The 221,269-nt window shown below is 42.7% G+C and overlaps 2 protein-coding genes across 3 annotated transcripts; one reads left to right on the top strand and one right to left on the bottom strand.

Annotated features, from left to right (window-relative positions):
- Positions 1–6,091: 6,091 nt before the first annotated feature.
- GSS (glutathione synthetase) lies at positions 6,092–131,819 on the bottom strand. The gene is made up of 13 exons (XM_063455774.1): positions 131,737–131,819; positions 130,990–131,125; positions 123,734–123,879; positions 51,202–51,277; positions 49,680–49,819; positions 30,238–30,354; positions 29,637–29,717; positions 19,788–19,865; positions 11,683–11,749; positions 10,790–10,984; positions 9,786–9,867; positions 9,455–9,644; positions 6,092–6,329 (listed from the first exon to the last, which is right to left on the bottom strand). The coding sequence occupies exons 2-13, from the start codon at positions 131,116–131,118 to the stop codon at positions 6,206–6,208; spliced, it is 1,425 nt and encodes a 474-aa protein (XP_063311844.1). The 5' UTR covers positions 131,119–131,125; positions 131,737–131,819; the 3' UTR covers positions 6,092–6,205.
- On the top strand, positions 76,672–101,619 carry LOC134610320 (CD276 antigen-like). 2 transcript variants are annotated; one of them, XM_063453270.1, is made up of 4 exons: positions 76,672–76,739; positions 76,923–77,047; positions 77,360–77,707; positions 101,337–101,619. In XM_063453270.1, exons 2-4 carry the CDS (start codon positions 76,993–76,995, stop codon positions 101,501–101,503), a joined length of 570 nt encoding a protein of 189 aa, XP_063309340.1. In that variant the 5' UTR covers positions 76,672–76,739; positions 76,923–76,992; the 3' UTR covers positions 101,504–101,619. The 2 variants fall into 2 exon arrangements, with proteins under 2 accessions (XP_063309340.1, XP_063309339.1); XM_063453269.1 differs by having other exon boundaries at positions 76,690–77,047.
- Positions 131,820–221,269: the final 89,450 nt, after the last annotated feature.

Raw genomic sequence — 221,269 nt, 5'->3', positions numbered from 1 at the left:
TTCACTACACTGGCTGTGTGCGTCCGTTCGAGTAAGGTCCACTTTCTAGATCCTATTTACTTAAAGTTTTTACAGAATGTTTTACATGCAAAGCGTAAGGACGTCCAATGTTATTTCATGAAGTAAAACATTGTTAAGCACCAGTAAGCGCCTCTCTTGGCTGTCTGGAAGGTGGACTTAACCCAGCAATGAAACATTGCAGTTTCTCAGAAACAGACTGGGACACTGCACCTAGACTACTTCATTGAGATGAAGTGGTCTAGGTACCTATAATGTCCCTTTAAAGCAAAATCGAATTGATATGTCTATAAATGTGGGAAATATTCCCTTTTGGACCTTTTTATAGTGAAAGTTCTCCTTGAGAAGATTCCTTCACACTGACCTTATTCATCCTCCCCTTCCCTCCCCCCCCCCCCCCCCCCCATATGGAACAACCATTACTTTCTGCAATTTTCGTACATTTAGGAATTTAGAGCAGGTGTGTCCAACCTAGAACCCAGGAGTAGCAGACACATGAAATTAATAAAACAAAGATTGCTCACTCAGAGGCACATTTTTTTTTGTGGTGCTATTTGATAGGAAAACATAAATCTGTTCTACCTCTTCATTGATGATTTTTTTTCCTCAAAGAGATCAGATTTTTCAGCTAATCATTAAAACTGAATTGTAACATGTATGCAAAAGTGGTGGGAAAAATTAATTTCAATTTAATTTAAGCTATCATAATTGAGCTATGACTGTAGCAGAGTTGGACAAATAACTTGTATTCAGTGGTTTCATTCATATACCTCAAGATGTCGCTCTGCTTTTATGTAGCACAAAACCCAAAGCATACGTATTATGTCATTTATATAGCGCCAACAAATTCCGCAGCGCTTTACAGTGGGTGGACGAACAAACATGTAGTTGTAACCAGACAAGTTGGACACACAGGAACAAAGGGGTTGAGGGCCCTACTCATTGAGCTTACATGCTGCTAGAGCAGGGGTTCTCAACCCAGTCCTCAGGACCCCCTACCAGTCCAGGATTTGTACTCTAAACAATTAAGCTCGTCGAAACTGCACAGCATGAAACCCGCTGCCTCTAGCATACCCTGTAAGTGTGCTCTCTCAGTAATTACCTCACGCTTTAGCCTATAATATAGAACATGTTCTTAGTTAACAGGTACCAACTGTTGCCATAAATTGTATAGCCTGGCTGTCTCATTGCATGGTTGTTATAACTAACTAAACTCTTAAGGCGAATAAGCATATGTAGTTACTTGTCAACCAGCTAAAAACCCCTGATACCCCCACCCACCCAGCCTGTTTAACATAAGACGCTATCTTGTAATACAATACTGTTACACATATATACTAGGACACTTAAATGAAACTCGTCAGTTATACTAAGCCTGTTCCAAAAACAAAGAAACAAATGTGCACCTACTCATGCCACTGTTTAATCTATCCAATTCTATGTACACTGTTGTAGCGTTTGACCCTACTATGTTCTCTTACAAAACTAAAAAAACAATTGCATACAGGGCGAGCAAAAATACACTTTAGCATAACAGACAAGATATAAAGGCAAGAAAATATACAATGCACACAGGATACACAAAATAAAATAAGTGTACAGCAGGGTGATTAAATTAAATATAAATGATGCTGTGCAGGATAGTGTCTTAGTGTGGTTTCCAGAAGGCTACCTTTGCTTATTGCAGACGATCAGCTGATGGAGCACTGAGTTTCTAACAGCAGTATTGGGGCTTGAAAGTACATCATACTACAGTAGCAAGATCAATCACAAGAAGTAAAACTGAAATATATTGAGGCATATTGAGAACTCAATGTTATCTTTGTACAGTAAAATCAGTAAGAAATGAGATTAAACAAAACTATTATGGCAATGTTTTAATGAACAAAAATAGCCAATTACAAAAATCAACCTATTGGAGAACAAAAGTACATTGGCACACATCACATTGGTATAAATCTAAATAGTTTACTTTTTTTTTTTTTTTTAAATGCTGTATCTAACTCTTTCTAAAATCGTGAATAAAATTAACATCCATAATACTCTGAATGTAAGTTTTAGATCGCTTGTTGAGTAGCAAGATCTAGCATATCATAAAATGAGCATGGTTGCAACAACTGTATCTTACAGGCTGATAACATTGTTATATCTACTTGCGTCTTCTTAGATCAACAGTTTTCGCTTTACTGGCATCTCTTAAGAAACACTACAGATTTTTTATATCTGGGCTCAGCCTGCAATCCCAGCAATATATAAACTGATTAATCTTACATACATTTTTTCGTTTTATAAACACCTATCATTTTATATGTTTTTGGATAATCTGGTATAGTTTTCTCTCTATACCTTTTGCTTTATATTATTTATATTTTTATTCTGAAATTTTATTTTGGTTTGCCTTTTGATTCACTAACATCAATATTTTTTTTTAATCAATATATTAAACGTTATGTTTTAGCTAAAATGATACAAGTGGGCAAACACTTCTCTATTACTTGATTGTCATCTACCAAATCTCTGGCTTGAAGGGGTTAATGCGGACAATATACCTTAAAGGGAAACTCCAGGCACCCAGACCACTTCTGCCCATTGGAGTGGTCTGGGTGCCAACTCCCACTACCCTTAACCCTGCAAGTGTAATTATTGCAGTTTTCATAAAGTGCAATATTTATATTGCAGGGTTAACTCCTCCTCTAGTGGCTGTCTACTAGAAAGCCACTAGGAGGTTCTTCCTGGTTTATTGCACAGATTTTGTGCAATAGCGTCGCTGGACGTCCTCACGCTATGTGAGAACCTCCAGCGTCGCTGAAATCCCCATAGGAAAGCCTTGAAAGCATCTTTTAATGCTTTCCTATGGGGAGGTCTAATGCGCGTGCGTGGCATTGCCGCGCATGCGCATTAGGTCTCCCCCGCTGCCGGCCGTGCATGCGCAATAGGTCTCCCCCGCCGCCATCATCCGGCATCAAGCGTGGGCAGAGCCTGAACCAGCGCCGAGGGACATCAGCGCTGGCTAAAGGTAAGTCGCTAAAGGGGTTCAAACCCCTTCAGCAACATGGGATGGGGGGGGGGGGGGGGGGAGGGAGAGGGGCCATGGATTTCAAGATCAGAGACAACATGGGTTTACTTCAGGGAGATCATGCCAAACTAATCTTATTGATTTTTTTGATTGGGTAACTAAAATTATAGATCCGGGTGGGTGCAGTAGACATTGCTTACCTAGATTTCAGTAAGGCTTTTGACACTGTTGCACATAGAAGGCTTATCAATAAACTGCAATCTTTGAGTTTGGATTCCAATATTGTTGAATGGGTAAGGCAGTGGCTGAGTGACAGGCAACAGAGGGTTGTAGTCAATGGAGTATATTCGAAGCTTGGGCTTGTCACCAGTGGGGTACCTCAGGGATCTGTACTTGGACCCATTCTCTTTAATATTTTTATTAGTGATATTGCAGAAGGTCTTGATGGTAAGGTGTGTCTTTTTGCGGATGATAGTTACTAAGATATGCAACAGGGTTGATGTTCCAGGAGGGATAAGCCAAATGGCAAATGATTTAGGTAAACTAGAAAAATGGTCAGAGTTGTGGCAACTGACATTTAATGTGGATAAGTGCAAGATAATGCATCTTGGACGTAAAAACCCAAGGGCAGAGTACAGAATATTTGATAGAGTCCTAACCTCAACATCTGAGGAAAGGGATTTAGGGGTGATTATTTCTGAGGACTTAAAGGTAGGCAGACAATGTAATAGAGCAGCAGGAAATGCTAGCAGAATGCTTGGTTGTATAGGGAGAGGTATTAGCAGTAGAAAGAGGAAAGTGCTCATGCCATTGTACAGAACACTGGTGAGACCTCACTTGGAGTACTGTACACAGTACTGGAGACCCTATCTTCAGAAGGATATTGATACCTTAGAGAGAGTTCAAAGAAGGGCTACTAAACTGGTTCATGGATTGCAGGATAAAACTTACCAGGAAAGGTTAAAGGAACTTAACATGTATAGCTTGGAGGAAAGACGAGACAGGGGGGATATGATAGAAACACTTAAATACATAAAGGAAATCAACATAGTAAAGGAGGAGACTATATTTAAAAGAAGAAAAACTACCACAACAAGAGGACATAGTCTTAAATTAGAGGGACAAAGGTTTAAAAATAATATCAGGAAGTATTACTTTACTGAGAGGGTAGTGGATGCATGGAATAGCCTTCCAGCTGAAGTGGTAGAGGTTAACACAGTAAAGGAGTTTAAGCATGCGTGGGATAGGCTATCCTAACTATAAGATAAGGCCAGGGACTAATGAAAGTATTTAGAAAACTGGGCAGACTAGATGGGCCGAATGGTTCTTATCTGCCGTCACATTCTATGTTTCTATGACCTGCAGTGCCAGGAAAACGGTTTGTTTTCCTGGTACTGGAGAGTCCCTTTAAACATAAGTTAGATTTATAAATTCTCTATTAATGTTTTTCAAGTACCATTCTATGTGATCCCAGATAAAAATGCTTTTTATATGTTATAAATAATTCAAAGAATATACATACCAAAGATCTAATGACATGACAAAAGACTGCTCAAAATTGATGAAAACATGGCCTAGCAAAATGATATTAATTGTTAAGATCAATGAGATGCAAAGACTGGAGCTAAATAAATAGAGTGACCGTAGAAAGTCATTTAACCACTCGTAGTAACAACACAGGCAGCCTATCAAAATGAGTGATTGGAACACGTGCAGACTTAGTTCACAGTGTTTGAGCCAAATAACGCAGCTTTTGTTCTGTGTTCCATTGTAGATATCCTCACTCGGGAACATCTACAACAGTGCCTTTTCTGTGGGGCATTCAGCAAAAAGGTCTACATGTAAAGCTGTTTGCTTGGTCCATGCAGGCTTATTTCAGAGGGAGAGGGGGCAGTGTACATACTTTTAAGACTACTGTATTCAGTAAGGTATAAAAGAAGACTCCAAGCACCATAACCATTACAGCTGCCAATAGTTACTATGGTGTCAGGAGATGTCAATACAGGTATTAATTTATTGGCAGAGCACTCAAAGCCAATGTTTACCTGACTCCATTCTTGGATTGAAAAATGTTTACATCTGGCTTCTCCAACTCTGAGATGAATAAAAAAAAAAACTCAGCACAGATGCCGGTGGGACGCAGGTAAGCACTAGTTTATTGTTTACAGATTATGCTGGAATGCTTCCATAGCATTACTGGCACCATTATCACTGTTGCAGGCTTGCTCTTTTAAAAGGACAAAATATTTTTGAATACCACAATTGTACAAGATTTCACTGGTAAAACATACCCGGAGAGGCTTGAACACCCTAATAGTAATGCCTCAGTGGAGAGAAGTGGGAAGAAAATACATGCTAGAAACAGTAAACTACAAAAACATTTCAATTATATTAAAGGAATAATAAGAATAATTTAAACTAATATTTCATTTAAAAACAATGGGTGGGGCGAGTTTGACACTAAGGTCAATGGAAGATGGGTTAATGGCAAAACTTAACGGCAGTAGCTCAGCCTTTTGTCAACTCCCTACTTTGTTTTAATCTATCCTGACTGCACTGAAATTTCAGTGAAATTCCAACACAGTCAATGTGAGTAATTCATAAAAAGTATATCTTTATGGAAAACTCCTTGAGGGAGTTACAGAGCTGCTTTCAGATAAATTGGTTTTGGTGCTTAGAGTGTTCCTCCTAGAGAACCTTAGAATGGACCATTTAACCGGCTCAGATCGCATGGGTTATAGGGACAAACTGAACTCTAAACAGTGCGGAGAGCTGAAGGAAACAATCTAATGGGTAACTGAATCTGATAGAAAATTGGCTCTGGTGGCCCTTTTATGAAGGCATCAGAGAGACCAGGGGGAGGGGTTTGCTCCAATTTGATACAATGCTCTCGAAGTACGAACTCTGTCTGAGATCTCTAGAAGACCATTGTTGATGGGCCACCACAATTTACTACTGTGCCACACTGCTCTGTTTGTCTATCAAGGTAAAATAGTCTATTTGCCTATGAGCAGTGGTTTCTTATTAAGCTGAAAACAATTCACAAGATACTGAGAATAACACCTGATGTATCCCCACTAGGGCTATTTTAGTTTACAAATATAACCTCTAGGATCCAGCACAGGTATTTTTAGGCACATTAAGAGATTACAGGTCCACTATTATCCTACATTATACAAGGAAAGGATTGTCCAGGACCGCCACACCTGCTGCAACTCCACCATCTTCATGCTCCGTGGCTTTTGTCCTAAGGAGGTGACCGACGCCTTCATTCATGACCACCTGTTTTCCTTGCCTAAAAAGGAACAAAAATTAGCCACAGCACCATCGCAAGGATCTACGGTACACTCAGCTGGGGTGATTTTCTACTCGCCAATAGCTGGTGGGCGAGAGGAAACTTTGAGCCCTCTACAGATTAGCTATATTTGTAAACAGAATACTAAATTGTGCGGCAGACATTGGGGAATGAGAGGGGTGTCCTATTGTTAAAGGGAATCTATAGTGTACGGAATACAAAGTTGCATTCCTTGCACTATAGAGCCCTCTCATCCCCCACCCCATCACTCATGAAGGATTAAAAAAAACTTTAGTCACTTACCAGATTCCAGCGCCAATGTCCCTCGGTGCTGGGTCAGCGTTCCGCCTCCTCTGTTGTCATCCGACGGCGGAGAGGGGACTAATGCGCATGCACAGCAAGCACATTAAGCTCTCCACATAGGTAAGCATTGTTTTAATTTTACTGACATTGGATGTCCTTGTGCAGAGTGTGAGGACATCCAGCATCCGTTTGGGTAACCAAAAGTTGGTTAGCCACCAAAAACTGCAAAGATATACATTGAAGGACTAAGTGGGACTGGGACACTGCACCAAGACCACTTCAATGAGATGAAATGGTCTGGGTGCTCATAGTGTCCCTTTAACACCTGGGTGAAAGATGTATCCTCTGGGTAAGAGGATAAATGGCCATGGGAAGACACGAGCAAGAGAGAGAGATGCCACACTAAAAAGAACAATCATTGACTGAAACCTGCAATAAAAGCCATACTCATCCATGTAGGTCTCTAACTTGCTGTTACTTGGTAGTTTGGCATTACCCATAAAAGGACTATTAATACTTTCAACGTTTAATATTTGAGATTAATAATCACCAGTTGGTTTTTTTTGTGTTTAATTGAATAAAGATTAGAACAGGTTTTGAAGGTGTGCTCATCCAACACAGGCTGAAACAAGAAAAAAAGCTCACACATAAATCAGTTGACAACTCATTCTGAAACAAGTCTAAAAGGCACAGTAACTGACAGTCTGTATTCCCATGGAAAGGGAACTGAAAAATGCTTAAAGGAACATTGCAAGCACCATATGCAGAACAGCCACCTGTATAGATTGTGGTGCCAGGAGTGCCCTGACGCAGTCCCAGAGTAATCTGTCATAATAAAAGGTTTAACCCCTTAAGGACACATGACATGTGTGACATGTCATGATTCCCTTTTATTCCAGAAGTTTGGTCCTTAAGGGGTTAAGCATGGTTTGACACTTAGCTCCGTCTCATCAGAGGTCTGCCCTTCATCTGGTTTTCTCAGAGCTGGAGAAGCCAAATGTAATTCAGTTCAATGTAGCTACTCATTAAATTCGTCCATGGCTGAGACAGCTCAGCTGATGCTCTCAGCCCAGTGGTTCCCAAACTGTGTGCCACAGGGGTGCCGCAGAATGTTTCCCCGGTGCTATAATTATAGCACTGGGAAACATAACTGCTGAGCATGGGCCGTTCGTGTGCCACGGTCCTTTAAGACCGCGACCGGGCCCCTGTAATGTCGGCCGGCTGGGAGGAAGTGACAGCCTGTCACTTCCTCCCAGCGTCATGCAGAGAGAGGGAGAGGAGCATTCCAGAGTTGCAGCAGCCAGCAGGACTCCAAGCCAACTGGACATACAAGGTAAGCTAACAGGAGGGTGGCTGGAGATATAAAAAAATATCACTTGTGTGTGTGTATATATGTATGTGTGTGCGTGTACATATATGTCAGTGTGCTTCAGTCAGTGTGTGTGTGCACACATCTGTGCATCAGGGTGTGTGCATGTATTAATGTTTGTATGTGTCAGGGTGTGTGTCTGTATGTCAGTGTATGCGTGTGTAAAGGTGTGTGTATGTGTCAGAGTGTGTCTATGTGTGTGTGTATATGTGTCGGTGCATATCTATGTATCTGTGTGTTAATGTGCATGTATATCTGTGAAAAGTATGTGTGCATACATCCATGCAGCCATACACCAGCACAACATACAAACACACTCCTGCAATCTAACACAAATATTACATACAAACTCCCCCAAAAAATATACAAACACACCCCATCACTCAACAAATACTTAACACAAATGTACATCTGCATTAAAAAGTGAACATTACATTCAGACACACCCCTGCAATCAAACTCAAACATTACATACAAACACACCCCTGTATTACACACTAAAACTATATACAAGCACCCCTTTAAACACAAACAATGTACATTACTCTATAGCGCCAGTAAATGCCACAGCGCCACATTTTGACTTGGGGTGCCTTGAAAAGATATTAAAATATAAAGGGCGCCTTGAACCCAAAATGTTTGGGAACCGCTGTCAGCCAATCAATGAATGAATGCATGTGTTGGCATCTCCTGCTTGAGAAGAATGTATGCAACATGGGCACCTGGCAGGCTGAAGTGGTTATGGTGCTCAGAATGTTCCTTTAAATTCTGGACTGTTGGTGCGTCTTGAGGATTGAGAACCATTATTTTACAGCATATGGAGACCAGCAGGTTAAAAGGATACTCCAAGCACCAAAAACAATGTTAGCCCAATGAAGCAGTTTTGGTGTATAGATACTGCTCCTGCAGTCTCACTGTTCAATTTTTTTTTTCCCCATTTAGGAGTTAGATCATTTTTGTTTCTGTTTGGTATCCGTTTCAATCAGATGTGACAGCACAGTGTGTTTACTTTAGATGTTTTCATCTCCTGCTCTGTTGATTGAACTTTAATCACACTGAAGAGGCTCATGCAGGGTCTAGAAGACTAATAACAGAGCAGGAGATACAAAATTCTAAAGTAAGTAGAATGTGTAAGAAAGGAAGTTTAAACAGAAAATGTGCAGGGAGACTGTGAGTCATATGCAGAAAAGGTGTGGCTAGAAACAGTGATTTAACTCCTAAATGGTAGAGAATTGAGAAGTGAGACTGCAGGGGCATTATATTCACACCAAAACCACTGAAGTAGGCTAACGTGGTTTTGGTGCTTACAGTGTCCCTTTAAAAATATACTTCCTAGTGATATTCAGACTAGCAACTTACTCATACACAGGCCACTGACAGCGACCCAAAAGAATCTAGAACACATTTATTGATAAATGCTACAAGTACCTTTTTAACAATGGGAGACACATACCTAACATATACACCAAACATGCCAAGCTCACTGATGCATTCTGAGATTTGAATTTGTCCTCCGGCTTTCAGGAGACAATTCTTAAGAGGTCGAGGCCTGATCTTATCCATCAGTATAAAGGAGGTGCGTTCGATGCTGTCTTTAACCTTCTCCAACACTTCTTTTATCTCCTCCCCGTATATATTGTTCCCTTGAAGAGGAATACAAAAAGTGATGCTTATTATTTTTGATATGCTGAATACAAAAGTATAAACCTCATTTACGGCAAATGGTTATTCAACACTGTCAAGTCACGCTAAATCTATGGAAATCGTGTTTTGTTCTGACTCACCTCCACCTTCTCTCTGAGGCTTCAGCACAAACTGATCTGGGTTATCAATGGCTATTTCCACAGTCTTATCACCCTCTTCACCCTAAAGCAGAATGATAAAATTATGATAACCTCAAAAGGCACCCCCCACTGTCTGCAAGCCACCATCTAAATAACAATCCTTCTTGAACCTTTGCAGTTCAAACAGTTAATATCAAACTTACATAATACAATGTTTTTAACAAGACTAACAATTGCTAGAATCACCATTCGGTATTCCAACAAAACGTCCTTATGCAGGTCATTTGTGACGTTAAAGGGTATATGTCATGCCTCCTATAACTTTCGTTCTTTTGAAAGATCATAAAATTGTATCTCTGTGTTGTGCTAGCAGATTTTCTAGCAAATATATAGTTTGTGAGAGTAGAAAAACAAATAGGTCTTTCTCCCATTTTCCATCTGTCAGTCAATTCTAGACGCTATGCCGAAGATTTAACTGAGACGGGAGAACAGAATAGAACTCCAACAGGCGGTCTTTTTGCTCTTTCCACATAGCAACCACAGTGCATGCACTGTGGTTGCTATTGAAGCTCCCTAGCCAACGCTACTAGCACTGGCAAGGGAGAATAAGAACGAAGTGACATGACGTTAGTCTGTACTGTGGCCAGCATGCTGGCTAATGAAGCTTACGTGTCGACTTCACACACGAGGTGTGACCTGCTTTGGGAAGCATCCCCATGCATTTTAATGAAGAAACAAGGCAGACTGGTTCACTGAGCATTTCTGTGCATCTGAATAAACAATTTATAAAGTTTATGCTTTGCTAATCATCTATTAAACACTACACAAACCTGCATACATTTGGTATCTCTTGCAAAAAAAAAGATTAACATATTAAAGCATGGCACTTAGTTGGCAGAGAGATGAACAATGTACTATGTTGATCAACCCTCTCTGTGTGTCACTTTGTTTAAAATAATAGAAGTAACGGTGCCAAGTTTTGAAAAGATCACAATCACACGTACAATATCCAAGGTGTACAGGCCTGCGAACGTCTCTCTGATCCGAGCAGTAGCTTCCCGTCGATCTGGTAGGAATTTCTCCAAGGTAAGAGGTCGACTCAGTTCCTGTTGGACCTTCTTGGTGCCGACTAGCTGAGTGGCCACATCTGGGCATTTCACTGCTTTAGATCTTTCCATCAAGAGACGCGCTTCCCAATCCTGCATGGTGTGATAAATTATCAGCACACTGTGCGTTATCTCATGGTCATCAAAGATCTCAGTCAGTCTGGAGAAAGCCATCCCTACCACATCTCCGCATGCAGAAGACTAGAACTGTCACACAAACCATAATTAGAACATAAACACCATGAAGAACCAACTCAACCACGTTCCATTACATGACCCGCGTCACATTTCTCCTGCCAATCTACAACCCACAAACCAAGAATCATTCAACATGCACAAGTCCACATTGTTATTACCATTAGGTGCACATGGCACTACGGCAGAAATTAATTCATCTCAGCTGTATAAAGGGACACATAAGGGCTTATTCAGTAAACACAGAATCGCGATGAACTAGAAATCTAATTTCAAAATTGACTTGATGTCACAATAGTAAAGTAGGCAAATTTTTCAAAATCTGCCCTTTTTGTTTTTTGTAATCTCTTTGAATTACAATTTGCAGATTAGTGGGTAAACCCAACACAATCAAAGTGTAGACGGTAACAGTAGGTTTGTTTATTTTTTTTTCTCAAATTATACTATCCTCAAGATAACAATACAATATGTTGCATTGTATTTTTGTTTATTCGGTTTATATCAGTTTCTCCAAAAAAAAAAAAAAAAAAAAAAGTGTAACAAAATACAAAGACAGTCTTAGAGCAGTGTTTTTTCATTTGGAATTAAATACACACCTTGTCTTCATAATCTTGAGGCATGTATCCAGTTCTAAAATAGGCCACGGCTACCTCATATCCATCCCTAAAACAAACCGTGCACGGATTAGTACCTAATCCATTGGAACAACATTAAATTCAGAAATTCGAAACTGGCAGCAAATTTGCCATTCTATATGGTGTAATAACTAGGATCAGTAGAATGCCCTCAATATGGAACAATTCCATATAGTATACATAAAGTACAATATGGTTCTCCAGCTGATCACGTTTTGAGCGATCTGTCCTTTTTTTACGCTTGGTACCATGAAAATATATTGAATATAGTGCAGTCCTCCATAGTGGTTTTGGTGCCATAATTGCCATGGCCTCATCCTATTGTAATATCAAATTTTAAGCACAGTTTGACCTTCACCCCAGAACCTCACCGCATCTCGTATTCTAAGAGCGGAAGAGGCTAGATATCAGGGTTGTTCAATATCAGAACAGATTCAACTCGTGCACTGACTCAACTGGTGGTCTTGGCCAATGAAAGTATGCCTAAATCGGCATCAGACTTTTCCTGCCTGAGATGACAGGATGAAGCCCAGACACCAAACAGGGCATGCAAAAATGGCTTGTCAGACTACGACGGGACAGTGACAGGGTACTCCAGCCATAACCACTACAGTGGTATGTAGTGGTTATGGTGTTTGGAATGTCGCTTTAAATACCCAAAGGGTGAACACAAGCATGGAAGCACAATGTAGTTAAGTTGGCAAACATGTCTCACTTCCAATCGACTCCTTCTAACAATAGTATTGAACAAATGTATTGCTCAGTCAGGCACGGATTGCCAGAAATAAAAAGGACATGCAGACATTAAACATAAACCGCCAAGGCTTACTTTAAATGGTGGTGGGAACTGTTTCAATTTTGAAGGACAACGGTCACCTCAAAAATATATATATATATATATTGTTTATTTATTTATTTTTAAATATAATAAATCTTTCATCAAATTTGTAAAGGATATTTTTAAATGAAGTATATATACAAACACATTGAGAAAAACCCATCCCTACCTTTATTATATGGCAGAAACTTTCAGCCACACATGTATACCCTGGGTCGGACAAGGTTTGAAAACCGACAGTCTCTATTGTCTTACCTGGTTCTGTGCAGGGAGTGAAGCTGGGAAGACTATAGATACTAACTGTCACTGTCCGACCAATGGTGTATGTACATTGCTGAAAGATACGGTCATATGCTAAAGGGATGTGTTTTTCTCTTTTTGTTTATTCCATATACTTCATTTAAAAACGATATATTTCCTTTTTAATAAGTTGATGAAAGAATTGTTATATTGTTAAAGCGCTACAGAATATGCTGGCGCTATATACATACCAGTAATAATAATATTAAAAATAGCTTTGCGGTGACCGTTGCCCTTTAAGACAAACTGTTCCGGGGGCGGGGCCTGACCGTCATGGCAGAGAGACGTGTTCTCCACGAGCTCCTGCACAAACTCAGCAAAGCTAAAAAAATATGGCCCATGCTGGCGACACAAACGGCGAACACAGACACCCTCCTGGCACCCACAACAAGGGGCACCCAATTGGGGCCAGTTGAAACCGCGACCAACATCGAGGCCTGGTGCGCAGCGGGCGGGGGAGGCGGCGTACTAGAGCCGCACACAACACAAGTCAGCCCTGCTACCCCCCACCCAGGGGTGGCTACCCCGGACAAGCAGAGAAGTGGAGACGTGCCAATGCGGGACAGAGGAGACCTACCCAAAATGGCGGACGCGGCAAAAGCCGACAATCCGAGGGATGACATCCTCATACGACTCCGCTATCATTTTAAGACATTCTGTAGAGAGCTTGAGGGTAAGCTGTACCCACATACCCCGATACAGCCTCCCACCTATGCAAAGCATCCTCCGCCACCTCACACTCAACAAGCGAACCAGCGCCCGCATAGCCGCCCAACTTTCCCGCTCACCCGGGCACGGCGCCAACGCAGACCCGCTCACAAACCCTGCCGATGCTCCACCACACGCCGACCCGGCACAGACCGACCACACGCTCCCAAACCACTCTGGCAGAGGGGGCGCACGCTACAACGCCAACTACAGGCACGAACCGGTCCTAGGAGACAAGGCCCGGGACAAGAACCACCATGCCCGACGGCAGCCATGTTAAAGCGAGGCACAGGACTTTGGGCCTGTCAGAACAAAGGCATAAGAAAGGTTGGACACGCCACAGACCCGGACCATGTACAGCCACAGATGGGCATCGGTTAGCCACAAGCGCAGACCCTGACATGGCCTTAGGGCCCCCCCACACACTGGGGCATCAATGGCAGTAATACCAAGAGCTAATGTTACATAGCACTATTTCTACTCCACTGTGCCTTAAAAAAAGGGGGGGTGAGGTTAGCGCTAATAATATATTAAACAGGCAGCGACCTTTAGAGGGTAACCCTCTAACCCTCTATATAAGAAATATACAGTAAAAAAAAAAAGGTTGCGCCACAAATAAAATGGATAAAAATAAAAGTAAAAACAACAATACAATTTGAAAATGAATAAAAATATAAATAGGTATAGTCCAGAATGGTTGGTCAGTTCCAATAGATGTCTTGAGGTAAAGTAGGTATAGTCACTAATTCCGCTGTGGGGGTAGGTTCTCTTGTTGTAGTATTTTCTACCGTCTTGTAGTATGGAAGACACAAGGTGAAAAGGACTAATCGTGCGGAGTGTATACACTTAGTGTGATAGTAAAAAAATGATATATGTTACACTCACATTTAGTTGAGCTATAGCCAGCTCAGGGTTTGTAGGCATACAGCGGTATAATCCCCGCTTATGGGATATATTGTTGCTTGTCCTCCAAGGGGTACGTCCAACTCTCAGGAGAAGAGGGAAAATAAAAACAGCAGATAGTGCTCTCCGATTAAATTAAAAGGTGGTGAGTAAAATAAGATAAAATATACTCACAGGTAAAGTGCAGATCACATTGCACTTTAGTAATAGCGTTAGTGGTATAATCCCCACTTCAGGATATGTAGAATAAAAATGCCAGGAAAAAATAAAATAATAGTAATAATTGTGTATATAAAATGATAGTGGTACACTAATTTGACCAAAAAATCATTTATTATAAAATAACACAATATAAATAACCATTTAACGCGTTTCACCGCTGGGGCTTTATCAAAAATGGAATAACATATTACCTGGCACATAAAGAATTTATATAGGTACTGGTACTTTAAAAAATGGCGCCAAGATGACATCATTGTTCATAAGCCAGTTAAAATCCTGCAATTTACATTTCACATAAAATAAATAAAAGCTTTAAATAAGAATATGCATCATATTCCTTAGTGAACCTTATCTTTGTGGGTTAAATTCTATTCAAAAACGAGGTCTTAAAACATAGATTTGAGTCACATTGAAAATTGCGCGTCACGTGACTCGCACAGCATCTTGGGAAATGTAGTGTGCGAGTCACGTGATCGGCGGTTGAGATAGTGCAGCCGTCCTATTGGTGGGCGGCATGCACTCCTCTGAAGGTGGGGCAAAGATCGTCACGTGACCCGCGCCCAATGGGGAAGTAGTGTGCGGGTCACGTGGTCGGCAAATCGGCGAAAGGGCGCTTGGGAAATGTAGTTTAAAGCGCCCTTTCGTCTAAAAATCGGGTTGAATGAAAAGGATTCTTTACTTCTATATATATATAAATAGATTTAAGAATAGACATGATATTTATATTATTTGGAACACTCTGGTAAGACGTAATTTGTATTCATGTAAAAGTTAAATTGATTGTGTTGGTATAAATTGGGGGAGGGGGGGGGGAATTAATTAGAGGCATGTGTATGGGAAATATATAACAAATATTAATAATATAGTTATTAAAATACATAAAACAATTTTAAATCTGATAACACATTATATGAACCATTTTAAAAGGAGTATTTTAAATAAATATTTTTTTAAAATTAACTTAGGTATAATAAAACATATTGAGAACCATTATAAAATAAAATGGGGATAGGTAAAAACATAGGAATGCCACATAAAAAAGTGATTATAGTGGGGATCATATGTACATACTGCAACTGTAATGCATACATTGAATGTGTTTTGACATATATATATATATATATGCTGCAAATAGCAGTGAAGAATGCTGTCAGGCTGGGGGTATCCTAGACCATAATGCCGTAGTTGACAACTATGAATAGGATAGCCCCAAACTGACAGCAAAGAAATAAAAATGATAATATAATTTAATAACAACATCATAAAAAATTAAATAAATCAAAATCAACATTTAAACCTTGGGGGGTTAAGGTTTGTAAATTGAACACCCACTCCATTTCTGATCTCCCTAGAATATTTTTCATATTTCCACCTCTCCATGGCATTTTGCATTTCTTGATTCCTATACATTTGAGGAATTTAGGATCTCGGTTATGTTTGACAAAATGCTTTGATACAGAGTGGTTGGGATATCCGTTCTTCATTGCAGAAATATAAAGAACGGATATCCCAACCACTCTGTATCAAAGCATTTTGTCAAACATAACCGAGATCCTAAATTCCTCAAATGTATAGGAATCAAGAAATGCAAAATGCCATGGAGAGGTGGAAATATGAAAAATATTCTAGGGAGATCAGAAATGGAGTGGGTGTTCAATTTACAAACCTTAACCCCCCAAGGTTTAAATGTTGATTTTGATTTATTTATTTTTTATGATGTTATTAAATTATATTATCATTTTTATTTCTTTGCTGTCAGTTTGGGGCTATCCTATTCATAGTTGTCAACTACGGCATTATGGTCTAGGATACCCCCAGCCTGACAGCATTCTTCACTGCTATTTGCAGCATATATATATATATATGTCAAAACACATTCAATGTATGCATTACAGTTGCAGTATGTACATATGATCCCCACTATAATCACTTTTTTATGTGGCATTCCTATGTTTTTACCTATCCCCATTTTATTTTATAATGGTTCTCAATATGTTTTATTATACCTAAGTTAATTTTAAAAAAATATTTATTTAAAATACTCCTTTTAAAATGGTTCATATAATGTGTTATCAGATTTAAAATTGTTTTATGTATTTTAATAACTATATTATTAATATTTGTTATATATTTCCCATACACATGCCTCTAATTAATTCCCCCCCCCCAATGTATACCAACACAATCAATTTAACTTTTACATGAATACAAATTATGTCCAACCAGAGTGTTCCAAATAATATAAATATCATGTCTATTCTTAAATCTATTTATATATATAGAAGTAAAGAATCCGTTTCATTCAACCCGATTTTTAGACGAAAGGGTGCTTTAAACTACATTTCCCAAGCGCCCTTTCGCCGATTTGCCGACCACGTGACCCGCACACTACTTCCCCATTGGCCGCGGGTCACGTGACGATCTTTGCTCCACCTTCAGAGGAGTGCATGCCGCCCACCAATAGGACGGCTGCACTATCTCAACCGCCGATCACGTGACTCGCACACTACATTTCCCAAGATGCTGTGCGAGTCACGTGACGCGCAATTTTCAATGTGACTCAAATCTATGTTTTAAGACCTCGTTTTTGAATAGAATTTAACCCACAAAGATAAGGTTCACTAAGGAATATGATGCATATTCTTATTTAAAGCTTTTATTTATTTTATGTGAAATGTAAATTGCATGATTTTAACTGGCTGCCGAACAATGATGTCATCTTGGCGCCATTTTTTTAAGTACCAGTACCTATATAAATTCTTTATGTGCCAGGTAATATGTTATTCCATTTTTGATAAAGCCCCAGCGGTGAAACGCGTTAAATGGTTATTTATATTGTGTTATTTTATAATAAATGATTTTTTGGTCAAATTAGTGTACCACTATCATTTTATATACACAATTATTACTATTATTTTATTTTTTCCTGGCATTTTTATTCTACATATCCTGAAGTGGGGATTATACCACTAACGCTATTACTAAAGTGCAGTGTGATCTGCACTTTACCTGTGAGTATATTTTATCTTATTTTACTCACCACCTTTTAATTTAATCGGAGAGCACTATCTGCTGTTTTTATTTTCCCTCTTCTCCTGAGAGTTGGACGTACCCCTTGGAGGACAAGCAACAATATATCCCATAAGCGGGGATTATACCGCTGTATGCCTACAAACCCTGAGCTGGCTATAGCTCAACTAAATGTGAGTGTAACATATATCATTTTTTTACTATCACACTAAGTGTATACACTCCGCACGATTAGTCCTTTTCACCTTGTGTCTTCCATACTACAAGACGGTAGAAAATACTACAACAAGAGAACCTACCCCCACAGCGGAATTAGTGACTATACCTACTTTACCTCAAGACATCTATTGGAACTGACCAACCATTCTGGACTATACCTATTTATATTTTTATTCATTTTCAAATTGTATTGTTGTTTTTACTTTTATTTTTATCCATTTTATTTGTGGCGCAACCTTTTTTTTCCACTGTGCCTTAAGCTTGTCATATATTTTTCTTGAAACACACCTGCACTCACTTAGAATGTATGTTTAGACTGGAGCCAGTTTCAATTCATCTACTATTGCCAAGTAAACGTTTAACTAATAACTTGCTAGATAACACAAACTACTGTGGCAACCCAAGCCTGCTAAAACTACAACGAGAATCCTTAAATACAAAAATGTGCTTGTTTTCACATGTACCTCTATGTTCATATGACAACATTACGTTGGAGGAATGCCTTTGGGGTACCTCTCAACTGCTTGTTATTAACTCACGCACTACAAAAATAAAGAATAATAATAAAAAAAAAAAGACAAACTGTTCCCACCACCATTTCAAGTAAGCCTTGGGGATTAGGGCACCAGTCTGTGCAGAGAGTTACCACAAGACAGGATTGGTGAGTCTCCCCTCTGGAGGAGCAGCCAAACGGGTGATTTTAGGTCAGATAGCTACAGATATTCGAGAGTTGTAGGGAAACGTGTCCACTCTTGTGCAGTAGCAAGCTCCGCTCCCGGGGATTACGTTTAATGTCTGCATGTCATTTTTATTTCTGGCAATCTGTGCCTCATTGAGCATTACTTTTGTTAAATACCAATGTATGAAGGAGTAGATTCTAAGTGAGACATGTTTGCCAACATAACTGCATTGTGATTCCACCCCTGTTTACACCGGGTTTGGTGATTTAAGGAGGCAGTGGTAGTTGTGCACAACCTTATTAATATATATATATATATATTGTGCACTCAATTTGGCACAACTGTGAGAACGTGATTGATGGGGATAAACTAAGGTTTTTTTTGCCAGTTAAAAGTGCATAAGGATTAGAAACATAGAAACAGAATGTGACGGCAGATAAGAACCATTCGGCCCATCTAGTCTGCCCAATTTTCTAAATACTTTCATTAGTCCCTGGCATTATCTTATAGTTAGGATAGCCTTATGCCTATCCCACGCATGCTTAAACTCCCTCACTGTGTTAACCTCTACCACTTCCGCTGGAAGGCTATTCCATGCATCCACTACCCAGTAATAAAGTAATACTTCCTAATATTATTTTTAAACCTTTGCCCCTCTAATTTAAGACTATGTCCTCTTGTTTAAAGTATTTTTTTGAACACCAGAAGTGTTATAGTATTTTGATTTTATTTTAAAATAGAAAAATAAAAATAGACATGAGAGGAGAAGGGAGAGTAAAAAACAAACAAACAAAAAAACAAACCCACATAGATTCTGCTTCACACATTATATTGTCCGTTTTAATGCATTATTTTAGGACAGTCAGTTATAGAATACACACTACTGTATGTCACAAAGCCAATTTACTGCCCTTTTTGAAACTACAATTTAAAGTGCAAACTTGTATTGTGTACCGTGCAAGGCACAGCATGAGTGTGCACAATATAGGGTCAGTTTAGTGTTTGTGCGACACTACTGTTTATTTGTATATTTAGGCACAAATACCTGCAAAGTTGAAAACATAAGTGGATTTGTGGATAAATGGCAATAACTAAGCCAGCACAACACATCCGGGTTTTTAATTTTTTTTCGCAATATAAATAATATTAAAAGTTCCTATACTTACACAATGAGAGCCTTATCTGCATTCAACGTTCCCCTTTCAAAAACATCCCCGAGTCGCCTTCTGATCACTCGGATATTCCTGCAAAGCAAAAATCGATCCATTGAACCACTTACAGAGTATATTCAGCAGATGCACAGGGCCTGCTCTACGTATCCAGCTGGCCCGTCCGATAAGTCCATTTTCCATAGACAGAACACGTTTTAGTATCAAATTCATTTCCCAATCAGAATAGTCGTGGGGTTTATTTACTAAAACAATGAATTGGAAAATGGAATGGCAAAATTGAAGCCAAAATAATGGATTCGGAGAGATTATAGATTCTCGCTATAGTCGCAGCTACTGTACTTCCATTGTACAAATACGTTTTCATTAACCAGAATTTTGTTTTTAGCGTGGTGTTTAACACAGTGGAAGAGTTTTTTGGTTTTTTTTTTAAAAGGCCAATCAACTTGATTTTTCAATTTTTAACATTCTTTTGTGTATCCCTACATTTATACCAGATTGTACTAAACAATAGAGTGTGTCTTGATTTAAACACACATGACTCAACACCTTTTTAAGAGATTGGAAATTGTGAAGAATAGGGTTGGAGTTCTCAGGGTCAAAATAGGACTTTAAAGAAAGAAATATTGTTAATGGCATTGTGAGAATGTTTGTTTATTTTTTCCTACAATGTAAAGGTGAAGCAGACAGTAAACAAACCAGTGAAAAGGATCTGTATTAATTAATGGACAACTGCCATAATGTCTTATTATTTGAATAGCAAGATTACATGTATTAAAGCCTGGGTGTATTTATTATTGCAACACAAGTATATACACCTCTGTTCAGCACATTCACTAGCTTAATCATGCTCCAGGGAGGTGGCCATCCTGAAGTTCACTTTGGCTGAATTTGACAAAGCCATGCACTCTGTAAAGGGCCGAAACGGTTTTAGAGCATGTTTTGGAGATACCTAGCACATGCACGTGACATCAGGACTTGCGAACGCACACTTGCCTGCATGTTCCTCGGCTGTACGAATAGTCCTTCCAACCAAAGAAGATTTAAAGATGGCTGCCTCCCTAGGAGCAAGGGCAAGCCATAAGATACAGTGAAAATATGTATTTACTTAAAGCGGCTCTATTACAGCATAAATACCTTGCCTTAAAATCGATTCTTCTTCTTTTCCCGTCTTCCAATCCATTGCAGATTCCCTCTTTTAAAATTTTTTACAAACTTTTCTTAAAAATATGTAAGGCAAAGTAGGGACTACTGTGTCTTATGTATTTTCCTCCGATTGACCAAATTAGACAAAGGGTGGAGTTTAAGGCAGTGCCCACTTAGTCAAGTAAAAAACCTTCCTGTCATACGTATTACTTACGTACTTTCCTATTCCATTCTACTGCCTAGCCCTATTCCATTCAGATACTCTCACTTTAAATTTGAAATTCCCTTTGAATTCTCACTTTAGTAACTAAACCTGTATATTTGCAAGGATCCATTTCAGTTTCCAAGGTCAATTACCCACAATCAATCATTCAAACAAATCCCACAGAAGGAAACCGCACACCTTGATTGACAGACGAGAACAAAATAGTGGCACCAGGTTAATTGTTTTAGGTTTCAGAAACACCTGGTGTTTGAGCCCAAAAGAAAACTTGATGAACCCCTACACCGAGCATGTCAAACTTGCGGCCCACAATGAATATCTTTGCGGTCCAGCAAGCCGCGAGTAGATGCTTCCTGTTAAGGCAGAGTAGGCATCTGCTCTCCCCACATTGCAGGTGCCTACTCTGCTAAAATTTACCCCGCCAGGGGAAAAGGAAGCAAGAAGTTGGCGGCAGCAAGGGAGCGCAGTCTGTTCTTCCTGCTCCTCACTGCTCACGTTCGCCCTCTGTGGTGATGCCGGGAGCCGGAATAGAACGTCAATCCGGCCCGGCTTCACTAAACTGTGCGTGTGAGGGAGCAGTGAGTATAGGGTTGCCACCTGGCCAGTATTTGGGGCTGCCTGGCTGGTACCGGTAATTGCTGGCAATAAGAAGGTTGCTGCTTTCTATCATGAAGCATCCGAACTGTTTTGGGGACTGATCCATACTGTACATCTGACCTCACACTGACACCTATGAGTCTGGCTGCTGCAGACCGTTCAGTCAGTGTAAATGTTCAGGTTTACAGAAGGGGCTACAGACCTGGAGCAGAATCTCTCACTCCACAGGCAGAAAAAGCAGGTAAATATATTTATATCCCACATTTACCTGCTTCTTCTTGCCTACCCTAGGGGGGACACTGATCTAACCAATCAGATTTGAGATTGCACAATTGAAACACTGCAATATATATATATATATATATATATATATATATATATAGAGAGAGAGAGAGAGAGAGATCAGATAGGAGCCTGGTCCCTTACATGGAGAGAAGGGAGGTTTGGGCGGGTTGCATGCAGGATATATGGCAGGGTGTTGGGGAAACAGAAAATGCACCATGCACTGACATTAACTGAGAAGGCTTATTGGGCAGCAGGGATTGTGTTACGTCATGTAGGTTATTTGGGGACAGTGGTAGCATCTGTCAATGTGTGCAATGGTGTTTTTTTTTTTTATATCAGTGCGTATGTGTGTGCATTTGTCAGTGTGTATATGTGTGCACATATTTAACCCTGCATATGTATTGTATCTCTTACATCACATCCTGTGAGGTCACGCATATATAATTAATTATGCAAATTTGTATGGCCGGTATTTTTTTTTTTACAATATAGGTGGCAACCCTAAGTGAGGAGCAGCAATGGAAATCTCTAGAGAGAAGGCCCCACACCAGCTCCCAAAGGTAGGGAGCAATCAGCAATAAACAAAATGATTTGTGAGTGTGTGCAAGAATGTGTAAATGTGTGTGTCGGTCGATGAGTGAGTGTGTGTCGGTCGATGAGTGAGTGTGTGTCGGTCGATGAGTGAGTGTGTGTCGGTCGATGAGTGAGTGTGTGTCGGTCGATGAGTGAGTGTGTGTCGGTCGATGAGTGAGTGTGTGTCGGTCGATGAGTGAGTGTGTGTCGGTCGATGAGTGAGTGTGTGTCGGTCGATGAGTGAGTGTGTGTCGGTCGATGAGTGAGTGTGTGTCGGTCGATGAGTGAGTGTGTGTCGGTCGATGAGTGAGTGTGTGTCGGTCGATGAGTGAGTGTGTGTCGGTCGATGAGTGAGTGTGTGTCGGTCGATGAGTGAGTGTGTGTCGGTCGATGAGTGAGTGTGTGTCGGTCGATGAGTGAGTGTGTGTCGGTCGATGAGTGAGTGTGTGTCAGTCGATGAGTGAGTGTGTGTCAGTCGATGAGTGAGTGTGTGTCAGTCGATGAGTGAGTGTGTGTCAGTCGATGAGTGAGTGTGTGTCAGTCGATGAGTGAGTGTGTGTCAGTCGATGAGTGAGTGTGTGTCAGTCGATGAGTGAGTGTGTGTCAGTCGATGAGTGAGTGTGTGTCAGTCGATGAGTGAGTGTGTGTCAGTCGATGAGTGAGTGTGTGTCAGTCGATGAGTGAGTGTGTGTCAGTCGATGAGTGAGTGTGTGTCAGTCGATGAGTGAGTGTGTGTCAGTCGATGAGTGAGTGTGTGTGTGTCAGTCGATGAGTGAGTGTGTGTGTGTCAGTCGATGAGTGAGTGTGTGTGTGTCAGTCGATGAGTGAGTGTGTGTGTGTCAGTCGATGAGTGAGTGTGTGTGTGTCAGTCGATGAGTGAGTGTGTGTGTGTCAGTCGATGAGTGAGTGTGTGTGTGTCAGTCGATGAGTGAGTGTGTGTGTGTCAGTCGATGAGTGAGTGTGTGTGTGTCAGTCGATGAGTGAGTGTGTGTGTGTCAGTCGATGAGTGAGTGTGTGTGTGTCAGCCGATGAGTGAGTGTGTGTGTGTCAGCCGATGAGTGAGTGTGTGTCAGCCGATGAGTGAGTGTGTGTCAGCCGATGAGTGAGTGTGTGTCAGCCGATGAGTGAGTGTGTGTCAGCCGATGAGCGAGTGTGTGTCAGCCGATGAGCGAGTGTGTGTCAGCCGATGAGCGAGTGTGTGTCAGCCGATGAGCGAGTGTGTGTCAGTCGATGAGCGAGTGTGTGTCAGTCGATGAGCGAGTGTGTGTCAGTCGATGAGCGAGTGTGTGTCAGTCGATGAGCGAGTGTGTGTCAGTCAATGAGCGAGTGTGTGTCAGTCAATGAGCGAGTGTGTGTCAGTCAATGAGCGAGTGTGTGTCAGTGTTGCGATTTCCGCGGCTGGACAGTGGAGAACCTAGAGATGAACAGAGGCATGCAACGCCACATCACATTCCGACGTGACGTCAACGTGCTCCACCTTCACAGGGTTTCAAGGAGTAGGAGGGAGGATCCGCTTTGGCACAGGGTGCAGATGACGCCATTGGGGGTATACATATATAGGCCGGACTCCGGAGTCGCATACTGGCAGCGGCAATGTGAGTGGAGTCTGCTTGTTGGTTAATATTGTTGTTGTTTGTTTTTTTAAAACAGGGGCCGGGGGTTAGTAAAGAGGGGTGCTGGGATTTAGTAGAGGTGGGACACTGGGGTTTAGTAGAGGGGGGGGTACTGGGGTTTAGGAGGACTGTTTTTTTTTCTTTATACTGTACTAAACCTACGTTGAATGAAAATTTAAGTTTTTGTTGTTTGTGGCCCACATAAACTAGCCTTTGAGTTTGACATGCTTGGTATAGGGGGAGGACTTGGATTTAGCAGATGGGGAGGACTGGGATTTAGCGAGCGGGGGACTGGGATTTAGTAGAGCGGGGTGACTGAGATTTAGTAGAGCGGAGGGACTGGGATTTAGCAGAGCGGGGAGACTGGGATTTAGTAGAGTGGGGGGACTGGGATTTAGTAGAGCGGGGGGACTGGGATTTAGTAGAGCGGGGGGACTGGGATTTAGTAGAGCGGGGGGATTGGGATTTAGTAGAGCGGGGGGACTGGGATTTAGTAGAGCGGGGGGACTGGGATTTAGTAGAGCGGGGGGACTGGGATTTAGTAGAGCGGGGGGACTGGGATTTAGTAGAGCGGGGGGACTGGGATTTAGTAGAGCGGGGGGACTGGGATTTAGTAGAGCGGGGGGATTGGGATTTAGTAGAGCGGGGGGACTGGGATTTAGTAGAGGGGGGGACTGGGATTTAGTAGAGCGGGGGGACTGGGATTTAGTAGAGCAGGGGGACTGGGATTTAGTAGAGCAGGGGGACTGGGATTTAGTAGAGCAGGGGGACTGGGATTTAGTAGAGCAGGGGGACTGGGATTTAGTAGAGCAGGGGGACTGGGATTTAGTAGAGCAGGGGGACTGGGATTTAGTAGAGCAGGGGGACTGGGATTTAGTAGAGGGCGATGCTGTGTTTTTTTTTTTTATACTGTACTAAATCTACGTTGAATGAAAATGTACGTTTTCCATGATGCTCAGCTAGCTTTTGAGCTAAACGCTAGTTGAGCATCATGGGAAATGTAGTCCAGAAACAATTTATGGTGTCAAGGTTAGCCATCACTGCCCTACACTAACTAACAGAGAGGTAGAGATATGTCATGCATATGTACGCCAATCTTTTCCCATAAACAGTGTGCTACACAGACAGGTAAAAAAATACAATCTCACCACGCTAACTAATAGAGGGCTGTGCAGCAACGTTCTCTTCCTCAGTACACCCTGACAGCAGTCATTATAAGGGCGCCACCCCCTCCCCTTTGGAGCCGTTTACTACTGATATTTTTTAGAAAAACATGTGTATAATAAGTTGTAGAGTAATAAAAAAAAAAAAAAAACCTACAATAATTCTCATGCCCTCTCCATCAACTGTACATGTGTGGGACTTCAGCCTCCAAACCTCCCCTCCCCCACCCTAGCGATGGCCACTATTGAGATTTAGTGCAAGGGAACAATAGATAATATACAGAATGGCAAGTGACCAATTGGTGAGGGAGGTCATAAATAACATTAAAAAAAAAAGTTTAAAAAAAAGTGCCACTTTAATTGTACTGCAGTGGGGTTGCCAGCATAATTTGATGAGATGCCACCAATCCTGGCACAATATTTAGAACATAAGAAAACAAAATTGGGGGGGGGGGGTCGTGGCCGACAGCCGAGCTACATGGCAGCACATTGATTCAGCTCCTGAGCTACACGGAAGAAAACCGCGAAAAACTGAAGTATTTCCCAACAATAGGGAACCATAAAAAAGCCCAACCGGCATCCCAACATGCAGGGAAGACTCCTGCAGGAAAAGCGGGCACTGTAACCCGTTTATTTAGGGACTATTCTGACCGCGTGACGGAGCTAGGCGAAAACAATATGGCGCCGGCGGCAGTAAACACTGACTCAGACCCGCCGAGTCCCACGGGGTCGGAGGCCTCGCACACTTCTATGGATGTCGACATTAAAGAAATACTGCGAAACCTGCCGTCCATAGCTGACCTGGCACAGATGCTGGGAAAATTAGAAGCCACCTTCCAACCAAACCCTAATGCACTCCCTCTCAGCTAAAGTCCAAGCCTAAGAGAGGCACCTATCTATGCTGCAACGCTCTCTCGACGACATAGATAACAGGGGCAGAAGAAATAATCTTCGCATAAGGGGACTGCCCAAAGCTGACGGGGAAACTCTCTATAACATCCTGGCTACATTATTTAACCTAATACTCAACCGTAAACCAGACTCCCCAGTTGTCCTGGATAGAGCACATCGTTCTCTGAGACCCAAAACAGCTACAGGTGATGCACCAAGAGATATTATATGCCGTATTAATTATTATGCTCTAAAAGAAGATATACTGAAACACCTCAGGGATACCTCAGCTCCCATGCTGTTTCAAGGACATGAGATACAGATCTACCAGGATCTCTCCTGGCACACCCTGCAAGCAAGGAGGGTCCTCCGGCCTATAACAGACCAGCTCCGCACGCACAATCTGAGATACAGATGGGGCTTTCCTTTTGCTCTCATCGTAAATACCCGCGGAACCATGTTCATGATCTCCACGCATCAAGACATCATGCCTTTCACCAAAGTGCTGAATCTAACAGAAACGACCATCATGGATTGGTACGCACCGGATCCGGCATTAACCGCCCCATCAGCGCAGCAAAGACCACGATGGAGATCCCTGGCAAAGAGGCAAAGGTTGACTCCCGCTGGACATGTATCACAGGGAGACGGAGGACAAAACAACACCATAGAACACTAGAGGATCCCACCCATTAGTTCCCAGACGTACTTCCATAATACCCTTCTCTGCGGGAATACCTTATAACCCATAGACGTTGGACTATCTACCTAGATCGGACTATCTACTTGGACTGGGACTCTAATAATGCCATGGTCTCAACCTGGACTCAGCCCTTATGCTTATACGAAAGTACAAGCCAACTCAGGTCGTATAATTATGTGTACATTTACCAAATTGTAAATATGACAGTGACAAAATCTGGTACTACTAGGGGTGACTTGCAACCACGACCCGACAAGACCATGGGTGAACCCAATACATTCCACACTAAGGGAAAACTATATCATTTCTGCCGAGGTAGGAAAGCTTGAAGACATGACAGACCCAGGCCAAACCAATCCAAGGGAATAGCAAATCCGGACCCAAACTCGATACTATATATCTTAGCATTCGGAGAAGGGGACAACACAGCCTGACATGACAGAACAGGGGGAATATACAAAAATATATATATATATATATATATATATATATATATATAGATATCTAGCTAAAATCAAAATGTATAGAAAAATACAGACGACATCTCATTCCCTCCCCACGTCTGGGACTAGCCCAAACATCTTTGAACTTCATACGGTTTCACTCTTCTTCCCCTCCACCCCCAATTGACTTGCTTACAAATATAAATCCATGAAGCAATCACAAGCTCCTATGCGGTCCTACTTTGTGTTCTCCGCGAGCCCATTATATTGCAATAGAATAAAAACGATAAATTTATATAACGATAAAAAAAAAAAATTATAATAAAAAAATTTTAAAAAAGGGGAAAAAACCAACAAAAAAAACCTTGCACTCGAACCCCTACCCTCATTTTAACGGGGTCACTTAAAAGTAGCCCACTGTAGACTACGGGACTTCTCAGGGGCAGACCCCAGTTGTTTTCATAGTTGCCACAGAGCAACAATTGTTAACTCACATTACCATAACATCTGGTTTTACCGCCCAACACGACTTATTGTATATACTTCTGTTAAAATTCTGTTAACGTTTATATTGTATGCCGATTTCACTTGTTGCAGTAGTATCTACCTGTCTATGATTTTTTGTTCAACATCTGACGTTAAGCTCAACATCTATTGAGCTAATTTTCTCAAGCAGTGTGTTTTATATACAGTATCCGCAGGATCAGGCAAAGGTGCCCTAATCACACAATCCCAATATCCCCTTCCTCACCCCCCTTCTCCCTAAACCCCTAGCTATGGCAACAATTCCGGTACTTTCACACAATGCTAGGGGATTGAATACCCCCGAAAAACGCCACATGGCCCTCACGGACTATCATAAACACAAAGCGGAAGTGGTATTCATACAAGAGACACATTTTCGTAAAGACTCGGCCCCTTCTTTAAAATCTAGACACTATACTAAGGGATATTTTAGCAATTACACAGATTCCAAATCTAGGGGGGTAGCAATCCTCCTCTCCCCACACTTACCATTCACATACAAAGAACATATGTCAGATGATAATGGAAGATAGATATTTCTAAAAGGCCAAATGGTATCAACTCCACTTACATTGGCTAACGTCTACCTCCCCAATAGAAAACAATTCCGGGCCTTACGCAAAATAATCAAGAAGCTAGAAACCTTCGCAGAGGGCCTGCTGATCTTAGGGGCGACCTCAACACTTCACTAGATGGAGCACTAGACACTACATCTCAGGCCCAGACTTACCAAACCTCAATGCGAGCACTTATCCAAAAACTTCTAGACTCACACCAGCTTTATGACTGCTGGAGAGTTCTACACCCTACCGGACGAGAATATTCATACTATTCATACTCCTCATGCTCATACTCACGGATTGATTTGTTTCTCATGCCACATAGATTCTTAAACCTGGTCAGTTCATGTAAGTATGGCTCAATCACATGGTCCGACCATGCACCAATCTCTCTCTCAGTCACGATCCCCTCCCTCCACCCCACCAGGACACAATGGAAACTGAATGACACTTTACTCAACCACCCAGACATAGCCGACAAAAAAAAAAAAAAAAAAGAAAGAAAACAAAATTGTTAAAATGCCAATCTATGCTACTCTTTATTCTCTCAGTATATATAAATTGAGGGCTCCAATTACAGTACCATTTACTGCACACAAGAAAAGAGGTTTAGTATTGTACAGGGAGTTTGTGAATTGGAAAGGAAACCCTCAGCTATGTATGCACTGCGATCATCTCAGATGAATAAGGAGAGATTTACTTTCGTATTTCAATGTACATTATGCGAAACAAATTTCTCCTGTGATATTCCACACTATATCATCTCTCCTGCACCTCTTTGCTTATATTTCTTATTAGAAATAAACCCCACTTAGGGCAAATAGTGACACAATATATCACCTACACAGTAGAAATGCTTAAAAATATGTGTACTGAACCATTTCATAATGAAAAGCTACCGCAAAGCAGTTTACTTTTATGACTATATATTACTATTATACATCAATCAGCTGATATCCCAAACTGGAAGAAGACTACATGCCAAAAGTGTCACCTCACTGCTAAATACACGCTCTGCAAGCATGTTTTTTTTTTTTTTTTCAGTTTACGATCTGCCTTCATCACTCCAAGTTTGTAGGAGGTAAACAAAAAATAAATACTTATCATGTCGTGTTTCAACTTGCCTATCCCACAGTTCGTTTTCAATATAACGGTGATCAAATATGTTCCTCTGCGTAGTTTCGACTAGAAACATGACAACAGCCCTGCAAGACAATAAAGTTTAGGGTCTTGTTTCAAGACAAAAATCAATGCATAATATAATATATTATAATGATAAGGACTGGTAGCCCTAGACTTAACTTGTTGGACACATTCTGTTGGCCTTCATAGCAAAATATAACTTATTGATAATTGTCTGTTGGGTTATTTAGGCTCTAGCAGGCAATTAACAGAGCAAAAAATAATACATTCTAAATTAAAGCACACTGTGCAATAAGGGTGTTTGAAAAATTAGATCTCTCTTTACAGGAAGTGTGTAGGGAGACTGTGTGAGTCTCAGCCAGGGGAGGTGTGGCTAGGGCTGAATAAACACAGTGATTTAACTCCTAAATGGCAGAGAATTTAACAGTGAGACTACAGGGGCATGGTCTATACACCAAAACCAATACATTAAGCTAAGGTTGGTGCTCAGTTTGGCACTAAAGGTTGAAATGATCAATTATTCCTCAAGGTCTTAACCTTCTATTACAATTACATTTATAACAGATACCCTGTGAAACCTACTTTTCAGATCCATACAGCTCCCAGGCCTTTGCAATGCCACGGGCAATGCCATGTGATGGATTATTAGGCAATATTTTACTAGCCTCCTCCGTCTTCCCCAGTGTCTTCAACACATGTCTGATCAAAAAAAAAAAAAATGAGAGAGAGAGATTTTTTTTTAAAGGGACAGTAACATTTCAAAACAAATAATCTTTATTAAAAGGACAGCGTTGCTGTAAACTTGTGTTCACTCACTAATCTTAAAACAGATATCCATTATATATTTCACGTCTATCGGGCATTTTTCTCTAAATGACTGTCCTACTTTGGATAAGGCTACAGAACTCAAGGAAAGATAGGGCAATGAAGAAGAAAGAGCATTCTGAAGCAGTAAGATAATTCAGGGATATTTTAAAAAGTAAGAATTCTGGAATTGTCTGGAAAGTGAGTTTAAATTTAAAGTGGCTCTATCACCCTTGATCAACTAGATGTTTAAAAACCAGACTAGCTGAACACTGTCGAAATATCAGAGGATACCCAAATCACAGTATCCAAGCACTTTCTAATACACGATAAGAACCCTAAACATCTAAAATGCATTGGTATCCAGAAATTTAAATTTTCCTGGAGAGGTGGCGATGTAAAAAAGATCATAGGTCAAAAAGAAATGTATTGGGTCTAACTTTTAAAAAGCCTTGCCCCAAATGGTTTTAAATTTAAATGTAGATTTTGACCTTTTTAATTTTCTTAAATTTTTTACAAAACATACTTTTTCAATATTCCATGGAGATAATTCCCAACTTTATATTTTATATTTTAATTATTTATTTGTACCATATGTTTTGTGTTTATATGTAGTCATTTTCATTGTATGTATTTGTATTTTAATTTTTACCTTATGCTTATTCACTCTCAGCCTATTATACCATGTCTAACAAATATATTTTATGTGTATTTACTAATACAATGCAATAGTCAAATATACCACGTTATACAGATGTAAATATATTAGAATGCCAATTTTGGACTCTAAAGGTGTTTTACTTATACTGCTATATTTTTTAATAATCATGAAATCTGTGCCTTAATTCCCCCTTTTTACACTTTAATAACCCCTCCACTTCCCCTATTCCTAAAATATCTTTATTATCTAGCTAAGGGTCTGTTTTCTCCCTAGGGCTATTTGCCTGTTTGAAAAAACGTCCATTTACTACCTATTCATTCATTTTTCTCTACCCAGGGCTATTTTGCCTGTTTAAAAACTACCATTTACTATCCATTCTTTCATTTATTTTTCTAACTTCGGCCACAGCCGATACTGTAGCCCCTCCCCTTGTCAGCACGGCCTCTATTCCTCCCACGGCCGCCAGTGCAGACATTACCCATACTCCCCGTGGCCATCATCAAAGATGGCGGCCGCCGTCATTATATTTATCTATTTCACCAACTCCGGCCACAGACGATATTTTAGCCCCTCTCCCTGTCATCACGGCCTCCATTTCTCCCATGGCCATCAATGCTCATTTCATTACCCATACTCCCCGCGGCTGTCATCAAAGATGGCGGCCGCCACCATTATATGTCATTTATTTATTTCATTAACTCCGGCCACAGTCGATATTTTAGCCCATCCCCCTGTCAGCACGGCCTCCATTTATCCCACGGACACCAATGCTGACTACATTACCCTTACTCCCCGCAGCCGTCATTCAAAATAAGTACATGGTCACGTGACCACTTAAATATCTATACGTTTTTATTACCAATAAGCTTTGTTTTTAAATACAAATATAACCAATATATTAATTCAATCTCTCTCAATATATAGTGTGTTAAATTCTAAGTATATACAATAAATTATCATTATGCTAATGTGTCATTTTGGCACCTATTTAAAATGGTCATTCCCCTATTTAAACCCTTGTGTCAGATCACTCCTTTTTATCTCCACTTGAAGAAGCACCAGAGGCGAAACGTGTTGTGGTTATGATTTATGCGGTTTTAACGTGTTTTAGTTCTGTACGAATAAAGCTTCTTTGGCTTGTTTTACACTTTACTGGAGTGTGCCATTTTATTATTTTCGCTACATTTTATCATCACCGCTATATTTTATTTTATTTTACCTCATACTGTCTGGCACCTGATTTTTATCTCCAGTGAGTACTACTCCCAAGACATCCTTGGCGGGGATTATACCACCCACGCCTGATCCATAGAGCAGTCTGCCTGCTCTGGTAAATGTGAGTACGTTTTCATTCATCCCTACTCCTGGTATTTAATTCAGTGAGCACTATTGTTGTTTCTTTTTATTTTATGGTCCACCAACTAAATAGACTTCATTCTCATGTATCATTGCAAGTGGGGATTGTACCACTGTATGCCATTCATACTGGAGCTAGTTACAGCTCCAAAAAACGTGAGTAGGATTATATCGTTTTCCTTTTATTATCCCCTGTAAGAACATACTACCCTATTATTCCTTTCTGTTGTTTCATACGGACTCTACTTCTGAACCCACCCTGCTACGCCCATTGAGGAATTACACAGACACTTGGTAGAAAAACACTTCTGATAAGTGCATCTCTACATTATCGCTTGGACTTTTAACTATATATTTGTTTATCTACTCTATAATACATACCTATATCAAAATTGTGGCGCTAACCCTAGCTCTCTTTTTTTCTGTTATAAATAATTATTAGTAAGTCACATAAGATTTGTCAGAACAGCCCCACCCATGGCCACACCCCTAGAATTAAAGTGTCCCTCTTTGTCCATTTGGAATGTTGTGATTATTCTTCTTATAGGGATTTATACAGAGGTAAATTTAACAATAAATGAAACAATTACAAAATGTTATATTAGGTTGATGAAGACACTGCTCAGATGAGCTTACAGTCTAGAGCAGTGCTCCTCAACCCTCACCTACCAGTCCAGGATTTAAGGATTACCCAGGTGTGCCAAAGCTGTTTAAAAAACAAACAAACAAAAAAAAACACCTGGATAAGCCATAAATCCTGGACTCTTAGGTGTGCCTTGAGGGGCACTGGGATAGAGGACTGGAGTATAAAGATACAATAGGAAAGGCATCAAGTGGGACAGCAAACAAACAAGGGGAGAGAGTAGCTGTCCATGCTATAGTAATTTCTTACATTGATTACTGTAATTATCTCCTAATCGTTCTCCCCAGAAGCTGTACTGCCTTGCTAGAGTCTATAATGAATGCTGCCTCCAGGCTGATATTTCTCTCTTACGAAGCAGATAGGGAGGGCCAGACCTCAAAACGAAATTCGGGTGCAAATCTCAAGTTTTTCTTCCAATTACTTCAAAAACAATAAGGATCTGCAACACCAATGTAAATGACAAAGATTTATTCCACCTGTGTGGAACCGGCAACTGCCTGAGGCTTGATAAAGACCCTGAGGTTGGGTCGAAACATTGCCAGTTCCACTTGGTGGAATACATCTCTGTCATTTATTTGGTTGCTGCGGTTCATAGATTTTTTTTATACTGATCTTTCTCTCCTGCTGCCCCTCTCACACCTCCCCTCTGTCGATCCTTACATTGGCTTCCTGTGTCCTACAGGTGTCACTTCAAAATACTAACCCTTACCTATAGAGCTCTAAGCAACTCTAGCCCCTTACATTTCTTCACCGATTGGTAGGTGTTGCCCACAGGTACCAACTTGCTTGCCTGCTACTGTTTTCTGGTCCTCATGCTGGGGATCGCCCTACCTGCTCCTAATGTTTTCTGAGGAGATCAAGGAGCCTCCTGCCTGCAGCCGGACTGTCAGCAAGGCAAACCGCGACTGCAGGGGCTCTCTACCCGGGAGCTACGAGTCCAAGCAAGTATTTCAGGTTGTACTCCCAGAGCTGCGTGTCGTCCAGTTACTGGGGGAATGGGTGTCTTTTTATACTTTAAGTGGTTTTAGAGTGGCTGAGGGAAGGAATTTGTGGAGGTAACCAGTCGGGTTACCCGTGGTCCACTACAGTAGTTATGCCGCTTCTTGGTCTCTCCGCTCTGCCGGTGACCTTCTGTCTACTGCTTGCACTTGACTGCTAATTTGCGCCTGCAGGACTTCTCATGAGTGGCTCCTTTCCAGTGGAACAGCCTGTCTACCACCATCAAATGGATGTATGATGCACTCATATCCTCAAACACTTAATAAAACACTTACTGTTACCATAGAGAATAGGTGGCTGTCAATGAATTAAAACGGTCTCATGACCACCACCACTATCTTGAAGCTTACATTTCCATACCCAAAAATCTGTATATGGGTCAGACATACCAACCAACGGCAGTCCAGATTAGTGATGTATGAAATACAAAGATACAATAGCCACTAACCAGGCACTATCTAGAGATGGGCATTTCAAATCCCAACTCCGGTTCCAACTTCTACAAAATATAAAAAAAGGCAAGACCGGGTTTTGCACAGACTGTAACTTTAAAAGGAAACAGTCACTTCTCTGAAGTACCATATCTCCCTTTCTTCTACCAAAGCTACTATATTACCAATGTTTTTTTTTTTTTTAATTCTTTATTTTGTTCATGCAGATATTGAACATGTGGATTTGCACTGCCATGGCAGCTGGTGCATCCAGGTTTGTATTCACATATAATCACATGGCATTTAAATCATTGAACTTTTTTGTTTTATGTAGAGAGGTAAATAGGAGCATAGCTTAAGCTTCAGAATAAAAGAAAGAAAAACAAAGGGAAACTTTAGCTTGGCATCATATTTTTAGTCAAAGTAGGAATAGAGGTCAGGCTGGGACATTGCATTACAATACTGAACTGAGCACACCTGTCTTAGTACCTGACTGCACATGCTTATGTGGTTGATACAGTGGATCTGATCCAAGCTATTAGTTTTAAACATGCTACGCTAGGCAAAAATAAAAAGAACTGGCTTCATCGGTAGTAAACAAAGATTATATAAAATACAGGAGCTACCCAATACCCAAGCAGCTATGGGTTACAAAATGTGGAGTCTGAAGAGTCCTTCTGATGCCAGTCAGGCTTTTTGGCCACAAGAAGTTGAGGGTAGGTGTTCTGTGTCGGGACAGTGCCAAAGCTGGTACCATTCAAGTCCCCAGGGTCCCCCCTATGCAGTCAGGCTGGTTTTGCGGTGATACAGGTGAGTTGGCATGCAGAAAAAGGCTTAGGATACAGGCTTTAGTCAGGAGCTCGCCCTGCATGTGTCCACTCAGCCTGCCAGTCAGGCTCCGTCCCCCTACCAATGTTCTTTTTGCATAAATTTTAAAGCGCACTGGATAACAGCGCTATGCAAGAACTGTTAAATAAATACCATAGGATAACATTGAATAAAACATTTGATAAGCACACTATAAGTTAAACATAATATTAAAAATCCAAAGAAGTGACAGCTCCAATTTAAAGCAACGTGGGCTTATGCTTTGGATATGCTTGCTTGGGTATGGGGATTTAAACCTCTCTAGATAATATGTGACAGAGCTTGACAAATCCCAGACGCCAGAATGGCCATATCGACAAGAAATTGGCAACTTAAGCTCTTTAGCTAAGGCAGCTGCCAGGCCGCTCCTCTCTGATCCCTCGCGCATTGTTTAGTGATGCTGTGAGACGGAATGTGACGTCACTCCGGCCCCGGCACCACTGCAGAGAGCGCACAGGGGAGAAGAGAGGAACGACATGAAGATGATTAGAGCAGGCCCCAAAAGTAGGGAGGCTAGGTGGACTTAAACTAAAACAAACATGTCCGTCAAAGCTTCTTAGATGTTGTACAAAACACATAAATAACAAGAACATTAACTGTAACCAATTCCAGATGCATTGCCAATCAGTGTGTCTCCAATAAAGGGGCGGGGATATCACCATCTCTGCCTCCATCCAGAGAGTCTTTATCCGCACCCCTCCCCCGAGCATCCTCCAAGACTCCTTTGTGGGCTATGGGCCATGACCCTGACCGGTTACGCCCAGAGAGAGCTTAAAAGGCCTAGCAGCAGTAACCCTCCCACAGTTCCACCCAAACACCTTCTCTGGCTCTATTTCTCTAGCAGGATGTATGTATTGGCCTTGGGACTGGTTCAGTTGGCCTAAGAGGTCTACCTTGACCATCAATCTTTATGATCTCAGCTAAACCAATGCTTTCCCATAGGAAAGCATTGGGAGGATATTGCGCATTTGCGCAACAAAACACAGAGCTGGGCCAATAAGCATCTCCTTGTTGAGATGCATTGAATCAACACATCTCTATCTGGAATATTTAGTGCCTCCATGCAGAGCGTGGAGACTGTGAAAGTAGGTGCTGCACAATGTGCAGCACTGACCCAGGACTCTCTCAGGTGGCCGTCTGAGTGACTGTCACTAGAGGTGTTACTTGGCAGCAATGCAAACACTGCCTTTTCGATTTACCTTAAAAAGCCTGCAGGAACAGGTTATAGACACCAGAACAACTACATTAAGCTGTAGTGGTTCTGGTGACTATAGTGTCCCTTTAAATAAATAATGTATCAAATTATTAACAATATAACAAATTAGTAAGTCCCTCTTAAATAATAAAAGTTACTAAATCACACTACTTTGCAACGGTTATGCTCTTTCATGCTGACAACTGCCTTTCCCCGTATGATAGATTCCGGTGCTCCTTAAACAAATGCTCATATAAAACTACTGTATTAAGTGTATCAAAACCAGTATCTCAGGAGACTCCCCTTAAATGACTGCCGTAGCTACAGAGACCACTTACATTTAATGAAGTGGTTTAGGTGCAGTGGTTCTTTAGTTTTAACCCTGCAATGTAAAACATTTCAGTTTTTATAGAAACGGCATTGTTTACATTTTAGGGTTACATCCACCACTAGTGGCTGTCTATATGAAAGCCACGAGAGGCACTTCCACTACACTGACCGAGCATGTGACACACGTGCATTCGTTTCCGAAGCTGCTCTACCAAACATGGTGGAGCCTTAAACAAATCTTCAAATAGAGTAATATACCATTAGTAATACAGGTTAGTAAAAAAAAAAAAATTCAAATCTACTGGCTTTGTTATATTTAACATATTCTAAGCAGTAATTAAAGTGTTTTTTTTTTTGTTTGTTTTTTTTGTTGTTGTGCATAGTGATCAGTACAGACAGGCTCTGGGTGCCCCAAAGGCAGTCCCTGAGTTTGGTTCAGGCTTAACAACAGGAGCATGAGGAAAAACGGCACATTTTTTGTGTTTTAGACATGTGTTACATAATAGAGAACATGCTGGTAAGTAACGATATCAACAATTCGTCAGCAGAAAGAGGCTCAATAGTGAACTCGGCTGCTTGTTATGTATACTGACAACATGAGTAGTTAGGGTAATAGGGTAAAGGGAAGGGGTGGAAAAGCATAAAGTATACACAAGTAATTACTAGACTTCCCTTTTGACCACTAAGATTAAGATTAACATAAATTTGATCAAGATTGGTGAAACCTGCTGGGTCAGCTAATGAAACTTAGAAAGCTTGTCTCCACTGGGTCCTATTGAGACAAGTTTGGCATAAAACGGGGCATATGACATTTGAAAGGTTGGGTATGGCAAATGGCTTCCCCTGTACTCAGATGGAGTACAGAGTGTGGGCCTACATACGGTGAGGAAGGCGCGATCAGCCTACTCCTCTGGCCGGCAGGCTCTGGGTGTTCACATAAAGTTCGCCAAGGTTACTTAGCCCCTGCGCAGTCTTGATTGGCGGTCCAATCGGTGAATGGGTATGGATGTGCGGGCTCAAGACGACGGCTCCAGGCTTGGGTGAGGGCTTCTTCCGATCCCAGGCTTGTATAGGGGCCTGCTTTGTAGGCCTACAGATTTGGACGCTCCTGGGAGTCGAGATCTTCCTCCCTCCAGGGAAGGCATGGGCTCTGAGTGATGGGATCCGCCGTCGGTGCTTAAGCTTTCGCGTATGTGGGTGCTTTAACGGGGCAGCGCCGCGTGAGGTTTGCTGCTCACGGAGGTAGGGAGCCCTGGTGTAGGGTCCTTGTGAGTCTGGTGCGCCGTGGATGGGTCCCAGTTGTCTCGATTTTGGTGCCTGAGGAGTACTCTGCCGCGGTCGCACGCTGAGGCGATGCCAGAACTCCTGGCAGATTGCCTCAAACCTGGCATCAAATGATTCCCTCCATTGTTGTACGTTAGGGCTCGGTCTGCTGTGCAGAGTTGTCACCGCTGCGGCCATCTTGGCTTTGCCACGCAGCGTTAAAGCTCCGTTAGTGCTCGTCGGATGTTAGATCTGTATTCCCAGTGGAGACCGGGATAACCCCCACCGGTCCAAAGGGGGGGGGAGACGGGGCTCCTGAGGTGAGGCACTATGTGGCAGGCAACGCCCGAGGAGATCGGCCGCCTCTCGTCCCGGTCAGCGCCCGCTCAGGTAGACCTCAGATTAGATTGCGGGTGTTGCTCATCCCGGAGTGCAGTCCAGTTCAGACAGCTTGCTCTTGGTTCAGTAGGTAGTCAGCTTGGGGCTTATAAGCCTTATTAGCAATAATTTTAGCTTGAATTTGCTTGTTTTTAGCTCAATGTAGCAGGAGCTAGGGAGAAACACGTCCAGCAGGCTTGGACATCAGGCCCCGCCCCCCCAAAGTGTTTTTTTTTTTTTTTTTTTTTAAGGGACACTGTAGGCACCCAGACCACTTCTGCCCATTGGAGTGGTCTGGGTGCCAACTCCCACTACCCTTTACCCTGCAATTGTAAATATTGCAGTTTTTTTTATAAACTGCAATAATTACCTTGCAGGGTTAAGTCCTCCCCTAGTGACTGTCTATTAGACAGCCACTAGAGGGAACTTCCTGCTCTATAGCACAGGTTTTCTGTGCTAGAGCATCGCTGGACGTCCTCACGCCTTGTGAGGACCTCAAGCGTCGCTCAATTCCCCATAGGAAAGCAATGAAAATCGTTTTCAATGCTTTCCTATGGGGTGCGCTAATGCGCTAATGCGCATGCGCGGCATTGCCACGCATGCGCATTAGGTCTCCTCGGTCGGTGGGCGGGATCAGTCTCGCCCACCGGCCGACGTAGGCAGAAGGTGGAGCGGCGGGGGAGGAGCAGGCAGTGACGTGGGACATGTCGCTGCCTCAGTTAAGTCACTGAAGGGGTTTTCACCCCTTCAGCAACTGGGGATTGGGGGGTGGGAGGGAGAGGAATCCTGCAGTGCCAGGAAAACTGATTGTTTTCCTGGCACTGGAGATTCCCTTTAATTTAAAGTGGATCATTTTTGTACAGAATATTCTCAAACTGAAACGGATTGAGATTATTTTCATAAAAGTTAAGTTTTAGCGTTTGAGTTTATACTGTTAGCGTCATTTGGCTAACATATCTACTGGGATTAATAGGGGTGCAAATTTTGTGAAACTAAAGGATGTCCTTTAAAGTATTTCAATAGTTTGTATAACTTTTTCCAAAACTACTTTTATGAGTCATTGATCTTTATTTTTATTTTTTGTATTTTTGTTAGCTTACAGATGGGTTATTCACTAATGTGAGAATGAACAGTACCAAACACAGTTCATGCTTCTCAGATGATAACTGGAGAGGTATTTAATAAAAGGGTTGGAGTCAGCCACAGGTGTGGTTCAATTAACAATACATATGGGGTGAGCATATGTAATATACCATCCTCCACAAACCCCCACCCCATTTTTGAGCGGTTTGCCTTTTTAATCTAGGTCTGCAGGGCACCGCTCCCCAACTCATGATGACAATTTGGACAAGCATCTCGGTAAAACTTCAGTATAATGAGTTAAACTTGTTTTTGCCAAGTCACACCTTAGATGCAAAGGTCCGGGTCATTAACAATTAACTTACACCTTGTACACTGTAAATATACCCCACACATTGTTTGAAATCGCAGACAATGACTTCTGAAGCATCCTAGAGCACCTGTTCCACGCCAAGCCTCATAACTCAAAGAAACTTGGCAAGACACAGTCATCACAATATGAACCAAATGCATGTTCTAGAAAATGGGAGCATGTAACAAAGTGGTTTGTGCGATGAGCACCATGATTTGGTCAATTGAATCAATGCTTTACTCAGGGATTCTGTGTCACAGGAGCGCCTCTAATGGTTGTCAGGAAGACAGCCACTAGAGACAGACTTAAAGGGATGCATTAAGCACCAAAATAATAGTCCCTTAATACATTGTTTATGAAATCTTGGAAAACAGCTGGGGCACTACATAAACCGAATAGCATGACGGAGTATTCATAATGCCCATATTGTGTGTTAAACGCTGTTTTCCACTCATCCCTCCGCAGATCAAGCTTAGTAAAAATAGATGCCCCTTTTAACCTATCGAACAACTCCGATATCAATGGAATAGGGTATGCATTACGTATGATTATTTTGTTGAGTCTGCGAAAGTCAATACAGGGTCTAAGGTCCCCTTTTTTCTTAGAAACAAAACAAACAAAACCTCGCCACTGGGCATTGGAGAAGACTGATTGACAGCCTCTTGCCATGTGATTATCGTCCCTGGAAGATCTGGCCCTTTAAATACAGTATTTGGGCATATTGTGTTTTATTGTGCTGTTTCTGGCCCTTTAAGTACTTTGGGAAAGGACCTGCAGTTTTGGCATGGAACTTCGGATGCAGCTGAAGTAGTAGAAGTGGCGGCCATTAGAAAACCGAACACATGGCGGCGGCCATTTTGATTCATTCGAATGCAGTCAGCGGTGTGTGCTATCAAACTCATGGAACTAAAATTGGCTACAGAACGGCACGAACACCACTGAAGTTTTACCTTCCCTGGAACTAATGCATTCAACAGTTAATTCGACAGTTCATTCAACAATTCATTCGACAATTCGAATGGTTGTCGTTCGTCTGTTTGAACTGAGTTTAACATGGGAAATACACCGGCCGCACAGCCTGATTCTCTGGAACAGTTTTGGGCATGAATGTGCTTGCGATCGGTCATAAAAGGACTTCCAGCTAACTTCACCTGGATGGAATCGGCTGAATTTGGACTATGTTTATAATTAGTGTGGTGAATAATAATATGTCATTTTTATGAAGATTGAATGTATATTTTTAAAGTTATAGTACATGTGTAAAAACTGTATTTCCCTGCCTGTGATAATTACAGTAACCCATTGTGTTCAGTAATTATATCACAGGCAGAGGGGAGGATTTTGTGTGGGTTTGTCTGTGGGTATTGTATGTATTGATTGGCTGTTCTGCAAAACCCTGTGGGCGGTACTATGTTTGTAAAATGGGCAGAGTGTTTGATTAACCCCTTAAGGACACATGACATGTGTGACATGTCATGATTCCCTTTTATTCCAGAAGTTTGGTCCTTAAGGGGTTAAAAGCTTCAGTTCTACTTCACCCTCAATTTGGAGTGCCGTCTCTTATTGGGGGAATCTGCAACAAGGGATTGCTATGCTTGTCATACTCCCTTGCTAAATCACTACAAAGCTCTTGTAAGAGCTTGTTCCTGCCTTGCTCTCTGGAGGAGTCTACGGTGCTTATGGTGTCTGCTGGAGTGCGTGGAGCCCTCAGGAAGCGCTAGGAGCATCCATCAACGAAGGTACCCAGTCGGGGTGCCCGTTGATCCGTTACAGTAGGAATGTTTATGAGGCAAACTGGTTTAACTTTAGAAACACATCCCTCCATACGTGAATCCGTCCAACTCTTTCTTTTTTCCCCAATCTATTATAGGATTCTGTTTAGCAAGCCATATGAAATCCTAAAATGATAGGGAAGGATGGAGAGGATATCTGTTGTAGGATTATCATTTCTTGATGCAATAATCCTACTAGTATTAAAAAGGGTATGGTTTATTTTGTGAGAACAGGATCACTAGATGGTCTACCATCTGTGGCCTCTATGGTCAGGGGTGTGGATCTTAATCTTAAAGGGAGAGAATATGTTTTTACAAAAAAGGCATCAACAAAATTCTCTGTAGCCCCAGAATCGATAAGGGCATGCGTGTGGACAGTTTTACTCTCCTACTTTAAGGTTATAGGGAGTAGAAGCCAAAGATCTTTTCTAGGTTCAAAGGAAGACATGTGTAAAACACTCAAGGCCTGGCTTAGGGCGGGAGTTTTCGGGCCTATTGGGACAAGTCGAACGTAAATGACCCTTCTTTCCACAATACAAACAAAGACTCCTATATGATTTTTCACCGTCGTATAATCTAGTGAGCCCCAACTGCATGGGTTCAGGAATAGCAACAGTGGTTGTTTCTGATGCTGGAAATGTCAAGGCCATGCATACTGGATTTCTTGTTGGTCTATCTAGGGTATTTTGTCTATGCCTGAGACGCTCGTCTATATACAAGACAGATATGTTAGAAGCTCCTCTAGATCATCTGGAAATTTCTTAGCTGTCACCTCATTTAGTAAGGTATCTGAGAGACCATTCATAAAGACGTCTACGAATGTCTGGTTGTTCCATTGCACTTCTGCAGCATAAGTGCGACACCCTTGTTTCATCCTAAGAAGAGTTTTAGCGGCATTCACTTTTCTTCCTGGGGCATCAGAGGTTCGTCTGAATGCAGCTACAAACTTAGCATAGTTGTACACCAGGGGGTTGTTATTTTCCCATAAAGGGTTTGTCCATACCAATGCCCTATTAACGAGTAGGTTGAGCATAAAACCCACTTTAGCCCTGTCAGTACTATACGCTCTGGGTTGCAATTCGAAATGTATGCTGATCTGGTTTAAAAATCTTCGGCCTGCGCCAAGATCACCGCCATAGCGTAAAGGGGACCTCATATAGGTAGGCGTTCCAACAATAGCTACCTCCATGTTAGAAGTAGCTTCTACTGGTGTGGGACTTTGCGCCTCGGTATGCAGATGTGCCGTACAAGCTAGCAAAGTCTGCAGAGCGAGGGCAAATTGGTCCATGCGGTGGTCCATTTCTTCAAACCGCGCGTCATAACCAGGCGCTTGTGGGTTGACACCTGCAGGGTCCATGGCCCTATTGTAATATCACGGTTGCGTAAAAACCCAACACGCAGTATGTAAACCCACAGAAAACCCAAGGAACGTATTACCAAACCTTAAAATGGCCAGGTTTAACGTAGGCAGAAAAGAGTCGTCAGGGAACAGACAAAAGTCAGGATACCAGAGATCATTAGAGCGATACAGGAATAACCAGGTCAGGATACCAGAAAGGAGAAAAGTCAAGATACAAACCGAGCCAGGAAACCAGAGAACAGAAGAGTCAAAAGCCAAGCCGAGTTAAGTCACAATAAACCAAGAAATCACAGATAATATCAAGTAGCACTATAGGGCAAACAAGGAACCAATAGGGCAAAGAACAAAGCAAAAGCCACGCCGCCAAAACGTTCTGGGCCAGTACAGATGACGTGGGACCGCGTCATCGACGTTGGCGCATTTGAGTCACATCATCAAAAGGGTCATGATTACAGCGTCTGGCATAGGACATGCGGATCGACCTGTGAGAGGAGTCAGGTGCCGCACCACATGGGCGTGCTGGAGAGAGGTAAGAGATTGTGACATTAATATAGACCAAAATTTTGAAATCCCCTGGTCAATAACAAACAATCTCCTGTTTCATGTATAGACCTGATAATTCTCTAGGAAATATCACAGTGGGATAAAATCATGAAAATAAATTATCCACATAATACTATAAAGGATATTTTTTTTTTTACATAAAAGAAAAATAAATGCAATTAACTGTCCTAATTAAGAGCATATCATCTTTTCACAAAAAGCTCCCTTTAAGTGAATTAAGCTGTTTTAGTCCTGTGATTTGTTACAGTTGTATACTGTAAATCACCATAAACAGAATACAAAAAGGAACTTTTTTCTCTCTGTGACTCTATACATTCAGCCCTGTGCAAATTAATTCGGCTAGCGTAAACATTGAACATAAACCAGACACACTATTACAAGAAACAGATAACAATAAAAGTAATTAACTTTACTTTTTAAATATTAAAAGAAAACCAAAATTCCATTGTGTTAAAGAAGGTGAAACCAAGGCTAGACATGTCAATATCCATTTTTATGACACAAAACCCAGATGGTCAGACTAAAGAAAATTCTTTGAAGAATGACAGGTTTTTGATGGTCATCCATGAAGATAGCTAGAATGACATCAAACACATCACGAAATTCACTTAACCCCTTATACAAAGTGGTGGTTGGAATTCCTGACGAGAATTTCTTGTAGTGTTACTACACCATCTATTGACCAAAGTCTAGATGATAGCCTGTAAGGAAGACGCGCCCGCCTTCTTCTATTGGCCACTTTAAACTAGTGACGTAAGGAAAGGGTAGGGAGCTTCTCCTTTAAAACAATTGAGGATAGCTGAAGAGGGGGTCTGAGATCTGAGATCAGTAGCAGGAGCTGGACACACCTAACATTCTGTATCTCTTCCAATTAATTTTGAGACTTTGAAAAATGTAACACTTCTTCTTTTGTCTTTTTCCAACTGAAACTTTAAATTCTTAATCAGAACTCTGAAAACTTGTCTATTTTTCACAATTCTCCTCCCATACTTGCATTAACAATTCCTGGGATATATATCCAAGCCTAAAAGAAATTCTACCAAGAAAGCTGCCAAATATGCTGGTTTTATTTAATTTTAATTAATTAAGTTTTACTAAAAGCAGAAATATATCTGGATAAAGGCTGGTCAGATTTCAACCATTATAAAAGCATAATTAACTAATGAAATATATAGTTATACAAGTTCCTTACTGCACAAGGAATAAATGACAATATATTTACTGGTAATCTGCCAAGCTTAGCATACAGTCTATTATCCAGAGATATTGACTTATCTGAATTTAGGGATAGTAATCTTTAAAAGATTCAGAAGTGTATTCACTTCTGAATTTTTTATATCTTGTTGGTGTTTGTGGAGAAGTCGCACTTCTTGGTGTCAGTTGCTATTATTACATATACTGTTTGGAGATTGTACTCTTAAAAAAAATGTTTTAATATCTTTGTAAAAGCGCTAATACCTTTTGTCCTTTTTCTACTTCCATAGGAATCTTTAATCAGGAAAGGTGAATCTTCTGCAAACGTCAAATCTGGTTAGAATTATTTTTATTGGATGAGAAGGAATGGTTAATCTGGTATGAGAATTATTGTATTTGCCATTGCAATATAAAAGGTATTGTTCCACCTTCCTCCCTCCCCCCACCCTCCAGCTCCCCAGTGTAATGGGGTAGAAGCTGCTGGGGCACAAAGGGGTTAACACCCGAACATAGACCCACAGATCACTATACACATCCCTAGCAATAACCGCGAAGCCCCACACAACCATAGCCCTTACCACACAGCCCACCTAATAGCTCCCTGGACAAACAACCGCCAGAGATGAAACCCAGGGCGCCACCCAGGAGCAATACCTTCATGGCTAGGAGAGGCTCTAACACTGGTTAACCAACCTTGACTGCATGTAGCACAATAGCCAGCCTACAGACACCACTCCGGGTGTCTCAATTAGGCCCTACCATGACTTACCGAGTCTCCCAGTTTGCAAGTGCAACCTACACTCACAGGCCTACACCACGCCACCATAACTTCACCAGGCCAAGAGAGCATACCCTAGCGGACACCACGGACACGCAGGGCCACTACACCACGCCTAGCGTGGGAGGTTTTTGTCACATAAAACGGTCACCTCAGTACAACCAAACAGACCGGATTATTTGAAAAAGTACATAGTAATTGACTGCCATGCCTGATTTTGACATGAAGTTTGTAAATGAGCTAATACCTGCTTATGAGGATATGGTCAAGAAAATGTGTATCAAACATGCACATTGCTACAAAAAATAATTAAATACGGTATTTTTCCTGTGAGAATTGTAGCCAGCAGTGAGTTAACTCAGTGTGATTTAAACTGTCAGCCGAAGTTGTTGTTTATTTATTGCTTTAAGCTGTGCTGCTGTGATGATGCAAACGATTCTGTGTAAAGGAATTTCCAAGCTGAGATGCTGAGTTCTGTATTAAGGAATGTCTAGCTAATTTCAAAGGGAAGTGTCCTGTTGTAAATCTGTTGACATTTGTATCTATATGGATATGTTGCTATTCAGAGGCGGCTCTCTAATTAGGCGGTTTAGGCGGCCGCCTAAGGCCTCGCGCTGGCTGGGGCCTCGCGGCCGCCTAAACCGCCTGAGGGGAGAGTATGTCAGGTCCTCGGTCACTGACCGAGGACCTGACACCAGGAGGGGGCCCGGCGGCTTGCCCGGTATGCCGCCGGGTGCGAGGCCCCTCCTGGCTGCCCGGCCACCATCGCAGACACTGGTCTGCAGCTCCGCAGTGTGCAGAGCTGCAGACCATGTGACTCGCGAGAATTGGCCAATCAGAGCGTTGCCACGGGTTACCACGGCAACGCTCTGAAATCTCGCGAGAATACATAGTGGCCACCGGACCACCAGGGAGCCCACTGGACCACCAGGGAAAGGTAGGCTCTCCCTCCCCATCAACCCCCATCACACTCATCCTCACCCCCCACCACCATCACCCCCCACCCCCCTCACCATCATCCCCACCCCCCTCAGCCTCACCCCCCACCCCCCTCACCATCACCACCCTCAGCCTCACCACCTTCAGCCTCACCACCTTCAGCCTCACCCCCCCACCCTCACCATCACCCCCCACCACCCTCAGCTTCACCCCCACCACCCTCACCATCACCCTCCACCACCCTCACCCCCCAGCATCACCTCCCTGACCACCCTCAGCATCACCCCCTCACCACCCTCAGCATCACCCCCCTCACCACCCTCAGCACCATCACCCACCACCCCACCATCACCACCCTCACCATCACCCCCACCACCCTCACCATCACCCCCACCACCCTCAGCCTCACCACCCCCATCACCCACCACCCTCACCATCACCACCCTCAGCCTCACCACCTTCAGCCTCACCCCCCTCACCATCACCCCCACCACCCTCACCATCACCACCCTCAGCCTCACCCCCCACCCTCACCATCACCCCCACCACCTTCAGCTTCACCCCCAGCATCACCTCCCTGACCACCCTCAGCATCACCCCCATCACTCCCCTCAGCCTCACCACCCTCACCACCACCCTCAGCATCATCACCCCCACCACCCTCAGCACCATCACCCACCACCCCCACCATCACCACCCTCAGCCTCACCACCATCACCAGCCTCACCACCCTCAGCCTCACCACCAGCCTCACCACCCTCAGCCTCACCGCCACCACCTTCAGCCTCACCACCCCCAGCATCACCCCCTCAGCATCATCACCCCCTCACCACCCTCAGCATCATCACCCCCCACCACCCTCAGCATCATCACACCCACCACCCTCAGCATCATCACCCCCACCACCCTCATCATCATCACCACCCCCCACCACCCTCATCATCATCATCACCACCCTCAGCATCATCACCCCCACCACCCTCAGCATCACCACCCCCACCACCCTCAGCATCACCACCCACCACCCCTCTCAGCTTCTCCCCCCACCCCCTCAGCCTAACCACCCCCCACCACCCTCAGCCTCACCCCCCACCACCCTCAGCATCACTACCCTCACCACCCTCAGCATCACCCCCCACCACCCTCAGCATCACCCTCTCATCACCCTCAGCATCACCCCCTCTCACCACCCTCCGCATAACCCTCCGTCACCACCCTCAGCCTCACCCCACTCACCATCACCCCCTCCTTCTCACATCACCCCCCTCTCACTCTCACATTACCCCCCTCACATTACCCCCTCACTCTCACATTGTCCCCCTCACTCTCACATTACCCCCCCTCACATTACACTCACTCTCACATTACCCCCCTCACTCTCACATTACCATCACCCCCTCCCTCTCACATTACCATCACCTCACTCTCCCTCTCACCATCGCACCCCCTCTCCCTCTCACCATCACACTCCCTCTCACCATCGCACCCCCCTCTCTCTCACATTACCCCCTCTCTCTCACATTACCATCACCCCCGCTCCCTCTCATATAACCATCACCCCCCCGCTCCCTCTCACCATCACCCCCCGTTCCCTCCCACCATCGCACCCCCCCGCTCCCTCTCACCATCGCACCCCCCTCTCCCTCTCACCATCGCACCCCCTCTCCCTCTCACCATCGCACCCCCTCTCCCTCTCACCATCGCACCCCCTCTCCCTCTCACCATCGCACCCCCTCTCCCTCTCACCATCGCACCCCCTCTCCCTCTCACCATCCCCCTCACCCTCTCACCATCCCCCTCACCATCACCCTCCCCTCTCCCTCTCACCCTCCCCTCTCCCTTTTACCATCACCCCCACAGCATCACCCCCCTCTCACCATCACCCGTCTCTCCCTCTCACCATCACCCCCCCTATACACACACAACACACTTCAAGCAGCTACCCCATACACATAGGGTCTCAGACAAAAACGCAAACATGCTCACAGAGACATACATTCTCACACACAAGGATACTCTCTGTCAGACACATTCTCAGGCACATACACAGGTAGACAGTGCATCAATGTGTATATGTGACACTTTTTTGTTAGTGGGGCCTCATGTTTGCGTTTCGCCTAAGGCCTCATAAAGTCTAGAGCCGCCTCTGTTGCTATTGCTATATGAAATTGTGTTTAACTGCTGCCATATTGTATACTTATGTTATACCTAAATATTCACTGACTATTGTTACACATGTCACATATTATTACTAATTATTGTCACAATAAATTATATTTTTATAATTAGTTTGTGATTAATGTGTGAAATACAAATTCTCTAATAAAATGTACTACAGGGTCTGTAAGAGTTAAAATAGTGGGTAGCTCTTCGCTTTAAATCAATCAAGGGGAACAGTGCCAATATATAAATTTTTTATTTAAAGGAACACTATAGTCACCTAAATTACTTTAGCTAAATAAAGCAGTTTTAGTGTATAGATCATTCCCCTGCAATTTCACTGCTCAATTCACTGCCATTTAGGAGTTAAATCACTTTGTTTCTGTTTATGCAGCCCTAGCCACACCTCCCCTGGCTATGATTGACAGAGCCTGCATGAAAAACAAACTGGTTTCACTTTCAAACAGATGTAATTTACCTTAAATAATTGTATCTCAATCTCTAAATTGAACTTTAATCACATACAGGAGGCTCTTGCAGGGGCTAGCAAGCTATTAACATAGCAGGGGATAAGAAAATTTTAATTAAACAGAACTTGCAATAAAGAAAGCCTAAATAGGGCTCTCTTTACAGGAAGTGTTTATGGAAGGCTGTGCAAGTCACATGCATGGAGGTGTGACTAGGTTTCATAAACAAAGGGATTTAACTCCTAAATGGCAGAGGATTGAGCAGTGAGGCTGCAGGGGCATGTTCTATACACCAAAACTGCTTAATTAAGCTAAAGTTGTTCAGGTGACTATAGTGTCCCTTTAATAAAAATTATTCAATTTGTTTTATGAAAATATTATTTCTAATATTTATCACCCCATAAATATCCTCACAATACTGTGTCTCTTACTGATGCACTGCAGGTGTCCGTGATGACAGGCCCCCAAAGCTGGCCGCGATGGTGTTAATCTCAATTTGTTTCAGAGAGGTTGTCCCATCCTCGCTGAAGTCAAACATATAATCTGAGCGATTGATACCTAAAAAGACAGACTGGCACAAAGATAAAAAAATACAAAGTTTAATTATGAATTATGTGTCGATTTCAAATATATAAAATGGACTAAATTCAGATGTAAAAATTACACATTCTGCAATGTACATGTATGCCAACTCCAGATTAGCCATTTGGTTGTGAAAAAACCAAGGAAGGCCAGATCCTTTTAAAGTGTTCAACGCAACTGGTCACCACCGTACCAATGTATACAGGTTACCCATTTAAGAAAATAAAGTTAGTATAGTCCTTGTTTAACAAGCAGTGTATGGATAGTCACAATGATGGAATTCCCCCAAACAGAGACCAATTTACTAGGGCATGGAATCCTGCATATCTATGTTCAGGGAAACTTTCCCGAACATAGATTAGCCTACTCACTAATAGAATACCACAAATCTATGTTCGAGGAAACTTCCTCGAACATAGATAAGCTTACTTGCAAATGGAATTCCGCAAATCTATGTTCAGGGAAAATTCCCCGAACTTAGATTAGCGAACGACTAGGGCTTATTTTCAGGGTAGGGCTTATATTAGAAGCATCCCCCAAAAATAAGCTACTGTTTATTTTTGGGGGTTGTCTTCTTTTCGGGGAAAATAAGTAGGTAATAACTTCATTAAACAGTGATATTCCGCTTTGGAATTGGAAAGGTCATACAATAACATTTAGAAAGAAAAGGCTTGCAGCCAGACACCATTAAATCAATTACGCAATTCAAAAAAATCAGGGATCGACTGATATTTTTCCAGAGCTGATGCAGATACAGATTATTGGTGGCATTTCGGGCCGATTGCCGATAACTGGTGCTGATAGTGTATATATTTAGAGTTACAATTTTTACACAACTCTGGCATTAACTAAACATGCTGAGAGCAATCACACTTCTATAACTCTCAGGCAGCCAGTTCATGGCGGGATTACCAAGACCCCAGCATGTACCGTGCTGTTTCTGATAGGAGTCTAATTACTGACCGCCACAACACTCCTATTACTCTCAGACAGCCATCCCAGTATGCTACATTCACTGGTTATTCCCTGCCTTCAGCTGAGCTCCACGTGCGGAAACTCACAAGGAGGGGTGACATGAGGTTACAATGTGGTGCCTCATTGGCTGGCAGCTGGAGTTTCCCGATGTTGAAGATGGCGTGCGATGACTGGTAGAGGCCAGAGTAAGTTATCGATAATATTGTAAATATGCAGAATATCACCTGTAAAAAAATCATCAGAACTGCAAATCGGTCCATCCCTACAATAATTGATGGCTAGGTGCCATTCACTGGCCACAAGTTGAATAACAGTGTCCTAGATTGCAAGCCTTTGAGACCATGATTCCCAATATATTGTTTATGAATATATATTTATAAACTGAATAATACCTACTTGTGCCAATCCTTCATCCTGGACATGCTTGTGAATTGTGAAAAGGCGTTCTATGAAATCGTCCACTTTAATGGTGCTGGAAATAAAAGAACGAAACACTTAAGAACATGCGTTGAGAAGGATGTCACCACATTAGCTCGTAGCTTTACTGTAAATAGCTCCGAAACTCAACAGTTCAGCATGAGGATTCACCATGTTTGGTTTTCAATTAAGAAATTTAAATCTGGATAATTGTGTATACACAAGTACTGAGATTTAGGACAGTGGAATGAACCAAACATAAACATTGGCAAATATAAGGATGTGAGATTATGCCGGAGTACATCAAACAAAAATAATTATAGTTCTTTAGTTTGTCCAAATTCTGAACCAAAAGGAATTTGATCTGTACGTTTGTTCAACCCTAATCTACCTCTTTCATGTTAGATGTACCCATACTTATTATATACAATTTTGTTCAGGAGAAATCGGATTTTCAATTATCACATAAAATATTTATATAACGGGTGGGGGGCTGGGGGGTGTCTGACTGTGAACTGTGATGGCGGCTGGAGACCTTTTCAGAGAGCTCCGCGCAAATCATTTTAAGCCACTTACTCGTGTTCCTGGCGCTCTTTCTGGGTCAGGCTGTGAAGCTTGGATGTCTGGTGTAAACCGACCGTCTTTGTACGGTCAGTAGCAGCCGTCCAGACTAAGCCCTCAATGGGCTGGAGTGAGGCCTAGCAAGCACTTTGGAGGGGAGAGGAGGCCACTTTCCCAACCAAGCTCAGGCGGACCTTCGTCCAAATCTTGATGGCGCCCTGCTCCCCCCCCTTTGGACTGGTGGGGGAGATCCCGGTCCCCACCCTGGAGGCTCATTCACATCACCAGGGCTGTGCGATTCTGCCTTAAACAGAGATGATAACCCACATGGCATATCCAACATGGCCGATGACGCAGGCCCCAAGCCTGACTATGGAGGTGTGATGTCCAGAACGCTGTCCATCCTGGACAAACTTCTTGCCGACTTTTGGGGGACGCTGTCCCTCTGACAATCTGTACCTGCCCTACAACCCTCGCAGGATCACCCACCTAAACCTGCTCCCCGGCACCCTCAAACTTGACGTGGCACAAGGAGAGTGTGAAAGCGACGGAGAAGACCGGGTCAGCGGAGCACAAGAGGCGGGATGTGCAGGCCTGCATCAGAAAGGGGTGCCTATAGAGCCAGCAGTTAGAGTGTCAAGAAGGATACAACGAGAGGAGAGCAAGGGATACCGAAAGAGCTACCACATTATATGAATGCTGCATCAATCTTGCCTGGGTCAGTACGCCTACCAACTCACCCTATTACCTGGTACTGCACCCTGCCCATGACGGGCATAGGCTGAATGCCCAGAGGGTCGTCTTACTCATCCTCCCACCACACACAACCAGGAGACAACCTCCCTTCTTAATCTAATTATATGCTATGGTTGACATTTCTGTTGAAAGTGTTACTTTTCTGCTTACCCTGCATCATTTGTCCCAAATACCTTAATACTAGCACTTGCCACTGAAGCCACCCAGGGTGGCATACTCAGCTTGTATATTAATCTTATAATATAATTTACTTTATTTACTTATCACCTGTGCATCTATACAGAGTTACCTTAGTCTGATATACTTATAGAAAGTGCTGAGTTTCTCGCATTTAATGTTCTACTTGTCTTTACAATTCTTGTTTAAATGTCCATATGCACCTGTATGTCTCTCTATGCACTTCAAAAATTAAGAATATTAAAAAAATATATATATATATAAACATAATTTAATATGAATAAAAGAAAAAGTAAGAGAAATTAAGAAATGTTATTCCAACTTCTGCACGGCATTTTAACTGTGAATGTCATAATACTGTTAGCTTTTACTGCAATAAAATACACATGATATCCCCCATGTACACGTTTTATTGAGTTTTGAAAACTTAGCAGGGTCAAATTTAGGGCTTGCCTATATCAGTTTTTACACATTGAAATTTGCCAGATTGGTTTGCTTGGATTTTGTTACCTGTGAGACCATATGGGGGAGACTTACCTCATTACAGCATACCATTTGCAAAAGAAAACAACACAGGGTATTCAAAACAAGGTATGTCCAGTATTTAGTAGTCACTTCGTTACAAATCCTGGCCAAGGTTAGTGTTTATATTTGTTTCTTTCACCTTTCACACAAAAACTGCACTTTCACTGATATCATCACTGCACGATTACTGTTCTGAAAAAAACACTCAGATCTGTGTTCAGCAATGTCGCACAAGTTCAACAGTATCCCCCATGTACAGGTTTTATTGGGTTTTAGAAACTTAAAACCTGTACATGGGGGATACTGTGTGATTTTCACAGTGAGAAGCGCGGAAACGCCTCTAGCGGCTTTCAGTGAGACAGCCACTAGAGGCTGGATTAACCCTAGTGTAAACATAGCAGTTTCTCAGTAAAAATCTATTCACAAACCGGACTTTACATAGGACACGAGGTCATGTGTTTAGACTGGAAGAAAGAAGATTTCGTCTAAGGCAAAGGAAAGGTTTTTTTACTGTAAGAACAATAAGGATGTGGAATTCTCTGCCTGAAGAAGTGGTTTTATCAAAGTCCATACAGATGTTCAAACAGCAACTAGATGCATTCTTGCAAAAACAGAATATTCAAGGATATAATTTTTCAATTTAGGGTAATAGCTTCTTGATCCAAGGATAAATCTGACAGCCATTCCGGGGTCAAAAAGGATTTTTTTTCCCCTAGTTTGTTGCAAAATTGGAAGTGCTTCAAACTGTTTTTTTTGCCTTCTTTTGAATCAACAGCAAAAACAAATGTGAGGAAGGCTGAACTTGATGGATGCAAGTCTCTTTTCAGCTATGTAACCTATGTAACCTAACCCTTATAAAGCCTCAATAATTTTCTTAGCATTGCTTCACGGATATAAGAGTACCCTAGAGTACTAGAAAGTCACAGAGTCTAATATATTAAATGCCCTTTTCAACATGGAAAGTTGACAAAGTCATTTTCTGGCCCTATGTCAGTTTTGAGGCCGTGTGACAGCCTAGGAAAGAAAATTCCACACATGATGACTTAACTTTTTTGAAAGTAGGCCACCCATGGTATTCCAAATGGTGTAATTTGAGTTGGTCATTTAGTGGTCATATTTCCATTTGTGTTTTTCACACACACAGATTTATTCAATTTTTAACAGGAAATTTTATAATTCTGATGTGTGTGAATGCAACAAAACCTCAATTTTTTTTTAACATCATCCCACAAATATAACAGTGCCCCCATTTTTTTTTTCATGTCTTTTCAGGTAAGTAAAAAATAAATACATACATTAATAATAATAGTAGTCTCCGACAACGATTCATGAACTGACTGAATAACAGATGCAGCCCACCTCAACCTGAGATTACCAACGGATGCATCACACACTCACACTCAAACACCTGACTAGAGGCGAACACCTCTACCACGACATCATAAAATACAAACAGGAAACACATATAAACAGCAAATGATCACCAACGTCGGTCCAATAGCCTTCACCATCTCATCAGGGATGAGGCCCAAAGGCGGCATGTTAAGAGTGACCAACTGGCTGACACAGGACAAACACCTAATTACCAACGGAACACTATTTGGGATAGCCACCCCAGAGACATAAGATGATCCATCATGACAAACAGACCTTAACGATGGATCGTCCCGAGGGATCTGGACAAACACACAGTACCCAATAAACTAAGGTGGAGATACCCTTAAATAACTCCACTGGACACAATTAGGACACACTAGGCCAACAGGACCACGCACCTAAACACACCTGAATACACAAGTACTCACGACATCTAATAACCTGCACATTCCCCATAAGGCGAAGCCTAATGCCTAAAAAAAAAATTAAATAAAAAATATATCAAACACCTCATGTATGTCAATTTCAGCATACAATCTATAAGTATGCCAATCTACAAGCCGCAACCTGGTCACCCATATGACTATTCTAGCGTGTTGTACATTAATTATTAATTAATTTAAATGATTAATCTAAATTTCTGTATAATAACATACTATTGTTTAATTGTTGATCATTCATCCTTCGCTGGGACCTGCGTGTCCGTTATACTATGTTTGACTGTTGCATCTAATAAACAGCTCTGAGAACTAATAATAATAGTAGTACCAAGGTACTTCTAATTACCCTAATCAGACTGTCAACATGGTTAATGCTATAAACAGCACATATATATATATATATAAAATACCTTGTTGGAAGTGCACTCACAGGACTCGATACTGTTGCCAAAAATGTGCCATTTATTCAAGCTTCAAAAGTTGATTACATAGTAAGTGAAGCTTGAATAAATGGCACATTTTTGGCAACAGTATCGAGTCCTGTGAATGCACTTCCAACAAGGTATTTTATATTTTGAGGTCGGAGTGGCACCTAGGCAATAAACATAAGCAGAATTTCATTGCCCAAACGGCAATTTATCGATGTGGAAAGGCTACCAAAAGAGGGGTGACATTAAGCTGCACAAGATGATCCAACCTAAGCGGCACTACGAGCAATACTCACCCAACAAGAGAATGAGGCCTACAAGCATGGCGGGCGCGGGAGAGACGGTCGCTTTCCCACTGCCAAGACAGCCAGAGTCTCTGCACAAAGGCCCTCGTTCCCCCCCCCCCCTTTGGACCGGCGGGGGTCATCCCGGTCTACTCCCAGAAAGAGAGCACTCACCTTCAAAGTGCTCCAGGGCACAAATTTGGCAGGTGGGAGACACAAGGTCGGACCAAGATGGCTGACGGCACTACTTCCCACATAGAGCAACCAACACCAAGCGACTGGACAGCAGCCTTCCAGACAAGATTTGATGCAGGCAATTTTGGGAATGCCTGGAGAACAGACGCCAGCCACCAGCACCATCACAGGTAAGCATTATGGCTAGAGCACCAACAGCCAGCCTGTTTAATTTTGAACGTCTGTCTCTCCTGCTTTGTCAATAGCATTTTAAACTCTCCAGGAGCCTCCTGTGTGATTAACAGTTAATTTACACAGCAGAAGATATAAAATAAATGGCAGAGAATTGAGCAGTGAGACTGCAGGGGCATGATCTATACACAAACTGCTGTATTAAGATAAATTTGTTTTGATGCCTATACTATCACTTTAAGGTCTAGATTATTAGTCTAAATTATTCTGTATTACTAATGAAGAGCACTCCAGGTAGCTCGGCATGGGAATACATAAAGCTTAGAGAAAGAAAACTCGTTTTAAGACTGATGGGCATTGTATAGCACTCACTAAAATACTACAGTATATGCATTGTTGTGCCAGTACTGAGTGTGATATTAAATTAAATGGCACTGTACTGCCAACATGAATTATTTATTTGCAAACATTCAGCTTAGACAGTGCACATATTCATGTCCTAACTTTACTAAGAAATTAAATGGGACTCTGCCAATAGTAAAGCTTGGGAGCCAACAGACTTGATCACATTTGGATTTTGCCAAGGCATTTGATACAGTTCCACACAATAGATTAGTGTTCAAACTCAAGGAAATTGATCTAGATGAAACTGCTTGTTCGTGGGTAGAACATTGGCTTAAAAATAGGGTACAAAGTTGTCGTTAATGGTAAATTTTCAAGCTGGACAGAGGTGGCAAGTGGTGTCCCTCAGGGTTCTGTTCTGGGACCCCTTCTATTTAACATGTTTATAAATGATCTTGAAAAAAGCATTGAAAGTCATGTTTCAGTGTTTGCAGATGACACAAAACTCTGTAAAATAATACAATGTGAGCAAGATAGTACTTTGCTGCAGAGGGATTTAGATAGACTTGGGGACTGGGTAATCAAATGGCAGATGAAATTTAATGTTGAAAAATGCAAAGTTATGTACTTCGGCGTAAAGAATACACAAGCAACGTATACCCTTAATGGAAGCAAATTATGGATAACAACACACGAGAGGGACTTGGGAATTGTTATAGACAACAAACTATGCAACAACGTGCAATATCAATCAGCAGTGGCTAAGGCCAGTAAGGTATTGTCATGCATGAAAAAGGGCATTCACTGTCCGGATTAGAATATCATTTTGCCTATTTATAAATCACTGGTAAGACCACATAATGCAAGCATGTCAAACTCAAAGTGTGGCACGGGCCACATAAACAAGGTTTAAGTTGATGTGGGTCGCGCAAACACACACACACACACACACACACATACATACTCACAGACAGACACACACACACACAGACACTGACAGACACACACACATACTCACTGACAGACCTATACATACTCCCTGACAGACACACACATACTCACTGACACAGACAGACACACACACACACACACACACACACATACTTTTCATTATTGCTCCTTACCTTATGGAGCCGATGGGGGGCATCTCCCTGGGGTCCTTCTTGCTCCTCACTGATCCCACGTGCTATTTAATGATGCCGGGTGCCGGAATATGACGTCATATTCCAGCGCCCGTATTCACTTCAGTCGGCGTGCGCGAGGGAGCAGTGAGGAGATGGAACACTGAGAGTAGGGGAAAGCAGGTGCCTACTCTGCTATAACGCTGAGAATGTACTCGCGGCTCGCTGGGCCGCAAAGATGGTCCTTGTGGGCCGCATGCGGCCTGTGGGTTTCACATGCTTGACATAATGAATATGCTGTGCAATTTTGGGCACCTGTTCTAAAGAAGGATATTATGGCACTAGAAAAAGTGCAGAGGCGGGATACAACATTTATAAAAGGAAAGGAATTTCAGCATGAAGAAAAGTTTAAAAATGTCAACCTATTTAGTTTAGAAAAACATCACCTGAGAGGGGATATGATAACATTATACAAATATATAACCTAATTGCATTCTACGAAGAAGTAAGTAGAAGTGTAGATCAGGGTGTTGCAATGGATGTGATCTACTTGGATTTTGCCAAGGCATTTGATACGGTTCCTCACAATAGGTTAGTTTTCAAACTAAAAGAACTTGGTCTAGATGAATATTCTTGTTCTTGGGTAGAACACTGGCTTAAGGATAGAGTACAACGAGTTGTCATTAATGGTAAATTTTCAAGCTGGACAAAAGTGGTAAGTGGTGTCCCTCAGGGTTCTGTTTTGGGACCGCTTCTATTTAACATATTTATAAATGATCTTGAAATGGGCACTGAAAGCCATGTATCAGTGTTTGCAGATGACACAAAACTTTGTAAAGTAATCAAATGTGAGCAGGATATTGACTTGCTGCAGAGGGATTTGGATAGATTGGGGGACTGGGCACTAAAATGGCAGATGAAATTTAACATAGAGAAATGCAAAGTTATGCACTTCGGGGGTTAAGAATGCACAAGCAATTTACACCCTAAATGGTAGTGAACTAGGGATAACCACACACGAGAAGGATTTGGGAATTGTTATAGACAACAAAATAGGTAGCAATATGCAATGTCAATCTGCCATTGCTAAGGCCAGTAAGGTTTTGTCATGTATAAATAGGGGCATAAATTCTCGAGATGAAAATATAATTTTGCCTCTTTATAAATTGCTGGTAAGACCACACCTTGAATATGCTGTGCAATTTTGGGCACCTGTTCTAAAGAAAGATATCATGGCACTAGAAAAGGTGCAGAGACGAGCTACAAAATTGATAAAAGGAATGGAGCATTTTAGTTATTTAGAAAGGTTAAAAAATTTAAATCTCTTTAGTTTTGAAAAACGGCGCCTGAGAGGGGATATTATAACATTATACAAATATTTTCGGGGCCAGTACAAACCATTATCTGGAAATCTATTCATAAACAGGGCTATAGATAGGACACGAGGTCACACATTTAGGCTGGAAGAAAAAAAAAGAGATTTCATCTAAGGCAAAGAAAAGTTTTTTTTTTACAGTAAGAGCAATAAGGATATGGAATTCTTTGAGGTGGTTTTGTCAGAGTCGATACAGATGTTGTCCATAACATAAAGGGATATAACTTATAATTATTGGGGTAATAGCTGCTTGATCCAAGGAGACATCTGACTGCTATTTTGGGGGCAAGAAGGAATTTTATTCCTAGTTTGTTGCAAAATTGGAAGTGCTTCAAACTGGGTTTTTTTTTTGCATTCTTTTGGATCAACAGGAAAAAAAAAAGTGAGGAAGGTTGAACTTGATGGACGCAAGTCTCTTTTCAGCTATGTAACTATGTAACATGGCTCAAGAAAACATAATAATGACAAAATTTAATTAAACCACAAACAAAAATGATGAATCACAGGTAGGTTCTTTTGACAAATAAAATGCACTTGCTCGGTTGGCTAATACAGAATAAGCTGTGCATTATAAAAAAAACACAGAATTAAGCCATGCTCTCCCATATCACAGAAGAAACAAATAAATAATGTCCAGATATTGTCACAACTGGCTATTTATGACTCAATTTTGCCATTCAAATTTAAATTGCAAAAATTTGCATTTTTTTTCTTTACATTCCTCTGAGAGGAAGAAGAGACTACAAACTAGCACCCTGACTATTAGGCATCATACCTCTAAGAGTAATCAACCTGTCTAAGAACACTTTGGATAAATGCCAGGTAACAGTGTATGTATCTACTATATGCTCCATGTATGAGTTACTATGTGTCACATCCTATTACATTCTGCGGATATTTCTGGCCATGGCTTCTGATATTCAGTACTCTTTTTACAATTCTGGTTTATTTTTTCTTGTTATTTTCTGGTTATCTATTCTATGTCTGATTTTCTTTATGCTGGGTTTTCTTCGTTCCTTTGCAATTTGTCCTTTTTGTTTCAGTGTGTTCCTGCTAGCAGTGGTCTCATTCCTCTGTTCCTTTCCTTGCAGGCAAGTACTGTGTGTGTTTTATTGTAGCACTTAGTCATTCATATCAAGGCAGTTAGGAGCCATCGTAATTGGAGTACTTTGGCGCAGTGGTGGGCTGCATACATTTTGGCCATTTATGTATGTCTTAATCTCCAATGTTTATTACATATATAGTACTTAGTTATTTCTCCTCTTGTTTTATTTTGTCTTGTATTCCCAGTTCATGTACAGTCCTGTCCATGCCCTGTTCTTGTTTCACTCATGTCTTGTACATGTTCTGGGTTCTGCTTTCTGTCCTACTCCGGTTCTGGGTTCTTCTAGTCTCGTCTTGTTATCTTGTTTGGTGCCTATTCTAGCCTTGTTTCTAGTACTGGATACATATATGCATATTATTAAGCTCCTGGGATCCGCAGAAGCTGCATAAGGGCCCTGGTATGTGGCCGCACAAGGTGCTTAACACCAGGGGGCGTGTGGTTACCCTGCACCAGACCCGGATTGTTAATTTCCACACTGTAACTTCTACCATTATCAGGCATATAGGGGTTCCGGTCTCTGGACCGCCACCCATGACACTATGAGGACATCTCAGTGTAGGTATCTACTATATGCTCTGTGTAGGAGTTACTATGAGGACACAGCCTCAGTGTATGGATCCACTAGATGCTCTCACCCTCAGTGTATGTATCTACTATATAGAAACATAGAATGTGACGGCAGATAAGAACCATTCGGTCCATCTAGTCTGCCCAATTTTCTTAATACTTTTATTATTGCTTTGCCTTATTTTATAGTTAGGATAGCCTTAAAGCCTATCCCACACATGCTTAAACTCCTTTACCGTGTTAACCTTTACCACTACCGCTGGAAGGCTATTCCATGCATCCACTACACTCTCAGTAAAGTAATACTTCCTGATATTATTTTTAAACCTTTACTGTGTTGATTCCTTTTATGTATTTAAATGTTTCTATCATATCACCCCTGTCACGGTTCTCACCGCGACAAAAAGACAGCGTCGTCCCTGGATTTGAACCGAGGAACTTCGCAGTCCTGGTCCTGCTTCCTACCTCTGAGCCACAGCAGCTTTGTATATTTTCAAGCTATTCCGGTTCTGTTCTTCCTGGCTTGTCTGCAGAAGTGGGGGCTGGTCCTTGACTAATGCTGTGCTTCACCTGACCCTGATCAGTTATCAGCAGGGTATATAAACTCAGCCTCACCCTGTGAACTGGGTCAAGTCTTTGATCCTGTTGTGTGTGTTCCGTACCAGTGTTCTTGTCTATTGTTACTCTGCTTCATATTGACCCCGGCTTCTGACATTGTTTACTCTGACCTCTGGCATCCCTTGACTTCGGCTACTCCTCGTTGTTCCTGTCCTCTGACATCCTTTGACCTCGGCTATCCCTTGACAATCCTGCTGTTTGAGTCCTTGCCTGCATTGCGACTTGGAACTTCATTCTGCACAGCCCCTCTTGCACAGACCCACAGACCAGGTGAATTTTTACCTGACCACCTTGGCCTGTGGCTATTTGCAAGGGTGAGCAACATATCTGTGCTATAGACTCCCAACCCAGGTAAGACCCTGACACCCCCTGTCTAGCCTTTCCTCCAAGCTATACATGTTAAGTTCCTTTAACCTTTCCTTGTAAGTTTTATCCTGCAATCCATGAACCAGTTTAGTAGCCCTTCTCTGAACTCTCTCTAAAGTATAAATATCCTTCTGAAGATACGGTCTCCAGTACTGCGTACAATACTCCAAGTGAGGTCTCACCAGTGTTCTGTACAATGGCATGAGCACTTTCCTCTTTCTACTGCTAATACCTTTCCCTATACAACCAAACATTCTGCTAGCATTTCCTGCTGCTCTATTACATTGTCTGCCTACCTTTAAGTCATCAGAAATAATCACCCCTAAATCCCTTTCCTCAGATGTTAAATATTCTGTACTCTGCCCTTGGGTTTTTACGTCAAAGATGCATTATCTGGCACTTATCCACATTAAATGTTAGTTGCCACAACATTTTTCTAGTTTACCTAAATCATTTGCCATTTGGCTTATCCCTCCTTGAGCAACAACCCTGTTACATATTTCTGTATCATCAGCAAAAAGACATACCTTACCATCAAGACCTTCTTGTAACGAAAATATACCCCAACACGCAGGATTCAACTCAACAGAAGACAACACAGAGGGGAGATACGTCTACCGGACCTTAGAATGGCCGGACTCGACGTATATGAGAGGAGTACAGAGTCAGGAGCGATCAGAGGTCAAGGGCACAAAGAGACAGCGTAAACTAGGACTAGCCGGGGTCTGGTACACGGTAAACAGCAAGCCGGCAAACAGAACAGATAAGGATAAAGAGAAAACGTAGTCAGAAACAAAGCCAAGGTCAAGTACGAAGGAACTCAACTGAACACAACAAGCGCTAAAGGGAACTGAAACAGAAACCTTGATAGGGCAAGGAACTAAGGGAAAAAGGTGAGTATAAATACCTTAACATCTATTTTGATTGGCCCCTGTCACATCCACGCCCCCAAAAGGTAAGTGTATGGGGAGTGTGGCATGACAGGGACCAATGGGAGGCCTTTGCCAATTTAGACTCCCACTGTCCCTTTAAGAGCGCGCCCGAGACCCATGGAGCGCTCTTAGAGTCAGGCGGGACACGTGACCGCTTCTCACGGTCACTGCCCGCCTTCCTGTTGCAGCTGTCGGATGAACAGCAGGACCCCGGCCGGCCCCTGGAAAGGGTAAGTACCGCTACAGTACCCCCCCCCCCCCCCTCGAGGACACGCCCTCCGGGCGGAGAGGGCCAGGCCTGGCAGGAAAACGAGAATGGAAAGAACGCACAAGGCGAGGAGCGTGAACAGCGTCAGCGGAAATCCAACTGTGCTCCTCAGGCCCATAGCCCTTCCAATGCACCAGGTACTGAAGTCGACCTCTAAGGAAACGAGAGTCAAGAACGGCAGAAACTTCAAACTCTTCATGACCCTCCACAGAGTAAGGCTTCAACAACGAAGTGTGAAAGACATTAGGAATACGCAGATTCTTAGGAAGACCCAAGGCATATGAAACAGGATTAACCTTATGCAAAATACGATAAGGACCAATAAAGCGGGGAGCCAATTTCATAGAAGGCACCCGGAGGCGAATATTTTGCGTGGAAAGCAAAACCCTGTCCCTTACGACATAAGAAGGAGCCGCCCTGCGATGCTTGTCAGCCTGCACCTTCTGGCGAGCAGCGGAATCCACCAAAGAACGCTGAACCTGCTCCCAAGTATTACGCAAACCAGCCAAATGCTCATCCAGAACTGGCATGCCCTGTGAGGAGAAAGCAGCCGGAAGAACAACGGGGTGCTGGCCATAGACAACGTTAAAAGGACTTTTGCTGGAAGAATCATGAGTAGCGTTATTCTGAGCAAACTCAGCCCAAGGAAGAAGGTCAGCCCAATTGTTCTGATGGTTGGATACGAAACACTGAAGGTACTGCTCCAGAGATTGATTGGCACGTTTAGCAGCTCCGTTAGACTGGGGGTGGTAAGCGGAAGAAAATGAGAGGGTAATACCCATTTCCGAACAAAAGGCTTTCCAGAAACTGGAAATAAATTGGCTACCCCTATCGGACACAATAGATACGGGAATGCCATGCAACCGAAACACCTCTCTAGCGAAGATAAGTGCCAGTTCCCTAGACGTGGGCAGCTTGCGAAGAGACACAAAGTGAGCCATCTTAGAAAACCAATCTACTATCATTAGGATAACTGTGTTACCATTCCAGGGGGTTATTCAACAATAAAATCCATAGACAGGTTAGACCAAGGTCTCTCGGGAACGGGTAACGGATGCAACAGCCCACAAGGAACTCTACGAGAAGATTTCATACAGGCACAAGTAGTACAAGCACCTATATAGTCGGTGACATCCTTGCGTAAGGAATCCCACCAAAAATACAGAGAAACAGCTGACACCGTTTTGGAAATACCAGGATGTCCAGCAGTTTTAGTGTCATGATACAACGACAGAATATCCCGTCTCTCGGGAACATCAACGAATAGTTTATCAGTAGGCCTCTCGCTAGGTGCCATGCTTTGTTTCGCTTGTATGGCCTGCAAGAGGGACGAGGAAATAGATAAAATAGTAGTAGCTATTATCCTGCCTCTCTTAAGACGTCATTAATAAATTCTTGAAATACTGCTGGGGCATTACATAGACCAAATGGCATAACAGTATACTCGGAATGGCCAAATCTAGTGTTGAATGCAGTCTTCCATTCATGGTCTTTCTTAATACATATTAAATTGTATGCGCCTCTAAGATCCAATTTAGTGAATACAGTGGCATGTTTGAGCCTGTCAAATAATTCCGTGATTAAAGGTATTGGGTATGCATTTTTTATGGTGATTTTATTTAGACCTCTATAATCAATACATGGTCTTAAATCCCCTTCTTTCTTCGATACAAAGAAGAACCCCGCTCCAGCCGGAGAAGAGGATTTCCTAATAAACCCCTTTTATAGTGATTCCTTAATATACTCCTCCATGACACGGTTTTCTTGAACAGATAAAGGGTACACCCTGCCCTTTGGAGGTATAGTGCCAGGCAATAAATCGATAGCACAATCGTAGGGTCTGTGAGGCGGTAATTTGTCAGCCTCCCTTTTATCGAAGACAGTCTTGAGAAATAAGTACTGAGTGGGTATAACCAGAGGCGGCTCTAGACTTTATGAGGCCTTAGGCGAAACTCAAACATGAGGCCCCACTAACAAAAAAGTTTACCTGTGTATTTGCCTGAGAGTGTGTCTGACAGAGTATCCTTGTGTGTGAATGTATGTCTCTGTGAGCATTTTTGCGTTTTTGTCCGAGACCCTATGTGTTTGGGGTAGCTGCTTGCAGTGTGTTGTGTGTATGGGGGGGTGATGGTGAGAAGGAGAGGCAGGTGATGGTGAGAGGGGGTGATGGTGACAGGGAGGTGATGTGTGGGGGGTGATGTGAGAGGGGTGATGGTAATGTGAGAGTGAGGGGGGGTGATGTGAGAGTGAGGGGGGGTGATGTGAGAGTGAGGGGGGGGTGATGTGAGAAGGAGGGGGGGGTGATGTGAGAAGGAGGGGGGTGATGTGAGAAGGAGGGGGGTGATGTGAGAAGGAGGGGGGTGATGTGAGAAGGAGGGGGGTGATGTGAGAAGGAGGGAGTGATGTGAGAAGGGGGGGGGTGATGTGAGAAGGAGGGGGGGTGATGTGAGAAGGAGGGGGGGTGATGTGAGAAGGAGGGGGGGTGATGTGAGAAGGAGGATGGGTGATGTGAGAAGGAGGATGGGTGATGTGAGAAGGAGGATGGGTGATGTGAGAAGGAGGATGGGTGATGTGAGAAGGAGGATGGGTGATGTGAGAAGGAGGATGGGTGATGTCAGAGGGGGGGTGATGTGAGAAGGAGGGAGGATGGTGTGAGAAGGAGGGAGGATGGTGTGAGAAGGAGGGAGGATGGTGTGAGAAGGAGGGAGGATGGTGTGAGAAGGAGGGGGGATGGTGTGAGAAGGGGGGTGATGTGAGAAGGAGTGGGGTTGATGCGGAGGGTGGTGGGGGACGGTGAGCTGAGGGTGGTGGTGGGGTGGGGAGTCTGAGGGTGGTGGGGGATGGTGAGGCTGAGGGTGGTGGGAGTGGTGAGGCTGAGGGTGGTGAGAGTTGATACTGAGGGTGATGGTGGTGGTGAGGCTGAGGGTGGTGGGGTGATGCTGAGGGTGGTGGGGTGGTGGTGAGGCTGAGGGTGGTGGGGGGGTGGTGAGGCTGAGGGTGGTGGGGGAGGTGAGGGTGGTGGGGGGTGAGGCGTGATGCTGAGGGTGATGAAGCTGAGGGTGGTGTGGGGGTAGTGAGGCTGAGGGTGGTGGAGGGTGGTGAGGCTGAGGGTGGTGTGGGGTAGTGGGGGTGAGGCTGAGAGTGGTGGGGGTGGTGAGGCTGAGGGTGGTGAGGGGGTAGTGCGGCTGATGTGGGGGGCAGTGAGGCTGAGAGTGGTGAGGGGGTAGTGATGCTGAGGGTGGTGGGGGGGGTGAGACTGAGGGTGGCTGGGGGTAGTGAGGCTGAGGGTGGTTGGGGTAGTGAGGCTGAGGGTGGCTGGGGGTAGTGAGGCTGGGGTAGTGAGGCTGAGGGTGGTGAGGCTGAGGATGGCTGGGGGTAGTGAAGTTGAGGATGGCTGGGGGTAGTGAGGCTGAGGGTGGCTGGGGGTGGTGAGGCTGAGGATGGCTGGGGGTGGTGAGGCTGAGGGTGGCTTGGGGTAGTGAGGCTGAGGGTGGCTTGGGGTAGTGAGGCTGAGGGTGGCTTGGGGTAGTGCGGCTGAGGGTGGCTTGGGGTAGTGAGGCTAAGGGTGGCGAGGCTGAGGGTGGTGAGGCTGAGGGTGGTTGTGGGTGGTGAGGGTGGCTGGGGGTGGTGAGGCTGAGGGTGGCTGGGGGTGGTGAGGCTGAGGGTGGTGAGGCTGAGGGTGGCTGGGGGTGGTGAGGCTGAGGGTGGCTGGGGGTGGTGAGGCTGAGGGTGGCTGGGGGTAGTGAGGCTGAGGGTGGTGAGGCTGAGGGTGGTTGGGGGTAGTGAGGCTGAGGGTGGTTGGGGGGAGTGATGCTGAGGGTGGCTGGGGTAGTGAGGCTGAGGGTGGTTGGGGGTAGTGAGGCTGAGGGTGGCTGGGGGTTGTGAGGCTGAGGGTGGCTGGGGGTTGTGAGGCTGAGGGTGGTGGGAGGGTGAGGCTGAGGGGGGTGACAGAGAGCCTACCTTAATTTCCCTGGTGGTCCAGTGGTCTCCCTGGTGGTCCGGTGGCCATTGCTCCTGGTCTGCAGCTCTGCAGAGCTGCAGACCATGTAATCTCGCGAGATGTCAGAGCGTTGCCGTGGTAACCCGCGGCAACGCTCTGATTGGCCGGTTCTCGCGAGACACATGGTCTGCAGCTCTGCTCACTGCGGAGCTGCAGACCGGTGTCTGCGGTGGCTGGCCGGGCAGCCAGGAGGGGCCTCGCACCCGGCGGCATACCGGGCAAGCCGCCGGGCTCCCTCCTGGTGTTAGGTCCTCGGTCACTGACCGAGGACCTGACACACTCTGCCAACAGGCGGTTTAGGCGGCCGTGAGGCCCCAGCCAGCGCGAGGCCTTAGGCGGCCGCCTAAACCGCCTAATTAGAGAGCCGCCTCTGGGTATAACCGTAGACAAAGGAGGAGTAGTAGGAACATTAATAGAATTCAAAGGGGTGACTTCAATAGTACAAGACTCGTGGCAGGTGTCGCTCCATGATTTTATTTGTCCTGACTCCCAGTCGAAAATGGGATTGTGAGTACGTAACCATGGGTACCCTAACACGACGTGAGAAGAGGGAGAGGTGATGACCTGGAACCGAATGGTTTCAAAGTGTAAAATCCCTGTATACATGTGTAACAACTGGAGAACTTAATGGTCTACCATCTATGGCCTATAAGGTCTTAGGTGCGAGAGTTTTCCGGAAGTAACGGACATTCTTTTACCATATGGTCTCTCCTACCACAGTATAGGCAGAGTCCGTCCCTTCTCCTATGTAATTTTTCAGTATCAGAGAGTTTGGAAACCCCTAATTGCATGGGTTCCTCCTCAGATACTTTAACACTCTCAGGTTTATCAACTCTGGGGTGTCACATCCTGCTCTGTTCTGTGGAGATGTCTGGCCTTGGCTTCTGGTATCCAGTACTCTGTTTGCTATTCTTGCTTAGTTTTCTTGGTTTTTGGTTTTCTATGCTATGTCTGGTTTTCTTTATGCTGGGATTTCTGGGTTCATTCCTATTGTTCGTCCCTGGATTTCCCAGTCTCCAGGTTTCCTTGAAATGTTTGTTTTATTTGCCACACCCGTTTGTTTCCATCTTTCATTATGTTTCAGTGTTCCTGCAGGCAGCTGCTCACTGCTTCTGTCCTTTCTTGCAGGTAAGTGCTATATATGTGTTATAATCTGTGCTTGTTTTAGTATACATTAGGCAGTGTAGGACCTGCCAGATATGGGGTACATTGGCGTTGTTGGCAGGCTTATGCAATGTATGATCATATAGTGTGACTAAATCCCCATGATTTTCATATGTAGTACTTAGTTATTTCTCCTCTTGTTTTGCCTATGTTATCCTGTCTTGTTTTAGTTTGTATACCCAGCCCATGTACAGTCCTTTCCAGTCATGCCCATGTTATGTTCATGTTTTCCTCATGTCTTGTGTATATCTTCTGGGTTTAGCTTACTATCCTTCTCTGGTTCTGGGTTCTATTAGTTCTGTCTTGTTTTCATGTTTGGTGCCTATCTCTAGTCTTGCCTTGTTTCTAGTACTGGATACAATCTTGCTGCAGAGCCTCCCTATTCAGCTCCTGGGAGGTCTGCTAATTTCCATGCTCCTAGTTCCTGGTATCCGCTGAAGCTGATTCAGGGTCTTGGTATGTGGCTGCACAAACGCTGGTGCTCAACACCAGGGGGCGTGCGGTTACCCTGCACCAGACCCTGCCAATCCACCTCCACGCTGTGACTCCTACTTTGAACATCAGGCATACTGGGTCCCGGTCCTGCACCGCCGCCCGGACATTGTCTGGGTCTCGGGCACCGGACCGCCACCGTGACATGGGGTTAATAGGTGTAACCAAACGTCTATTCCTGTTTTTAGTATAGAGCCTGTCACGAATCCTATTATCTATATCAATGAGGTAGTCAATAAGTTCCTCTAATGCAATAGGAAGCTCCTTAGCTGCTACCTCATCTAATATAGTGTCAGATAAATCTTCCATGAATGCAGTAGTTAACCCATTGTTAGTCCAATCTACCTGTGAAGCAAGGGTATGAAACTGAATGGCATAGTCTGCAACAGACCTAGAACCTTGTTTAATTCTCATTAAAGATCTGGCGGCATCCTTTGACCTTTTAGTTGTGTCAAAAGTTCTACGAAACGCTGTAAGGAAACTATTGAAATTATGCACCATAGGTCCATTAGCCTCCCAAATAGGATTAGCCCACTAGAGTGCTTTATCAGTAAGTTGGTGCATAAGAAACCCCACTTTAGACCTATCTGTGGGAAAGGAACGTGGATACATCTCAAAGTGGAATTCTATTTGATTAATGAAACCTCTGCATGTCTTAGAGTCCCCTCCATACCTAGGAGGAGGTGTTAAATGGGCAAAGTATTAGGCAAAGTAGATATTTCAGGAAGAAGAGGTGCGTCTGGAGAGCCTGGGCTATCTGATCCATACGGTGATCCTGCTCTACAAATCTAGCCTCATGAGAAGCCATCTGCTGAGCTTAATCTGCGGGGTCCATGGCCCTATCGTAATGTAACGAAAATATACCCCAACACGCAGGATTCAACTCAACAGAAGACAACACAGAGGGGAGATAAGTCTACCGGACCTTAGAATGGCCGGACTTGACGTATATGAGAGGAGTACAGAGTCCGGAGCGATCCGAGGTCAACGGCACAAAGAGACAGCGTAAACTAGGACTAGCCGGGGTCTGGTAACGGTAAACAGCAAGCTGGCAAACAGAACAGATAAGGATAAAGAGAAAACGTAGTCAGAAACAAAGCCAAGGTCAAGTACGAAGGAACACAACTGAACACAACAAGCGCTAAAGGGAACTGAAACAGAAACCACGATAGGGCAAGGAACTAAAGGAAAAAGGTGAGTATAAATACCTTTACATCTATTTTGATTGACCCCTGTCACATCCGAGCCCCCAAAAGGTAAGTGTATGGGGAGTGTGGCATGACAGGGACCAATGGGAGGCCTTTGCCAATTTAGGCTGCCACTGTCCCTTTAAGAGCGCGCCCAAGACCCGTGGCGCGCTCTTAGAGTCAGGCGGGACACGTGACCGCTTCTCGCGGTCACTGCCCGCCTTCCTGTTGCAGCAGTCGAATGAGCCGCGTGCGGCTCGTGCAGCAGCAGGACCGCGCGCGGCTTGAACAGAGGACCCCGGCCGGCCCCTGGAAAGGGTAAGAACCGCTACACTTATGCAATATCACTAATAAAAATATTAAAGAGAATGGGGAATGGGTCCAAGTACAGATCCCTGAGGTACCCCACTGGTGACAAGCCCATGCTTCGAATATACTCTATTGACTACAATCCTCTGTTACCAGTCACTCATTCAACAATATTGGAATCCAAACTTAAAGATTGCAGTTTATTGATAAGCCTTCTATGTGCAGCAGTGTCAAAAGCCTAGGTAAGCAATGTCTACTGCACCACCCTGATCTATTATTTTAGTTACCCAATCCAAAAAAATCAATAAGATTAGTTTGGCATGATCTCCCTGAAGTAAACCCATGTTGTCTCTGATCTTGAAATCCATGTGATTTTAGATGTTCAACAATCCTATCCTTTAACATGGTTTCCATTACTTTCCCCACTACTGAAGTAAGGCTTACTGGCCTATAGTTGCCCGACTCCTCCCTATTACCTTTCTTGTGAATGGGCACAACATTCGCTAACTTCCAATCTTCTGGGACTACTCCTGTTAACAATGATTGGTTAAATAAATCTGTTAATGGTTTTGCTAGTACACCACTAAGCTCTTTTAATTACTTTGGGTGTATCACATCAGGCCCCATAGACTTATTTGTCTTTACTTTTGACAGTTGAAATATAACCTCTTCCTCTGTAAACTCACATGTAACGGAGGCCCCTTTCCTTTATCTTCATCTATAAATACTGACCAAAAATATTAATTGAGGCAGTCAGCTAGACCTTTATTCTCTTCTACATACCTTCCTTCTTTTCTTTTTAATCTAACTAATCCTTGTTTTACTTTCCTTTTCTCATTTATGTATTTATATAATGTTTTGTCCCCCCCCTTTTTTTTTTACTGACTGCGCTATTTTCTCTTCTCTGTGTGATTTGGAAGCCCATATAACGTACTTAGCCTCTTATAGATCTGTCTATCTTCCTCACTCTGGTTTTTTGTATAATTACTCAATGCTATCTTTTTGTGTTTTACTATTTTGGCCACATCTGCGGAGTACCACAGTGGTTTCTTGAATTTTTCGCTTTTACTGACAAGCCTAATGCAATTTTTTGTTGCCTTCAGCAGTGCAACTTTTAAATAATTCCATTTCTCTTGGACTCAATTTAAATTGCTCCAGTCTGATAATGACTCCTTTACACATGTTCTAATTTTAGAAAAGTCTGTTTTTATAAAGTCTAAAACTTTTGTTTTTGTGTGGTGTGACTCAGTCACTGTTCTTATATTAAACCACACATCAGGAAGATTAAAGTCACCCATGATGATAACTTCACCCCTTCATTGTCATTTTAGCTACCGTATTTATCGGCGTATAACACGCACCGGCGTATAACACGCACCTCATTTTAAGAAGGAAATTCCAGGAAATTTCCCCCCTCCCATAGTATTCCCCCCCCTCATCCCATAGTGTTCCCCCCTTTCCATAGTATTCCCCCCCCTCCCATAGTATTCCCCCCCTCCCATAGTATTCTCCACCCCCTCCCATAGTATTCTCCACCCCCTCCCATAGTATTCTCCACCCCCTCCCATAGTATTCTCCACCCCCTCCCATAGTATTCCCCCCCCTCATCCCATAGTGTTCCCCCCCTTTCCATAGTATTCCCCCCCCTCCCATAGTATTCCCCCCCTCCCATAGTATTCTCCACCCCCTCCCATAGTATTCTCCACCCCCTCCCATAGTATTCTCCACCCCCTCCCATAGTGTTCCCCCCCTCATCCCATAGTGTTCCCCCCCTCATCCCATAGTGTTCCCCCCTCATCCCATAGTATTCTCCCCCCCATTCCATAGTATTCTCCCCCCCTCCCATAGTATTCTCCACCCCTCCCATAGTATTCTCCACCCCCTCCCATAGTATTCTCCACCCCCTCCCATAGTATTCTCCACCCCCTCCCATAGTATTCTCCACCCCCTCCCATAGTGTCCCCCCCTCATACCATAGTTAAAGGGGGGGGGGGCCTTTCCATAGTATTCTCCACCCCGTCCCATAGTGTTCTCCCCCCCTCCCATAGTGTCCTCCCCTCCCCTTGTCCCATAGTGCACTTTCCCTTGTCCCAAGTGCACTTTCCCTTGTCCCATAATTACTTACCAGTCTTGAAGCATGGGCCAGCTTCACAGCGCGCACTGCGGTACAGGAACTTCAATTTCAGGTTCCGGTTTCCGGTGGGACTGAAAGGAAGTGTGCACACTTCCTTTCAGTCCCGCCAGAAACCGGAAACTGAAATTGAAGTTCCAGTACCGTGGTGCGCACTGAACACCGGCCCACGCTTCAAGACAGGTAAGTAAATATGGTATATCGGCGTATAACACGCACCCATCATTTTCCCCCTATTTTCAGGGAGAAAAGGTGCGTGTTATACGCCGATAAATACGGTATTTCCTCAACTAGTAGATTATCTAACTCTTCTATTTGTCATGGGGGCCTATAAATCACACCTACTTGAGTTACTGTGATTACCAAATGGTAACGTAACCCAAACGGACTCTATGTTCGCCTCACTAACTTTTATTAGGCTAGATTTTATGCTATCCTTCACATACAGGGCCACACCTCCCCCTTTCTTGTCTTTCCTGTCTTTTCTATATAAAGAGTACTTGCAATCCATGAACCTTAGAGAGAGTTCAAAGAAGGGCTACTAAACTGGTTCATGGATTGCAGGATAAAACTTACCAGGAAAGGTTAAAGGATCTTAACATGTATAGCTTGGAGGAAAGACGAGACAGGGGGGATATGATAGAAACATTTAAATACATAAAGGGAATCAACACAGTAAAGGAGGAGACTATATTTAAAAGAAGAAAAACTACCACAACAAGAGGACATAGTCTTAAATTAGAGGCACAAAGGTTTAAAAATAATATCAGGAAGTATTACTTTACTGAGAGGGTAGTGGATGCATGGAATAGCCTTCCAGCTGAAGTGGTAGAGGTTAACACAGTAAAGGAGTTTAAGCATGCGTGGGATAGGCATAAGGCTATCCTAATTATAAGATAATGCCAGGGACTAATGAAAGTATTTAGAAAACTGGGCAGACTAGATGGGCCGAATGGTTCTTATCTGCCGTCACATTCTATGTTTCTATGTTACCCTCTATGAGTACATATGCTCTATGTATGAGTTACTATGAGGACACCGCCTCAGTGTAGGTATCTACTATATGCACTATGTAGGAGTTACTATGAGGACACAGCCTCAATATACCATTTTCCCCCTAAAATAAGACTTCCTCCGAAAAATAAGCCCTAGATTATTTTTGAACAATGCTCGTAATATAAGCCCTAGCCTGAAAATAAGCCCTAGTTGCTAGTTTGCTTATTTATGTTCGGAAAGTTTATCCGAACATAGATTCACAGGGTTCCATACGCTAGTGAACTGGTCTATGTTCGGGGGAACTCCGCCAAACGTAGACCTGCTTTCTAGCACATGCTTGCTACTATTTTCGCGTGAAATAAGACATCGCCCAAATATAAGCCCTAGTGTATTTTTTTCGGAGGAAAACTATTATAACACCTGGTCTTATTTCGGGGAAAGACGGTATGTGTCCACTACTTGCTCTATGTATCTGTTCGTGTGAAGTCACAGCCATAGCATATATGAATGATAAAAAGACAGCCTAAATACCAGTCTTATTTAATCTTTGTGTATGAGCTGTTGAGAAGACATCTTAAATGGGACCCTTTGCACCAAGAACACTTCATCTCATTGAAGTCGTCTGGGTGCAATATTTCTGTCCCACTTAGTCCGGCAATGTGAAACATTGCAGATTTTGAGAAACTGCAATGTTTATATAGAGGTGCTTCCTGGGACTTCTCTGCATGAGGACATCCGGTTTCCGTGAGATCCCCATAGGAAAGCATTGAGTCAATTACTTCCTACGGGGACGGCCGAATGCGCTTGTAGCACTCGCCACGCATGCGCATCAGGTCTCTCCGCCAGATGACATCAGAAGAAATCTGATTACATCAGAGGAAATTGCTGATCTAGGGACATCAGCTCAGGAATCTGGTGCCAAAATACATATTTTTTTAACCCTTTACCTGCCAGAAGGAAGTGGGGCGGGGGGGGAGGGATCATAGGGCACTATATGTCCTCTTGCATTGTTTAAGCTCCTATTTCAAATTGTGAGTTGTCTACATCAGTTTTCTAAATTAAGAAAATACGAGTTGCCTTTGCATTATGGGTGGATTATCCACCCAAACTTGTGTTTCAGGATAAGCAATTATGGTGTTACTGAAACTGTCTTTAGTAATTGTTTTTAAATTACTGTAAGATTCTACTATTTACTATTCCTGGTCTGGTTTAAAATTTTAATTCGGGTTTCGTGCTTGGAGCACAGGAGTTGGCTTAGAAATCCCCTTAGAACTAAGTGAATTTTTCTATACCATTATCTTTATAATTGAGAGAATATGCTATATGTTATTATCTCTTCTCTTTGGCATTGTTTCCTCGGCCCATGTGAAAAAATGGTGTTGTAGTTTTGGTACATAAAAGTAAGGAATACCATTATCTCAATGGATACATCCATAACGTCCAAAACAACTTTACGTTTAATGAAGTAGTTTTGGTGTATAGATTATAACGCTGCAGTCTAATTGCTCAATTCTCTGCCATTTAGGAGTTTAAGAGGTTCTTTACTTTTTCAGGTTTTATTTTTAAATTTATCCTTTGTCTTTTTATTTCTCTCTCTCTCTCTCTCTCTCTCTCTCTCTTTTTTTACTTATGCAAAAGTATAAGTAGGGAACTACTTTTTTCTTATGGGAAGTGCGATCTTTGGCAACGTATGGCACTGGGCGGAGCTTAGGAAAAGCTCAATTTCAGTTGCTAAGCTAATTTACCCAGAATCCATCAGTCAAAGGAATCCCACAGAATCATGGGCAGAGGAGAACAAAATGGCTGCACCCAGGTATTGAAAACATTCGACACAAGGTAGAAAAGATAATAAATATAAAAGTGATTTAACTAATAAATGGCAGAGAATTTAGTATTCTATATTCACCAAAACGGCGACATTAAGCTAAAGTTGTTATGGTACTTCGAGTACGTATCCCTTAAAGTTAGCAACTCTTTTTGGACCTTTTATGAAATAGCCAACAAGATGGATACACCCCTTGCTTGTATATGAAAATCTAGAAGGAAGAATCTGGAGAGGTAACCTGTAACCTCTCTATATCGGACTAAGGACCCTGCTATTTTCCAATTGGTTTATAAGATTTGGCAGAGTATTATATTGTGAGGATCTGGCTAATCTTCTAAGTTTCTCTCAAATATGTATGGAGGATTACATTGCACTGCCAAAGTAAATATCAGTTTGGTGTACTGCTGAAAATTGGCTTTTTAGTCCGCTAACACGGATCTCATACATAAGGAAAAATAAATATGTTTCAAGTTTAGAGTGCTGTATATTTCTGGTTAAGATACTGTGCATGGTTTGCATATCGCTTTATAGAACTCATATATACAGGGCTAAAATGCAGACCTCCAGCTCTAGAAGAACTGAAACTCCCAAGCAGGCTGACAAAGCATTATGGGTGTTGAGGTTCAACAGCTAGTTTTTGAGCACCCCTGCATTATAATATATAAATGCAATATTATATATTAAAGGATCACTATAGTGACCCTATAGGGTGGGATCACTATAGTGCACCCACCCTCAGGGTCCCCCTCCCGTGGCGCTGAAGGGGTTAAAACCCCTTCAGCCACTTACCTTAATCCAGCGCCGGGCTCCCTCGGCGCTGGTGACCCATCCGACATAAGCTCCCCCATCCGACGTCACTGGAGCCGAATGCGCGGCAAGTGCTGTGTGCGCATTCAAAGTGTCCATAGGAAAGCATTTCTCAATGCTTTCCTATGGACGCTCTGCGCGATGGAGGAGAAATTCGCCTCCAGCGTCGCAGATGCGCCTCTAGTGGCTGTCCGGAAGACAGCCACTAGAGGCTTGATTAACCCCAAATGTAAACATAGCAGTTTCTCTGAAACTGTTATGTTTACATGTGAAGGGTTAAAACCTGAGGGACCTGGCACCCAGACCACTTCATTGAGCTGAAGTGGTCTGGGTGACTATAGTGTCCCTTTAAAGGGTTACTCCAATCACCATGATATTTTCACTGATTTGAAGTGGTCATGGTGCTCTGAGTATGTATATGCCAAGCATAACTCCACCTCTGGCAGCTTCACTGGCCAGAGTGCTGGGTTGGCAAATGTTAATTCTGTGCATACTGGACATCTGTCGTCAACAAACGTTTCATGCTGGCCGTACGCCAACCAAAAGCAGTGAGGGCCAATGACATCACCAGTCGAAAATGGGACTGCAGGGAGAACTTGGCTTGGCGCAGGATCGAAGGGGAGTTATTCCCTTTATTTCTTTAAAATATATATATATATATATATATTTTTTTTTTTAAATGTCAGAGGGAAACCGTGCCAGTAATAAAATGCTATTTTTGGCTGTGCAAAATCTGTGCACTTTCATTTGCAGCTTGAGTGTTCCAAACCTGCGATATGTTAAACAGAAAATACAATATAAATATTTACTGTTTAAAAGTGACAATGATTCATTCTGCCCCAGGGTGAATAGGTCTGCAGCTATTGGTTGCTGATGAATCTGAGGAGTAAGCTTTGATTGTTGCTTTAGTTACAAAGAAAAATGCAGTTTCTTCTATAGAGCAGCGGTGCAAGCAAGAAGCATTGGATTGTATGGGTGGAAGCAAGAAGCATTGGAGTGTATGTCCGCCTTTACCTCTTTAGTTTCATTATCGTGCTCACTTGCGCTCTCTGCTTGCAATGCTCGCTCAGACTATTTGCCTGCTAGCCAACGCAACTTCCCATTTCTTGCTTGCTCATTCTGCCATAACCTCTACCCGTCTCTCCTTCACATTTCAGTCCTTGTCGCTTTTCATTCTATAGCTCACTCCACTTTATAATTATTTATGCCAACCGGAACCACTCACAGAACGAATTTGTTCAAGATTAAACAATGACTGCAACCTGCACACAGCTGCAACTTCTCCTGTGTTTCTTCGTTAGACTGGGTGAGTGATTTCTACCTACGTAATCTATACAAGGTGGGGTTCATTCACTGAATACATTTTATAGAATTGAAAAAGGGATTTGCAAAAATGTAGTTTTGTTTACTATTCACTGTTTAGTAAATAAACCCTTGTATGCTTTGTTAGCCTATATAAATAGAAGTATAGCATATTGCATCAGTACAAAGCATTCATATGTGACCCCAGTTTGAGTTAAGAAATACCCTGATCTAACGGAATAGCTTCTTGTACTATTTATTATCTTTCTGCATCCTCGTGGACCTGCTGTTTAAACATTTCTCTTGTTTGTCTCAGCTGTCAGTCAAGGCACACAAGCAGAGGTGGTGCACGCGCTGTTGGATCAGCCTGTTACTCTAAAGTGCTCTTTCCATGTCCCAGTGAACTGGAACCTCAGTGAAATCCATATCATGTGGTTCAGAAACTTTACAGACAAGCTACTGGACTGCAAGGTTGGGAAGAGTGAGCAACAAATTTGCGAGAACTCTTCCCATTATTCCAGAACAAGCCTGGCATCGAACCCTTTCTATGGCAACGCTGCTCTGAAAATTCTAAAACTCCAGGAGTCTGATGTTGGCATGTACCAGTGTTGGGTCATCTTTCCGGAGGCCTACGTCAGAATAAACATGGAGCTCAGACTACAAGGTAAAACGGAGAACCTCCAAGAGCAGAAAACTGCATAAATGCAACAATGTGTGATTAATAAAATATCTTCACTAAATTATTGAAAGAACGCCGTTTACATACAACATAGCGCAGGACTGTCTGTGAACCCCCATTTTATAGTTGATAAAGTCTAGAGCACATTTTGGTCTATAGTCAGGACCTTTTTTTTTTTTTTAATTCTTTATTTTTTGAGTGCAGTGTTAATTGTACATTGCAACATTGTCACATGGCATTATAGAAAGAGTAACAAATATGTCGGTTAGCGTCATCATGGTATGCTGCACTTTTTTTTTTGAACATGAGTAATCGCAAATAACAAACAGGCGTATTAACCCCTTAACACCGCAGCCAAATGTACAAGTTGTGAACGAAACAAAATGTAAACAAAACCTGGCATTTGCGCTATATGTCTGTCCAACCGTAATTTACCTCTTTCATATTAAATGCACCCCCCCCTTATTATATATCATTTTATTCAGGGGAAACAGGGCTTTCATTTAATATCAAATATTAAGCTATGAAACATAATTTAATATGAAAAAATGGGAGAAAATAAGATTTTTTTATTTTTTTAGTTCTACATGACATTTTAACTGTCAATGTCATAATACTGTTTGCTTTTACTGCAATAAAATACACATATTTGTATTCAGCAAAGTCTCATGTGTAAAACAGTACCCCCTATGTACAGGTTTTATGGTGTTTTGGGAAGTTACAGGGTCAAATATAGCGTGTTACATTTGAAATTGAAATTCGCCAGATTGGTTAAGTTGCCTTTGAGACTGTATAGTAGCCCAGGAAATAAATTTACATCCATAATGGCATACCATTTGTAATAGTAGACGACCCAAGGTAATGCAAATGGGGTATGTCCAGTCTTTTTTAGTAGCCATTTGGTCACAAACACTGGCCAAAGTTAGCGTTAGTATTTGTTTGTGTGTGAAAAATGCAAAATACGCCAATTTTGGCCAGTGTTTGTGACTAAGTGGCTACTAAAAAAGACTGGACATACCCCATTTGCAATACCTTGGGTTGTCTACTATTGCAAATAGTATGCCATCATAGGGGTAATTTTCATTCTTGGGCTACCATAGGGTCATAAAGGCAACGTAAGCAATCTGGCGAATTTAAATGTGAAAAAAATTAAACACAAGCCTTATATTTGACGCTGTAATTTTTGAAAACACCATAAAACCTGTACATGAGGGGTACTGTTGTACTCGGGAGACTTCGCTGAACACAAATATTTGTGTTTCAAAACAGTAAAAAGTATTGCAGCAATAATATCGTCCGTGTAAGTGCTGTTTGTGCGTGAAAAATGCAAAAAACTTCACTTTTACTGGCGATATCATCGTTGTAATACATTTTACCGTTTTGAAACACTAATATTTGTGTTCAGCGAAGTCTCCCGAGTGAAACAGTACCCCCCATGTACAGGTTTTATGGTGTCTTGGAAAGTTATAGGGTTAAATATAGTGCTAGCAAATTAAATTCCCTATACTTTCGGCATGGGTTGTCAGGCAGGTCCCGCTAATTGTAATTAATTAGGATACCCAATTATGTAAAATTATTACATAAATATATGTGTAGAATTAATATATGCATATATATACATATGTGTATATATACGTGTATATATAGTATCCAGTTGTACCCAGCACACACACTCATAGATTGTCAAAAAATGCCGGGTGCATCTTAGCCATAGCCAAAAACATATAAAATAATCTCAAAAATAAAGGCTTGCACTCACGGTCTGTTGTTAGGATTAAAACACTTCTTCTTTATTCCATATTATTAAAATATAGTTGCTGTCATCTTTGTCGACGTTTCAGCCACATCAGTGGCTTTCATCAGGACCAACTCAGCTCACAAAACTATTACATATACAAAAAGCCACTTATATATAGCTAAACAGACTTCTAAGACAAATTAAAAACACTTACCACCTGTGTATTCAGGCGCCCGGCGTCTCTCACTTCCGTGTGCGCATGTGCGAACATGCCGAAACCGGAAGTAGCGTGTACGCGTCATTGTGCCGTTGCCGGGGTAACCCGAACTGTAAACAATCCACCCGGCAACGAAACACTCCTACACACTGCCCGGGCGCCTATTAGGTGAATCAAACAAATAAAAAACATTTATGCATATATTACTAATCCCCCTGCAGCACAAACTTTATGTGGCTAACTGATACCATGTCATCTCGGACATTTTTTAATATGTCAGCTGCTCACTCTCTCTTTCAAAATTCAGAGGATTTAAGTTTCTCTCCAAAATATATTATAATGGTATCCTAATGGGAGTAAGTATTGATGAGGTTCCAACATGTTCTAAAAATAGGATTGGACCGCCTTCAAAGATATTTTTAAAGATATATCACACATCTTAACTATATTAGTAATCTCTCTCTAATTTCTTGTACATAAACGCAAGTAGTATCACTTTATAATGTACATAAACAGCACAGAGTACCACTTTAATTTTTAACAACAGCACTTTATTGTACATAAATGCAACATAGTATCACTTTAACAATTTATATATTAGTGATAAGTATCACTACATTATCTAAAGTAAACATTTGCACAAGTAGGCACTGAGTATCACTTTAAAAATAATGTTCAGCACCTGGAAAACTTATTGTTGTAAAATTGTGAATAAATGCTTTAATATACAATAGGGAAGGCATTGTCCCCTTTAAGAAATTAGAGAGAGATTACTAATATAGTTAAGATGTGTGATATATCTTTAAAAATATCTTTGAAGGCGGTCCAATCCTATTTTTAGAACATGTTGGAACCTCATCAATACTTACTCCCATTAGGATACCATTATAATATATTTTGGAGAGAAACTTAAATCCTCTGAATTTTGAAAGAGAGAGTGAGCAGCTGACATATTAAAAAATGTCCGAGATGACATGGTATCAGTTAGCCACATAAAGTTTGTGCTGCAGGGGGATTAGTAATATATGCATAAATGTTTTTTATTTGTTTGATTCACCTAATAGGCGCCCGGGCAGTGTGTAGGAGTGTTTCGTTGCCGGGTGGATTGTTTACAGTTCGGGTTACCCCGGCAACGGCACAATGACGCGTACACGCTACTTCCGGTTTCGGCATGTTCGCACATGCGCACACGGAAGTGAGAGACGCCGGGCGCCTGAATACACAGGTGGTAAGTGTTTTTAATTTGTCTTAGAAGTCTGTTTAGCTATATATAAGTGGCTTTTTGTATATGTAATAGTTTTGTGAGCTGAGTTGGTCCTGATGAAAGCCACTGATGTGGCTGAAACGTCGACAAAGATGACAGCAACTATATTTTAATAATATGGAATAAAGAAGAAGTGTTTTAATCCTAACAGACCGTGAGTGCAAGCCTTTATTTTTGAGATTATTTTATACGTGTATATATATATATATATATAATTTTTTTTAAATATTTTTATTTATATATAGGTATATATATAGTGATATATACGTATATATTTATGTATATATATTATTTCATTCTACATGTATTTTGATATATATATATATATATATATATATATATATATTAATATCACAATACAGTTATAACGAAATAAAACACATCTATATATTTTTTTATTTTATTTTTAATTATTTTTTTTATTTAATTTTTTTACGTATTTACATTTTTTTTATATTATATATAAATATATATATATATATATATATATAACAATTATATATATATTTAATCAGTATCAGTCTACGTGTAATTTGATATTAATATATATATATATATATATAATTATATATATATTAATATTAAAATACACCTAGACGGTGTATGTGTGTGTGTGTGTGTGTGTGTGTATATGTGTATATATATATATATATATATATATATATATACTTAGATCATATATATATATATACTTAGATCATATATATATATAATATATATATATATATGATCTAAGTATATATTTTTATTTTTTTTTACACTTATTTTAATTAATTTTTATTTGATTTTCAGCCAGCAGGGGGACTAACTGTCATTACAGTTAGTCCCCCTGCTGGCAATGCAGCAGCCAGCTATACAGCCATGTGATTGTGAGGTCCTCGCAAGAGAGCAGACGTGCCGCGGGGGGCTCCCTGGGAGTCCCCCCAACCGTGATCGCCGGCGTGGGATCGCCGGCGACCGGGTAAGTTACTAAAAACCGGAGGGCGTACTATTACGTCCTGCAGCGTTTAGAGACGCTTTTAAAAGGACGCAATAGGACGCCCTCCGGTCTTAAGGGGTTAACAAACAAAACAGTGAAAGTAATTATATCCAGTCCGAGCTGGGTCAGGACCTTTTTTAAGACACAAGTTTTCCTTTTCCCATTAGAGGAAAAACTGGTTTTAAAATTACACGTTGGTAGAGTTTTATTTATAATTACAATTTTCAAATGCATTAGAGATTACCTTCTACTCTGTTACTCTACCATTCTCATTCTAACAGTAAAATGGTATTAAAGGGTTAATCCAACTTTTTTTCTTTAATAATGCTCTATTGGGCATTATTCACTTGAACCCTTCTCCTTAAAGGGACACTATAGTCACCAGAACAACTTCAGCTCATTGTACAGTCCCTGTAGGCATTTTCATGCAAACACGGTCTTTTTTTGTTTGTTTTTTGAGAAAATGCAGTGTTTACATAACAGCCTAGGGACACCTCTAGTTGCCACTCCTCAGATGGCCACTAGAGGTTCTTTCTGGATCAGTGCTGCACACGTTCAGGGTCTCCATGCAGATGCTGAACTTTCCTCAGAGAGAGGTGTGGCACGGCGCTTGAAATAAGTTTTAACACTTTCAAAGAGGGCTAATTTGGGGGGGGGGGGGAGAAACATAGAAACATAGAATGTGACGGCAGATAAGAACCATTCGGCCCATCTAGTCTGCCCAGTTTTCTAAATACTTTCATTAGTCCCTGGCTTTATCTTATAGTTAGGATAGCCTTATGCCTATCCCACGCATGCTTAAACTCCTTTACTGTGTTAACCTCTACCATTTCAGCTGGAAGGCTATTCCATGCATCCACTACCCTCTCAGTAAAGTAATACTTCCTGATATTATTTTTAAACCTTTGTCCCTCTAATTTAAGACTATGTCCTCTTGTTGTGGTAGTTTTTCTTCTTTTAAATATAGTCTCCTCCTTTACTATGTTGATTTCCTTTATGTATTTAAATGTTTCTATCATATCCCCCTGTCTCGTCTTTCCACCAAGCTATACATGTTAAGATCCTTTTTTCCTGCTGCTCTATTACATTGTCTGCCTACCTTAAGTCCTCAGAAATAATCACCCCTAAATCCCTTTCCTCAGATGTTGAGGTTAGGACTCTATCAAATATTCTGTACTCTGCCCTTGGGTTTTTACGTCCAAGATGCATTATCTTGCACTTATCCACATTAAATGTTAGTTGCCACAACATTTTTCTAGTTTACCTAAATCATTTGCCATTTGGCTTATCCCTCCTGGAACATCAACCCTGTTACATATCTTAGTAACTATCATCCGCAAAAAGACACACCTTACCATCAAGACCTTCTGCAATATCACTAATAAAAATATTAAAGAGAATGGGTCCAAGTACAGATCCCTGAGGTACCCCACTGGTGACAAGCCCAAGCTTCGAATATACTCCATTGACTACAACCCTCTGTTGCCTGTCACTCAGCCACTGCCTTACCCATTCAACAATATTGGAATCCAAACTCAAAGATTACAGTTTATTGATAAGCCTTCTATGTGCAACAGTGTCAAAAGCCTTACTGAAATCTAGGTAAGCAATGTCTACTGCACCACCCTGATCTATAATTTTAGTTACCCAATCAAAAAAATCAATAAGATTAGTTTGGCATGATCTCCCTGAAGTAAACCCATGTTGTCTCTGATCTTGAAATCCATGTGTTTTTAGATGTTCAACAATCCTATCCTTTAACATGGTTTCCATCACTTTCCCCACTACTGAAGTAAGGCTTACTGGCCTATAGTTGCCCGACTCCTCCCTATTACCTTTCTTGTGAATGGGCACAACATTCGCTAACTTCCAATCTTCTGGGACTACTCCTGTTAATGGTTTTGCTAGTACACCACTAAGCTCTTTTAATAATTTTGGTTGTATTCCATCAGGTCCCATTGACTTATTTGTCTTTACTTTTGACAGTTGAAATAGAACCTCTTCCTCTGTAAACTCACGTGTAATAAATGACTAATTTATCCTTTTTTTTTAACGGAGGTCCCTTTCCTTCATTTTCAGCTGTAAATACCGAACAAAAATATTCATTGAGGCAGTCAGCTAGACCTTTATCCTCATCTACATACCTTCCTTCTTTTGTTTTTAATCTAACTAATCCTTGTTTTACTTTTCTTTTCTCATTTATGTATCTAAAAAAAGTTTTGTCCCCCTTTTTTACTGACTGTGCTATTTTCTCTTCTGTGTGTGATTTGGAAGCTCTTATAACTTGCTTAGCCTCTTTCTGCCTAATCTTATAGGTCATTCTGTCTTCCTCACTCTGGTTTTTTTTATAATTACTAAATGCTAACTTTTTGTTTTTTACTATTTTGGCCACATCTGCGGAGTACCACAGTGGTTTCTTGAATTTTTTGCTTTTACTGACAAGCCTAATGCAATTTTCTGTTGCCTTCAGTAGTGCAGCTTTTAAATAATCCCATTTCTTTTGGACTCCATTTAAGTTGCTCCAGTCTGATAATGACTCCTTTACACATATTCTAATTTTAGAAAAGTCTGTTTTTCTAAAGTCTAAAACTTTTGTTTTTGTGTGGTGTGACTCAGTCACTGTTCTTATATTAAACCACACTGACTGATGATCACTGGATCCTAAACTTTCACCTACAGTAATATCTGATACCAAATCTCCATTTGTTAACACTAAATCTAGTATGGCCTCTTTACGAGTTGGCTCCTCAACGACTTGTTTTAGAGACAATCCCAGTAGGGAGTTTAGAATATGTGTGCTTCTGGCACAAGTAGCTATTTTTGTTTTCCAATTCACATCAGGAAGATTAAAGTCACCCATGATGATAACTTCCCCCTTCATTGTCATTTTAGCTATTTCTTCAACTAGTAGATTATCTAACTCTTCAATTTGTCCTGGGGGCCTATAAATCACACCTACACGAATTACTGTGTGATTACCAAATTCTAACGTAACCCAAATGGACTATGTTCGTCTCACTAACCTTTATTAGGCTAGATTTTATGCTATCCTTCACATACAGGGCCACCCCTCCCCCTTTCTTGCCTTCCCTGTCTTTTCTATATAAAGAGTACCCTGGTATTGCTATGTCCCAGTCATTTTTTTCATTATACCATGTCTCAGTAACAGCGACTAAATCCCACCTAATTGGTGGTTTTAACACTATAGGCTCAGGAATACACGTTTGTGTTCCTTTAAATATTTTTTACAGATCTGGTTAAATAAGCATAGACTTAAATTGAATCCCCCAAAAGGAGACGAAGCACCAAAACAACATTTAGAATACTGAAATTGTATTGGTGTATAGATCACTTGTGTGTGGAACTGAGTAGTGAGACTGCAGGGGCATGATCTATACACCAAAACGGCTTAATTAACCCCTTAAAGGGACACTATAGTCACCAGAACAACTACAGCTCATTGAATTTGTTCTGCTGAGTAGAATCATTACCTTCAAGCTTTTTGCTGTAAACGCTGTCTTTTCAGAGAAAATGCAGTGTTTACATTACAGCCTAGTGATAACTTCACTGGCCACTCCTCAGATAGCTGTTAGAGATCCTTCCTGGGTCATGGCTGCCTAAAATGCATCCAAACATTCAGTGTCTCCTCCCTCTGCATGCAGACAATGAACTTACCTCATAGAGATTCATTGATTCAATTCATCTCTATGAGGAGATGCCGATTGGTCAGGGCTGTGTTAGAATCATGCTGGTTCTGCCCCTGATCTGCCTCGTTGTCAGTCTCAGCCAATCCTATGGGGAAGCACTGTGATTGGATCAGGCTACCAATTCTGATGATGTCAGCAGACTGCTTGTTTTTCTGAGTCTAACAGCATGCAGAGTTACAGTTTCTGGCTTGAATACAGTAAGATTTGTACTATATTTATGGAGGCATGATGGGCCCAGAGGGGCTAGATGGTGGTGTTAACACTATAGGGTCAGGAATACATGTTTGTGTTCCTGACTCTATAGTGATCCTTTAAGGACACGTGACTGAAATATTCCGTCATAATTCCCTTTTATTCCAGAAGTTGTGTCCTTAAGGGGTTAAGCTAATGTTGTACTTTAAAAATAAATAAATAAAAATAAATAAAATCACAGAATACCAATTGTATGGGTATGTAAATATCTGGCCCTTCTATCATTTCCATTCCAGTTGTCATATAGGACATGTGTGGCAATGCCTCAATGATACCAACACAAAAGGTGCTTGCATCTGAGCAATTTATTTACTCAAAACCATGTTCACCAGTATCAAAAGGAATTTATAACACTATACTACACTCCCCAAGTACAGAAACATCACCATTTAGTAGATACATTACCGATAAAAACATATATGCATTTAATTATGCATTTTTTCATTTTTTCCATTGTTGTAGATCTAAACACAGCTTGGAAAAGCTGTAGATCTTGCCTGCTGCCATTGCAAGGCCTCCCCTACATACCGTATTCAGACTTTCTGTGGCTGTCTAATCACGGACTTCCCAATGCAGCTCAATGAGAAGACTTTGCAAGGATGGTGCTGCTCTGGGCACTTGCCTGGCTCTTTTGTTTAGCTCCACTGAGCTAAACAACCAGGAATTAACAGGAACGGTTGTCTGACAGCCAATGGGATGTAATTTAATTTATACCAGTGCCAGGTTTTATGAAATCTGCACATTTTTTGTAAACTTAAAAAGAGAAGACACACTCTTCACACATAATGAACTTCAGCAGCTAACAGGCTTTTTGTTGTTTAAAATGTTCCTTTAATTAGATGTATACTTGCACAGATTTAGCAGTTTCCGCATGTAATTATTTTACCTGCATTGCAAATTGGTTATGGGTGAGCCTCATCGGCAGAAATTTTTCCTTTGTACAGAGGTTGAGCAGGTCCTCACAATTTCATAGTATTTTGTGTGAGTTTAAAAAATTCATAAGGGGCTAGATCTAGCATCTACCATCAAAACAACAGATTTCCTTGAGGCAAGCTTTGCCCTTTGAATATTGAGAAGGAATGCTGCTGCAAAAAAAAAAAAAATTGTTGTAAAGATTCAAGTCAACTATGTTTTCAATGCAGCTATTTTAGCCGGAAATTCACTTTAAAAATTACTGACAACTCACTAGTCATAATGACATCTGCTACTCTAGTTAATCCTCTCCTCCCTGATAAGTTCTAAAACTCGTAATCATCTTATTTCATCCTAATCCCTTCAGTACTTGGATCATATGTTTTGTATAAATTTGACATGTAAGCTATAATTGTCTATAAGAAGCCTTTTGCTCTGAATACAAATTTGCCATTCCGGTCTGTCTAGTTCAAAGGCCAGCAGCCTTTGGCACGCAAGATGCCTTTGTATGGTACACAAACTGTCAGAACAAACAGGTTGACTGGAGAGATCAGCGAATCTTCACAGAGCCGACGTGATAGGGATTCCAGTGGCATCAATGGGGAACTTGAAAAAGGGCACCAAATTTGGCATAAGTAGAGGGGAGCCACAAGAGTGCAGCTTCCCTCTCCTTGCTTGGAGACCCGAAAGACAGAAAAGGAATGGAGGTTGCAGTTTACCAATCGACGTGCACAGGAATGCCAGGTAAGTGGCGCATCAATGCATACTATTTAAGTGTTTCCCTGTCTGGGAACATTATTATTATTATTATTATTATTATTGCCATTTATATAGCGCCAACAGATTCCGTAGCGCTTTACAATATTTTGAGAGGGGGGGATGTAACAATAAATAAGACAATTACAAGAAAACTTACAGGAATAATAGGTTGAAGAGGACCCTGCTCAAATGAGCTTACAGTCTATAGGAGGTGGGGTATTAGAAACATTAGGATAGGAAATATCAAGTAGGAGTGAGCAGAGCTGGAGGAGAGAGCAAAGCACTATCCCATAGGAGAGCAAGAGACAGGTATGTAAGGGAGAGATTACTCTGGGAGGCCATACGCTTTCCTGAAGAGATGGGATTTAAGGCCCTTCTTAAATGATTGAAGACAAGGGGAGAGTCTGATGGCAGTAGGCAAGTTATTCCATAGGAGAGGAGCCGCCCGTGAGAAGTCCTGCAAGCGTGAGTTGGCCGTACGGGTGCGAGCAGCGGTCAGGAGGTGGTCGCGGGCAGAGCGGAGGGTACGAGGAGGGGCATACCTCTGGATCAGTGAAGAGATATAAGAGGGGCTGGAATTGTTCAGTGCTTTAAATGTATGGGTTAGCACTTTGAATTGACTCCTATAGGATACAGGGAGCCAATGTAAGGACTGGCAGAGGGGCGAGGTGTGAGAGGACCGACTGGATAGGAAAATCAGTCTAGCTGCAGCATTCATTACAGACTGTAGCGGGGCAGTACGGCTTTTGGGGAGACCAATCAGGAGAGGGTTACAGTAATCCATGCGGGAAATTACTAGAGCATGGACAAGCTCCTTGGTAGCATCTTGCGTAAGAAAGGGGCGGATGCGGGCTATGTTTTTGAGTTGGAACCTACAGGACTTGGCAACAAACTGGATGTGAGACTCAAAGGTGAGACCAGAGTCAAGTATGACGCCAACACAGTCCCATGTGAAGCCTCCCCACCATATAAATACTTTAAACAGCCAGCACACAATCATACACAGAAATCTACAGGCAGCGCCTCCCCCCCCAAACACCACCACTGACCTACACTCATAATTTGACACATACAACACACACAAACAATATAAACAGCCCACATACAAGTAGCCCCCCATACATGCATAACACACAAACAATACCAAAAATAACCCTTATACACAAACGGTGGAACCTCGGTTCTGGAACACTCCCTTACTCGACCAATATTAGAACAAAACTCGGTATTAGAACAAAATCACACAGCGTTAACCTTGTTGGTACCGCTTTGGAACGTCGTTGGTATGCCGCATCGACCTCCTAGCACTAGACATAGCGAACAGAGCTCGATTCTGTCAGCGAACACAGCTGACAGGTAAAATGAAGTTACATTTTCATTTACATTGTGTTTATTGGTTTTCTGTATGGTTTTATGCATTTAAGGTATTATTAAACTGTCAAATTTGTGTTAAAATGCTGTAATTTGGGGGGTCTGGAACAGATTAATATAATTTACATTAATTCTTATGGAAAATTTTTATTCGGTTTCGAACAAAAAAAAAAAAAAAAATCGATTCTCAAACAGCTTGCTGGAACGAATTATATTTGATTTCCGAGATTCCACTATAAATAAATAGGACAAATAGGACCAGAATTCCAAGGGACTTTATTGGCACACTGCAGCTAAAAGGCTGTTTACTCCAGAACTGCTGTTTATCTAGAACTGCACTAAAGAGAACAGCTCAAAAGCGGAGCAAAATTCCCATTCAATAGGTCACTGCTGTAAACTGTGTCAAGCAAACTTGTTACTGTAAACTTACTTAGGTGTTCAGGAACAACATAGGTACAGCAGTATATAAGTAAAAAAAAAAGAACAGAAAAGGTGTGAATGGGCAGTGAGATCCATCCACAAACGATGCCGCCACTTCAAGTGATAATATATAAAATTACAGGAAAATTCAAAAGTCCTGTATAATAAGTGTGGTTAAATTCCAGTGCAGGACCTTTCCCAAACATAGACAATACTTCATAGAATAAGGTTATGGTCCGCACTAAGGGATAAACCCCTGTAATCCACAGGAAAAATAGATTTCTATGCGAATAAACGAGGGAATGAATATGTTGCAAAAATTCCCATTTATTGATAATTCGTGCAAAAAACGAAATATGACAGAAAATTTATCATGGCAGTCCTTATACATGATGAATATCAAGGCAGGCGTGGTATTGTGCAAACAGCATGCAATTAATTGAAATGTTAATCATACTGCAAGTTTCCAGGCAAAAATGAAACAGATTTGCAAAAAATAGGAATATTGGATAAGATGAAAAAGTGTCGAAATTATAGCAATAACTGCTGCTGCCAGATAGGAGATAGACCACCAACACCGCTACCCAAAAATAAATAAGGAGAGTACCCTGGACGCGTTGCGCACCCCCCTGGTGCTCCCCTCATCCGGCAGGGGAGACCTATTGCGCATGCGCGGCCGGCAACGGGGGAGACCTAATGAGCATGCGCGGCAATGCCGCACATGCGCATTAGACCTCCCCATAGGAAAGCATTGATAATGCTTTCCTATGGGGATTTCAGCGACGCTGGAGGTCCTCACATAGCGTGAGGACGTCCAGCAATGCTATAGCACAACCAAATCTGTGCTATAAACCCTAGTAGACAGCCACTAGAGGAGGAGTTATGAAAACTGCAATATTTACAGTTGCAGGGTTAAGGGTAGTGGCAGTTGGCACCCAGACCACTCCAATGGGCAGAAGTGGTCTGGGTGCCTGGAGTGTCCCTTTAAAAAAGACAACAGCCAAGGAAGTCAGTCTCTTGGGCTCTCTTTGTCTCTTTTGGAGAGGACAGCGTAGCAAGCACAGGTGCCATGGTGAACGGAGAGAGACTGTCCCAGAGTACACAAGATGAAGGCACAAGGGGAAGTTCTTCATTTAAATTTTTAAGTATTGCATTTTATTATGTATCTTTTGGTTTTGGACTGGATGTGGTTATAATGTGTATAGTGTATATCCTAAAATCTGTAACAGTATCCTAAATCAATATTAACAATATATTTTATTATACACTTGTGTTTGTGTCTTATTTGTCACACATTCCCTAAAAGAATATCCTTGTAAGAGGGTCATAATTTCTTACACAGACATATTATATAAAGTCGGTTATAAAAGTTAAGAGATGTTGGCAATTATGCTGAATAAAGTTCAAAATGCAAATAGAGGAAAGGCAGACTGATAGCCTCATCGGAAGGTCGTAAAAAGTACATTGGGCAAAAATGCTATTGTCCGGGGTGGGCAACCTTTAGCACTCCAAATGTTGTGAACCACATCTCCTCTGATGCTTCACCGGCAATATGGCTGAAAGAGCATTATGGGAGATGTAGTCCACAACATCTCGAGTGCTGAAGGCTATCAACCACTGGTATTACCAACATCACATGTCTACAGCAGAGGAAAAAATAATGCAGTCAAACAGCAAAGCAACAGCGTATTCAGCATAGAAAGCCAAAAAAGAAGAGACATGGGGGCGTGGCCGGACCGTGCATGAGAGCAGACGTGTAGTCTCCGAGCTCCGTGCCCTCGGCCTATACTTACAGCTACCAAAGCCTGCAAAAGAGCCCTAAATGGTCCGTACAAAGAGGCACCTGCTCCTGGGTACCCCCCACACCGGTTCCCCGAGGAACAGTAGAGGTACCTTAGACGATTTTGTGTCCACACCGTCGGACTCTCGCTCCGCCGGGCCTACTACAAAGATGGCGTCGGCTTCCCCTGATGCAGAAAGCGCGGGAGCCCCCTCCGAAGACGGGGACCAGACGGATGCGCTGACACTGATCCGGCAAGAACTCTCCCGGATCTCGTCCAGCATGCTCACTAAAGCAGACTCTACCGGGATGCTGAAAGAGTTTCGCGCAGCAATGCGAGAAGAGATCGCCTCCATGCGCACCGAGCTGACGGCGGTAGAGGTGAGAGTTGAGGCCCTTGAGACTGAAGCGGAGGCGAGCCGGTCCCAACACAGGTCTGCTGAGGTTGCCGCCACAAGACAAGGTAACCTCTTACTCACTCTAAGGCGGCAGGTAGAGGACTTAGAGAACCGGAGCCGCCGCCAGAACATCCGCATCCGCGGCCTACCTGAACCAGACTCAACCCCGCTGTCTGAGAAGGTACAGGCCCTGTTTAGGCAGATCCTAGGCCGCAACTGCCCAGAGACCATCCAATTCGACCGGATCCACAGAGCCCTGGGCCCCCCGAGGCAAGATGGGAAACCCAGAGATGTGCTATGCTGCCTACACGCCTATAGCCTGAAAGACGCACTAATGGCTGCCACCAGGGGCTCAGACTCCATATCGTTCCAGGGCGCAAACGTGGCGCTGTTCCAGGACCTCTCCAGCCTGACCTTAGACGCTAGGAGAGCACTACGGCCCATAACTGCCATACTACGGGAGAAAAATGTGCCCTACCGCTGGAGCTTCCCGTTCAGCCTACAGATTCGACAGGGCAATACCTGGCTACACATCAGATGGCCGGACGATGTGGCCCCCACTCTACGTGCGTTACACATCCCCTTCATACGCACCCGTAACTGGCTTCTAGAGACACCATTGGCACCCAACCGGAGACGAGGTACGGGCAGCCCACCGCCAGACGCGAGGAGAGAGCGAGACTCCCCGGCTCGGATGATTGGAGGCCCGGCGGGATCTGAAGAGTGACCCAGAAGAGATCTACTACTGAGGTACCTGGGATGGGCATCGAGGTTGACCATAGTGGGCAGTAGTGGATAGGTTGGGAGGGGGGCCTGAACCTCGGACACTGGCCTAAGGTGACTCCCCCTCCCCCCCCCATGCTGGTCGGCATCGCCATGAACTTGGGACGCTATCCAGTAACTACGCTCACCACCTCACCCCCCCCCCCCATATTGATAACTTTGGGTTAGCGTATTTACCAAGCGTCAGCCCCTCCCTGGGATTTGGGTGGGGGACCGGTTTCCGGGCAATACCACCCGGATGGGACTCGGGTGAACTGGCTAAAACGACCTAACTTGAATGTTGCTTTTGGGGTGGCATGGGTAGGGGAATTGAATGTGAGTAAAAGATAGCAATAGGCCCAGTAACATATGGTGTGCCTCGCAGCCCGGGGGGCTGGGGTTTGAAGATCAGTCCGTTAGCCTTGATTTAAGCCCCCTGCACTGTAAAATATTAACCGAACCCAGAGAAGTACCTAGACCTTAACCCTAGTTTTGCTCAAATCAGACCGGCCGAGGGCCGGACGTTGTAATATACGACACACTAAATTTCTTTTTTGTTATCACACTGTACCACATTTACACTGAATGCATTGAGTATACCTGTACGGTTTCTGTGCACGACCCCGAGGACAAACTGCGGGTTACAGACGGGAGGACCGCGGGCGACTGAGTCACTTAAAGGGTTTGGGGACTCAGACCTGTCGGACGCCTTCCACACAGTCAAGTCCATTCACTTTTGATAGCGGTAAAACCGCTATTTCCTGACCTCTCTCCCTACCTCACTGACCCCCCACACCCCCCCCCTGACAGTTGCCCTACCCTTCCCCCCCCCCCTGACTGCACTCCTCCCTCCCTCCCACTCTCCGAACCCACCCCCCCCCCCCTTGTCGGCTATGGCGGGGAGCCCTGGTGGGGGTTTCGGCCCGGCCCCTCTGCGCCTCTGGACCAACAATGTGAGGGGCCTTAACACCCCGGAAAGGAGGTCTCATTTGCTCCGGTCCCTGTGGACGGCTCGGGCCTCCATAGCGTTCCTCCAGGAGACCCACTTTAAAGGTGCTGCTCCCCCCCCCCTGAGGGACTCGAGGTTCCCAACTGGATATTTCGCAAACCACCAGTCAGCTAAGAGGGCAGGTGTGGCAATTCTAATCGCCCAACACATCCCGTTTTGCTGCCTGGATACGAAAATAGATCCGAACGGGCGCTACTTATTCCTAAAAGGTACAATTGCCGATAAGAAGTATACACTGGCCACGATTTACGCCCCGAACTCGGGACAACACCGATTTCTATCAAGGACCCTCCAACTCCTAGACAGGTTCCGAGAGGGACTACTCATAGTAGCTGGGGACACGAATGTCCCATTAGACCCACGTCTCGACACCTCTAGAGGGTGTAGCTCGCACTCCGGTCTCTGTTTCCGGACAGTAGGGAAGGCCCTGCGGGATTCGGGTTTGGCTGACGCTTGGAGAGTGCTCCACCCGGAAGACAGAGACTACTCGTTTTACTCGCAGGTCCACCACGGTCACAGCCGCCTGGACTATATCCTGATTGCTCAGGAATACCTGCACCTCCTTCTGACCTGCGACATCCAGACGACCGTCTGGTCAGACCATGCCCCGGTACTAGCCACGCTGCGCTCACCCTTATTTAAACCAAGTGACAGACAATGGAGACTGAATGAACAGGTGCTTGGAGATTCAGTTGTGTGCACAGACACGAGAGAGGTCATCCGACGCTACTTCCTAGAGAACCCGGCCACGGACACCTCTCCACAAGTTCGATGGGAAGCCCACAAATGTGTCCTCCGCGGCCACTTTATTAAGACCTGCACAAGACGCAAACGGGACCAAAATCACGCGCTGAAGGACCTACACAAACAAACAGCGCAGCTGGAACTGGCACACAGAGCCGATCCGACCGAAGACAATCTCCGCCCCCTGCTAGAGGCGAGGAGGAACCTACGCTCCCTCTTGTCCAGGAACCTGACGCACACACTCCGCAAATCCCGGAGATTCTTCTATGAGAACTCGAACAAATGCGGTCGCCTTTTGGCTCACATGCTCCGCAAGAAAAGGAGACAGTCCCGCATTACTCTCCTGCAAAAGGCTAATTCGCCCCCTGAACGGAGGCCACAAGCCATCATGGAAGAATTTGGAGAGTTCTATGCGAAACTATACAACCTACCGAAGGAGGAAGGAGAAGAGGCGAAACTTCGGAGACGTGCCGACATTCGGGAATACCTGGAACAACATCTCACCCAGAAACTCACGCGGACCCAAGCCGAGGACCTGGACGCCCCCATCACCCTTGAGGAGCTCAAAGGAGCCCTTAAGGCAGCAAAAGTAAACAAGGCGCCGGGACCCGACGGCTTCCCGGTGAGATATCTGCGGACATTCGAAGAGTTGCTCATGCCCGAACTACTGGCAAGCCTTAATTCGTTGCTGGATGGTGGGAGGTTCCCAGAGGATACATTGATGGCCACAGTAGCGGTGGTCCCCAAAGAGGGTAAGGACCCTACATCCTGCGCCAGCTATCGACCTATCTCCCTCCTTAATGCGGACCTTAAGCTTTTTACGAAGATCCTGGCCCGACGTGTGGGGGAGGTTGCACCAGAACTGGTGCACCCGGACCAAACAGGTTTCATCCCAGGACGTGAGGCGAAAGATAATACGACCAGAGCCCTCAATATCATCCATTCCGCTAAAACCACCTCCCAAAGGGGGCCTCCTGCTCTCCACCGACGCCGAGAAGGCTTTTGACAGAGTCGACTGGCAATTCATGGAAGAAACCCTCCAGGCTATGGGTTTCGGCCCCAACATCAGAACTTGGATAGCAGCCCTATATACGTCACCGAAGGCCCGCCTGAGGATTAACGGAGCACTATCCCCCGCTTTCCCCATCAGCAACGGCACGCGACAGGGGTGCCCCCTGTCCCCCCTCCTGTTTGCCCTCACGCTAGAGCCCTTTCTGGCGGCGGTCAGACAGGATGGGGGTATTACGGGAATACAGGTAGCCAAATCGGAACACAAAGTGGCCGCTTATGCGGATGACTTACTCTTCTTTATCGGCAACCCGATAGTCTCGCTTCCCAATCTACTACGGTCCTTTCGAACGTATGGAGCACTCTCCAACTTACGCCTGAATACGGAGAAATCCGAGGCTCTGCCCTTGGGGCTCCCCCCCGGCCTAACAACCCATCTAAGGGCAAACTTCTCATTTCGTTGGTGCACGCAACGCATTAAATACCTCGGCATCTGGTTGATGAGCGACCTAGCAAAGATGTTCACGGAAAACTTCCTTCCCCTCCTACGGACACTGGCCGCGGACATGAAAAGATGGGGGGGATCCTGTATTTCATGGTTCGGGAGGATAAACGCGGTGAAGATGAACCTCCTACCGCGCCTCCTGTACTTGTTTCAGACGATCCCCATCAAAATCCCCAAACCCTTCTTCAACGAGATGTCCACGGCCATCAATCGCTTCGTCTGGGCTTCAGGAGTAGCCAGACTCCGACACACGCACCTGATTAGACCAAAACGCCAGGGTGGAGTGGCACTTCCCTCGATTCAAACATACTACCAGGCAGCTCACCTCCTCAGGGTGATAGAATGGCACGTGCTGGACACGGATAAACAATGGGTTGGTCTAGAGCGAGCTGCTTCCAAAGAGCGCCTGCCCTGGATTACCTGGTTGCCAAAACCCGCACAGACTAATGAAATCAGGTCTCACCCACTCATTGGAGCTACACTGCAGATCTGGGCGACTCTACGGTACAAGCTCGACCTCACCACCAACCCCAATCCGCTGACCCCAGTGATCTATAATCCAGAGATTGCCGGAGGTTTGGCCCCAGGGGACATCACAGGCCTAGGTAACCCGAACGCCCCATGGCTTGGAAACTGGTGTGCAGACACACACTTGAAACCTTTCGAGACACTAACCTCCTTAACACCTCCAACGGGGCTAGCCCGTTTCCGATACCATCAGATCCAACACTACCATAGCTCCCTCCAGGGAAAGCAACTACTATCCAGGAAAAAGACGGGCTTTGAGACTCTCTGTACGGAGAATCGACACCTTCCGCGAGGTATTTCCACGCTGTATTCCATGATATTGCAAGCTACCAGGCTCCCCCCTGCGAGATACCAATCTAAATGGGAACAAGTCACGGGAACTACCCTCTCTGAAATGGAATGGGAAAAAATACACGTCCTCGCCCATCAAGGTTCGACCAGTGCGAAACTTCAAGAAACCAATTACAAGCTTATGACGAACTGGTATCGGACCCCCAATAAGCTTTACCAGATGGGGTTGCTGCCATCGGCTAGGTGCTGGAGATGTGGAGCGGACGATGGCACGGACCTACACATCTGGTGGTCATGCCCGCCTATCGATGCATTCTGGCGACAAGTACACGAGAAGCTACGCGAGATCCTTGACTCCGACATACCACTACAACCCCTACCGATGCTACTCCACCACTCCACGATGCCCCTAGGAGCCTACAAGAGATCTCTCACACGACACTTCCTAAACGCTGCCAAGAGCCTCATCCCCGCCCGCTGGAAATCCACAACAACCCCCACCATGGCTAACTGGATGGAAGCAGTTGAAGAAATGTACAGTATGGAGAGCCTCACAGCTGACCTACAGGGGACGGCGGAAAAGTGCGCCCGGCTTTGGGCCCCCTGGATCGAATACATGGCTCGTGTACCGGCGGGTTCCCGGAGACGTGGGGCCGAATAAACGGGAGTGTGGGTGGACTCGGGTTGTTGGGCTATGGGCCGGGGTGTCGCTGGCGGACCCTCCCCCTGGTTTCCTCCCTGCTGCTGCCGACCCTCTCTCCCCCCCCCCCCTGTAATCCCTCCCCATCTGCCCTATACTACCTTGCCCATGCAACAGTCCCCCCCACTGTATGGCCCTCTGACCTAGCTATGGTTACGGATGTAACATACTGTATATAGACGACGAATCTACCCGCCTTCTCTTGAGTTGTATGGATCGAGGTGCCTACCCACACCACCGGGCGCCTAATTGACGTTGACAAGTCCTGACAAGGGACCCTTGACCACTCAGACTTGCCCCCGACCTGTTTCTCTCTCCTTTCCCCCCCCCCTTCCCCCCCCCATAGGGGGACAGACAGAGACCGACTAGGGACAATATAGTTGCGCAGTTGCGCCTGTTCAGGGCATCTCCAATTAGGGTTTCAGTAGGGCGACAGTTCCAACATTGATCTAAGTGATTAGTCAACCAAGCTAACATACACCTGGGCTTAAGTTTGAAATTATGTAATAGAGCTGAGTTGGGTGGCATATGAGACCTATCAGGCAATCTCTGTGTTATAAGCACGACCCCCTAAGCTGAAAAAGGTCCTATGTATCCCACCTGACTCTGGGTGACTAAGCTGAGCCTCCCCTTTACAAGACGGGGCTGAAAATCCCTGGTTGAGTCTCCGGTTCCCTCAATGTAGAGGAGAACACCCAACCCGCTTTGTTCACCTATTTCGATATACTACTCCCACTGTGTATGTTTACTCACTTTCCCTTATAACTGCTTATATGTTTGTTATGTTATAATGTCTTGATAAAATCTAAATAAACACTCAGATTGTCAAAAAAAAAAGAAGAGACATATAAATTTGGGGGCTATGTTCAATAAAGGGATTCTATAGTGCCAGGAAAACAAAGCAGTTTTCCTGGCACTATAGGTTCCGTCAGTGTCCTCCTCCCTTGGCGCTAAAGGGGTTAAAACCCCTTCAGTCACTTACCTTAATCCAGTGCCGATGTCCCTCGGCGCAGGGTCAGGCTTTGCCCACACTCCTCCCCCAGCCACTAGAGGTGGAGAGGAATTTATTGCAGTTTCTCAGAAACTGCAATAATTAACACTGTAGGGTTAAGGTACATGGGACATTGCACCCAGACCACTTCAATGAGCTGTGTCCCTTTAACTTGAGAACCAGGGGTTATTGAAGCTCAGAGTAAACGCAACTCACAAACAAAGTGTCAAAATCTCCTACTCTGTAGTTTCTTAGGAGTGACCTTACGAGAGAATTCCGATGGAAGCAGTAAGGATGTACTTTCCTCCTCCGTTAGATGCTCACCCAGTCTCCAATCCTTCAAAATAAATCATTAAAAACCCACTTCTTCGGGCGGAGCTTGAACTCAAACCTGAACAGACGCCATATTCCAGAGCTCTCCCTGAGTGACCCTTAATCCGCCTGATATCGCCCAAAATACTCCCGATCCGACCCAACAACTCCAAGAATCCAAACAAGCAAGCGGAGCTGAACCGGTTGATGCCTTTTTTTCCAGTCGCAAAAGCAGCAGAAGCGGCGCCGCCGAGTTGAGGCCTACCGCCCGCTGACTACCACGGACCTCGAGGCACTCCTGAGGAGCAGCTACGCAGGCCACCCAGGAGCAGAGGTGCCAACACACGATCCGGCTATGGGCCGAAGGTCGCAGAAACCTACTGCGGGGTCCGATAACAGAGATATCGGGACCATGCTCCAGCGGCCGGCACAAAACAAATCCCATGCATCATCAGAGGGTACCCACAGTGAGGCCGAAACCGAGCCACACAGCCAAGAGGCAGAGACAGCACCAGCCTCTCGGGCATCACCGACCCTAATTGCGGACGCCTCAGATGACACTGCTCCGTCCACTAAGGGTGATCTGAAAATTCTTCTGGCAAATATACACAAACTGCTAGAGGCGGACTCAGCAAGGCTCAAAACCGAACTCAAGGAGGTTAGAGAGAAAGTGGGAGCGGTAAAGACGGGGTAACAGAGGCACACACCAAGATCCAAGCAGTGCAGGACACGGTCCTCCAGCTGCGACAAAATCAAATGCTCCTGATGGGACGGCTCGCAGTGATGGAAGACCGACACCGCCGGCTTAACATAAAAATCAGGGGGATCCCGACCACAGTATCCGCGGAGGAATTGCCCCATTATATAAGACGCCTCCTCGCAACTATCTTGCCCCCAGCAGCAGCCCACAAACTAACTCTGGACGGAGTATATCGCCTCCCCTCGACAACACACACGAATCCTAACCTGATCCGAGATGTCATCCGGAAATGCCGCACAGTCCAGGAAAAGATGCAGTTATGCAAGCCATAAGAGACAAAACGCCACTTACCTTCGAGAACTCCGCCCTGCTGTTCTTTCAGGATCTTTCCAGGGGTACGCTGTTGTGGAGAAAATCCTGCGGCCCCGTCAACACCCAATTACGAGCAGCTGGCCTAACATACAGGTGGGGAGCAGACAACTCTATACAAGTCATGCGAGCCGGGACTACGCACGTCCTACAAACCATGGAAGAAGCCACGTCGTTCCTTCAAAAACTGGGACTGCCTGATACGACAACATCTCGAGGTCTACCTACAAACACCTGGGACCCGACCACGGTGACACCCTTTGTGCCGCGTTCCAGAGCCACACCGCCACTAGACCCGTAGGATACCATGCTGGGCACAGATATATGGCCATGCTAACTGGACACAGACACCCATGCTGTATGGACATAGTTGGGACACTTGACAAACACTCCCTGGACTGGTTTGAGTTACTCTTGCTTTAATTGCAACTTATTTTCACTTATCATTGTTTTTATGTTTTTTATATCTTTGTACTTCTACTGCTATAACAACACCCTCTCCCCCCACAAAGGGATACCTACCTTACCTGCCCACAGAGGGGAGGCAGAAGGAACACACACAACGACCGAACAACTACCCTTACAAGGGCATCACCTGGACCCATACAACATATGGCATCAATACCTCCCTCCCCCGTAGCCCTCCTAGGTTAGGGGCACTGCGCTATCTCACATTAGTATTATCCTTTGTGGGAGGGTTTTAAAGGCCAACACGTCAGGTTAGCCCAAACACAAACACTGAACTAAATGTCAACCTAAACTCTGCTTTAACCTGTCGAAACATATCCAGCGGCTACTGAGCTATAGAAATATCACTAGTTTTAGCATGTTACAACCGTTCCTCCCACGTTGTAATTATTGTCAGCCTACTTAACGTCTCTAACATACCTGTTGTCATCTCATTGTCCGACATAACTTGTTCCTGCTTGTTTGCCACCTTTTTAACACAAAAAAAGGTGCAGTTTCTCCTAAATGCCACAGTGCTATACCTCTTGAAATGCTTGTATTTTATGTAATGGCATAATGATAAGTCTGCCTATCAAACCTTTGCACAACCAAAATAAGGAATAAAAAAAAAACACTTCTTCATAAAAGCGTATCAATTAAACTGTTAATAGCTCCTGACTGATTCCTCTTCTGCAACTGTCAAGTGTCAAATTCTCCTACTCTGTAGTTTCTTAGGAGTGACCTTACGAGAGAATTCCGATGGAAGCAGTAAGGATGTACTTTCCTCCTCCGTTAGATGCTCACCCAGTCTCCACTCCTTCAAAATAAATCATTAAAAACCCACTTCTTCATAAAAGCGTATCAATTAAACTGTTAATAGCTCCTGACTGATTCCTCTTCTGCAATTGTCACTAGTCTAATACTATCCTTAACTTTTTGTGTCATTTTACCCCACTCCCTCTAGCATGTAAGCTCATTGAGCAAGGCCCTCAACCCTTTTGTTCCTATGTGTCCAACTTGTCTGGTTACAACTACATGTCCGTTCGTCCACCCATTGTAAAGCGTTGCGGAATTTGATGGCGCTATATAAATAATAACAACAATAATAATAATAATAATAATAATAATAATCAGCTGAGCACTCAGTTTATAGCTGATATGGCTGAAGTGGAATAGCCTCCACATTAACAAAACCCTCCAGTCGAGGCAGAGCTGCATGCACCATTCCCACCTCAATGAGATGCGGTGTTACAGTGCCTGGAGTGTAAATACAAATTGTAATAATACACCTATGTATGGATTGCCAATATATATTCAAAAAGGACAACTTGGCATATAAGCCATCTGAAATTCATAAAATGAGATAGCATCTATACACCAGAACACTACAAACATTGTGTATCCAATAATGGTCAGTTGTGAGTTTTACAAATATTATCTCTCTTTTTCAGATAAAGAACCGTCAAAAGAAATAAATGTATGGGTCAAACTGTACACGCAGATTTCTAGGAACTTCATCATGTTGAGCGGCTGGTTAATTGCTCTGTTATTGATCTTGAAGGTTTTATCCCGACGATGTCGTTCAAAAGGCAAGAAGAACTTCAAAACGCACATCTAATTATTTTGCCAGTGACTGGAGTCATTTAAAGCATTTTTTTTTCCCCAGAAAGATTCTGCACATTTTGGGAAATACAATATGCAATTTCTAGGAGAAAACAAGATACCAACACAGATACCCACAAGGAAATGAAAAAAAATGTACACCGCTCCGATGACCCTGAAAGGAGACTTGGGAAGAAAAATGGCAATGTTGGCCATAGAGACAAATCTACATAAAAATGGACTATAATGGCAGATAATAGCCAATCAGTGCATCGGTTCTGTACATGTGCTTCCTAAAAGCACATTTTGTTCTTGCATTTTATTTCCTGCTTTGGACATATGTTTGCCTATGTCAAGTCATTTTGAACTGTGCAAGTTCCTACCAGCTCTGCTGGAAGGCTAGTCCATGTCTGACCAGGTATTTCTATGAAACAAAGGATAAAATATGTATTAAAACAACTTTAAATTAAGCAGTTTTGGTTTTATAGATCATGCCCTCAACCTCACTGCTCAATTTCCTGCCATTTAATAGTTATAAATGACTTTTGTTTCTGTCCATGCAGCCCTAGCCACACGTTCCCTGGCTGTGATGAACACAGCCTGCATGGGAATGTGTTTTTTTTTTTTCAAACAGACTTTAACTTGCTTTAGAAGTTTTTAATCTTGTGTGCTACATAAATGTAACTTTAATTACACAGAAGAGGCTCCTGCAAGGTCTAGCAAACTATTAGCAGAGCAGGAGATAAGAAATTTAGATTAAACAGACTGTGCAATACAGAAACCTAGAATATCTAGGTTCATTTTCAGGAATTGTTCAGGAAGGCTGTGCAAGTCACGTGCATGGAGGTGTGACTAGGGCTGTATAAATAAAGTGAATGAGTGAGTACAGTCAAACTTATTGGATGAAGTTTGGAAAAGCGGCACACTCTATTTTTGTGAATTGTATGATACCCAATCATCCTAGCCTGGATAGAAGTATACAAAAAGTATACATTTTACTGACCCCTAGTGGCTATCGTATGGAATATGAGACACTTAAAGGGAAACTATAGCATTATAGTTGCCCCCTCCCGCAGAACTGAAGGGGTTAATAACCCTTCAGTCCATTACCTGGGTCTAGCGTGGATGTCCCTCGTCGCTGGCGGGGAGGCCGAACGCGAATGCGCTGCATTAGGATCTCCCCATAGGAAAGCATTATACAATGCTTTCCTATGGGGATTCCGGTGATGCTAGAAGTCCTCATGCATAGTGTGAGGACGTCAAGTGTTGCTTAGACGACCAAAAGTCGTTTAAGAACCCAGAAGTCTCTCTAGTGGCTGTCTGGTAGACAGCCACTAGAGGAGGAGTTAACCATAGCAGTTTATAAAAACTGCAATAATTACCACTCAAGGGTTAAGGGTAATGGGAGTTGGCATCCAGACCACTTCAATTAGCTGAAGTGGTCTGGGTGTCTACAATGTCCCTTTAATGTGCCACTAAAATAAGCCTTGCTTATTTTGTATCTTTGTTTACAACTGTAAAATACACATAAAAATACACTGAAAAAATTAATTGACAAGCCCCGACTATGCAGAATTCTAGCCACTAGTACTGGGAGGAGTATTCACAGAGTGGTTTATGAGGTCACAACCCATTCAGACATCACACGTAATCAAGGGATTAGGAGGACAGCACATGGCAGTTTCACAGGATTTCTTTTCAAAGAACTTGTTCTTTTACAGGTGCACTGACATGCATGTGATTATGTGTCCAGTAACAAGAAGTAAGTATGTCATTGACATGCAAATCAAATGTTTTATTTTTTTGACATGCGTTTTTCTGTTATTCTGTCTCTCACTGTTAAAATACACCTACCATTAAAATTATAGACTGATCATTTCTTTGTCAATGGGCAAACGTTCAAAATCAGCAGGGGATCAAATACTTTTTTCCCCTCACCGTATAGTCATTTATTCATATTATATCCAGAATATTGGCAACATGAGTTATGAATCCAAAGATCTCTACCACCCTTTTTAGAGGTTTGGAAGCAACTAATACCACATGAGAGATCGCTTTATTCCCATAGAGACTGTATCCAAAAAAAGTGGTAGATTCATTCAGGCAAACTATGTGCAGTATTTTGTAGTATAGTTGTTTTAGCAACTAACTCAGTAAATATATTTCTCTCTAAGGGACTATTAGTTATCTAACATTATGAACATGGAATTATCAGTATTTTTCCAGCATATATACATTTTTTCAGTTACTATTTATTTAAGCTATATCACAGTATCTGATCTTTGAACATTGACTATCTGGTTGATAAATATAGGCGTTACACTCCAATTGTATATATTCACGATATGCAGTTGGGATCCACCTTTCTGTGGCTCTACGAATGATCTGATTGGATGATTGAACATCTGCCACTCCTCCTCTCTGGTTTGGCCTATTGTCCATCCCACACCTTTGGTTCCTCCTACACATACACGTCTCTCTCTAATTTGACTGGTAGATACTAGTACTATCTTGATTTTGAGTTTTGGCACTCCTAATGCTGACTCTGCCCCGATCTGCCTCCTTGACAGTCTCTGCAAATCCTATGGCAAAGCATTGTGATTGGCTCAGATTCTTCTTTTCCTTTTTGTGGATTTATTTGGTGATCCACATCATACAGAGATCAACGTATTGGTCACTTTATCAAGATCAAATAAACAATAAGATTGGGTTATACTTATGTGTGAAAATAAAGTGGAAAAAACAAAATCACTTACCTGTGACTCATGAGTGAGTTGTTAATCGAAAACCAGTCCCGTAAATTAATGCTAAACGATACCACCCCCCTTCCCGGTGCCCAACGTGAGACGCGGGTTGCTAGGCAACAAAAAACCGATGAGATCATAACGAAATCGGCATTATAAATAAGACTTCTACACCAAGTGAGTATATGCAGCTTATTAATCATACCAACAATTCAATTTCACTGTATCGGATTACATTTGTGTCATTCCAGGCAAAATGTTTCATTCAAGGCACAACTCTTCATTCACGGTTACATGTAGTGATCACCATCCCTTTCCGGTATCTATGGGTACTTCATAGTGTTTAGGTCCTTCATTTAGAGGTATACATGGATTTTCTTTCCATTAATATACTCACTTGGTTGAGAAATCTTATTTAGAACACCAATTTCCTTATGACCTCATTGGTTCTTTGTTTCATAGCAACCACGTCTAAGGTTGGTTAGCCACCAGGAGGTCACGTTTAGTATTCACTTACAGGACAGGTTTCCAAATTACCACTTACACATGGATCACAGGCAAGTAATTTTTTTCGCATATAAATATAACCCACTTTACCTGCAGGGACACAGAAACCATACGCTGTACGAAACACAATGCTCACACCACACAATAAGGAAAGGGCACATTTCAGCCTTCTATAAACTAATACGTCAACGCCATGAGGAGATCCTACCAAACTATACGACACCCTGGGACAAGGAACTGAACACACAGATACAAACAAAAGACTGGCACAAAATATTCAAAAACATCTTTCACACATCCAAGCAATAGCACACAGGAGGGTAATTACAAACGAGTAGCAAATGGCACTATACACCGACCCGCATCAATAGGTTCTTCCCAAACACACCGCTGGAGATGTAAACATATAGAGGGAACCACAGGTCACATATGGTGGCTATGCCCAACGATTCAAGACTACTGGACAAAGATAGCCGACCTCATACATATAATCACGGGGATCAAACTCCCTTGGGAACCCAGGGTCATGCTCTTTCTACTATACCCCCAACCCCTATCCAAACACCAACGCATCTTGATTTAAGAGTGAAAGAGTATGACAGTTCTTCCATTAGAGTAATGGAAGAACTGTCATACTCTTTCACTCTTAAATACAATGATATATTGCCACTTGGGAACCCTGGCGGGTGTTCCTTCAAAAGCAAAAACTGGCAGGTGGAAACCCCACCATCACCAGAGACCAGCTAGGGATTTCACGGACAAATTAGTTGGGAAAATCCACAGCGAACACACCATACACCACTAGCTGACACGTCCATGACTTGACCCGAGTCGCCACTCCAAGAGAGAAGCACAAACCTGATTCATCAGGAAGACACCGCACACACACATAGACAGGGTGACCCCTACGCGAGGGAAAGTGTTGGAACAACATCCACCCATACTTAACTACACCTAGACAACCTTGTTACGTCATGTTAAATTCTCACAACCCAGTGGGATAAAGCTACTATCATAATCTCTGTTAACTACAACTACTGATGTCAAACTTCTGTCTCATTGAATTGTTGTTTAATATATGCACCAAACGTTGTAATTTTATTATTGCTCAATAAAACTTTAAAAAAAAAAAAAAAAAAAAAGAGGAATGCAATTGAAACAATGAAGCCATGTCTCTGAAAACCACATAGATATGAAGCGTAATGAACAGGTCATTTTGATACACAGAACAGGTCATATCAGGATGCATGTAATGGTACATAGTTGAATTTTCTTTTCTCACTAAGCAACATTCCCTATACAGCAAGCAATGCCACAGAATTTGCTAAATGTAGTTTAAAAAATAAAATATTTGGGGGGCGTGGCCTGACCGCTTGAGGAGACGGACGTGTAGGCGATCAGCTCCCGGAAAGAGCCCGCATAATATAGCTATTAGACGAGCACATAACGAAAATTAACCAACAAATACATTACTGGATATCACGGAGAGGAAGATGGCACAACGCACGGCAAAAAAAACGAAGCTGAAACAAGCAGAATTACAAGTCACGGCCTTATCACCGACGACACGCCGTGCACAAGATGGCGCTGGTAGGCCCACATCACCGGCCTCGAGTTCTGGGAGAAGTGATGAAACCACTATATCGCTCACAACAGCACCGGCTACCGACTCCTCAATTAAGAAAATGCTTGCGGAATTACAAGCTTCTCTGCGTTCCGATTTTGCGAATTTGGCCAAAGAGATCAGAATGGAGGTGAAAGCCCTCGGCGAACGCACAGAGTGTTTGGAATCAAAAACAGAGGAGATAATTACTGCACATAATAATGTGGCCTCCGCCTGTGAAACGCTAGAAACTAAACTGACCTCTGTGCTTGTGAAATTGGCTAACCACGAAGACAGAGACCGACGGAATAATGTTCGAATTCGCGGCATCCCTGAGGAGATCGCCCCTGCGGATCTGGGGAAATATGCGACAGAACTCTTTCAGGAAATACTCCCGGAGGTCCCGATATCTGAACTCTTGCTGGACAGGATTCATAGACTGCCTAAGCCTAAGCATCTACCAGTATCCATCCCTCGAGACGTCATCACTAGGCTTCATTACTATACGACGAAGGAAAATCTCATGCAAACAGCAAAGAAAATGCAAACGCTGCCTGGGATATATAGCAAACTTCAAATATTCACTGATCTGTCGGCGGCTACTTTGGCTACACGGAGGTCCTTCAGTCGCATTACTAAAGCACTACGAGCAGCGGACATTCCGTATAAGTGGGGTTTCCCCACGAAGCTTATAATCCGACGGAACGGCACAGAACATCACTTACCCTCACCAGAAGACGGGGACAAGCTACTGTCCGGATGGGGTCTGCCCGTGGAAGCGAATAACAGCGAACCGGCCTCCCAACGCTACTTTACCAGATCACCGATGAAACTGACCCAGAACTGGCAAACTGTCGCCACAGCTAAGTGACTGCAATGCTCACCCTCTCTAGGTTTCTTTTAACCTGGCTATAGTCAGGGTATACTGGTAACCCGTATAAAGCCGATTTTCAACCTCCACCCAATACCTAATTATTCCTATTGATGACAGGATTGTTATGCTTATGGTGGACAGACAGGTTGGCTTGCTGGGGGGGCTCCTAATCTCAGGCCCCACCATCAAGTCACGAGTCTCACAAACCTCATAGGGTGGACAAATGCAAATGTCTTTCATATGCCATAAAAGCAAAGTATATGTAACCTTTCAGTATCATTCCCTAGAGGTAAAATAGGGTCTCTCTCCCCCCAAATGGGCTTTTTTTTTTGCCTATTAACCAAGTCATGGTTAAGTCTCAATTTGGAGACACTTTTCTTGTATATATTTGGTTGTTTAATTCCTGTTTCCCCCTGTTATTTAATCCCCCCCTGGTGCTTTTGAAGGAACGTAATAAGAGTGCTTATTCTAGCTTTAATACTGGTCTGAAGTCGAATGCTCACACTAACCGCATCGCAGTACCGCATTGATAAGCATGGACTTATCCTTCCAATTAGTAAAGAAAATAGGTGATAGGGAAGGGAGGTTTCTCATATTACAATGTGTAATTAATAATGCACAATTCACCCTGGTTAATATATATGGTCCTCACACAGACCAACGGGTCTTCTTAGAGAAAATTCTCACCTTATCCATTGCACATAAGTTTGGCGAGCTTATCATAGGAGGAGATACAAACTTTCTCCTTGACCCAACTTTAGACACCACTTCTACTGACAAAGTCAAAAAATCTACAGCCACACAAAGGATACGCTCTGCAAAAATTATAGGAGATACGCTTTTAGAGCATGGGTTCCTGGACATATGGAGGGCACTCAACCCATTAGACAAGGACTATACGTACCACTCTCTTAGCCATACATCATACTCACGTATAGACCGATTTTTAATCCCCAAATCACAGACTCTACAAATAATGAAAGTGGGTATAGGAGACATTACGTGGTCTGATCATGCCCCAATTTCGCTGACGACCAAGATGCAACACCCGGTAACTGGCAAACACACTTGGAGGCTTAATGATACTCTTTTGACAGACTATACTTTAATACCACAACTCACGGCAGAATTGGAAGCATATTTCTCTCTTAATAATACAGGGGAGGTGGGAATAGAAACCCTATGGCAAGCACACAAGGCAGTACTTAGAGGCCAACTCATCAAACACGCTAGTTATAATAAAAAACAACGCCTTGCCACATACACAAAGATTCTGACCGACTTAGCCACGCTCACGCACGCCAACAAGAGATCTCCCTCATATGACACCACAACAAAAATACTCCAACTCCAGTCACGTTTGAAGGATATGGACCTAGCTAAGACTACATATTTCCTTACCAGAATGAAACATAAATTCTTCAAAGATGGGAACAGAGCTGGCAAAATCTTGGCATCCCAACTCAAAGTCATCGTCTAAGATTGCCTTTCTCCAATCAGAAAAGGGACACAAGATTACTAACCCGCAGGAAATAGTGGAAGAGTTAGGCACATATTATAGCAAACTATACAACCTAGCTGAAGATAGGGACCTCCACACGCCACAACAAACTGACATTGATGACTTTTTACGAGATGTTCAGTTACCGACCCTTACACTGACAGAAAGACAACAACTGATTGAACCCTTCACGATTCCAGAGGTTTTACAAACCATAACACAATTACCGAAGCATAAATCACCCGGTCCAGACGGGTTCACTAACCTATATTATTACACGTTCCGATATATATTAGCTCCTTATTTGACAGACTTATTCAATCACTGCTTTACTACAGGCAACATGCCCAAAGACATGTTGAAAGCTCACATTTCTACGTTACCGAAGCCGGGCAAACCCCCTACACGCTGCCCTAATTTTCGGCCCATATCTCTCCTGAATTGCGATACCAAGCTATATGCCAAACTTATAGCAAATAGGCTAGCAAAGATAATACCTCGTATTGTGCATAATGATCAGTCAGGTTTTGTTCAAGGCAGACAAGGCTGTGACAACACTAGAAAGATCCTAAACATACTATCCCATATAGAAAAACACGGTTCAGAGAGTCTGTTTCTGGCCTTAGATGCTGAAAAGGCGTTTGATCGACTTAACTGGGCCTACATGTCGACAGTCCTCTCCAAGTACGGCTTTCCACCTGAACTAATACAAGGTATCTTTGCACTATATGGTACTCCAGTTGCGCAAGTCTCTAACTCAGGCTTTATCTCACATCCTTTTAATCTTACCAATGGAACGCGGCAAGGATGCCCGTTATCTCCAATCTTATTCATACTCTCCTTAGAACCTCTAGCCCATAAAATAAGGCATGATCCCTTGATCACAGGTATACAGATCCACTCAAATGAATACCGACTAGCGATGTTCGCAGATGACATCTTGTTATCTCTTAGCAACCCGGAGAAGTCACTACCGAAACTTTTAAACATCCAAGACTCATATGGGCGAGTATCTTATTACAGACTTAATAAAACTAAAACACAAGCGCTTGCATTCAACATTTCGGCGCACAGAGCTAAAACACTACGAACCTCTTATCAGTTTGACTGAAGGCAACACTACATTACATATCTGGGAGTAAAGCTAGCTCTACACAAACAAAGAATGATAACTCTTAATTATGCCACCATGCCGAACATATGTAATTCCATCTTCCAGAAATGGCGAGAGGTGCGCTTGTCTTGGTTAGGGAGATTGAATACAATCAAAATGGTAGTATTACCAAAACTTTTATATGTCTTCAGGATGCTACATTTACAAGTTCCTGTACAATTGCTCAAAACCATACAATCCACACTAAACAAATTCGTATGGGGTGGCATGAAACCAAGATTGCCGGTATCACTCCTACATTTGCCCACGGCTGAAGGGGGATTAGGTTTTCCGAAAGTGCTGTCTTATTACAAAGCAGCTATCCTTGAGTCAGCCATCAGACTACATGCTCCGACAAACACCTTTCAATGGGTGGACATGGAGCAAACCATTACATACCCACATAGTCTAACGAATATTCTATGGTCACCAAAAGTATATCGACCAAACACAAACATACTATACCCTACTTCTGCGCTTACCTTGAAAGTATGGGATGCCACCCGATCCAGTCGATTAATGGAGAACAACTTTTGTGCCCAGGCTCCTCTGGACACCTTAGAAATTATATCTCCATGGCTCTCTTTAAAAACATGGACTGCTTTGGGAGTACAAAAGATTAATGACCTCTGCTCTCGATCAAAGATCCTACCCTTCCCTGAAATACAACAGAAATACAACCTACCCAACTCATTTGTGTTTCCATACCTTCAATTGAAGAGCATTATACATACCAAAGTCACGTTCCAGTCAGACGAGTATACACCAGGGAAGGACCCAGTCATACTACTCCACAACAGGTGCCTCTCGGCCCCAACTAAACCCAAGGCCTTATCCCTTTGTTACCAGAGCCTCTTAAACAAAGCCCCACCTAGCTCTTTTAACTATGTGACACAGTGGGAGAAGGAAGGAATCCCCAAGCTCACTGATGAACAATGGCTGACAGCATTAACTGCGCTACGAGGCACCACGTCTTGCTTCTCCCATGTGGAGGCCCACAAGAAAGTAATCTTCCGATGGTATCTCACACCACACAAGTTACATAAAATGTACCCAAATGTAGACCCCAAATGCTGGAGATGTGGTACTGAGGAGGGACACATGACCCACATATGGTGGGAATGTGAAGGGATTAGACCCCTTTGGTTGCAAGTGCAAACGTTACTACAAGAAGAAACCGCATCAACCCACCCTTTAACAATGATGATGGGCATCTTCCTGCTATTCCCTCTTTCGTGGGGAAAGAATCTTAAGAAAATCGCTACTCTGATTATATTGGCAGCCAGAAGTCTTTTAACATTACACTGGAAGTCCAAATATTGTCCATCTAAAAAAGAACTCACTGACAAAATATACCAATATTATAGGTATGAAGCTCTCTCTTCAGACTCTCACGACCAGTCACAGACGATAAGGGCCCTTTGGACCCCATGGTTGAAGAGACACTACCCCAATAAATGTCTTGGAGGTGAGAAGCCGACTAATATAAGTAATGAGATCAATACGTAGTGAAATTACCTATACTACAGTTCGATTCTACCCTCCCAGATGTCACGCTTTCATCAGAATGATTAGGGACCATTGAAAGCGCAAATTCGCTCAGAGAAATACTTTATGGAACAGATATATGGCTTACACACATAGATCAGACTTGATTCAATACATATACAGTTGGAAGGCACTCTTACCGTTCAGTTTAGTACAAATATTCTTGTTCCCCCCCCTCCCAGTTCTATACTTTCCCCTGCCTCGCCCTTTAAAACATAGCATTGGCTTGGCTATCTTGACCGACACCTCAGCTTAAAGCTGGCACCAACCAACTTACAAAGTCTATCAACCGAACCGCCACTAGTGAATTTCACAACTCAGATAGAACCCATAGATATCTTTTTCCCCCCACATTTATAAAACGGTAGAAAAAGCGAAGCAAAAGACACACAGGGGTTGACACGGTTTGTTATAAGACACGGCTTATGACCAACTTAGATCACATATGATATAGCTCTAATAATTGAAGTTGTTTGCACATGAGAGGTTGTAGGAAGCTAATTAATAATTTTTGGAAAGTGATTAAATGGATAATGATAAATAAAGCCGGATAACAACGTATAGTAAGGTGTTTAATACATTGCAGATATTGAGATGGGCCCGTGTGTATTGATTCGTGTTTATTCATGTTGGTGTGTTTATACGTGTATGTGTACTTGTATGCTTCTAGATAGTCAGAACATTGTCAAATAATCTGACTTGACTGTATACCCTCTCCCTTTTTCCTTTCTGTATCCCCCAAGTATCTTTTGTGAAAAAAATAAAAATCTTATATTTTAAAAAATAAAGTATTTGAAAAAATAAATAAATATAACACGCTTTTAGGATTTATTTTCTCTCAATAAAGGTCTTAAAGTGGCTGAAACATCAGACTTTGTATAAATGGAATCTCCAAATAAATCCACAAAAAAAAAAAAAAAGACCTGCTACTTATTTGTTTCAGATGTGTCTAAAATGGCCACCGAACAGGAAACACAGCAAAAGCTACACAGCACAGAGACACAGGAGTGGCTTAAATCCTTTAACGACAGGTTTGAGTCAATATGTCAGCAATTCTGGTACCGACTAGCCAATAAATCTCGGGTAATGTCAACCCCTGCTGCCTCACAGCCCCATCAGGACACCATCATAGCCAGTCACCCACCTAAACCAGCAAAATCCCCACAGCATAGCACACGTCCTCCCCGCACCTCAAGCAACACAACTGGGTGTTAAAGCAGGTCACCTTGCCTGCTCTTCTTCCAAGCTGGAGGCCCATAGGGAAACTACTCCCCACCGCCGTCCATACACCCAGGGGTCTATTCACAATTCGGATGTCCCTAGGGCCCATGATCCTGATGATGGGATCAATGGACTTCAGGACAGGGCTTCCACAAAGGCCTTGGGCCGAAGACGCAAGGTACAGAGACCTCGCAACTTCACCACCTGGCAGCAAACAACGGTGCCCAGATCGCACAGAACTGGAAGCTGGAAAGGCAAAGTGAGAGGACAAGAATCTTATCACCCATGGCACGGACTGTCTAACCAACTGAAAGGGAAACCGCACAAGGGAATTGGCTGAACGCCCGGCAGGCACAAGGGGACATGGACTAGCTGGACTCCAGCGGCACCTGCACACACAAATCACTAAATAAGCCTGTTTTAATGTTGGCTTTTGGCCTGTTGCCTTTTCTCTTCGTTAACATAAGCTATGACGCTCCCAAGACAATAAGTCACCCCCCTCCTAGCGAAGCTAAGTACCGCAGCCACCGGCCTGTACTTAATAACCCGAGCTGGTCTGGTACTCTCACAGGCCTCAGTGGTATAATACAAAACTGCCTGCTCTATGACAAGCTCATACCCCTGATAGCTCCATAGCCTAATCGTACATAGAGTACATTGCGAGGCATGCGAACCACGCGTCTGATTTATAATAGGTTCAGAAATGGGTAACAAATTGCTTCTCTTGGATATATTGGTTGATTTGACACATGCATATCGTATTTTAGTGGAAACGTCTGTAAAAATTGCCTATCTTGTATATCCTATGATACGCCACCCTAGCAATTCAAACCTGATACTCCATGAAGCAAACCTCTTAAAGTGCATATTTTGAATCTATCCCGATAAACCACGTCTCTAGCGTGTAAACTCTATAGCAGGTGTATCCTGCATATCTAACAAGTCCTCCTTCATATAAAAGTGGTTGTCTATTCAGTGACCTTATCTACGTATCCTACATGTTCCTTGATAAGGCTTTATGCTTCTCTCGCAATGTTGATGATATATAATGAAAATGTCACATAAGTTTTAATGCATGTTATGTATAATCTATACTAGGCATGTGCATGGGGAAAATTTTCGGTTCGGTTCGGCATTCCGAAATTCGGGATTTTCGCAATTCGGCAATTCAACACTTCGGCTACTTCGACAATTCGGAATTTCGGGACTTCTTTTGCAGCTGCTTAGTAGATAACTCCCTAATTCCCACGGTATTAGGGAGTTATCTACCAAAAAGCTGAAAGACCTAAATTGGTCTTTCAGACAAATTTACTAATACTAAGTAAAAATGACTTAGTATTAGTAAATTTTGCCCCTACTCGCTACACCGCGAGTTGGGGCATGTCTAGTAAATAGTGAGCAGCCTGTGGCTGCTCACTGTTTAAAAAAAATAAAAATAAAAATAGACCTATTGCCCCCCCCCGGCCCCCACCCCTGAGCGGCGGGTGGGGGCCCTAAAGTAAAATGATGGGGGGGACACCTAATGTCCTCCCCCCTGGCCCCCACCCCTGAGTGGCGGATGGGGGCCCTAAATTGAAATAAGGGGGGGGACCTAATGTCCTCCCCCCTGGCCCCCACTCCTGAGCAGTGGGTGGGGGCCCTAAATACTAAAAGGGGGGGGACCTAAGGTCCTCCCCCCTGGCCCCCACCTCTCAGCGGTGGGTGGGGGCCCTAAATACTAATAAGGGGGGGAATCTAATGTCCTCTTCCCTGGCCCTCACCCCTGAGCGGCAGGTGGGGGCCCTAAATACCAATAGGGGGGGGGCCTATTGTCCTCCCCCCCGGCCCCCACCCCTGAGCGGCGGGTGGAGGCCCTAAAAAAAATGTCGTGTCCCCCCCAGGTGACTAGGGGTCCCCAAACCCCTAGTCACCCCCTTCCCACCCCCAAAAAATGTATCCCCCTACCTACCCCCCTCACCCTAAAAATAATGAGGGGGGGACCTTTAACTAAGAACCTGTAAAAAAAAAAAAAAAAACTTACCATTCGATGTTTTCTTTCTTCTAAAATCTTCTTTTTTCAGCCCCAAAAAAGGCCAAATAAAAAAACATAATAACCGGCGCAATAAAAAAAAAAAAAAAAAAAAACGAGCGCAAAAAAAACCAAACAATACTTTTTCACCCATGGAGGGCTCCGCGCAGACTGAGCTCTAAAGCCTTGCCCCGACTAAACTAAAGCCTTGCCCCGCCCTGCAATTAGGCTCAGAGCACTCTGGTGGGTTTAAGTCATCCAATCAGAGTGCTTTGACAGGTAAATGAAGAGACTGACAGGTAAGTCTCTACATTTACCTGTCACAGCACTCTGATTGGTTGGTTTGAAATCCACCAATCAGAGTGCTCTGTGTCATTGTACACAGCGTGGGAAAGTTCTTTGGAATTTTCCCACGCTCTGTAATTTGACTCATAACTCTGATTGGTGGATTAAGTAACCAATCAGAGTTATGAGTCAAATTACAGAGCGTGGGAAAATTCCAAAGAACTTTCCCACGCTGTGTAAAATGACACAGAGCACTCTGATTGGTGGATTTCAAACCAACCAATCAGAGTGCTGTGACAGGTAAATGTAGAGACTTACCTGTCAGTCTCTTCATTTACCTGTCAGAGCACTCTGATTGGATGACTTAAACCCACCAGAGTGCTCTGAGCCTAATTGCAGGGCGGGGCAAGGCTTTATAAGCCTTCCCCCGCCCTGCAGAGGTCAATCTGCGCGGAGTCCTCCATGGGTGATGAAGGATTATTATTATTTATTTTTTATTTATTTTTTATTTTATTGCGTCGGTTATTATGGTTTTTTTTAGGGCTGAAAAAAGAAGATTTTAGAAGAAAGAAAACATTGAATGGTAAGTTGTTTTTTGTTTTTTACAGGTTCTTAGTCAAAACTCCCCCCTCATTATTTTTAGGGTGAGGGGGGTAGGTAGGGGGATCATTTTTTTGGGGGGTGGGAGGGGGATGGGGTGACTAGGGGTTTGGCGACCCCTAGTCACCAGGGGGGGGGACTTTTTTTTGGGGGGGCCCCCACCCGCCGCTCAGGGATGGGGGCCGGGGGGAGGACAATAGGTCCCCCCCTATTGGTATTTAGGGCCCCCACCCACCGCTCAGGGGTGGGTGCCAAGAGGGAGGACATTAGCCCCCCTCCCCTTATTTTATTGTAGGGCCCCCACCCTCCGCTCAGGGGTGGGGGTCAGGGGGGAGGACATTAGGTCCCCCCCCTATTAGTATTTAGGGCCCCCACCCACCGCTCAGGGGTGGGGGCCAGGGGGGAGGACATTAGGTCCCCCCCCTATTAGTATTTAGGGCCCCCACCCACCGCTCAGGGGTGGGGGCCAGGGGGGAGGACATTAGGTCCCCCCCTATTAGTATTTAGGGCCCCCATCCACCGCTCAGGGGTGGGGGCCAGGGTGGAGGACATTAGGTCCCCCCCCTTATTATAATTCAGGGCCCCCACCCACCGCTCAGGGGTAGGGGCCAGGGGGGAGGACATTAGGTCCCCCCCTATTCTGATTTAGGGCCCCACCCGCCACTCAGGGGTAGGGGCCCGGGGGGAGGAAAATAGGTCCCCGCCCATTATTTTAAATTAGGGCCTTTTAGTAGATAGCTCCCTAATACCGTGGGAATTAGGGAGTTATCTACTTATTCATTTCTGTCATTACATGACTGGCCAAGTAACTTACGTTTTATATGAATGTATGTTACTTGATTGTTGTAAGTGTTGCAAATGCTTACAGCTGAATCCTGGCTATGTTTGTATACTTTTTATTTAAAATTGTATACAATGTAACATTCTTCTTTCACTGGGTAAGTATATTAATACTTAGGCAATACTGTGCTTCAGAACTTCTGCACTTTGACACTTCGGAACTTCGGCAATTCGTAAGTGCCCGAAATTCGTCCGAATTCAAATTCAGACCGAAACGAATTGCACATGTCTCATCTATACCACAATAAAAACAAAGATTGAGGTGTGTGGCCGACTGCCGAGAGAAACAGACGTGAATGTGTGGAGCTCCGTACCGGCATAAACTAAAGTAAGCACTTACCCGACAACCGGCTCCCGAAATCGGCCACACACACACGCCACCCGCACAGAGACACAAATGGGGCGAAAAAATAAAAAAAGTCGCCAGCCAGAGACACCCAAAATGTCCGATATTAGGCTATCATTTTCAAGGCCTACTCCACAGGCAGCCGCCAAGATGGCGGCCGCAGTCAGCAGTGAGGAGGATTCCCAAGATGAAAGGGAAAGCCTTACTTCACCCACAGCAGAGTCTGAACCCCCATGCCCTGACACAGAATCAGAGGCAGAATCATCCCCTGTCACAAAAAGAGACATTAGGGACCTCTTACAAGAAATGAGAGAGGTGTGGAAGGCTGATATACTAAGCACACAGAAAGAGGTGGGGGACATCCAGCAAAGGCTCACAGCACTGGAAACTAGAGAAAGAGCAAGAGACCAGCAGACACAAAACTCCCAAGACACAATGCTGACCCTCTCCTCACAGGTCCAGAAACTCACTCGGACTATCACCACAATGGAAGCTCGACACAGAAGGCGGAATATACGCCTCAGGGGGATACCGGACAATATAGAAGGAGAGCAATTACTACCCTACATTCACCGCCTATTGACTACAATGGGCCTTAAAGGAGGCACTGATCCCACAGCCATAGTATCAGCATTTCGTATCCGGAAGGCTGCAACGGCTCCCGAAAACGCAACCAGAGACACTATAGTGGTCACAAAGGACATGGTGACCCGCTCCGCAATTATGTCCCGTTCAAGAGACATGGGCACTGTGCAAATGGATGGCAGCACGGTGGCCCTTTATGGGGACTTACCATTCGCAGTACTCGCGGAACGGAGGCAGCTAGCACCAGCGGCCAAACAACTACGAGACGCAGGTGTAAGATACAGGTGGGGAGCAGATGGATCCCTGGAGGTACCACGGGGAAACCAGACGCTCACCCTGACATCTAAAGACGACCAAAAGGAATTCCTTTGCCAGCTGCACCTCCCAGATCCTGACGGGCCAGACTCCGAAGAAAGAGACACAGTGTCGCAGCGTACTCCCAATAGTAATCTGGGTCCGGTGAAACATATGTACATATCGAAACTGACCAAGAGACGTTCTCAAACCTCACCACACAGTAGCTGCACGCATGCCCTCGGACCCCGCATGGATGACCAGCTGGGGCGCAAATAGCGCAAGAGCCGACACCGCCTGAACACTCACCTAATCTCCACTTAAACTTTTTCAAATGCATCCCCAACAGATGTTTGTTATTATTATTATAATCTGACGTTAAATGTAGACTTAGTCATGCCGACACCCGTCATTCTATAGCACAGAAAATTTTAAGTTGTTGTTGTAATTTTACGGATGCTTAAATCTTACTATCACCTGTATATTATGGAAAAGCTATACCATGAATATCCAAACTCTAATAAAAACATAAATTGAAAAAAATAAAAAAAAAAACAAAGATTGACAAAAAGAAAAAAGAAAAAAAAGAATTGATCCTAGTTTGTATATTTTAAATAGTGACCCCTAGTGACTAGAAGAGGATAATACAGTAATTCACTAATAAGAAATCATTCTGGAATAGGAGTTCTGGCTACCTATTACAAACTTAATTCTAGAATATCTCTGCATTTGTTTTTTTGTATATTGATGCACAGTTTATATTGCAGCTGGTATTATTTTTAGTTTTTTGTTTATGGTAATAATGAAATTACTGTGATTCTGAATTACTATTTCAATATATTATCTATATGGGAGTAAGGGAACTCGGTCCACTTTTCCAGACTATCAGAGGCTCTCTCTGACAGGGGATTTGATTATCATTATGCAGAATTAGAAATGCATACAGTTTTTATTAATGCCAAGAAATTAGGAATTATCCTATGTGGCTAAACCGCTTCCCCACATATTTATTATGAAATAAAAGTTATAGCATTTATTGTTCCACACATATTGGTTTTCTATTTACATTACACATGTGTGGGCACTACTCAAATTAGAGACAGCGGCTTTTCGGGGGAATAGAGATACATCCACATGTATGACCTTCAGAACATTTGACAACCTAAAAACCTTAGCACCCCTGACCACAAAAGACGTATTTAGATATGTACAATTGCAAGACTTTGCCAAAAACCAAGAAGTAAGAAAAGCAGCCCACACACAGATGACATTCTACGAGCAGCTGTGTAATGCGGAAACCATACATAAGGGCCCAATAACAGCCATACACACGCAACTCAGTGCCCCAGACAAAGACGCTAAAGACCCGAGATACATAAACCAGTGGGAGACAGACCTGGGTGGGGAACTAGGCAGACATCTGGGAAGCGACTGCTAAGACATCGATATGCGTATTACACCAGGAACAGTCCTATAAAATGCTAATGAGATGGTACAATTAAATAGAATGGGAAAAACCACGACAGATGCATGTTGGAAGGGATGCGGTAACAAGGGTACCTTGGTGCACATGTGGTGGGACTGCCCAAGGGTCAACAAATATTGGAAGCAGATACAGACACTACTGACAGACATCCTGGAGAGACATATAGATTTGGACCCTTGGTCCGTCCTGTTATCTAGACCTATAAACGGCCTCCCCAGAAAAGAACTACAACTATTCAACAAGATAACCCTAGCAGCCAGAAGGGCGCTAGCTCAGGCCTGGCTGAAGCCCACGATCCCCACAGACAACGACGTGATAGCAAAAATCAAAGATACATACCTGATGGACATAGAAACATAGAATGTGACGGCAGATAAGAACCATTCGGCCCATCTAGTCTGCCCAGTTTTCAAAATACTTTCATTAGTCCCTGGCCTTATCTTATAATTAGGATAGCCTTATGCCTATCCCACGCATGCTTAAACTCCTTTACTGTGTTAACCTCTACCACTTCAGCTGGAAGGCTATTCCATGCATCCACTACCCTCTCAGTAAAGTAATACTTCCTGATATTATTTTTAAAACCTTTGTCCCTCTAATTTAAGACTAAGTCCTCTTGTTGTGGTAGTTTTTCTTCTTTTAAATATAGTCTCCTCCTTTACTGTGTTGATTCCCTTTATGTATTTAAATGTTTCTATCATATCCCCCCGTCTCGTCTTTCCTCCAAGCTATACATGTTAAGATCCTTTAGCCTTTCCTGGTAAGTTTTATCCTGCAATCCATGAACCAGTTTAGGAGCCCTTCTTTGAACTCTCTCTAAGGTATCAATATCCTTCTGAAGATATGGTCTCCAGTACTGTGTACAGTACTCCAAGTGAGGTCTCACCAGTGTTCTGTACAATGGCATGAGCACTTCCCTCTTTCTACTGCTAATACCTCTCCCTATACAACCAAGCATTCTGCTAGCATTTCCTGCTGCTCTATTACATTGTCTGCCTACCTTTAAGTCATCAGAAATTATCACCCCTAAATCCCTTTCCTCAGATGTTAAATATTCTGTACTCTGCCCTTGGGTTTTTACGTCAAAGATGCATTATCTGGCACTTATCCACATTAAATGTCAGTTGCCACAACTCTGACCATTTTTCTAGTTTACCTAAATCACTTGCCATTTGGCTTATCCCTCCTGGAACATCAACCCTGTTACATATCTTAGTATCAACCGCAAAAAGACACACCTTACCATCAAGCCCTTCTGCAATATCACTAATAAAAATATTAAAGAGAATGGGTTCAAGTACAGATCCCTGAGGTACCCCACTGGTGACAAGCCCAAGCTTCGAATATACTCCATTGACTACAACCCTCTGTTGCCTGTCACTCAGCCACTGCCTTACCCATTCAACAATATTGGAATCCAAACTCAAAGATTGCAATTTATTGATAAGCCTTCTATGTGCAACAGTGTCAAAAGCCTTACTGAAATCTAGGTAAGCAATGTCTACTGCACCACCCTGATCTATAATTTTAGTTACCCAATCAAAAAAATCAATAAGATTAGATTGGCATGATCTCCCTGAAGTAAACCCATGTTGTCTCTGATCTTGAAATCCATGTGATTTTAGATGTTCAACAATCCTATCCTTTAACATGGTTTCCATCACTTTCCCCACTACTGAAGTAAGGCTTACTGGCCTATAGTTGCCCGACTCCTCCCTATTACCTTTCTTGTGAATGGGAACAACATTCGCTAACTTCCAATCTTCTGGGACTACTCCTGTTAACAATGATTGGTTAAATAAATCTGTTAATGGTTTTGCTAGTACACCACTAAGCTCTTTTAATAGCTTTGAGTGTATTCCATCAGGTCCCATTGACTTATTTGTCTTTACTTTTGACAGTTGAAATAGAACCTCTTCCTCTGTAAACTCACGTGTAATAAATGACTAATTTATCCTTTTTCTTGGTCCCTTTCCTTCATTTTCAGCTGTAAATACTGAACAAAAATATTCATTGAGGCAGTCAGCTAGACCTTTATCCTCATCTACATACCTTCCTTCTTTTGTTTTTAGTCTAACTAATCCTTGTTTTACTTTTCTTTTCTCATTTATGTATCTAAAAAAAGTTTTGTCCCCCTTTTTTTACTGCCTGTGCTATTTTCTCTTCTGTGTGTGATTTGGAAGCTCTTATAACTTGCTTAGCCTCTTTCTGCCTAATCTTATAGGTCATTCTGTCTTCCTCACTCTGGTTTCTTTTATAATTACTAAATGCTAACTTTTTGTTTTTTACTATGTTGGCCACATCTGCGGAGTACCACAGTGGTTTCTTGAATTTTTTGCTTTTACTGACAAGCCTAATGCAATTTTCTGTTGCCTTCAGTAGTGCAGCTTTTAAATAATCCCATTTCTTTTGGACTCCATTTAAGTTGCTCCAGTCTGATAATGACTCCTTTACACATATTCTAATTTTAGAAAAGTCTGTTTTTCTAAAGTCTAAAACTGTTGTTTTTGTGTGGTGTGACTCAGTCACTGTTCTTATATTAAACCACACTGACTGATGATCACTGGATCCTAAACTTTCACCTACAGTAATATCTGATACCAAATCTCCATTTGTTAACACTAAATCTAGTATGGCCTCTTTAGGAGTTGGCTCCTCAACGACTTGTTTTAGAGACAATCCCAGTAGGGAGTTTAGAATATGTGTGCTCCTGGCACAAATAGCTATTTTTGTTTTCCAATTCACATCAGGAAGATTAAAGTCACCCATGATGATAACTTCCCCCTTCATTGTCATTTTAGCTATTTCTTCAACTAGTAGATTATCTAACTCTTCAATTTGTCCTGGAGGCCTATAAATCACACCTACACGAATTACTGTGTGATTACCAAATTCTAACGTAACCCAAACGGACTCTATGTTCGTCTCACTAACCTTTATTAGGCTAGATTTTATACTATCCTTCACATACAGGGCCACCCCTCCCCCTTTCTATATAAAGAGTACCCTGGTATTGCTATGTCCCAGTCATTTTTCTCATTATACCATGTCTCAGTAACAGCGACTAAATCTACACTATCAGTTGCCATTATTGCCACAAGTTCATGGATCTTATTCCCTAAACTGCGAGCATTTGTAGACATGACTCTAAGCTTATCATTTTTTAACACACTTGCTACAGGCACCTTCTGTCCTTGTTTTGGGGGGCAATTGGATTGATGTTTTATCACCCTTTTGCCCCCCCCCCCTCCTAGTTTAAATACATCCTAGCAAAACCTCTGAACTGCTCACTGAGAACATTTGTTCCCTTTTGAGAAAGATGCAAACCATCTTTTTTGTACAGTTTATTTCCATTCCAAACAGAGCTACCATGAGCAATTAAGCCAAATCCTTGCTCCCGACACCATTCACCAAGCCACAAGTTAAAGTCCCTAATACGCATCCGCCTGTCATTCTGAGTGTTATGCACAGGCAGAACTTCAGAGAATGACAGTGGAAGCAACCAGCCGTATATCATTGGCAAAAACACTAAACACTTCCTTAACCTCTGAAACCTCATTGCAAGCCAAGTAATTTGTCCCTAAATGGACAAGTACATCCAATTCCCCTTCCTGCTTTGCTTGCTTAACAATATTACAGATACGTCTCCTGTCTCTGTGAGCAGTAGCTCCGGGAAGACACCTCACAAGACCACCATTGTCCATCTCCACACCCCTTATGATGGAATCCCCCAACAACAACTGCTTTCTATTAGGCCTCACCATAGTCTTCAAGCCTCTCTGCACAACACCACTAGCCTCAGTGCCTCTCTGCACAACACCACTAGCCTCAGTGCCTCTCTGCACAACACCACTAGCCTCAATGCACAACACCACTAGCCTCAATGCCTCTCTCCACAACACCACTAGCCTCAGTGCCTCTCTCCACAACAGCACTCACATACTCACAGCCCAAATTAGAAACACAGAAAAATCATTCCATAAAATCTGGCAAAGCTGGGAAGACTATGCTAACGGAAAAAAGAAACCCAAACCAAACAAAGTCAGAGGTCCTGGACGGGACCATGGCCCGCCGCACGCCCCGACAAACGCAAGGTGACCGACGGCTCACGGAATTAAAAAAAAATTAAAAATTTGTGACAGCAGCACTAGAATTAAGAATATAGATTTGTATTCCTAATGTTATAGTGTTCCTTTAAAGTGAAAGAGAAAATAAATAAATAAATACAGCTTTGTTGTCAGTAAATACATTAGCATTGGCATCTCATGTGGCTTTTTTCATTAACCATCCTCTCATTGGAGCAGACTTTAAATGTAAAGGGATTGCCTTTTTATTACACAACACCTTGATCCGTGAAAGCTGCGGGGAGATTTATCACTGCGAACATGTGCTTTTCTTAAGCAAAGTGGTAAATAAGGAGCGACCATTGTGGAAAGCAAGAATATGTCTCAATATTTAGAACGATGAACCTAGAACAGAATCTGTTTCGCCTTGATAAATCTCCTCCTGTTATTAGATAACAAGAGTATCAGGGTAGCAAAAGTGATCTACAGCATTGAAGGGATACAAAATCATTGATTTAGCTCATTGTAGAAACATAGATCAGGCCAGTACTGTGCTTCTATCTGATATAACTGCCTGGATGACATACCTGGAAAGGACTTGTTCCAAGAACGAGGGATGCTGGCTGATACGATCGACCAGCAAGTTGAAATCTTCTTGGACAGACTTTGCTTGTTCAAAGAGAGCTTTTGGTACAGGGGATGGAAGTAGAGTAAAGGGGGTAAAATTCACCACCTGTTAGGGCAACAAAAAAAACAGACCCGTTACTATGTGTAAACCATACAAGACAGGCCTTTCTGCCAACATTCTGAATGTAAATAACCAAAGGAGTCCTGGTAACTATAACTGCTCTGCTTTGTAATCAGAGAAGCACACATCCCATCATAAAAAAACCCAGCTTTTCTGAAATTTGTACCAAAAAAAAAACAGTCAGCTAACATGATCACGTTGATTTTGTTCACAGTTACTACTAAAATTATAAGTAAACTACAACTCATTTAGCAATATTAGAATATACAGAAGGTTTTATGGGAATTGCCTATAAAAAATAAAAAAAAATGGAAAAAAACATTGTTACGAACACTGGTATCTTAAGTACCTTGTTTGCCTATTCCTCCTGAACTGCTAAGCCTCAGTGATTATAGTTGCAGTTCGGGTGTAGATACGAATAGTTCCAGACGACTGCAGCATCCACGTAGTTTCTCCCCAGCAAGTAGATAGCTACCCAAACATGAGCCTAGACTTCATGAAGGGTACAACAGGAATGAATCTTTACTGATGCCACACTGGCTTTTATGCAAGTCCCTATGCAAGGGGACCTCCCACATGGACCTTGTGGGGGACAGGGACACAAAGGTTACAACCAATATTAGTTCAGTGACAAAGATGAACACTCCCACTGCACCTGAGACAACAGACAATCCCCTCCTCTCTGCATGTGAGATAATTGAGTCAGCTAAAGGATAACCCAATTATCTCCAGGCAGAAAAAACATTTTCCCCAAAACATAGAAAGTACCCTAAAACAGTGTCCCCATAAATGTCATATCCAAAAGTCACCCAGATCAGTTCAGGGGTTTTCAAATTCTATGGAAGTCCCATTTTACCGACCGCACAGTTCCATGAGTTTAGGCTGTGCGGTCGGTCCATTTCAAAAATGTAAAATAAAAATAAAATTAAAAAAACGCACGATCGGAGCCCCCTGGCTCACAGGAGTGATTGTTCCCCTTGTTCGTGGCAACAAAACTACCGAACAGCACTCTCCTGGCTGTTGGGAAAAAGGAAGCAGGTGTTCGTATGTTTTGACCAGTGTTCGGGAAGTCGAGTGTCCGATTTTAGTTCCAGACACTCGAAGACCAAGTCCCGCTGCCTCCTTTCGTGCAAACAAGATGGCCGCTGTTTTATCTCACATGTGGCGTTTGGCTATACGAACGGCGGTCACACAGAGAGGGCTCAATCGACAGTTCCCTTTGTAGATAATGAGCCAGGGGGGTGGTCGGTGTTCGGTAGTTTCAGCTACTGAACGAAAAAAGCATAAAAAGTCACGAATGGCCATAAAAGTCTCTTTTCTTCACAACCATATACAAAGCATATAAATGGAGTCTTCCTGAACTAAACCATTAGTACCGTTATGAGCACTTACCAGACAAAAGATAACTCTGCCTTGTCTGCCAGCTCATTGACATTTCAATGCCATCATTAGCAGGTGCACACACTCGCTAGTTTCTTCGTACGTGCTACAGGAAAAAGTGATCTCTTGGATACGCTCTGCTCCTGAACAAAGATTAAATAGCAAACCTAAGGGAGCGAACAGGAGAAAATGGCCCTCTGAAGTTCCCTCAATAGCTGTTCGCATGTGCAGCTTCTCCAGGAAACGGGAAGTGGTTGAGAATTTACAGCCAATGCCAGCCCTCCCATAGGGGACCGTACACCGTTATGGGTTCATGAGATATGTAGTTCAGGATATAAATAAAACTATTGTGCACTCTAAATTAAAATAATGATTTTATATTCCACATACCAATTTTATTTCCAGACACAATTCTCGGTAGATTAAACAAACATGTAAAATCATGTAGTGGTTATGGTTCCAGGGATGCCCTCTCACAGTAGTCAAACCATACAGGAACAATTTGAGAACTCACATGGCATCTGCCATGCGATCAACCCCTACTTTGCTCCAATGAGCCTGGTGTCGAATCACTGGCTTAGAGCATCAGTTAGGCAAACAAGCGCAAACCTGCACTTCTGACTTCAGAGAAGGCAGCGGCGGACCTCTAGCAAAAAACAGGTAAGTTATCAAACCCAGGTTTTTCCCCCCTATGTTTACACTTTGAAAGATACATAGGTAGAAATAACAAAAACAACGAAATAGCAGACATCATACACCACATGCAGTTTCATCACATGAGCAAGTCAGAACATGCTTTTTTGTATCTTAAACAGACACCATAGTCACCAGAACAACTACAGCTTATTGTATATGTTCTGGTGAGTAGAATAATTCGGTTCAGGCTTTTTGCAGTAAACACGGTCTTTTAAGAACCTAAGATTACCTTTACTGGTCACTCCTAAGATGGCTACCATAGGTGTTTTCTTGGGCAATGCGGTACACTGCATGGAGACACTGAACTTTCCTCATAAAGATACACTGATTCAATGCATCTCTATGAGGAGATGCAGATTGGCCAGGGTTGTGTTTGGCTTGTGTTGGTTCTGCCCCTGATCTGCCTCCTTGACAGTCTCAGCCAATTCTATGGGAAAGCATTGTGATTGGCTCAGTGAATCACTTCTGATGATGTCAGCCAAGCAGGCAGATCAGGGGCAGAGCCAGCAGCTGCAGACTCGAACAGAAGTTATATTTTACTATATTTCACACACGGTATAATACAGTGACAACATGGTTCTGAGCTGTGATAAGTAAATATTTACAAAAACGGGAGAACAGTTCTGGCATGAAAACTTTGTTTTTAAGTTGATAGGAGATAACTGCCTCACACAAGAGACTGTACGAACAGCCTCTGGGGTTAACCTCTCCACAACCAGTGCAAGGTTTTAAAAAGAAGATACCGAGGCACATTAACCCAAGTATAAATTGCAGTACTGCTGTCTGCTACTCTCCAGGGTTTTAAATGAAATATAAACTAAAAGGGAAAGGAGGAAATAACAGAGGGATTTAAGAAAGGCACTAACAAAACAAAAACACACTGACCCTTGTAGTGATGTCACTATTTGGATGCCCCTGAGGAAGTCCGTTTGAAGGATGAAACGCATAGAGATGGGAGAATTACATAGTGACCTTCATTTTTATTCATTTATATTTTGTATTTTATTTAGAGTTTATGTTTGATTTTATTTGTGTGGATTGTAAGTTGCCATCCTGTTACTGACTACAGAGGACTGCTGAAACATCACATCCTGAGTCGAGATACACATATTATGATATGCAAGCCTAAATAATCCGTCTTGTGAGTTCAATTCATAATAAAAGGTGTTTAACTTTTTTAAGTGGTACACTGTTTGTTTTTCTCCCTTTCTTTCCCATATGGTCTATGGAATAAAAGAAAAGGATACCTTTATGTTCCTGCTGTAAGCCTATTCACTATTGTATTTGTATATTTATTCATGCATGTGTGCTTGCAGGGACTCGAGTTAAAAGATCATTTGTAGGCCACTGATAGTGGTTTAATCTCTGTGTCTGGGTTTGTGCATAAATCACCTCCATGGAGTGTTTTTGGTCAAAATGTTGGAGAGACTGGGATTATCAGCATATGCTTTATCCTTAGATATTGAAAGAATTTTCTAGGTGGCAACTTAAATTTTTTTTTTAAAAGGGTGCGAATGCTATAACTGGGTTCGGTGATATGAGCTTCGGCGTATGAATTTTCCATATATGAAGTGTAAACTTTAGTAGAGGAGTCCCATTTGGTAGTTTCAGGAATCTTGATTTTGGCAACCCCCGTAAGTGTGTTAGCGGGTATGGTGAAGTGAATTCTTCGTCAAATTTTAGTCATAAGGGAGGTTCTGGTTGGTCAAGTGTTGACACCACCTGCACCAAAATACACACGACGTAATAGAACACATCAGGCCCTCCCAATCTCCACTTTTAAACCAGGGCCCGAATAGTACTAGCTGCCATCAGAGTTGGGTGTCTCTTCCAGATGTGGGTGTTTAGAAGGAACTGGAATCTTTTTAGTATGGATTATGTTAGCGTTATAGGTTCTATAGAGTTCCAAATTGATAGAGAATCTTGGGTAGAATCAGCATCGTGATTATTTTTGTTTTGTCTACCTAATGGCATGATAGGTCTAATTCCAACCATTGAGTCATAGAATCTCCAATCTCGTGTAATAGTTTGACGTAGTTTTCTTGAATTAGTTTAGCTGTGGATGTCATTAACTTAATCCCCAAGTATGTGATATTATTGGTTTTCCAGTCAAATGAGTATTTGTCTTTAAGGGACTTGCATGTGGTTTTGTGTAGTCTCAGTTGAACGTGGCATGGAACCATGCCAGCAATTGGATGATATTCTGGCCAAATAGGACCAGCTGTTCAGAAGATTCTTGGCTCGGATGGATCAACAAGCAATACCGCGACCATCTTCATCTTACCTGCCTATTTGAGAGCGTCAGTTACTTTCCCGCAGATGTGAATTCCTGAGCCGGGAGCCCCTAGGCTAGGGGAATGTACCCCGCTTACTGCCCATATCCCTAGAGGGTTTTGCGGCAAAGGCATCAATGTCCTTTGTTGCTACCGTTCCCAGGACTTAGCGACTCATGCCCTGGACATTACTTATGTCTGGGACAGCGGAGTTCAGGTGACAGCTCGCATAAAGACCAGGAGCTGGCATGGCATGGTTCTGGGGCTCCATGCAGCTGTGGTGTACCTCTAAGTGGTACTTTTTCAGTGCCCCTGGCATTACCCAATTTGGGCATAGGTTGACTGACCTTCCAAGCTGGATAATTACCCTTTGACAGACCTTTCAAGTTTTTGTATAAGATTACACACCTGTGCATTCTGCCACAGATGTTCTCTATGTGCCAGCTCAGCTTATGATATATTTGGTGTACAATTCTTACTGTGATGTAGTTGCATGTTGCTGATGTTAGTCATTTGTAACTTGCTATCATCTCAATAATGAATATCTATTCTATTTGGGTATGGTATTAAGGAAGGGCTTTTTCCCTATTCAAAACTTTTTCATTGTTTGCTTGTTACTTTTTCAGTACTTTAGGCGATCCTCCCCCTTTCTCTGGGGTTTAGTATAATATGGTAACACTAATCATTTCTTATTCTGACGTAACACATAATGTTACATGTATCTCTTTATACCTTCACTGTAACTACTTTCCTACGGTGTGTATAAGGTATATAATACATTTTCATGATCACTTGAAATTGAAACTTGCTTTCTGTCAGAATGGGGTTCGGGATAATTTTCACGTCACCAAACATGTCACAGAGCACCGTTTTCATTTTGGCGGTTTTTTATTTGTTTTGAAAAGAATCCGGAGATGGACTGAAACATCAACACATTGGTGTATTTTACTACAAAATAGAGCAGAAGGTTATTCACAAAGACCTTGGGTGTGCTCTTTCTTGGATTCTGTGTTTTGGCAAAGAATTTGGCTCCGAGGCAAGTACAAGAAGGGGAGATACTTTGAGTGCAGTGCTCACGTTTATATATGTTTGAAGTTACAGTAGTCCTTTAAATGGTTTGACTACTTATTGTGGGAGAGCACCAGGACACTCCAGGCACCGTAACCACTACAGTGGGCTTTAAGTGTTTTTTTAATAAACACTCCTCCTGAGCTTTATTTTGTGGCATAACAATGTCTGGACAGCAAACAGAACAGTAAGTGGGAACATGATTTCTTAGATGGCCAATTATGTTCCTTTCTATAAAAAGAGCATGTTTGTTTAATTGGTATATGTTATCACATGGTTAAACAGTTACTTCAATACCATGACCACTTCAGTGATTTGAAGTGGTTATGATCCCTGGAATCTCTATGTGCAGTGCTTTGCTATGAAATCAGCACATACAGTAGTTACACTCCTTTGCTGGTAGAGGTGTAACTGCACTTCTGGCAGCGTCTTTAGCCAGCCCAGAACAAGGAATTCCAGGATGTCTAATGTCAATTCTGTAAATATTTCTAAGCACAGAATGTCATTCATTGGCCAAGAGCGATCAGCTGACACTCTCAACCAGTGAGTGAGCATGAGATCAAAATGTAATTCGCCCAGTAGCACAGGAGACCATGAAAGAGGGCAAACCATACAAAATGGTTTTCCCCATTACTGGGGAATGGGGCCAAGATACTCCAAGGCTGTTGTGGTTATGATGCTTGGAGTAATGCGATGACAGAATACCATAATATTGCTTAATGCCTTGCCCATCTCCCTTTAGCCCTGTTAGTCAAAACACTTCGGTTTGGAGAAAGCGCAGTGTTTTGATTGCAGGGCTAATCCAACCTCTACTTGTTGTCTCTCAGACAGCCGCTAGATGGTGCTTCCATGCTCTTCATGAGGACGTTGAGTGTCGCCGGAATCCCCAGAGGAAAGCATTAAATAATAATCCATGTGCATTAGGTCTCCCCAGCTAGCAGCCAACGGCAGGGGGGAGAGCATGGGTGGAGCTGAGGGACTTCGGCGCTGAAACCAGGTAAGTGACTGAAAGGGGTTATTAACCCCTTTAGTGCCGCGGGAGGGAGCCTTGACAGAAGTGGAAGCTATAGTGCCAGGAAAACGAGTTTGTTTTCCTGGCACTATAGTTTCCCCTTAAGTTGCAACACAACATTAAGGGAATTCTTCTGGTTATTCCTGATGGTTACTAGTTATGTTCCCAATACAGCCTGCCCATTGACTCTTTAAACCTATATAGTTAAACTAGTAATAATACAAATACAGATATATAAACGGTAATAAGCACTCAATATACCATAAAACTTAAAGGAACACTCCAAGCACCATACACACTACAGCATGTGGTGGGTATGATGCCAGAAGTGCACGGTCACTCTCCTAGAGTGGCAAATCTGTTTAATTTGTATGCAGATCGATAGATATTTGTCCACCGTATAGAATCCAGGGGTGTCCAAAAGATAGATCCCCACATGTTCTAGAACTACGATTCCCATGATGCATTGCCTGCCTTTAGAATGACAATGCATCATGAAAGTTGCAGTTTTAAAATAGCTGGGCATCTACCTTTTGAACACCCCTGATACAGAAGGTGAAGATTATTAATATTATTTTTTTAATACGGATTTTATGTGCAGTCAGCTCCCTGTGTGTATATATATATCCAGCAATTACAAACGATTGGTTTTCTTTCAGTACTTACGTCCGACGAATTTGGGTTATCCTTCGTCCTAATTAGTACTCCCATTAGCAGAGCTTTATCAACGGCAATGGGTGCTATTTCTTCAAGCACCTCTTTGTTGCTGAAGATGTCTTCCCAAAGAGCAGCCATTTCGTAACTAAGGTAGAGATGACATATATACATATATAATAGATACATATATTTTTACACTCCCATGCACCAAAAAAAACAAAAAAAAAACAAATATCAACTATGCAAACAGACACCTACTACAGAGTGGGTGTAATTTTGTTTAATACAGCTTCCCACTTTACTTTATTCTACTAGGTTGCTATGTACACTTTATGTCTAGGGTACCACTTTAACCCCTTAAGGACCAAACTTCTGGAATAAAAGGGAATCATGACATGTGACACATGTCATGTGTCCTTAAGGGGTTAAACAAATTTTAAATTTTGGTTCAGTGATGTTTAACCTTTGACACTCCAGTTATGGTGAACTACATTCCCCATAAATCTCGGCCGAGCATCACTAGTAACGGAGTTCACAACTTCTGACATCCCAAAGTCAGCTAGAACTGGTCTAGCCTCAAAAAAATAAATAATAATAGAAAACATAGATTTTTATGCAAGCACACCGCATGCATCATGCATGGATAATCACCATCAGTTTATCCCATGTGACTATTATTGTGCCATATCCACCTACCTCGCTGTCCTTCGTATCTCACACTAGATGACAGTCACTGTCACACCTGCGGCCACTGACCTGAGCCACAAGTGTCACTTGCAGGACCCACAAGCAGAAAGTCAATCTACACCTCGAACGCAATTCCGATTGGTTGCCAGGACGAGGCTTGAGACGCAGAAGGGGAGCATGATGATTGGCTGCAAGGCAAAATCCTGTATTCATCGTGACAGTGCAATGAAGGTGGGACAAGCTACAAGCCAGCTATTGAGGGAAGCTGTGCTTATTATACAAAGGGCATTGTAAATCCAACATCTAGGATAAATACATAGCAAATTAAACATCTGGGATAAATACATTATAACTCCACCATCTAGGATTAATACATTATATTTATTATAAATACATTATAACTCCACCATCTAGGATTAATACATTATATTTATTATAAATACATTATAACTCCACCACCATCTAGTATAAATACATTATATTTAGGATTAATACATTATAACTCCACCATCTAGGATTAATACATTATATTTATTATAAATACATTATAACTCCACCATCTAGGATTAATACATTATATTTATTATAAATACATTATAACTCCACCATCTAGGATTAATACATTATATTTATTATAAATACATTATAACTCCACCATCTAGGATTAATACATTATATTTATTATAAATACATTATAACTCCACTATCTAGGATTAATACATTATATTTATTATAAATACATTATAACTCCACCATCTAGGATTAATACATTATATTTATTATAAATACATTATAACTCCACCATCTAGGATTAATACATTATATTTATTATAAATACATTATAACTCCACCATCTAGGATTAATACATTATATTTATTATAAATACATTATAACTCCACCATCTAGGATTAATACATTATATTTATTATAAATACATTATAACTCCACCATCTAGTAGAAATACATTATATTTAGGATAAATACATTATAACTCCACCATCTAGGATTAATACATTATATTTATTATAAATACATTATAACTCCACCATCTAGGATTAATACATTATATTTATTATAAATACATTATAACTCCACCATCTAGGATTAATACATTATATTTATTATAAATACATTATAACTCCACCATCTAGGATTAATACATTATATTTATTATAAATACATTATAACTCCACCATCTAGGATTAATACATTATATTTAGGATTAATACATTATAACTCCACCATCTAGGATTAATACATTATATTTATTATAAATACATTATAACTCCACCATCTAGGATTAATACATTATATTTATTATAAATACATTATAACTCCACCATCTAGGATTAATACATTATATTTATTATAAATACATTATAACTCCACCATCTAGGATTAATACATTATATTTATTATGAATACATTATAACTCCACCATCTAGGATTAATACATTATATTTATTATAAATACATTATAACTCCACCATCTAGGATTAATACATTATATTTATTATAAATACATTATAACTCCACCATCTAGGATTAATACATTATATTTATTATAAATACATTATAACTCCACCATCTAGGATTAATACATTATATTTATTATAAATACATTATAACTCCACCATCTAGGATTAATACATTATATTTATTATAAATACATTATAACTCCACCATCTAGGATTAATACATTATATTTATTATAAATACATTATAACTCCACCATCTAGGATTAATACATTATATTTATTATAAATACATTATAACTCCACCATCTAGGATTAATACATTATATTTATTATAAATACATTATAACTCCACCATCTAGGATTAATACATTATATTTATTATAAATACATTATAACTCCACCATCTAGGATTAATACATTATATTTATTATAAATACATTATAACTCCACCATCTAGGATTAATACATTATATTTATTATAAATACATTATAACTCCACCATCTAGGATTAATACATTATATTTAGGATAAATACATTATAACTCCACCATCTAGGATTAATACATTATATTTAGGATTAATACATTATAACTCCACCATCTAGGATTAATACATTATATTTATTATAAATACATTATAACTCCACCATCTAGGATTAATACATTATATTTATTATAAATACATTATAACTCCACCATCTAGGATTAATACATTATATTTATTATAAATACATTATAACTCCACCATCTAGGATTAATACATTATATTTATTATAAATACATTATAACTCCACCATCTAGGATTAATACATTATATTTATTATAAATACATTATAACTCCACCATCTAGGATTAATACATTATATTTATTATAAATACATTATAACTCCACCATCTAGGATTAATACATTATATTTATTATAAATACATTATAACTCCACCATCTAGGATTAATACATTATATTTATTATAAATACATTATAACTCCACCATCTAGGATTAATACATTATATTTATTATAAATACATTATAACTCCACCATCTAGGATTAATACATTATATTTATTATAAATACATTATAACTCCACCATCTAGGATTAATACATTATATTTATTATAAATACATTATAACTCCACCATCTAGGATTAATACATTATATTTATTATAAATACATTATAACTCCACCATCTAGGATTAATACATTATATTTATTATAAATACATTATAACTCCACCATCTAGGATTAATACATTATATTTAGGATTAATACATTATAACTCCACCATCTAGGATTAATACATTATATTTAGGATTAATACATTATAACTCCACCATCTAGGATTAATACATTATATTTATTATAAATACATTATAACTCCACCATCTAGGATTAATACATTATATTTATTATAAATACATTATAACTCCACCATCTAGGATTAATACATTATATTTATTATAAATACATTATAACTCCACCATCTAGGATTAATACATTATATTTATTATAAATACATTATAACTCCACCATCTAGGATTAATACATTATATTTATTATAAATACATTATAACTCCACCATCTAGGATTAATACATTATATTTATTATAAATACATTATAACTCCACCATCTAGGATTAATACATTATATTTATTATAAATACATTATAACTCCACCATCTAGGATTAATACATTATATTTATTATAAATACATTATAACTCCACCATCTAGGATTAATACATTATATTTATTATAAATACATTATAACTCCACCATCTAGGATTAATACATTATATTTATTATAAATACATTATAACTCCACCATCTAGGATTAATACATTATATTTATTATAAATACATTATAACTCCACCATCTAGGATTAATACATTATATTTATTATAAATACATTATAACTCCACCATCTAGGATTAATACATTATATTTATTATAAATACATTATAACTCCACCATCTAGGATTAATACATTATATTTATTATAAATACATTATAACTCCACCATCTAGGATTAATACATTATATTTATTATAAATACATTATAACTCCACCATCTAGGATTAATACATTATATTTATTATAAATACATTATAACTCCACCATCTAGGATTAATACATTATATTTATTATAAATACATTATAACTCCACCATCTAGGATTAATACATTATATTTATTATAAATACATTATAACTCCACCATCTAGGATTAATACATTATATTTATTATAAATACATTATAACTCCACCATCTAGGATTAATACATTATATTTATTATAAATACATTATAACTCCACCATCTAGGATTAATACATTATATTTATTATAAATACATTATAACTCCACCATCTAGGATTAATACATTATATTTATTATAAATACATTATAACTCCACCATCTAGGATTAATACATTATATTTATTATAAATACATTATAACTCCACCATCTAGGATTAATACATTATATTTATTATAAATACATTATAACTCCACCATCTAGGATTAATACATTATATTTATTATAAATACATTATAACTCCACCATCTAGGATTAATACATTATATTTATTATAAATACATTATAACTCCACCATCTAGGATTAATACATTATATTTATTATAAATACATTATAACTCCACCATCTAGGATTAATACATTATATTTATTATAAATACATTATAACTCCACCATCTAGGATTAATACATTATATTTATTATAAATACATTATAACTCCACCATCTAGGATTAATACATTATATTTATTATAAATACATTATAACTCCACCATCTAGGATTAATACATTATATTTAGGATTAATACATTATAACTCCACCATCTAGGATTAATACATTATATTTAGGATTAATACATTATAACTCCACCATCTAGGATTAATACATTATATTTAGGATTAATACATTATAACTCCACCATCTAGGATTAATACATTATATTTATTATAAATACATTATAACTCCACCATCTAGGATTAATACATTATATTTATTATAAATACATTATAACTCCACCATCTAGGATTAATACATTATATTTATTATAAATACATTATAACTCCACCATCTAGGATTAATACATTATATTTATTATAAATACATTATAACTCCACCATCTAGGATTAATACATTATATTTATTATAAATACATTATAACTCCACCATCTAGGATTAATACATTATATTTATTATAAATACATTATAACTCCACCATCTAGGATTAATACATTATATTTATTATAAATACATTATAACTCCACCATCTAGGATTAATACATTATATTTATTATAAATACATTATAACTCCACCATCTAGGATTAATACATTATATTTATTATAAATACATTATAACTCCACCATCTAGGATTAATACATTATATTTATTATAAATACATTATAACTCCACCATCTAGGATTAATACATTATATTTATTATAAATACATTATAACTCCACCATCTAGGATTGATACATTATATTTATTATAAATACATTATAACTCCACCATCTAGGATTGATACATTATATTTATTATAAATACATTATAACTCCACCATCTAGGATTGATACATTATATTTATTATAAATACATTATAACTCCACCATCTAGTAGAAATACATTATATTTAGGATAAATACAGTATTACTCTGCCATTTAGTAGAAATACATTGTAAATTAGAATTTTGTTTTAAAGCCTATTTATTTCCAGTTCTACCTATTTAACACCCTTTTATCCAGGCCAGAAAACACTGCAGATCACCCTATTGCCTTTTCCTCTGTCCACCTTTAAACTGGGAACCTTTTTAATACAGAATGTTTATTGGATTCTAAATGCAGAATGCTCAGTAAATTCTAAATTGAATTCCCCCAACTGCTCTATTTAAACCTGCACTGTTGGTATTTGCATTGTGTTTCGATGAAATTGAGCGGTATATTGGGTAAGGCTAGTTGCTCTTAGCCAAGTTTCCAAATTGTGCCCCAAGCCATTACAGCAGACACCTATTTTATATCACATTTATCAGGGCTCAGAAAACATGGGTAGTTTTTAGCTGTGGCATGCCTTTCACAATGAATGGTGGTCCTTTTTACACTGTTAATAAGCGTGTAATGGTGTTGGTGTGCAGAATTTCGTTTGTTATACTGCATTGCAATGGAAGCATTGGCGGGCAAGATAATGGCATGAACATAATTTGGGTCCCTGTCAAAAAAGGCTAGGAACCACTGGGTTAGGCTCTGGAATAGGCTTTCACAACATAAGTCAAACTAAGGAATGCAATTTTCAGATCTATCCAGATAGCTCTGCCGATGTCAGGGCCCTCTGTTACCCATTCTATCTCTTTAACATCCGTTTATCCAGCTCAGAAAACACTGGGGGATTGGCATGCTAACTGCAATACTTAAGTAACCACCAATTTTGGGCTACTGTGATGCATGGCCATAAGGTGTAATTGTATCCCCAAATTAGTTTGCTAAGATTTAAGTATCCTTGTAAAATTTTAAATTGTATGTTTATCTTTTTGTGCGTTGTTCCCTTATCTGTAGTTTGTTTATATTTTGATGTTTATGGCAGCATTACTACTAAGAAATGCATGTTCATGGGTGTGCCCCCAATTCCCCTTTTTGTTTTTGTAGATTTGGAATCCAGACCAGATTTTTTATTAGCCTGAGCACCCCACCCATCCACTATGGGTGCCCATTTGGAGGTGACCACAGGAAGGCATAAATTAAAGACAGTCTCTGGAAGAAGTCTGAGCAGTAAGTATTACAGTTAGCATGTGAATCTTCCATGGTTAAATTATGGTTGAGGTACTGTGACAATGTTGTGTGCTTAACACAATATTTGCTTGCTAAGATAGGTGATTTAGTAGCCTTGAAAAACTTAAAACTGTATTTTTTTTTATTTATTTATTTGTTTGTGTATTCGCACTGGTCCCTAATCTGTATTTTGTATAGATTTTGCTCTCTTTGGCAGCACCACTAGTTAAAAATGCATGCCAGGGGTGTGCCCCCAATTCCCATTTTTTCTGTGAAACAGGACCTGTTGTCTGCTTGAAAGGCAAGTGGGTGTAACAAGGTCATTTAATAAAAGTGCCGATTTCTATTGAAATCAGCACTTTATGTAAAATGAAGAAAGAGGACACACTCTTCACACCTAAAGCATTTCAGCAAGCTAAAGTGATTTAAGGGTCCAGCGTGTGCTGCGTGTCCCTTTAATCTCAATACAGGGTTGCCAGTGTTATCTTGTCTATGCTTTAAGGGAGGCTTATCCTCTTTGAGTTTTAGGCATTGTGACAGAACGCAGTCACTGAATACCACCTGGAAGTCCATGCCGGCCAATAGGAGAAGGGCTACCATTCAAACTGGTTTTCGCGCCCTTTCTCCCGATCGGCTGGCGAAACACCTCCCCTCCCTGAGCACCGATTGATGCAAATTAGTCTGCACCCTTTCTCCTGATTGGCCGCCGCGTGATTTAGGCACAAAGTTTGAATCTACCGGCCTAAACCAAGTGATTCTCTGAAACTGTTTTGGGGTATATACAAAGCCTCAAGCCCAGACTTTATATGACAATTTCTCTGGCTCTGTACATCTGATCGCTCTTCTTTTTGCAGGGATCATAGCTGGGACTATTCGGGGGTGTATGGCATGTGGGGGTGCATTACTGTATGGTGTGTATCTTTGGGGGTTTTGTGTGCTCAGCTTCCTGTGTCCGGGAGATACCATTATTTCCCAAACTCAGCAACTCCGGGGTGGGCTTATGTTTTGTATTGCTGTAAATGATGGACAGCTCCTGCGGGGGTCTGTGCATAAATACTGTGTATCTTGCATGCAATAAACAGTTCTTGTTCACCCTTCACTAAGTCTCGACTGGTGATTGGGTGATACCACAATTGCCCTTCTGCAAGTGACTATAATCACTGGCTAGCAGCTATAATCACTCTAGGGCTGGCACAACTGGGAAGGGGCGACCGCAGGCGATAATAACCCATCCTCGAGAGGGTATATAGCCACAGGCATTGTGAAGTATGGATTCAATTCTTCACAGGTGGGAGCCTTATTTGTTGGTTGATATGGACGATTAGACATTCTCAAATAGTAATTAAGTAGGGTATTGGCAGAGCTAATAATTAATAATTCATTGTTTTGTAGGTAGTGGTGGTGTATATAATAGTTGTCTCCTAGTCCAAGAAAAAGCTGGACATTCTAAAATATTGGATGGCTTTTGAGTACTTTTACTTGCTGATCTCGTATAGAACTAACAGGCAGAAGTAATTAATAAGTAGACCTCTTGGATTCATGTGTCCAGATCACGAAGATAGTGCTTGTGTATTTAAAATAGTGTAAGGGTTGGTCAAAACATTGAAGATTGGCAAACTAGATGATCAAAGTTAAACACAATCTGAGTTATTCTAACAAAATGAAAATTGGGGTAACACCAATGCACATATACAGGACATAACACAGCAAGTGATAAACGTGCATGCTCAAGCAGAGGTTACCTTTGCCTATGTTAATTTGTTTCTCATGTGAGCCTGGTGAAAGGTAATTTGCTGCAGACAATAGCTGCAGCAGCAATGACAAGACAATACTCTAAGCTAGTTAAACAATAGACGGTAAAGTTGCAGTTTTTGAATATATTTAAAAGGATTTAAAGCAGCCGTGTCACAGCAATATCACTTTCAAATATTTCATAAATATAAAATCTGTATACATATTCTTGATTCTTTTGGCATAGCATTGACATTCCAAAGTGATGAAAGGATATAGCAAGGATCACTTTGTCTTATGGTCTACTATAAGTTTCAGAAAAGGTAGAACATCACATTTGTCAATGCAGACAGCCACAACTAGATGGCTATGAGAAATTGGCATTTTCTCAGTCACTGAGAGAGTTGGTATATGGAGAGTGCCACGGTCTTGTGGGATTCTTCACAGACATCCGTGTTGCTGTCTTGTGGGGTTCTGGTGGATGATGCACCAGAAGAGACAAGATGGCGGCACACATGAGAGCCTCAGGTGAGTATTTCTCCCCTCAACTTCAGTCCCAGGATGCAGTGCATGAAGCAGGGATGTCCCTTCAGGAGTTTTTTTTTGTAAAAAAAAAAATGCAAAGAGCCCTAAAGGTGGCAGAGCCCTTTCAATATGTATAACTTGCATTAGAAAATAATGGGAGGAAATATATTTATTTGGAAATTAAACCTGAGCAAAGATTTCTTTTAATTGGTTTTATGAGATAATTTTGATACTTACAAAACAGTAGATATGTACATTAGACCTCTAGACTGTAAGTTTATACACCTATTGTTCTTGTAACAATTTGTAATTGTCCAATATTTTGTTAAATTTCCCCTTTTAATAATATTGTTAAAGCGCTACGGAATAAGTTGGCACTATATAAATGCCAAAAATAATAATAATAAATCTTCCTGTTGAAGCAGTCAATGATTATATAGTACCTAAGCTTAAGAATGTTTTAAATGTGCATGAGAATGCAGATAAGTTCATTTGGTATGTAGGTTAGTTAGCTTGAGGAATTAAAAGTGTCAGGTCACCATGACAACCAAGAAAAGAGATTATGTGCAGGACAAAAGCATGTACGTAGTCTAACAAAGTTCATTACCAGGACCACCTCACTACACGTCGTGCTCTCAGAGCATGGCCTAGATGTGATCCAAATCACACATATGTGCCATTCTATAGGCCACTTGGAAAATCTGAAATATCTTTCTACATGTTAAAGTGGCACGGTCACCCCCTCCTGAAAAATTCATATTTTTTTAAACATAGAATCTCAATGAAATACTCATTATGACTGTGTTGGATTTTCACTAAAATTCAAACTCAGTCAGGAGCTATACAGTGAAGAAGTCAATCCCGACAGCCGTCATCAGTGGCGACTCCAGGGAATTAACTGTCTATGGAGGATCCCGCGGTCTTCCAGGATCCCCCATAGACCTCAATGCTGTACTCTCGTGCATGAGCAAGAGTACAGCAGAAATGTCGGCACCGAAAAAGACACCCCCAGGTCAAAATGGCCATGTCCGTGAGGTAAGTAAATTCAACTTTACCTACCACCGGATCACCTGCGTTGATGTCACAGTCTGAGGACTTTGCGAATTCGGCAAAGTACCCAAGGGGTGACAGTGCCGCTTTAAGTATATATATATATATCTGCACAACCACTCTGACAGTGGGTGGAGAATCGGCCCACCCTGCTCTTCCGAATACTCCACCCCAGGGACCCAAATAATAACAGAGAAAAAACCCTACATTTAAACTTAACTTTCCCTGGGGCTGCATGTGCTTACCCACATGTCAGGATAGTGGCTGTGCAAAAGTCTGGGTGCCAAATATACACCCCTGACCACCATTCCCAACACTCTGTCACTATATATATATATATAACCCAATTATTGAATGCTTGTGGAAAGACTAGGCATTATACTGTAAATCACTATATGTCCTTCTTTACAGGGTTATTCGCTGACAAAGAGAATTTAAAATTAACGCTAAAGTGGAAGAACTGGAAGCATAGCTGACTTTAAATTCACTTTCAGATCTTACTTTAGTAATTAAACCGGTTGGACATATAAGCAACTCTTATCATGTCTGTCATTTTTACAAGTACAGGAGCAGCCTGGCATGTCTATAGCAAATACACTCTAAAAGACACCGACAGCATTAGCTGGTACTGAATCCCAGGGCGGTAGATGTCCAGAGCTGACCGTGTATGAAACAACAACACAATTACACATATTTCAGAATTTGCAGTGTTTCAAGCAGAAAAAACGCTGCACATCAAGACTCCTACCACCATAACCACCTCAAATAAATGAAGTTGTCATGGTGGTTGGAGTAACCCTTTAAGCTAGTTATAGCGAAACTTGTGCCATTACAGAGAGAATCTAAACTGTTGGCATATCAGGCTGATCACACCCAAAGGGGCAGTCCAGATCCATAATGCTGGCCAACAGATGATCGTCTTTGCCTCCTTAGTGAGACTATGTAGTGAAATGTAGCTGATTCAACTCTAAGAGAAGTGACCAGGGGTCCACATCTGGATTACCGTTGTACCTTAAAGGAACCCTATAGTGTTAGGAATACAAACTAGCGGTTTAGGTGTCCACCCTCTCACCTGTGAAGTTAAAAGGTTGTTTTAATCCCCCATGGCCGTTGGCCCAGCCTCCCTATTTGAGATCAGTCTTGATCATCTCAGCCAATCCAATGCTTTCCCATAGAAAAGCATTGGGAGGCTATCGAGCATGCATGGCAAAATGCTACGCTGCGCCAATCAGCAACTCATTATTGTGTTGCATTCATTCAGTTACTGGCTACGTAAACTAATTGCGCCTGCTCTGTGGCCACGATCGGTTTTAAGAGCTGTTCCATTCATTGTATGGAATTGCGCTTTGTGGATAAACTATTTATCCCATAAACACTTGCTGTACAGTGGTTTATGGGAGTAGATCTAACCAGCATTAGACACTACGGATTGGAGCATGTCTAAGGGGACTGGGGAGTGTTTTGCATGCAGCTGCAGAACAACTAAACACTGATTCTCACAGGAGATGCATAAAAACGGCTGAGAGTGAAAACTGGGAATAATGTTCCTGCTTGGCTTCAGTTGCTATGATATTGATGTTCCATTTTACCATACTAGCTCAGACTGAAAGGACTACGAGTGCCTGATAGAAATATGTGTCAAACTGCTCTTAAATGTCCTACCTGGGGACTCCTGTCTCTGTAACCTCTACACCACACTGTAGTGGTTATGGTGCTCAGTGTTCCTTGAAGTACACCTTGGTCCAAAAAAGGTTGAGACCCACCCCTTAAGTGATGGCAATAAGTTAGGTAGAAACACTGCCATAAGGAGTACTTTTTGCTATTTGTACCAAAAAAACATATGAACACAATTATTAGTGTATTCATATTTTGTCAAATGTTTTTGTTATTTTATCTTGTATATGTGTATTTTATCTTTACATTTATTATTTCAATCATTTTTTTTCAAACTTAAAAACAACCTGTGTATAACTCAGTTGATGCTTTTGATAAAACAAGTAAAATAAATGCAAACAACTGTTTTTATGTAGCAATGATTTTCATTCATAATTATCTCATTTGTTGCAAATGCTATATATATGAGTAGTTTTGAAATTGCTTTGAGTTCAAAATAGGACCACTAGGGGTCCCCCACGTACAATAAAAAGTAGACTTTAACTCTTTAGCCTACTCTTCTCTGCCTATTGTATGGCTTGGTTAAGTTAGTTTCATTTACTTCCGTGATGCCCAGTGAATTGGCATTATATTTTATTGAAAATGTCATGGCCATGCTATATTCAGTCTGTGTTTTCATATAGTGGCACCTGTGGGCATACAGTAGCCTTCATGAGACATCCATAGTAAGAGAATCCCACATATCAGATCCGTCTTATCTACCGTCACTAGTTCTCTAACAACGTATCCAAGTATGTTATTTGGAATCTATAACATAGAAGTTAAACTTCTGGGGGCGGGGCCTGATATCCAAGATGGTTAGACGCATTTCATTATAGCTCCTGAGCTACACAGCAAACTTGGCTTTAAACACCCCCAAACTCCTCAGCAACCGACAAAAAATAGCAGATTGACCTCCACATAGCCTAAGACACCTTGTGTGAGAATTGCCATCCTGAGAGGCATTTGCCTGGGAGAGACAGCCAATCTCCCAGTCTGGGGTCTATAGAATACCCTGCGGAATCTTTGCTGCTCCATCACAACCCCCTCTGGACTGCTGGGTGTTATCCCGGTCCCCACCAACTCACAGCATTCACCTTGCTTGATCCCTGACAAGCGCACAAACACACAAGGCCTCAGCAAGATGTCGGATGCACTAATCGCCTTCTCCCCAGCGCCAATTACTTCTGTAGCCTGTCTACCTAAACATAAGGCCACCAGGGGTTTGACCCCAAAGCACCAACCACCCTGCCGGAAGACCACTAGTCGCTGGCAGCGGCGACAGAACTGGGCCTCCTGACGCTTTCACTAGACCTGGAGCTGGAGATAGTGTCAGGGTCTTACCTGAGTTGGGAGTCTGTAGCGCAGATATGTTGCTCACCCTTGCAGATAGCCACAGGCCAAGGTGGTCAGGTAAGAATTCACCCAGCCTGTGGGTCTGTGCACAGGGGCTGTGCAGGATGAAGTACAAATACGCAGGACAGGCAAGGACTGAACCAGCAGGATTGTCGAGGGATAGCCGAGGTCAAAGGATGCCAGAGGACAGGAACAACGAGGAGTAGCCGAAGTCAAGGGATGCCAGAGTAAACGTAGTCAGAAGCCGGGGTCAATAATAGGAAGCAGATCAAACAACAGGAACACTGGTACGAAACACACAACAGGATCAAAGACTTGATCCTGATCACAGGGCGAGGCGGAGTGTAAATACCCTGCTGATGTCTGGGTACAGTCCCCAGTGTTGTAGACATGCCAGGATGAACAGGACCGGAATCACTTGTCGCTGTATAAAGCTGCTGTGGCTCAGAGGTAGGAAGCAGGACCAGGACTGCGAAGTTCCCCGGTTCAAGTCCCCTGTTGGGAACTCCAGGAGCGACCACGTCTGGCCGTCTGTCTGCCACGGTGAGAATCGTGACAGATAGGCCTTGCTTTGCCCTCATCAGGCCATTTTCCTCAGCAACTTCCACCCATTGGCAACTTGCCAGGCCGAGGAGCTGCATTGCAGCTGCATCCCCGAGCCGGAGCATAGGCTGACGTTGGACTTGTCTACATGGGATGACGGTGGCTCCTGCTTGCTAGTTGACAACTCCTTGTACGTGTTAATCTCTTGCACAGCAAAATATCTGCAATTACCTTATTTTCGAAGTTTGATTATTGAAGTTTTTTTTTTTTTGCACCTTGTTCTATTTATTGTTTTGAATTGCTTTGAAAATATGTACAATGACAGCATTGAAGGGCTACAATATCTAGCATTCTAAACTGGATACAGTGAAATAATCTCTAATTACCAACTGCTGTAACACTATAATACCATCAGAATGTACAAATTCAAACAAAACACAGGCTACTACAACTACTTGAAGCTTTATGCATTGTCCTGTAAACTCTATGCCATTATCACAGGATGTTTTCTGTCAATAAATCAAGAATTAAACAAAAATAAAAGGGGAAAGAATGGTCAGAATGGCAAGAGAACCAGGTCACTAATGCAGTGCACACACATTCATAAAATACATCAGTTTTAAAACAAATATTGGAGGGGATGTTCTGCTCTGGGTTAAGCCTTGTTTCAGCATGCTATCTCCAACATTTCTTATTATTTGCAATATTGTTTATTGAATTCTATATTTTCTATGTGCTTATTAGGTGGTATGTGAATGCTTGTCACATTACAGTATATTTCCTTTTTTTTTTATAATTCTTTATTTTTCTTGTGCGTAGTTTGACAACAGGCGTGCAGAGCCACGACAGCGTCTACAGGCATTTTTATAACGTTTCATATTGTGGCATAATAGACAGCACATTTTTTTTTTTTTTTTGGTAAAACATGAGTAACGGGTTGTGAGACATTTGTGTTCTGTATGATAACATGCTAGACTAAACACGCTTATATCAACACAATTTACGCTTATAGTTCCAGATGTGTAGTGTTGTAGGTAGAGCAACATGTAAACAAGAAAAGCACAGTAGGTGGCTTGACATGTTCTTAAACTAGTGAAGGTGGCAATGTACTGTGTAAAGCAGACTACGTGTTAGGTTGTATATCCATGTAGTGCATTGAGAGTGTCAAACAATGTGCTTTGTTAAGAAGGTCAGTGTGTAAGCGCATTTGAACTGGCTATATTCTGCAAGCGTTATATCACCCTGGGCGTGCTAGAGTTCGTAAGCTGACTCGTGCTCTAGGAACTGTTGGTATGGCAGGTCCGAGGCCTTGCATGCTGAGGTGGGTTTGCGCTGACCCATTGCCCGGTCTGCCGTTTCAGTGCGCGTCGCTCCATGCTTCTCGTTGGTATCTTTTGCAGAGGCGAGAGACCTTCAGGATGGGTGCTTGGGCGCTGGATGTTAGGACTGGCTGCCCGGTGGGTCCAGTAGCTCCCTCTCGGGGCCGCTGTGTTTCATGGCGTGCGTGGGGAGTGCTCGAGGTCAGCCCCGTTGTGGGAGCACCTGGCTCGGCTGCTGGGTCGGTGGTCGTTGGTGAGGATAAGCGTTGTGTGGTGTGGCAGGCTGCATAAACTTCTGTTTGTGGGGCCACGGTGCAGGACAGGCAGGTCCTGGGTTCTTTTAGCCCTCTGGATCCATGCGTGGGGGCCTTGTTGGTTTCTCTGACCTGTGAGGAAGAGCATCTGCTGATATCAGCGCACATGTCCTCCGCCATTTTGGGCACAGTGGATAGTGGCAGCTTTGGGCTCGGGTTGCAAAGCCTCCGGGTGAGGACCGGGATCACCCCCACCGGTCCAAAGGGGGGGGAACGGGGCCAGGTCCACCTGGGTCTCGGCTTCAATCTGGGCACCATTTGGCAGGATAGTAGGGCGGCGGCCGTCTGCCCCTCTCACCGCCGGCGTTGCCCCAACTTGGCCGTCGAGAGCTGCACCTCCTGGGGACAGTAGCACGTGGAGCCAGCCTCTCCCTGGAACCGGTATCCCCGTGGCGCCGAAGACCCGCTCTGCCGGTCATTTTCCTTATTTAATGCGTTTTATTTGAGCTGGATTGCAGGAGCTGATCTCGATTGCAGCCAGCTCGGCGGTCCGGCCCCGCCCCCCGAAGTTTGATCTTTTTTTAAACTGATTTTTATTTTTGATTTCCAGACTCCAGCTATGATGTCGTGACCAGGAGAGTGCAGTACCGGTGGTTCTTCTTTTCTATTTTGACTATATAGTGTATTATGCAACATTTATAATGTGCCACCTGATCTTTTATTGTCCTGTATCTTGTTTAATCACGTATTGCAAAAGGCATACTAACCTATTTTTACTTCTGACCAGTTTGTTACACGCACACACACAAATAAAAAAAGGCAAGCATTTTCTACATGCACATAACTTTTCTTGTCTTAATTAATCTTGTATGACATGTTCAGTTCAATCTATATGTTTTATCTCTGCATGACATAAATAATGTAAAAAAAAAAAAGTGAAACTTCTGCATTATTAGTGACAATTCCATCTAACTTGACTCAGCCAATTACCACATTCTGTATTCAACAAAATTAATGGTGAGAATGTGGAAGTTGTAAATTTTACACTATCACACTATCAATGCGGCTGAGGAGGGGGCAATCTCTGGGTCTAGAGCCCCATATTTCATCAAACTTGTTCCAAATAGATTGACATAAGACCCAGGGACTCTATGTCAAACATAGAACTCCTGAAGGAGAAGCTTTTGGACATACACTGATCCTCTAGCCAGAATGCTGAATAGAAGCCCTGATGTCCAAGGTCCCACTGGTCCTCGTGGGAGGTTCTTATCACTTATACAGGGAGCCCTGCACATTTGAAATGAATAATCTCATATAGCACCTGAATCCTTCCTTCCAGTCTATGTATAATGCACCCAGACCCTTCCTGAGTGACTCTTCGGCTCACACACCCATTGTTTTGGGGGGCTGACTTTTTACTTTACCAGCCAACTGCTGGTGCCAGAAAGTTCTTTATTATTTATTTCACACTGGATTCTCTATTGTGTGATACATTTATTTTGTGTCACATTTTTTTACAACTTTTGTTTTTGTTTCCATACAAGAAATGCCATAGTGTGTAGCATTTTTCAAACAATTCTACCGCCCAAACAGGCCAAAGCTCTAACTATTGATGCCATATACAGAATTTCCCAATCTTCTCGAGCTCCAGAGAATGCTTTTCGGGGTGTAATCCCCTATTTGCAAACCTATAAATATAGAGTGCTGGATGCTCTCAAAGGCAAAGGAATGTTTACTTTTGAAGATCTACAACTTACAGCACTTATCCTGTTCCATACTACAATGGAAATAAATCATTATTGAGTCAGGTTACTGAACAGCTCTGTACATTACATGTCGCATATCACTTGGGCATGCCGTGGCCACTCATTGGTCTCAAAGATAGTACCACCTAGTGTCTGTCCTCTTCTTCTGAAGCCTCTATGTTCCTACGTGTGCTGGGCATCTAATCCATGTTTGCTCTAGTATCTGTTCCCTTGGCTACTGCTTCTACTCCTCCTGTGGCCCAGAACTGGTGAGGGTTACACCATATGTACCTAGAGACTCTGGAGAAGTTGGGTTGAAGGGCCTCCCTGAGTCTATTAATAGCTAGTGAGGACTGGTTGGGTTCCTGCCTGTATGTTTCTGTTTTATATTGCTTTTCAATTTTCGTTTTAAGCTGTGATAAACCAACATATAGCACTACAGTTATGCCTGCTATGTTCCTTTTCACATTTTGTCACTTTTATATTACCCCGAGGGTCATCTGTAATTGACCTACTTTAAAGAGGCCATTTCAGGGATACTACTTTTTTTCTCCACTTCGAGTAAACATGATATACCCTGTCCCTAAATGGTATTCAAAGTGTTCCGCCCTAAGGGGTCTTATTAGGTACCTTACACTTTCTATATTTCGTACCTCTTTTATTCTACTCATTGGGGTTCGTACCTGCTAGCTTAGTACTTTAACAGTTTGCATTTGTGTTGTCAAGAGCTGCAGTCTTACTGACATCATTTGAAAAAATGGGATATTATTACTTTGTCAAGTATATCTTTGTATACCTATGTTTCTGTGTCCTTGACATTGTATATATCTTGTCCATCATGTGCCTGCAAAATAATTAAATTAAAAGATTGCCCAACATCCAGTGTCTGGCTTCCATCCCTAACGCAGATACACAAAACACATACAAGGCAGATTATTTTAAAAAATATATACCGGTATTTATAATTTTATTTAGTTTTTTTCCCTGCTGACGCCTATGTTTAATGACAATGCACCACCAAAAAGACGCAGGCTGTATAACTCATTGTGCATACAGTGTCAATCGTTGCAATAACAATTATCAATTGACTATGATTCTGCCTTCCACTTTACGCTAGCTTCTCTACTGGGTTTTGCATAGTTTAAAAGCTGCACTGTCCCCTTCTTGTCCAAAATAAGCATTGCATAAGATAACATGTTTTTTGAAATACTCACATTGATTGTGTTGGAATTTCCTTATTGTTTCAATGCAGTCAAAAACTATACTATATATACTGTATGTATATATATATATATATATATATATATATATAGCAAAATCCAAATAGGTTATGGTGGGGAAAAAAATGTGATTGAAAACCCCTTCCACTTGAAGTCTGTGGATAGTCTTACGGCTTGACTGGTGTGCAGATTTTTATTTAACATTGTATTAACTATCCACAGACTTCAGGTGGAAGGGGTTTTCAATCACAATTTCCCCCCACCATAACCTATTTGGACTTTGCTTCCCAAGCACTACCAAGCCTCAATAAGCAAACCAGTAACCAACCTCATGCTGATGAGTTGCATTAACAATGAAACAGCTGTCCATGAGTGGTTCACTGGTTTTTGCATCTTTTCCTAAATTGTGTTCCAAGCAGTTGTATACAGCAAACACAGATTAAAAGGAATCCATGTTTAAAATGGAATGAGGCAAAAATGTGATTCTTTGTTAAACTAATTTGCATATGCCCACCCAGAATCCTTTGCGGTAGTCATTGCAAGTTTGGGATTTTTGTGGGAAAAGCAAGTCTTATGGCTTGACTGGTGTGCAGATTTTTCTTCAACATTACAGGGAGTGCAGAATTATTAGGCAAGTTGTATTTTTGAGGATTAATTTTATTATTGAACAACAACCATGTTCTCAATGAACCCAAAAAACTCATTAATATCAAAGCTGAATATTTTTGGAAGTAGTTTTTAGTTTGTTTTTAGTTATAGCTATTTTAGGGGGATATCTGTGTGTGCAGGTGACTATTACTGTGCATAATTATTAGGAAACTTAACAAAAAACAAATATATACCCATTTCAATTATTTATTTTTACCAGTGAAACCAATATAACATCTCAACATTCACAAATATACATTTCTGACATTCAAAAACAGAACAAAAACAAATCAGTGACCAATATAGCCACCTTTCTTTGCAAGGACACTCAAAAGCCTGCCATCCATGGATTCTGTCAGTGTTTTGATCTGTTCACCATCAACATTGCGTGCAGCAGCAACCACAGCCTCCCAGACACTGTTCAGAGAGGTGTACTGTTTTCCCTCCTTGTAAATCTCACATTTGATGATGGACCACAGGTTCTCTATGGGGTTCAGATCAGGTGAACAAGGAGGCCATGTCATTAGATTTTCTTCTTTTATACCCTTTCTTGCCAGCCACGCTGTGGAGTACTTGGACGCGTGTGATGGAGCATTGTCCTGCATGAAAATCATGTTTTTCTTGAAGGATGCAGACTTCTTCCTGTACCACTGCTTGAAGAAGGTGTCTTCCAGAAACCTGCAGTAGGACTGGGAGTTGAGCTTGACTCCATCCTCAACCCGAAGAGGCCCCACAAGCTCATCTTTGATGATACCAGCCCAAACCAGTACTCCACCTCCACCTTGCTGGCGTCTGAGTCGGACTGGAGCTCTCTGCCCTTTACCAATCCAGCCACGGGCCCATCCATCTGACCCATCAAGACTCACTCTCATTTCATCAGTCCATAAAACCTTAGAAAAATCAGTCTTGAGATATTTCTTGGCCCAGTCTTGACGTTTCAGCTTGTGTGTCTTGTTCAGTGGTGGTCGTCTTTCAGCCTTTTTTACCTTGGCCATGTCTCTGAGTATTGCACACCTTGTGCTTTTGGGCACTCCAGTGATGTTGCAGCTCTGAAATATGGCCAAACTGATGGCAAGTGGCATCTTGGCAGCTGCACGCTTGACTTTTCTCAGTTCATGGGCAGTTATTTTGCGCCTTGGTTTCTCCACACGCTTCTTGCGACCCTGTTGACTATTTTGAATGAAACGCTTGATTGTTCGATGATCACGCTTCAGAAGCTTTGCAATTTTAAGAGTGCTGAATCCCTCTGCAAGATATCTCACTATTTTTGACTTTTCTGAGCCTGTCAAGTCCTTCTTTTGACCCATTTTGCCAAAGGAAAGGAAGTTGCCTAATAATTATGCACACCTGATATAGGGTGTTGATGTCATTAGACCACACCCCTTCTCATTACAGAGATGCACATCACCTAATATGCTTAATTGGTAGTAGGCTTTCGAGCCTATACAGCTTGGAGTAAGACAACATGCATAAAGAGGATGATGTGGTCAAAATACTCATTTGCCTAATAATTCTGCACTCCCTGTGCACTCTACCTTTAAGATAATCCGGGAAAAAAAAGCCTCGGTGCTGCAAAGCGTAAATAGATATAGAGGCAGTGAGGTGAGCACTCTAGAGGACTTGTTGAAACAATTTATTCAGTGAAGAAAAGAATCGACGTTTCGACCCTCAGGTCTTTATCTTTATATGTGAGAGTTCACTGCCTTCCTCTTTACACTTGTCTTCAGAAAGTCCAAGTTGGGCAAAATGTTGTTTGTTTTCCTGGCACTGGAGTGTCCCGTTAAATATATTTTATCTGGAGGATAATTGAGGAACTTTATTCAGTGTACCAGTCCAATTTTTGTCTATTTGACCACATGCCCAGGACTGGTATTCGGCCGGCTTAGTTCTCTCACTTCTGGTAACATTCTATATTTTGCAAGTTTATTATATTGTATCTAGAACATTGTTATTTTGGCATTTAGGGAGCTCTGTTATAATCAATTTGATTGCACATGATGATAATATAAATTTTTAGGTTACATTTTTCTTTTACTTGTAATAAAGATTTTATTATATATATTTTTATTTAGTGCAACCTACTTCTTTATTTTGAAAAGGTATACTAAGACAACGTTGGGACTACTTTGTGTAAGTATTTTTCCCTACCCGTGACAAAACTTGACAAAAGGATGATCTACCTCGTTCTAGCCATCACAAGGGGAAAAAGACATTGTCTTTGGAGGATCCCCCAGAGGTGTCCCAGACACCTCAATGTTGTACTCTCGCACTTGCGCAACAGTACAACGCTGTTGTGGGCTCCTGGAAGCTGAAGTGCAAGGAGCTGAAGAAGACCGGTAGGAAGAGCATGGCAGAAGCCACAAGGGAAACCACCTGCACCCCGTTTCCAGCAGACACTCAAGAATAATAGACATAAGAAGTCAAACCATTTGAGATGTAGTGGTTATGGTGTCTGGAGTGTTCTTTTTAAGGCCATATATTTCTAAAATTGTTGTGTATGTATTCCAGTCGCTTCTTATGGTATATCTGTGGCTTCCCTCTACAAATATTACTTACTGTCTGTCCTGCAAACCTCCTGGTAAAACACCTTCCTCATTTGACACAAAGAAGCATGGCGTCTGCACTTGTCAAGTTAACCTCCTGATGGCACTGCAACTATGTGTGGCATGTGCTCTCAAAACAAAGCTGTCCTGTAGTTTTGGTTCATTCCCAAAACTGTCGAAGAGATATGGTCCTTCTCATAGGTCAGCTTTTATAGACCATCTACTCATGGAAAAACAATAGCTAGATAAGACTCCCAGAACAATGCCAACTGTGTACCCCTGCCAGCTTTTATAGAGTGTAATCCCTAGAGATCAAACCCACATAGGTAGCCTATGAGCAACATGGAAATACATCATCAAAGGAGCTTTAGGGATTGGTGGACAGAAGAGGCAAACAGGTGAGATACAACAGCTGAAAGGCAAGGAATGAGAAGCACATCTCTTGTTACACACATTATATCTCCATTTCAGTATGCTTTAAAAGGCAAATAGATTGCAGGTCCTCGTTTGGGTTAGTTGAGCTCAAAAATGTGAGACCAGTTTTCAAGCTTTATTTCTAAATATGTTTTTTTGGGGTTTTTTTAATTCTTTATTTTTGGTGCATCTAGTAAGTTTAACATACTCGCTAGCATTGCCCCAACGGCTTTTGCCGGCACATCAATCAACATATAATAACATTTGTTAGGAATGCATAACAGTGCACATTTTATATTTTGAAGAAAAAGACAGTAGTATGTTGTAGTAACTTTAACGCTTGAAATGTGTTTCAGTGGGCTATGACCTATAAAGTAGGATCCATGTCTTGTGTAGCTTGCTTTTATGTCGCTATGTCGTCTGGGGTGTAAAACCCCCTAATGAAAGTCATCTGTGTTTCTTAGGAGCTCGTTAGGTCGTATATTTTCCTCTTGGACGCTTAGTTATAATATAGGTTGTGGTTGACATAAAAAAAAAGGGAGAGGAGAGTACTGGAATAGGGGACCTTAACGTTTAGTCTGGGCTATTAGTTGTCGTCTGGTAATTGAGGGTCTTGCGTAGTCCCTAACCAGAGGGGATGTCAGGGGGGGGTTCTGGGAAGTCGGCCTACGTGGGGCCCTGTTATGTTTGTCACTATAGTACGGGCTATAGTGGGCACAGACTTTTTCTGGGGTATCCGTCAAATTAGTGCAGTGGGAGTAGAAGTAGGTGCTCAATATGAAGGTTGGGTCAAAGGAGCGCTAGAGTCTTAATCTGTGGCTGAGGTGTGATTCCCTATGTCACTGCTCCATGTCCATGTCGGGGGACAAAGGGGGTGACGTTGTCGACCTTCCGCTCCTGCGGGGTGTCTCTGATGCCAAGCGCTGTCAGGAATGTGTTGCCCTCCGCCGCATCGGTGGCCTTGAACTGGGTGCCTTCTTTAATTACTGTGAGTGATCGAGGGGCAGTCCATCTATATGTTATCCCTGCCTCTTGCAGCCTTTGGGTGATGGGTTTCATAGTCTTTCTCCACAGTAGAGTGGTGCGTTGAAGGTCTTGGAAGAGTGAGATCTTGTGGTTCTCAAAGTCCATAGGCGATTTATTATGGATTGCTCTCATCAAGGCTTGTTTGTCTTGTCTCGTTCCGCATCGCAGTATAATGTCCCTGGGTGCTGCGAGCGGCGCCCTAGGGGATTTTGCGATACGGTATGCGCCGTCATGTGCGAATTGCTTTGCCTGTTTTGCTGGGAGCAATGTAGTTATAAGCCGTCTTATGAGGTGCGGTAATTCTTCCGTGGTTACTGCTTCTGCGACCCCCCTGATTTTTACATTCTTCTGGCGGGATCTTTCATCCAGTAAGTCTAGTCTCAGAGACATGTGTGAGTGTTGCTCTTGTAGTTTCGTTACGGTGTCTCTCACTGCTGCCAGGTTGCTTTGCAGATCAGCTATGTTTGTGTCAGATGCCTGGATGCGGGCAGTGACCGCCCGTACCTCGGTCCTCACTGCTGCTATGTCTACGGCAAAAAGCTTTTGGATTCTGTCGAAGAGGTTATCAATGTCCTGTTTTGTTGCAGGTTCAGTGTTGACTGGGGTTTGTGGGGATGGGAGCCCCCCTGTGGATGGTCCCTGTGTGTCTTCACTCACCCCTGCTTTCACCTGGTAGTCATAGGCCCCTGGTTCGGCCTGCTCCAGCTCTCTGGGCTTGGGTGTGCATTGAAGCAGCTTGCCGATGTCCTGTGTGTCTTGGGGTATGGATGCCTGAGATTTGTGGGATTTTTTGCCCATCTCCTCCGGCTCTGGTGTCTGCGCTTGCCGTTGATCGAGTATGAGCCAGTCTGTATCCCACCAGGCCGCGGTGGGATACAGACTGGCTCTGGGATTTCTGGCTGGCCGCTTGGGAGGCCTTTGAAGGCCGGCGTTTCTGCTTTGCACCCTGTTGCAGAAAGAAAGGCATCGACTTGTGCCGTTTGCTCTCCCGGAGCTGAATCTGGTCGCCCCGGCGGTCGGGGTGTGCTCGTTTAGGTATTATTCTCTTTTTTCACTGCAGGATTAGCGGAGCTCCTGAAATGGCGTCTGTGCCGTTCGCCCGCTAGGCCCCGCCCCTCTAAATATGTTTTTTTGAAGGGGCTGGACAAATAACAAGTGAAAGATAGTCACGACTCCTAAATATCTGCACATTTTAAAATGTAAAAATTCTACATGTATTTCTGGTTGGTTTATTCACTATGGTAAGAATTGCTGGGTGCTCAGACTGAATTTCCAAAATGAGGCCAAAATAAAGAAATCGAACAGAATTGACTTCGGGAATTTTTCTAAATTGGCTTAAATTGTAGATTATACTAGCTTAGATTATACTAGCTTTAGTGTAACTATAATCTTAATTATTTTATTTTTTTGTGAATTTCTCTTTATTCAGTATTTCCAATTTTTTTTTTTTTTTTAAATTCTTTATTTTTGTTGTGCATAAAATATAACACAGACAGGTCAGAGGTGCCCCAAGAGCAGTCCTCCGGCTTTTCCCACGCTCAACATGCGGGGCATAAGATGAATAAGCACAGTTTATAATATTTAAAAATAACTCGAGAAACAGACGCTTGTGTAGGTAGCTATTTGGTAAATTTAGGCTAGATCTATGCAACAAACAATATATCTGGTGAAGATAAACTAAAGCATTATGGTTAGGCATGAACAATTCTGGCATGTAACGTTATGCATTGATTAGCAGTAGGTAAATGGTAGCTACATCACGTGTTATAGCTGTGAAGTGCAAAACTAAACAGGCAGTAGATGCAGACATGTAATCATGAAATACAATAAGAGTTCTGGGTTCCCTCGCTTATGCTATAAAAGCACCCCAACACCCCAGTAGCAGGCCGTCAGGCACCTGTACTCCAAGGTGGGATGTTATGCAGGTTCAGTGTCCCCAGTGAGTCCAGAGCTGTTTCATTCAGTCGTTGCTGCCTTGGGTGCTGAAGGTTTGTGAGTCCCCCTGTGATGTGGAGCACTCTTCCGCCGCTTTCTTCTGGCTGTTTGGTGCCTCTTTTCTGTAGTCTGGCTGGTAAGTGTCGATGTGCTGTTGTGGAGGCAGTGCCTGCCAGATCTTCGGAGTTAGGGTGAGCAATCTGCGCTAGTCGTCTGGGCAGGCCCGAGGGGTCGATTGCTGGGTCTAAGTTGATGGGTCTGTGCCTCGCTGGTCAGCAAGCAACCGCTCCCGCCTTTTTGTCGAGGGTGGGCTTTGGTAGCGTTTGTACGGCGGTTGCTGGGTTGTTTCATGCAGACGTTCAGTGCCTGCGCCTAATTCAGGAGGGTTACATCTCCTCGGAGGCCTGAAGTGCTCGTGTGAACCAGCAGGGTCGCGGTGCCGCCATCTTAGATGTGGTCTGGGCTGCGTGTTGGGGACTGATGGGGCCTTGAGAGTTTCGGTCCCAGCCGGGGCCACAGGGCGCATAGGGTGCGGGCCGGGATCACCCCCCCGGCCCAGAGGGGGGGGAGACAGGGCCTGGTCCGCCCAGCCGAGGGAGTCTGGCTGGGTAGCATCAAGCAGGATAGTGGGCGGCGGCCGTCCGCCTCACTCACCGCCCGAGTAGGTCTCACCCAGAGGACGCGATGCATACCTCCCCGGGGGACTAAAACAGCAGCTGCAAGCCTCTCCCCGGGTCCAATGACTCCATAGGTGCCGGTCCAACGCGGTAGGTCGATAAGTGGATCCAATAGGTCCATATTTTGTGTTTATTAAGCGAGGTTTGCTGGAGCTGTCGTGCCGTGCGACCGGCCAGCTCGGCGGCCAGGCCCCGCCCCCCAGTATTTCCAATTTTTAGAAGAGACCGTCGATGTGGACGCGCAGGTCCAGGATTAATACGTTTCAATGAATACTTAGAAATCTAGCAGGCTCAAAGAGCAACAGTGGTGGCGTGCAAGTCACCAGGTAAAAACAAGAAACATTTCCCAGTCGGACTCGCAGGTCCTATAACGAATATGTTCGGATAGGCCATTCCCCTTATTTGTTTAGTTGCTATAGCCTTTGTGGGTCACCCATTGTGGCAGGGGTGGGTCTTATTCTGCTTCCAAGTTATTAGCGTGTTGCTCCCACCGGGTGGGGGAAGTCACGGTGGTGTCCATGCCCAGTAGGTTCAGACCTAAGGTCTTCCTTGTCAGTGGTGTTATCGTCTGCTATTCTGGTTCGAGTATTGGTTGTTTATTCTGTTGTGGCCGTGTCTGCCAGCTGACTCTTGTCCTTTCGTGGGTGCTGTGTTAGCCCTGCCTCCCCCTGTCCTGTGTCTGACAGTGGACCCCTCTCATGGTTCTCGTTTTAGGGGTGCCCATCCGCCTAAGATCCCTTCCACCTCTTATCTCCTCTACCGTGTCGCGTCTCTGCCCGCGGGTCCATTCAGGGGGGGGGGGGGAGGGGGAGAAGGAGGGAGGGGAGGGGTGAAGAAAAGGGGGGGTGGGGGTAGTTTATTTTTTTTGTTTTGTTTTGTTTTTGTTTTTTTGTTTTTTCTTGTTGCTGTTCTCTAGTCTTGTTAGTCCTTTGTCTCGCCTATCGTTCTCAGTCAGTTCAACATGGTCTGGAAGTCTGTTCGACCTGTAGTCAGAATCCAGTGCGTCCAGATCATCATATACGTCTGAGTCTTCCCCTCTGCCAGCAGGGAGAGCTCTTCTAATGTTCTCAGCTCCTCCATGCGTTGGTACCACGTCACTAAGGGGGGTGCCCTTTGCTTTTTCCAGTAGAGAGGAATTAGGCTTTTGGCCACGTTAAGTATTTGGATAGTTTGTAGGTTGTTTGTATTGGGATTTTTTGTAGGTTGATGTCTTTGTCGTGGTGTGGTGAATGAGAAATGTTGCAGGGGTCATGGGTGTCTGTAATTTTTTTTATTATCTTGTGGATGGCCGACCAGTATGGTTGGATGACTGGGCAGTCCCACCATATGTGGAGGTATGTACCCGTGTGTCTTGTGCATCTCCAGCATGTGTCGTCCGTCGTGGGATCGTATATGTGTGTGTGAAGCGGGGTGCGGTACCAGAGGGCTAGGATTTTGTATGCTGTTTCTTGTGTCCAGGGCCGGACTGGGAATAAAAAGCAGCCCTGGAAAAATGTTATACCAGCCCCATCATAAATTGTGCCAGCTGTGACAGATATACAGTTACAATTATTTAACCAACAAGAAGGAGCACACTCACAGTAAAATAAACAAAAGAGCTGTTTTATTCTAATCAGATGTGCAACATCTTACTTCAACGTTTCATCCTTATAATTTTGAAAGGTCCAGTAATGGGAATGAAACATTGACTGAATGCTGCTGCACGTCTGATTTAAATTAATCTTATTTTGTTTAGTCCTCATTCCTATGAGTGCACTCTTCGTTGTATGTAGTTTGATACCAGGGAATGAAAGACTGAGAGAAAGGCAGGGTTATCCACTAAACTAATATTTTTGTGAATGAAAATTTAAATTGCTAAATTTAGGCTACAATAGTCAAGCTGTCACTATAACTAAGTTAACATTTTGTTTCAAATCCGCTATTTTGGTTTAAATTATGAAATTTAGATTTTCACTTTTTAAAATTAAAACTATTAGTAATAACCCTTTGGCAAATGTCAAACCCTTCATACATTATATATGTATATGTGTGTGTGTGTGTGTGTGTGTGTAATTTCCAAGTGTATTATGCATTAAAATATTATATATTATAAACATAATAATTATTAAAATTATGCTTGCGATTTATATACATACACACACATATATATATATATAGTGATATAATACCATTTGTGCATATGTATCTATGCAGAATACTTTCACAAATCACATAGATAAAGCAAAGCTATATTTTATTTTTTAATTCAACATGTCATTTTAAAAAAAAAAAAAACCACAAGCCTAAACACAGATTTTTGATTAATGGATACTCACTGGCACGTACTGATGCACACACACTCACATACACTGGCGCTCAATGATCCATACTCACACACATACAGTGATCCATACTGACACTCACACAAACATTGATCCATACATTGACCCATACTGACACTCACACAAACATTGATCCATACATTGACCCATACTGACACTCACACATACATTGATCCATACATTGACCCATACTGACACTCACACAAACATTGATCCATACATTGACCCATACTGACACTCACACATACATTGATCCATACATTGACCCATACTGACACTCACACAAACATTGATCCATACATTGACCCATACTGACACTCACACATACATTGATCCATACATTGACCCATACTGACACTCACACAAACATTGATCCATACATTGACCCATACTGACACTCACACATACATTGATCCATACATTGACCCATACTGACACTCACACAAACATTGACCCATACATTGGTCCATACATTGACCCATACTGACACTCACACAAACATTGATCCATACATTGACCCATACTGACACTCACACATACAGAATTCCATACTGACACTCACATAATATCTTCAAAAACACCTCCCACACACAATTACACACTCAAATATACACACACCCTATGAATCCTGGAAATGAACATTAAATACCTGGATGCCACAGCTCACTGAGCCCACCTTGCTCCCTCAGCTCCTGGCTTAGAAGCAGCCTGCCTGCAGCTCTGTCTGGCCCCACTCCTCTCCCTGCCTGCAGCTCTGTCTGGTCCAGGGCCGGACTGGGAAAAAAATTAGGCCCGGGCATTTTTCAATCAGAGCGGCCCCCTAAGAAGGGGGCGGGGCCAGAGAGGGTGTGTTTTGTCATCACTAATGACAAGCACGCCCCCTCTCAAAGTGAGCAAGTTGGTTCAATGCGCAGAGCCCCGCTGAAGAGCTCTGGCATTAGAAAAAGGCCCTGTATTTGCTCTGCGCAGCGCAAGCAAATTTAATAACATGCTTGCGCTGTGTTTGCTTTTAAATTGTCTCTGGTGTCTCCACAAGTGGGATACCAGAGGACAAAAGGGCCAGGAAAGTGTATGGTGCATGCGTTTGGAGCCTGCTTGTGGGATTGCGTGTGTGTAGAGTGTGGTGTGGTATTGTGTAAATAGGTCAATTTAATTTGTGTTTGTGGTGTAATATGTGTGGCTAGGGTCTGTAGAGAGTGTGTGTATAGGGGGCATAGTGTTATAGGGGATGTAGCGAGTGTGTGCATACGGGCTGTAGTGTGTGTATAGGTGACGTAGTGTGTGTAGGGGTTGTAGAGAGGGTGTGTTTAGAGAATGTTATATGTGTTTGCTGACAAGAAATGTAGTGTGTGTGTAGGTGGTGCAGTGTGTGTGTGTGTGTGTGTAGGAGATCTAGTGTGTCAAGGACCGAGAGTGTGTGTGTGTGTGTGTGTATAGAGGATTAAGAGTGCATATAGGGTAAGGGATCTAGCGTGTATCTGGAGCGTAATGTGTGTAGTGGTGCAGTGTGTGGGGTGCTGTAGTGTGTGTATATATATAAATATATATAAAAAATACACAATATATATATATTTGGACGTATTGTATGTGTGAGGGGCGCAGTGTGTGTGTATGTAAGAGGGGTGCTGTGTGTGTGTGAGGGTGTTTTTATCTGCCGTCACATTCTAGGTTTCTAATTTTCTTTGTCTGTTATCTCACTGAGGGTTATTTTATATATATATATATATATATATATATATATATATAAAAATAACCCTCAGTGAGTTAACAGACAAAGAAAATATATATGTGTGTGTGTGTGTGTGTGAGCGATGGTGCTGTCTGTCTGGGGGTGCTGTGTGTGTGTCTGAGGGTGCTGTGTGTGTGTCTGGGGGTGCTGTGTGTGTGTCTGGGGGTGCTGTGTGTGTGTCTGGGTGCTGTGTGTGTGTCTGGGTGCTGTGTGTGTGTCTGGGTGCTGTCTGTCTGAGGGTGCTGTGTGTGTCTGGGAGTGCTGTGTGTGTCTGGGTGCTGTGTGTGTCTGGGTGCTTTGTGTGTCTGGGTGCTGTGTGTGTCTGGGTGCTGTGTGTGTCTGGGTGCTGTGTGTGTCTGGGTGCTGTGTGTGTCTGGGTGCTGTGTGTGTCTGGGTGCTGTGTGTGTCTGGGTGCTGTGTGTGTCTGGGTGCTGTGTGTGTCTGTCTGGGTGCTGTGTGTGTGTGTGTCTGGGTGCGTGTCTGTGTGTGTCTGGGGGTGCTGTGTGTGTCTGGGTGCTGTGTGTCTGGGTGCTGTGTGTGCTGTGTGTGTCTGGGGGTGCTGTGTGTGTCTGGGGGTGCTGTGTGTGTCTGGGGGTGCTGTGTGTGTCTGGGGTGTTGTGTGTGTCTGGGGGTTCTGTGTGTGTCTGGGGGTGATGTGTGTTTGTGTGAGGGGGCTGTTAGTGTGATTTTTTTTATTTACATTTAAATATGTTTTTTATTAATAAGTAAAAAAAAAAAAAGTTATATCCCCCTCCCTCCTACCTTACCTTTAGCCTGGGGCGGTCTGCCTGGGTATGGGGAGCCGTTCTGCCTGGGAGGGGGACCATGCTGCCTTCCCTGGTGGTCCAGTGGTGAGAGTGAACTCTAGCCCCTGCAGGCTAGAGTTCACTCTCGCGAGATCTGAGCGTTGCCGCGGTAACTGCGGCAACGCTCAGACCTCACGAGAGGATCCGGCGGAGCTGCTGGCTAGAGCTCCGCCGGTCCTCTCCTCCCTCCCTCACACCCCAGCCGGCAGCCGCATGTAACAGGGTCTCTGGGCCGGTGAGGGAGATCTTTGATCTCCCCACCGGCCCATGGAGACACAGAGCAGGGCCGGCGCTCGGGTAGCGCTGGCCCTGCACAGGATGGCAGGGGAGATCCTGTGATCTCCCCTGCCGGCCTCGGCCCCACGGCCATCGCGGCCCACCGGGCATTTCCCCGGTGTGCCCGATGGCCAGTCCGAGCCTGGTCTGGTCCCACTCCTCTCCCTGCCTGCAGCTCTGTCTGGTCCCACTCCTCTCCCTGCCTGCCAGCACTTTACACACAGGAAGCAAAAGGCAGAGGACCCGCGTGGGCTGCCCTGCTCTGCCTGATTGCCGGGTCACATGCTTCCTGTGTGTGAAGGCTGTCAGGCAGGCACAGGACTGCCTCCCTCCCTGCTCCTTATCCTTCACTCGCGAGCAGCATTGACAGTTCACTTTGGAGTGCCTGCTGCCTGCTACAGTGCGATCTGGAGCTGCTCAGCTCATCAAACCTCCACAAGACTGTGTACTGTGTGGGGAGAGGAAGGGCTGCTGCACTGTGCGGCCCCAAGTGCACCGGCCCACCGGGAAATTTCCCGGTATCCCGGTGGGCCAGTCCGGCCCTGCTTGTGTCCCACTGGACGGTGCGCAGTGAAGTGAGAGGGATAATCTTAATTTTATTAATGACAGGAGGCAAATATTTGCTTTAGTCTCTCTTTACTAGAACTCCACAGCAGCACATTAACATAGAGAGAAAAAACACCCAAGACAAAAACATAAGGCATCTATAAAAGGCTCCAACCAACCATTTCCTCTTTCACGCTGCGACAAAACATAAGGTATACAAAAATGTCAATAAACCAATTAAAGGAAGAAACAGAACACAACGATGAATTCCGTCTGTAAGAAGACTTCGAATAACAGAAGGAATCTTGCTCTTCATCCACCGAAACCGTTGATTCTATGAAATGTAGTCGAACCATTACACTGAAACAAGATAAACAGAGTCGAAAACACTGATTAGTGAATGAAATGTACTGAGAAAACATAAATCCCACGGAACAGTACTGATAGTACAAAAACATAAAACCCAGTATATAACTACCGACAATACAAATATAACGGACACCTCCCCAAACTTCCCCAGACATCACTCTAGACTACCAAATCTAGCCCAGGTGACTCAACAACCAGCAGAAAATCAATCAAACTCAATCAAAACAAAGGGAGGGACAGAAAACCAGGTGGGAAATATTCGCCTCCTGTCATTAATAAAATTAAGATTATAGTTACAATAAAGCTAATATAATCTACAATTTTATAACATGACAGGAGGCTTCATATTTGCTGTTTTAATGCTCCAACCAAATGCGCTCCGAAGGTCACATTCACCCCCGCCAGTGTCAATAACCATCTAATCCAACGAGCCAGGGTAGGGGACGAGACCGCCTTGTGGGGTCTGACGTACAAGATCAACAACTGGCCAGAAAGAGAAGAGCGAAGTGGAGCGGTAACCGCTACATAGCGAGCCAGTGTCCTCGCCACACAGAGTTTAGGCGAATTCTCGAAGTAAGGATACGACACGACCGTCGAATCCGACTTGGTACGTCTAACCACCTTGAAGGAGACCCCTTCTGGTGAGAACGTGAAACGCGTCTACATCGAATGCCCGGTCATCAGAAACACGTCTGAACGAAACCAGACACAACAAGAGGGCAAATTTAGCTGAAAGCTGGCAAAGGGAAAGGTCCTGATTATCTGGCCATTCTTGAAGAAATGCTAAAACCATACGTACATCCCAGAGGGAAGAGTACTTAGGCGCCGGAGGACGTGCCAGCTTCATCCCACGTAGAAGTCTGCAGACCAGCGGATCCTGGCCGATGGGAAAACCTCTAAGCGGAACATGTGCCGCCGAGATAGCTGACCTAGCCACGTTAACCGAATGGTACGACCGTCCCAAATCAAATAGGTGAGACAAGAAATTCAGCATGCTGGTTACAGGGCTTGTAAAGGGATCGGTATCCCGTTCCAAACACCAACGACACCAGGAACCCCATGCTGAGAGATAACATCTCCTCGTCCCGGGAGCCCAGGAATCCCAGAGAAGATCCCTAGCCGATTGCGATAACGCCTCGAGATTCCAGGCACCCCTTAAAGAGTCCAAGCCACCAAAATTAGGTGGCTGTCCCTCACTAGGGGGTGAGGACTGCCCCGGGGGTCCGAGAGGAGCATTCGAGAGGACGGTAAGAGAAGAGGATCCCGACAGGAAAGATCCAGAAGCTCTGGGAACCAGGCTTGACTCTGCCATAGCGGAGTCAACAACACTAAGGACACATGTTGACGTCGAACTTGTAGTAATACCCGGGGAATCATGGCGAACGGAGGAAACGCATATGCTCCTTGCGAAGGCCACCCCCAGAGAATCGTGTCCACCGCTGCGCACGCTGGGTCCGGGAGCCAACTGAAGTTCATCCGGATCTGGTGGTTCGTCCTGGGGGCAAATAGATCCACCATGAATGGACCTCTGCGACGCTCGAGTTCGAGGAAGATGGGTCGAAAGAGCTTCCAGTCGCTGGCATCCCTCCAATGTCTGGAGAACCAATCCGCCGTCAGGTTCGACTCCCCCGGAAGATATTCCGCTTGTAAGGTGATGTTGCGTTGGAAACAGAAGCTGTAAATCTCCTTCGTCACCTCCGCCGGTGTTCGAGACCGAGCGCCCCCCAATCGGTTGAGATATTGCACCGCTGAGACATTGTCCATCTGAAGGAGGACACAGCAGTCTGACAGGTGATTTGCCAGGCTCCGAATCGCAAATGAACCCGCAATCAACTCCAGGCAATTGATGTGGAACTCCGATTCCTTGTCCGACCACGGGCTGCCCGTGGACCCGGTCGCGAACGTGGCACCCCAACCACAAAGACTCGCATCCGTTTCCAGCACGAAATCCGGGGTTGGTCCGAATATCGCCTTGCCGATCCAGGCGGACATGTGCAGAAGCCACCAGTGAAAATCAATGACAGTGAAATCATCTGGTCGTAGGAGGGCCTCCTGCGTAGAAAATGAGCCTTCAGCCGTTGCATGGCCCTGTAGTGTAGTGGGCCCGAGTATATTGCCTGTATCGAGGCTGAGAGGAGACCCACCACGCAAGCTAACATTCGAAGGGGAATCCGGTCTTGCCGTAACATCCGTCTTATCTCCTTCCAAATGGTTGCCATCTTCGCCAAAGGCAGGCGGAGAACGCATTCCTTCGCATCGACCTCGAAACCCAAGATCTCCACCGTCTGGGAAGGTTCCAAAGCTGATTTCTTCAGATTGACTACGAATCCCAGGTGCTCCAATAAAGAGATCGCAGATCGTGTTCGATATCTGAGCCTGGAGGGATCTTCTCAGAAGATCAGCAAGTCGTCTAGGTATATTATGCAGCGGACGCCCTCTGACCGGAATCGGGCGACCACTGGCTTCAGAAGCTCAGTGAAGCACCAAGGGGCCGAGCTGAGGCCGAACGGGAGGCATGTGAATTGGTATGGGACGCCATTCCAGGTGAAGTGGAGGAACCTGCGACAGCTCTTGTCCACCGGGAAGGAGAGGTAAGCATCCTTCAGGTCCAGTCTCGTGAACCAGTCTCCCGGCCGGAGAAGGTCCCGAAGGAGATGAATGCCCTCCATCTTGAAGTGCCTGTAGACAACGAGGGCGTTCAATTCCTGTAAATTGATCACTGGACGGAACTCCCCTGACTTCTTCTTCACTAGGAAAAGCAAGCTGAAGAAGCCGCCCAAATCCGGGGCACGCCGGGCCGCGCCTTTGGCGAGCAGAGCCCGAACCTCCGTATCTATCAAGGACTGTTGATCTCTTGCGATGAAGGGGACTCTTGGAGGTTCAACCTGTGTCGGTTGGGAATGGAAGTCTATGACCATAACCCCGTACCGTCTGAAGGACCCATGCATCTGAAGACACCTCCCGCCACCTGTCCCTGCAGTGAAACAATCTGCCTGCATGCAATAGAGGGGAATTGAAAGTGGCAGGAGTCGTACTCACCCGTAGGAAATCTTGCCCGTCCTCTGGCACGGTATCCACGACCTCTATCCGCCCTTCAAGTGTAGGGGGGTCTGGGCTGGTATGAAGGAAAAAAGGATGGGCCACGGGATCTGTGGGGGCCCGAAGACCAGCCGTGGCTGGCGACACGACCCCGCTGTCGTCCAGCCCTTCCAAAAACACGGGATGATTGTGAGCAAAACACCTTCTTTATAGAGGACTGTGCTTTATCCAGGGAAGTAAATAGATTGACGTGTTTCTGTAGCTCCTTGATGAAAGGTTCCCCGAACAGTAGGCCTTTAGCCAGGGGGCCCAATTCTTTGGACCCCAGCTCCGATAGCTTGTTGTCCATACGGAACAAAGCCGTCTTCCTGCATTCAGTGCAGAGAGCCACATTAGCATTGCCTAGAAGGCAGATGGAGCGTAGTGCCCAGTCCCGCATGACAGCCGGGTCCAGGCTCGTACCTTCCTTGTAGGCCTCGTCCGCCAGGGCCAACATCCTGCACAAAGGGCCCAGCATATCCACTTGTTTATCCTGCGCTGAGCGGAGGCTACGCTCCACCCCTTTCTTGGGGTCCGGACCCGTACGAGGCCACCAGAGGGTCAAAATCCGGGGTCGCTGCCACCTTGTCCGGCAGGATGGGCCTGGGGCATTCTGCCCGCAGTTTCTTACGGGCCTTCCCTTCCAGAGGTCTGCGGACCCAGTAGTGCACAAATTGTGCTATGTGGTCGGGCAGCGACCATTCTGAGGACCTGGGGTGCCGGATAGAGTGAGGGTCAAACAGAGGTTCTCCTGTAGGATCCAGAAAGGTGTCATCCCCCGGCATCACCGTGGGGGCCTCTGTTCCCGGTGCGTCTTCATCCTCCCAGCGCCAACCGGGGCCATCACCACGGTCCTCGTCCCAATCATCTTCTTCCTCTGAAGGAGATTGGTCTACCCGCCACTCATCCAGTATGGCCATGGTAGGGGGCGGTAAAGAGGCCTTCTACCCTGCGCCCGAAAGACGGCGGCGCCTGGCCGGTGAGGTTGATAACCTCGAACCATGTCGCTTCGCCGGAGCCTTGCCCTTCCGGGAGCGTGGTTCAGGGCCTTCACCCTTCCAATAACGCACTTGCCTGCTCTCTTTCTTGAGAGTCTGACTCAGCCGAGTCGTCTGCCAAGTGGGGGGTTCCTCTCGCACCCCTGTCCGGTTGTGATTGAAGGAGGGCCCTAGCCATGGCTTTCTCCACCGAGGCGGACACCGCCGCATTAATCAATGCCTGCAAATTCTGCTCCTGTGCAGATGCCTCCATAATATCCGAGATGATGGTACGTGATACCTAAGGAGATAGAGAACAGGTATCACTAGCAGGCATTAGGGGCCGCACCCCTATAATTGGCAGAGGCAAGTAGTAAACGCATGCAGGCTCAACAAACAGGGGTCCAGGAATTGAGCCGCCAGGCCAGTAGCATGCGTAATATGGCACAGACAGCGCAGGCCAATCAAGGGGCACAGACAAAGCAGGCCAATCATAAGGGCACAGACAACGCTGGCCAGTATATGGGCATGGGTAGCACCGGCCCAGAGGTATATGGAGGCAAAAACGTAGATCCTCAGAGGGGACAGGCAGGCGTAACTCGACATAGAGGCGTGCAGGGTAGAGCTGTACCAGGGTCCCCAGGTCAGGCCCAGAACAGTGTGAGGGATAGTGTTATCAAGCAGGGTCCCATGCAGGAAATATGCAGATGCAGTAACCAATCCTTAATTAGTCCAGGCAGCATGCATAGCGTAAGCAGCAAGGGCACAGAAACCATGCACAGAGAGTAGCTGCAGTCAGCAGTGTTCTAAACAAACATGCATGAATCGCTACATGTAGTGAGACAGGGAAAAAAAACATGCACCCAGAAGAAACCTCAAAGCCCACCTGGGTAATATTACATGTAACTATGGCTGAACAGTGAAATATGGTAACATAACAAACAAAAGGGACCTGCGCCTTTAAATGCAAGGCGCACACGCGGCAGGCACAGCAGAGATGCCGCGCACCCCCGGACCCGACCACGCGGTTACGGGGGGCGCACGGAAGAAGCAGCTCTGCGGCAACTGTGAGGCTCCCTGTACCCTCCCCACGCCGCCCGAGTATAGACAGAATGCGAGCGAGACGTGGGAGGGGCAGGGAAGCTGGTATAGGATTCCCTCTCGGCGGACATCAACACACGGCGCACGAGGGACCGCCGGAGTCGTACTCTGCAGTCCCGACGGTCGGCACGGGAGGCGGTCGGAAGAAAATAAAAGGCACACAGGAATCAAAACGGAAAAATACCACATAAATAAGGAAAACACAAAATAAATAATACAAATCTAAGTCTAAGAAGAAATCCAAACAGTAAAAATACATCCAAATAGCAAACTCAATACACCACTAAAAAGCCTTTTCAATTACATATAATAAACACACAGCCACCCATAAATAACAGGAGGCAGTGGTACTCTGACCTGTACTGTCTGCGGAGCAGCAAAGAAAGAGGAAATGGTTGGTTGGGAGGAGCCTTTTATAGATGCCTTATGTTTTTGTCTTTGGTGTTTTTCTCTCTATGTTAATGTGCTGCTGTGGAGTTCTAGTAAAGAGAGACTTAAGCAAATATGAAGCCTCCTGTCATGTTTTAAAATTATAGCCTTAATTTTGAAATTCACTTTGAACTCTTACTTTTGGGAATAAACCCTTTTGGTCTACGGAAGACTCGGTGGACAGAAACAAAATATACAGCTATTTGGAACGCCAAGCTGTTATGAAAAATAAAATACATTTTAATTATGAATTGTGGAGGGAAGATACCTGAATCACAGTTTGCCTAAAACACGAGTGCATGGGGAAAAGATATAATGCCTGGTAGAGTAAGAAAGCCAAATATGTGTATATGAGATCAAATGCATAATGCCACCACCTAACCAATTGAGGTTGCTCAGGCTTTACATGCACAAAGACAGTTGTGTGTGTTTTTCTAACGAGTTAGTGCACCAGACAGCAAGGACTAATCTGGACTTGGATCATTTCTAAATACGAGATGTTTTTGGCCAGGTTTAGCTTCTATATATATTTCATTAGTTGTACAACATGTAGTCCTAACCTAGAAAACTTTGTGCAAAATGTTTGTGTTTTTTTGTAAAGTGTAAGAAATCACTTTGAGATATCCAGAGAATTCAAAATAAAATGTTATTACAAGTTATATAAATAATGCAAACATATATTTTACATTGTACACACACCTTCTGTTTGCATTTGTTAACAAAAATGAAGGCCTTGGTTTAATATTTGTGGATATTAAACCAATACCAAGTTTTGGTATTTTGAGAACTTTTTTTATTTTGATAATTTTTATATGTACATTTTTTTATGATATATTTTTTGATATTTTAAAATTGTTTTGAAAGTTTATTCTAAAATGTTAAATCATTTGAAAAGCGTATCAAAAAAATATTAAATTGTGACCTAAGTAAGCTACTGAAGTGGTTAAAAAAAATGTTTTTGTTTCTCACACATACAAGGGTCATTGTCTGGAACAACATGAAGGGGTGATATGTGATCTGTTTCATTGTCAGCGACATCCATGTGTCAATATAATAGGCACCTCTACGAAAAGGGTAAGCCATAATGCCATGTTTTGAATGACTTGCATAGTGTGCTCAATTAGTGTCTCTCCAAATATCTCTGTTCTCTTAAGCCCTGAAAGCACCCTCACTAAAAAGTAACAACTCATATTACTTATTCCATTTGGGAATACAATGTCTTTTAAGACAATTTAAAGGGACTACAAGCGGACTTATTTTAATGGCCACGTCATGCTTCTGTGTTAACACAATTTGGCTACCAAGTGCTTACTGTAAAATTTAAAATACTAAAACCTGAAGTCTTTTGGTCAGATAGTTCATCAAATTGAACCTTTCAAATTGTATTTTCCAAATCATTTTTATTGACAAGTTTTTCATAAAAAAAACAATATAAATGTAAAAAAATATTATAACAATCAAACAATACCAAAGGGGGGCATGGGGATCCATCTTGCATATAAAAAAAAAATCTCTCTCTAATACTAATAAGGGGGGGGGACCTAATTTCCTCCCCCCGGCCCCCACCCCTGAGCGATGGGTGGGGGCCCTACAGTAAAATAAGGGGGGGGACCTAAGGTCCTCCCCCCTGGCCCCCACCCCTGAGCGGCGGGTGGGGGCCCTAAATACTAATAAGGGGGGGACCTAGTGTCCTCCCCCATGGCCCCCAACCCACAGCAGCGGGTGGGGGCCCCAAATACTAATAAGAGGGGTGACCTAATGTCCTCCCCCTTGGCCCCCACCCCTGAGTAATCCACCAATCAGAGAGTTATGAGTCAAATTACACAGCGTGGAAAAATGCCAAAGAACTTTCCCACGCTGTGTAAAATGACACAGAGCACTCTGATTGGTGGATTTCAAACCAATCAATCAGAGTGCTGTGACAGGTAAATGTACCTGTCAGTCTCTTCATTTACCTGTCAGAGCACTCTGATTGGATGGCTTAAACCCACCAATCAGAGTGCTCTGAGCCTAATTGCGGGGCAAGGCTTTATAAGCCTTCCCTCGCCCTGCAGAGCTCAGTCTGCACGGAGCCTTCGCCGGGTGAAGAAGGATTTTTTGGGGGGCGCTCATTTTTTGTTTTGTTTTGTTTTTGAATTGCGTCGGTTATTATGTTTTTTTTATTTGGCCTTTTTGGGGGCTGAAAAAAGAAGATTTCCATCGAATGGTAAGTTTTATTTTAATTTTTTTACAGGTACATTAGGTCCCCCCGCTTATTTTACTGTAGGGCCCCCACCCACCGCTCAGGGGTGGGGGCCAGGGGGAAAGACATTAGGTCCCCCCCTTATTATAATTTAGGGCCCCCACCCACCGCTCAGGGGTGGGGGCCAGGGGGGAGGACATTAGGTCCCCCCCCTTGTTCTGATTTAGGACCCCCACCAATTTAGGTCTTTCAGCCTTTTAGTAGATAGCTCCCTAATACCATGGGAATTAGGGAGTTATCTACTTATGCATTCCGGTCAATACATTGACAGGCTAAGTAACTTACATTTTATATGAATGAATGCTACTTGATTGTTGTAAGTGTTGCAAATGCTTACAGCTGAATCCTGGCTATGTTTGTGTACTTTTTTATTTTAAATGATTTACAATGTAACATTCTTCTTCTTTCACTGGGTAAGTATATTAGTACTTAGGCAATACAGTGCTTCGGAACTTCGGCACTTTGACACTTCAGAACTTCGGCCACTTCGGCACTTCGACACTTCGGAAATTCGGTAATTTCGGAACTTCGGGACCTCGGCAATTCGGCACTTCGGCAATTTGGACATTGCCCGAAATTCGTCTGAATACATATTCTGACCGAAACTAATTGCACATGTCTAATGGTGGCTGGAGTAACCATTTTAAGGAAAAATAAGGAGTAAAAATATAATTTCTCCAAATAGAGGGCTCACTTTAATCATATCAACGAGATTCAGATACTATTTTCACTGCACCAAGGAGATTCCCTGTCGTTTTACACTAACGGAAAATTTTAAAAAAGAGAACCTCAAAATGAGAAAGTTCTCGGCATTCACATCACAGTTGTCTGTTAGAGCACTTGCCTCAGAGATAAAACATTCTAGCATACTCAAAACTGCACATAATGAGTCTTACAATCTTATCTATGAACGTAAAGGTTCTGAATTCCCCACATAAGCAGAGGCTAGCACTAGTCTGATTGATAGATGGGGAAGTAATTCATGGAGGTGACACCAACTTTTTGCTTGACCATAAAATGGATTCTTCATCCTCCATACTGTGGGCTCGGGTTCAGCCTCCATGAGGAATAGAATTACCATTCACATATCTAACACAATTTGCAAACTCTTGGAGAGTATTTCATCTAACAGAAGTAGATTATACCTATCACCCGGCTGTCTATAATACATATTCTAGAATAGATAGATTTCTCATGCCTACCTCTCTTTTACCAAGAGTCCAAAATGAGTAAGTGCGTTTGATTTCGTTGTCCAACCATGCTCCGGTCTTGTTATCATTGTCAGATTCCTTTGTCACCAGGGGAGCTGGCAAATGTCGCATCAATGAACATTTACTTTCAGAGCCTAAAATAGTATCCGCAATAAAAGTCGAACTCCAAACTTTTTTCCACACTAATATAATCCTAAAAGTTTTGTCTAACTCTGTATGGCTGGCACATAAAGCCTTCATTTAAGGACTGTTTAATAAATATCCAAGCTACCCCAAAAAACAACAGTTACAAAAATATCTATCATTAATAAGAGATATTGTGTCGCTAACCCATACTAAAATATCTCACAAAACCCAATCTACCCATTCGCAACCCTGTGCTAAATATTTGTGTTTGAATAATTTTAACATGCTGTTTTGGAAAGTTACATCTTGATGATAAATCGCTTTTTTGTAAATGTGATTTTTCACTAGTTTGGACTATGGTGTGTGATTTTTATTAAAGGAACACTATAGTCACCTAAATTACTTTAGCTAAATAAAGCAGTTTTAGTGTATAGAACATTCCCCTGCAATTTCACTGCTCAATTCACTGTCATTTAGGAGTTAAATCACTTTGTTTCTGTTTATGCAGCCCTAGCCACACCTCCCCTGGCTATGATTGACAGAGCTTGCATGAAAAAAAAAAACTGGTTTCACTTTCAAACAGATGTCATTTACCTTAAATAATTGTATCTCAATCTCTAAATTGAACTTGAATCACATACAGGAGGCTCTTGCAGGGTCTAGCAAGCTATTAACATAGCAGGGGATAAGACACTCTTAATTAAACAGAACTTGCAATAAAGAAAGCCTAAATAGGGCTTTCTTTACAGGAAGTGTTTATGGAAGGCTGTGCAGGTCACATGCAGGGAGGTGTGACTAGGGTTCATAAACAAAGGGATTTAACTCCTAAATGGCAGAGGATTGAGCAGTGAGGCTGAAGGGGCATGTTCAATACACCAAAACTGCTTCATTAAGCTAAAGTTGTTCAGGTGACTATAGTGTCCCTTTAATGCAACACAATATTAATTTTAGGAACGTGTTGCCCTCAAATATGTTATCTTCTGATCTTTATAAAGTAAATAATTAGAGAAGAGAGAAAATTTAGCAGTTCATAGATATGAGATGTGCACAGGTTTGTGATAAATCGAATAAAGAAAATAGAATGGAATCCATAACTGAAAAGATGAAGACACTTCTTGGATATGGTAATCTGATTAAATATGAATGTGGCAAGCTGCTTGGCAAAATGCATGGAGAGGAGCCAGGGAGGGGATAAAAAGTAAAGGTTTGAAATGTTCGTAATTGTGATATGATGGTGATGGGCTTTAGGGGATTGGGTGATAACATTTTAAAAAATGATGATGTTATCAGCAAGCCAGAGCAACAGTCAAGAAAGGTTCTAGTAGTGGATGTGAAGTTCTTAATATGCTGTATGAATGGTGGTGGTTTTGTTGTATTTATTTTTGGTTGTTTTTTAGAGAATTCATTATTTTTTAGGAAATGTTGGCAATTAAAAAAAAAAGTGAAAAGTGTAAAGTAAAATATACACTGGTCAGTCACAACATTAAAACTGATGGGTGAAGTGTATAATGTTGATTATATTGTTACAATTGCACCTGTCAAGGGGTGGAATATATTGGGCAGCTAGGGAACAGTAAGTTCTTGAATTTCTTGTGTTGGAAGCAGGAAAAACGGACAACTAAAGAGATCTGAGTGACGTTGGCAAGGGACAAGTAGTGATGACTAGACAATTGGGTCAGAGCATCTCCAAAATTGCAAGTCTCCAATTTGAAACAATTCCCTTTCCTTCATGCTACTTTACGGGCCTTGTCAGGCTTCTCGGAGGGCATTTTGATCTTTGGGGGTGGGGAGGGCTCTTACCCATTCAAACATTGACTCCACGGCACGCCATTCAGCTGTTGGGCGGGTACAGCCATGCACGGGTACAGAGACTGCTCCATGTAACCAGCCTGATGTATTGCAGTGTTGACACTATAATTCTGCTGTCTGGCCTTCTCCTAGACTTTGTATCAGGGAACGGTGCTGTACGGCACATTTCATTAGCTTTGTTCAAGGTCAAAACAGCTCTGTCACTGTTCAGTATATCATAACGATCTCATCTTTATCAAATACTGATTAAGACTGTATTGGAACTTCACTGAAATTCCAACTCATTCCAAAGATGATATTAGACAAAGGTCAACTTTTGTCCAATCCCACCAGCCATCACAATTGATCAGCCATCGATGTAGAGGCTCCAGTGGTCTCGCTGGATCCTCCACAGTCTTCCGTACTGTACTCGCGTAAGCACTGACGTGGCAAATGAAGCACCAGCAGCCCAAAGAGGACAGCAGGAAGAAGAAGGTGGCCGTGAGGGACAGCTTAAGATAAGTAAAACTTGCCTCCCCTGCACCATGTGGCCACCTGACCAACACTGGGTCTGTTAGTTTCGAGAATCTTTGTGAAATATGCAAAGATCCCCGATAGTGAGAGATCCAGCTTTAGGTCACCCTCATTTTTAAAATAAGATTCCAATGCATCTGAAAGGACTTTAACATTTTCCTGGTCCTACATTGTGGCCAGACTAAGGCACACCTGTGCAATAACCATGCTGTCTAATCAGCATCTTGATATGCCACACCTGTGAGGTGGATGGATTATCTTGGCAGAGGAGAATTGCTCGCTAACACAGATTTAGACAGATTTGTGAATATTTTGCGAGAAATAGGCCTTTTGTGTACATAGAAAAAGTCTTAGATCTTTGAGTTCAGCTCATGAAAAATGGGGGCAAAAATAAAAGTGCTGCGTTTATAATTTTGTTCAGTGTATATGCCATATAAAATGTGATGGTGAACTCCCAGACCCACATTTTCAATAATTCATCCCCGTCACTATCCATAAGTACAACTTTGTCATTATCAACTGCTTTATATAGCAATTATTTCATTTATCAAAGAGTTTCTATTTGAGGCAAGAGGAACAATTTAAGATTGTGTGTGAATTTATAAATAGTCAGCCAGTTGGTCCTGCCTGTATCTGGTGACAATGCTATTGTCTATTATCAGTTTATGAGCCCCTGGGTTTTAATGAAACTTTAAGTGTGCAAGTTAAATCATCACTATTAATAAATGGATCACACAACCACTTGTATTGCATGTTTAATGTATTTTATGCATACAACATTCAAAAGAAATCATATTTACCAAAATCAAAAAAATACTAAATTACCTTTTGTCTTCTGTGGGCTAAAACAAAATCATAAAAGTTTATTAACCCGTCTGTTTATACCTCCAGATTTGGCAATCCCCATGTTCAAGTCATTGTGATCTACAAGAAAGTATCAAAACTGTGCTATTTGTTGCTGTTTAAGAACTTTAATTCAGCATGAGTTGCAAAAGTGTCATATTGCAAAACTTATGTGGCAGATGTCACCCTAGAGAAAGCAAGCCACAACATTTTTACACTCTTTCGTAAACCCACAAACGTTCCTGGGAACGCTCTAGATACGGGTGAAGGTAATCTTCGGCACTCCAGATGTTGTGAACCACATCACCCATGATATTTTTACAGCCATAGTGTTGGCAAAGCATCAGGGGAGATGTAGTCCACAACATCTGAAGTGCCGAAGGTTGCCTACCCTCGTTTTAAAGCCGCTGTTGCCTATGTAAAGCCTATGTTTTGAATTTTGGGATGGAAGGGGAACATATAAATAAAACATGTCAGATGAGCAAAGCTGATGCAGTGCAAACCGATTTATTGGGAGATACCCGACATGTCTTATTTTGAGACTCGTTGCCTTAAAAGATCACTATAGTGTCAGGAAAACAAATCGGTTTTCCTAACACTATAGTACCCTGAGGGTGCCCCCACCCCGTGATGTTGAAGGGGTTAAAACCCCTTCAGTTACTCACCTTATTCCACCGCCGGGCTCCCTTACCTCTCCTCCCCCGCCGACGTCAGCTCCCACGTTTGACGTCAGCGGAGCGGAAGGCGCATGCGCGGCAGTGCCGTGCGTGCATTCAAAGTGTCCATAGGAAAGCATTTCTCAATGCTTTCCTATGGACGCTCTGCGTGATGGAGGCATAATATGCCTCCAGCGTTGCAGATGTGCTGCTAGTTGCTGTCCGGAAGACAGCCACTAGAGGCTGGCTTAACCCCAAATGTAAACATAGCAGTTTCTCTGAAACCGCTGTTTTCAGCTGCAGGCTTAACCCTAGAGGGACCTGGCACCCAGACCACTTCATTGAGCTGAGGTGGTCTGGGTGACTATAGTGTCCCCTTAAATCCATACCACCTATAATCAGCTGTGATAAAGTTACTCGAAATGTGTGTTGGACTGGTTTCTTGTGTCACGTTGGTCTGTGTTTCAAGATCAGTGTGTATCAATGGGTTGTTTTTTTTTTGGTTCTGTGCAGCAAAATCCAATGTGGTGCCAAATGTGTGCAAAATTGAGTCAGTGTAAGTTGGGGTTTACTTGTACTACACTTACAGTAGCTCTGTCACCTCAAACTTTCCTTTCTCTTATTGTTTCATCTTTCATTCCTCTCTCAGAACCCGTTCTTCTCTAATTTGCTCCTGTTCTGTTTCTCATTAAAACTTAAGACAAAGTTGGGATTTTTTCCTACACTTGACAGTCTTGTCAAAGTGGCAAAGGGTGGAACTTGAGGCAAGTCCCACTTCCTTATACGTTATAAAGAGAAATAGATGAAAATGAAGAAACGAAGAACAGATTCTGAAAGAGAAAGAAAGAAAGAATCTGAGGGAAGTTTTAGGCGGCAGACATTTGTAAAGTTGCTATTGTTAATTGTGCGCAGTCCGTATAAAATCCACAATCAGTCTTAGCAAATAAATATTTGCTAATAAAAGTATTATATGCAATAATCTGGTAAGCCATTTTGAGGGGAGTGTAGATATCATAAATACTACAGTGCACTGTAGTGGTTATGGTGCAAGCAATCCCCTGCCACCTTTTCATAGTAACTAGTCAAACTGTTATCAAATGCTTTCCCTATGACCCTTTCTTCTGAACTTCTAAAATAGATGTTCCTCTTCTCAAGAGATTACCTTTGAGCCATTTTTACTGAGGGTCTCTCAGCCAATGTATCCCGGCCAAAAACAAGAAGAATTGATGTCAGTAATGGACAAATACACTCAACGACGGTAACATTGACACACTTGGGAAGATTATGTTAAAAAGCAATATCTTCTATAACCCATTTCACATACCCTGAAATATCTATTGTCTTGGTCATGTAATACTACACTCTGTATTTTGTTATTTATACATGTTCCCCTCTCATAATATTGTAAAGCGCTACGGAATCTGTTGGCGCTATATAAATAGCATTAATAATAATAGTAAATAATGTAAGATCACACTTTAAATCTGTACATTTGTGGACGGAAACCCATCCCCCCACCTTCTTTGTTTCTTCCCCCCTTTCCTCAGTTTTTTTTTGTTTAAAAACTGTTTTGAAAAAATTGTTTAATAAATATAATGGGCAAATACGAAATTGCAGCCACATTGAAAACAATGTGTTATAAGTCTATTAATACAGAGCATCTTTAAAATATAATTTCAGAGAGATATAAAGGGTCCCTCTAAGCACCATAACAACTTTGCAGCATTCAAAATATTTTGGTGTACATAGTACCCTGTATCCCGTCTCCTTGCTGACAGTGGCTTATAACTGGGGAAATGTGAAAAACTCACTTTAGAAAAAAGCCTTCCTCTCAGACCTCAAAATATAAATGTTTACTTCCTAAGTAAAGGGTTAATAAGTAAAGGGGTGTATATAAAAAATACCCCTTTCTGTCTCATTAGAGATATCTTTGCCAGAAGCTCAAGGAAGCAGGCTGAAGGGTCAGTGTTAGGACCCGCTTAGGGGGGTCTGCCTTGACGTTGGCAGGCGGGCATCCCTCCAATGGCCATTGGAGCAACTAAATGACCTCCATTTGTCTAAATATACATAGGGATTAAGGAGAAAGCGCAAGTAACATTTTCTTTTCTTTGGTTTTTACTATATATTGGGGCTGATGTGTGTTGTAGTCCTTGCTGCTTAAGCGCAGGACTTCTCTTTTTGTATTTGTATTTACTTTGTATCACACAGCCTGGTTACAATGCTGCTACCCATCCCATGTGTTCCCTATTAAGGGTTAATAAGTAAAGGGGTGTATATAAAAAATACCCCTTTCTGTCTCATTAGAGATATCTTTGCCAGAAGCTCAAGGAAGCAGGCTGAAGGGTCAGTGTTAGGACCCGCTTAGGGGGGTCTGCCTTGACGTTGGCAGGCGGGCATCCCTCCAATGGCCATTGGAGCAACTAAATGACCTCCATTTGTCTAAATATACATAGGGATTAAGGAGAAAGCGCAAGTAACATTTTCTTTTCTTTGGTTTTATATATTGGGGCTGATGTGTGTTGTAGTCCTTGCTGCTTAAGCGCAGGACTTCTCTTTTTGTATCAATAAATATAATGGGCAAATACGAAATTGCAGCCACATTGAAAACAATGTGTTATAAGTCTATTAATACAGAGCATCTTTAAAATATAATTTCAGAGAGATATAAAGGGTCCCTCTAAGCACCATAACAACTTTGCAGCATTCAAAATATTTTGCTGTACATAGTACCCTGTATCCCGTCTCCTTGCTGACAGTGGCTTATAACTGGGGAAATGTGAAAAACTCACTTTAGAAAAAAGCCTTCCTCTCAGACCTCAAAATATAAATGTTTACTTCCTCCTCTGCGATGCGTAGAATCGGAGTTTGGGGGTAAATCTCATATACCATAAACCTCTGATGGACCCCCATTTACAGGATAAGAATAATTCTGCACAGTTTTGAAATGTTTTCGCTGAGTTTTCTTTTGTTGTTATTATTTTACATTTTCGGCATATATTTTTAATACATTATCTATACAATACATCAAAAATGAAGGATTGTTTTCTGCGTATTGTGTCCCTTTAAGTTCTACACATGCCTGTTTTCCTTTACTTTTAACAAGAGTTACTATTGTTAACCACTTATTTTAATTACTAATCTTTCAACTAAAATGTATTAATTAAAACAAATAATTGTGACTTATGCTGTTTAGTTTACACCGTGTGCTGCTTAAATTAATCCTCAAGTGACAGGCCATCCATTCTATTAATATTCTTTAACATGTCTGAGTCTATTTTAAGTTAATCTGAAGAAAAAACAGACCTAAACCATCAGGATTAGAGTAACATTTTTTTTTACTCCTCAACAGTACAGTTAGCAGCACCTCTGTATACAGTCAGCCCCTGGTATCCCATGCACGCTAATCTATAACAACTGAATCTTTTGTACTGATACTGTCACGGGCCTATGGAATCTGGGCATGTGCTGCCGTTTGTCAAAAAAACTCTTGGGAGACGGCAAAGGATTTGGCAGTTCTGACAGTGCCTCTGAAGACTTTAGTTGACCTGATGTCAAATCTGATGTTCATATGACCAAGGAGTAAGGGATTAGTTTAGTGGCAATGATACTGCCTTTGAAGTGCTCATGAACCGTGTTTGAATCCCTGTGTCAGCAGTGAATCCACACGGGGAGTTATATTGTCAGCATTATGACAACAGCAACTGGCCTAAACGTGCCTTTGTATGAAGCCTGTGCCGACAAATGAGTGACAGGAAAAGAGCAGGCCTTTCTCCAGCACTCTCCACAGCACTATAGCACTGTAGTTGCTTTGATTAATGTAGCCGAAGTCGCACGTTTGCTAGAGTAAATTGAGAATGGGGAAATAAAAGCAACCATGGCACTGTAGTTGCTTTGATTATTAATCTAGCCCCCAAGTTGCATGCATAGGAATAGGAGGGGGAAGCAACTACGGTACTGTAGTTGCTTTGATTATTAATCATGTTTACTAGTGTAAATAAGGAATGGGGGGAAAAGCAACTATGGCACTGTAGTTGCTTTGATTATTAATCTAGCCACCAAGTTGCATGCATGCTAGCGTACATAAGGAATAGGAGGGGGAAGCAACTACGGTACTGTAGTTGCTTTGATGATTAATCTAGCTACCAATTCGCACACTTGCTAGCGTAATTAAGAAATAAAAAGTCATAAAAGTCACTCAGTTTTGATATGTTGGCTGTAAAGTCAGCGTGTCTAAGTTTTGACGAGGATCAACAAAGCTGCTAGAACAAGCTGTTTTTAATAATAGTCTAGTGTATTTGAGAATGTTACATATGATTTCTGATTTTTACTAATATATCTAATCATTTTATATGAAATATAATGGCTAGAGGCATCTTCCTTTCTGTCATGGTTTTACTTCGTTACTTAAAAAAAAAAAAAAAAACAGACACACAAATTAGAGGATCATAAAGAATCCTTTACTGCAATAATGTTGACAAATTTATAATAAATAGTACAGATTGGAACATACTTTAACAGAAAATTAAAATGGAATCTCAAATTCAAGGTAAAAATATCCAAACTGGAAACATTCTCTAAATCAGAAGTGCTTCCGATTTCGGTTTAACCCCTTAAGGACACATGACATGTGTGACATGTCATGATTCCCTTTTATTCCAGAAGTTTGGTCCTTAAGGGGTTAAATGCTCACTTAAGTAAAAATCATGTAAATGTAACTAAATTTGGATTGGCTAAAATCAACAGGGTGGCGGGGCCAAATGCAGTTTTGGCAAATCAGCACCTCCTCATAGAGGTGCATTGAATCAGTGCATCTCTATAAGGAAAATTCAGCATCCCCATGCAGAGCATGGGGACACTGAACGGCAGAGCTGCCTACTGTGCAGCACTACCCCAGGAAGCACATCCAGTGGCCACCTGAGGAGTGGCCACTTGGAGGTGTCCCTAGGGGCAATGTAAAAGGCAGTGTTTGCATGAAAATGCTTGAAGGGAGCTATTATACTCACCAGAACAGCTATATTAAGCTTTAGTTGTTCTGGTGGCTATAGTGTCCCGTTAAGCACCTCTATTGGTCAAAGAAAGTCAAGCGTAGGAAAAATACACAAGACAAATTAGTCCCTTCTTTGTCTTATGTTTTGAAGAAAACTAGAGCAGAAAGGAAAAAAAGAACAGATTCTGAGAGAGGGAGAGAAGAGGAACAATAGACAATAGTAATTTAGAAAAAAATAAAATAATAATAAAATAAATTAATAAACTGCAATCAAGAAATGTTTTCCCAGGAGTTGAGTAGTTTGGGGGATGTGATATAAAATATTTCAGGGCAACTGTGCTGCAGTCCCCTAAACACTGGTGCACAACAAATAGTCTTCCTCCATGGTTATCTAATCTTTGTCAGGGCCCTCTGTAATACATGCTAGAGAAGTATGCCTTGGAGCTACATCTAGGTCCAGAGATAGACATTTTAACAGCAGTTTTCAACGACCGGTTGAATATTTTTTCCTTAAACGTGGAATTTTCTCAATTCCTCTCTTTGGGGGGATAGTTATCTATTGGTTTTCAAAGAGAGGAATTGAGAAAAGTATGGGAGTAACAGGGAGGGGATTGAACATTGGGATAGAAGATTAAAAAGCTGATGTATAGCTTCAGACATTTTCAAGTAGGTAGTATGAATATAGACATATTGTAATGATGGCGAAAGAATGTACACTAAATAGTGTGCTTCTTTAGATGATGGGTGTAGCAGACAGAGAGGAACGGTATGTACGTAAAGATGTAGTGTAACAAGGCTTCTCTTTTCTCCAAATATATGGGATAAGGAGAGAACGTATGGTTGCAAAAAAAACAAAAAACCTTATGATTGGTAACAATTGGAACAGATGAAGGACAAGGGGCAGAAGATTAATTCACCACCCCAATGCTACCTAGCCAGCAGAAGGTTGGCAGTGTCCAGTTATCTAGGTCGTTAGAGAATGTTGCAAACATTGGGAGGAAGTTAAGGCGATACAATGTCTCAGGGAAATTTGATATCTGAATCCCTAAATATTTTATGTCTTATTCTGACCACTGAATGGGTAAACCCAGATGGATCGGGCAGTCATGTAAATCTGACAGAAAGGGTTGACTTAGAATAGTTAATTTTCAGGTGGGATTATGAGGTTGGAATGTCCACTGGGAACCTAGGACTGACCTGGTGGGAGTACTGTTGCGGATCTTGATGTAAGTTTAAGACAAGCAAAGTATGGAGCAGCTAGAAATAGGTTTGTGAGAGATTCTCCCAGAAGAAAAAAATAATAGTCGATGGGAATGGGATTTGTGCAAACCATACACTTGAATGTGGTGTAGTTTTGAGAAACAAAGTGTTGCCAACATCTAAAAATCTGACAAGTTTTTGGCGGAGTTTGGTAAATCGGATATTTTGTTTTTTTTCATCTGTTGCATCTTGCACCCTAACCGTCATTTCTGAATACATTTTTTCAGCGATACAACAATTTTATCACTATTTTCTCCACTTTTTCCCAAAAAAGAGTCTTCTGTTTTGGCAGTCTTCCAAAATGGAATTTTGTCTGAAAACTGGTGGTATTTACTATGAAGAAAGCCGTCACTTTTAAACACTTAATAAATAACACTTTGTTAAACATCCCAAGTGTGAGGATTGTAGCAAGTTGGAGTGTACATTTCCTTTACAAAAATCTGGTTACATAGTCTCTGTAGTATAATATGGACAGTACATAGAGGACTTGTTCTGCTAGAATGACGCTTAATGCAGGAAGAATGTTGTATAGTTACTGCAGACATTGTGTAGACATTGTGTCCTTGGCCTTTTACTCGTGTCTCAGAAAGCACAAATGCACAACTCCATTCATATGAACAGTCGCGTTAGGATATAACACCTGTTCGGAGCACGACAGCTACATAAACACGACGTTATACTGCTCTTAAATCTGTTCCACTTAGTAACCTCGTGACCTATAGTAATATTGTCTGATTTTACATCTTGTTTTTCCTACAAATGTGATATAGCAAACACCAATTGCAGCATTGGTTCGGGAGAAATTGTGCACTTGACTGACATTATATAACGTAAACAGATCAAATGAGAATCAACTGAGACCACAACTGGTGCATTCATTGAGGACAAAAAAAACAAGCACTCTCTGCTCCCTAACGTCTAGTCTGTTCGTGATGCAAAAGAAAACAATTGTGTTTGTTGTTTTAACAGCGCAAGCAAGCTTCCTCTTACCGTGGTTTATAATGAAACCAGTTCCACTTAGTTTGGTTTTAGTCTAACACAGCAGCAGTGGCATAGACGTCTTTGTGGCATTGTCTGAGGCTATGATGACCACGTTTACAGAACGTACAATTCAACAAAGTGATAATCTGTATAGTAATAATTAATATAGTGAATAGACTGTAAACTCTTGGAATGCGATAACCCACTCTAACAGTGAGCTATGCTTTTGATGGAGGGTATGAAAGAAATAGCTTTCATATCTGAGACACCAACCCAGACAACCGAAGAAAGTCCAACTAGTTGCATATCCCAACGATTAAACAGTTGGTGGTGTGTCATTCTACCTCTTTCTTTCAGTATGCTAAGTTACCTTGGAATTCTGGTAGTTGATTCCGTAGACATTGTAACATGAAGGTAAATGACTGCTCTGATGCTGGCAGTTGGTGGATTGGTCTGTGTTTTACTCAGAAGATAACTTCACATTTAAGGCTAAAGTAGTTGCACTGGAAGCATAGCTGAGTGAGAGAATTGTTCCGGTGGGGAGTGGAGGGGGATAGGGGGGGCCCTTATCCATAGTGACCAATAGAGCATATTACACAGAAAAGGTCCTCCGCTCCAAAGGGTTAAAGTATCCCTCTAAGATTCTGACAATTGCATACTTCACAAAATTTCAAATGGACAAAGAAGGTCACTTTAATTTTAGGGATTGGGGGGTGGCCAGGGATAAAGCCATTCTGAGAAATTGTATGTGACTTATTAATAAGAATTTACACAGCTTATATGTAACTTAGAACAAGAACAGTGTATCTTATTTCACAGACTAATTTCTAAACACATTTATTGGCGCTCCTAGAAAAGAGGGACATTCAATTACAAAAGAGGGACAGAGGGATTTGGACCCAAAATAGGGACTGTCCCTCCTAAAAAAGGGCACTTGGGAAGTATGCAGTTGGCTGTTATTGTAATTCTGCCTTTTTTGTTTTGTTTGATTCCAAATAAGATCCTTCTCTAATTCTGGAAGGTGATGGTGGGCTATGTTACCTCTGAAAATTCAGGACAGGTAGAGCATATTTTATCAAAGGAAACCCTTAGTTCGGTTCATTTTGTTTGTTTGCAAATGTTCGTTTTGCTTTTCTGTGGATCTATAGATCATCTCGACAGGATTCCTATTGGCATCAGTATAGGGACATGCAAAGATATGAGATTGCGGTCAGACAGACGGAGTATTTTTTTTTTTTTTTCTGTTATCAGACATACAATACAAAAAACACACATATGGCAGAGAGTTATGCATTTAAATATACTCTACAAGAATAAATATATTATGATATTCAAAGCACGGCAAATTAACTATTCTCAAAGATTCTCACATGTGCAATGAGATTATAAAAGGGGTTTAAAGGGGTTAAATATCTGACTCTTCGCCCTCTTCAAAGGCACTTAAAGGGAGCAACAAAGAAGGACTCCCAAGAATGTAGAGATTACATTTCTAATTAGGAACTCCAGAAGTTCTCCATACACCCTTGTTAAAACTGCAGTCTTCTACTATGGGTTGAGCGGATTGAAATGAAAGCCATTTTCAAGGCTATACATATGGCCAAGACCACGTGCCCGCCATGCTGTCCGCGTAGCGCAGTGAAGGCATCTCCACCAGCAGCGATACACAACATTTGTTCGAGTCGGTGATGAAATTTAAGTACTTTTACCAGCACATGCTGGTTTAATAGAGTTTGTACAGAAAGTGAATATTACTAAACTGGGAGAGATTAGTTTCACCCTTTCCATTTTGCGCATTCAAGCCATGAATAGTTCACTTTTGTACTTGTTTACTTTAATTGCAATATTCTTTTTAAATTTTACTTGTGAGAGGACAGGTGGGTGTATAATGAGGAATTTAGGATAGAATTATAATGGGTAAGCTTATATTGCGTTACTTAAAGGATCATTACATTTGTTGATCACAGCACTATTTCTTTTACGTTTGTAAAGAGACACAATTAAAGGAACATTCTAATAAAAATATATATAAAATATGAATAAAAAAATAAAAACAATAATTTAAAAAAAACATATAGGGGTTAACAGTCAGGGCTGTTCACTTTTTTCACATAGTGAGATCTACTACAAATGTAGTGTGAATTCAGAGTTCAAATTTAAGGCCAAAACAGTCAAACTGCAAATAGTTCTTTAGTTTCTATGCTTCCAGCTCAGCCTCCTCAAATTCGAAATTCACTTTGAATTTCCAATAATTTTCACTTAAGGAAATAATCCTGAGAGTGACCCCTCTATCTTGCTTTATAAAAGTGCTGATTACAAGATAATCATTGGATGTAATGCTTCTCTATGAGAAGCATTACCTGCACAGTGTCTCACAGTAATTGGCCTCCCAATGGCTCTCTATGAGAAGCATTACCTGCACAGCGTCTCACAGCGCCTGGCCTCCCAATGGCTCTCTATGAGAAGCATTACATGCACAGCGTCTCACAGCACCTGGCCTCCCAATGGCTCTCTGTGAAAAGCATTACCTGCACCGCGTCTCACAGCACCTGGCCTCCCAATGGCTCTCTGTGAAAAGCATTACCTGCACCGCGTCTCACAGCACCTGGCCTCCCAATGGCTCTCTGTGAAAAGCATTACCTGCACAGCGTCTCACAGCACCTGGCCTCCCAATGGCTCTCTGTGAGAAGCATTACCTGCACAGCGTCTCACAGCACCTGGCCTTTTAATGGCTCTCTGTGAGAAGCATTACCTGCACAGCGTCTCACAGCACGTGGCCTCCCAATGGCTCTCTATGAGAAGCATTACCTGCACAGCGTCTCACAGCAACTGGCCTCCCAATGGCTCTCTATGAGAAGCATTACATGCACAGCGTCTCACAGCATCTGGCCTCCCAATGGCTCTCTGTGAAAAGCATTACCTGCACAGTGTCTCACAGCACCTGGCCTTTTAATGGCTCTCTGTGAGAAGCATTACCTGCACAGCGTCTCACAGCACGTGGCCTCCCAATGGCTCTCTGTGAAAAGCATTACCTGCACAGTGTCTCACAGCACCTGACCTCCCAATGGCTCTCTGTGAGAAGCATTACCTGCACAGCGTCTCACAGCACCTGGCCTCCCAATGGCTTTCTGTGAGAAGCATTACCTGCACAGCGTCTCACAGCACCTGACCTCCCAATGGCTCTCTGTGAGAAGCATTACCTGCACAGCGTCTCACAGCACCTGGCCTCCCAATGGCTCTCTGTGAGAAGCATTACCTGCACAGCGTCTCACAGCACCTGGCCTCCCAATGGCTCTCTGTGAGAAGCATTACCTGCACGGCGTCTCACAGCACCTGGCCTCCAAATGGCTCTCTGTGAGAAGCATTACCTGCACAGCGTCTCACAGCACCTGGCCTCCCAATGGCTCTCTGTGAGAAGCATTACCTGCACAACGTCTCACAGCACCTGGCCTCCCAATGGCTCTCTGTGAGAAGCATTACCTGCACAGCGTCTCACAGCACCTGGCCTCCCAATGGCTCTCTGTGAGAAGCATTACCTGCACGGCGTCTCACAGCACCTGGCCTCCAAATGGCTCTCTGTGAGAAGCATTACCTGCACAGCGTCTCACAGCACGTGGCCTCCCAATGGCTCTCTGTGAAAAGCATTACCTGCACAGTGTCTCACAGCACCTGACCTCCCAATGGCTCTCTGTGAGAAGCATTACCTGCACAGCGTCTCACAGCACCTGGCCTCCCAATGGCTCTCTGTGAGAAGCATTACCTGCACAGCGTCTCACAGCACCTGACCTCCCAGTGGCTCTCTGTGAGAAGCATTACCTGCACAGCGTCTCACAGCACCTGGCCTCCCAATGGCTCTCTGTGAGAAGCATTACCTGCACAGCGTCTCACAGCACCTGGCCTCCCAATGGCTCTCTGTGAGAAGCATTACCTGCACGGCGTCTCACAGCACCTGGCCTCCAAATGGCTCTCTGTGAGAAGCATTACCTGCACAGCGTCTCACAGCACCTGGCCTCCCAATGGCTCTCTGTGAGAAGCATTACCTGCACAACGTCTCACAGCACCTGGCCTCCCAATGGCTCTCTGTGAGAAGCATTACCTGCACAGCGTCTCACAGCACCTGGCCTCCCAATGGCTCTCTGTGAGAAGCATTACCTGCACGGCGTCTCACAGCACCTGGCCTCCAAATGGCTCTCTGTGAGAAGCATTACCTGCACAGCGTCTCACAGCACCTGACCTCCCAATGGCTCTCTGTGAGAAGCATTACCTGCACAGCGTCTCACAGCACCTGGCCTCCCAATGGCTCTCTGTGAGAAGCATTACCTGCACAGCGTCTCACAGCACCTGACCTCCCAATGGCTCTCTGTGAGAAGCATTACCTGCACAGTGTCTCACAGCACCTGGCCTCCCAATGGCTCTCTGTGAGAAGCATTACCTGCACAGCGTCTCACAGCACCTGGCCTCCCAATGGCTCTCTGTGAGAAGCATTACCTGCACAGCGTCTCACAGCACCTGGCCTCCCAATTGCTCCCTATGAGAAGCATTACCCGCACAGCGCCTTACAACACCTGGCCTCCCGATGGCTCTGTGTGAGAAGCATAACCTTCACAGCACCTTACAACACCTGGCCTCCCAATGGCTCTGTGTGAGAAGCATTACATTCACAGCACCTTACAACACCTGGCCTCCCGATGGATCTCTGTGAGAAGCATTACCTGCACAGCGACAAAACAGTAGTATACCCACTAACCAAAAGCAATAGAGCTGCTAAATTGAAAGTGGTTCCAGGTGAACCTCACTAGACACCAATAGTAGAAAACAGAAAGAAATAAAGCGGAAACCACCTTCACAAAAATCATAAAATACAACCTGGGGAATATATCCAAAATTGGAATATTCTATATGAATATGTTATACAATCTGGAATGATAAAAAGTGTATATCATAGCGTAACACAGTAAGATAATAATAATAAAATGTGGAGTAAGTAATGCACTCACAAACAAAAGTGTAAATCAGGCCTCTCACCCCCCCTGGGGTATATGTAGTATGGGACTTGATAGTAGATCCAGGTGTTAGAATGTCTTCAAAGATATGAGAAAGAAAGGACCATACATAATGAAAGTACGTAAAAAAAATATCAAAAGAGAATTTATTGGTACACTTACAGACATAAAGTGGTAGTAAGCATGTCTCCACTCTCAGTGGAACTGGAAGGCAGAATAGTAGATACCAGACACAGATCCAATCGGAGTAGCAGAGTACAGGAACAATAAAAGGACTATAAAACAAGTAAAATCAAGAAACAGTCCGAAAAAGTTCAATATCCAACGCGTTTCGTCCGTGGTAAATGGAGGACTTCTTCAGGGATATGAGTGGATTCGGGTATGTGGGAACTTTTATATCCAATTCAATCTTCCTTGATGCCGTTCACCGGCAGCGTGTGTTCCACACTGGAACGCAGAGTAGTACTTCCTGTGACGTCCATCCGTCTGAATTGCGCATGCGTAATCGGAAAAAGAGTTCTAAACATATTATAAGAACCAGTACCTAAATGCGCATGCGTGGGGATCTAAATGATAGAGAGAAATGTATACACCTGGCGGAATGTCACAGCACCTTACAGCACCTGGCCTCCCAATGGCTCTCTGTGAGAAGCATTACCTGCACAACGTCTCACAGCACCTGGCCTCCCAATGGCTCTCTGTGAGAAGCATTACCTGCACAGCGTCTCACAGCACCTGGCCTCCCAATGGCTCTCTGTGAGAAGCATTACCTGCACGGCGTCTCACAGCACCTGGCCTCCAAATGGCTCTCTGTGAGAAGCATTACCTGCACAGCGTCTCACAGCACGTGGCCTCCCAATGGCTCTCTGTGAAAAGCATTACCTGCACAGTGTCTCACAGCACCTGACCTCCCAATGGCTCTCTGTGAGAAGCATTACCTGCACAGCGTCTCACAGCACCTGGCCTCCCAATGGCTCTCTGTGAGAAGCATTACCTGCACAGCGTCTCACAGCACCTGACCTCCCAATGGCTCTCTGTGAGAAGCATTACCTGCACAGCGTCTCACAGCACCTGGCCTCCCAATGGCTCTCTGTGAGAAGCATTACCTGCACAGCGTCTCACAGCACCTGGCCTCCCAATGGCTCTCTGTGAGAAGCATTACCTGCACGGCGTCTCACAGCACCTGGCCTCCAAATGGCTCTCTGTGAGAAGCATTACCTGCACAGCGTCTCACAGCACCTGGCCTCCCAATGGCTCTCTGTGAGAAGCATTACCTGCACAACGTCTCACAGCACCTGGCCTCCCAATGGCTCTCTGTGAGAAGCATTACCTGCACAGCGTCTCACAGCACCTGGCCTCCCAATGGCTCTCTGTGAGAAGCATTACCTGCACGGCGTCTCACAGCACCTGGCCTCCAAATGGCTCTCTGTGAGAAGCATTACCTGCACAGCGTCTCACAGCACCTGACCTCCCAATGGCTCTCTGTGAGAAGCATTACCTGCACAGCGTCTCACAGCACCTGGCCTCCCAATGGCTCTCTGTGAGAAGCATTACCTGCACAGCGTCTCACAGCACCTGACCTCCCAATGGCTCTCTGTGAGAAGCATTACCTGCACAGTGTCTCACAGCACCTGGCCTCCCAATGGCTCTCTGTGAGAAGCATTACCTGCACAGCGTCTCACAGCACCTGGCCTCCCAATGGCTCTCTGTGAGAAGCATTACCTGCACGGCGTCTCACAGCACCTGGCCTCCAAATGGCTCTCTGTGAGAAGCATTACCTGCACAGCGTCTCACAGCACCTGGCCTCCCAATTGCTCCCTATGAGAAGCATTACCCGCACAGCGCCTTACAACACCTGGCCTCCCGATGGCTCTGTGTGAGAAGCATAACCTTCACAGCACCTTACAACACCTGGCCTCCCAATGGCTCTGTGTGAGAAGCATTACATTCACAGCACCTTACAACACCTGGCCTCCCGATGGATCTCTGTGAGAAGCATTACCTGCACAGCGACAAAACAGTAGTATACCCACTAACCAAAAGCAATAGAGCTGCTAAATTGAAAGTGGTTCCAGGTGAACCTCACTAGACACCAATAGTAGAAAACAGAAAGAAATAAAGCGGAAACCACCTTCACAAAAATCATAAAATACAACCTGGGGAATATATCCAAAATTGGAATATTCTATATGAATATGTTATACAATCTGGAATGATAAAAAGTGTATATCATAGCGTAACACAGTAAGATAATGATAATAAAATGTGGAGTAAGTAATGCACTCACAAACAAAAGTGTAAATCAGGCCTCTCACCCCCCCTGGGGTATATGTAGTATGGGACTTGATAGTAGATCCAGGTGTTAGAATGTCTTCAAAGATATGAGAAAGAAAGGACCATACATAATGAAAGTACGTAAAAAAAATATCAAAAGAGAATTTATTGGTACACTTACAGACATAAAGTGGTAGTAAGCATGTCTCCACTCTCAGTGGAACTGGAAGGCAGAATAGTAGATACCAGACACAGATCCAATCGGAGTAGCAGAGTACAGGAACAATAAAAGGACTATAAAACAAGTAAAATCAAGAAACAGTCCGAAAAAGTTCAATATCCAACGCGTTTCGTCCGTGGTAAATGGAGGACTTCTTCAGGGATATGAGTGGATTCGGGTATGTGGGAACTTTTATATCCAATTCAATCTTCCTTGATGCCGTTCACCGGCAGCGTGTGTTCCACACTGGAACGCAGAGTAGTACTTCCTGTGACGTCCATCCGTCTGAATTGCGCATGCGTAATCGGAAAAAGAGTTCTAAACATATTATAAGAACCAGTACCTAAATGCGCATGCGTGGGGATCTAAATGATAGAGAGAAATGTATACACCTGGCGGAATGTCACAGCACCTTACAGCACCTGGCCTCCCAATGGCTCTCTGTGAGAAGCATTACCTGCACAGCATCTCACAGCACCTGGCCTCCCAATTGCTCCCTATGAGAAGCATTACCTGCACAGCACCTTACAGCACCTGGCCTCCCAATGGCTCTCTGTGAGAAGCATTACCTGCACAGCGTCTCACAGCACCTGGCCTCCCAATTGCTCCCTATGAGAAGCATTACCTGCACAGCACCTTACAGCACCTGGCCTCCCAATGGCTCTCTGTGAGAAGCATTACCTGCACAGCGTCTCACAGCACCTGGCCTCCCAATTGCTCCCTATGAGAAGCATTACCTGCACAGCACCTTACAACACCTGGCCTCCTGATGGCTCTGTGTGAGAAGCATTACCTTCACAGCACCTTACAACACCTGGCCTCCCGATGGATCTCTGTGAGAAGCATTACCTGCACAGCACCTTACAGCATCTGGCCTCCCAATGGCTCTCTGTGAGAAGCATTACCTGCACAGCGTCTCACTGCACCTGGCCTCCCAATTGATCCCTATGAGAAGCATTACCTGCACAGCACCTTACAACACCTGGCCTCCCGATGGCTCTGTGTGAGAAGCATTACATTCACAGCACCTTACAAAATTATACTTATCTAAAGAATGAATGGACAGCCTCCCTTAGACCACTTCCCAAATAGTAATCTTATAATAACCAGAATACAGACAAAGCATATGGGGTACGGCTGTTAAATATAAAAAGAACATAAACAAAACAAAGTGTAATACAGTTTAGTATAGATATGTTCACTAAAATTAGATGCATTCTGAGCGATCACATGGCCGCTATAGTCGTCTATAGTTCTGCCTGCAGGGGGACTGCCTAAACTGACAGACAGTCTCCCTGGAGCTGTAAAAAATAAATAAAAAAATATGTTAATAAATAAAAAAAATGAAAAAATATATATGTGAGATATATATATATATACATACATATATTATATCTGTATATATATCTTATATGTATATATATAATGTCATACTAAGTGTATTTTTATATTAATATATACATATATTAATATAAAAATACACTTATAATTAGGGATGTGCATGGGGAAAAAAACTGGTTAGCTTTAGCACTTCCAAAATTCGGGACTTCAGCACTTCGGTTCAGTTCGGCACTTCCAAAATTCAGGAATTCGGGACTTACCCCTAACCCCTAACCATACCCATAACCCTACCCCTAATCCTAGGGTTAGGGGTAGGGTTAGGGGTTGGGGGTTAAGGGTAGGGTTAGGGGTAGGTTTGAGGTTAGGGGTAAGGTTAGGGTTGGGGTTAGGTTAGGGTTAGGGATAGGGTTGAAGGTAGGGTTAGGGGTACGAGTAGGGTTAGGGTTAGATTCCTGTCATCATTCCCTTAAGTTTCCCTCCCTCTCCTGTTTTGCCACTTTTCAGAAAGCTGAAGAAATTCGGGACTTCTGCACTTTGGCAATTCGGTTCGGTTCAGCACTTCCGAAATTCGGCACTTCGGCACTTCCTAAATTTGACAATTCGGAAATTCAGAAGCATTCGGAAGCATTAAATTACACACGTATATATAATATATATAATAACTATAAATATATATTGTGTATATATATTATAAAATATAAATAATAAGTACCGGTAAATATAAATAAATGTAAAAATAATTTTTAATTTAAAAAAATATATGTAATTTTATTCTAACTGTATTTTGATATTAACACATATATATATATATATATATATTTATATCAAAATACACTTAGAATGAAATTATATATATGTATATATAAATAAATAAAAATAACGCAAAATATATTTATATATTTATCCATATACATAATTACATACATAATTTCATAAATATACACGTAGACTTAAAATATATAAATATGTATATATATTTAAATTCTACGTGCATATTTATGTAATATTTTTATATAACTAAGTAATTTTATGTATTGTGATATTAACATATATATATATATATATATATATTTTTTTTTTTAATTCTTTATTTTTGTAGTGCAGAGGCTTTATACAGTCGCTTGGGAGGTACCCCAAAGGCAGTCCTCCAGCGCATCATAAAACATTGAAACATAGAGGTACAGGATTGGTCATGCACATTTTTAAAGTTTAAAGATTACTTAAGCATATTCACTACATATAGAAAACAACAAATCAGTTAGCTAACAGGCTCAATTGTGTATGTGATTAGGTTGGCAGAGTATATCATACTGGTTCTGCACCTTCCTACACTAGGTTAGAGGCAACAGGCTAGGCACATATTAGCAATAAGTAAACTGTGCTATAGTTACAGGTTATTCTAGCGTGTCACAGTTGTAAAATATTAGTGGATTAGCTGTCTAGGCAACAGAGTAAGAGTAAGTAACTGCAAGTTAAGCTGACAGGAACATCTTATACATGCCAAAGATTCTAACGAGGTTGTCACCCTGGTTGGTCAGAGTTTCCCAATCTGCCTCAGTGGGAAGACGTTGGTATCCTGGCGGGCTCAAGGCTGTTCAGATAGGGGCAGTCCTGATTTGTATCCGATGCCTGCTCTGCTGTGTCTTATTTGCAGGGGGCAAGTGTCCTTCCAAGCAGGCTTCAAGGCTAGGTTTGTCCGTGGTTTATTTTGTGGATTTCGTTCGGTTCCCCAATGCTGCCACTGTATTTTTGTGGGCTTGCCTCTCTTGGTCATCTGTGGCTGGTGTCTGCCCTGATTGGGAGCTGGGTGTGTTCCACGGGGTGCTGCCGCTTACCGGTCCGTCTTGGTGCAGGCTGGATTGTAGGTGATTGCCGGATCGGTCTCCCTGCAGAGTTGTCGATTTGCGCGGTCTTTTCAGGCGAGTATTTTCGCTTCATTGTGTGTCGTGTGCCCAGTGCAGCTGTTGTCTCCCGCATACCTGATCCATGCTGGTTTCGCCGACTCTCCGTGCGGCTTGATTGGGAGGCATAAGCCGTCTCGGTGGCTGTGAGTGTGAGCTGAAAGCAGGTCTTCCCTTCGCCGGCTGCGCACATGGCGCCCGCCATTTTAGGTGCGGCGGTTGGGCTCTCTTGCCTCGATTGCATGTTTAGGGCCACAGGGTGAGGACCGGGATCACCCCCACCGGTCCAAAGGGGGGGGAACGGGGCCGGGTTTGCGCCGGTCTGCACCCTCAGCTGGGTTCCGTGGTGCAGGATAGTGGGGCAGCGGCCGTCCGCCCCACTCAACGCAGAAGAAGGCCCCATTTAGGTCAGCGTATTTTTCTCCCCCAGGGGACTGAAGCTCGATGAGCCAGCCTCTCCCCGGGTCCCTCAGTCCCTCAGCTCTGGGTGTCTGCTGTGTCGGTCAATTTTCGGGTGGAAAAACATGGTTTTTAGAGTAAATATTTAAGTTGGTTGCAGGAGCTACACAGACTTGCGACCGTCCAGCTCGGCGGTCCGGCCCCGCCCCCCAACATATATATATATATATATATTAATATATATATATATATCAAAATACACTTAGAATGAAATTATACATGTATAAATAAATAAATAAAAATAACGCAAAATATATTTATATATTTATCCATATACATAATTACATACATAATTTCATAAATATACTCGTAGAGTTCAAATATATAAATATGTATATATATATATATTTAAATTCTACGTGCATATTTATGTAATATTTTTATATAATTAAGTAATTTTATTGATTGCAATTTGAGGGACCTGCCTGACAACCCAGGCCGAAAGTCCAGAGAATTTAATTTGCTAGCACTGTATTTAACCCTGTAACTTTCCATGACACCCTAAAACCTGTACATGGGGGGTAGTGGTTTACTCGGGAGACTTTGCTGAACACAAATATTAGTGTTTCAAAACAGTAAAACATATCACATCGATGATATTGTCAGTGAAAGTGATGTTTCCTGCATTTGTCTCACACAAACGGCACTTTCACTGATGATATCATTGTTGTGATACGTTTTAGTGTTTTGAAATACTAATATTTGTGTTCAGCGAAGTCTCCCGAGTATAACAGTACCTCCCATGTACAGGCTTTATAGTGTTATTGAAAGTTACAGGGTCAAATATATGGGTCAAATATTTTCACATTTACATTTGCCAGATTAGTTATGTGGCCTTTGGGAGCGTATGGCAGCCCAGGAATGAGAATTACCCCCATGATGGCATACCAGTTGCAAAAGAAGACAACCCAAGGTATTGCAAATGGGGTGTGTTCAGTCTTTTTTAGTAGCCACTTAGTCACAAACACTGACCAATGTTAGCGTTCATAATTGTGTTTTGCATTTTTAACACACAAACAAATATAAATGCTAACTTTGGCCAGTGTCTGTGACTAAGTGGCTACTAAAAAAGACTGGACATACCCCATATTGAAAACCCTCGGTTGTCTACTTTAAAAAAAAAAAAATGTACATGTGAGGTGTGATTCAGAGATTTATGACAGATAACAGTGTTACAATGTCACTATTGATACATTTAAAATATATATATATTTTGAAATAGCAATGTTCTACTTGTACTTATAGCCCTATAACTTGCAAAAAAAAATCTAAGAACATGTTAACATTGGGTATTTCTAAACTCAGAACAAAATTTTATAACTATTTAGCATGGGTTTTTTTGGCAGTTGTAGATGCGTAACAGATTTTGGGGGTCAGAGTTAGAAAATGTTTTTTTTTCATCATATTTTAGAATTATTTTTTATAGTAAATTATATGATATGATGAAAATAATGGTATCTTTAGAAATACCATTTATTGGCTAGAAAAACTGTATTCATTATGTGTGGGTACAGTAAATGAGTAAGAGAAAAATTACAGCTAAACGCAAACACCGCAGAAATGTAAAAACAACCCTGATCCTTAACAGTAAGAAAATTTTAAAACAATCTGGTCACTAAGGGGTTATAGTGCTATTATACTTTTTCATTTATAATAAGAGCTGCTATTTTTCAAATTCACTTTCTGGAGTCCTGACTTGCAGTGGTGTACACAGATCGAGGAAGGAATCAATAGCCCCCCCATTACCATCGGGGGAAGCCCCCTTTGAGCGCATTCTATACCGTCTTCTTGTAAGTGCATCTAATTTTAGCGCACATATCTAAACTAAACTATATTACACTATGTTTTGTTTATGTTCTTTTTAGATTTAACAGCCGTATCACATATGCTTTGTCTTAATTTCTTGACATAAGTTTTATGTTGATTTTACATAATTTACTACTCTAACGGCAAAGCTACATGCTTTATAATACACACACTAAATCTAGCTTGTTCTTAGTTACAAACTATGTGGTGCCTTTGCTTATCTCATACCCTAATTCTTTTATTTATCAAAATGAGGAGTCCTCCTGTGGACCTGTTCGGCTTAATACATTTATTGTGTAAGATTCACACCGTTACGCATCTGAATGCTGGTATTAACCCTCGTTTGTAACATTCTATCATCTAAATAAAAAAGACAAAAAACTAAATTAAAGGGTGTTGCAGTGGAAGAGCAACAATTATGTTTTTTTTTCTTTCTTCAAACTATTTTAGATTAGTTTTTTTTTTTTATTCTTTATTTTATTCGTACATAGATTAGACAAGCGGAAATGCACTGCCACAACAGCAGGTACCTTCGCATCATTAAACATTGCATAGCAGTTATGTGGCATGTAGAGCAGTGTACATTTTGTAGTTATTTGGACAGACATGGTTGCATATATAGCCTGTGAGTCTTAGCGTGTAATCTCTGGTTATCTCTGCGACCTATGCAGTTACTCCCTATTTGGTCCTGTATAGGCCTTGTTTTCGCTTCGCCTATCTTTGCTGTACCAACTAGACATTAAAATAGTTATGCTGCCTATAGCTTTAACTAGGCGTGAAACCACAGGGAACACGTGATATCAACACTGAGCTTAAACATGTGAATATAAAGAGTCAAATATGCCAAAAAAACGAATAACAAATAAAATGTGACATATGAACTGTTGCTGAGCCCAAAAATCATTTACCTAGGTAACCGTGTGAGCTGCCTGTTAGCCTTTGCTTTATGTGGGCCCGCCTATGTAAGGTGAACTGGTGTCCTGCACTGAAGCATGGTGTGTGTGAGGTACATAATAATTATGGCAACTTAATTCTAAGCCGCGGCAGTGTCCACTGTTAGTCCAGGTTATGTAATATAGAAAAACAGCAGCTCCTTAGGGTAATTATGAGTATGGTGCCCTGGTTTATTGGGCCTGCCTATCAGCAGCCAGAGTCCCGTTCCTACAGTTCAGAGCAGGGCCTGTCGGCTACGAAGCAATGTGATGGGTGCCTTAGACTATGCCTCTTACAGGAATGTCTCGTTTTCTATTGATATAAATCTCGCCGGTGGAGCCTCTGGGATCCAGCTCCTGTATTTGTGCGGCATGCTCCCCACTGTTTAGTAGCGCGGCGGTCTGCCATACCTTCGGGGCGTAGATTTGTGCTTTTCTGCTCCGGAATTCTGTGTCTAAGTGAGTGGTGTGGCTGTGGGGGATGTTCGTTGGCCCATCTCCAGCGTGTATTGGGGCGAGCGTGTGCGCTTGGGTAGTATGTTGTCGCTTCCGTTCGTGAAAGTTTTTGGTGCCGGCCAGGCCGCGTGGTCACAGTGGGGGCCTGGAGTGGGTACCTGTAAAGGCGCCGGCGGGTCATAGGGCGGATCCACGAGGCGATCATTTTAGCTGCTCGGCTGTGTGACATTCCACGGCGGCGAAGTATGGACCAGAGGTTCCTGCAAAGCGAATCAAAAGTTTCCAGGGGGTGAGTGTATGGTTAAGGGCTTATGCCCGTTGCCTCTGGCCCTTGCTGAGCGGCCATCTTAGGTTTGCCTCAGATTGTCGGTGACTTTGCAGGCGGTGCGGCCAGGGAGCTCATCAGCAGCTTCGGTCCGCGTGTCCTGTGGGGACCGGGATAACCCCCACCGGTCCAAGGGGGGGGGATTGGAGACCAGCTATGTCACCTCGGGGGTTCAGCGTCGGACAGAGCGGCCGCCTCTGCACGACTCTATCCCCCGCAGGCAGCGCTTAGTGTCCCTCTTTTCTGGCCCCGACGGGCATCCAAGAGGTATCGCTGGATTCAGGAGTGCACCCCCGACGTGGGTGATGCCCCCTGGTAAGTTCTCGGGCTGTTTTGTCCTCATTTGTGCCCTGTTTTCTGCCCGTTTGGCCTATTTTAGATTAGTTTGACAAAAAGAAAAATGGAATTGTATTGTTTTTCTCTTTTACATTATTCTTGAGTAGTGGAGGTAAAAAATATAGGTGTCTGCTATTATCTAATAAAATTTTATTAGATATGTTGATGTTAAAGTTTGCATCTGTGGTGAAAATGACCTCGCCACTGGTTTTTGGAGGCGCCTCTTTGTCGGCCTCCTGCTCAAAGACTATGGGCCCTGGAAAAAGACATGTTAAAAAGTGACTTCCATGGGAAAATGTGCCTCTTCCCCTCCCCCTTTTTCCAGTCCTATTGTTTCCCCTGCAGAGCGTTGTCCCAGGGACACTGCCAGACCAGTTTAAACTGGCTGCTTTGTCCCTCCTCAATCTCCCATCAGCCCTTGCTATTGTCTGACCCCACCTACTATAGTGCTCTATGTATGTAAATAAGGCTGTTGGGGGTTTAAATGTGTGTGTATAAATTGTAAGTGCTTGCTTTGCATTAAAGAGTTCCTGTTTTACCCTCAACATAGAGTCTTGTCTCATGTATGGGGGAAAAGGCTGCATCTACCATGGGGATTGCTATATCACTATACTCCCCAGCGATTATAATCACTGAGCTCTGTTACTGCTTGACTCTCTGGAGGAAGAGAGGTTCCACTGGAACCTGGAGCCTTGTCGTAGATCCAGGGTGGATAGGAGACGGCGAGTTTCCAGCCAAGCTGTGACGCTGGACGTGGGGACTGCAGTGCTGATGTTATCTTGTGGAGTGCTTGGAGTCCTCGGTGAGCACTTAGGAGCATCCGTTGGTGGAGGTACCCAACCGGGGTATAGGAAGCTCCGTTACAGCATCTTTTTTTTAAAAATACCTGCTAGACCAACACCACTCCACACACTTTATTTATTTATTTATTTATTTTTATTCTTTATTTTAGTTGTGCATAGATTAGACATGTACATTAGCAATGCCACAATAGCAGTTGCGAATTCAAGCGACAGACATATAAAAACAGTTGTTGGGGGGGGCGGGGCCTGACCGCCGAACTGAGCAGACGCTAAGCAGAGCAGCTCCTGCTCATGGAGGCAAAGATTGTGGCATAACTGCTTCAAAATTACCTATACTCGACATATAAGGCTACCAAGCAATCGGTGACACTAAGGGGCATCCAACGGTACCACTCATGCTGACCCACCAGCGAGAACCCCCCGACTGCACTATGAGGCCTACAAGCAAGGCAGTCACGGGAGAGGCGGCCGCTCTCCCACTGCCCAACGAAGCTGGAAGGCTGAATATGGGCCCTTGTCCCCCCCCCCTATGGACCGGCGGGGGTTATCCCGGTCCCAGGAGGTCGCTCGCCTGCTCTAAAGCGACGACCACAACTCACTACTCCTGGCATGGCAGAGCACTCACGTGGGCCTCCTGCAGAAGCGCAGCCACGCGCTACACTCGACAGTATCGACGCCATCTTCGCAGCCTTTTGGCTCCGTCTGGAGCTGAGACTAAGAGGCTCTCCCCTGCCCACACAAAGCCATTCACCTACCAAAGGTACAGAGGAACTCTCAGCCCGGCAGGTGCCCGTCAAAGCACAGACGCAACGAGATACTCTGGCTGGGCCGATCCTGGGCAGGAGTACTGAGCGGAGCGGGGAGAAGCGGGGAGCAAGCAGGCCCCCTCAGGGCGCAACTACCACGTCAAAGCAAGAACCAGCATACACTGGCCCGCCTGGGTTGAGAGCCCACAGGGAAGCACACTCCCGGCATCATCCACATAAGCGGAGGCTCCGACGCCGCAGGCGGCGTAGAAACACCAGGAGCTCCTGCAATCCCCGACATGGGAAGGATCCGGACTCCAGCATGAGCTACCGAATCCGTGGAGCTAAGATGCGCGCTCTCTGCAGAGCCTGGGGCTGGAGGGACGCTGATCTCTGCCCCTGCCTTCTACCGCCCCACAACTGCCTCAATGAGATCCAGAGCACAGGCGTAGGTTGAACACCAGCAGCTTCGGGTGAGGACTTACACATACCAGCTGCCCACCTACCAACCTGGATACACACTAGGACTTGAGACACTCTTATTGCCATTGCTAACAAGTATACTCATTTAATGTCAGATCCTGCCGTTTAAACAGTGTTAGTTCTTTTGCTTTAGTTCTCCCATCTTGTGTAGTGTTAAATTGTCGAGCTATGACATGTTATAACCTTTAGTTTAACCAGGTTATAACTATCATTTTGACATACTCATTTGCCTGTCTAGCTGACATGTTAGCTTAGAATGTATAATAACCTGAGGCAATGCAGCCGCCACTCGTTTATGCTCACTCTATAGCAACACTGTAATTTACCAATTGTGGAACATCTTAGAGCTTCATGCTTCTTGCCTAATTAGTCTTCCAAACTAAATATCACGGCTTAGCATGTCTACCTCACTATACTTGTATTTTTATTTTTCATTTTATCTTTAATATTTCTATCTATGTGCAAAGCTCAGAATAAGCTACCGATACTTCTTCCCTCGCATGCAAACATGCACTCATCACTCTCTTATGTTATCTTGTTTTGAATAATTTTTTACTTAAAAATGTGCAAGTCTTCCTCATGCCATACTCATGTTATATTGTTTTTATGTATTCGCGCTTGAGACTGCTGTTATGGCACTACGAGCGCTGTTGTACTCATCTGCACGACAAAAATAAAGAATTAAAAAAAAAACAAAAAAAAACAGTTGTTGGCATTTGAGAATACTGCACTTTTTTGTTAACGTATATATTTCAAGAGGGTATAACTTGTCCCAACTTATCATGTTGCAGATATCTAGTAAAATTCAACAGAGTGTATGGCTAGGCTGTGTAGTTATAAGGTATCCCTTTTGTGGACCTTTCTGCTGGTATGCGCATTAGGTGCTTTCACTATGTGCTTTGAGTATACAGGCATTAGAAGAATGTTTTTGTTGTCCATAAATAGTACTCCTCTAACAGTAAAATCATTGTAACCACCACAGCTAGCACACATCTGCCCTGCATCTAAAAACACCTACTTACACCTTGATCTCGTCTCCCAACCCTTGTTGCAATTCTCTCAATATTTATACCAACTTATATGCCCACTTACTGTGATTCCTGGTCTGCCCTGCCTTGCTGTACATTCATCCTTTCCTACCTATCTTCTGTAACTCACTTCAACTACCCGAAGGTTCCAAGAACATGATAATATCTTTATGATTTAACCCTTAGTCTGTGACACGTGTGTGATGTCATAAACCTCAGCTACTGGCTGCTAAGTTTTGTTTTGAAACCAATATATAGAAATGCTGAAATAACAAAACGATTTATCAAAAATAATCATCAAATCCAGATTTTATTTACAAATGGCGAATTACTTCACTGCCCTGTGCAATGGCGAATTACTTCACTGCCCTGTGCATGTTCTCTTAGTGGCAGGTGAGAGATTGTTGATTCCCAACCTTGGTTGTAATGCTTAGAAGCAAGTTAGAAATCTGTTTCTTCAGACTGTTGTGTTTTTCTTCAATAAAGATTAATTAAGAGAAAAAAAATCATGGCTTCTCTGAATGTTATTAGTAACAAAATGAATGGTGTTCATTCATACGCAATATATTAGGAAGAGTACTAATCCAAATTATGAATGTAAATAGCAAATAAATTCAAAATAAAAACATTAAAAAAAGAGCCATAAGGGCCAGTATTTCATAAACATCACCCTAGAAATAGTGACTGAGTAAACGCTTGATTTCGTATTTATTTATTTTTAAAAAACAAACTTACAAAATACAATTTTTTTTATTTTTTTTTTAAATAATTAAAACTGTGTTTAATTTCATCCTTATGTTGTCTCACCACCTACTAAGGGCAGATCTAAGTGAAGTAAGTTTTTTTTGTTGCCAATGGTTTAGACATTAATGGCTGTGCGTTGAGTTATTTTGAGGGGACAGCAAATTTACACTGTTATACAGGCTGTACACTTACTACTTTACATTGTAGCAGAGTGTCATTTCTTCAGTGTTGTCACATGAAATGATATAATAAAATATTTACAAAAATGTGAGCGGTGTACTCACTTTTGTGAGATTCTGTATTTGTATTGAATTCTACAAAGTGTATGTGAAACTATTAAAGGACCACTATAGTGCCAGGAAAACATACTCAGGGTCCCCCTCCCGCCCGGCTCTGGAAAGGGGAAAAGGGGTAAAACTTACCTTTTTCCAGCGCTGGGCGGGGAGATCTCTGCCTCCAATCCTCCTCCGTTCCGCCCTGTCGGCTGAATGCGCACGCGCGGCAAGAGCTGCGCGCGCAATCAGCCGGTCGCATAGGAAAGCATTTACAATGCTTTCCTATGGACGCTTGCGTGCTCTCACTGTGATTTTCACAGTGAGAATCACGCAAGCGCCTCTAGCGGCTGTCAATGAGACAGCCACTAGAGGATTTGGTGGAAGGCTTAACCCATTAATAAACATAGCAGTTTCTTTGAAACTGCTATGTTTATAAAAAAAAAATGGGTTAACCCTAGCTGGACCTGGCACCCAGACCACTTCATTAAGCTGAAGTGGTCTGGGTGCCTAGAGTGGTCCTTTAATATTATCACATATTAACTGGTGGAGTTTAATGTCTGACATACGCACACGATGATGTGTTGAGACAAAGGGTTGAGTATTGAAGAAAAATTTTTTAACAAGGGGAGAGAGAGTGCAAATGTTACAAATAGAGAACTGACCATAAAGTTTCTGGAATAAGTAGACACAGGGGAATCAATGCCAAATATTTGATAAAATTATGTAAATGTACACTGCCAACATTTGCAAGAATACGTCTGACAGACTAATATGCAAATAAATCATCTAGATTGGGGGGACAGCAAATTTACACTGTTATACAGGCTGCACACTTAATACTTTACATTTTAGCAGAATGTAATTTCTTCAGTGTTGTCACATAAAAAGATATAATATATTTACAAAAATGTGAAGGGTGTACTGACTTTTGTGAGATACTGTACATATACATTAGTGCCTTATAGGAAACTGACATCCTTTCTTTAAAATGTCACATTCTTGTACCTACTTAACGTGCACGTATCTTGCTCCTATTGCTGTAAACATAAATAAAACCTGTTCTACAGTATAACTTTCTTAAAACACCTTCCATCAAATATCATACACCCACCATTTTCCCATTTTATAACTCTCTCATAATTGGTACAGGAGGGGACGGGGCAATAAAAGTTACAGGAAGGGATGGGGGACAATAATAAGCAGAGGGGGGCAATAAAAGTTACAGGAGGGTAGGGGGAACAATAATAGGTACAGGAGGTGAGAGGGGGGCAGTAAAAGTTACAGAAGGGGAGGCGGAACAATGATAGGTACAGGAGGGGGGCAATAAATTATACGGGAGGGGGGACAATAATAGGTACAAAGGGGGGGACAAAAAGGTACAGGAGGGGGACAATAACAGATACAAGAGGGAAGGGGGCAATAAATGTTACAGGAGGAGAAGGAGGAGAATAATGGGTACAGGAGGGGAGAGGGGAAACAATAACAGGTACAGAAGGGGAGAGGGGACTATGAAATATACAGGAGAGGAGAGAGGGCAATGAAAGGTACAGGAGGGGAGGGGAGGACAATGAAAGGGACAGGAGGGAAGGGGGACATTTAAAAGCACAGGAGGGGAGAAGGACAATGAAAGGTTCAGGAGGGGAGACAATAAAAGGTACAGGAGGGGGCATTGAAAGGCACAGAAAGGATATTGAAATGAGGGCTGGGGGGCACAAAGAGACATACAGAGGAGCACAGGGCACAAAGAGACACACTGAGGGACTGAGGGGGCACAAAGACACAGAGGGGGACAAAGAGACACACAGAGGGGCTGGGAAGAAAAATAAGCACAAAGGGGCTAGGGGAAAAAGCTGCACAAATGTGTTTGGAAAAAGAGCCACACAAATAAACTTGGGGGGGAGAAAGAGACACAGAAAGGGGCAATGGGGACGAAAGACACACAAAATGGGTGGGGGGAAGAAAGAGACAGACAAAGGGGCTGGAGGAAGTAAAAGATACACACGGGGGGTTGTAAAAGACACACAAGGGATAAAACACAGTAGGGAGGTTTAAGACACACAAATGGGGAATGGGGATGAGACATTTGAAAAAAGGGGTGAAGATGCATCTTTTGGGGGGGATGGGGAGGCAAAATGCGTCTTCGTCTGTGTAGTAAAAAATAATTGCACCGAACCTGCCTGCAGGACCTACCTATTGCAGACCGTCCGGACGCAAGAAGAGATGTGCGACTGCACATGGAGCTAGGCAGACAGCCGACACAGCATTCAGTATGGTACTGGCTTAGGCCGCTGGGTGTGAACAGTCCTGCGGGGTGGGCACTGTACAGGTCCGGACTGGCCCACTGGGATACTGGGAAATTTCCCGGTGGGCCATCGGCACCTGGGTCTGCTGGCGGCCGCTGGGGGAGGTCTTCTGGCGGCCGCTGGGGGAGCTGTGCTGTCTCTGCTCCCCAGCGCGCAGCTTAATGAGACCGGGGCCGAAATATGATGTCATATTCCGGCCCCGGTCTCATTCCGCAGCCAGCAAGGGCGGGAGAGCAGAGCCAGCGCAGCTCCCCCAGCGGCCGCCAGAAGACCTCCCCCATTAGCCGCCAGAAGACCTCCCCCAGCGGCCGCCAGCACAGACAGCCGTCTGCACTGTACGACCCCCTGGCAAGTAGTAGTAGTTTGTGTCAGTGTGAGTTTGTCTGTCTGTTATGGTGTGTGTGTCTGTCTGTTATGGTGTGTCTGTCTGTCTGTTATGGTGTGTCTGTCTGTTATGGTGTGTCTGTCTGTTATGGTGTGTGTGTCTGTCTGTTATGGTGTGTGTGTCTGTCTGTTATGGTGTGTGTGTCTGTCTGTTATGGTGCGTCTGTCTGTTATGGTGTGTGTGTGTCTGTCTGTTATGGTGTGTGTGTCTGTATGGTGTGTGTGTCTGTCTGTGTCATGGTGTCTGTATGGTGTGTGCGTCTGTCTGTCATGGTGTGTGTGTGTGTGTGTGTGTGTCCATCATGGTGTGTGTGTCTGCATGGTGTGTGTGTATGTGTCTGTCTGTGTCATGGTGTGTGTCTGTCTGTCTGTGTCATGGTGTCTGTATGGTGTGTGTGTGTCTGTCTGTCATGGTGTGTGTGTGTCTGTCTGTCTGTCTGTCTGTCTGTGTGTGTCTGTCTGTCTGTGTCATGGTGTGTGTGTGTGTCTGTCTGTGTGTCATGGTGTGTGTGTCTGTCTGTCCGTCATGATGTGTGTCTGTCCGTCATGGGGGGTGTGTCTGTCTGTGTCTGTCTGTGTCATTGTGTGTGTGTGTGTGTGGGTCTGTCTGTGTCATGGTCTGTCATGGTGTGTGTGTGTGTCTGTCATGGGGTGTGTATCTGTCATGGTGTAAATGTGTGTTTAAAAATAGTGTTTTTTACGGGGGCGGAGTCTGACCGCCATACCGAACAGACGCACGGGGTAAGAGCTCCTGGCGGGCGAGAGAAGCAGAGGGCACTAGCGGCGATTATACGGCCCAACGACAGCCAGAGGTGTGCTACCCACGTTGGGGGCGCACTGAGGACTCAGGGGATACCCTTTGGGAGCCTGTCGGGGCGTATCGAGCAACAAGCAATCTGAGGCCTGCGGGAGCGGGAGCCGGAGAGTGTCGGACGATCTCTCCGACTCCATACATCAGCAACCACAGTTAACCTCCTAACCCCCCCCCCCTGGACTGGTGGGGGTCATCCCAGTCCCCACACGATAAGCGGACGAACGCTGACAGCAAGCGAGCGGAATTGAATAATCGGAAGAAGCGAGGGGCAGTCGGAGCGTGTCCAAGATGGCCGCCCGACAGCAGCCACAGCGACAGACCACGAGCAGCAGTCAGATGCCCAACTCCTTAGAGGCCCTCGACAGACTCTGCTCAGCCTTTTATGACATGATGTGCAGTCGGGGTATGCCCTACCATCAAGCGGCCCGAACTGTGGCCACGTGGATCCGCCCAACGACCCGCCGAAGCTACTATGATGTTCCACAGCGGATATTTCAGGCGGGCGTCTGACGGAGCAAGCACGGACAAACACACAGGCGGGAAGCAGACCGCGCAAACCCGGACACGCATACTTACACAAGCGGTGGAAAAAAAAAAACGGACATTCCCAAACAGCCGATACCGATACCCAGAAGGTCCCTACCCCTGCATCAGGAGTACAACAAGTGATACTTGCCTACAGAGCTGCATTGGGAGCGAAGAGGTCGACTTGCCGCCAGGCCCAGACCCCCTCCACTCGAGGTACTCACGGAGGATTGGGGAGCAGAGACAGAACCACACCAGCTCACTTGACCCACGACGCCGAGGCTCGGTGCTCATACTGGTTGCGGGATTTTGTGACTCGGAGGGCGGGCATAGGTTGAAAATGCCGCAGCCTCACGGACTTACAAGCCATCCACCTCACCCACAACAAGCGGGGGAAATGGCATATAATTATAAACGGACGTTATCCTGACTCTTAATGTTAAATGTGTTGCAGCCATTCACACTAGACAGTCGATATGTAACTATACCTCTCGGAATATGTGAATCTTTATTGCATACTTTTTGCCTCATATCCTTATGCTTAGTGATACTTCACCGCACCTGTAGAGAGATGGGCCACTACACCATTAGAAATGCTTACCGTACACACCACGAGTGGCATTATCCCTACTCATTCCTCACTTATGCACACATGTAACAACATGCTACCTGGTACATATGCATAGAGAGCAGCCTACTAGGTGATGACCTGTTACCTTAACACAGATAAGAACTCACTGAATATGACACCTGCCTCAGTCTGCCCTACGAATAAATGAACATCATACACAACACTGCTGCCCTAGCACGTAAAGCTGAAGCCCAGAGCTGAGACCTCACTTTTATAACATTTAAGCTCTCCACAGAGCGCATCATGCATCATTTTTAGCTGATAGAGCCTCCTACATTGTTTGTTAATTCATCTTAAACATACAAGTTAACATGTTACACAACACGACTATGACTACTTCTTTCTCTTGCAATACTTCTTGTTTAATTCATGTTCCTACTCGACAAAAAAAAAAAAAGTGCAGCACCTCTTGACTATATGCATCAACTGTTTGCAATAATATTGTATACTAAACATGTCATCGATTAAGCTTGTAATCATCTCTGCACTCAAAAATAAAGAATTAAAAAAAAAATAGTGTTTTTGCTCACCTTTTTTTCCCCACGCAGCGTGCTGGTCTTCCCTCGACTGGCCCTGCCTCTATGGCTGAGATCATCAAGCTTGATGATCTCAGCCAATCCAATGCTTTGTCATAGGATTGGCTGCAAAACGCTACACCAATCAGCATCTCCTCATAGAGATGCATTGAATCAATGTATCTCTATGGGGAACGTTCAGCACCTACAGAGTGTGGAGGCCCTTAATGTAGGTGCACTGACACAGGAAGCACCTCTAGTGACCGTCTGAGTGACTGTCACTAGCGGTGTCTCTTTGAAGCAATGTAAACACTGCCTTTTCTCTGAAAAGTCAGTGTTAACGTTGAAAAGCCTGTAGGGACATGCTATAGATACCAGTACCACTACATTAAGCTGTGTGTGTGCGTCTGGTAGTGAGTGAGCTTGCTTGCATGTGTGTGCCTGCTAGTGAGTGAGCTTGTGTTTTTATGTCAATGAGCTGATGTATAACAGTGAGATTGTTTGTCTATGAGCCTGTGTGTCATTGAGATGTCAGTGAGATTGTCTGTGTCTGCATGTGAGTATGCTTACTGTATAATTCAATGTTTTACTCTGAAAGGACCAATATTTTATATTAGAAAAAGCAATATATATATATATATATATATATATATATATATATATATATATATTACTCAATCATCTGTCATGGCAAGACATCGCCTTACATATTACACGCGACAATATATGGCGCAGTGAATTATGGGTCTGGCTTAAAAAAATTTCCAGGGCTGCTTTGTATCCCCAGTCCGGCCCTGGCACTGTATATGTCATGGCATCTCATGAGGCCCAGGCTCGGATGCCATGGCAAAAGACAAGGGGAGGGACTAGAGGACTGGACACTGACATGGAGACTTATTTTGTTACAACTGTTCTATATTTATTTGTTTATTGCATATGAACTTTGGAGATGTTTTTGTAAACTGGCACTTTACAATAAATGTTGCACTGAGAAATATATATGCATACAAGCGTATAATTGTTCTTTTGGGCGGGGGGCTGGATCTTGGGTGAGTTCCCACACTTTTCCCCCCTGGACTTGACCCCTGATACATACCATACTGAAATCTTCATCAAATCCTCATCATGCTCCTCAATGAAGAAACCTGCTGCACCGCACAGTCCACCTTTTTACACCTCTCTTAAGCCCTTTTTTTCTTTATCATCTTCCCCCTCACCTTTATCACTTTTCATTTACTCTGTTTATTTTTACACCTCTCAAACGCTCCTCCTTCCCCCCTTTATTCAGGCCTCCTCCTGCTCCTCACTGATGCTGCCTGGCAAAACATGGCACAATGGCAAACACATACAGACACACACACAGACAGCAATGTCAGCCACACACACACACACACACAGACAAGTCAAGTCAAATCTCTACTCGATAGTAAACATTGCAATGATATTACAGGTATGCCCATGAAAGCTCAGAAAGACAACAGTACGGTCTAAACCCATTTTTAAGACTTACCTTTATCTTCTGGAACCACATTCCTTATCCTCTTCTCTCCTCCATATCTACTCCTGGCCTTCTCTTCTTTTTTTGTGCTCCAAAGCATGCTCCTTGGTCCTGATCTGCAGAGCGCCAACACAAAATGAAATTGAAGAAAAATGGCGGCACATCCGGGCAAAGGCTTATCAAGGCGGGAGTTCATAAAACTGGAAATTTCTGTATTTTTGTATGGCATCTCCCTCTGCTCATTGTGTTTTAACCAACAAGATTAAGTCCAGTATTTCTGTCCCGCATCTGGACCCGACGCTGTGGAAGCATTTATATGTTAAGTGGAAGATGAGAGAAGAACCCACATATCAGGGCTTTCTTATGGTAGGCCCATTTTTTTCTTTACCTGTTTTGATGCTTGTCTACTACATTATATGTGTTTAAAAAAACAGTAGGGGCCTCAGCCATTATATGTCCTTTACTACATTTAATAACTCAACCCGTTATATAATGACTTAACCCCTTCTCAGGGAACCCTAAATCCTGTTCTAAAATTAATTCAGAGTACAGTATATACATATATATATATATATATATAGCAAGGGCTTGCACTCCTGGTAATGTTCTATAGTGCCCGGTGCTGGACTGGCAAAATCAAGTAGATGTAGCAGAAATGAATGCACTCCAAGGTCTTTGTAGGAGTTTTCAAGTAAAATTTAACTTTTATTTAATCCATATAAAAATGTCAACGTTTCAGTCCCCACATGGAGCTTTCATCAGGACATGGAGTGCCTTGGCATTGTCCCAGTGCAGTCTGTCAAGACGTTTGAGCAGATTTTGACACTACCTGGGTCCTGCTACGCCCCTGCGCTTCTTCTAGTCTTCGCCAGTTGGTGAAGTCTGGTGTCAGTTTGCTAAAAGTAAACTGTGTAGTGTGGACAATTGGCCATAGAGTGAATCTGGTATGAGAAAAAACTATTTACCTGAAGTATTCCCCATATACACTAAATACACCATGTAGCATAAAGATACAAGGTATATTCAATGGAAAATATAAAGTTTTACTCACTTTTCCTCTGTGCCACTTCGGCTTTGTGGGTGTTACGTTTAAAGCCCACCTTCTATACCGCCTGTGCTACTCCCAAAGTCTTCTTTGAATTGCGGATTGTCGGCTAGGGAGTTTCCATAGCAATCACAACAAATGTGCTGTGGTTGCTATGGGAGGAGAGCAGAGGGACATCCTGTGGGCATTGACTGACAGCTGTGAGAAAAAAAAATATTTTTTTATTACTTTTTTTCTTAATCTATACATTTGCTAGCAAAACCTCTAGCACAATGTAAAGATAAAATTGGATGCTCAATCTAATGAGGATAAGTTGTTTGGGCCATGACAGGTGCCCTTTGAAAAAAGACCTATCAGGTCGACACGTTGTTCTGTGTTACTGGTTTCCAGTAAAAATTGCCACTAAAAGAACCTTGGCAGTGCCTGGACCTTTTCGTTTTTTCCTATATTATAGGGATGTGGGTGCTGGGTCCTGGTCCAGCTGCACCCTGGCTCTGAAGAAAATTGTTTGGCTGAGTGTAGTTCCTTTCTCATGTATTATATTGTTTTGTCCCATCTACTGTTTGTAAGAAAAATAGCATTTTTGCTTTTATGCTAAGGACAATGTATACTGTCTAAAACATTTTTATAAACGATGAACGAATAAGTGAAAAATAAACATTGTGTAAATTTATAAATCTATGTATATAGAAATCTATACACAAAATAGCTGTCTTACGATATGTTTCTGTGCTAGCTATGCATCCATTGCTTCAAATATGACAGTATGACAGTACTTTTTCAATCAAAAAGTGTTCGATAGTGAAGGGGTTAATTAATATAGCATGGACACTGCGAATAGTAATTCTCTCAATGTATATACGCCACAAACAGGTGCCCAGTACAGGTGGGTGCTGTTTATAGTACAGTCACACAATGTTTACATTACAGTCGCCCAGTACAGTAGCACGCTGTTCATATTAGTTTCACTGTTCAGTAGCACACTGTCTATATAACCCTGTGTAGTACTAGAAGCATGCTGTTTATATTAGTTATTCCGTGTATTAGCATGCTGTTTATATTAGTTATTCCATGTATTAGCATGCTGTTTATATTAGTTATTCCGTGTATTAGCATGCTGTTTATATTAGTTATTCCGTGTATTAGCATGCTGTTTATATTAGTTATTCTGTGTAGTAGCATGCTGTTTATATTAGTTATTCTGTGTAGTAGCATGCTGTTTATATTAGTTATTCCGTGTATTAGCATGCTGTTTATATTAGTTATTCCGTGTATTAGCATGCTGTTTATATTAGTTATTCCGTGTATTAGCATGCTGTTTATATTAGTTATTCCGTGTATTAGCATGCTGTTTATATTAGTTATTCCGTGTATTAGCATGCTGTTTATATTAGTTATTCTGTGTAGTAGCATGCTGTTTATATTAGTTATTCTGTGTAGTAGCATGCTGTTTATATTAGTTATTCCGTGTATTAGCATGCTGTTTATATTAGTTATTCCGTGTATTAGCATGCTGTTTATATTAGTTATTCCGTGTATTAGCATGCTGTTTATATTAGTTATTCTGTGTAGTAGCATGCTGTTTATATTAGTTATTCTGTGTAGTAGCATGCTGTTTATATTAGTTATTCCATGTACTAGCATGCTGTTTATATTAGTTATTCCGTGTAGTAGCATGCTGTTTATATTAGTTATTCCGTGTATTAGCATGCTGTTTATATTAGTTATTCCCTGTAGTAGCATGCTGCTTATACTAGTTATTCCCTGTAGTAGCATGCTGTTTATATTAGTTATTCCGTGTAGTAGCATGCTGTTTATATTAGTTATTCCGTGTATTAGCATGCTGTTTATATTAGTTATTCCCTGTAGTAGCATGCTGTTTTACTAGTTATTCCCTGTAGTAGCATGCTGTTTATATTAGTTATTCCGTGTAGTAGCATGCTGTTTATATTAGTTATTCCGTGTATTAGCATGCTGTTTATATTAGTTATTCCGTGTAGTAGTGTGGTGGAATCTCGGTAAAAATAAATTTAGTAGGCCGAGATTACCACGTGGCATGTGTACGTGCATATGCTGACGTATCGATCAGTTGGTTGCACGAGGCAAGATACGATCAGTAGTGTACGGAGCATGTGCAAGAATACAGGATGTAGTATTCCCCTCCTCCATTGTGCTGGACAGGCCATGCGGTCAAGCAGGAAGTTAATTCTTATTTGTATTGATTGGTCAAGAGAATGTGCAGGTGGAGCTTAATATGGGAGGAGTTATGTGCCTATATAAGGAGCCTGCACTATTGTCCGTGGCTCAGAACTTGCTGTATTTTGGTGACATTAGTCCCTCTGAGTCCCGATCGGTGATCCAATAAAGAATCTCTTCCTTCCTGAAGAAACCTGTGTCCATCTCTCTGTGCTTGGCTTCCGTCAGTTTCTCCGGTATCATTTGGTGCATTGGCCGGGAAGCTCATCGTTCAACGGTAGCTGAGAGGCAGAGGCGTGAGACGGTCTATCTTTGCCCACGTTCTCTACGGCTGCACCCCTGAACTTCTGCGTGGACCTCCCTTCGTCTCGGCGCCACTGGTCTGTTGTCCAGGAGATCATCGGCCTCTACGTAAGAAGTGCTGGGGTGTCCCCGTCGATGAGTGTGAACTCAGGTTCAGGAACGAGTAGGTAAGACAACTGCTGTTTTAGACGGCAGACCCACTAGGGGTATACCGATTGTGCGGTAGGCCCATAAGGGGTTTGAATTGTGTATGGAATCTGCCCCCTCTGTCGGAGGGAAGGAGCGAAGGCGCACCGCTCAATCGAACGCTCTTTAGTAAGACCGTTTGATTTGGTTAGTCAGGCGGGGTTCTGGTGTAAATAGCCCTAGCCGGACACCGGTGTCTTGTCTAGACTAGCGTTCTAGGGTGTATAATTTGTTCGCTAAGTCGGAGGGACCGGGAGACTAAGCGGCGTCTGTGTAAATTCGGTTCGCTAGCTCTCAACCTATCTTGGCTAAGTGGGAAGGCGTGTAAATTTGGAACCCACTAGATTTTTGATAGAGTAATCGACTAAGAGGCGTCTGTGTAAATTCGGTCCTCTAGTTCGCTATATGTGGTGCTTGGGCAGTGTGGCTAACCAAAACGGGTGTACATAGTTTTAGGTAGTCCATTCAAGGTACTGGCCAATAGTTTAGTTGGGATTGTAAATGTGTTAAAGATTGTTTAGTAAAGTGTATATCTTGTTAGATAGCGGAGCTCAGCCGTCTAGCGAGAGTGTTAATAGTGTGTTGCTGTATCATAGTGCACGGTACCATAACCCTGTATATTTACTGACACTGTATATAAGTACTAATCACTGTCGTCCATTGCATGTTTAACACCATAACCACTAATAATTGTATTGTGACCTTAAATTGTGCTTTGACCTATGCTAACCGTACTGTAACCGCTATTTGTAAAAGACGATGTTACTGGGGTGTGTTTTAGACGGGTAATTCATATATAGAGAATTATAGCGTGGGTGACTGTATAGTTTCGCCAAAGGGCATAATATTGATTATCTAGTGACTGGTGTAACAGCTGTGTGTGTACGGGAATTCCCTAAGTGTTTATTGTGTTATTGTGTACGTTTCACTTGGTAACCGTACCACGTGGTGCTGTTGCCAGAGGAAACGGGTGTGACTGTTGAATAGTACGCGTGCATAGTATTCGTTGTCAACGAAGTTCCATTGATAAGTATAGGCGCGTCGGAGTCAACGATTTTGGATCCCTTAGGTTGTATGGTAAAGCATTTTAAAAAGGGATTTAAAACATGTGATTTTGGGGTTAAAATGTCTCCTGTACGTTTGGTCACTTTGTGCACTAGGGAGTGGCCTACTTTGGTTGCGGCGTGGCCGCCACGTGGTAGTTTGGATCCAACCCTGATACAGCGTGTACACGTGGCTGTGTCAGGTAGGCCTGAACTTTACGGACAGTTTCCATATATTGATTGTTGGAGACAGGCCGTAAACGACTCGCCAAAATGGATTCAGATATGCCACGGGGAGCAATGTCGCCTCATGGTGGCCAGGACTTGTTTGTCCACTAGGACTGTGGTTAGGCCCATTTTGGACACGCCCCCTGAGTCCGAGATTCCTTTGCCGCCCCCTTACTTCCCTACAGGAAGAGGTAACGCGAATGCAGGAAGTTCTATACCCCTCCCCTCATTGCCCTCATCCACTTCCGCTTCCTCCTCTAGTACAGAATCCACCCCCCCTCGTATTAAACCTCCCCTTCCGGAACCAGAACCAACCCCCGTTAGATCTAAATATCCTGATTTGGCGCCACTTCAAACTTCCGGTCAAGCTTCTTCTAGCTCAGCTGGGAGTATTCTATTTACTAACTTTTCCCAAAATCAAGCTCCCACATCCTCATGCCCTATTTCCCCCCGACTGGAACCTCTAACTGACGCCCCTCCACGTAGCCCTATTCTAACCCAACAACTGACCGGTACCCTACAACTTAGACATTATCAGATGCCTCTTCGTCTGAATCCCGGGTCAGCCTATATCGATGCCGCAGGTCAAATGGCACATGCTGACCCAGTCTTCGTATATGTCCCGTTCACTACTACCGATCTCTTGAATTGGAAGACCCACAATTCCTCGTACACTGAGAAACCACAAGCTATGACCGATCTGTTCACCTCGATAGTTCAGACACATAATCCGACATGGGCTGATTGCCAGCAGTTATTAATGACTTTGTTTAATAATGAGGAAAGGACAAGGATTAACCAAGCGGCCATTAAAGCGCTAGAGGATAGAGCCCGTGCTTTGAATCAAGCCAATCCAGCAGCATGGGCCGCAACACATTACCCTAATACCGATCCCGACTGGAATGTTAATGGCGCAAATATGGTCCAACTTAAAGCCTATAGAGACGCTATAATTGCTGGCATGAAAGCCGGAGGAAAGAAAGCTATTAATATGTCGAAGACAGTTGAGGTGATTCAGAAAAGTGATGAAGCGCCCAGTGTCTTTTATGACCGATTATTGGAGGCATACCGCTTGTATACCCCCTTTAATCCGGAAGACGCAGATAATTCCCGAATGGTAAACTCCGCCTTTGTCAGCCAAGCTTACGGAGATATTAAGCGCAAGCTACAGAAGTTAGAAGGGTTTGCAGGTATGTCTATCACCCAACTAATGGAGGTAGCGAATAAAGTATATATGAACAGGGAAACAGAGACAAAGAAAGAGGAAGAGCGCAAGATGCGTAGAAAGGCAGATATGCTAGCGGTAGCGATCGCAGGCGTAGATAGACGGGGCCCAGATAGAGGCGATAGTAAGTGGAATGAGGAACCTCTGAGTAGAAATCAGTGCGCATACTGTAGGGAAGAAGGGCATTGGAGAAATGAGTGTCCGCGAAGAGAACAGTATGAGAGAGACAGACCTAGGGCAGGTTACGGAAACTTTAGAGGCAGAGCGAGAGGTAGAGGAGGCCCCGGAGGGAGTAATGGGAACAGAGGAAGTGTAAGGGAAGATATGTACTATCCAGCAGCGCAAAGGTCCCGCGATAGAGAAGGTAGGGACTTTGTAGGATTGGCTGACACGGTCATGGAGGACTATTGCTACCGACCGGGCGCCATCCCCCTTGGTCGAGCGGAGCCTATGGTCGATGTATCAATAGGGGGAAAAAGGAGTGCATTCATGATCGACACTGGTGCTGAACATTCGGTGGTGACTGACCTAGTTGCTCCTCCATCTGGAAGAACTATTACTGTAATAGGAGCAACTGGAAGAAGTGCTGCAAAACCGGTTCTTAAAAGTCGACTCTGTACATTGGGAGGCCACGTAGTAAAACATCAATTCCTTTATATGCCTGAATGTCCAGTCCAATTGCTGGGACGTGATATGCTATCTAAGTTACAAGCGCAGATTACGTTCCTACCAAATGGAACAACATCCTTAAAGTTTAATGGACCTTCAGGTATTATGACATTATCCGTACCAAAGGAAGAAGAGTGGCGACTTTATACAGCGTTGACTAGCCAAAACCCTAGGAGTGATGAGTCCTTATTCAACATACCAGGAGTTTGGGCAGAGAACAACCCACCAGGACTGGCCCGCAATATTCCACCTATTAAAATCGAACTAAAACTTGGGGTTTATTCAGTGAGCTTAAGACAATATCACATCCCGCAGAAGGCTAAGAAGAACATCCAATCTTATCTGGATAAGTTCATACGGTATGGTATCCTAAAATTCTGTACTTCCCCCTGGAACACCCCATTGCTGCCTGTTCAAAAGCCCGGTACAGATGAGTATCGACCTGTGCAGGACTTGAGAGCAGTCAATGATGCGGTTGTTAGTATACATCCAGTTGTGCCCAATCCATATAACCTGCTTGCTTTAATTCCGGGCGGGGCTACTTACTCAGTGCCTACAACAACTGACTCATATGCTTGGTATAAAGTGGAGGCTTCATACGGCATATAGACCCCAGAGTTCTGGTAAGGTAGAGAGAATAAATAGAACTATTAAGAATCAGTTGGCTAAAATGTGTCAGGAAACCCAACTTAAGTGGAACGTTCTCTTGCCCATAGCTCTATTGCGAATCCGCAGTACACCTACCAGAAGGATGGGCCTCTCTCCTTTTGAAATCATGTATGGGCGACCACCTCCCGTACTTGGTAACTTAAGGGGGGATTTGAGTCAGTTGGGAGAAGGAATTACCCGGCAGCAGGTTGTAGAGTTGGGTAAGACTATGGAGGAGGTACAGAAATGGGTACAAGATAGATTACCTGTGAATATTTATCCCCCAGTTCATAGTTACCACCCAGGAGACCAAGTGTGGATTAAAGAGTGGAATAATGTACCGTTAGGGCCCAAGTGGAGAGGTCCTTATGTTGTTCTTTTGTCTACCCCTACAGCGATAAAAGTAGCCGAAGTGACTCCGTGGATACATCACTCCAGGGTTAAACCAGCAGCAGTCGATTCTTGGCAAGTTACAGCAGATCCAGAGAATCCCTGCAAGATCCGGTTAAAGCGCACGACTCAGTCGGAGTGACGAAGAACTTTGTGGATTACAAATTTTATTGTTTCAGAGATTTGGTAAGTGAGTGAGAAGGCCATAATAAAGCCTGTCCGCTCACCGACGTATAGTGTATAAGCCAGGAAAAGTCCCGAAGGGACCCCTGTGAAGACGAGCAGAACTCCATTCCCTGCAGCCCTTACATCCTGGAAGCTGAGGTGCCTTCGCACGGACGAAGACTGAGGATGACGACGAAAGATGTGTTTATGATAATGTTTTTATATGTGTATTTTTATATTCAGGAAGGTAGAGGTACCGACACTCCTAGCTGTGAGGTATGCATTAAGACTACAAGAACAGGTAACCATATTTCCCAAACCCTAATTTGGCATTCACAATACGAGTGTAAAGGAGATGTATCAAGATGTAGATACCTAAATATAGAATATAGTGTGTGCCATTTAGGAGTAGGAGAACCTAAGTGCTTCAGTCCAGAGTATCAACCTCGTACAATTTGGTTGACTCTCAGGAATGGAGATCCACAGGGGACCCTAATTAATAAGACGGTATTAGAATCCGTACATTCTTCGGGTGTTCTGCTATTTGATGCGTGTAAGGCGATATCAAGTGGTAGAAAGCCGTGGAATGTATGTGGGGATCTTAGATGGGAGAGGACGTATGGGTCTAACGATAAATATATTTGTCCCAGTAGTAAAAATAAATATGTGAGCCCTAGATGCCCAAATAGAGATTATAACTTTTGCCCATATTGGTCTTGTGTGGGGTGGGCAACTTGGGGACAGACAGTAGACAAGGACATGATTGTGACTAAGTTGCCTACCAGCCCATATTGTAAGTCTATGGAATGCAATCCAGTCCATATACTTATAAATAACCCCGACAAGTTCTTAGATAAATATGGTAATTTATTTGGGTTTCAAATATATGGGACAGGTTTAGACCCTGGGACAGTATTGTTTATAGGGATAGAGACTGATACGGTATCCTCCCAGACTCATCAAGTATACCATTCCTTTTATGAAGAGATGAGCATAGATAATAAGATCCCCCATAATGCTAAAAACCTGTTTATTGATTTAGCCGAAAGTATTGCCGGTAGTCTTAATGTTACCAACTGCTATGTGTGTGGAGGTACTAACATGGGAGACCAATGGCCTTGGGAAGCAAAGGAGGTAATGTCCGGTTCTGAGGCAGTTGACCAATTAATATCTACACAAGCCGATTATCATATGAGTGTTAGAGGTAAATCTGAGTGGAGATTAAAGACCTCCATCATAGGTTATGTTTGCATAGCAAGGAAAGGAATGATGTATAATACTTCTGTAGGAGAATTAACTTGTCTAGGGCAAAAAGCTTATGATGATGATACAAAGAATACAACTTGGTGGTCGGCTTCAAATGTCTCAGAACCATCTAACCCGTTTGCTAGATACGCCAATTTAAAGGATGTGTGGTTTGATCTATCCATCACATCTACCTGGAGAGCCCCAGCAAATTTGTACTGGATCTGTGGTAAGAAAGCCTATTCGGAGTTGCCACAGGACTGGGAAGGGGCATGTGTGTTGGGTATGCTCAAACCATCCTTCTTCTTGTTACCTATTGAAACAGGTGAGACTTTAGGTGTTAAAGTGTATGATGTGAATCATAGGAAGAAAAGGGGACCCATAGAGATAGGCACCTGGGAAGATAATGAATGGCCTCCCCAGCGTATTATAGATTACTATGGGCCAGCCACGTGGGCAGAGGACGGTACCTTTGGTTATAGAACCCCAATTTATATGCTCAATCGTATTATAAGATTACAGGCGGTGGTTGAGATCATTACTAACGAGACATCACAAGCGCTCAATCTTCTAGCGAAGCATAATACCAGGATGAGGACAGCAGTATACCAAAATAGGTTAGCCTTGGATTACCTTTTGGCAGTAGAGGGAGGTGTATGTGGGAAGTTTAACCTGAGCAATTGCTGTCTTCAAATAGATGACGAAGGGCAAGCAATAGCTGAGCTTACTAGCCATATGGTTAAACTAGCGCATGTGCCTACTCAGGTATGGAAAGGGTATAATCCAAGTAGTTGGTTTGGTAGCTGGTATGAGTGGTTTGGAGGGCTTAAGGCAGTGGTAGGTGGAGTCCTACTGATTTTAATGTTGTGTCTACTCCTGCCGTGTCTTATACCCTTAGTAGTTAGGTCTGTGCAAAGCCTGATAGAAAATATAGCAGAGAGGAAGGCTGCTGCACAGATAATGGCAATTTATAAATATAAGGCTCTAGATCAGGGAGAACCAATGCAGGAAGATGAGTGTTGAAGATTCACATCATAAGATAAGTCTGGTCTGGTTCAAGGTAACTTGCGGTGTATGCAAACTAAGGTTAAGTGATGCCTCAAGTAATTGTGAAATATCAAGAGGCATCAAAGGGGGGAATGTGGTGGAATCTCGGTAAAAATAAATTTAGTAGGCCGAGATTACCACGTGGCATGTGTACGTGCATATGCTGACGTATCGATCAGTTGGTTGCACGAGGCAAGATACGATCAGTAGTGTACGGAGCATGTGCAAGAATACAGGATGTAGTATTCCCCTCCTCCATTGTGCTGGACAGGCCATGCGGTCAAGCAGGAAGTTAATTCTTATTTGTATTGATTGGTCAAGAGAATGTGCAGGTGGAGCTTAATATGGGAGGAGTTATGTGCCTATATAAGGAGCCTGCACTATTGTCCGTGGCTCAGAACTTGCTGTATTTTGGTGACATTAGTCCCTCTGAGTCCCGATCGGTGATCCAATAAAGAATCTCTTCCTTCCTGAAGAAACCTGTGTCCATCTCTCTGTGCTTGGCTTCCGTCAGTTTCTCCGGTATCAGTAGCATGCTGTTTATATTAGTTATTCCGTGTATTAGCATGCTGTTTATATTAGTTATTCCGTGTATTAGCATGCTGTTTATATTGGTTATTCCATGTAGTAGCATGCTGTTTATATTAGTTATTCTGTGTATTAGCATGCTGTTTATATTAGTTATTCTGTGTAGTAGCATGCTGTTTATATTAGTTATTCTGTGTATTAGCATGCTGTTTATATTAGTTATTCCCTGTATTAGCATGCTGTTTATATTAGTTATTCCCTGTATTAGCATGCTGTTTATATTAGTTATTCCATGTAGTAGCATGCTGTTTATATTAGTTATTCCATGTAGTAGCATGCTGTTTATATTAGTTATTCCATGTAGTAGCATGCTGTGTATATTAGTTATTCTGTGTATTAGCATGCTGTTTATATTAGTTATTCCATGTAGTAGCATGCTGTTTATATTAGTTATTCTGTGTATTAGCATGCTGTTTATATTAGTTATTCTGTGTAGTAGCATGCTGTTTATATTAGTTATTCTGTGTAGTAGCATGCTGTTTATATTAGTTATTCTGTGTATTAGCATGCTGTTTATATTAGTTATTCCCTGTATTAGCATGCTGTTTATATTAGTTATTCTGTGTATTAGCATGCTGTTTATATTAGTTATTCCATGTAGTAGCATGCTGTTTATATTAGTTATTCCCTGTATTAGCATGCTGTTTATATTGGTTATTCTGTGTAGTAGCATGCTGTTTATATTGGTTATTCCATGTAGTAGCATGCTGTTTATATTAGTTATTCCGTGTATTAGCATGCTGTTTATATTAGTTATTCTGTGTATTAGCATGCTGTTTATATTAGTTATTCCATGTAGTAGCATGCTGTTTATATTAGTTATTCCCTGTATTAGCATGCTGTTTATATTGGTTATTCTGTGTAGTAGCATGCTGTTTATATTGGTTATTCCATGTAGTAGCATGCTGTTTATATTAGTTATTCCATGTGTTAGCATGCTGTTTATATTGGCTATTCCGTGTAGTAGCATGCTGTTTATATTGGTTATTCTGTGTAGTAGCAGGCTGTTTATATTGGTTATTCTGTGTAGTAGCATGCTGTTTATATTAGTTATTCCGTGTAGTAGCATGCTGTTTATATTAGTTATTCCGTGTATTAGCATGCTGTTTATATTAGTTATTCTGTGTAATAGCATGCTGTTTATATTGGTTATTCCCTGTAGTAGCATGCTGTTTATATTAGTTATTCCGTGTATTTCGCATGCTGTTTATATTAGTTATTCTGTGTAGTAGCATGCTGTTTATATTAGTTATTCCGTGTATTTCGCATGCTGTTTATATTAGTTATTCTGTGTAGTAGCAGGCTGTTTATATTAGTTATTCTGTGTAGTAGCATGCTGTTTATATTAGTTATTCTGTGTAGTAGCATGCTGTTTATATTAGTTATTCCATGTAGTAGCATGCTGTTTATATTAGTTATTCCGTGTAGTAGCATGCTGTTTATATTAGTTATTCCGTGTATTAGCATGCTGTTTATATTGGTTATTCCCTGTAGTAGCATGCTGTTTATATTAGTTATTCCGTGTATTTCGCATGCTGTTTATATTAGTTATTCTGTGTAGTAGCATGCTGTTTATATTAGTTATTCTGTGTATTAGCATGCTGTTTATATTAGTTATTCTGTGTATTAGCATGCTGTTTATATTAGTTATTCTGTGTA

The sequence above is a fragment of the Pelobates fuscus genome, chromosome 5 (assembly GCF_036172605.1).
Source record: "Pelobates fuscus isolate aPelFus1 chromosome 5, aPelFus1.pri, whole genome shotgun sequence".
NCBI lineage: Eukaryota > Metazoa > Chordata > Amphibia > Anura > Pelobatidae > Pelobates > Pelobates fuscus.
This window is presented reverse-complemented; position numbering and strand designations above follow the sequence as displayed.

Bases quoted from the DNA above. Each gene is read 5' to 3' on its own strand.
- LOC134610320 (XM_063453270.1), top strand. From the start codon at position 76,993: ATGACTGCAACCTGCACACAGCTGCAACTTCTCCTGTGTTTCTTCGTT. The intron at 77,048-77,359 runs GTGAGTGATTTC...TGTTTGTCTCAG, and splicing joins GTGTTTCTTCGTTAGACTGG to CTGTCAGTCAAGGCACACAA. The intron at 77,708-101,336 runs GTAAAACGGAGA...TCTCTTTTTCAG, and splicing joins CATGGAGCTCAGACTACAAG to ATAAAGAACCGTCAAAAGAA.
- GSS (XM_063455774.1), bottom strand. From the start codon at position 131,118: ATGGCTGCTCTTTGGGAAGACATCTTCAGCAACAAAGAGGTGCTTGAA. The intron at 19,866-29,636 runs GCAAGTTGAAAC...TTTGCTTTGCAG, and splicing joins GAAAACGAACTGTGGGATAG to GAATATCCGAGTGATCAGAA. The intron at 9,868-10,789 runs GTACGTGTGATT...ATTCTGCTTTAG, and splicing joins GCCTGTACACCTTGGATATT to GGTGAAGAGGGTGATAAGAC.